The following is a 288,358-nucleotide window of genomic DNA, read 5'->3' on the forward strand; positions in this document are numbered from 1 at the left end:
ACGCCCCTCGTTGTCTTATTTATTGGGACTGCGAGGGTGTGATTGATGGGCAGGATCAGTGCATCAGTTCGCCTGTCCCTCCTCTCCTTCCGCCTTCTTCGGACTGTGCGGCTTCATGGCCGTGGCATGCGATAAGGGATCAGATGACGCCGCACAGTCTGAAGCGGGTGTAAGGACCCGAGTGTGAGAGGCGAACATATGTGCTGCGCCAGGCCCTGAATCCCAGCCCCGCAGTGTTTTAACAATGTTAAGACACTGCGGGGCTGGGATTCATGGTCATCGCGAACCGCACCGGCCGACATTACATGATGCCAGAAGATGGGCAGCGCTAACGGCGCTAGGCCAGGGGATAACACGACAGCGCAGACTCCTGTACAGCAAATAACAACGCTCGGGAGGCTGCACCCAGCACCAAGGTGGGATTCTTGACACCTGTGCTGCGTCTCATTACAAAGGGAACTCTCGCCTCCATTACACAGTTTGACTGTATAAAGGGCTAAATGTTATACGTGTTTCATTCAGCGTGTGCAAGGAGCGAAATTAAAAGAGCAACCTTTGACTTGTGCAGCACTACTGCTGCATAAGCTGTGGCTCTTCTACTTTCTAACCCCTGAGGGGGGGTTAAAGGTGACTTTTGAAATCGGTTCAATTAGGCTTCGGCCTACACTCTGCTCCACCTGCAGAGCCCGGGCTACAACACCGCTCGTTGCTGTCCGGAAGTGCTGGCTGCACAGAGCCAAACACCTCGCCAATGTGTCAGTGGGGTCCAGCACCGCCAGCTGTTCCCCTGCTGTGCAGCCGGCAACGTGTCCTGCAAAAGCCACGCAGACACAACACACCCAAAGCTGCCGCCAGTGCAGGCTTCGGCCTACACTCCCCTCCCCCTGCTCCTCCTCCTCCTGCTCCTCCTCCTGCTGTCCCTGGGCTCTAACACACCGCCAGTTGGGGCCCAGATGTGCTAGCTGCACAGAGAAAAACACCAGCCAATGTGTCAGTGGGGTCCAGCACCGCCAGCTGTTCCCCTGCTGTGCAGCCGGCAACGTGTCCTGCAAAAGCCACGCAGACACAAGAACTGAAATTGAAGGGAACCTGTCCCCCCTCCCCCAGGCGTTTTTACGTTATCCAGCCACCTTGTACAGCGGTAATGCTGCATGTGTGCAAGGTGGCTCAGAAACGTATTCTCCTCGCACATGTGGAACTGAAAACACGTCTGCAATGTGTCCTCTGTGTGACCATTTAACCGTCCCGGTGGTGTGACTTTCCTTTGTAATGACACGCTGCAACCCCCTTGGTAGCGCTGCCCGTCTTCTGGCATCATTGTTTGGCTGCCTGCGCCTCTGCGGCCGCCCTGACCCACACAACGCCCCTCGTTGTCTTATTTATTGGGACTGCGAGGGTGTGATTGATGGGCAGGATCAGTGCATCAGTTCGCCTGTCCCTCCTCTCCTTCCGCCTTCTTCGGACTGTGCGGCTTCATGGCCGTGGCATGCGATAAGGGATCAGATGACGCCGCACAGTCTGAAGCGGGTGTAAGGACCCGAGTGTGAGAGGCGAACATATGTGCTGCGCCAGGCCCTGAATCCCAGCCCCGCAGTGTTTTAACAATGTTAAGACACTGCGGGGCTGGGATTCATGGTCATCGCGAACCGCACCGGCCGACATTACATGATGCCAGAAGATGGGCAGCGCTAACGGCGCTAGGCCAGGGGATAACACGACAGCGCAGACTCCTGTACAGCAAATAACAACGCTCGGGAGGCTGCACCCAGCACCAAGGTGGGATTCTTGACACCTGTGCTGCGTCTCATTACAAAGGGAACTCTCGCCTCCATTACACAGTTTGACTGTATAAAGGGCTAAATGTTATACGTGTTTCATTCAGCGTGTGCAAGGAGCGAAATTAAAAGAGCAACCTTTGACTTGTGCAGCACTACTGCTGCATAAGCTGTGGCTCTTCTACTTTCTAACCCCTGAGGGGGGGTTAAAGGTGACTTTTGAAATCGGTTCAATTAGGCTTCGGCCTACACTCTGCTCCACCTGCAGAGCCCGGGCTACAACACCGCTCGTTGCTGTCCGGAAGTGCTGGCTGCACAGAGCCAAACACCTCGCCAATGTGTCAGTGGGGTCCAGCACCGCCAGCTGTTCCCCTGCTGTGCAGCCGGCAACGTGTCCTGCAAAAGCCACGCAGACACAACACACCCAAAGCTGCCGCCAGTGCAGGCTTCGGCCTACACTCCCCTCCCCCTGCTCCTCCTCCTCCTGCTCCTCCTCCTGCTGTCCCTGGGCTCTAACACACCGCCAGTTGGGGCCCAGATGTGCTAGCTGCACAGAGAAAAACACCAGCCAATGTGTCAGTGGGGTCCAGCACCGCCAGCTGTTCCCCTGCTGTGCAGCCGGCAACGTGTCCTGCAAAAGCCACGCAGACACAAGAACTGAAATTGAAGGGAACCTGTCCCCCCTCCCCCAGGCGTTTTTACGTTATCCAGCCACCTTGTACAGCGGTAATGCTGCATGTGTGCAAGGTGGCTCAGAAACGTATTCTCCTCGCACATGTGGAACTGAAAACACGTCTAAAATGTGTCCTCTGTGTGACCATTTAACCGTCCCGGTGGTGTGACTTTCCTTTGTAATGACACGCTGCAACCCCCTTGGTAGCGCTGCCCGTCTTCTGGCATCATTGTTTGGCTGGCTGCGCCTCTGCGGCCGCCCTGACCCACACAACGCCCCTCGGTGTCTTAATTATTGGGACTGCGAGGGTGTGATTGATGGGCAGGATCAGTGCATCAGTTCGCCTGTCCCTCCTCTCCTTCCACCTTCTTCGGACTGTGCGGCTTCATGGCCGTGGCATGCGATAAGGGATCAGATGACGCCGCACAGTCTGAAGCGGGTGTAAGGACCCGAGTGTGAGAGGCGAACATATGTGCTGCGCCAGGCCCTGAATCCCAGCCCCGCAGTGTTTTAACAATGTTAAGACACTGCGGGGCTGGGATTCATGGTCATCGCGAACCGCACCGGCCGACATTACATGATGCCAGAAGATGGGCAGCGCTAACGGCGCTAGGCCAGGGGATAACACGACAGCGCAGACTCCTGTACAGCAAATAACAACGCTCGGGAGGCTGCACCCAGCACCAAGGTGGGATTCTTGACACCTGTGCTGCGTCTCATTACAAAGGGAACTCTCGCCTCCATTACACAGTTTGACTGTATAAAGGGCTAAATGTTATACGTGTTTCATTCAGCGTGTGCAAGGAGCGAAATTAAAAGAGCAACCTTTGACTTGTGCAGCACTACTGCTGCATAAGCTGTGGCTCTTCTACTTTCTAACCCCTGAGGGGGGGTTAAAGGTGACTTTTGAAATCGGTTCAATTAGGCTTCGGCCTACACTCTGCTCCACCTGCAGAGCCCGGGCTCCAACAACGCTAGTTGCTGTCCGGAAGTGCTGGCTGCACAGAGCCAAACACCTCGCCAATGTGTCAGGGGGGTCCAGCACCGCCAGCTGTTCCCCTGCTGTGTAGCCGGCAACGTGTCCTGCAAAAGCCACGCAGACACAACACACCCAAAGCTGCCGCCAGTGCAGGCTTCGGCCTACACTCCCCTCCCCCTGCTCCTCCTCCTCCTGCTCCTCCTCCTGCTGTCCCTGGGCTCTAACACACCGCCAGTTGGGGCCCAGATGTGCTAGCTGCACAGAGAAAAACACCAGCCAATGTGTCAGTGGGGTCCAGCACCGCCAGCTGTTCCCCTGCTGTGCAGCCGGCAACGTGTCCTGCAAAAGCCACGCAGACACAAGAACTGAAATTGAAGGGAACCTGTCCCCCCTCCCCCAGGCGTTTTTACGTTATCCAGCCACCTTGTACAGCGGTAATGCTGCATGTGTGCAAGGTGGCTCAGAAACGTATTCTCCTCGCACATGTGGAACTGAAAACACGTCTGCAATGTGTCCTCTGTGTGACCATTTAACCGTCCCGGTGGTGTGACTTTCCTTTGTAATGACACGCTGCAACCCCCTTGGTAGCGCTGCCCGTCTTCTGGCATCATTGTTTGGCTGCCTGCGCCTCTGCGGCCGCCCTGACCCACACAACGCCCCTCGTTGTCTTATTTATTGGGACTGCGAGGGTGTGATTGATGGGCAGGATCAGTGCATCAGTTCGCCTGTCCCTCCTCTCCTTCCGCCTTCTTCGGACTGTGCGGCTTCATGGCCGTGGCATGCGATAAGGGATCAGATGACGCCGCACAGTCTGAAGCGGGTGTAAGGACCCGAGTGTGAGAGGCGAACATATGTGCTGCGCCAGGCCCTGAATCCCAGCCCCGCAGTGTTTTAACAATGTTAAGACACTGCGGGGCTGGGATTCATGGTCATCGCGAACCGCACCGGCCGACATTACATGATGCCAGAAGATGGGCAGCGCTAACGGCGCTAGGCCAGGGGATAACACGACAGCGCAGACTCCTGTACAGCAAATAACAACGCTCGGGAGGCTGCACCCAGCACCAAGGTGGGATTCTTGACACCTGTGCTGCGTCTCATTACAAAGGGAACTCTCGCCTCCATTACACAGTTTGACTGTATAAAGGGCTAAATGTTATACGTGTTTCATTCAGCGTGTGCAAGGAGCGAAATTAAAAGAGCAACCTTTGACTTGTGCAGCACTACTGCTGCATAAGCTGTGGCTCTTCTACTTTCTAACCCCTGAGGGGGGGTTAAAGGTGACTTTTGAAATCGGTTCAATTAGGCTTCGGCCTACACTCTGCTCCACCTGCAGAGCCCGGGCTCCAACAACGCTAGTTGCTGTCCGGAAGTGCTGGCTGCACAGAGCCAAACACCTCGCCAATGTGTCAGGGGGGTCCAGCACCGCCAGCTGTTCCCCTGCTGTGTAGCCGGCAACGTGTCCTGCAAAAGCCACGCAGACACAACACACCCAAAGCTGCCGCCAGTGCAGGCTTCGGCCTACACTCCCCTCCCCCTGCTCCTCCTCCTCCTGCTCCTCCTCCTGCTGTCCCTGGGCTCTAACACACCGCCAGTTGGGGCCCAGATGTGCTAGCTGCACAGAGAAAAACACCAGCCAATGTGTCAGTGGGGTCCAGCACCGCCAGCTGTTCCCCTGCTGTGCAGCCGGCAACGTGTCCTGCAAAAGCCACGCAGACACAAGAACTGAAATTGAAGGGAACCTGTCCCCCCTCCCCCAGGCGTTTTTACGTTATCCAGCCACCTTGTACAGCGGTAATGCTGCATGTGTGCAAGGTGGCTCAGAAACGTATTCTCCTCGCACATGTGGAACTGAAAACACGTCTGCAATGTGTCCTCTGTGTGACCATTTAACCGTCCCGGTGGTGTGACTTTCCTTTGTAATGACACGCTGCAACCCCCTTGGTAGCGCTGCCCGTCTTCTGGCATCATTGTTTGGCTGCCTGCGCCTCTGCGGCCGCCCTGACCCACACAACGCCCCTCGTTGTCTTATTTATTGGGACTGCGAGGGTGTGATTGATGGGCAGGATCAGTGCATCAGTTCGCCTGTCCCTCCTCTCCTTCCGCCTTCTTCGGACTGTGCGGCTTCATGGCCGTGGCATGCGATAAGGGATCAGATGACGCCGCACAGTCTGAAGCGGGTGTAAGGACCCGAGTGTGAGAGGCGAACATATGTGCTGCGCCAGGCCCTGAATCCCAGCCCCGCAGTGTTTTAACAATGTTAAGACACTGCGGGGCTGGGATTCATGGTCATCGCGAACCGCACCGGCCGACATTACATGATGCCAGAAGATGGGCAGCGCTAACGGCGCTAGGCCAGGGGATAACACGACAGCGCAGACTCCTGTACAGCAAATAACAACGCTCGGGAGGCTGCACCCAGCACCAAGGTGGGATTCTTGACACCTGTGCTGCGTCTCATTACAAAGGGAACTCTCGCCTCCATTACACAGTTTGACTGTATAAAGGGCTAAATGTTATACGTGTTTCATTCAGCGTGTGCAAGGAGCGAAATTAAAAGAGCAACCTTTGACTTGTGCAGCACTACTGCTGCATAAGCTGTGGCTCTTCTACTTTCTAACCCCTGAGGGGGGGTTAAAGGTGACTTTTGAAATCGGTTCAATTAGGCTTCGGCCTACACTCTGCTCCACCTGCAGAGCCCGGGCTACAACACCGCTCGTTGCTGTCCGGAAGTGCTGGCTGCACAGAGCCAAACACCTCGCCAATGTGTCAGTGGGGTCCAGCACCGCCAGCTGTTCCCCTGCTGTGCAGCCGGCAACGTGTCCTGCAAAAGCCACGCAGACACAACACACCCAAAGCTGCCGCCAGTGCAGGCTTCGGCCTACACTCCCCTCCCCCTGCTCCTCCTCCTCCTGCTCCTCCTCCTGCTGTCCCTGGGCTCTAACACACCGCCAGTTGGGGCCCAGATGTGCTAGCTGCACAGAGAAAAACACCAGCCAATGTGTCAGTGGGGTCCAGCACCGCCAGCTGTTCCCCTGCTGTGCAGCCGGCAACGTGTCCTGCAAAAGCCACGCAGACACAAGAACTGAAATTGAAGGGAACCTGTCCCCCCTCCCCCAGGCGTTTTTACGTTATCCAGCCACCTTGTACAGCGGTAATGCTGCATGTGTGCAAGGTGGCTCAGAAACGTATTCTCCTCGCACATGTGGAACTGAAAACACGTCTGCAATGTGTCCTCTGTGTGACCATTTAACCGTCCCGGTGGTGTGACTTTCCTTTGTAATGACACGCTGCAACCCCCTTGGTAGCGCTGCCCGTCTTCTGGCATCATTGTTTGGCTGCCTGCGCCTCTGCGGCCGCCCTGACCCACACAACGCCCCTCGTTGTCTTATTTATTGGGACTGCGAGGGTGTGATTGATGGGCAGGATCAGTGCATCAGTTCGCCTGTCCCTCCTCTCCTTCCGCCTTCTTCGGACTGTGCGGCTTCATGGCCGTGGCATGCGATAAGGGATCAGATGACGCCGCACAGTCTGAAGCGGGTGTAAGGACCCGAGTGTGAGAGGCGAACATATGTGCTGCGCCAGGCCCTGAATCCCAGCCCCGCAGTGTTTTAACAATGTTAAGACACTGCGGGGCTGGGATTCATGGTCATCGCGAACCGCACCGGCCGACATTACATGATGCCAGAAGATGGGCAGCGCTAACGGCGCTAGGCCAGGGGATAACACGACAGCGCAGACTCCTGTACAGCAAATAACAACGCTCGGGAGGCTGCACCCAGCACCAAGGTGGGATTCTTGACACCTGTGCTGCGTCTCATTACAAAGGGAACTCTCGCCTCCATTACACAGTTTGACTGTATAAAGGGCTAAATGTTATACGTGTTTCATTCAGCGTGTGCAAGGAGCGAAATTAAAAGAGCAACCTTTGACTTGTGCAGCACTACTGCTGCATAAGCTGTGGCTCTTCTACTTTCTAACCCCTGAGGGGGGGTTAAAGGTGACTTTTGAAATCGGTTCAATTAGGCTTCGGCCTACACTCTGCTCCACCTGCAGAGCCCGGGCTACAACACCGCTCGTTGCTGTCCGGAAGTGCTGGCTGCACAGAGCCAAACACCTCGCCAATGTGTCAGTGGGGTCCAGCACCGCCAGCTGTTCCCCTGCTGTGCAGCCGGCAACGTGTCCTGCAAAAGCCACGCAGACACAACACACCCAAAGCTGCCGCCAGTGCAGGCTTCGGCCTACACTCCCCTCCCCCTGCTCCTCCTCCTCCTGCTCCTCCTCCTGCTGTCCCTGGGCTCTAACACACCGCCAGTTGGGGCCCAGATGTGCTAGCTGCACAGAGAAAAACACCAGCCAATGTGTCAGTGGGGTCCAGCACCGCCAGCTGTTCCCCTGCTGTGCAGCCGGCAACGTGTCCTGCAAAAGCCACGCAGACACAAGAACTGAAATTGAAGGGAACCTGTCCCCCCTCCCCCAGGCGTTTTTACGTTATCCAGCCACCTTGTACAGCGGTAATGCTGCATGTGTGCAAGGTGGCTCAGAAACGTATTCTCCTCGCACATGTGGAACTGAAAACACGTCTAAAATGTGTCCTCTGTGTGACCATTTAACCGTCCCGGTGGTGTGACTTTCCTTTGTAATGACACGCTGCAACCCCCTTGGTAGCGCTGCCCGTCTTCTGGCATCATTGTTTGGCTGGCTGCGCCTCTGCGGCCGCCCTGACCCACACAACGCCCCTCGGTGTCTTAATTATTGGGACTGCGAGGGTGTGATTGATGGGCAGGATCAGTGCATCAGTTCGCCTGTCCCTCCTCTCCTTCCACCTTCTTCGGACTGTGCGGCTTCATGGCCGTGGCATGCGATAAGGGATCAGATGACGCCGCACAGTCTGAAGCGGGTGTAAGGACCCGAGTGTGAGAGGCGAACATATGTGCTGCGCCAGGCCCTGAATCCCAGCCCCGCAGTGTTTTAACAATGTTAAGACACTGCGGGGCTGGGATTCATGGTCATCGCGAACCGCACCGGCCGACATTACATGATGCCAGAAGATGGGCAGCGCTAACGGCGCTAGGCCAGGGGATAACACGACAGCGCAGACTCCTGTACAGCAAATAACAACGCTCGGGAGGCTGCACCCAGCACCAAGGTGGGATTCTTGACACCTGTGCTGCGTCTCATTACAAAGGGAACTCTCGCCTCCATTACACAGTTTGACTGTATAAAGGGCTAAATGTTATACGTGTTTCATTCAGCGTGTGCAAGGAGCGAAATTAAAAGAGCAACCTTTGACTTGTGCAGCACTACTGCTGCATAAGCTGTGGCTCTTCTACTTTCTAACCCCTGAGGGGGGGTTAAAGGTGACTTTTGAAATCGGTTCAATTAGGCTTCGGCCTACACTCTGCTCCACCTGCAGAGCCCGGGCTCCAACAACGCTAGTTGCTGTCCGGAAGTGCTGGCTGCACAGAGCCAAACACCTCGCCAATGTGTCAGGGGGGTCCAGCACCGCCAGCTGTTCCCCTGCTGTGTAGCCGGCAACGTGTCCTGCAAAAGCCACGCAGACACAACACACCCAAAGCTGCCGCCAGTGCAGGCTTCGGCCTACACTCCCCTCCCCCTGCTCCTCCTCCTCCTGCTCCTCCTCCTGCTGTCCCTGGGCTCTAACACACCGCCAGTTGGGGCCCAGATGTGCTAGCTGCACAGAGAAAAACACCAGCCAATGTGTCAGTGGGGTCCAGCACCGCCAGCTGTTCCCCTGCTGTGCAGCCGGCAACGTGTCCTGCAAAAGCCACGCAGACACAAGAACTGAAATTGAAGGGAACCTGTCCCCCCTCCCCCAGGCGTTTTTACGTTATCCAGCCACCTTGTACAGCGGTAATGCTGCATGTGTGCAAGGTGGCTCAGAAACGTATTCTCCTCGCACATGTGGAACTGAAAACACGTCTGCAATGTGTCCTCTGTGTGACCATTTAACCGTCCCGGTGGTGTGACTTTCCTTTGTAATGACACGCTGCAACCCCCTTGGTAGCGCTGCCCGTCTTCTGGCATCATTGTTTGGCTGCCTGCGCCTCTGCGGCCGCCCTGACCCACACAACGCCCCTCGTTGTCTTATTTATTGGGACTGCGAGGGTGTGATTGATGGGCAGGATCAGTGCATCAGTTCGCCTGTCCCTCCTCTCCTTCCGCCTTCTTCGGACTGTGCGGCTTCATGGCCGTGGCATGCGATAAGGGATCAGATGACGCCGCACAGTCTGAAGCGGGTGTAAGGACCCGAGTGTGAGAGGCGAACATATGTGCTGCGCCAGGCCCTGAATCCCAGCCCCGCAGTGTTTTAACAATGTTAAGACACTGCGGGGCTGGGATTCATGGTCATCGCGAACCGCACCGGCCGACATTACATGATGCCAGAAGATGGGCAGCGCTAACGGCGCTAGGCCAGGGGATAACACGACAGCGCAGACTCCTGTACAGCAAATAACAACGCTCGGGAGGCTGCACCCAGCACCAAGGTGGGATTCTTGACACCTGTGCTGCGTCTCATTACAAAGGGAACTCTCGCCTCCATTACACAGTTTGACTGTATAAAGGGCTAAATGTTATACGTGTTTCATTCAGCGTGTGCAAGGAGCGAAATTAAAAGAGCAACCTTTGACTTGTGCAGCACTACTGCTGCATAAGCTGTGGCTCTTCTACTTTCTAACCCCTGAGGGGGGGTTAAAGGTGACTTTTGAAATCGGTTCAATTAGGCTTCGGCCTACACTCTGCTCCACCTGCAGAGCCCGGGCTCCAACAACGCTAGTTGCTGTCCGGAAGTGCTGGCTGCACAGAGCCAAACACCTCGCCAATGTGTCAGGGGGGTCCAGCACCGCCAGCTGTTCCCCTGCTGTGTAGCCGGCAACGTGTCCTGCAAAAGCCACACAGACACAACACACCCAAAGCTGCCGCCAGTGCAGGCTTCGGCCTACACTCCCCTCCCCCTGCTCCTCCTCCTCCTGCTCCTCCTCCTGCTGTCCCTGGGCTCTAACACACCGCCAGTTGGGGCCCAGATGTGCTAGCTGCACAGAGAAAAACACCAGCCAATGTGTCAGTGGGGTCCAGCACCGCCAGCTGTTCCCCTGCTGTGCAGCCGGCAACGTGTCCTGCAAAAGCCACGCAGACACAAGAACTGAAATTGAAGGGAACCTGTCCCCCCTCCCCCAGGCGTTTTTACGTTATCCAGCCACCTTGTACAGCGGTAATGCTGCATGTGTGCAAGGTGGCTCAGAAACGTATTCTCCTCGCACATGTGGAACTGAAAACACGTCTGCAATGTGTCCTCTGTGTGACCATTTAACCGTCCCGGTGGTGTGACTTTCCTTTGTAATGACACGCTGCAACCCCCTTGGTAGCGCTGCCCGTCTTCTGGCATCATTGTTTGGCTGCCTGCGCCTCTGCGGCCGCCCTGACCCACACAACGCCCCTCGTTGTCTTATTTATTGGGACTGCGAGGGTGTGATTGATGGGCAGGATCAGTGCATCAGTTCGCCTGTCCCTCCTCTCCTTCCGCCTTCTTCGGACTGTGCGGCTTCATGGCCGTGGCATGCGATAAGGGATCAGATGACGCCGCACAGTCTGAAGCGGGTGTAAGGACCCGAGTGTGAGAGGCGAACATATGTGCTGCGCCAGGCCCTGAATCCCAGCCCCGCAGTGTTTTAACAATGTTAAGACACTGCGGGGCTGGGATTCATGGTCATCGCGAACCGCACCGGCCGACATTACATGATGCCAGAAGATGGGCAGCGCTAACGGCGCTAGGCCAGGGGATAACACGACAGCGCAGACTCCTGTACAGCAAATAACAACGCTCGGGAGGCTGCACCCAGCACCAAGGTGGGATTCTTGACACCTGTGCTGCGTCTCATTACAAAGGGAACTCTCGCCTCCATTACACAGTTTGACTGTATAAAGGGCTAAATGTTATACGTGTTTCATTCAGCGTGTGCAAGGAGCGAAATTAAAAGAGCAACCTTTGACTTGTGCAGCACTACTGCTGCATAAGCTGTGGCTCTTCTACTTTCTAACCCCTGAGGGGGGGTTAAAGGTGACTTTTGAAATCGGTTCAATTAGGCTTCGGCCTACACTCTGCTCCACCTGCAGAGCCCGGGCTACAACACCGCTCGTTGCTGTCCGGAAGTGCTGGCTGCACAGAGCCAAACACCTCGCCAATGTGTCAGTGGGGTCCAGCACCGCCAGCTGTTCCCCTGCTGTGCAGCCGGCAACGTGTCCTGCAAAAGCCACGCAGACACAACACACCCAAAGCTGCCGCCAGTGCAGGCTTCGGCCTACACTCCCCTCCCCCTGCTCCTCCTCCTCCTGCTCCTCCTCCTGCTGTCCCTGGGCTCTAACACACCGCCAGTTGGGGCCCAGATGTGCTAGCTGCACAGAGAAAAACACCAGCCAATGTGTCAGTGGGGTCCAGCACCGCCAGCTGTTCCCCTGCTGTGCAGCCGGCAACGTGTCCTGCAAAAGCCACGCAGACACAAGAACTGAAATTGAAGGGAACCTGTCCCCCCTCCCCCAGGCGTTTTTACGTTATCCAGCCACCTTGTACAGCGGTAATGCTGCATGTGTGCAAGGTGGCTCAGAAACGTATTCTCCTCGCACATGTGGAACTGAAAACACGTCTGCAATGTGTCCTCTGTGTGACCATTTAACCGTCCCGGTGGTGTGACTTTCCTTTGTAATGACACGCTGCAACCCCCTTGGTAGCGCTGCCCGTCTTCTGGCATCATTGTTTGGCTGCCTGCGCCTCTGCGGCCGCCCTGACCCACACAACGCCCCTCGTTGTCTTATTTATTGGGACTGCGAGGGTGTGATTGATGGGCAGGATCAGTGCATCAGTTCGCCTGTCCCTCCTCTCCTTCCGCCTTCTTCGGACTGTGCGGCTTCATGGCCGTGGCATGCGATAAGGGATCAGATGACGCCGCACAGTCTGAAGCGGGTGTAAGGACCCGAGTGTGAGAGGCGAACATATGTGCTGCGCCAGGCCCTGAATCCCAGCCCCGCAGTGTTTTAACAATGTTAAGACACTGCGGGGCTGGGATTCATGGTCATCGCGAACCGCACCGGCCGACATTACATGATGCCAGAAGATGGGCAGCGCTAACGGCGCTAGGCCAGGGGATAACACGACAGCGCAGACTCCTGTACAGCAAATAACAACGCTCGGGAGGCTGCACCCAGCACCAAGGTGGGATTCTTGACACCTGTGCTGCGTCTCATTACAAAGGGAACTCTCGCCTCCATTACACAGTTTGACTGTATAAAGGGCTAAATGTTATACGTGTTTCATTCAGCGTGTGCAAGGAGCGAAATTAAAAGAGCAACCTTTGACTTGTGCAGCACTACTGCTGCATAAGCTGTGGCTCTTCTACTTTCTAACCCCTGAGGGGGGGTTAAAGGTGACTTTTGAAATCGGTTCAATTAGGCTTCGGCCTACACTCTGCTCCACCTGCAGAGCCCGGGCTACAACACCGCTCGTTGCTGTCCGGAAGTGCTGGCTGCACAGAGCCAAACACCTCGCCAATGTGTCAGTGGGGTCCAGCACCGCCAGCTGTTCCCCTGCTGTGCAGCCGGCAACGTGTCCTGCAAAAGCCACGCAGACACAACACACCCAAAGCTGCCGCCAGTGCAGGCTTCGGCCTACACTCCCCTCCCCCTGCTCCTCCTCCTCCTGCTCCTCCTCCTGCTGTCCCTGGGCTCTAACACACCGCCAGTTGGGGCCCAGATGTGCTAGCTGCACAGAGAAAAACACCAGCCAATGTGTCAGTGGGGTCCAGCACCGCCAGCTGTTCCCCTGCTGTGCAGCCGGCAACGTGTCCTGCAAAAGCCACGCAGACACAAGAACTGAAATTGAAGGGAACCTGTCCCCCCTCCCCCAGGCGTTTTTACGTTATCCAGCCACCTTGTACAGCGGTAATGCTGCATGTGTGCAAGGTGGCTCAGAAACGTATTCTCCTCGCACATGTGGAACTGAAAACACGTCTGCAATGTGTCCTCTGTGTGACCATTTAACCGTCCCGGTGGTGTGACTTTCCTTTGTAATGACACGCTGCAACCCCCTTGGTAGCGCTGCCCGTCTTCTGGCATCATTGTTTGGCTGGCTGCGCCTCTGCGGCCGCCCTGACCCACACAACGCCCCTCGGTGTCTTAATTATTGGGACTGCGAGGGTGTGATTGATGGGCAGGATCAGTGCATCAGTTCGCCTGTCCCTCCTCTCCTTCCACCTTCTTCGGACTGTGCGGCTTCATGGCCGTGGCATGCGATAAGGGATCAGATGACGCCGCACAGTCTGAAGCGGGTGTAAGGACCCGAGTGTGAGAGGCGAACATATGTGCTGCGCCAGGCCCTGAATCCCAGCCCCGCAGTGTTTTAACAATGTTAAGACACTGCGGGGCTGGGATTCATGGTCATCGCGAACCGCACCGGCCGACATTACATGATGCCAGAAGATGGGCAGCGCTAACGGCGCTAGGCCAGGGGATAACACGACAGCGCAGACTCCTGTACAGCAAATAACAACGCTCGGGAGGCTGCACCCAGCACCAAGGTGGGATTCTTGACACCTGTGCTGCGTCTCATTACAAAGGGAACTCTCGCCTCCATTACACAGTTTGACTGTATAAAGGGCTAAATGTTATACGTGTTTCATTCAGCGTGTGCAAGGAGCGAAATTAAAAGAGCAACCTTTGACTTGTGCAGCACTACTGCTGCATAAGCTGTGGCTCTTCTACTTTCTAACCCCTGAGGGGGGGTTAAAGGTGACTTTTGAAATCGGTTCAATTAGGCTTCGGCCTACACTCTGCTCCACCTGCAGAGCCCGGGCTCCAACAACGCTAGTTGCTGTCCGGAAGTGCTGGCTGCACAGAGCCAAACACCTCGCCAATGTGTCAGGGGGGTCCAGCACCGCCAGCTGTTCCCCTGCTGTGTAGCCGGCAACGTGTCCTGCAAAAGCCACGCAGACACAACACACCCAAAGCTGCCGCCAGTGCAGGCTTCGGCCTACACTCCCCTCCCCCTGCTCCTCCTCCTCCTGCTCCTCCTCCTGCTGTCCCTGGGCTCTAACACACCGCCAGTTGGGGCCCAGATGTGCTAGCTGCACAGAGAAAAACACCAGCCAATGTGTCAGTGGGGTCCAGCACCGCCAGCTGTTCCCCTGCTGTGCAGCCGGCAACGTGTCCTGCAAAAGCCACGCAGACACAAGAACTGAAATTGAAGGGAACCTGTCCCCCCTCCCCCAGGCGTTTTTACGTTATCCAGCCACCTTGTACAGCGGTAATGCTGCATGTGTGCAAGGTGGCTCAGAAACGTATTCTCCTCGCACATGTGGAACTGAAAACACGTCTGCAATGTGTCCTCTGTGTGACCATTTAACCGTCCCGGTGGTGTGACTTTCCTTTGTAATGACACGCTGCAACCCCCTTGGTAGCGCTGCCCGTCTTCTGGCATCATTGTTTGGCTGCCTGCGCCTCTGCGGCCGCCCTGACCCACACAACGCCCCTCGTTGTCTTATTTATTGGGACTGCGAGGGTGTGATTGATGGGCAGGATCAGTGCATCAGTTCGCCTGTCCCTCCTCTCCTTCCGCCTTCTTCGGACTGTGCGGCTTCATGGCCGTGGCATGCGATAAGGGATCAGATGACGCCGCACAGTCTGAAGCGGGTGTAAGGACCCGAGTGTGAGAGGCGAACATATGTGCTGCGCCAGGCCCTGAATCCCAGCCCCGCAGTGTTTTAACAATGTTAAGACACTGCGGGGCTGGGATTCATGGTCATCGCGAACCGCACCGGCCGACATTACATGATGCCAGAAGATGGGCAGCGCTAACGGCGCTAGGCCAGGGGATAACACGACAGCGCAGACTCCTGTACAGCAAATAACAACGCTCGGGAGGCTGCACCCAGCACCAAGGTGGGATTCTTGACACCTGTGCTGCGTCTCATTACAAAGGGAACTCTCGCCTCCATTACACAGTTTGACTGTATAAAGGGCTAAATGTTATACGTGTTTCATTCAGCGTGTGCAAGGAGCGAAATTAAAAGAGCAACCTTTGACTTGTGCAGCACTACTGCTGCATAAGCTGTGGCTCTTCTACTTTCTAACCCCTGAGGGGGGGTTAAAGGTGACTTTTGAAATCGGTTCAATTAGGCTTCGGCCTACACTCTGCTCCACCTGCAGAGCCCGGGCTCCAACAACGCTAGTTGCTGTCCGGAAGTGCTGGCTGCACAGAGCCAAACACCTCGCCAATGTGTCAGGGGGGTCCAGCACCGCCAGCTGTTCCCCTGCTGTGTAGCCGGCAACGTGTCCTGCAAAAGCCACGCAGACACAACACACCCAAAGCTGCCGCCAGTGCAGGCTTCGGCCTACACTCCCCTCCCCCTGCTCCTCCTCCTCCTGCTCCTCCTCCTGCTGTCCCTGGGCTCTAACACACCGCCAGTTGGGGCCCAGATGTGCTAGCTGCACAGAGAAAAACACCAGCCAATGTGTCAGTGGGGTCCAGCACCGCCAGCTGTTCCCCTGCTGTGCAGCCGGCAACGTGTCCTGCAAAAGCCACGCAGACACAAGAACTGAAATTGAAGGGAACCTGTCCCCCCTCCCCCAGGCGTTTTTACGTTATCCAGCCACCTTGTACAGCGGTAATGCTGCATGTGTGCAAGGTGGCTCAGAAACGTATTCTCCTCGCACATGTGGAACTGAAAACACGTCTGCAATGTGTCCTCTGTGTGACCATTTAACCGTCCCGGTGGTGTGACTTTCCTTTGTAATGACACGCTGCAACCCCCTTGGTAGCGCTGCCCGTCTTCTGGCATCATTGTTTGGCTGCCTGCGCCTCTGCGGCCGCCCTGACCCACACAACGCCCCTCGTTGTCTTATTTATTGGGACTGCGAGGGTGTGATTGATGGGCAGGATCAGTGCATCAGTTCGCCTGTCCCTCCTCTCCTTCCGCCTTCTTCGGACTGTGCGGCTTCATGGCCGTGGCATGCGATAAGGGATCAGATGACGCCGCACAGTCTGAAGCGGGTGTAAGGACCCGAGTGTGAGAGGCGAACATATGTGCTGCGCCAGGCCCTGAATCCCAGCCCCGCAGTGTTTTAACAATGTTAAGACACTGCGGGGCTGGGATTCATGGTCATCGCGAACCGCACCGGCCGACATTACATGATGCCAGAAGATGGGCAGCGCTAACGGCGCTAGGCCAGGGGATAACACGACAGCGCAGACTCCTGTACAGCAAATAACAACGCTCGGGAGGCTGCACCCAGCACCAAGGTGGGATTCTTGACACCTGTGCTGCGTCTCATTACAAAGGGAACTCTCGCCTCCATTACACAGTTTGACTGTATAAAGGGCTAAATGTTATACGTGTTTCATTCAGCGTGTGCAAGGAGCGAAATTAAAAGAGCAACCTTTGACTTGTGCAGCACTACTGCTGCATAAGCTGTGGCTCTTCTACTTTCTAACCCCTGAGGGGGGGTTAAAGGTGACTTTTGAAATCGGTTCAATTAGGCTTCGGCCTACACTCTGCTCCACCTGCAGAGCCCGGGCTACAACACCGCTCGTTGCTGTCCGGAAGTGCTGGCTGCACAGAGCCAAACACCTCGCCAATGTGTCAGTGGGGTCCAGCACCGCCAGCTGTTCCCCTGCTGTGCAGCCGGCAACGTGTCCTGCAAAAGCCACGCAGACACAACACACCCAAAGCTGCCGCCAGTGCAGGCTTCGGCCTACACTCCCCTCCCCCTGCTCCTCCTCCTCCTGCTCCTCCTCCTGCTGTCCCTGGGCTCTAACACACCGCCAGTTGGGGCCCAGATGTGCTAGCTGCACAGAGAAAAACACCAGCCAATGTGTCAGTGGGGTCCAGCACCGCCAGCTGTTCCCCTGCTGTGCAGCCGGCAACGTGTCCTGCAAAAGCCACGCAGACACAAGAACTGAAATTGAAGGGAACCTGTCCCCCCTCCCCCAGGCGTTTTTACGTTATCCAGCCACCTTGTACAGCGGTAATGCTGCATGTGTGCAAGGTGGCTCAGAAACGTATTCTCCTCGCACATGTGGAACTGAAAACACGTCTGCAATGTGTCCTCTGTGTGACCATTTAACCGTCCCGGTGGTGTGACTTTCCTTTGTAATGACACGCTGCAACCCCCTTGGTAGCGCTGCCCGTCTTCTGGCATCATTGTTTGGCTGCCTGCGCCTCTGCGGCCGCCCTGACCCACACAACGCCCCTCGTTGTCTTATTTATTGGGACTGCGAGGGTGTGATTGATGGGCAGGATCAGTGCATCAGTTCGCCTGTCCCTCCTCTCCTTCCGCCTTCTTCGGACTGTGCGGCTTCATGGCCGTGGCATGCGATAAGGGATCAGATGACGCCGCACAGTCTGAAGCGGGTGTAAGGACCCGAGTGTGAGAGGCGAACATATGTGCTGCGCCAGGCCCTGAATCCCAGCCCCGCAGTGTTTTAACAATGTTAAGACACTGCGGGGCTGGGATTCATGGTCATCGCGAACCGCACCGGCCGACATTACATGATGCCAGAAGATGGGCAGCGCTAACGGCGCTAGGCCAGGGGATAACACGACAGCGCAGACTCCTGTACAGCAAATAACAACGCTCGGGAGGCTGCACCCAGCACCAAGGTGGGATTCTTGACACCTGTGCTGCGTCTCATTACAAAGGGAACTCTCGCCTCCATTACACAGTTTGACTGTATAAAGGGCTAAATGTTATACGTGTTTCATTCAGCGTGTGCAAGGAGCGAAATTAAAAGAGCAACCTTTGACTTGTGCAGCACTACTGCTGCATAAGCTGTGGCTCTTCTACTTTCTAACCCCTGAGGGGGGGTTAAAGGTGACTTTTGAAATCGGTTCAATTAGGCTTCGGCCTACACTCTGCTCCACCTGCAGAGCCCGGGCTACAACACCGCTCGTTGCTGTCCGGAAGTGCTGGCTGCACAGAGCCAAACACCTCGCCAATGTGTCAGTGGGGTCCAGCACCGCCAGCTGTTCCCCTGCTGTGCAGCCGGCAACGTGTCCTGCAAAAGCCACGCAGACACAACACACCCAAAGCTGCCGCCAGTGCAGGCTTCGGCCTACACTCCCCTCCCCCTGCTCCTCCTCCTCCTGCTCCTCCTCCTGCTGTCCCTGGGCTCTAACACACCGCCAGTTGGGGCCCAGATGTGCTAGCTGCACAGAGAAAAACACCAGCCAATGTGTCAGTGGGGTCCAGCACCGCCAGCTGTTCCCCTGCTGTGCAGCCGGCAACGTGTCCTGCAAAAGCCACGCAGACACAAGAACTGAAATTGAAGGGAACCTGTCCCCCCTCCCCCAGGCGTTTTTACGTTATCCAGCCACCTTGTACAGCGGTAATGCTGCATGTGTGCAAGGTGGCTCAGAAACGTATTCTCCTCGCACATGTGGAACTGAAAACACGTCTGCAATGTGTCCTCTGTGTGACCATTTAACCGTCCCGGTGGTGTGACTTTCCTTTGTAATGACACGCTGCAACCCCCTTGGTAGCGCTGCCCGTCTTCTGGCATCATTGTTTGGCTGCCTGCGCCTCTGCGGCCGCCCTGACCCACACAACGCCCCTCGTTGTCTTATTTATTGGGACTGCGAGGGTGTGATTGATGGGCAGGATCAGTGCATCAGTTCGCCTGTCCCTCCTCTCCTTCCGCCTTCTTCGGACTGTGCGGCTTCATGGCCGTGGCATGCGATAAGGGATCAGATGACGCCGCACAGTCTGAAGCGGGTGTAAGGACCCGAGTGTGAGAGGCGAACATATGTGCTGCGCCAGGCCCTGAATCCCAGCCCCGCAGTGTTTTAACAATGTTAAGACACTGCGGGGCTGGGATTCATGGTCATCGCGAACCGCACCGGCCGACATTACATGATGCCAGAAGATGGGCAGCGCTAACGGCGCTAGGCCAGGGGATAACACGACAGCGCAGACTCCTGTACAGCAAATAACAACGCTCGGGAGGCTGCACCCAGCACCAAGGTGGGATTCTTGACACCTGTGCTGCGTCTCATTACAAAGGGAACTCTCGCCTCCATTACACAGTTTGACTGTATAAAGGGCTAAATGTTATACGTGTTTCATTCAGCGTGTGCAAGGAGCGAAATTAAAAGAGCAACCTTTGACTTGTGCAGCACTACTGCTGCATAAGCTGTGGCTCTTCTACTTTCTAACCCCTGAGGGGGGGTTAAAGGTGACTTTTGAAATCGGTTCAATTAGGCTTCGGCCTACACTCTGCTCCACCTGCAGAGCCCGGGCTCCAACAACGCTAGTTGCTGTCCGGAAGTGCTGGCTGCACAGAGCCAAACACCTCGCCAATGTGTCAGGGGGGTCCAGCACCGCCAGCTGTTCCCCTGCTGTGTAGCCGGCAACGTGTCCTGCAAAAGCCACGCAGACACAACACACCCAAAGCTGCCGCCAGTGCAGGCTTCGGCCTACACTCCCCTCCCCCTGCTCCTCCTCCTCCTGCTCCTCCTCCTGCTGTCCCTGGGCTCTAACACACCGCCAGTTGGGGCCCAGATGTGCTAGCTGCACAGAGAAAAACACCAGCCAATGTGTCAGTGGGGTCCAGCACCGCCAGCTGTTCCCCTGCTGTGCAGCCGGCAACGTGTCCTGCAAAAGCCACGCAGACACAAGAACTGAAATTGAAGGGAACCTGTCCCCCCTCCCCCAGGCGTTTTTACGTTATCCAGCCACCTTGTACAGCGGTAATGCTGCATGTGTGCAAGGTGGCTCAGAAACGTATTCTCCTCGCACATGTGGAACTGAAAACACGTCTGCAATGTGTCCTCTGTGTGACCATTTAACCGTCCCGGTGGTGTGACTTTCCTTTGTAATGACACGCTGCAACCCCCTTGGTAGCGCTGCCCGTCTTCTGGCATCATTGTTTGGCTGCCTGCGCCTCTGCGGCCGCCCTGACCCACACAACGCCCCTCGTTGTCTTATTTATTGGGACTGCGAGGGTGTGATTGATGGGCAGGATCAGTGCATCAGTTCGCCTGTCCCTCCTCTCCTTCCGCCTTCTTCGGACTGTGCGGCTTCATGGCCGTGGCATGCGATAAGGGATCAGATGACGCCGCACAGTCTGAAGCGGGTGTAAGGACCCGAGTGTGAGAGGCGAACATATGTGCTGCGCCAGGCCCTGAATCCCAGCCCCGCAGTGTTTTAACAATGTTAAGACACTGCGGGGCTGGGATTCATGGTCATCGCGAACCGCACCGGCCGACATTACATGATGCCAGAAGATGGGCAGCGCTAACGGCGCTAGGCCAGGGGATAACACGACAGCGCAGACTCCTGTACAGCAAATAACAACGCTCGGGAGGCTGCACCCAGCACCAAGGTGGGATTCTTGACACCTGTGCTGCGTCTCATTACAAAGGGAACTCTCGCCTCCATTACACAGTTTGACTGTATAAAGGGCTAAATGTTATACGTGTTTCATTCAGCGTGTGCAAGGAGCGAAATTAAAAGAGCAACCTTTGACTTGTGCAGCACTACTGCTGCATAAGCTGTGGCTCTTCTACTTTCTAACCCCTGAGGGGGGGTTAAAGGTTACCTTTGAAATTGGTTCAAGTAGGCTTCGGCCTACACTCTGCTCCCCCTGCAGAGCCCGGGCTACAACACCGCTCGTTGCTGTCCGGAAGTGCTGGCTGCACAGAGCCAAACACCTCGCCAATGTGTCAGTGGGGTCCAGCACCGCCAGCTGTTCCCCTGCTGTGCAGCCGGCAACGTGTCCTGCAAAAGCCACGCAGACACTTGCTCTTGTACCTTCTGCTCCCCATCCTGGTTCCAGTACCGTCAGCTGGTTCCGGGCAGAGCCTTTGGCTTAGGTGCCTCCCTCTGGGTATCCGAGTTCCACCAACGTCAGGTGGTCCTTGGTAGTGCTTTCAGGCACGGGTACCTCCTGCTTAGTAACCGGGTTCCAGTAACGTCAGCTGGTCCTCGGTAGTTCCATTGGCTCTTGGACCTTCGGGTAGCCATCCGAGTTCCAGTTCCATCAGCTGGTTCTCGGCATTTTCTCAGCCTTCTTGTACCTTCTGCTACATTTCCAAGTTCAAGAGACTAAACACGATGACCCGGAAGAACACCCCTAAGATGACGACGACACCAGAGACGACAACCACCGTGATGACGACGACCCTGGAGACGATGACCCTGAAGACCACCCCGATGACGACGACCCCGGAGACCACCCCGATGACGACGACCCCGGAGACGACGACCCTGGAGACGACGACGACCTGGAAGACCGAGAAGCAGAAGAACAAGAGGCTGCAGAACAAAGAGCAGAAGGACATTAAGCATAACACAAAATATCAGAGCAAAAAAATATTATGTAAATTATAAGCAGAAGAAGACTAAGCAGTGTATGGGGGTGAGTCCGTTCCTCCTCGTGGTGCCCCTGGATAAAGCCTGATGCTGCAGGCCAAACTGAACGCGGACAAATGTAACTGGTTTGTGACAGGCAGAACGGAAGGTGTAATCTTCAAACTTTTATAGATAACAACTACGGGAATGCCTGTCACAAATAAGAATATGATGAAGAAGTTGAATATGATGAAGATAATAGTAAAATAAAAAGAATATGAACAATGTAACCCAAAAAATAATAGGTAGAAGATGAAGAAGAAGATGAATAAGGTGAAGAAGTTGATGTCAAAGAAGCTGATGATGAGGATAATTAAGAAGAAAGCGTGGGAGAAGTAAAAAAGAAGGTGAAGGGCGTGGAAGTAGTGAAACATCAATATCTGACATAAAAAAAAAAAAAAAAAACATAGTCAAATTCTTTCTAACGCCGAACTTCATAAAAAAAAATTAAAAATCCTGCTATTCTATTACATTGGGCTAAACCTCTGTCCCTTTAATATCTCCGCCACGTCCCCCAATACATCCTACATTATTCTTAGTTGTTTTCCTTCATGTAGAATGAACCTACAAGTTTATAAAGGGTTTATTTTAATTCCGATATTTTCGTCCCATTGACTTGCATTGGGATCGGGTATCGGTATCGGATTGGATCCGATATTTTGACGGTATCGGCCGATACTTTCCGATACCGATACTTTCCGATATCGGAAAGTATCGCTCAACACTAGTCCTGACCAAAGAAAGTGATGATAATGTTTACATGAGAAAGTTATATGTATGTATTTAATTAGTTAATTGAAAAGAAATACTGATGATGTTCTCTGAGAAGAAAAAGGTGAAAGATAGAAGAAGGATGCAGTGGGCCCGTAGGGGTAGACGTGGTGTCCAGCATGCATGATAGAGAGAAAGATAATGAGAAGGTTTAATGTTCAATAGAAAATGTTTTGATAATGTTGATAGAAAGTTAGGATAGAAGGTAAACCCTGAGTCCTCATAGGAGTCATGCAGAGATGGCTCAGTGCTCTTAAACTGAAAGTAATGTTATGTTCTATACTGTGTATAGTAGTTGAAAAGGCAGTAGGCTCTGGCTGAACGGGGCGGTCCTGTAACTGAAAGGAGAGGCAGAAGGTCTGGTGCCGATAGGACAGGCGGTCCTGCAGATTTAAAGAAGGAGAATGAAAAAGTTAAATTACCTTATAATGTGATTATAGGAAGGTCTTTAGTGGATTCAGAGTGTATGTCCTTAAAGGCAATGTTAAATTATTGTTCAACAATTTTGCACTTAGTAGAATACCGGGTTGGGTAAGAAGAGTTATGTATAGCATGTTGCTATGATATTTAACCATGTTTGTAACGTTCAAGTGTCCTCACCTCCCATAAAGGGAAGCCTGTTCAAGTATACTTACTGTTATTGCACTCAACCAAACTGTATGTCTTTTTGCTAACTTGTATTGTTGTTTTCTTCCCAGTCCCGGAGTACTGTGTTTAACCAGGGGGGAGTGCAGCGCCCCAGAGTCCTGGTCGTTGCAGTACTGTGGCTCCGCCACTATGGGGAGCTACGGTGCGTCTGATGGCACTGAAGGAGTTCATCTGATCAGGTATCACAGACACCAATACATTTCACAGCTGGGCCTCCGGGGGGAGCTAAGGGTGCTATTCATTAGGCCACTCCCCACCATAGTGGGTAAACTGGGGGTCAGGCAGGAAGTTAGATCAGAAAGCTGACTGGGTTGGAACCAGGCAACACCTTGTGGCAGAGGGTGTTGTGCGGGGAAGATACAGTAGGGTCTCTGTCAGGGGTGGGATCCTGACAGAGGCTTGGCAACAAGAACGAACGTAACGGGACCGTGCCTGCTCCGGGTAGCGGCGGTGCCCAAGAAAGGATTAGAAGAGAGATAGATTGTGCTGAGTGAGAAACGAGATCACGCAAAGGAGAAATACCAGTAGGAGTCGTGCTGTAAGACCGAAGCAACATCCTACTGAGGCGCACTACCGGTGGCCGGAACGCCGAGGGAGTAGAATAACATTCAGCTTCAAGCAATACTCCAAACAGCGGCAGGACAGTCAGTTTAAGGCGGGCTGTCTAACGCATATCACCTATGCAGTCTTGGGGGGCAACTTGTGGAGAGGGGCGACTCTAGGGTCCCGGAAGAGCTCCGAGCCTACCCGTCAAACGGGTGCCGTCCCAACCAGAACACCAGGGAGGGACGGAGGATTAGCAGAACATCATCTAATCGAGTTGTGAGGGAACTTAAGAAACAGACACAACAGTTGTGGGGGACTTTCCGTAAGCACAGCAGGGAAGGACCACAACACATAGCGCTAGAAGGAAGGCACCTATTTCCACCTGTGAAGAGCACTGTGGAGGTGCCATTGGACCGGCCGGACTTGCGCAGCCTGGTGAACCGTGTTCCGGACTGAGGACCCAGAGATCTTCAGTAAAGAGGTAAAGAGACTGCAACCTGGTGTCCTCGTTATTTACTGCACCGCACCACCATCATCCACACCTATTATTCACTGTGCGCCCCACGGCAGGGTCACGGACCGGGGCCTAGCCGCCGTGACAACCCCAGAGCGGAGACTCGGAGGCCCGGTGCCGGGTACCCCTCGGCCCTGCGGCAGTGGGGGCGCCACATAGGCTGCCATCAAAAATATTTACAGTCAATTGTAGAGGATATGGCCCAACAGGGCGGCTTCTTTTCCACAGGTACCGGAGACAACTTTAACCCTGGTTCTGGGTATAGGAAGAACTTCCCTTTTACTATCTTCTCTAGCACTATGGAATCTTCTCTTTTTCTAGCAGTATATATGGATTCCAATTCACTCTGCCTCTGAGAGTTTGAGTCCAATTTCTCCTGCAGCTTCGCAGGCAGAACAGGCCCCCAGGTCCCGACATCTATCTCGAGGTTCCTAGTCCAGCAAAAAGGAGACTCATGCAGAGGGGTTCTCTGGCAATCCACTGCCCTGAGGTTCTAGGCTCCCGTTATCCCTAGCAGTCCCTGACCTGAACCTGCCACTTGTCACTGCTCTCAACTCACTATCACTTCCTGTACTCAACACTAACTCTCAGTTCGCCCTCCCAAACTAGGCCCGCCATTAGTTAACCCTGCCTAAGCTAAACTTTAGCCCAAGTGAGTGTTACCCTTTTATAACATTCATATAGACCATCAGCTCCACCACTCTTACAATACAACAACCAGTGGTGTATCGCCGTGAGTCGGGGGGAGGCAAGTGCCAGCGCCGGCACTCCAACCTCACCCATCATCACACGTTCAACTGTATTGGTATCCTAAGTGCCAATACAGATGAAAATGATGAATAAAGGGAACGTCAGCTTACATTTCCTCTCCCATCATTCTTCCTCTGTGTCTGAGCTCTAATTGATCACTGCAGAGACTGAAGCAGACGGAAATGAGGAGGAGCGGTGAATATTGTATTTATTTATTTTAAATCAATGAGTACATTGTAGTGCCCATATTACTCTATACAGAACTATGGACAGTGCATAATACTATACGGAGGACTATGGGGTGCATTATACTATATTAAGGACTATGGGGATCATTATACTATATGGAGGACTATGGGGAGTGCATTATACTTCATTGAGGACAATGGGAAGTGCATTATACTATATGGAAGGACATGGAGTGCATTAAACTTTATTAAGGACTATAGGGGGCATTATAATATATTGAGGACTATGGGGAGTGCATAGTGCTATATGGAGGACTATGGCGATTGCATTATACTATATGGAAGGCGATGTGGGGCCCATAATACTATATGGAGGACTATGTGGGGCCCTTTATACCATATGGAATGGTATGTGGGAGCTATTATAACATTTGGAAAGCTATGTGGGAGCCTTTATACTGTATGCAAGCAATTATACAGTATAAAAGTTTCTGTGGGGTCCATCATAATGCGTGTCTGTTTGGAGGCTTAGTGGGGTCCATTATACAATGTGGAGAGTGGTGGGGGCCATTATACAGTTTGTTGGCCCATTATGATGCATGGAGGGCTGTGTGAGGGTCACAGCTGGGGGATCATACTGTGTTGGGGTCAACATACTTTGCCAAGGGAAATGAGAGGGGCTAAAGTAGGGTCATCATAGGGTGTGTGTGTGTGTGTGTGTGTGTGTGTGTGTGTGAAGTGCAATGTGGAGGAGTTCATTGTGAGGCTATCATACAGTGTTTTGGGGTCAATTTTGTTTTCATCAACTTTATGGGTGCAATGAAAGCACCAGGGCTGCAGTGGGAGGAAAATTACTTTGTAATGGTTACAGAGTTGTGCGATATGCTCTTTTGTGACCGTGCCAAAAAATTTTTTTTAGGGGAGGGGGGCAATTAGAACTTTTGCTATGGGGCCTCATGATTTCTGTGTACGCCTCTGTTATATTCAGCTAAAATGTATAAGATTAGCCAGTGAGTGGATTCAAAAAGAAGTAAAACTAAAAACAGAGAGATTTTTTTTTATTTTTTTTTGTAGCCCCCTCATATAGTATGATGTGGCCCCCAGAATATAATGTAGTCCCCTGAGAATAATGCATTCCCCCCACAGAATATAATGTAGCCCCCTCATAAAGTATAATGCAGCCCCCCTCATAGGGTATAATGCAACCCCTCTCCACCTCCATCATTGTCCTCATCACCACCTCCATCATTCCCTTCTCCCCCACCATCCCATCACTGCCCATTCCGCCACCTCCATCATTGCCTCCCCCCACCATCATTGCCTATCACCTCCATCATTGCCTCCCCCTACCATCATTGCCTATCACCTCCATCATTGCCTCCCCCCACCATCATTGCCCATCACCTCCATCATTGCCTCCCCCACCATCATTGCCCATCACTTCCATCATTGCCTCCCCCACCATCATTACCCATCACCTCCATCATTGCCTCCCCCACCATCATTGCCTATCACCTCCATCACTGCCTCCCCCACCATCATTGCCCATCACCTCCATCATTGCCTCCCCCCACCATCATTGCCTATCACCACCATCATTGCCCATCACCTCCATCATTGCCTCCCCCACCATCATTGCCTATCACCTCCATCATTGCCTCCCCCACCATCATTGCCTATCACCACCATCATTGCCCATCACCTCCATCATTGCCTCCCCCACCACATCATTGCCCATCACCTCCATCATTGTCTCCCCCCACTGCCATCATTGCCCATCACCTGCATCATTGCTTCTCCACCACCCCCACACACACACACCACCGCATCACTCTCTCACACTCACACACAAAGCACCGCACCACATACACACACGCAGGCACACAAACACACAGCACAGCTCACCTCCCCGCAGCAGCAGCACATCCAGGCAGCCTCTTCCTCGCCGACAGCTTTCTGGCTGAGACAGCGCGAGGGATGATGACGTCATCCAGCTGGGCTGTCTCAGACAGGAAGCAGGATGCCGGGATGTGCTGCGCTTTGTGCCTGCGTGTGTGTATGTGGTGCGGTGCTTTGTGTGTACATGTGTGTGGTACAGTGGTGGAGCACTACATGCAGGCAGTGTTAGCTGCAGCCTGCGGCTAACGCTGCCCGCTGTTAAAGAGAAATGGTATTCACTCTTCTCCACACCCATAGGGGCATGGGGAAGCGTGAATATTCATTTTGCTTTAGCAGCGGGGATAGGATCCTGTCTCCAGCTGCTGCTAGGCTGGCACAGGGCGGACCCCCTTGACTCAGGGGCCCCATAGCCACTGGCTGGGTGCCCCTGGAGTAGTGGTGGCCCTTAAAGCATAAGGGGCCCTAGGCAGCCAGTATGCCAGCAGGTGTCAGTGCCTGGGCCTGGGTTCTCCAGTGGGCCAGTCCGAGCCTGGACACAGCCATTGCACAGTACACCGCAGGGAAACATGTATAAGATTATCTCAGCACAGGAACATTTTTGCCCTGCTGCAGAATAATTTTGTAGCCTATCAGATGCTTCACTGATGGTATTGCATGATGGATAAGTATCTGCCTGTATTTATCAGCATTCAGGACACCATTAATCCTGACCTAAACCCCAACTCCCATTATTGGAGACCCAAACTTTCAAGAAACCTCTACCATGCTTCATTGTGGCCTGCAGACACTCATTATTGTACTGTTCTACAGCCCTCTGATGAACAAACTGCCTTCTGTTACTGCCAAATTGTGACTCATTATTCCAGAGCACCAGCTGCCAATTTTTGACACCCCAGTTTCTATGTTTTCATGCATAGTTGAGTCGCTTGGCCTTATTTGTATTGGCCTTAATTCTTCCATAAAAAATCACTTCTGGACAGATTTCTCCCATTGGTTGCTACCAGTTCTAAGCTGATGGAACTGCTGAAAATCTTCCAGTTTCAAAGGGAAGTGGGCATGATGTGTCATTCATCTGCTGCACTAAGTTTCCTATGCTGTCCACAGTCCTCAACGCTGCCATTTCTTGGTGTTTCTTTAAAACAACTTGAGCAGAATATCTTGAAACCTCAGTCTGCCATGAAATGTTTGGCTGGTAGAAACCTTGCTAATGCGGTATACATACCTTGCGTCTTGTTGCTGTGCTCAGGTTTGCCATTGTATGACCTATTTCAGTTAACCCTTCCACTCCTTTTTTGTTTCCGTTTTTTCCTCCCAGAGCCTCTTCTATTTTTCTGTCCACATAGACATATGAGGGCTTTTTTTTGCGGGACGAGTTTGACACCATTCATTTTACCACATAGTGTACTCAAAAACAGGAAACAAATTCCAAGTGCGGTGAAATTGTGAAAAAAAAATACAACTCTGACATTGTTCTTTGGGAAGTAACACAAGACCTCTCTAAGAAATTCATATAGATAGGCCACAAGAATGTATAGTTAAAAAATACAAACTTTATTTCAAACAAAAGAGAAAAAGTATCTCAATCATAAATATAAACACATAAATGTAATGTTAATGATGCCTCCAATCTAACATAGGTCCTGGTGAAAAAAATCCACACAGTATCTAAATCTCATACAGTATAAACATATCATTCGATATGCCACCTAGTAGCTATTAATATAGATGCATCAATATGATAACGGCAGCTATACAGACAGGTTAAAGTGCATGGTGCCTATGTTTTATTTTATGGCTTATTTTTTGTTTTATTTTATAACGATACCACACATGATTGGAAAAACATCTATGGTGTACCCATACATATAATTAGCCACTGATATGCCTCAGATACTCCAAAGCCAAATACCGATATCAAACTTATTGGACTGATCTGCTCAGCCTCCCTGTAGTCAAGTGCAAATGTGCTGACAGGAGGTATTATAGAGGAACCTGTGTCAGAGATCTAACAATAGTGTTGTAGCATAGCAGACAAAAGTCCTCTGCATGCTACAACACTATTGTTAGATCTCTGACACAGGTTCCTCTATAATACCTCCTGTCAGCACATTTGCACTTAACTACAGGGAGGCTGAGCAGATCAGTCCAATAAGTTTGATATCGGTATTTGGCTTTGGAGTATCTGAGGCATATCAGTGGCTAATTATATGTATGGGTACACCATAGATGTTTTTCCAATCATGTGTGGTATCGTTATAAAATAAAACAAAAAATAAGCCATAAAATAAAACATAGGCACCATGCACTTTAACCTGTCTGTATAGCTGCCGTTATCATATTGATGCATCTATATTAATAGCTACTAGGTGGCATATCCAATGATATGTTTATACTGTACGAGATTTAGATACTGTGGATTTTTTTCACCAGGACCTATGTTAGATTGGAGGCATCATTAACATTACATTTATGTGTTTATATTTATGATTGAGATACTTTTTCTCTTTTGTTTGAAATAAAGTTTGTATTTTTTAACTATACATTCTTGTGGCCTATCTATATGAATTTCTTAGAGAGGTCTTGTGTTACTTAGTAATTTTGAATGTGTTATGCTATATATTTATGGACTAATTATGTATACCCATTGTTCTTTGGGAATTGTTTTTGCGGTGTAAATTTTGTGATAAAAAGGACAATGCAATATGATTCTCCTCATCAATGTGATAACGGCGATATCAAACATGTCCGGTTATTTTATTATTTTAGTGGTGAAAAAAAATCTGAAGTTTGCCAAGAAAGTTTGTGAGTTGTATTGCCATTTTCCAAGACCCTTAATTTAAGTTTTGTTCAATGAAGCTATGTGATGGCTTATTATTTGCGGGGAGAGACAATATTATTATTAGTACCATTTTGGAATTGATGTGACTTTTCAATAGTTTGTTCCACCATTTTTTTTTTAATTAAGGCGATCAAAAAAACGTAATTTAAGTGTTCTTGAATTTTTTCCATTTACGGTGTTTACAGATCAGGTTAATTGTTTTTATATTTTGACAGATCAGACTTTTCTAAAAACGGCGATACCACGTGTATTTTTTTAATTTTTCAATGGGGGGGAAGGAGACTGACTTGAACTTTTATTATTTATTGATTTCATATTTTTTGAAACTTTTTTTTTACTTTTTACTGATTTTTTTAGCCCCCTTAGTGGGTTTGAAGGTGCTATCGCCTCAGCATCGCTGCATATAGCAGAAATCACAGTCTCCTCTGGAGCTCTGCCACAGGCAGGATTTCAAAGGAGTTCCGTAATGACAAGCACTGGGTTCATCAGGTGACCCCTCAGCTGTCATGACAACCCATCAGCGACCAGCGATTACGTTACAGGTGCACCGATGTGCGGAAGTAAATACACACACACTCGTCGGCACAAGTTAAATTCTGCTGTCAGATATTGACAGCGGCATTTAACAGGCTAACAATTGCGGGCGGAGCACCGCCACTTCAGAATAGTCCAATGTTTTCCTCTTAGCCATTCTTGGGTGTTTTTAGCTGTGTGTTTGGGTCATTATCCTGTAGCAAGACCCATGACCTGCGACTGAGACCATGCTTTCTGACTAGTGTTGAGCGATACCGTCCGATACTTGAAAGTATCGGTATCGGAAAGTATCGGCCGATACCGGCAAAGTATCGGATCCAATCCGATACCGATACCCGATACCAATACAAGTCAATGGGACACCAAGTATCGGATGGTATCCTGTATGGTTCCCAGGGTCTGAAGGAGAGGAAACTCTCCTTCAGGCCCTGGGATCCATATTAATGTGTAAAATAAAGAATTAAAATAAAAAATATTGCTATACTCACCTCTCCGACGCAGCCTGGACCTTACCGAGGGAACGGGGAGCCTTCTTTGCTTAAAATGCGCGCGTTTACTGCCTTCCGTGACGTCACGGCTTCTGATTGGTCGCGTCGCGGTCACATGGGCGGCACGCGACCAATCACAAGCTGTGACGTAACTTTCAAATCCTGAATGCCTAGAATTAGGCATTCAGGACCTGAAATTACATCACGGCTTGTTGTGATTGATCGCGTCGCCGTCACATGGGCGGCACGTGACCAATCACAAGCCGTGACGTAATTTTCAAATCCTGAATGCCTAGAATTAGGCATTCAGGACCTGAAATTACGTCACGGCTTGTTGTGATTGGTCGCGTCGCCGTCACATGGGCGGCACGCGACCAATCAGAAGCCGTGACGTCACGGAAGGCAGTAAACGCGCACATTTTAAGCAAAGAAGGCTCCCGGTTCCCTTGGTAAGGTCCAGGCTGCGTCGGAGAGGTGAGTATAGCAATATTTTTTATTTTAATTCTTTATTTTACACATTGATATTAATCCCGATACCGATTCCCGATATCACAAAAGTATCGGATCTCGGTATCGGAATTCCGATACCCGCAAGTATCGGCTGATACCCGATACTTGCGGTATCGGAATGCTCAACACTATTTCTGACACTGGGCAGCACATTTCTCTCTAGAATCCCTTGGACTATTCTGAAGTGGCCTTCTATGAGCCCTGACCCAAATCCTATTGAGCATCTTTGGAAAAAGCTGAAACATGCTGTCTGGAAAAAGCAACCTTCAAACACGAGACAACTGGAGCAGTTTGCTCTTGAGGAGTGGGCCAAAATACCTGTCGAGAGGTGCAGAAGTCTCATTGACCATCACAGGAATCGTTTGATTGCAGTGATTGTCTCAAAAGGTGCAACAAAATATTAAGTTAATGGCACCATCATTCAATCCAGGCTTATTTCATGAGTTTTATTTTTTTTTTAATTCTGTGGAAGCATGGTTGAAAAGCAATGTCTGACTTTCATTTGATCATTTTCATAGATTTTGTATTTATTATTACTTTTGTCAGATTCAAGTTATGTCTGTGACCATTGTGGGTTTTTCTGACAGTAAATTTTGACCACATGTATATATATACGCCACAACGGTTAATGGCTGTGTTTCAACCTCGATTTGAAAATGATGTTCATTATTGATTGTTTGGTATACAGTCAGTGCCCAAAGTGTTGGTACCCTTGAAATTGTTCCAGAAAATTAAGTATTTCTTCCAGAAAAATAATGCAACCACACATGTTTTGTTATACCGTACACATGTTTATTTCTTTGGGTGTATTGAAACAAACAAAAAAACAGACAAATGGGCAAATTGGTCATAATTTCACACAAAACCCCCAAAATAGGGCGGACAAAATTGTTAGCACCCTCAACTTGCACACCCTTTGGAATAAATAACTGCAATCAGTCACTTCCTGTAACCATCAACAAGCTTCTTACACCTCTCAACCGGAATTTTGGACCCCTCTTCTTTTGCAAACTGCTCCATGTCTCTCATATTTGTAGGCACCTTCTCCCAACAGCAATTTTAAGACTCTCCACAGGTGTTCAATGGGACATAGATCTGGACTCATTGCTACCACTTCAGAACTCTCTAACACTTTGTTTCCATCCATTTCTGGGTGCTTCTTGAAGTATATTTGGGGCCATTGTCCTTCTGGGAGACCCATGATCTAGGAGGCAAACCCAGCTTTCTGACACTGGGCACTACATTGCGCCGCAAACTCTTTTTGTAATCTTCAGATTTGATGGTGCAAGGCAACAAGTGCCAGAGGAAGCAATACAACCCCAAACATCTTTGAACCTCAACCATATTTAACTGTAGGTACTGTGTTTTTTTCTTTATAGGCCTCATCCCTTTTTTGGTAAACAGTAGAATGATGTGCTTTACTAAAAAGTTCTATTTTGATCTCATCTGTCCTCAAGACTCTTTCCCAGAAGGATTTTGGCTTACTCACGTACATTTTGGCAAACTGCAATCTAGCTTTTTATGTCTCTGTGTCAGCAAAGGGGTCCTCCTGGGTCTCCTATATATATAGCAGTGTGCTATATTCACCTGCTCCCCGTTCCACCGTCGGCGCTGCTGCGTCTTCCGCGTCCTTTGCAGTGACGCTCAGGTCAGAGGGCGCGATGACGCGATTAGTGTGTCGACGGTGGAAAGGGGAGCAGGTGAATATAGCAAGTGCCGGGGGCCTGAGAGGTGAGTATGTGATTTTTTATTTTTTTAATCGCAGCAACAGCATATGGGGCAAATATCTGTATGGAGCATCTTATGGGGCCATGTGCAGCGTTATAGGGGGCAAATATCTGTATGGAGCCTCTTATGGGGCCATGTGCAGCGTTATAGGGGGGCAAATATCTGTATGGAGCCTCTTATGGGGCCATGTGCAGCGTTATATGGGGCAATTATCTGTATGGAGCATCTTATGGGGCCATGTGCAGCGTTATATGGGGCAAATATCTGTATGGAGCATCTTATGGGGCTATGTGCAGCATTATATGGGGCAATTATCTGTATGGAGCATCTTGTGGGGCTATGTGCAGCATTATATGGGGCAAATATCTGTATGGGGCCATGTGCAGCATTTTATGGGGAAAATATCTGTATGGAGCATCTTATGGGGCTATGTGCAGCATTATATGGGGCAAATATCTGTATGGGGCCATGTGCAGCATTTTATGGGGAAAATATCTGTATGGAGCATCTTATGGGGCCATAATCAGCATTTGTGCAGCATTATGCGGGGCAATTATCTGTATGGAGCATCTTTTGGGGCCATGTGCAGCATTATATGGGGCAATTATCTGTATGGAGCATCTTATGGGGCCATGTGCAGCCATTATATGGGGCAAATATCTGTATGAAGCATCTTATGGGGCTATGTGCAGCATTATATGGGGCAAATATCTCCGGAGCATTTTATGGGGCCATAATCCACATTTGTGGAGCATTATACGGGGCAAATGTGTCTATGGAGCATCTTATGGGGCCATAATCAGCATTTGTGCAGCATTATATGGGGCATATTTTAATATGGAGCATCTTATGGAGCCCATCATAAACTGTATGGAGCATTATATGGGGCGAATTTTGTATGGAGCATCTTATGGGGCCATCATGAACTGTATGGAGCATTATATGGGGCTCCTGATTCAATATGGATATTCAAAAACACTTAAACTACTGATGTCTCAATGAAGTTTACTTTTATTGGTATTTATTTTTATTTTTGAAATTTACCAGTAGCTGCTGCATTTTCCACCCTAGGCTTATACTCGAGTCATTAGGTTTTCCCAGTTTTTTGTGGCAAAATTAGGGGGGTCGGCTTATACTCGGGTCGGCTTATACTCGAGTATATATGGTACTCATTGCTTTCTACGGGTGAAAAAATGCTGAAAGAATTTACATGCTGCAATTTTCAAAAAAGCAGCAGTTTCCAAATTCAATCAGGAAAACAGAACAAGCGTGTGCATGAGATTTCTGAATTCTCATATATGTTTTTTGTACTGTAAAAAGTCATTTGTAATGAATTTAGAATTAAGTATTTTCAAGAACAATTAGCTCTCCTTGCATTACAAGAATTGGACGTGGACAACCAAGAGACTGAGAAACTAATTTCTCAATCCCAGACTTTGAAAACTATCCTTTAAATTCGAGATCTAGTTGTATGGATACATTTCAAGAATTGGTGGAAAGGGATGTGAAAACTTTGAAAGATGCTAACTCATTCTCCTAAAACTAATTTGTTGCACAAAGATCGATTCGCATTGCAAGAAATTAAAAATGTGACTGACATAGTTATTAAGATGTCAAACAAGGGTGGTGTAGTTGTAATCATGAATTCTGAAGATTGCAAAAATAAGATTTTGGAGCTTTTGTCAGATCGAGAAACATATGAGGAGTTGCAATGTAATCCCACGGGGACTTTTCCAATGGAAATGAATAAGTTAATTTTGGATGGTTTCTCCTTGAATGTTTTGAGCAAAAAGCAGGTTAAGTTTTTGGGGGTAAAGTGTCCTGTTTTGCCTATCATGCATGGATTACCCAAGATCCATAAGCAGGACACTTTCCCTCCTATGAGACCAATTGTGTCGGGCATAGGCTCAATTAATGAGCACATGTGTGAGCGGCTTGATTCACTCCTTCAGCCCTTAGTACATAGAATTCCTGGGTATATCCATGATTCAAAAGATGTATTGGAAAGTCTGTCTGAAAAACAGTGGTCTTCACAATTTTCTTGGCTCTGCTGTGATGTGGTTTCACTGTATTCCAGTATTCCTCATTCAGTTGCATTGCAGGCATTGGAATTTCACCTGATTAAGTTTAGTGGTTATTCTTGTGACTTAAGGGCATATATTTTACAGGTTACATCTTTTTTGTTGGTTCATAATTATTTTTCATTTGACAGAAAGTTCTTTTTGCAATGATCGGGAGTGGCCATGGGTGTTAAATTCTCACCATCTCTGACTAATTTTGTTATGTCATTTTAGGAATACAGATATTTGTATGCGAAAATCTAATGTTTTTTTGTCGCAGATTGTCTGGTATGGTAGATACATTGACGACACACTTATCATTTGGGGTGGCAGTGTATCTGCCATACCAGATTTCGTACGTTACATTAATGCTAATGAGTTTAATTTGAAATTTACATTTGTTACTGATTTGAGTTCAATTTCTTTTTTTGGATTTAGAATTACCGTATATACTCGAGTATAAGCCGACCCGAGTATAAGCCGACCCCCCTAATTTTGCCACAAAAAACTGGGAAAACTTATTGACTCGAGTATAAGCCTAGGGTGGAAAATGCAGCAGGTACCGGTGAATTTCAAAATTAAAAATAGATACTCCATACCGTTCATTATGGCCCCATAGATGCTCCACATAAAGCTGTGCCACATATAATGCTCTGCACCGTTCATTATGGCCCCATAGATGCTCCACATAAAGCTGTGCCATATATACAATGCTCTGCACCATTGCCCCATAGATACTCCACATAAAGCTGTGCCATATATACAATGCTCTGCACCGTTGCCCCATAGCTGTGCCATATATATAATGCTCTGCACCGTTGCCCCATAGCTGTGCCATATATACAATGCTCTGCACCGTTGCCCCATAGCTGTGCCATATATATAGTGCTCTGCACCGTTGCCCCATAGCTGTGCCATATATATAATGCTCTGCACCGTTGCCCCATAGCTGTGCCATATAGTGCTCTGCACCGTTGCCCCATAGCTGTGCCATATATGTAATGCTCTGCACCGTTGCCCCATAGCTGTGCCATATAGTGCTCTGCACCGTTGCCCCATAGCTGTGCCATATAGTGCTCTGCACCATTGCCCCATAGCTGTGCCATATATATAGTGCTCTGCACCATTGCCCCATAGCTGTGCCATATAGTGCTCTGCACCGTTGCCCCATAGCTGTGCCATATATATAATGCTCTGCACCGTTGCCCCATAGCTGTGCCATATAGTGCTCTGCACCGTTGCCCCATAGCTGTGCCATATAGTGCTCTGCACCGTTATTGCCCCATAGCTGTGCCATATAGTGCTCTGCACCATTGCCCCATAGCTGTGCCATATAGTGCTCTGCACCGTTGCCCCATAGCTGTGCCATATAGTGCTCTGCAGCATTGCCCCATAGCTGTGCCATATAGTGCTCTGCACCGTTGCCCCATAGCTGTGCCATATAGTGCTCTGCACCATTGCCCCATAGCTGTGCCATATAGTGCTCTGCACTGTTGCCCCATAGCTGTGCCATATAGTGCTCTGCAGCATTGCCCCATAGCTGTGCCATATAGTGCTCTGCACCATTGCCCCATAGCTGTGCCATATAGTGCTCTGCACCATTGCCCCATAGCTGTGACATATAGTGCTCTGCACCGTTGCCCCATAGCTGTGCCATATAGTGCTCTGCACCATTGCCCCATAGCTGTGCCATATAGTGCTCTGCACCATTGCCCCATAGCTCTGCCATATAGTGCTCTGCACCGTTGCCCCATAGCTGTGCCATATAGTGCTCTGCACCATTGCCCCATAGCTGTGCCATATAGTGCTCTGCAGCATTGCCCCATAGCTGTGCCATATAGGGCTCTGCACCGTTGCCCCATAGCTGTGCCATATAGTGCTCTGCACCGTTGCCCCATAGCTGTGCCATATAGTGCTCTGCACCGTCCATTATTGCCCCATAGCTGTGCTGCTGCTGCAATAAAAATAATAAAACACATACTCGCCTCTCTTGCAGCTACTCGGTGCCATCTTCCCGGCGCCTCTCCGCACTGACTGATCAGGCAGAGGGCGGCGCGCACACTATATGCGTCATCGCGCCCTCTGCCTGAACAGTCAGAGCGGAGAGACGCCGGGAAGATGGCGCGACGCCCGGCGTGTGGAACGAGGACAGGTGAATATGTCATACTTACCTGCTCCCGGCGTCCCGCTCCTTCCCCCTGCCTGTCTTCGGTGCCGCAGCCTCTTCCTCTATCAGCGGTCACCGGCACCGCTTCATTAGAGAAATGAATAGGCGGCTCCGCCCCTATGGGAGGTGGAGCCGCCTATTCATTTCTCTAATGAGCGGTCCCACGTGACCGCTCAGGGGAAGAGGCTGCGGCACCGAAGACCGTGGAGACAGGGGGAGCGACAGGAACGCCGGAACTAGGTGAGTATATGACAGTGCTCACCCGCCGACCCCACCACCGATCATGACTCGAATATAAGCCGAGAGGGGCACTTTCAGCCCAAAAATTTGGGCTGAAAATCTCGGCTTATACTCGAGTATATACGGTATGCGGTATCCCTGGTGAAATGATTTCTATCAAAAACTTTGTTAAACCGTTTGCTGGAAACACGATTTTACATGCATCCAGTAGTCACCCCAAGCATACTATTAGATCTATACCGGTGGGTGAATTTATTCGTTTAAAGCGTAATTGTAGTGATGCCAACAAATTGGAGGAAGAACTTGCTAGTTGTGCACGTAAATTGAAAAAACGCAATTATCCGGATTGGAGTCTGAACAGAGCATTTAACATTGTTTCACAGAAGGAGCGATCAGAATTAATAGTTTCATCTAACAGCAGCAGTAGATAAAGGAATAAGAATGTTTTTCAACAAAAAACTTTTTTAAATTTTCAATATAGTCCCCAGTTTTGTGAAATTAAACAGATTATAACTAGATATTTACCTATTTTAGGGGAAGATCCTGTTTTAAATAAGGTTTTGTCGTCTGGATGTAACATATAGCTAGGAGAGCACCTACCATTGGGAATATAATTTCCCCAAGCTTATTTTCATCTACAAGCAGAAATAGAACATGGCTCAGTTGTACCGGCTTTTTTAAATGCGGTAGATTGGGATGTACTACGTGTGGAAACACCATTAATGTAAAGACATTTAATAATCATGATAATACGAGGAAATTTCATATAAAGAATTTTATTAATTGTAATTCCACTCATGTGGTATATAAAATTGATTGCACCGCATGTTGTAAATCTTATGTAGGGTGCACTACCAGAAAGCTAAAGCGTCGAATTTCTGAGCATTTACGTGACATTTCCGAATTATCTAGTGCTGACAGAAATATCTCATACATAGCCAGGCATTTTGTTGATAGTCATGCCAGGAATACTACTACATTTTGTGCTTATGGTATTGAAATGGTTCATTCTTTACCTCGGGGAGGTGATATACAACGTCGGCTTCTTACATGTGAAGCCTTTTGGATTTATTATCTTGGTACTAGACTCCCTGATGGCTTCAACAAGCTCAATGAGGTAATGTTCCAGTATTAATTTGCATGTGGGGTTTTCATTTCTTTTTCTGTGTACTTTATGAATTTATTCAATGAGGATTTATATACAAAATTGATGTTTATATTTTTGACACTATTTGTATGTTTCATGCTGTTTTGTTTTTTATTACATGTGTGTTTTTTGTAATTTTTATACCAGGACCTTTCAAGTATAATTAACATGTATCATGTGTTCTATCTTTCGATCTTGATTGGTGGCGTGAGGTATATATGCTGATTGCAGTCAGTAATGTTAGAGCTTTGATAAAGATCACTTTGTTGATCGAAACGCGTCGCTTTTTCATCTGTCCGTTATTCTATGTCCCGGAATTTCTTATGGAATTTTAATATTTTTCGAATAAAGAAATTTTGAATTTTATCCCAGGAGCTGGAAGCAATTCTTTATTCCCGTACTGTAAAAAGTAGCTTTTAATTTGCATTAAAAAACACAACACAAATGCAACGTGTGAACAAATCTATTTTTTAAAGCATTCGTACTTTGCAGCATTTTTTCCACACATTCGTAGAATGTTTGCTTAGATCCTATATATGACAGATGCTTTAATCCTCAATCATGCAGTCCCATGTCTGAGAGAATCTTCTCACATCCCCCGCAGTCCCTGAGTGCGTTTTTGCAGTTTTTCTCCATAAGAGCTGACATGTACACACTTCAGCTATGTCAGATCTTTAATTTATCCTCTATTTTGCTTCTCATCCTGTATCATCCAGCCTATGGTTCAGGTTGTCAGCAATAACTTTTAATGGCAATGAACAGCCGCCAAATGGTTGCTATGGCGCCTGGATCTAAGTAATCTGATGGACTGTGAAGTGTTAATTATTCCCCGATGACCAAACCTGCTTAAAGCTGTCATAAATTTCTCAGAATTATACCAAATGCAGGACATTCTTTATGGCTAGGTAGTGTGGGGGACATTTATATGGATGTACATGCTGTGCTAAGCAGATGTGTCTGTAGTAGCCCTACAACATGAACATTCAGGCCTACACGCCCGCAATGTCTCACATACCTAATATTAGATATTAAATATGGAGGCAGCTGTGTTTGCTACAGTGGAAATTAGTACATTTTTTTGGCTTTCTGCTTGTTACATTTTTTTTGTGTGAAAAATCTACTTCAGTTAATTGAGGAGGCCAGTGCTTAAGCCTACATGCAATAGATATCAAACAGCAAGTATACAGTTAGGTCCATATATATTTGGACAGAGACAACATTTTTCTCATTTTGGTTATAGACATTACCACAATTTAATTTTAAACAAAACAATTCAGATGCAGTTGAAGTTCAGACTTTTAGCTTTCATTTGAGGGTATCCATATTAAAATTGGATGAAGAGTTTAGGAGTTTCAGCTCCTTAACCTGTGCCACCCTGTTTTTTAAAGGGACCAAAAGTAATTGGACAATTGACTCCAAGGCTATTTCATGGACAGGTGTGGGCAATCCCTTCATTATGTCATTCTCAACTAAGCAGATAAAAGGCCTGGAGTTGATTTGAGGTGTGGTGCTTGCATTTGGAAGGTTTTCCTATGAAGTAAACATGCGGTCAAAAGTGCTCTCCATGAAGGTGAAACAAGCCATTCTTAAGCTGTGAAAACAGAGAAAAAACCCATCCGAGAAATTGCTACAATATTAGGAGTGGCAAAATGTACAGTTTGGTACATCCTGAGAAGGAAAGAAAGCACTGGCGATCACATCAATGCAAAAAGACCTGGGCGCCCACGGAAGACAACAGTGGTGGGTGATCGCAGAATAATCTCCATGGTGAAGAGAAACCCCTTCACAACAGCCAACCAAGTGACTAACACTCTCCAGGAGGTCGGCGTATCAATATCCAAATCTATCATAAAGAGAAGACTGCATGAAAGTAAATACAGAGGGTTCACTGCACGGTGCAAGCCACTCATAAGTGTCAAGAATAAAAAGGCTAGACTGGACTTTGCTAAAAAACATCTAAAAAAGCCAGCACAGTTCAGGAAGAACATTCTTTGGACAGATGAAACCAAGATCAACCTCTACCAGAATGATGGAAAGAGAAAAGTATGGCGAAGGCTTGGTACAGCTCATGATCCAAAGCATACCACATCATCTGTAAAACACGGCGGAGGCAGTGTGATGGCTTGGGCATGCATGGCTGCCAGTGGCACTGGGTCACTAGTGTTTATTGATGATGTGACATAGGACAGAAGCAGCCAAATGAATTCTGAGGTATACAGAACCATACTGTGCGCACAGATCCAGCCAAATGCCGCCAAACTGATTGGTAGTCGTTTCAGACTACAGATGGACAATGACCCAAAACATAAAGCCAAGGCAACCCAGGAGTCTATTAAAGCAAAGAAGTGGAATATTCTTGAATGACCAAGTCAGTCACCTGATCTCAACCCAATTGAGCATGCATTTCACTTGTTAAAGACTAAACTTCAGACAGAAAGGCCCACAAACAAACAGCAACTGAAAACCACCGCAGTGAAGGCCTGGCAGAGCATCAAAAAGGAGGAAACACAGCGTCTGGTGATGTCCATGAGTTCAAGACTTCAGGCAGTCATTGCCAACAAAGGGTTTTCAACCAAGTACTAGAAATGAACATTTTATTTAAAATTATTGAATCTGTCAAATTACTTTTGGTCCCTTTAAAAACAGGGTGGCACATGTTAAGGAGCTGAAACTCCTAAACCCTTCATCCAATTTTAATGTGGATACCCTCAAATGAAAGCTGAAAGTCTGAGCTTCAACTGCATCTGAATTGTTTTGTTTAAAATTCATTGTGGTAATGTCTATAACCAAAATGAGAAAAATGTTGTCTCTGTCCAAATATATATGGACCTAACTGTATATATATAGAGAGAGAGAGACATTGATTGCAAATAAGATTTCATTTTTTGACCACCCAAAAAAGTAAATTTCCCTAAAAAAATTAATTCAAGGCCATGTTACAAACATGAGTACATGAGCGTCTTCTGATTGATTAGAAGGGTTGAAGAAAATCGATATGCAAGTTTACTGCAATTAGCTAAAGAAGTGGAAAGCTAAACCGGAGTGAGTGTTTGTTGAGACACAATACGGCATAAACTTCAGAGGAATGGCATGCATTGGGGTCATCCATAAAGGAAGCCTGAAGCCCAAGCACAGAAAAGTCCACCTACAATTTGCCAGGGTCCATGCTGAAAAATTTGAAGACCCTAGATAAACCAAGATAAATGTTTTTGGAACTGATGGCTTCAAAACTGTATGGTGTCAGATTATAGAGGGGAGGATTACAAAGACAAATGCCTAAAGCCTACAGTCAGACATAGTGGTGGCAGTGTCCTTATGTGGGATTGCATGAGAGCTGCTGGTGTCGGAGGCTACATTTCATTGATGGTATGAATTCACAGATGCACTCCATTATATTGAAAGAGAAGATGCTCCCATCACTTCGAGGCTTTGGTAGACGTGCACTTTTACATGACAATGATCCAAAACACAAATATAAGTCCACTGTAGCATTTCTGAAAACATACAGGGTGAAAGTGATTCAGTGGCCAAGTATGTCTCCTAATCTGAACTCAATCAAACACCTATTGGGAATTCTGAAGAGACAAGTTGAGCATCACTCTCCATCCAGCATCCAGGCTCTAAAAGAGGTCATTCTTAAAGAATGGAAAAATTGTACCAACTTGTTCAATCCATGCCTAGAAGATTTGTTGCTGTCCTTAAAAATCATGAAGGTCATACAAAATGCTAGATGTAGTAGTTGTCGCATCGCTTTATTTGAGTAAAACTAAAGATTTTGAAATTAAACTTATTATTAACCTTTCATGTTATCGGGTCAAAAAATGTTCTATTAAACTCAGGAATGTGAACATTTTATTTTGGAAATTGTTCCTATGTTCAGTGAGATATTAAATCTTACTTTTTAACGGAGGGTGTTCTCATTTATGCAGAGCACTGACTATAGATAGACAAATTGAAGATGAAATGTTATCTAGAAGGCCTAAAGTTAAAGATGACACATTTCCTTTGTATTTTATTTAAATATATATATATATATATATATATATATATATATATATATATATATATATATATATATATATATATATATATATATTGTCATATGTCGCATTTTAAAAATTACAAACAGGAAAATGGGTCAATGCAAAAGTTTGGGCACCCTTGGAGATTTGTGTGCTCAGATAGCTTTGACCAAGGTTTCAGACCATAATTAGCCTGTTAGGGTTAAGGCTTGTTCACTGTCATCATTAGGAAAGGCCAGGTGATGCAAAAATCCCAGCATTATAAAAATCCAGCCTCCTTTAACCTTGTGCCAAAAAGCAGTATGCATTGGTTCTTCTAAGCAGCTGCCTAGCAATCTGAAAATGAAAATGTGGAGGCCCGCAAAGCAGGACAAGGCTAGCAAAGTATTTTCAAGTTGCCCTTTCCTCAGTTCCAAATGTAATTAAGAAATGGCAGTTAACAGAAACAGTGAATGTCAAGATAAGGTCTGGAAGACCAAGCAAAATTTCACTAATATTGCTAGAGAAGCAAATCAGACCCCCTGCTTGACTTCAGAAAGATTTAACAGGCTTTGGATTTGTGGTACATTGTACTACTCTTCAGAGACACCTACACAAATATAGCCTTCATGGAAGTGAATCAGAAAAAACCTTTACTTCATCCTCACCATAAAATTTAGCATCAGAAGTATGCAAAAGAACATTTAAACAAGCCTGATGCATTTTGGAAACAAGTCCTGTGGACCGATGAGGTTAAAATGGAACTCTTTGACCACAAGGTATTTGTGGAGAAAAAAAGGGCACAGAATTTCAGGAAAAGAACATCTCGTCAACCATTAGGCATAGAGGTGAATCAGTCATGCTTTGGAGTTGTGTTGTAGCCAACAGCAGTCTGAACATTTCACAGGTAGAGGGAAGAATGGATTGAATCAAATATTAAACAAATTCTTGATGCAAACATAACATCATCTGTAACAAAGCTGAAGATGAAAAGAGGATGGCTTATACAAATGCATAATGATCTTAAGCTCTTAAAGGGAACCTGTCACCCCAAAATGGAAGTTGAGCTAAGCCCACCGGCATCAGGGGCTTATGTACAGCATTCTGGAATGCTGTAGATAAGCCCCCGATGTATCCTGAAAGATGAGAAAAAGAGGTTAGATTATACTCACCCAGGGGCGGTCCCGCTGCGGTAGGCGTCGCGGTCTGGGTCCGGGGCCTCCCATCTTCTTATGATGACGTCCTCTTCTTGTCTTCACGCCGCAGCTCCAGCAGAGAGCAGAGCAAAGTACTGAAGTGCGCAGGCGCTGGGAAAGGTCAGAGAGGCCCAGCGCCTGTGTACTGCAGTACTTTGCTCTGCCCTCAACAGGGGAGACAAAGTACGCCTGCGCCAGAGCCGCAGCGTGAAGACAAGAAGAGGACGTTATCCTATGAAGATGGGAGGCCCCAGACTGGACCACGACACCCATCGGACTGGACCGCAGCGGGACCGCCCCTGGGTGAGTATAATATAACCTCTTTTTCTCATCTTTCAGGATACATCGGGGGCTTATCTACAGCATTCCAGAATGCTGTAGATAAGCCCCTGATGCCAGTGGGCTTAGCTCATCTTCGATTTTGGGGGTGACAGGTTCCCTTTAACAATCGCCAATACGCCTTTTAACGGCGGCAGTTAAGGGTACTGACACCGGAGAACATGATTCGGGTTGGTTTTAACTGTCCCCAGTCTTGTGATCGCTGCAAAAAAAAAGTCAGATTTCCCATTCATTTCTCTCTCCTCTGATATGATCTAGCATACCAGAGGAGAGAGAAATGGGATCCCCTGAGCCACCCCCGGTACCTTCGCCTTCCCCGGACCATCTAGTTCCATCCCCCATCCCTCCACGTCATCTTCCCAGAAGAAAATGGCGGGCAAATGCGCAGTGTGCCCGCCAAGATCTTCCGGCCAGCACCCAGCAACAATAGGAGATTTTTCCTATTGGTTCATTTTGATCACTGCAATAGACCCTATCACAGTGATCAAAATAAAAAAAATAGATCAAACCCCCCTTTATCACCCCCTTATTTAAGTAAAAATAATACAATTTAAAAAATGTATTTTTTTTCCATTTTTCCATTAGGGTTAGGGTTGGGGATAGGGTTAGAGCTAGGGTTGCGTTGAAAAAGTCAAACGGTGCTCCCTCCCTTCTGAGCCGTGCCATGTGCCTAAACAGTGGCTTTCCCCCACATATGGGGTATCGGCATACTCTGGAGAGATTACACAACAAATGTTGTGGTCTAATTTCTCCTTGTACCCTTGTCAAAATAAAAAAGTTTTGGGCTAAAGTAAATTTTTTGTGAAAAAGTAAAATGTTCATTTTTTCTTTCCACATTCCTTTAGTTCTCGTGAAGCACCTGAAGGGTTAATATACTTGTTGAATATGGTGTTGCCCACCTTGAGGGGTGCAGTTTTACAATGGTGTCACTTTTGGGTATTGTTTAGGCACATCAGGGGCTCCCCAACGTGACATGGCGTCCGATCTCAATTTCAGCCAATTCTACATTGAAAAAGTAAAACGGCGCTCCTTCTCTTCCAATCTCTACGGTGCGCCAAAACAGTCGTTTACCCCCACATATGGGTATCGACGTACTCAGGAGAAATTGCACAACAACTTTTGTGGTCTAATTTCTCCTATTACCCTTGTGAAAATAAGAATTTGTGGGCGAAAAGATCATTTTTGTGTAAACAAATGCAATTTTTTATTTTCACGGCTCTACTTTATAAACTTCTGTGAAGCACTTGGGGGCTCAAAGTGCTCACCACACATCTAGTTAAGTTCCTTAAGGGGTCTAGTTTCCAAAATGGTGTCACTTTGTGGAGCGTTTCCACTGTTTAGGCACATCAGGGGCTCTCTAAACATGACATGGCATCCGATCTCAATTCCAGCCAATTCTGCATTGAAAAACATTGAAAAAGTCAAACGGCGCTCCTTCTATTCCAAGCTCTGCGGTGCGCCCAAACAGTGGTTTACCCCCACATATGGGGTATCGGCATATTCAGGAGAAATTGCACAACAAAATTTATGGTTACATTTCTGTTTTTACACTTGTGAAAATAAAAAAAAAATGGTTCTGAATTAAAATGTTTACAAAAAAAAGTTAAATGTTCATTTTTTCCTTCCACATTGTTTCAGTTCCTGTGAAGCACGTAAAGGGTTAATAAACTTCTTGAATGTGGTTTTGAGCACCTTGAGGGGTGCAGTTTTTAAAATGGTGTAAATTTGTGGTATTTTCTTGCATATTGACCCCCTAAACTCACTTCAAATGTGAGGTGGTCCCTAAAAAATAGTTTTGTAAATTTTGTTGGAAAAATTAGAAATCACTGATCAACTTTTAACCCTTATAACATGCTAACAAAAAAAAATAATGTTTCCAAAATTGTGCTGATGTAAAGTAGACATGTGAGAAATGTTATTTATTAACTATATTGTGTGACATAACTCTCGGATTTAAGGGCACAAAAATTAAAAGTTTGAAAATTGCAAAATTTTCAAAATTTTTGCCAAATTTACATTTTTTTCAAAAATAAACACAAGTCATATAGAAGAAATTTTACCACTAGCATGAAGTACAATATGTCACGAAAAAAAACAGTATGAGATTCAGTGGGATAGGTTGAAGCGTTCCAGAGCTATAACCTCATAAAGTGACAGTGGTCAGAATTGTAAAAATTGGCCCGCTCAACCCCTTCCCGACCCATGACGCCTATGTGGCGTCATGGAATGATCGCATCCCTGCAGATCGGGTGAAAGGGTTAACTCCTATTTTACCCGATCTGCAGGGAGAGGGGGAGTTGTACTTCAGCCTAGGGGGGGTGGCTTTGCCCCCACGTGGCTACGATCGCTCTGATTGGCTGTTGAAAGTGCAACAGCCAATCAGAGCAATTTGCAATATTTCACCTATGAAAATGGTGAAATATTGCAATCCAGCCATGGCCGATGCTGCAATAGCATCTGCCATGGCTGGAAATCATGTTCTGGCCCCCCCCACCGCCCCCGATCTCCTCCCCAGTCCTCCGTTCTGTCCGGTACCCCCCTCCGTCCCCCTGTTCGCTCCCCCGTGCTCCTGTCTGCTCCCCCGTGCTCCTGTCCGCTCCCCCCGTCCTCCGATCCCCCCCCCTGTGCTCCGATCCACCCCCCCACCACCCCCTCATACTTACCGAGCCTCCCGAAGTCGGTCCGTCTTCTCCCTGGGCGCCGCCATCTTCCAAGATGGCTAGCGCATGCTCAGTGCGCCCGCCGAATCTGCCGGCTGGCAGATTCGTTACAAGTACATTTTGATCGCTGTGGTAGGTTCTATCACAGCGATCAAAATAAAAAAAATAATAAATAAACCCCCCCCTTTATCACCCCCATAGGTAGGGACAATAATAAAATAAAGAAAATATTTTGTTTTCTTTTTCCACTAGGGTTAGGGTTAGAACTAGGGTTAGAACTAGGGGTAGGGTTAGGGTTAGGGTTAGGGGTAGGGTTAGGGGTAGGGTTAGGGTTATGGCATGTGCACACAGTGCGGATTTGGCTGCAGATCCGCAGCGGATTGGCCGCGGATCCGCAGCGGATTGGCCGCGGATCCGCAGCGGATTGGCCGCTGCGAATTCGTAGCAGTTTTACATCAGGTTTACAGTACTATGTACACCTATGGAAAACCAAATCCGCTGTGCCCATGGTGCGGAAAATTCCGTGCAGAAACGCTGCGTTGTATTTTCTGCAGCATGTCAATTCTTTGTGCAGATTCCGCAGAGTTTTACACCTGTTCCTCAATAGGAATCCGCAGGTGAAATCCGCACAAAAAAAACACTGGAAATCTGCTGTAAATCCGCAGGTAAAACGCAGTGCCTTTTACCTGCAGATTTTTCAAAAATCGTGCGGAAAAATCTCACACGAATCCGCAACGTGGGCACATAGCCTTAGAGTTAGGGTTGGAATTAGAGTTAGGGTTGGAATTAGGGCTAGGGCTAGAAATAGGGTTAAGATTAGGCTTGTGGTTAAGGTTACGGATAGGGTTAGGGGTGTGTTGGGGTTACAGTTGTGGTTAGGGTTGGGATTAGGGTTAGGATTAGGGTTAGGGTTGGAATTAGGGTTAGGGATTAGGGTTAGGATTAGGATTGGAATTAGGGTTACGGGTGTGTTGGGGTTAGGGTTGTGGTTAGGGGTGTGTTGGGGTTAGGGTTGTGATTAGGGTTATGGCTACAGTTGGGATTAGGATTAGGGGTGTGTTGGGGTTAGTGTTGAAGTTAGAATTGAGGGGTTTCCACTGTTTAGGCACATCAGGGGTCTCCAAACGCAACATGGCGCCACCATTGATTCCAGCCAATCTTGCGTTCAAAAAGTCAAATGGTGCTCCCTCCCTTCCAAGCCCCGACGTGCACCCAAACAGTGGTTTACCCCCACATTTGGGGTACCAGCGTACTCAGGACAAACTGGGCAACAACTGTTGGGGTCCAATTTCTCCTGATACCCTTGCAAAAATAAAAAATTACTTGCTAAAACATAATTTTTGAGGAAAGAACAATTATTTTTTATTTTCACGGCTCTGCGTTATAAACTTCTGTGAAGCACTTGGGGGTTGAACGTGCTCACCACACATCTAGATAAGTTCCTTGGGGGGTCTAGTTTCCAAAATGGGGTAACTTGTGGGGTGTTTCTACTGTTTAGGCACATCAGGGGCTCTGCAAATGCAATGTGACGCCCGCAGACCATTCCATCAAAGTCTGCATTTCAAATGTCACTACTTCCCTTCCGAGCCCTGTCGTGTGCCCAAACAGTGGTTTACCCCCACATATGGGGTATCAGCGTACTCACAACAAACTGGGCAACAAATATTGGGGTCCAATTTCTCCTGTTACCCTTGTGAAAATAAAAAATTGCTTGCTAAAACATCTTTTCTGAGGAAAGAAAAATGATTTTTTATTTTCACGGCTCTGCATTGTAAACGTCTGTGAAGCACTTGGGGGTTGAACGTGCTCACCATACATCTAGATAAGTTCCTTGGGGGGTCTAGTTTCCAAAATGGGGTCACTTGTGGGGGGTTTCTACTGTTTAGGCATATCAGGGGCTCTGCAAACGTAACATGATGCCCGCAGACCATTCCATCAAAGTCTGCATTTCAAAACGTCACTACTTCCCTTCCGAGCCCCGGCATGTGCCCAAACAGTGGTTTACCCCACATATGGGGTATCAGCGTACTCAGGAGAAACTGGAAAACAACTTTTGGGGTAAAATTTCTCCTGTTACCCTTGCAAAAATAAAAAATTCTGGGCTAAAAAAATATTTTTGAGGAAAGGAAACACATTTATTAATTTCATGGCTCTGCGTTATAAACTTCTGTGAAGCACTTGGGGGTTCAAAGTGCTCACCACACATCTAGATAAGTTCCCTTGGGGGTCTAGTTTCCAAAATGGAGTCAATTGTGGGGAGTTCCTACTGTTTAAGCACATCAGGGGCTCTGCAAACGCAACCTGACGCCCGCAGAGCATTCCATCAAAGTCTGCATTTTAAAACGTCACTACTTCCCTTCCAAACCCCGACGTGTGCCAAAACAGTGGTTTACCCCCACATATGGGGTATCAGCGTACTCAGAAGAAACTGGACAACAACTTTTGGGGTCCAATTTCTCCTGTTACCCTTGGGAAAATAAAAAAATGTGGGCTAAAAAATCATTTTTGAGAAAAGAAAAATTATTTTTTATTTTCATGGCTCTGCATTATAAACTTCTGTGAAGCACTTGGGGGTTCAAAGTGCTCACCACACATCTAGATTAGTTCCTTCGGAGGTCTAGTTTCTAAAATGGGGTCACTTGTGTGGGAGCTCCAATGTTTAGGCACACAGGGGCTCTCTAAACGCGACATGGTGTCCGCTAATGATTGGAGCTAATTTTCCATTCAAAACGTCAAATGGCACGCCTCCCCTTCCGAGCCTTGCCGTGCACCCAAACAGTGGTTTACCCCCACATATGAGGTATCGGTGTACTCAGGAGAAATTGCCCAACAAATTTTAGGATCCATTTTATCCTGTTGCCCATGTGAAAATGAAAAAATTGAGGCTAAAAGAAATTTTGTGTGAAAAAAAAGTACTTTTTCATTTTTACGGATCAATTTGTGAAGCACCTGAGAGTTTAAAGTGCTCACTATGCTTCTAGATAAGTTCCTTGGGGGGTCTAGTTTCCAAAATGGGGTCACTTGTGGGGGAGCTCCAATGTTTAGGCACACAGGGGCTCTCCAAACGTGACATGGTGTCTGCTAGCGATGGAGATAATTTTTCATTGAAAAAGTCAAATGGCGCTCCTTCCCTTCCGAGCCCTGCCGTGCGCCCAAACAGTGGTTTACCCCCACATATGAGGTATCAGCGTACTCAGAACAAATTGGACAACAACGATCGTGGTCCAGTTTCTCCTTTTACCCTTGGGAAAATAAAAAAAATTTCGCTAAAAGATCATTTTTGTGACTAAAAAGTTAAATGTTCATTTTTTACTTCCATGTTGCTTCTGCTGCTGTGAAACACCTGAAGGGTTAATAAACTTCTTGAATGTGGTTTTGAGCACCTTGAGGGGTGCAGTTTTTAGAATGGTGTCACTTTGGGGTATTTTCAGCCATATAGAACCCTCAAACTGACTTCAAATGTGAGGTGGTCCCTAAAAAAAATGGTTTTGTAAATTTTGTTGTAAAAATGAGAAATCACTGGTCAAATTTTAACCCTTATAACTTCCTAGCAAAAAAAAAATTTGTTTCCAAAATTGTGCTGATGTAAAGTAGACATGTGGGAAATGTTATTTATTAACTATTTTGTGTCACATAACTCTCTAGTTTAACAGAATAAAAATTCAAAATGTGAAAATTGCGAAATTTTCAAAATTTTTGCCAAATTTTCATTTTTTTCACAAATAAACTCAGAAATTATCGACCTAAATTTACCACTAACATGAAGCCCAATATGTCACGAAAAAACAATCTCAGAATCGCTAGGATCCGTTGAAGCGTTCCTGAGTTATTACCTCATAAAGGGACACTGGTCAGAATGGCAAAAAACGGCAAGGTCATGAAGGGGTTAACCCCTTCATGACCTTGGGATTTTCCATTTTTCCGTGTTCGTTTTTCGCTCCCCTCCTTCCCAGAGCCATAACTTTTTTATTTTTCCGTCAATATGGCCATGTGAGGGCTTATTTTTTGCGGGATGAGATGTTCTTTTGAACGACATCATTGGTTTTAGCATGTCGTGTACTAGAAAACGGGAAAAAAATTCCAAGTGCAGTGAAATTGCAAAAAATGTGCAGTCCCACACTTGTTTTTTGTTTGGATTTTTTGCTAGGTTCACTAAATGCTAAAACTGACCTGCCATTATGATTTTCCAGGTCATTACGAGTTCATAGACACCTAACATGACTAGGTTATTTTTTATCTAAGTGGTAAAAAAAATTCCAAACTTTGCTAAAAAAAAAAAGAAAAACATTGTGTCATTTTCCGATACCCGTAGCGTCTCCATTTTTCATGATCTGGGGTCGGATGAGGGCTTATTTTTTGCGTGCCGAGCTGGCATTTTTAATGATACCATTTCGGTGCAGATATTTCCTTTTGACCGCCCGTTATTGCATTTTAATGCAATGTCGCGGCAACCAAAAAAACTTAATTCTGGCGTTTCAAATTTTTTTCTCGCTACGCTGTTTAGTGATCAGCTTATTGCTTTTTTTTACTGATAGATCAGGCGATTCTGAACACGGTGATACCAAATATGTGTAGGTTTGATTTTTTTTTTAATTGATTTATTTTGAATGGGGCGAAAGGGGGGTGATTTAAACTTTTATATTTTTTTTATTTTTTTCACATTTTTTTAACTTTTTTTTTTTACTTTTGCCATGCTTCAATAGCCTTCATGGGAGGCTAGAAGCTGGCACAACTCGATCGGCTCAGCTACATAGCAGCGATCATCAGATCGCTGCTATATAGCTGAATTGCAGGTGTGCTATGAGCGCCGACTGTCATGATTCTCAATGGCGAGAGAACATAGCCCAGCATATATGAGAACTAGCTCTTGGAAGATGGAAACTATACTGACCATGAACTAAACCTGCCGCACAACTAGAAGTGGCCGGGTAGCATGCCTACGTTTTTTTATCCCTAGATGCCCAGCGCCAGCCGGAGAACTACCTAATCCTAGCAGAGGAAAAGACAGTCCTGGCTCACCTCTAGAGAAATTTTCCCAAAAGGCAGACAGAGGCCCCCACATATATTGGCGGTGATTTTAGATGAAATGACAAACGTAGTATGAAAATAGGTTTAGCAAAAATCGAGGTCCGCTTACTAGATAGAAAGAAGACAGAAAGGGCACTTTCATGGTCAGCAGAAAACCCTATCAAAACACCATCCAGAAATTACTTTAAGACTCTAGCATTAACTCATAACACCAGAGTGGCAATTTCCGCTCACAAGAGCTTTCCAGACACAGTAACGAAACAGCAGCTGTGAACAGGAACAAAATGCAAAAACACACAAGGACAAAAGTCCAACTTAGCTGGGAGTTGTCTAGTAGCAGGAACATGCACAGAAAGGCTTCTGATTACATTGTTGACCGGCATGAAACTGACAGAGGAGCAAGGTTATATAGCGACTCCCACATCCTGATAGGAGCAGGTGAACAGAGGGGATGATGCACACAAGTACAATTCCACAAGTGGCCACCGGGGGAGCCCAGAATCCAATTTCACAACAGTACCCCCCCCTCAAGGAGGGGGCACCGAACCCTCACCAGAACCACCAGGGCGATCAGGATGAGCCCTATGAAAGGCACGGACAAGATCGGAGGCATGAACATCAGAGGCAGTGACCCAAGAATTATCCTCCTGACCGTATCCCTTCCATTTGACCAGATACTGGAGTTTCCGTCTGGAAACACGAGAGTCCAAGATCTTTTCCACAACGTACTCCAACTCACCCTCAACCAACACCGGAGCAGGAGGCTCAACGGAAGGCACAGCCGGTACCTCATACCTGCGCAACAATGACCGATGAAAAACATTATGAATCGAAAAGGATGTAGGGAGGTCCAAACGGAAGGACACAGGATTAAGAATCTCCAATATCTTGTACGGGCCGATGAACCGAGGCTTAAACTTAGGAGAAGAAACCCTCATAGGGACAAAACGAGAAGACAACCACACCAAGTCCCCAACACAAAGCCGAGGACCAACACGACGACGGCGGTTGGCAAAAAGCTGAGTCTTCTCCTGGGACAACTTCAAATTGTCCACCACCTGCCCCCAAATCTGATGCAACCTCTCCACCACAGCATCCACTCCAGGACAATCCGAAGATTCCACTTGACCGGAGGAAAATCGAGGATGAAACCCCGAATTACAGAAAAACGGGGACACCAAGGTGGCAGAGCTGGCCCGATTATTGAGGGCGAACTCCGCCAAAGGCAAAAAAGCAACCCAATCATCCTGATCCGCAGACACAAAACACCTCAAATATGTCTCCAAGGTCTGATTAGTCCGCTCGGTCTGGCCATTAGTCTGAGGATGGAAAGCAGACGAAAAAGACAAATCTATGCCCATCCTAGCACAGAATGCCCGCCAAAATCTAGACACGAATTGGGTCCCTCTGTCAGAAACGATATTCTCCGGAATACCATGCAAACGAACAACATTTTGAAAAAACAGAGGAACCAACTCGGAAGAAGAAGGCAACTTAGGCAAGGGAACCAGATGGACCATCTTAGAGAAACGGTCACACACCACCCAGATGACAGACATCTTATGAGAAACAGGCAGATCCGAAATAAAATCCATCGAGATGTGCGTCCAAGGCCTCTTCGGGATAGGCAAGGGTAACAACAATCCACTAGCCCGAGAACAACAAGGCTTGGCCCGAGCACAAACGTCACAAGACTGCACAAAGCCTCGCACATCTCGTGACAGGGAAGGCCACCAGAAGGACCTTGCCACCAAATCCCTGGTACCAAAGATTCCAGGATGACCTGCCAACGCAGAAGAATGAACCTCAGAGATGACTCCACTGGTCCAATCATCAGGAACAAACAGTCTACCAGGTGGGCAACGATCAGGTCTATCCGCCTGAAACTCCTGCAAGGCCCGCCGCAGGTCTGGAGAAACGGCAGACAATATCACTCCATCTTTAAGGATACCTGTGGGCTCAGAATTACCAGGGGAGTCAGGCTCAAAACTCCTAGAAAGGGCATCCGCCTTAACATTCTTAGAACCCGGTAGGTAAGACACCACAAAATTAAACCGAGAGAAAAACAACGACCAGCGCGCCTGTCTAGGATTCAGGCGCCTGGCAGACTCAAGGTAAATTAAATTCTTGTGGTCAGTCAATACCACCACCTGATGTCTGGCCCCCTCAAGCCAGTGACGCCACTCCTCAAAAGCCCACTTCATGGCCAAAAGCTCCCGATTCCCAATATCATAATTCCGCTCGGCGGGCGAAAATTTACGGGAAAAAAAAGCACAAGGTCTCATCACGGAGCAGTCGGAACTTCTCTGCGACAACACCGCCCCAGCTCCGATTTCAGAAGCGTCGACCTCAACCTGAAAAGGAAGAGCAACATCAGGCTGACGCAACACTGGGGCGGAAGAAAAGCGGCGCTTGAGCTCCCGAAAGGCCTCCACAGCATCAGGGGACCAATCAGCAACATCAGCACCCTTCTTAGTCAAATCAGTCAATGGTTTTACAACATCAGAAAAACCAGCAATAAATCGACGATAAAAGTTAGCAAAGCCCAAAAATTTCTGAAGACTCTTAAGAGAAGAGGGTTGCGTCCAATCACCAATAGCCTGAACCTTGACAGGATCCATCTCGATGGAAGAGGGGGAAAAAATGTATCCCAAGAAGGAAATCTTTTGAACCCCAAAAACACACTTAGAACCCTTCACACACAAGGAATTAGACCGCAAAACCTGAAAAACCCTCCTGACCTGCTGGACATGAGAGTCCCAGTCATCCGAAAAAATCAGAATATCATCCAGATACACAATCATAAATTTGTCCAAATAATCGCGGAAAATGTCATGCATAAAGGACTGGAAGACTGAAGGGGCATTTGAAAGACCAAAAGGCATCACCAAATACTCAAAATGGCCCTCGGGCTTATTAAATGCGGTTTTCCACTCATCCCCCTGCTTGATTCGCACCAAATTATACGCCCCACGGAGATCAATCTTAGAGAACCACTTGGCCCCCTTTATACGAGCAAACAAATCAGTAAGCAGTGGTAACGGATATTGATATTTAACCGTGATTTTATTCAAAAGTCGATAATCAATACACGGCCTCAAAGAGCCGTCTTTCTTAGACACAAAGAAAAAACCGGCTCCTAAGGGAGATGACGAAGGACGAATATGTCCCTTTTCCAAGGACTCCTTTATATATTCTCGCATAGCCGCGTGTTCAGGCACAGACAGATTAAATAAACGACCCTTAGGGTATTTACTACCCGGGATCAAGTCTATGGCACAATCGCACTCCCGGTGCGGAGGTAGTGAACCAACCTTGGGTTCTTCAAAAACGTCACGAAAGTCAGACAAGAATTCAGGAATCTCAGAGGGAATAGATGATGAAATGGAAACCAAAGGTACGTCCCCATGAGTTCCTTTACATCCCCAGCTTAACACAGACATAGCTCTCCAGTCGAGGACTGGGTTATGAGATTGCAGCCATGGCAATCCCAGCACCAAAACATCATGTAGATTATACAGCACCAGAAAGCGAATAACCTCCTGGTGATCCGGATTAACACGCATAGTCACTTGTGTCCAGTATTGTGGTTTATTACTAGCCAATGGGGTGGAGTCAATCCCTTTCAGAGGTATCGGAGCCTCCAATGGCTCCAAATCATACCCACAGCGTTTGGCAAAGGACCAATCCATAAGACTCAAAGCAGCGCCAGAGTCGACATAGGCGTCCGCGGTAATAGATGACAAAGAACAAATCAGGGTCACAGATAGAATAAACTTAGACTGTAAAGTGCTAATTGAAACAGACTTGTCAGGCTTCTTAGTACGCTTAAAGCATGCTGATATAACATGAGTTGAATCACCACAATAGAAGCACAACCCATTTTTTCGTCTAAAATTCTGCCGCTCGCTTCTGGACAGAATTCTATCACATTGCATATTTTCTGGCGTTTTCTCAGTAGACACCGCCAAATGGTGCACAGGTTTGCGCTCCCGCAGACGCCTATCGATCTGAATAGCCATCGTCATGGACTCATTCAGACTCGCAGGCACAGGGAACCCCACCATAACATCCTTAATGGCATCAGAGAGACCTTCTCTGAAAATCGCCGCCAGGGCGCACTCATTCCACTGAGTAAGCACAGACCATTTGCGGAATTTTTGGCAGTATATTTCAGCTTCATCTTGCCCCTGAGACAAGGACATCAAGGCCTTTTCCGCCTGAAGCTCTAAATGAGGTTCCTCATAAAGCAACCCCAAGGCCAGAAAAAACGCATCCACATTGAGCAACGCAGGATCCCCTGGTGCCAATGCAAAAGCCCAGTCTTGAGGGTCGCCCCGGAGCAAGGAAATTACAATCCTGACCTGCTGTGCAGGGTCTCCGGCAGAGCGAGACTTCAGGGACAAAAACAATTTGCAATTATTTTTAAAATTTTGAAAGTGAGATCTATTCCCCGAGAAGAATTCAGGCAAAGGAATTCTAGGCTCAGACATAGGTGCATGAACAACGAAATCTTGCAAATTTTGTACCTTTGTGGCGAGATTATTCAAACCTGTAGCTACACTCTGAAGATCCATTTGAAACAGGTGAACACAAAGCCATTCAAGGATAAGAAGGAGAGAAAGAGAGGAAGGCTGCAGTATAGGCAGACTAGCAAGTGATTCAATTAAGAGCACACTCAGAACTAGAGGAAAAAAAAAAAAAAAAATTGTAGCAGACTTCTTTTTTCTCTCCTTTCTCAGGCAGTAATTTAACCCTTTTTTTTGGCCGGTCAAACTGTCATGATTCTCAATGGCGAGAGAACATAGCCCAGCATATATGAGAACTAGCTCTTGGAAGATGGAAACTATACTGACCATGAACTAAACCTGCCGCACAACTAGAAGTGGCCGGGTAGCATGCCTACGTTTTTTTATCCCTAGATGCCCAGCGCCAGCCGGAGAACTACCTAATCCTAGCAGAGGAAAAGACAGTCCTGGCTCACCTCTAGAGAAATTTTCCCAAAAGGCAGACAGAGGCCCCCACATATATTGGCGGTGATTTTAGATGAAATGACAAACGTAGTATGAAAATAGGTTTAGCAAAAATCGAGGTCCGCTTACTAGATAGAAAGAAGACAGAAAGGGCACTTTCATGGTCAGCAGAAAACCCTATCAAAACACCATCCAGAAATTACTTTAAGACTCTAGCATTAACTCATAACACCAGAGTGGCAATTTCCGCTCACAAGAGCTTTCCAGACACAGTAACGAAACAGCAGCTGTGAACAGGAACAAAATGCAAAAACACACAAGGACAAAAGTCCAACTTAGCTGGGAGTTGTCTAGTAGCAGGAACATGCACAGAAAGGCTTCTGATTACATTGTTGACCGGCATGAAACTGACAGAGGAGCAAGGTTATATAGCGACTCCCACATCCTGATAGGAGCAGGTGAACAGAGGGGATGATGCAGCCAAGTACAATTCCACAAGTGGCCACCGGGGGAGCCCAGAATCCAATTTCACAACAGCCGACCACAGGGTGGCGCTCACAGCTAGCCGAGATCAGTAACCATAGAGGTCTCAATGACCTCTATGGTTACTATGCAAATGCATCGCTGACCCCCGATCATGTGACAGGGGTCGGCGATGTGCTCATTTCCGGCCGCATGGCCGGAAGCGCCGGTTAAATGCCGCTGTCAGCGTTTGACAGCGGCATTTAACTAGTTAATAGCGGCGGGTGAATCGCAATTTCACCCGCCGCTATTGCGGGCACATGTCAGCTGTTCAAAACAGCTGACATGTCCAGGCTTTGATGCGGGCTCACCGCCGGAGCCCGCATCAAAGCGGGGGTTCTGACATCGGACGTGCTATCCCGTCCGAGGTCAGAAAGGGGTTAAGGACAAAATTGGCTGTCACTAAGGCTACTTTCACACATCAGGTTTTCGCCGTCAGGCTTAATCCAGCGGTGTGACGGATCACCAGATCCATAGAAAATAGTGAAAAACCTGATGCAATGGATCCGGTTTTCTGCCGGATCCGACTAGCTGTTCTGGCCAATTGGATCAGGGAGAGAGCTGGAGAGAGAGAGAGAGAGAGACTAGAATGGAAAATTCTAAAAATCAGGCATGCTCGGTTTCAAAACCAGAATCCATAGCTGGATTTCTGCATTTGACGGTTCCGGCGCCATAGGCTTCCATCATAGGAAAAGCCGGATGGCGCCAGATCAGGCACTGTCCGGTTTTTCGCCGGACACAAAAAACGCTCCTCTGTCCATTTTGCCTCTGGACCGGCAAAATGGATGAAACATAAGGCCATCGAACGCAATCCGGCGCTAATACAAGTCTATGGGAAAAAAACGGATCTGGCGGCATCATTCACCGGATCCGTTTTTTTTCAAAATTCGCCGGATTGCTCCTGACGGCAAAAATCTGATGTGTGAAAGTAGCCTAAGGGGTTAAACACAAGTCAAAAACCACAACAGACTGCCTCAAAAGGTGCAGGCTGAAGGTTTTACCATGGTTGTCACAGTCCCATGATCTGAAAATCATTGAAAATCTGTAGCTAGACCTCAAAATAGCAGTGCATGTAAAACGACCCAGAAATCTCACAGAACCGCAAGAATTTTCCAGGAAAGAATGGATAAAAATATTTCAAACAAGAATTGAAAGACTCTTGACTGGCTGCAAAAAGCATTTACAAGCTTTGATACTTTCAAAAGGGGGTACTGCTAGGTTCTAATCATGCAGGGTGCCCAAACTTTTCCATCAGTCCATTTTCCTTTTTGTAATTTTTAAAAAGTAAAAGATTACTTTTTTGCCTAAAATACAAAGGAAATGTGTTATCTTTAACTTTAGGCCTTTTAGATATAATTTAATCTTCAACTTGCTTAACTGTTCACAATATCAGTAGTTTTAAGCAGGGATGCCCAAACCTTTACATGCCACTGTAATAGCAATTCAGCTACTTGTGCATTTCTCCCTTTAACAGAGGCAATTGGCAGTACAAGACAAGATGTACGAATGCCAGTTAATTTATTAATTACTAGGAAGCACTTGCTTGAGTGAAATTATAGCTGTGTCTGTTATTTGCAGTTTGGCAGAGAATTACTGCAGAAGCCATGCCATGACAAACTGGATAAGATAGGGAATCAGACATAGAGAATGATTGATAGCGCGATATGTGACATCATCCCATAGTATAAGGCTGCCCATAAGTCATATAGTGTTTGCTAAACAGAAATAATGGTCGACGGCCTATTTACAACATTAAGACCTGGAGCTCAATTAAAGTATGAACTGAAATAGAGAGTAAGAATTTGTCCAAAATAAGATGATCACATGAATTTAAAAATAAAAACATGCAAAAAAAAAAAGTAGCAAAAATATACAGTAATTCTTCTTTTCCACCAAATATCAAAATATAAGAAACTAAATGTTTCCAGCCAGCTAACGCTCGGCACGCTCATTGCTATCTAATTAACGCTGCTGGTGATTAAACTAAAGTAAATAACGACAACATTCAATAGTTCTTATGCAGGTGGTAAATTAACTTAACCCCTTAACGACCGCCGATACGCCTTTTAACGGCGGCCGCTAAGGGTAGCCGAGACCCCAGAGAACATGATTCAGGTCGGTTTTTACCGACCCCGCTTTTGCGATCGCCGGTAATTAACCGTTTACCGGCGATCGCAAAAAAAAATAAAAAATCCGGACTTGCGTTTTCTTTCTCTCCCCTCTAATGTGATCGCACATTAGAGGGGAGAGAAATAGGGTCCCCCGAGCCCCCCACGGTACCTTATGTACCGAAAAAGTTCCCCCTCCGGTCCCCGACCATCCTCCTCCTTCCTAGTGCTCCAAGATGGCGGGCGCATGAGCAGATGCGCCCGCCAAAAGATAACTCCGGCCGCCAGAGCCCAGCCTCCCCGCAGTGTATTGGGGTCGGTTTTTACCGACCCCTGGAGCGATCGCAATCCCGGGGGTCTTTACAGACCCCCGGGGTTGCGATCGCTGCATATAGTTTGTAAAAAAAAAAAAAAAGTTTGCTTTTCATTTCTCTCCCCTCTGATGTGATCGTACATCAGAAGGGAGAGAAATAGAGTCCCCAGAGCCCCCCACCATACCTCCGGTGTGTCCCCCGGTCCCCGGTCCCCAGCCCACAGCCCACAGCTCCCGGCCCCCCTTCTTCTTCTCTGCTGGAAGAAAATGGCGGGCGCATGCGCAGTGTGCCTGCCATGATCTGCCAGCAGAGACCCAGCAACCTGTGAGAATTTTCTCATAGGCTGCTGGGTTTTGATTACTGTGATCTGTCCTATCACAGTAATCAAAACCCCAAATGTTTGATAAACATGGCAGCACTTGGGATGTACCTCTCTCTTCTCTCCTTGTAGTTGTTCTGGGAGAGAAGAGAGAGAGACTACATATCAAGCGCTGCCCTGTCAGTAATAAAAAAAGCCATTTCTATACCCGCCAGCATCGAATTTACCCACCCCCGTTCCCCGTAATCCCTGCATCATAAGCAGGGGATTATAAAAAAAAATATATATATTATAATTTTTTTTAAAAAAAAATTTTAGGGTTAGGGTTAGGGTTAGGGTTGGGGTTGGGGTTTGAAATAAATAAAATGGCCCGCAGAAGTTTCAGCGCGGAGCAAGCTTACAGCCTGCTTTGCTCCGGCAGCTCCGGCAGTGAAACAGAATCTGCCTCTGAAGCTGAGCAGTTTTCAGACAGTGATGATGACTCTTCCTCCACGGGATCCCCCAGCCCGATGGTAGCGGAGTCGGTCGTCACTGCTGAAGCTTCAGAGGCAGGACCAAGTACCGCAGTCCCCCCACCGCTGTGGTATAATGACACCTCATTTTCCCCTCAAATTCCCCCTTTTTCTGCAGTCCCTGGAATAAAAGTAAATGTCGCCAATTTTACCCCCATTGATTTTTTTGAAATTTTCATTAGCCCCGAAGTCCTGCAATTAATCGTCCACCAAACTAACCTATATACCCGCCAGTATATTTCCCAAAAACCCAATGCCTTTCATTCCCGTTCCTGGATCCCCACAAATGTCCCCGAAATAAAAAAATTCTTAGGCCTCACCCTGAATATGGGTATAGTAAAAAAAACCACTCTCCGCTCTTACTGGGCAACAAAAGCTGTCCACAGCACCCCTGTATTTGCAGCAGTCATGACCCGAGTCCGTTACGAAGCCCTGATGAGATTCCTCCACTTTAGTGACAATTCCCAAGCCCTCCCAAGAACTGACCCCAACTACGATCGGCTAAATAAATTAAGACCCCTAATTTCCCTCCTAAAAACTTCCTTTCTAAATTCCTATACCCCAGAGCAAAATGTGGCAGTCGACGAGTCCTTGATGAGCTACAAGGGCCGTCTGTCATTCCGCCAATTTATTCCCTCCAAGAGAGCCAAATACGGCGTAAAATTATACAAAGCATGCGAGAGCTCATCAGGGTACACGTCCACCTTTTTAATTTATGAAGGTAGGGACCGCCAAATAAACCCCCCAAACTGCCCCCAGACAATTGGTATCCCAGGCAAAATTGTCTGGGAGCTAATGACGCCCTTTCTCAATCAAGGGTACCACGTGTATACGGACAACTATTACACGAGCATCCCCCTATACAAATCCCTCCATGCTGCAAATACAGGGGCCTGTGGGACAGTGAGGAAAAATAGAGTGGGGCTTCCGTCACAGTTGGTGTCCAGACGCTTGGAGAGGGGGGCGTCTTTCTCACTTGCAAGCGACCAACTTCTTGCAGTGAAGTGGAAAGACAGGAAGGACGTCTACATGCTTTCCACACTGCATACGGACACCACTGTGACGGTCAGAGAGAGGGGTGCCACCAGGGACAAAGAAAAACCTGTCTGCGTCACAGACTACAACAAACACATGGGTGGCGTAGACTTGTCAGACCAGGTTCTGCAACCATACCTGGTCAAGAGGAAGACCAGGGCATGGTATAAAAAGGTGGCAATCTATCTAATCCAAACTGCCACTTATAACAGTTTTGTCCTATATAAAAAAATCACAAGGACCACTTACGTTCCTGCACTTTCAGGAAAAAGTTGTAGAGAGCCTCATATTTCAGTCCATGGCACCAGGGGAAGCCTTCGACTCTGAGGATTCCCGGAGACTTTCAGAACGCCATTTTCCTCACCCTGTCCCTGTCACTCCCACCCAAAGGTATCCTCAAAAAAAGGTGCAGAGTTTGCAGAAAGCATGGCAGACGGAGTGATTCCCGATTCTATTGCCCCACATGCCCATCCCAACCAGGCCTTTGTATCTCCCCCTGTTTTGAGACCTACCACACCACCTACAATTATTAGTTTGGTTTTTTTTTCAATAATTTTTATTTTCTGCTTAGTGGCCCAAGTAGTACAATTTGGAACAATTGATAAATATTATTTTAATTAGTAGATCCCATTTTACCCCATTTCATAATTAATTCCAGAACTTGATCAATCCCATACCAAACTACTATCCCAACAAATTCTCATCCACTTACCCACGTCTGTACGCTCTAGAGTGTGGACCCCACAAATGTTCTTGCAAAGTCAGGTCATCTGAAAATTCTAGAACTTGATCAATCCCATACCAAACTACTATTCCAACAAATTCTCGTCCACGTACCCATGTCAATAAGCGTTAGAATGTGGACCCCAGAAATGATCTTGAAAAGTGAGATCATCTGAAAATGAATTCTAGGACTTGATTACTCACAAACATTTTTGACCATTTATCTAACTTTGACTGTTTTTATGACTGTCTTGCTACACAAAACTTTGGCTTCCATTTATATTACTTATATTTATGTTGATGATACAGGCATGATCATTTTATTGTAGGATTTCTAAAAAAATTAGGAAGTTCCGTACTTATACACTATGGGCTTACTTTATGGTTCTTGCCGAACCTCTGGTACCAGACAATACTTTCTATAGAGAACTGGTTGTTTTGTGCATATAGCGGTTCTGACCTTGGCAGGTGGGAGCTTGCTATGGTGTACCACGTCTATTGGCACATTTGTCCCCATATAGGGATTGATGGAGCTAAAAGGACGTTGTACGACCAGTCTCTGAAAGTGTCTGCCATTCTAGCCCTGATGGTGTTCTTTCATCTTTGGAACAAACTCCGATTTGCCACATAGTTGGCTGCATTTTCCTACACATTTTGCCCTTCATTCCAGTACAGTTTATTCTTCCTGCTACAATATACGCAAATGCGGGACAACTGTTTTGTTAGCAAGACCAATTTTATAGTCAGCCAATGTGTTTTAGGAGCATGCCTCCCTCTGTGAGTAATAATTCCTGGAAGGATTTTCTTTTTTGCTCAATGTCTCTAGAAGCTTTGAATGGGTCCTGGATCTTCAATTTCAAATAAAGCCAAATTTGTCACATTGTGCCCCTTTCTGTCCAAGCCCTGCCATTTGTCCAAACAGAACTTTTTGACTACATATGGGATATCGCTGCACTCATAATAAAGTGGGTAACGAATTGTGGGGTCCACTTTTTGATGTTATTTCTGAAAAAGTGAGACATTCAGGTCTAAAACAAGATTCTCGTGGAAAAAAATGAATTTTTTCAGTATGCCGACCTAATGTTATCAAACTCTGTGTCGTACATGTGGGTTCAAATTGCTCAATATACCCCTGATTAAATTCTTTGAGGGGTGTAGTTTCCAAAACAGGGTCAGTTGTGGGGGGTTTCTGCTGTTAGGCACATCTACAAACCCAAAATGGCGTCCGCTCTCACAATTAAGAGATTAAAAAGTCAAACGGCGCTCCTTCCCTTCCAAGCTCCGCAGTGTGCCCAAACAGAGATTTACCCCCACATACGGGGTATCGACATACTCAGAACAAATTGCACAACAACTTTTGGGAACCAATTTCTCTTGCTACCCTTGGGAAAATAAAAAATTGGGGGTGAAAAGATCATTCTTGTGAAAAAAAAATGATTTTTAATTTTTTCGGCTCTATGTTATAAACTTGTGTGAAGCACTTGGGGGTTCAAAGTGTTGACCACATGCCTAGATAAGTTCCTTAGGGGGTCTAGTTTCCAAAATGGGGTCACTTGTGAGGGGTTTCCACTGTTTAGGCACATCAGCGCCTCTCCAAACGCGACATGGTGTCCGATCTCAATTCCAGGGAATTCTATGTTGAAAAAGCCAAATGGCGCTCCTTCCCTTCTGAGCTCTACTGTGCACCCAAACAGAGGTTTACCCCCACATACGGGGTATCGACATACTCAGGACAAATTGCACAACAACTTTTGGGAACCAATTTCTCTTGCTACCCTTGGGAAAATAAAAAATTGGGGGTGAAAAGATCATTCTTGTGAAAAAAAAATGATTTTTAATTTTTTCGGCTCTACGTTATAAACTTGTGTGAAGCACTTGGGGGTTCAAAGTGTTGACCACACACCTAGATAAGTTCCTTAGGGGGTCTAGTTTCCAAAATGGGGTCACTTTTGGGGGGTTTCCACTGTTTAGGCGCATCAGCGGCTCTCCAAACGCGACATGGTGTTTGATCTCAATTCCAGGGAATTCTGTGTTGAAAAAGTCAAATGGCGCTCTTTCCCTTCGGAGCTCTGCTGTGCACCCAAAAAGTGGCCCCCCCCACATATGACGTATCGACATTCTCCGGACAAATTGCACAACAAATTATGTGGTTCATTTTCTTTTTTTACACTTATGAAAATAAAAAAAATTGGTTCTGAAGTAAAATGTTTGTAAAAAAAAGTAAAATGTTCATTTTTTCCTTCCACATTGCTTTAGCTCTCGTGAAGCACCTGAAGGGTTAATAATCTTCTTGAATGTAGTTTTGCGCACCTTGAGGGGTGCAGTTTTTAGAATGGTGTCACTTTTGGGTATTTTCAGCCATATAGACCCCTCAAACTTACTTCAAATGTGAGGTGGTCCCTAAAAAAAATGGTTTAGTAAATTTTGCTGTAAAAATAAGAAATTGCTGGTCAAATTTTAACCCTTATAACTCCCTAATATTTTTTTTTTTTTTTTCAAAATTGTGCTGATGTAAAGTAGACATATGGGAAATGTTATTTATTGACCATTTTGTGTGACATATCTCTCTGATGTAAGGGAATAAAAATTCAAATTTTGAAAATTGCAAAATTTTCAAAATTTTCGCCATATTTCCATTTTTTTAATAAATAAACGCAAGTAATATCGAAGAAATGTTACCACTAACATGAAGTACAATATGTCACGAGAAAACAATCTCAGAATCAGCAGGATCTGTTGAAGCGTTCCCGAGTTATGACCTCATAAAGTGACAGTGGTCAGAATTGTAAAAATTGGCTCGGTCATTAAGTACCAAATTGGCTTTGTCACTAAGGGGTTAAAATGAAGTTAATAACAATAGTGTGGTGATGTGTTGGGGGCGGGATTATGCGTGGTGATGGGGTGGGGGGCTGGATTGTGTGTGGTAATGTGGTGGGGGGATTATGTGTGGTAATGTGGCGGGGGGCGGGATTATCTGTGGTAATGTGGTTGGGGGCGGCATTATGTGTGGTAATTTGGTGGGGGGGCGGGATTATCTGTGGTAATGTGGTGGGGGGCAGGATTATCTGTGGCAATGTGGTGGGGGCGGGATTATGTGTGGTAATGGGGTGGGGGGTGGGATTATGTGTGGTGATGTGTTGGGGGCGGGATTATGTGTGGTGATGTGGTGGGGGGGCGGGATTATGCGTGGTAATGGGGTGGTGGGGCGGGATAATGTGTGGTAATGTGGTGGGGGGCGAGATTATGTGTGGTAATGTGGTGGGGGGCGGGATTATGTGTCGTAATGTGGTGGGGGGCAGGATAATGTGTGGTAATGTAATGGGGGGCAAGATTATGTGTGGTAATGTGGTGGGGGGCAGGATAATGTGTGGTAATGTAATGGGGGGAAAGATTATGTGTGGTAATGTGGTGGGGGGCAGGATTATGTGTGGTAATGTGGTGGGGGTGAGATTATGTGTGGTAATGTGGTGGGGCGGAATTATGTGTGGTAATGTGGTGGGGGGATTATGTGTGGTAATGTGGTGGGGGGGTGGGATTAAGTGTGGTAATGTGGTTATGGGGCGAGATTGCGTGTGGTAATGTGGTGGGGGGCGGGATTACGTGTGGTGATGTGGTGGGGGGTGGGATTACGTGTGGTGACGTGGTGGGGGGTGGGATTATGTGTGGTGATGGGGTGGTGGGCAGGAATATGTGTGGTGAAGGGGTGGGGGGGCGGTATTATGTGTGGTAATGTGGGGGGCGGGATTATGTGTGGTAATGTGGTGGGGGGCGGTATTATCTGTAGTAATGTGGTGGGGGGCGGGATTATGTGTGGTAATGTGGTGGGGGGGCGGGATTATGTGTGATAATGTGGGGGGTGGGATTATGTGTGGTAATGTGGTGGGGGGCGGTATTATCTGTAGTAATGTGGTGGGGGGCGGGATTATGTGTGGTAATGTGGTTGGGTGGTGGGATTATGTGTGGTAATGTGGTGGGGGGATTATGTGTGGTAATGTGGTGGGGGGATTATGTGTGGTAATGTGGTGGGGGGATTATGTGTGGTAATTTGGTGGGGGGATTATGTGTGGTAATGTGGTGGGGGGTGGGATTATGTGTGGTAACGTGGTGGGGTGTGGGATTATGTGTGGTAATGTGGTGGAGGGCAGGATTATGTGTGGTAATGTGGTGGGGGATTATCTGTGGTAATGTGGTGGGGGCGGGATTATGTGTGGTAATGTGTTGGGGGGTGGGATTATCTGTAAAAATGTGGTGGGGGCGGGATTATGTGTGGTAATGTGGTGGGGGCGGGATAATGTGTGATAATGTGGTGGGAGGTAGGATTATGTGTGGTAATGTGGTGGGGGAGCGGGATTATGTGTGGTAATGTGGTTGGGGCGTGATTATGTGTGGTAATGTGGTGGGGGCGGGATAATGTGTGATAATGTGGTGGGGGCGAGATTATGTGTGGTAATGTGGTGGGGGAGCGGGATTATGTGTGGTAATGTGGTGGGGGGCGTGATTATGTGTGGTAATGTGGTGGGGGGGTGGGATTATGTGTGGTAATGTGGTGGGGGGGCGGGATTATGTGTCGTAATGGGGTGGGGGGCGAGATTATGTGTGGTAATGGGGTGCGGGGGCGGGATTGTGTGGTGATGTGTTGGGGGGTGGGATTATGTGTGGTGATGTGTTGAAGGGGCGGGATTATGTGTGGTGATGTGTTGGGGGGCGGGATTATGTGTGGTAATGTGGTGGGGGCGGAATTGATTGTGGTAATGGGGTGGGGGCAGGATTATGTGTGGTGATGTGGTGGGGGGCGGAGCTACTGTGCAGGGGGCAGGATTAGCGAGTAATCACGATGCCTCTTATATATATATATAGATACTATGCATGCAGACAGGGCTGACATTAGGGAAGTCAGACTGGGCAATTGGGGCTCCCCTCGTCCAGTGAAGCATTCTATATGGAGACTGCTTCAGGACCTTTGGTGACATTGCGATCATGTGACTGGTCATGAGACTGTGATGTCACCACAGGTCTTGTACAGTGTGGGACTTCTGGACCTTTGGTGACATCACAATCATGTGACCAGTCAAGTGACCATGATGTGACCACAAGCCCTGTACTCTGCGGGAGTCAGAAGGACTGATGAGAAGACAGACCGGTGGTAAGTCCATCTGTGTCTCTCTGTGTGTCTCTCTCTCTCTATGTCTCTCGGTGTTTGAGTCTAGAGTGTATGCAGGGCAGGCCTTAGGGGCAGGCAGTCTAGGCATCTGCCTAGGGCCCCCACCCCCCCAGGGGAACCCAGCAAGTGGTGTGCCACTAATAGCGGCCCGTGAGTTAAGGCACCAGTGCCATCTCTCGCATTCAACTGTATCAGCATCATAGGGGTCGTGGCACCATCCTCTGAGCTCTGGTAAGATCTTATTACTCAATTTTGTCATGGTTGTTGCTAATACAGCGGGCTTATTTTGCTGTTTATTATATGCCTAATACATGGTAATTTTGATACGCCACTATGGTTTTTGTATCTATTTCTAGCAGTGTATGCCTGGAGTATACTCCCTAATATATTAGTCTTTTTTTAGCAACTTATTATGCTATATATATATCACTAGGTCTTGCCAGACCATCTGCTCAGGATTGGTGCCATTTTTGTTTAGCTTGGCTCATTTACCAAACACTTCTTGTGGGTATTATATATTTTTTTAAAAATTGTATGTGTATTTTATTCCAATAAAGATTATTATATTTCTTGTTCATATACACGCCTTAGTGTCTATATTTCTTGTTCAACTTACGCTTCAGTTGCTATATGATGTTATCCATTTAGCGTAGAACAGATGCATATTACTTACTGGTATGGATGCTATATGTAACTTTAAGTAGTGGCTTTTCATTGGATTTGTTCTTATTAGCATCCTCCCAGGTTGGGGTTATTTGTTTGATTTTTATCATAGATGTCAATACAGTTGAAAACAATGATGGAGGAGAGAGCACCAGATGTTGCCCTCTCCCATCATTTCCCCTCTGCCTCTGATGCAGCAGGCACGTGATAACGTCACGTGCCACGCTGTTCTGGGCAGTGGGGCTGCTGTTATGCTCTGCAGAGACCAGAGCAGCAGGATAACAAGGAGGAGAGGTGAGTATTGTATTATATATATATATATATATATATATATATATATATATATATATATATATATATACACTCACTGGCCACTTTATTAGGTACACCTGTCCAACTTCTTGTTAACACTTAATTTCTAATCAGCCAATCACATGGCGGCAACTCAGTGCATTTAGGCATGTAGACATGGTCAAGACAATCTCCTGCAGTTCAAACCGAGCATCAGTATGGGGAAGAAAGGTGATTTGAGTGCCTTTGAACGTGGCATGGTTGTTGGTGCCAGAAGGGCTGGTCTGAGTATTTCAGAAACTGCTGATCTACTGGGATTTTCACGCACAACCATCTCTAGGGTTTACAGAGAATGGTCCGAAAAAGAAAAAAAATCCAGTGAGCGGCAGTTCTGTGGGCGGAAATGCCTTGTTGATGCCAGAGGTCAGAGGAGAATGGGCAGACTGGTTCGAGCTGATAGAAAGGCAACAGTGACTCAAATCGCCACCCGTTACAACCAAGGTAGGCCTAAGAGCATCTCTGAACGCACAGTGCGTCGAACTTTGAGGCAGATGGGCTACAGCAGCAGAAGACCACACCGGGTACCACTCCTTTCAGCTAAGAACAGGAAACTGAGGCTACAATTTGTACAAGCTCATCGAAATTGGACAGTAGAAGATTGGAAAAACGTTGCTTGGTCTGATGAGTCTCGATTTCTGCTGCGACATTCGGATGGTAGGGTCAGAATTTGGCGTAAACAACATGAAAGCATGGATCCATCCTGCCTTGTATGGAGCATCTTTGGGATGTGCAGCCGACAAATCTGCGGCAACTGTGTGATGCCATCATGTCAATATGGACCAAAATCTCTGAGGAATGCTTCCAGCACCTTGTTGAATCTATGCCACGAAGAATTGAGGCAGTTCTGAAGGCAAAAGGGGGTCCAACCCGTTACTAGCATGGTGTACCTAATAAAGTGGCCGGTGAGTGTATATATATATATATATATATATATATATATAAAATCAGTAAGTATGTGGTGACCATAATACTGCAGGACTGGGGGGCTGCATTATATTCTATGGGGGGCTGCATTATACTCTATGGGAGGCTCCATTATACTGTATGAGGGCGCTGCATTGTACTCTATGGGGAGGCTGTATTATACTACATAAGGGGGGCTGCATTATACTCTGAGGATGGCTGCATTACACTGTGGGGCGTGCATTACACTCTATCAAGGACTATAGGGAGTGCATTATTTTATACTATATGAAGATCTATGGGGTGCATTATACTATGGGGAGTGCATTGTACTAGATGGATGATTGTGGAGGGTGCATTATACAATATGGAGGACTATGAGGAGTGTATTATACTATATGTTCAACTACGAGGAGTGCATTATACTATATGGGGGACTATGGGGAGTGTATTATACTATATGGAGGACTATGGGCAGTGTATTATACTATATAGTGCTATGGGGCACATTATACTATATGGAGGATTATGGGGTGTGCACTATACAATATGAAGGACTATGGTGCACATTATACTATATGGAGAACTATGAGGCACATTATACTATATGGAGGACTATGGCTAGTGTATTATGCTATATGGAGGACTATGGGGAGTGCATTATACAATATGGTGGACTATAGTGCGCATTATACTATACAGAGGACTATGGCGCACATTATACTGTATGGAGGACTATGGGGCGCCTAATACTATGTGGAGGACTATGGGGTGCATTATACTAAATTTGCAAAATGCTGCCTATTCATCGAGTGATTGGATTATTTATGCCGTAACAAAAATCATTGTTCTCAGCAGCATATCGCAGTTATGCTACTGATAACATGATACTGTATGTGGAAAGATTGATCTACTAGTTTTCATCACACAGGGTAACATATAATTATTACAAGAGATTAGCCCATTAGTTGGGAGGGGTTAATTTAGTTTATTGGGAAAGCATTTCCAGCTTTGAGTCAGTTAAGAGTCAGAGTGAGAGTTAGTGAGGTGTCTAGGAGAGTTAAGTGTGTGAGGTAATTCTGAGGAAGTGTTAGATAATGACGGTGACAATGAGTTCTAAGAAGGCGGAAGCAGCAGAAGCGAGAGGATTCTTGCAGTACAAGTCTCCTAACAGTATGAAGACACATCCGAAGTTTCATTTGGACGCCGGGGCAGTCTTGGGTCTAGGACCTGAGAGAGGTATGGAGTGCCATATCTCTGTCTCCCCTGTGAGGAAGATGTCAGCCAGATCACAGTGAAAATGAAAGATGGTGGGCTTCAAAGAATCTGTTATGCCACATAGGAAGCTCCTGGGACCATCAGAAGATGTTGAGGCGATGGCAGGTTGGGCAGAACGAAGTCAAGGCCCAAGGACTGATAGTACAAAGAACAAAGGGAACATCGACAAAAAAGGGACTCTGTCTCAATATGTATGCTGCAACTGCTTGCATCCATATTGCACAGTAAAGGTGAACCTTTTGTACTGGACCTAAGGTCTCCTGTTATATCTGTAGCTGCAGCTGGTCCAATGGAAGGGGATGTAACAAGGACTCCCGAAAGACACGTGGACACACAACATCTTTTGTTGGACACACAAGATGGACTCCTGTTTAGAAGAATCGTTTCAGGGCAAAGAGATGGGAGACCTAAATCTCTCTCCATACACTGATATCCAAATGGAGAGAGATTGGGGTCTCCCATTGGTCCCCTGAGGAACCCTGGATAACGCAGGGGGAAACGCGTTGGGGCAAGTTTTCATGATAAGTGTCATACTTTTTCTATGCTTTGACTGGGAAGCATGTATATCTATTATGCATGTCTATGATCCCAGCTGGATTTATTGGGATCAAGTTTCATGATAAATTGGATATTTTTCCTTTGCTCTGACTGGGGAGCACCTCTTATGGATATGATTGTTTATGGCTATCTTAATCCCTGAATTCACTCTCTGAGTATCTATACCTATACACTGCTACTTCGTTTTGACTGGAACCATTGAACATATTTATTCCATTAGCATATTTTTATATGATGTTCTAACGACTATTTGGTTTATTAAATTACGACGTGTTGCAATTGGGTATTCTGATCATTTATCACAGCAGATTTGAATTCCTTTCCCATATAGGGTTATTGCCCCTGCATATATTAGTATTTTATTTTTTGTTGTATCCTCTAGATATGACTGACTCACCATTGTGTGCTGAATAAGGTATCATCATCTCTTTAGCATGGAGTGTATGAGTTCATGGTAAGTTACTTACATAATTTTTTGCTTAGTGCTTTATTAGGGTATTTAGGGTTGCCGACATTGAGCGGGGGCGCCATACCGGCTCACAGTAGGGTGGCAACCTCCGCAGTCAGGGAGAGACAATTGGGCTCATCAGGGCGACTACAGGCCAGTACCTCTCACATACTTTTGATATCTATTGAAGGTTCCTAGTTAAGACAGATACTGGAGTATAAGCATTGTATCCATATATGTGCCCAAAACAACCCAAATCGTTTCTTTTATTGCACTATTTTTGCACTTTGTTCACAATTTGGGTATTTTTCCGTAGTATGTAGGATAAGAGTTACTAAATGCTCAAATTTCTGTTATTTTAGGTGTACATTTCTGGCAATTGATTACTGCTATCTGGTTAATAGGCTTATACCCTTTTTCCTGTCGTACACTCTGCATTGATTTGTGTGGGGATTTTTTGTACAGTGTATATACATGTGTTTATGTGTAACGTGCAGTGTTTGTGTCACATACTGTGTGTGTAGCATCCATATTAATAAATCCCGGAGACACAGACGAGAGTTCATAGGTGTAAACATGTGAGCAATCACCCAACGAACGAGCAAAATGCTGCTGATTCACCAGGTGATTGGATTGTTTATGGTGGAATAGAAATTATTGTTCTCAGCAGCACATCGCCCGCTGTAATCTGCAGATGTGCTTCCGATAACATAATACTGTATGGGGACAGATTGATCTACTAGTGATCGATTGTCCTGTGTCCATCATTACCCGGTGTAAAGAGGCCGGTAAACAAGCACCGACCAACTAAAATATTGTCGATCACGCTCATTTAACGGCATTGAACTCAGCGAACGTAAAAAGAACCAAAATGCTTGCGTGCGATGCTGCAATAAGTGGGCATTTATAGCCCCACTTTAAACTTCTGCCCAGAGCCCCACTTTATTTAAAACAAGCCCGTGTGCAGTACAAATCTATTCTCAGAATTTAGGTTACTCAACGACACCACAATATATAAAAAATATGAAAGATACATTTTTAACAGCTGTATTTCTTCAGGGGTAGTCTAATCTAATTTTGGTAATAGTTTTAAATACCGTAATTAGATTCTAATCATCCAGAATATCCGATAACCTAGCACTAGTTTTCAGCAAACACTTCTGAGCATATTATTTTTTAAAAACCTATTTTAGAAGGAAATACCTTAAATCATAAATTAATGGAAACATCACTGAATGCTGAAAATAACAATAGATCAAAAATGTATTCAAAAAGGCAAACGAAAAGTGAAGAATGAATACAATATGTGTACAACAAGTAATTATTGTACTATATGGACCAAACAGGATCATGAATACAAAAAACATGTAACTCACAAAATACATATAAAAATGGCATAAAAGGACCCCAAGAAAGTCACTCCCTGAAGAAGCCCACATGAAACGCGTTTTGGATTGTTTTTTGGGGGGGACCAGATGTTGTACACATGTGGCATTATTTCCTCACTTTTGTCTTTTAGAGTATTATTTTTAGTAGGATTCTTCCTGCAAAGGCTGCATTGTAATTTCTTTAGGATACTTCATGTACAGTATAGGTAATCATTTTTCTTTACTGCTTCATAAGTGGTTAATGTTGATATGTCACCAGATTTCACTGTCCAAGCTACGTACTTTTTAATAGTTCTTTTTGAATGTTTCCCTGCCTAAAATTAAAGAGAATCTATCAGAAGGATTTCACACCCCCAAACTATTTATTTGCAGATGTAGCTCTTTCAAAGACAAGACATGGCCAGGCTCTTCCTCCATTACTGAGAAATCAGCGTTTGAATGCTTATGCCAATGAGGGTGTAGATCTGAAGCCTCTGTCACTTCAGCTCTATTCCCCATCCACCCCCATCTCCTCCTGCTTGTCTGACAGCCTATATGCTGTCAGACGTGAGGAAAAGAAGCTTTCAGTCAAGCAGGAGGTGATGGTGTTGGATTAGGAATAGAACTGGAGTGACAGATGCTTCAGATCTACAGTAGCTCTTCAGCCTCATTTGCATATAAATTAAAACGCTGATTTCTCAGTAATGGAGGAAAGGACTGCCCATGTAAAGATATTGCTGGACTTGTGTTTGAAAGAGCTACATATATATATAATCGTTTAAGGGGCACTTCCCTTTGTTTGTCTGTCTGCCTGTCTGTTTGTCTGTCACGGAAATCCCGCATCGCTGATTGGTCGCGGCCGGCAAACAGCGGCCAATCAGCGCCGGGCACAGTCTGGCCGCGAATTCGCCCCTTCCTACTCCCTGTCAGTGCCCCCTCCAATCAGCGCTCACACAGCGTTAATGGCTGTGTTACACCGCGTTATGCCACGGTGTAACGCAGCCCGTTAACGCTGCTATTAACCCTGTGTGACCAACTTTTTACTATTGATGCTGCCTATACAGCATCAATAGTAAAAAGATCTAATGTTAAAAATAAGAAAAAAAAATCATTATATACTCACCTCCCGGCACCTTTCCTGCTCCTCGCAACGCTCCGGGCCATCCATTGCGGTCTCGCGAGATGATGACGTAGCGGTTTCATGAGATAGCTAAGTCATCTGGGTAGTTTCGCAAAGCATCACTGGTAACGGAAGCTGGCGGCCGCATCGTACGCATCGGGACAGCTTCGCTGGACGCCAGAGGGTGAGTATTTAACTATTTTTTATTTTCATTGTTTTTTTAACAAGGGATATGGTGCCCACACTGCTATATAATACTTGGGCTGTTTTATACACTGCGAGGCTGCTATATACTACATGGCCTGTGTTATACGTGGGCTGTTATATACTGTGTGGATGCTATATATTACGTGGGCAGTGTTATATACTACATGTGCAGTGTTATATACTACGTGGGCTGTGTTATATACTACGTGCGCAGTGTTATATACTACGTGGGCTGTGTTATATACTACATGGGCTGTGTTATATACTATGTGGGCTGTGTTACATACTACGTGGCAGTGTTATATACTACGTGGGCAGTGTTATATACTACGTGGCAGTGATATATACTATGTGAGCTGTGTTATATACTACGTGAGCTGTGTTATATACTACGTGTACAGTGTTATATACTACGTGAGCTGTCTTATATACTGCGTGGGCATTGTTATATACTACGTGTGCAGTGTTATATACTGCGTGGGCTGTGTTATATACTACATAGGCTGTGTTATACTACGTGCGCAGTGTTATATACAATGTAGGCAGTGTTATATACTACGTAGCAGTGTTATATACTACGTGAGCTGTGTTATATACTACGTGAGCTGTGTTATATACTGCGTGGGCAGTGTTATATACTACGTGCGCAGTGTTATATACTGCGTGGGCTGTGTTATATACTATGTGGGCAGTGTTATATACTACGTGCGCAGTGTTATATACTACGTGGGCTGTGTTATATACTATGTGGGCAGTGTTATATACTACGTGCGCAGTGTTATATACTGCGTGGGCTGTGTTATATACTATGTGGGCAGTGTTATATACTACGTGGGCAGTGTTATATACTACATGGGCAGTGTTATATACTACATGGGCAGTGTTATATACTACGTGGGCAGTGTTATATACTGCGTGGGCTGTGTTATATACTATGTGGGCAGTGTTATATACTACGTGCGCAGTGTTATATACTATGTGGGCTGTGTTATATACTATGTGCGCAGTGTTATATACTATGTGGGCTGTGTTATATACTACGTGTGCAGTGTCATATACTGCGTGGGCTGTGTTTTATACTATGATGGCAGTGTTATATACTACGTGGGCAGTGTTATATACTGCATGGGCAGTGTTATATACTACGTGGGCAGTGTTATATACTGCGTGGGCTCTGTTATATACTGCGTGGGCAGTGTTATATACTATGTGGGCTGTGTTATATACTATGTGGCAGTTTTATATACTACGTGGGCAGTGTTATATACTACGTGGCAGTGATATATACTATGTGAGCTGTGTTATATACTACGTGAGCTGTGTTATATACTACGTGTGCAGTGTTATATACTACGTGAGCTGTGTTATATACTGCGTGGGCATTGTTATATACTACGTGCGCAGTGTTATATACTGCGTGGGCTGTGTTATATACTACATGGGCTGTGTTATATACTACATGCGCAGTGTTATATACTATGTGGGCTGTGTTATATACTACATGGCAGTGTTATATACTATGTAGGCAGTGTTATATACTACGTGGCAGTGTTATATACTACGTGAGCTGTGTTATATACTACGTGAGCTGTGTTATATACTGCGTGGGCAGTGTTATATACTATGTGCGCAGTGTTATATTCTGCGTGGGCTGTGTTATATACTATGTGGGCAGTGTTATATACTACATGCGCAGTGTTATATACTATGTGGGCTGTGTTATATACTATGTGGGCAGTGTTATATACTACGTGCGCAGTGTTATATACTGCATGGGCTGTGTTATATACAATGTGGGCAGTGTTATATACTACGTGCGCAGTGTTATATACTACATGGGCTGTGTTATATACTACGTGCGCAGTGTTATATACTATGTGGGCTATGTTATATACTACGTGTGCAGTGTTATATACTGCGTGTGCTGTGCTATATACTATGTGGGCAGTGTTATATACTACGTGGGCAGTGTTATATACTACATGGGCAGTGTTATATACTACGTGGGCAGTGTTATATACTACGTGGGCAGTGTTATATACTGCATGGGCTCTGTTATATACTGCGTGCGTAGTGTTATATACAACGTGGGCTGTGTTATATACTATGTGGGCAGTGTTATATACTACGTGCGCAGTGTTATATACTACATGGGCTGTGTAATATTCTACATGCGCAGTGTTATATACTACGTGGGCTGTGTTATATACTACGTGTGCAGTGTTATATACTGCGTGGGCTGTGTTATACACTATGTGGGCAGTGTTATATACTACGTGGGCAGTGTTATATACTACATGGGCAGTGTTATATACTACGTGGGCAGTGTTATATACTGCGTGGGCTCTGTTATATACTACGTGCGCAGTGTTATATACTATGTGGGCTGTGTTATATACTATGTGGCAGTTTTATATACTACGTGGGCAGTGTTATATACTACGTGGCAGTGTTATATACTATGTGAGCTGTGCTATGTACTACGTGAGCTGTTATATACTACGTGCGCAGTGTTATATACTACGTGAGCTGTTACATACTGCGTGGGCAGTGTTATATACTACGTGTGCAGTATATACTGCGTGGGCTGTGTTATATACTATGTGGGCAGTGTTATATACTACATGGGCAGTGTTATATACTACGTGCGCAGTGTTATATACTACGTGCGCAGTGTTATATACTACGTGGGCAGTGTTATATACTATGTGCTCAGTGTTATATACTACGTGGGCAGTGTTATATACTACGTGGGCAGTGTTTTATACTACGTGTGCAGTGTTATATACTGCGTGTGCTGTGCTATATATTACGTGGGCTGTGTTATATACTATGTGGCTGTGCTACATACTACGTGGCTGTGTTATATACTGCGTGGCTCCTATATACTACATGGCTGTGCTATATACTACGTACCTGTCTGTGTTACGTGGCCTCTGCTATATACTATGTGGCTGCTATATATACATACATAAATACATATTCTAGAATACCCGATGCGTTAGAATCGGGCCACCATCTAGTATAAACAGTTTGAGGGGTGACATCTTGCTGACAGATTCCTTTTAAAATGTTTTAGCTGGACACATAAAATGCTCATTTTTATTTTATTTCCTTAAGAGATTTTGTACTGGGGCCCATAGGCTACAAGTTCTGCAAGTCAATTCAAAAGTCACATATAATAAGGACTATTAGGTTGTCCCAACCAATATGTGATCTCTCTCATGTTCAGTGTCCCAGATCTGTGCCTTGCTTCCATCTCCTTGGTCCACTAGACCTGTTCATGGTTTTGCAGATGGCCCTAAAACCTATAAAGACACAGGAGTAATAGCCAAGAAAGCATGAAAAGTTTTTATTTTATTAAACAATTACCAAGACAAAATAAAAAGTATAAAAAGGAGAATGTCAAAGGCATAAGCCACACATGGTCCCTCCAGATATACAGCCCGTTCATATAAATAATGTACGTGCACGAGAATATTTTTAGATGAGATATAATCAATAATTCTTATCCAAGAATATGGATTATTTCATATACAGCTCTGGCAAAAATAAGAGACCACCACATCAAAACCCTGTCATGGGCGGCCCAATCTCCAGGCCTGAACCCCATTGAAAACCTCTTGAATTTAATCAAGAAGATGATGGATAGTCACAAGCCATTAAACAAAGGAGAACTGCTTACATTTTTGCGCCAGAAGCAGTGTGAAAGACTGGTGGAAAGCATGCCAAGACGCATGAAAGCTGTGATTAAAAATCATGGTTATTCCAAAAAATATTGATTTCTGAACTCTTCCTGAGTTAAAACATTAGTATTGTGGATAGCACTGCAGCCTTGCAGCACTGGAGTCCTGGGTTCAAACCCCATTAAGGACAACATCTGCAAAGAGTTTGTATGCTCTCTCCGTGTTTGTGTGGGTTTCCTCCGGGTACTCCGGTTTCCTCCCACATTCCAAAGCCATACTGGTAGGGAATTTAGATTGTGAGCCCCAACAGGGACAGCGATGATAATGTGTGCAACCTGTAAAGCGCTGCGGAATATGTTAGCGCTATATAAAAATAAAGATTATTATTAAAAAATAAAGATTATGAACTTGTTTTCTTTGCATTATTTGAGATCTGAATGCATTGTTTAGTTTTTTTTTTGTAATTTTGACCATTTCTCCTTTTCAGAAAACAATACAAAATTTATTGCTTGGAAATTTGGAGACATGTTGTCAGAAGTTTATAGAATAAATTAACAATTTACATTTTACTCAAAAATATACCTATAAAAAAATCAGACAAACTGAACATTTTGCAATGGTCTCTTAATTTTTGCCAGAGCTGTATATTGCAGAGTAGAATCCTTCACATAAAATGGTAATCAAGTTCAAAACCTCAAAGATGGAGACGTATCAGTAGATCAAATAATAATAAAAAAAATGCAATTGGATAGTACAATATAGATGATGAGTAGTTATTTTGGACAAATGGCAGGTGACCTGGGCCAGGAAACAAAATCAGGATACTACTTTTATTAAATACCTCTAAAATAATACAAACAAATACCTAATTGTGAATAAACACCAACACCAGATTATAAAATATATAATACAGAGGCACCCAGGGGAGGTGCCTGTCCCTATATATTGCCTGTCTCACCCTGCCTGACAGCGGAGGTTGGCACCCTATGTCCTGCGCTGTGGCGCCCCCACTGGACGGCGGCTCTCCCTGTCTGCCCTATTATGCCCAATCGTGGCAGGGGAGTGAAAAAAGATGCCTAAAAGGGTGAGAAAGATAGTCATGGGGGAATATGCCGTTTGCTTATGGGTCCTGTGATAAAGCTAGCTAATACTGGTCTAATTACTAGACTAGCTATACTCTGTTCTCTAGAACTCTACATACATTGGTGAGCTTCTGTATATTTGTTGATGTTGATGCTTGTCGTACTGAAGAGTCTTCTTGTATTGATCTCTAACTGCTTAATAAATACACAGAGGCTAAATGGATATCATAATAAGAACCTATTGTCTATGAGTAGACGAAAAGTAGAGTAGAAAATAGTTAGAACAATATCTTATCTTATCTTATTCTTATTATATCAGATATAAATGCCAATGTGGATACAACATATCCCAGCCTAACTATTCAATGGTAAAGGTTGTCCAAACACTTGACACTTGATAGTGTCAGGGTACCGTCACACAGTGCAATTTTGATCGCTACGACGGCACGATTCGTGACGTTCTAGCGATATCGTTACGATATCGCTGTGTCTGACACGCTACTGCGATCATACATCACGCTGAGAATCGTACGTCGTAGCAGATCGTTTGGAACTTTCTTTCGTCGCTTGATCACTTGCTGACATCGCTGGATCGTTGTGTGTGACACCGATCCAGCGATGTGTTCGCTTGTAACCAGGGTAAACATCGGGTAACTAAGCGCAGGGCCGCGCTTAGTAACCCGATGTTTACCCTGGTTACCAGCGTAAACGTAAAAAAAAACAAACAGTACATACTCACATTCTGGTGTCTGTCCTCCGGCGTCTCAGCTTCTCTGCACTGTGAGCGCCTGCCGGCCGGAAAGCGAGCACAGCGGTGACGTCACCGCTCTGCTTTCCGGCTATGGTGCTTACACAGTGCAGAGAAGCAGAACGCCGGGGGACAGACACCGGAATGTAAGTATGTACTGTTTGTTTTTTTTACGTTTACGCTGGTAACCAGGGTAAACATAGGGGTTACTAAGCGCGGCCCTGCGCTTAGTAACCCGATGTTTACCCTGGTTACCCGGGGACTTCGGCATCGCTCCAGCGCCGTGATTGCAAAGTGTGACCGCAGTCTACGACGCTGGAGCGATAATCATACGACGCTGCGACGTCACGGATCGTGCCGTCGTAGCGATGAAAATGGCACTGTGTGACGGTACCCTCAGCAGTTACCAATATACTTATAGTGGCATATTAAATATTGCCATACAGTACACAAGCTGGAAAACCCCTAGGCATAATATACACAGCATATTCACTCCTTTAATAATAATAATAATAATAATTTTATTTATATAGCGCCAACATATTCCGCAGCGCTTTACAACTTATAGAGGGGACTTCTACAGACAACAGACATTACAGCATAACAGAAATCACAGTTCAAAACAGATACCAGGAGGAATGAGGGCCCTGCTGCTCGCAAGCTTACAATCTATGAGGAAAAGGGGAGACACAAGAGGTGGATGGTAACAATTGCTTTAGTTATTTGGACCAGCCATAGTGTAAGGCTCGGGTTACCGTGGACACTCACCCTAAGGCTCGGGTGTTCATGTAAAGCTGCATGAACCAGTTAACTGCCTAAGTATGTAACAGTACAGACACAGAGGCTATTAACTGCATAAAGTGTATGAGAACATGATGGAGGAACGTGATTATGTTGTTGTTTTTTATTAATAGGCCACACAGGGATAATTAGGTTAATGCGTTGAGGCGGTAGGCCAATCTGAACAAATGAGTTTTTAGTGCACGCTTAAAACTGTGGGGATTGGGGATTAATTGTATTAACCTAGGTAGTGCATTCCAAAGAATCGGCGCCGCACGTGTAAAGTCTTGGAGACGGGAGTGGGAGGTTCTGATTATTGAGGATGCTAACCTGAGGTCATTAGCAGAGCGGAGGGCACGGGTAGGTTGGTAGACTGAGACCAGAGAGGAGATGTAGGGTGGTGCTGAGCCATGGAGTGCTTTGTGGATGAGGGTAGTAGTTTTGTACTGGATTCTGGATTGGATGGGTAGCCAGTGTAATGACTGGCACAAGGTAGAAGCATCGGTGTAACGGTTGGTGAGGAATATGATCCTGGCAGCAGCATTCAGGACAGATTGGAGCGGGGAGAGTCTGGTAAAAGGTAGGCCAATTAGTAGAGAGTTACAATAGTCCAGACGAGAATGAATAAGTGAGACAGTAAGAGTTTTTGCAGAGTCGAAAGTAAGAAAAGGGCGAATTCTGGAAATGTTTTTGAGATGCAGATAAGAAGAGCGAGCCAGTGATCGGATGTGGGGGGTGAATGAAAGCTCGGAATCAAGGATGACTCCAAGGCAGCGGGCATGTTGCTTTGGAGTAATGGTGGAACCGCACACAGAGATGGCAATGTCGGGCAAAGGTAGGTTTGTAGAGGGAGAGAACACGAGGAGTTCAGTTTTTGACAGGTTCAGTTTCAGATAGAGGGAGGACATGATGTTAGAGACAGCGGTAAGACAATCACTGGTGTTTTCTAAAAAGGTCGGCGTGATAACAGGAGAAGAGGTATATAATTGGGTGTCGTCAGCATAGAGATGGTACTGGAAACCAAATCTACTGATTGTTTGTCCAATAGGGGCAGTATACAAAGAGAAGAGGAGGGGGCCTAGGACTGATCCTTGAGGAACCCCAACAGTAAGGGGAAGGTGAGAGGAGGAGGAACCAGCAAAACAAACAGTGAAGGATCGGCCAGAGAGATAGGAGGAGAACCAAGAGAGAACGGTGTCCTTGAGGCCGATGGAGCGGAGCATAGTGAGGAGGAGCTGATGATCCACAGTGTCGAATGCTGCGGAGAGATCCAAGAGAATTAGCATGGAATAGTGACCATTAGATTTAGCTGTTAGTAGGTCATTAGAGACTTTAGTGAGGGCAGTTTCAGTAGAGTGTAAAGAGCGGAAACCAGATTGAAGAGGGTCGAGAAGAGAATTATCTGCGAGATAGCGGGTAAGACGGGAGTGGACCAGGCGTTCCAGGAGTTTAGAGATGAAGGGAAGATTAGAGACAGGTCTATAATTAGCGGCACAATTTTGATCGAGGGAGGGCTTTTTAAGTAGTGGATGTATGATGGCATGCTTAAATGAGGAGGGAAAAATACCGGAAGTGAGGGAAAGGTTGAATATTTTTGTTAGGTGAGAGGTGACAGCCGGGGAAAGGGACTGGAGGAGATGCGACGGAATGGGGTCGCTGGTGCAAGTGGTCGGGCGAGAAGATGCAAGGAGCCTGCTTACTTCTTCTTCTGTAACTGGTTCAAAGTCAGAGAGTGAACTAGATGCAGTGGGGGAGGGAGGACAGTGCTTGGTATGAAGAGATTGGGAAATGATTTCCTGTCGAATGTGGTCAATTTTTTCTTTGAAGTAATTGGCCAGATCGTCAGCGTGGAGATCTGTGGTTGGGGCCTGCTCTCTTGGGTTGAGTAGGGACCGGAAAGTGTCAAAGAGACGTTTAGGGTTATTGGACAGCGAGGTGATGAGGGTGTTGAAATAGGTTTGTTTGGAGAGGTGAAGGGCAGAGTTGTATGTTTTTAACATGAACTTATAATGGATGAAATCTTCGGGCAGATTAGATTTTCTCCACAGACGTTCGGCGCACCTGGAGCACCGCTGCAGGAAACGTGTTTGCAGCGTGTGCCACGGTTGTCGCCGTCTGTGCCGAGTTGTTCTATGTATAGGAGGTGCAGCTTCTTCCAGGGCACTTTGCAGGGTTTCATTGTAATGCTTCAGAGCAGAATCAGGACAAGAGATGGAGGAGATTGGGGCCAATGAAGACTGCAAGTTCTTCATAAGTTTCTGGGTGTTAATGGCCTGTATGTTTCTATAAGTGTGGAAAGTGGGGATGACCTGAGCGGGATGGCAGTTCTTGATAGAGAATGAAAGAAGGTTGTGGTCAGAGAGCGGGAGAGGGGAGTTTGTGAAATCATCCAGTGAGCAAAGCCGGGAGAAGACCAAATCAAGGGAGTTTCCATCATCATGTGTTGGAGAGTTAGTATGCTGCGAGAGGCCGAAAGAGGAGGTTAGAGATAAAAGGTGAGAAGCAGATGGGGAGAGGGGAGAAGCAATTGGGATATTGAAATCACCCATGATGAGGGTGGGGGTGTCATAAGAGAGAAAGTGTGGAAGCCAGGTGGCAAAATGATCCAGGAACTGGTGAGAGGGGCCAGGAGGACGATACACCACCGCCACTCGCATGGAGAAGGGGACGTAGAATCTGACAGCATGGACCTCAAAGGAAGGGAATACAAGTGAGGGTACTTGGGGGATAACTTGGAAGGTACATTTGGGTGAAAGGAGCAGACCAACGCCTCCACCTGCTCTGTTGTCTGATCTTGGGGTATGAGAAAAGTGTAGTCCACCAAATGAGAGAGCAGCAGCAGCGGTTGTGTCTGACTGCTGGATCCAGGTTTCAGTAAGAGCCAGGAGATTAAGAGAGTTAGAAAGGAAGAAGTCATGAATGAAGGAGAGTTTATTACACACAGAGCGAGAATTCCAAAGAGCACAATTGAAAGAGACAGAAGGCATGCATGGAATGTTAATAAGGTTAGAGGGGTTTCTGGGTGTAGCAGTTGGGAGGTTTGACTGGCTATAACATGGGGGGCCGGGGTTCGGAGAGATGTCTCCAGCAACTAGGAGAAGGAGGATAGAAAGAGTGAGCAGATGGTTAAGTGATTTGTGAGAGCGTCTCTTGTGTTGGATGGTGGGACTGAATGGATCTGTACTGTTAAGCAATGTGAACAGAGCATGAGTGCTATACATAGGAGAGGCCAGGACAGAGGGGCCAATATGGATGGAGTGTAAAGAGTTGATGCAAGGGCGGTGAATGTGAGTGAAAGCAGCAGCCATGATATAGATTATACAAATACATATGGTGAGTATTTGCTGTGTGCCAACTGAATAGGGAATAGATTTAGATTGTCTTACCTGTCTCCTGCCCTGTCTAACTGCCATGTTATAACTGCTGAATACTTTGAAAAAAAAATGTACACGAATAATAGTGCACGAATGCCCCCTGCATGAATGCTTCCCCAAGCTATATCTACATTTATAGGTGGCCAGCTCTTAGATCTCATTTTTTTTTTTTTTTTTTTTTTTTTGGTCTTCCCCCCTCTCGTTACCAATCAATCTAACTCAATTGAGACAGCAGGGCACAATAAATGTAGTGATCAGATAAACAAATGTCCAGGTCTACATGGATCATAAACCCCTTTGAAAAACAGTTATGCGAACTCTTGGCATAAGGACAAGCAGAAGAGAATTAAATATCTAGAAACAAAAACAATTGCATAACAAGCTGGCTAACAAATATAGATATAAGCAGGAATCAATGCCGAAGGTAGAAGGACTCTGATACCATTCAAGCTTGCTTGCTGTCAGGGAATGGAGCAATAGACATGCAGGATATTTCAGTTCAAAGAATGAATGATTTACATATAGTGGTACAGTAACAGGCAAGCACTGCAACCCTTTTAGTGTCATCGAGGTTATTGCTCCATCAATAAGAGGTGGAGATTGGAATAAGACCATTTTACAGAAAGAACAAAAATGGATACATAGATTACGGTCTGTATCACCAGATGGTCTAAATGAACAACTACAGTTCAATTGCTTTCTGTAACTATACTCATATTTGCTCTTATAGTATCTTGAATAGCTGTTTCTATATTACTACACGTGCAATATTATGTTTCCTTGTGTTCACAAATGTTCATGAATGATCTGTGTCTGGTCCGCAAAAATATTTAAACCTGGTCACATTTATCAGCCGTGATTGGCTATGGTGACATTATGTATCTGGTCCTAATATAGGACTCTGCATCTAGGCTTTGGTCTGCTCCTGCATTTTTGGAGCCATAATATCATTCTATAATAATTTTTTTTTTCCCAATTTCTTCTCCCCCCCCCCCTCCCTATGTGGAATTCAGAAATCCCCCCCCCCCCCTTTTTTAAGTCTGATATACTGATATACTATTATGCAGCATAATAACTTTATTAGAGATAGACTATTAGGTGCAACATTATCGATATATGCAGTACCATTTTTACTCCTTTATTTTGTGTTCTACACACTGATTACCTTCTGCATTGTTTTATCATGCTGGGCTCCGGACTCATGTGACATCGTGATTTAGAGATCCGGAACTGTTATAGTAGGGGTAGTTTTCCGGGGGCACACCGTACCTGGTTACTCCTGATATGTGCGTGCGCATATTGTAGCTAGGATACCGCTTCGGCGCTTCCCGACATGCGCACTATTGACCAAGTACATACATCTCCGGTCATGCGCACATGGATACTATGACGAGGATACTGCCCGACTGCTAGATTGCGCACACTGCCTGCTGTATGATGAGCTTCCGAACATGCGCAAAGGGGGTCAGTATAGCGCGGTCAATACATCTAACCATGAGACACGTGCGCACCTATTCCGCAATAGGTGCAGCCTATCTGGTTATCAGGTAGACTATATAAGTATTAGGTTGGGGGGAGTAGAACGCCAAGCATCATAAACAGGGGAGCATTGTCTCGCTGAGTCCGGCCATCATGCCAGCCTTATCAATATCGCTGTTAACCTAAGTATCGTTGGTTACCTTGCATCTATGTTCTGCAACAAGGTGAAGCCTTTTGGCTATGTTTGAACTATCTACTCCTGATGAACCTCAGTAGAGGGGAAACGCGTTGAGTGTGGTTTTGTTGCACTACCGTGATTGGCAGTGCTTTAGTGTGGTTTTGTTGCACTACCGTGGGTTGCAGTGCTTGCCTGTTACTGTACCACTATATGTAAAGGAGTGAATATGCTGTGTCTCTGTGTATATTATGCCTAGGGGTTTTCCAGCTTGTGTACTGTATGGCAATATTTAATATGCCACTATAAGTATATTGGTAACTGCTGACACTATCAAGTGTCAAGTGTTTGGACAACCTTTACCATTGAATAGTTAGGCTGGGATATGTTGTATCCACATTGGCATTTATATCTGATATAATAAGAATAAGATAAGATAAGATATTGTTCTAACTATTTTCTACTCTACTTTTCGTCTACTCATAGACAATAGGTTCTTATTATGATATCCATTTAGCCTCTGTGTATTTATTAAGCAGTTAGAGATCAATACAAGAAGACTCTTCAGTACGACAAGCATCAACATCAACAAATATACAGAAGCTCACCAATGTATGTAGAGTTCTAGAGAACAGAGTATAGCTAGTCTAGTAATTAGACCAGTATTAGCTAGCTTTATCACAGGACCCATAAGCAAACGGCATATTCCCCTATGACTATCTTTCTCACCCTTTTAGGCATATTTTTTCACTCCCCTGCCACGATTGGGCATAATAGGGCAGACAGGGAGAGCCGCCGTCGAGTGGGGGCGCCACAGCGCAGGACATAGGGTGCCAACCTCCGCTGTCAGGCAGGGTGAGACAGGCAATATATAGGCACAGGCACCTCCCCTGGGTGCCTCTGTATTATATATTTTATAATCTGGTGTTGGTGTTTATTCACAATTGGGTATTTGTTTGTATTATTTTAGAGGTATTTAATAAAAGTTGTATTTTATATTTATATTAGAGGTCAGCGGTGAATACATGACAATAGACTCTAATTGACCATACTTATACTGTGAAAATCAGGATACTGCTCAGAACAATGAAGTCAGATGAAAAACTGATAGTACTATAGACATAATATGGGCACAACCCTGTACAACAGTGGTCAAGTACTGAAGCTGAAAGAAGATAGAACTAAAATTGGTATATGGAAATAGGAGGCAGGTACAACCTGTGTGACAGCCAAAGGAGCGCCCCTGACGCGCGTTTTGCATACAGCTTCCTTCGAGGAGTGATGTGAGGGTTTCAGTATTGACTATTTATAGTAACACTCACCAATCAGTGGCGGCTATCTTCGGTGCTTATGTCTCCCGCACCAGGGCACCAGGAGCTGAGACTCCACGAGATGCAGATGGCCCGTGTGTTGCTGGACCTTGCCTTGCTACACACTAGTGCTGCCTGCCTGATGATTTTTGATGTACCCATCCTGCCTGCGGTTTCCTGATGTCCTTCTTCTGCCTGCGGTTTCCTGACATCCTCCTCCTGCCTGCTGTTTCCTGGCATACTGCGCCTGCCTGCAGTTTCTACACCTGCCTAAGGGATAGGGGCTGTTATAACATCACAACATGCGAACTTGAAGGATGCAATGGAGAGCCATTCTACCTTGAGAATGATTGACAGTGAATGATTTAATAATAATAATCTTATAATAATCTTTATTTTTATATAGCGCTAACATATTGCGCAGCGCTTTACAGTTTTGCACACATTATCGTCGCTGTCCCCGTTGGGGCTCACAATCTAAATTCCCTATCAGTATGTCTTTGGAATGTGGAAAGAAACCAGAGTACCAGGAGGAAACCCACACAAACACAGGTAGAGCATACAAACTCCTTGCAGATGTTGTCCTTAGTGGGATTTGAACCCAGGACTCCAGCGCTGCAAGGCTGCAGTACTATCCACTGAGCCTCCGTGCTGCCCATAACTTCATATATCAATAAAATGTTAAATTTTAGAGCACTTCATGCTTCCTCTCTGCTGACAAGATTTTTGGAGATGGACACTTCATTCTCCAGCAGCACTTGGCACCTGTCCACACTGCCAAAAGTACCAATACCTGGTTTAAAAACAACAGTATCACTGTGCTTGATTGGCCAGCAAACTCATCTGACCTTAACCCCATAGAGAATCTATGGGGTATTGTCAAGAGGAAGATGAGAGACACCAGACCCAACAATGCAGACGAGCCGAAGGCTGCTATCAAAGCAACCTGGGCTTCCATAACACCTCAGCAGTGCCACAGGCTGACTGCCTCCATGCCACACCGCATGGATGCAGTAATTGATGCCAAAGGAGCCCCGACCAAGGATTGAGTGCATTTACTGAACATATATTTCAGTAGACCAACATTTCAGGTTTTAAAATAATTTTCTAGCTGTTGCTATAAAGTAATCTACTTTACTGGGATAATGACTTTTTGGTTTTCATTAATCATCATAATCATCAACATTAACAGAAATAAACACTTGAAATAGATCACTCTGTTTGTAATGACTCTATATAATATGAGTTTCACTTTTTGTATTGAAGAACTGAAATAAATTAACTTTTTGATGATATTCTAATTTTGTGAGAAGCACTTGTATGTCTGGCAACATAATCACCTCTGTAGCAACACATCACACAGCTGCGATGCCCTCTAGCAAACCCATATCCTTCTATAATAACCTTACATCAAATAAACCATCTCCTTATAGCACCCTTCAGTGAATGAGTGCCTTGTATTAATTGAAACTCTTTATAGAAGGAGGGGGAAGTAGCAAAGGATATCTGTTTCAACAAAATGCTTTTTATTTCTGATAATGTCATTGTGTGTGTTGTGAACATTATTAGAATGGTTTGTAAATTGCAAATACCTTTGTTGATGCCGAGCCAAGTCTGGAGATATTGCCGCTGATCATTCCTGCCCCTTTGTAATCAAAGCATTTGAGTGCTAGTACATTGAAGCATAGCTGTCTATTTGTATCTGCTACCCCCTGTTGTTTTTTGGGGTACATTTCTGAGTCACACAGTGGGAAGCAACAACCAATAACATGCTGGCTTCCTCTGCCTTACAAAATATGGGGTAATTTTGATTTTTATAGAATAATTATCCCACTATATCTTAGAATGGAAGGGGCTTTTAGAAACAAACAATACATATTAGTACTGTATATTCCCTCAAATTCTTAAGAAAAAAAGTCTAATGTTTATATTAAAAACATACATAAAAAAAATTTTAATATTGCATTAACTTTAACCAGTATTTATTTATTTAGTTGTTTTGGCTATTGTGGAAGAATTTCAGATGGAAAAAATGATTCTGCTTCTTTAGTAAAAGATTTTAGTGTCTAATTACTGTGACAATATGAGCTTACATTTCAGATGCTTATTTATTTGATAAGTGTGCAATATGTTAAATTATATTTGAGAATGACAGATTGGTATTATTGCAATTTATTGCAAGTGCCTTGTGGAAATGGAAGAGTTAAGTTAATTAGCATTCTGAATAGTCGGTACATTGGCATCATGCTGAGTAGCCCTGGAGGTTACTGTCATCTGTCAAGGGCAGAAGGCACAAGTATTGGAGAACAGCAAGGCTGCAGAGGGCGGGCAGGGAAGGCCATTTTCAATATCTTTTCCAGTAGTGGCAGATGGACCTTTGCACGCAACTATAGCCTGGCGTTGCCGAAGAATGTTGAACTGGCAAAGATGACCACGAGGCATGTGGCTAGATACACAATGTTCTACTTGGAAAGGAAAAGGGTGGATGCGCTTAAGCTCCCTAGTCCATCTGGCTCTAGTGTGAAGTGACCATTTGCTTCAGAGTTTCTAATGTATTTGCACAAAACACCATATCTGTGTTTCCCCAGCAAGTGAGATCCTAAAGTGCAGAAGACTCAAAAATCTGTTATTTCTGGGCTATCAGACATTTCAGGCTAAATAGGGTTGTATTAATACAAATACGGTAGATACACTCTGCCTAAAAGTTTCATGTAGTTAACTCTGCCTGTTATAAATTTTCATCAGATGGCAATTAATATTCAATATCAAAAGCTTCTAAATCCGTAGTCCCCAGCAAGCGGGTCACGGCAATAATAATAAATGTATGGTACGTTGACAATTAAAATATCTAACTATTTATTCCTTGTTACATAAAGAAAGAAATGTGAAAGTTACAACACTCGGGCCAAATAATAAGATTATTTTATAAGATCAGGTGCGCACTATGATACTATCTCCTCGTTTGGCAAAAACAACACAAAAGTGCAAAATAAAATGGTTTATATGGAAAAACATATAAAATTATATATATATATATATGTATATATATATATATATATATACTGCTCAAAAAAATAAAAGGAACACTAAAATACCACATCCTAGATGTCACTGAATTAAATATTCCAGTTTCAATTCAATTTATTCATTGCATAGTGTAATGCATTGAGAATAATAAAACATAAAAAGGATCAATGTAAATCAAAATTAATATCCGATGGAGGTCTGTATTTGGAATGGTGCTGAAAATTAAAGTGAAAAATCAAATTGCAGGCTGACCCAACTTCAGTAAAAATGCCTTAAGACAAGGAAATGATACTCGGTAGTGTGTGTGTGGCCTCCACGTGCCTGTATGACCTCCTTACAACACCTGGGTATGCTCCTGAAGAGACGGCGGATGTCTCCTGAGGGATCTCCTTCAAGACCTGGTTTAAAACATCAATGAACTCTTGGCCAGTCTGTGGTGCAACGTGGCATTGGTGGATGGAATGAGATATGGTCTCCCAGATGAGCTCGATTGGATTCAGGTTTGGGGAACAGGCAGACCAGTCCATAGTATCAATGTCTTCATCATACAGGAACTGCTGATACACTTCAGCCACATGAGGTCTAGCATTGTCATGCATCAGAAGGAACCCAGGGCCCGCTGCACTTGCATATGGTCTCACAATGGATCTGAGGATCTCATCCCGGTACCTAATAGCAGTCAGGATACCTTTGGTTAGCGCACGGATGGCTGTGCGGCCCTCCAAAGAAATTCCACCCCACACCATTACTGACCCACTGCTAATCCGGTCATGCTGAAGGATGTTGCAGGCAGCAGATCGCTCTCCAAAGCATCTCCAGACTTATGTCTGTTACATGTGCTCAGTGTGAACCTGCTTTCATCTGCGAAGAGCACAGGGCGCCAGTGGCGAATTTGCCAATCCTGGTGTTCTGTGGCAAATGCCAAGCATTCTTTACGGTGTTGGGCTGTGAGCACAACCCCGATCTGTGGATATCGGGCACTCAGACCATCCTCATGGAGTCGGTTTCTAACCATTTGTGCAGACACATGCACATTTATGGCCTGCTGGAGGTCATTTTGCAGGACTCTGGCAGTGCTCCGCCTGTTCCTCCTTGCACAAAGGCTGAGGTAGCAGTCCTGCTGCTGGGTTGTTGCCCTCCTACTGCCCCCTCCACATCTCCTGGTGTACTGGCCTGTCTCCTGGTAGTGCCTCCAGCCTCTGGACACTACTCTGACAGACACAGCAAACCTTCTTGCCACAGCTCACAATGATGTGCCATCCTGGATGAGCTGCACTACTGAGCGACTTGTATGGGTTGTAGAGTCCATCTCATGCTACCATGAGTGTGAAAGCACAACCAACATTTAAAAGTGACCAAAACATCAGCCAGAAAGCATTGGAACTGAGATGTGGTCTGTGGTCCCTTCCTGCAGAACCACTCCTTTATTGAGTGTATCTTGATAATTGCCAATAATTTCCATCTATTGTCTATTCCATTTGCACAACTGCATGTGAAATTGATTGACCTGTTTGCGGCCCTTGAGGAATGCAGTTTGAGATCTCTGCTATACGTTTGGTGTCTATGAACTCGTAATGACCTGAAGAATCATAATGGCAGGTCAGTTTTAGCATTTAGTGAACATGATAAGAAAGAAAAACAACAACAGTGGAATTGCACTTTTTTGCAATTTCACTGCACTTGGAATTTTGTTCACATTTTCAGTACATGTTATGTTAAAACTAGTGGTGAGCATTCCGATACTGCAAATATACTGCAATATATCGAATTCCGATACCGAGTTCCGATATTTTTGTGATATCGGATACCGGAATCGGAAGTTCCCATAGTGCAATAACGCACTATAATGGAGTGTGGGCAGTTAGTGGGCGGAGACTGCGTGTCTCTGTGCGGGTGGGGTCTGTGTGGGACTGTGGGGGGTCTGTCCGTGCCTGCCGGGGCTCTGTGCCGGCTGCCGGGGGGTCTGTGTGGCCTGCCGGGGGGTCTGTGTGGGCCTCTCGGGGGGTCTGTATGGGCCTCTATGGGCTCTGTGCGGGCTGCCGGGGGGGTCTTTGTGTCTGTGCAGGCATCGTTCGATGGGACTACAAGTCCCATCGGACGATGCCTGCTACAATGACAGTGATTGACACATTAGCCAATGATGGGACTGTAGTAGTCCCATCATCTGGCTAATGTGTTGAATGTAAAAAAAAAATACTACATACATGCTACATACATACTACATACATGCTACATACATACTACATACATAATACATACGTACTACATACGTACTACATACATACTACATACATACTACATGCTACATACATACTACATACATGCTGTATACAGTCATGGCCAAAAGTTTTGAGAATGACACCAAAATTACATTTTCACATGATCTGCTGCCCTCTGGTTTTTATTAGTGTTTGTCTGATGTTTATATCACATACAGAAATATAATTGCAATCATATTATGAGTACCAATAGGTTATATTGACAGTTAGAATGAGTTAATGCAGCAAGTCAATATTTGCAGTGTTGACCCTTCTCCTTCAAGACCTCTGCAATTCTCTCTGGCATGCTCTCAATCAACTTCTGGACCAAATCCTGACTGATAGCAGTCCATTCTTGCATAATCAATGCTTGCATTTTGCCAGAATTTGTTGGTTTTTGTTTGTCCACCCGTCTCTTGATGATTGACCACAAGTTCTCAATGGGATTAAGATCTGGGGAGTTTCCAGGCCATGGACCCAAAATCTCTATGTTTTGTTCCATGAGCCATTTAGTTATCACCTTTGCTTTATGGCAAGGTGCTTCATCATGCTGGAAAAGGCATTGTTGGGCGCCAAACTGCTCTTGGACGGTTGGGAGAAGTTGCTCTTGGAGGACATTCTGGTACTATTCTTTATTCATGGCTGTGTTTTTAGGCAAGACTGTGAGTGAGCCGATTCCCTTGGCTGAGAAACAACCCCACACATGAATGGTTTCAGGATGCTTTACAGTTGGCATGAGACAAGAGTGGTGGTAGCGCGCCGCTCACCTCTTCTTCTCCGAATAAGCTGTTTTCCAGATGTCCCAAACAATCGAAAAGGGGATTCATCAGAGAAAATGACTTTGCCCCAGTCCTCAGCAGTCCATTCCCTGTACCTTTTGCAGAATATCAGTTGGTCCCTGATGTTTTTTCTGGAGAGAAGTGGCTTCTTTGCTGCCCTCCTTGAAACCAGGCCTTGCTCAAAGAGTCTCCGCCTCACAGTGCGTGCAGAAGCACTCACACCAGCCTGCTGCCATTCCTGAGCAAGCTCGGCACTGTTGGTAGTCGATCCCGCAGCTGAAACAGTTTTAAGATACGGTCCTGGCGCTTGCTGGTCTTTCTTGGGCACCCTGGAGCCTTTTTGACAACAATGGAAGCTCTCTCCTTGAAGTTCTTGTTGATGCGATAGATTGTTGACTGAGGTGCAATCTTTGTAGCTATGATACTCTTCCCTGTTAGGCCATTTTAGTGCAGTGCAATGATGGCTGCACGTGTTTCTTTAGAGATAACCATGGTTAACTGAAGAGAAACAATGATACCAAGCACCAGCCTCCTTTTAAAGTGTCCAGTGATGTCATTCTTACTTAATCAAGACTGATTGATCGCCAGCCCTGTCCTCATCAACACCCACACCTGTGTTAATGGATCAATCACTAAAACGATGTTAGCTGCTCCTTTTAAGGCAGGACTGCAATGATGTTGAAATGTGTTTTGGGGGTTAAAGTTCATTTTCTGGGCAAATATTGACTTTGCAAGTACAGTAATTGCTGTTAAGCTGATCACTCTGACATTCAGGAGTATATGCAAATTGCCATTAGAAAAAATGAAGCAGTAGACTTGGGAAACATTAATATATGTCTCATTCTCAAAATTTTTGTCCATGACTGTACATACATGCTACATGCATACTACATGCTACATACATGCTACATACATGCTACATACATACTACATACATGCTACATACATACTACATGTACATACATACTACATACATACATACAACATACATACTACATACATGCATACTACATACTACATACATACATACAACATACATACATACTACATACATACATACTACATACATACATACATACATACAACATACATACTACATATACACTCACTGGCCACTTTATTAGGTACACCTGTCCAACTTCTTGTTAACACTTAATTTCTAATCAGCCAATCACATGGCGGCAACTCGGTGCATTTAGGCATGTAGACATGGTCAAGACAATCTCCTGCAGTTCAAACCGAGCATCAGTATGGGGAAGAAAGGTGATTTGAGTGCCTTTGAACGTGGCATGGTTGTTGGTGCCAGAAGGGCTGGTCTGAGTATTTCAGAAACTGCTGATCTACTGGGATTTTCACGCACAACCATCTCTAGGGTTTACAGAGAATGGTCCGAAAAAGAAAAAAAATCCAGTGAGCGGCAGTTCTGTGGGCGGAAATGCCTTGTTGATGCCAGAGGTCAGAGGAGAATGGGCAGACTGGTTCGAGCTGATAGAAAGGCAACAGTGACTCAAATCGCCACCCGTTACAACCAAGGTAGGCCTAGGAGCATCTCTGAATGCACAGTGCGTCGAACTTTGAGGCAGATGGGCTACAGCAGCAGAAGACCACACCGGGTACCACTCCTTTCAGCTAAGAACAGGAAACTGAGGCTACAATTTGTACAAGCTCATCGAAATTGGACAGTAGAAGATTGGAAAAACGTTGCTTGGTCTGATGAGTCTCGATTTCTGCTGCGACATTCGGATGGTAGGGTCAGAATTTGGCGTAAACAACATGAAAGCATGGATCCATCCTGCCTTGTATGGAGCATCTTTGGGATGTGCAGCCGACAAATCTGCGGCAACTGTGTGATGCCATCATGTCAATATGGACCAAAATCTCTGAGGAATGCTTCCAGCACCTTGTTGAATCTATGCCACGAAGAATTGAGGCAGTTCTGAAGGCAAAAGGGGGTCCAACCCGTTACTAGCATGGTGTACCTAATAAAGTGGCCGGTGAGTGTATATATATACTACATACATTACATACATACTACATACATACTAAATACATTACATACATACTACATACATACATGCATACATACTACATACATACAACATACTACATACATACGACATACTACATACATACAACATACTACATACATACTACATACATACTACATGCATACAACATACTACATACATGCTACATACATGCTACATACATACATGCTACATACATACATACTACATGCATACTACATGCTACATACATGCTACATACATACTACATACATGCTACATACATACTACATACATGCTACATACATACTACATGTACATAGATACTACATACATACATACTACATACTACCTACATACATACGACATACATACATACTACATACATACATACAACATACATACTACATACATATATACTACATACATTACATTCATACTACATACATACTACATACATTACATACATACTACATACATACTACATACTACATACATACTACATACTACATACATACAACATACTACTTACATGCTACATACATACTACATACAAGACATTACATACAATACATACATACAGACATACAGTACATTAAACATAGATTACATACTCACATCACTTGACACTTTGTTCCCCGAAGCCAGTGTCATCTGTAAAAAAGACTAAAATAACAAACAACCAATATACTCCCTGTCCGCAGAAATCCACGAGTGTCCCACGACGATCTCCCATGGAGAATGGCAGCATCAGCTGATGCGACTGCTCACCAGGGGCACCAGGAACACAATGATGGGAGGAAGGTATCCTTCCGCACTGTATTCCTCCGCCGCTGTAAAAAAATAGTCCCTAGTCTCACTTTATGCCATTGCTGTGTGAGAAATTTTCCCACGCAGCAATTGCCATAAAGTGAGACTCAGAGGTTACTATAGTTCAGTGATGCACTGCAGCAGCCATTGTCTCCTGTCAGTGTGTCACTGAAGGTCCTATAGAGCAGTGACATCACCCGATGTCACTGTTCTATAGGGGAGAGCGTCGTGGGACACTCATTACTAATTGGACTACAGCGGACAGGTAGTATGCGGTTTATTATTTTACATTTTTTGCAGGCGCTGAAGTATGGTAAGTATGGTGAAATGAAGAATATTAAAATACTTTTTTCCTAATGTGTGTGATTTACTAACCCTTTACTAGTATTGGATTAATAATGGATAGGCGTCTTATTGACGCCTCTCCGTTATTAACCCTGCTTAATGTCACCTTACAATAGCAAGGTTACATTAACCCCTTATTACCCCATATCCCACCGCTACACGGGAGTGGGAAGAGAGGGGCTAAGTGCCGGAATTGGCGCATCTTACAGATGCTCCATTTCCGGGGCAGCTGCGGACTGGTATTTGTAGCCGAGGGCAATATCCATGGCCCCTCTCTATGCTATGAATCAGCCTGCAGCTGTCTGCATAGCCTTTCTGGCTATAAAATATAGAGGGACCCCACGTCATTTTTTTGGGGGGGTCCCCCTATTTTAATAGCCAGTAAAGGCTACGCAGACAGCTGCGGGCTGATATTCATAGCAGGCTACAAATATTGGCCCCCGGCCATCGGCTTTCCCTCTCTGGCGCAGAAAATTGCGCGGGAGCCCACGTCGTTTTTTTCTGTTTTTTTTTTTTAATTCAACGCTCATTAAGGCCTCTTTCATACTTGCGTCGGTACGAGTCCGTCGCTATGCGTCGGGCCGACGTACTGACGCATGTTGTGAAATTTGTGCACGACATGGGCAGCAGATGCAGTGTTTCAACACATCCGCTGCCCATTCTGAAGTCCGGGGAGGAGGGGGCGGAGTTTCGTCCGCGCATGCACGGTAGAAAATGGCGGACGCGACGGACAAAAAAATGTTCACTTGAGCGTTTTTTCGTGCCGACGGTCCACCAAAATACGACGGATCCGTTGCACGACAGTCACGACGTGTGGCCATCCGTCGCGATCCATCACTAGTACAAGTCTATGGGTAAAAAAACGCATCCTGTGAGCACATTTGCAGGATCCGTTTTTTCCGCCGAATCCGTTTTTTTCTCATAGAGTTGTATAAGTGCACCTGATGGCCACACGTTTCATCCGTTTTTTGCAGGAAAACACATACGAAAAAACGCACAGCGACGGATCCGGCAAAAAATGTATGAAACTGAGATGTGAAATGTTGAATCCGGCCTCCGGATCCGTTTTTTCTTGCATGTTTCCATTCAAATCATGCACATTTTCCATTTATTTATTTATTTCCAAAAACTGCATCAAAACCGCGCAAAAACCATACCAAAAACTGCATCAAAACTGCACCAAACTGCATCAAAAACTGCATCATAACTGCACCAAAAACTGCATCAAAATTGCATCAAAAACCGCACCAAAAACTGCATCAAAAACAGCATCAAAAACCACACCAAAAACTACATCAAAACCTGCATAAAAAAACTGCACCAAAAACTGCATCAAAAATCGCACCAAAAACCTGCACCAAAAACTGCATCAAAAACCACACCAAAACCGCATCAAAAACAGCATCAAAACTGCATCAAAAACAGCATCAAAAACCGCACCAAAAACTGAACCAAAACTGCATAAAAAAACGCATCAAAACGGCACCAAAAACTGCACCAAAACTGCATCAAAACCTGCATCAAAAACTGGTGCAGTTTTGATGCCATTTTTGATGCTGTTTTTATGCAGTTTTTGGTGCAGTTTTTGGTGCAGGTTTTTAGTGCGGTTTTTGATGCAGTTTTTGGTGCAGATTTTTATGCAGATTTTGATGCAGTTTTTGGTGCGGTTTTTTATGCTGTTTTCGATGCTGTTTTTGATGCGGTTTTTGATGCAGTTTTTGGTGTAGTTATGATGCAGTTTTCAATGCAGTTTAGATGCAGTTTTTGGTGCGGTTTTTGCGCGGTTTTGATGCAGTTTTTGGCCATGTGCCCACGCTGCGGATTCCATTGTAGATATTTCCGCAGCGGATTTGATAAATCCGCAGTGCAAAACTGCTGCGGTTTTTCCTGCGAATTTATCGCGGTTTCTATTGCGGTTTCTGCTGCGGGTTTACACCTGCAGTTTTCTATTGGAGCAGGTGTAAACCCGCAGCAGAATCCGCACAAAGAATTGACATGCTGCAAAATATAAATCACTGCGCTTCCGCGCGTTTTTTTCCGCAGCATGTGCACTGCGGATTTTGTTTTCCATAGGTTTACATTGTACTGTAAACTCATGGGAAACCGCTGCAAACCCGCAGCTGCGGAAATGCTGCGGTTCCGCAGCAAAATCCACAGCGTGTGCACATACCCTTTGGAAATAAATAAACAGAAAATGTGCATGATTTGAATGGAAACATGCATGAGAAAACGGATTCAGAGGCCGGATTCATCATTTCACATCTCAGTTTCATACGTATTTTGCCGGATCCGTCGCTGTGTGTTTTTTCGCCGGACAGAAAAAACGTTCTTCTTTATGTATTTTCCGTCCGGCGGAAGTAGCTTTTTTGATGGATCCTGCAAAAAATGGATGAAACGTGTGGCCATCAGGCACAATCTGGCGCTAATACAACTCTATGAGAAAAAAACTGATCCGGAATGAAAAAACTGTTCCGGCGGGAAAAAACGGATCCGGCGGAATCTAAAAAGGATCCAGCGGAATAAAAAAAGGATTCAACAGAAAAAACGGATCCTGCAAAAGTGCGCGCAGGATGCGTTTTTTTACCCATTGACTTGTACTAGCGACGGATCACGATGGATGGCCACACGTTGCGTCCGTCGTGCAACGGATCCGTCGTGTTTTGGTGGACCGTCGGCACGAAAAAACGTTCAAGTGAACTTTTTTTGTCCATCGCGTCTGCCATTTTTTACCGCGCATACGTGGACGAAACTCAGCCCACTCCTCCCCGGACTTCAGAATGGGCAGCGGATGCGTTGAAAAACTGCATCCGCTGCGCACGTCGTGCACAAATTTCACAATGTGCGTCGGTACATCGGCCCGAGGCATAGCGACGGACCCGTACCGATGCAAGTATGAAAGAGGCCTTAATGAGTGTTGAATTTAAAAAAAAAAAAAAAGAAAAAAACGACGTGGGCTCCCGCGCAATTTTCTGCGCCAGAGGGGGAAAGCTGATGGCTGGGGGCCAATATTTGTAGCCTGCTATGAATAGCAGCCCGCAGCTGTCTGCGTAGCCTTTACTGGCTATTAAAATAGGGGGACCCCCCCAAAAAAATGACGTGGGGTCCCCCTATATTTTATAGCCAGAAAGGCTACGCAGACAGCTGCAGACTGATATTCATAGCCTAGAGAGGGGCCATGGATATTGGCCCCCCCCCCCCCCCGGCTACAAATACCAGTCCGCAGCTGCCCCGGAAATGGAGCATCTGTAAGATGCGCCAATTCCGGCACTTAGCCCCTCTCTTCCCACTCCCGTGTAGCGGTGGGATATGGGGTAATAAGGGGTTAATGTCACCTTGCTATTGTAAGGTGACATTAAGCCGGGTTAATAACGGAGAGGCATAAATAAGATGCCTATCCATTATTAATCCAATACTAGTAAAGGGTTAATAAAAGATACACACATTAAGAAAAAAGTATTTTAATATTCTTAATTTCACCATACTTACCATACGTCAGCGCCTGCAAAAAACGTAAAATAATAAACCGCATACTACCTGTCGGCCGTAGTCCAATTAACAACGAGTGTCCCACGACGATCTCCCCTATAGAACAGTGACATCGGGTGATGTCACTGCTCTATAGGAAACCCAAAGAAATGTTATTAAATCTTATTTAAAATGCCACCAACCTGTGGCTGCACCAAAAACAAACAAAAACACACCGTGAAAAAACTAGTGTGGGGGGAAGGATCCCTCCCCCCACAGTAGTGGTTTCACGGTGTGTTTTTTGTTCGTTTTTGGTGCAGCCACAGGTTGGTGGCATTTTAAATAAGATTTAATAAAATTTCTTTGGGTTTTATATGATTATTTATAAATGAGTATCCCATTTACATATTCATACTAAAAAATCACTGCTCTATAGGACCCTCAGTGATACACTGACAGGAGACAATGGCTCCTGCAGTGCATCACTGAACTATAGTAACCTCTGAGTCTCACTTTATGGCAATTGCTGAGTGGGAAAATTTCTCACACAGCAATGGCATAAAGTGAGACTAGGGACTATTTTTTTTACAGCGGCGGAGGAATACAGTGCAGAAGAATACCTTCCTCCCGTTATTGTGTTCCTGGTGCCCCTGGAGACCGGTCGCATCAGCTGATGCTGCCGTTCTCCACGGGAGATCGTCAAGGGACACTCGTGGATATCTGCGGACAGGGAGTATATTGGTTGTTTATTATTTTAATCTTTTTTACAGATGACACTGGCTTCGGGGATCAAAATGAGAAGAAATGGTGAGTATGTAATCTATGTTTAATGTACTGTATGTCTATATCTATGTATTGTATGTAATGTATGAATGTATTGTATGTAGTATGTATGTAGTATGTATGTCTGTAGTATGTATGTGGTATGTAGTATGTATGTATGTAGTATGTGCGTAGTATGTTGTGTGTAGTATGTATGTAGTATGCATGTAGTATGTATGTATGTAGTATGTATGTATGTATGTATGTAGTATGTATGTGGTATGTATGTAGTATGCATGTAGTATGTATGTGGTATGTATGTGGTATGTATGTATGTAGTATGTATGTAGTATTTATGTAGTATTTTTTTTTACATTTAACACATTAGCCGGATGATGGGACTACTACTGTCCCATCATTGGCTAATGTGTCAATCACTGTCACTGTAGCAGGCATCGTCTGATGGGACTTGTAGTCCCATCGGACGATGCCTGCACACACGCACAGAGCCCCGGCAGCCCGCACAGAACCCCGTCAGCCCACACATAGCCCCGGCAGCCCGCACATAGCCCCAGCAGGCAGCACAGAGCCCCGGCAGGCCCACACAGAGCGCCGGCAGCCCGCACATAGCCCCAGCAGGCAGCACAGAGGCTTGGCAGCCCGCACAGAGCCCTGGCAGCCCGCACATAGCCCCGAGATGCCCATACAGATCCTGGGAGGCCCGCACTGACCCTGTCCGCACACACAGACACGCACAGTGTCCACCCACGCACCGCCCACACGCTTCCCATCCGGAACAGGATGTAGAAGCACAGAAAGGGCTTATTTACATTCCGATATTTGTGTCCTATTGACTTGCATTGGTATCGGGTATCGGTATCGGCGATATCCGATATTTTTTCGATATCGGCCGATCCAATCCGATACCGATACTTCTGGATATCAGAAGGTATCGCTCAACACTAGTTAAAACCAATGGTGTCATTCAAAAGTACAAATTATCCCGCAAAAAACGAGCCCTCACATGGCCATTTTGATTGAAAAATAAAAAAGTTATGGCTCTGGGAAGAAGGGAAGTAAAAAAACGAAAACGCAAAAACTGAAATACCACTGGTCCTTAACCCCTTCATGACCCAGCCTATTTTGGCCTTAATGACCTTGCCATTTTTTGCAATTCTGACCAGTGTCCCTTTATGAGGTAATAACTCAGGAACGCTTCAACGGATCCTTGCGGTTCTGAGATTGTTTTTTCGTGACATATTGGGCTTCATGTTAGTGGTAAATTTAGGTCGATAATTTCTGAGTTTATTTGTGAAAAAAATGGAAATTTGGCGAAAATTTTGAAAATTTCGCAATTTTCACATTTTGAATTTTTATTCTGTTAAACCAGAGAGTTATGTGACACAAAATAGTTAATAAATAACATTTCCCACATGTCTACTTTACATCAGCACAATTTTGGAAATAATTTTTTTTTTTGCTAGGAAGTTATAAGGGTTAAAATTTGACCAGTGATTTCTCATTTTTACAACAAAATTTACAAAACCATTTTTTTTAGGGACCACCTCACATTTGAAGTCAGTTTCAGGATTCTATATGGCCGAAAATACCCAAAAGTGACACCATTCTAAAAACTGCACCCCTCAAGGTGCTCAAAACCACATTCAAGAAGTTTATTAACCCTTCAGGTGTTTCACAACAGCAGAAGCAACATGGAAGGAAAAAGTGAACATTTAACTTTTTAGTCACAAAAATGATCTTTTAGCAACAATTTTTTTATTTTCCCAAGGGTAAAAGGAGAAATTGGACCAAAAAAGTTGTTGTCCAATTTGTCCTGAGTACGTTGATACCTCATATGTGGGGGTAAACCACTGTTTGTGGGCACGGCAGGGCTCGGAAGCGAAGGAGCGCCATTTGACTTTTTCAATGAAAAATTGGCTCCAATCTTTAGCGGACACCATGTCGCGTTTGGAGAGCCCCCGTGTGCCTAAACATTGGAGCTCCCCCACAAGTGACCCCATTTTGGAAACTAGACGCCCCAAGGAACTTATCTAGATGCATAGTGAGCACTTTAAACTCTCAGGTGCTTCACAAATTGATCCGTAAAAAATGAAAAAGTACTTTTTTTTCACAAAAAAATTTTTTTAGCCTCAATTTTTTCATTTTCACATGGGCAACAGGATAAAATGGATCCTAAAATTTGTTGGGCAATTTCTCTTGAGTACGCCGATACCTCATATGTGGGGGTAAACCACTGTTTGGGTGCACGGCAAGGCTTGGAAGGAAAGGCGCGCCATTTGACTTTTTCAATGGAAAATTAGCTCCAATCGTTAGTGGACACCATGTTGCGTTCGGAGAGCCCCTGTGTGCCTAAACATTAGAGCTCCCCTACAAGTGACCCCATTTTGGAAACTAGACCCCCCAAGGAACTAATCTAGATTTATAGTGAGCACTTAAAACCCCCAGGTGCTTCACAGAAGTTTATAACGCAGAGCCATGAAAATAAAAAAATATTTTTCTTTCCTCAAAAATGATTTTTAGCCCGGAGTTTTTTATTTTCCCAAGGATAATAGGAGAAATTGGACCCCAAATGTTGTTGTCCAGTTTGTCCTGAGTACGATGATACCCCATATGTGGGGGTAAACCACTGTTTGGGCACACGGCAGGGCTCGGAAGGGAAGGCATGCCATTTGGCTTTTTGAATGGAAAATTAGCTCCAATCATTAGCGGACACCATGTCGCGTTTGGAGAGCCCCTGTGTGCCTAAACATTGGAGCTCCCACACAAGTGACCCCATTTTGGAAACTAGACCTCCCAAGGAACTAATCTAGATGTGTGGTGAGCACTTTGAACCCTCAAGTGCTTCACAGAAGTTTATAACGCAGAGCCATGAAAATATAAAATTATTTTTCTTTCCTCAAAAATGATTTTTTAACCCACAATTTTTTATTTTCCCAAGGGTAACAGGAGAAATTGGACCCCAAAAGTTGTTGTGCAGTTTCTCCTGAGTACGCTGATACCCCATATGTGGGGGTAAACCACTGTTTTGGCACACGTCGGGGAGCGGAAGGGAAGTAGTGACGTTTTGAAATGCAGACTTTAATGGAATGCTCTGCGGGCGTCACGTTGCGTTTGCAGAGCCCCTGATGTGCCTAAACAGTAGGAACTCCCCACAATTGACCCCACTTTGGAAACTAGACCCCCAAGGGAACTTATCTAGATGTGTGGTGAGCACTTTGAACCCCAAGTGCTTCACAGAAGTTTATAACGCAGAGACGTGAAAATAAAAAATGTGTTTTCTTTCCTCAAAAATATTTTTTTAGCCCAGAATTTTTTAATTTTCCCAAGGGTAACAGGAAAAATTTGACCCCAAAAGTTGTTGTCCAGTTTCTCCTGAGTACGTTGATACCCCATATGTGGGGGTAAACCACTGTTTGGGCACATGGCGGGGCTCGGAAGGGAAGTAGTGACGATTTGGAATGCAGACTGATGGAATGGTCTGCGGGAATCATGTTATGTTTGCAGAGCCCCTGATGTGCCTAAACAGTAGAAACCCCCCACAAGTGACCCCATTTTGGAAACTAGACCCCCCAAGGAACTTATCTAGATGTGTGGTGAGCACGTTCAACCCCCAAGTGCTTCACAGAAGTTTACAACGCAGAGCCGTGAAAATAAAAAATCATTTTTCTTTCCTCAAAAAAGATGTTTTAGCAAGCAATTGTTTATTTTCACAAGGGTAACAGGAGAAATTGGACCCCAATATTTGTTGCCCAGTTTGTTGTGAGTACGCTGGTACCCCATATGTGGGGGTAAACCACTGTTTGGGTGCACGTCAGGGCTTGGAAGGGAAGTAGTGACATTTGAAATGCAGACTTTGATGGAATGGTCTGCGGGCGTCACGTTGCATTTGCAGAGCCCCTGATGTGCCTAAACAGTAGAAACACCCCACAAGTGACCCCATTTTGGAATCTAGACCCCAAAAGGATCTTATCTAGATGTGTGGTGAGCACTTTCAACCCCCAAGTGTTTCACATAAGTTTATAACGTAGAGCCGTGAAAATAAAAAATAATTGTTCTTTCCTCAAAATTATGTTTTAGCAAGTAATTTTTTATTTTTGCAAGGGTAACAGGAGAAATTGGACCCCAATAGTTGTTGCCCAGTTTGTCCTGAGTACGATGATACCCCATATGTGGGGGTAAACCACTGTTTGGGCGCACGTCGGGGCTTGGAAGGGAGGGCGCACCATTTGACTTTTTGAACGCAAGATTGGCTGGAATCATTGGTGGCGCCATGTTGCGTTTGGAGACCCCTGATGTGCCTAAACAGTGGAAACCCCTCAATTCTAACTTCAACACTAACCCCAACACACCCCTAACCCTAATCCCAACTGTAGCCATAACCCTAATCACAACCCTAACCCCAACACACCCCTAACCACAACCCTAACCCCAACACACCCGTAACCCTAAATCCAACCCTAATCCTAACCCTAATCCCAACCCTACCCACAACTGTAACTCCAACACAACCCTAACCCTATCCTTAACCCTAACCACAAGCCTAATCTTAACCCTATTTCCAACCCTAGCCCTAATTCCAACCCTAAGGGTACCGTCTCACATAACGATTTACCAACGATCACGACCAGCGATACGACCTGGCCGTGATCGTTGGAAAGTCATTGTGTAGTTGCTGGGGAGCTGTCACACAGACCGCTCTCCAGCGACCAACGATGCCAAGGTCCCGGGTAACCAGGGTAAACATCGGGTTACTAAGCGCAGGGCCGTGCTTAGTAACCCGATGTTTACCGTGGTTACCAGCGTAAAAGTAAAAAAAAAAAACGTACATACTCACATTTTGGTGTCCTTCAGGTCCCTTGCCGTCTGCTTCCCGCTCTGACTGAGCGCCGCCGTACAGTGAGAGCACAGCACAGCGGTGACGTCACCGCTGCGCTCTGCTCTCACTTTCCGGCCGGCAGACAGTCAGAGCGGGAAGCAGACGGCAAGGGACCTGAAGGACACCGAAATGTGAGTATGCACGTTTTTTGTTTTTTTTTACTTTTACGCTGGTAACCACGGTAAACATCGAGTTACTAAGCGCGGCCCTGCGCTTAGTAACCCGATGTTTACCCTGGTTACAAGTGAACGCATCGCTGGATAGCTGTCACACACAACGATCCAGCGATGACAGCGGGAGATCCAGCGACGAAAGAAAGTTCCAAACGATCTGCTACGACGTACGATTCTCAGCAGGGTCCCTGATCGCTGCTGCGTGTCAGACACAGCGATATCGTATGGATATCCCTGGAACGTCACAGATCGTACCGTCGTAGCGATCAAAGTGCCACTGTGAGACGGTACCCTAACTCTAATTCCAACCCTAACCCTAAGGCTATGTGCCCACTTTGCGGATTCGTGTGAGATTTTTCCGCACCATTTTTGAAAAATCCGCAGGTAAAAGGCACTGCGTTTTACCTACGGATTTACAGCGGATTTCCAGTGTTTTTTTGTGCGGATTTCACCTGCGGATTCCTATTGAGGAACAGGTGTAAAACGCTGCGGAATCCGCACAAAATTGACATGCTGCGGAAAATACACAGCGTTTCCGCACGGTATTTTCCGCACCATGGGCACAGCAGATTTGGTTTTCCATAGGTGTACATGGTACTGTAAACCTGATGGAAAACTGCTACGAATTCGCAGCGGCCAATCCGCTGCGGATCCGCGGCCAATCCGCTGCGGATTCGCGGCCGATCCGCTGCAGATCCGCGGCGGATCCGCTGCGGATCCGCGGCCGATCCGCTGCGGATCCGCGGCAATCCGCTGCGGATTCGCAGCCAAATCCGCACTGTGTGCACATGCCCTAACCCTACCCCTAACCCTAACCCTACCCCTAATTCTAACCCTAATTCTAACTCTAGTTCTAACCCTAACCCTAGCAGAAAAAAAATATATATATTTTATTTATTTTTATTATTGTCCCTATGGGGGTGATAAAGGGGGGTCATTTACTTTTTTTTATTTTGATCACTGTGATAGGCTATATCGCAGTGATCAAAATACTTCTGAAATGAATCTGCCAGCCGGCAGACTCTGCGGGCGCAGTGCGCATGCGCCCGCCATATTGGAAGATGGCGGCGCCCATGGAGAAGCCGGACGGACATCGGGAGGCCCGGTAAGTATGAAGGGGGGGTGATCGGATCACGGGGGGGGACCGGAGCACAGGGGGGGGGACCGGAGCACAGGGGGGGGGCACCGGAGCACGGGGGAAGCGGACAGGAGAACGGAGGAGCGGACAGAACGAATTAGGGGGGTGGACCGCGCACCGGAGCACTGGGGGGGGCGATCGGTGGGGTGGGGTGGGGGCAGATTAGGTTTTCCAGCCATGGCCGATGATATTGCAGCATCGGCCATGGCTGGATTGTAATATTTCACCGTTTTTTGGGGTGAAATATTACAAATCGCTCTGATTGGCAGTTTCACTTTCAACAGCCAATCAGAGCGATCGTAGCCACGGGGGGGTGAAGCCACCCCCCCTGGGCTGAAGCACCACTCCCCCTGTTCCTGGAGATCGGGTGAAATTGGAGTTAACCCTTTCACCCGATCTGCAGGAGCGCGATCCCTCCATGACGCATACGCTGCGTCACAGGTCGGGAAGGCACCGACTTTCATGACGCAGCGTATGCGTCAAAGGTCGGGAAGGGGTTAATAGGCTAATAATTATGGTAATCCTAATTGACCTAAAATGTGAAAAGGTTTTGTTGTGAATTAGACTTTTTGGCTCCCTCTTGTGGTTACTAGTGATATGACTCTGGGATTTCTTTCCCTCAGTTTGCACCCAGCTGGGTCGTTACTTCAGGGGCGTTGCTATATAAACCTCCTGGAACCTTAGTCCAGTGCCTGGCATCGGTGTTATCAGACACATTCTGTTTGCTCCTATCTGCTGGTCCTGGTTCGTGCAAAATTAAGCTAAGTCCTGCTTCTTTGTTTTTTGGGTTATTTGCTTGCTCTCATTTTTGTCCAGCTTGTACTAAATGTGATTCCTGACCTTGCTGGAAGCTCTAGGGGGCTGGTGTTCTCCCCCCGGGCCGTTAGACGGTTCGGGGGTTCTTGAATTTCCAGTGTGGATATTTTTGATAGGATTTTTTGCTGACCATACAAGTTATCTTTCTATATTCTGCTATTAGCTAGTGGGCCTCTCTTTGCTAAATACCTAGCTCATTCTTATGTTTGTCTTTTCCTCTTACCTCACCGTTATTTGTTGGGGGCTTCTATCCAACTTTTGGGGTATTTTCTCTGGAGGCAAGAAAGGTCTTTCTTTTCCCTTCTAGGGTTAGGTAGTTCTCCGGCTGGCACGAGACGTCTAGGATCAACGTAGGAACGTTCCCCGGCTGCTGGTATTTGTGGTGCTAGGATTAGATATATGGTCAGCCCAGTTACCACTGCCCTATGAGCTGGTTTTCTGTGTTTGCAGACTTAGCAGTTATTCCTGAGACCCTCTGCCATTGGGGTCATAACAGTATGCCAGGCCAACATTGAATGTTTAATGCATTGCTGAAGTGGGATAATAAGAAAGGAAATTCTGAGTTTTTGTTTTTTTTTTCTTTCCTCTCTTCCTCCCCTTTACCTTTGAGTGGCTTGTGCTTGCTGCAGACATGAATGTCCAGACCTTGATTACAAGTGTAAACCAGCTGGCAGCTCGTGTGCAGGGCATCCAAGATTCTGTTACCAGTAGTCCTATGTCTGAACCTAAAATACCTATTCCGGAATTGTTTTCTGGAGATCGATTTAGGTTTAGGAATTTCCAGAATAATTGTAAATTGTTTCTTTCTCTGAGACCCCGTTCATCTGGAGATTCAGCTCAGCAAGTTAAAATTGTTATTTCTTTTTTGCGGGGCGACCCTCAGGATTGGGCTTTCTCGCTAGCGCCAGGAGATCCGGCATTGGCAAATATTGATGCGTTTTTTCTGGCGCTCGGATTGCTTTACGAGGAACCCAATCTTGAAATTCAGGCAGAAAAAGCCTTGCTGGCTATTTCTCAGGGTCAGGATGAAGCTGAAGTGTATTGCCAAAAATTTCGGAAATGGTCCGTGCTTACTCAGTGGAATGAGTGTGCTCTGGCCGCAAATTTCAGAAATGGCCTTTCTGAAGCCATTAAGAATGTGATGGTGGGTTTCCCCATTCCTACAAGTCTGAATGATTCTATGGCGCTTGCTATTCAAATTGACCGGCGTTTGCGGGAGCGCAAAACCGCTAATCCTCTGGTGGTGTTGTCTGAACAAACACCTGATTTAATGCAATGTGATAGAATTCAGACTAGAAATGAACGGAAAAATCATAGATGTCAGAATGGGTTGTGTTTTTACTGTGGTGATTCTACACATGTTATATCAGCATGCTCTAAACGCCTAACAAGGGTTGTTAGTCCTGTCGCCATTGGTAATTTGCAACCTAAATTTATTTTGTCTGTGACTTTAATTTGCTCTTTGTCTTCTTACCCTGTTATGGCGTTTGTGGATTCAGGTGCTGCCCTGAGTCTTATGGATCTGTCATTTGCCAAGCGCTGTGGTTTTGTTCTTGAACCGTTAGTAAATCCTATTCCTCTTAGAGGTATTGATGCTACGCCATTGGCGGAAAATAAACCGCAGTTTTGGACGCAGGTGACCATGTGCATGACTCCTGAACATCGGGAGGTGATTCGTTTTCTTGTTCTGCATAAAATGCATGATTTGGTCGTTTTGGGTCTGCCATGGTTACAGACCCACAATCCAGTTTTGGATTGGAAGGCAATGTCTGTGTCAAGTTGGGGCTGTCGGGGAATTCATGCTGATTCCCCGCCGGTGTCTATTGCTTCCTCTACTCCTTCGGAAGTTCCTGAGTATTTGTCTGATTTTCAGGATGTATTCAGCGAGTCCAGATCCAGTGCTCTGCCTCCTCATAGGGACTGTGACTGCGCCATAGATTTGATTCCAGGTAGTAAATTTCCTAAGGGAAGATTATTTAATCTGTCTGTACCTGAGCATGCCGCAATGCGTTCGTATATCAAGGAGTCTCTGGAGAAGGGGCATATCCGTCCTTCCTCTTCCCCTCTTGGTGCGGGATTCTTTTTTGTGGCCAAGAAGGACGGATCTTTGAGACCTTGTATTGATTATCGGCTTCTGAATAAAATCACTGTAAAATTTCAGTATCCTTTGCCTCTGTTGTCGGACTTGTTTGCCCGGATTAAAGGTGCCAAGTGGTTCACCAAGATAGATCTTCGTGGTGCGTACAACCTTGTGCGCATTAAGCAAGGTGATGAATGGAAGACTGCATTTAATACGCCCGAAGGTCATTTTGAGTACTTGGTGATGCCTTTTGGGCTTTCTAATGCTCCCTCAGTGTTTCAGTCCTTTATGCATGATATTTTCCGGAAGTATCTGGATAAATTTATGATTGTTTATCTGGATGATATTCTGGTTTTCTCTGAAGATTGGGACTCACATGTGGAGCAGGTCAGGATGGTGTTTCAGGTTTTGCGTGAGAATGCCTTGTTTGTTAAAGGCTCAAAGTGTCTCTTTGGAGTACAGAAGGTTCCCTTTTTGGGGTTTATTTTTCCCTTTCTGCTGTGGAGATGGACCCAGTCAAGGTCCGAGCTATTCATGAGTGGACTCAACCCACGTCAGTTAAGAGTCTTCAGAAGTTCTTGGGTTTTGCTAACTTCTACCGTCGTTTTATCGCTAATTTTTCTAGCGTTGTTAAACCTTTGACGGATATGACCAAGAAAGGTTCTGATGTTGCTAACTGGGCTCCTGCAGCCGTGGAGGCGTTCCAGGAGTTGAAGCGCCGGTTTACTTCGGCGCCTGTTTTGTGCCAGCCTGATGTCTCACTTCCCTTTCAGGTCGAGGTGGATGCTTCTGAGATTGGGGCAGGGGCCGTTTTGTCACAGAGAGGCCCTGGTTGCTCGGTAATGAGACCATGTGCTTTCTTCTCTAGGAAGTTTTCGCCTGCTGAGAGGAATTATGATGTTGGCAATCGGGAGTTACTGGCCATGAAGTGGGCATTTGAGGAGTGGCGTCATTGGCTCGAGGGTGCTAAGCATCGTGTGGTGGTCTTGACTGATCACAAAAATTTGATGTATCTCGAGTCTGCTAAGCGCCTGAATCCTAGACAGGCCCGCTGGTCATTGTTTTTCTCCCGTTTTGACTTTGTGGTCTCGTATTTACCAGGTTCAAAGAATGTGAAGGCTGATGCTCTTTCAAGGAGCTTTGTGCCTGACTCTCCTGGAGTCACAGAACCTGTTGGTATTCTTAAAGAGGGAGTTATCTTGTCAGCCATTTCTCCTGATTTGCGACGTGTGTTGCAGAGATTTCAGGCTGGTAGACCTGACTCTTGTCCACCTGACAGACTGTTTGTTCCTGATAAGTGGACCAGCAGAGTCATTTCCGAGGTTCATTCCTCGGTGTTGGCAGGTCATCCGGGAATTTTTGGCACCAGAGATCTGGTGGCTAGGTCATTTTGGTGGCCTTCCTTGTCACGGGATGTACGGTCATTTGTGCAGTCCTGTGGGACTTGTGCTCGAGCTAAACCTTGCTGTTCTCGTGCCAGCGGGTTGCTCTTGCCCTTGCCTGTCCCGAAGAGGCCTTGGACACATATTTCTTTTTTTTCCAAACTGTTTTTATTAAACATTTTCAAGTAAACATTTTCAACATTAGCATATTAACATACAAACATAGGTACACGGAATTACCTCCCTCTTTCCGGTATTACAGAAGCCCATTATTAAAGACGGTAGCTATTTTAGCGTTCCAATTTGCAAATTAAAGGCAAAGTATCTCTCAATCAAGATAAACATAAGGCTACAAACATAGAATTCAACATGGAAATACAATACGAGTGGACTACCACTCTGTAACTAGATAACCCCAAATGGTGAGAGAGGGGAAGTTATAGCTGAAGAAAAAAATGAAAAACAAAAAAGAGGGGGGAGGGGTCAACAAACAGATTAGGGAAAGTCGAAGGGAGGGGAGGGGGGGGGGAACACACGGCTCCGCACTTCGCCCAATGTGTTATTTAGGAGACCACTCCGCTCACAAGGGTGTTCGGCCCGCTACCGCCTGTTCCAGGAACCATGTAGTTGTACAGAAGCATTGTTTGAGCCTCTGTTGTATATGCGTTGGAAGGATGGGTATAAGTGGCTGCCATAGTTCAAAAAAAATTTGGGTTTTTAGTTCTTTCTGAAGGGATGCTTCCACCCAATCCATCCTAAATAGGAAGGAGAGTTTGTCCAGGAAGATCCTCAGGGTGGGCACATTAGGTGCCAGCCAGGTTTGTAAAATCGTTTTCCGGGCCAAGGCCGAAATCATGTACAGGAATTTTCTACCATGAGTGGGGATCACAACCCCTTCATTAGTAATGTACCCGAAAAGAGCCCAGGCTGGGGTAAGAGCCACTCTATATGGTGTATGCGTATGAGTAAATACAAGTATGCGTTGCCAAAATTGTTGGATTTGTGAGCAAGCCCATAAACAGTGGAACATGTCTGCCTCGACCTCTCCACACCTGGAACAGATCGGACTCGGTATATTACCCATAAGAAAGTTGTGCCTTGGCGAGATATAGGATTTATGCATAATCTTCAACGCCATTTCCCAATAAGATGTAAATGGTGTAAATTTAAGCGTGTTCCTCAACATTTGTAAAATCAGAGTGGTTGTCAATGACGGGTCACTGAGCTGCCACTTCATTATTCCTGTGGAATGTTCTTCCCTCTCGGTCTCAGTTCTTAGGAATGTATAGTAGTCTGACACAAGCCTTTTCGTCAGCTTGCATGTGGTAAGTTTAGTTATCAGCTTATCCTGCCAGTCATTATCACTGAAGCCACAAGTAACACTTGTCACATAGCTCTGTAGTTGCATGAAGTGGAAAGGGTGTGTATTGATGAAATCAAATAAAAGTGTCGCCTGGTTGAAGGTAAGGACCTTTTTGGAATGTACATCCACTATGTCTCCCACCCTGCCCAGGCCTAGTGTTTGCCAACCATGAAAAATGTGGTGTGCCTTCCCTGCCTGAAACCTAGAATTAGTACAAAACGTCTGTGCCAGTGATACCCGTGGTGATAGCCCTAATCTACGGCGTATGACAACCCAAGACCGCCAAATTGTTGTAAACAGAGGATTGGCTCTCAGCTCCTGGGGCATCAATGTGTAAGGCTCATGTAGTACGTTTACCAGTGACCTGCCTCCCATTAGTGATGTTTCAACCGCTAGAGCTGAGTATATAGAGGTACCCCTCAACCAGTCTCGGAGAATTCGCATATTTGCTGCCAGGTTATACAGCTTAATGTCTGGAAAATTCACTCCGCCACTGGTTCGGGTTTGTGTGAGGGTGTGGAATCCTATTCTGGGCCTCTTCCCTTGCCAGATAAATCTGCGAAACAGACGGTTAATATTATGTTCATCCACTGGTCTCAGATAAAATGGCAGGACATTGAATAGGTATAATAATCGGGGAAATGAGATAATTTTTATCAAATTTGCCCGGCCTATGAAGGACAAGGTAAACTTTTCCCATGCTGTCAACTCGTCCTGTAATGAGGTGATGTATGTTTGCAGGTTAGTTTTGTAAAGTTTTGCCGGGTCTCTCGTGATCTGAACCCCCAGATAAGTCAAGGAGTGAGTCTTCCAGCGCAAAGAGTGTTCCTGTGTCCAACGTGGTTCAGAAGGCCCAGAGAGCATCATTGCCTCAGATTTACCAACATTTATGGTGAAACCCACCAACGCCCCCTTCTGTTCTATTGTTCTAAGGAGCAGGCCCAGAGACTCCCGCGGGTTTGACAGGAAGATCAATAAGTCATCGGCAAAGGCCACAATCTTAATTTCTGTCGCCCCACATCGTATGCCCTCAAGACCCGTCCAGCCATGGAGATACTGTAAGAAAGGGTCCAAAGCCAGGTTGAACAATAAGGGCGATATCGGGCATCCCTGTCTCGCCCCTCTTTCCAAATTAATCTGAGGAGACATCAAGTTGTTCACCCAAAGTCTAGTAGCCGCGCCACGTTGAATATTCTGCAAAAATCCCAGAAAAGTCTCTCCAAAACCCCTGTAGCGCAATACTGTATTTAAAAATTTCCATGAGATCGAATCAAACGCTTTCTCCGCATCAAGGCTGAGAAGCATTGTCCGGGGATAGTTTTGTTGTTTGGCCATAACCGTAGCCGCTACCGCCAATCGGACCCCTAAGGTCGAGTGTCGCCCCCTCGTAAACCCCAACTGTGAGGGTGTCAATACCTGTGGCAGAAATACCTGCATTCTATTCGCCAATATCTTAGCTAAAAGTTTATAGTCAACATTCATTAGTGAAATAGGGCGAAAGGAGCCCACATCAAGGGGATCTTTATTTGGTTTGGGTATAAGAATTGTGTGGGCCTCATGAAAGCCCTCCACCACCTCCCCTTTAAGATAAATATCATTGAGTATATCCACTAGAATAGGGGTATTATACGGTTGCAAAAGCTTATAATATTCTATGGTCAGTCCATCAGGTCCCGGAGACTTATTATTGTGGAAAGATTTAATCGTCGATTGCACCTCCTCAATGGTTATCAGGGCAGACAAAAAATCTCTCTGCTCTGCTGTTAACTTTGTGGGCTCCACCGAGGAAATTAAGTCCCATGCACCCTGGGCGTCATACGGTCTCTCTTTATAAAGTGTGGTATAATATGTTATAAACGCCTGTTGTATCTCAAGTGGCGAGGTGACTAGACGGTTACTTTTGGGTTGTTGAATCTGCAGGATTGTGCGCTTGGAGGTATGCGGCTTAGTCAGGCGGGCCAGTAAACTACCCGTCTTCCCCCCCCCATCTATGGTAATGATTTTTCGTGAACTCTATATTCCTGGTTGCTTGGGTGACAGTAAAAGCATCTAGCAGTTGTTTGGCGGAGAAGTAATTCTGTTTATTAATGTCTGTAGGGTCTCTCAAGTACGCCTGGTGCGTGGCTAGCAGGTCAGTGTGAAGAAGATTATACTTAGTTCTCCTTTCCTTTTTTTGGTGTATCATGTATGAAATGACATGGCCCCTCATGACGGCCTTAGACGTGCGCCACATCAGTGAGGTATCCGAAGATGAGGACATGTTATCGTCCAAGAAGTTGTTCCAATGGACCTGGAGGAACTGTTTGAAATCCTCTGAGTTAACCAAATAGGATGGAAACCTCCAGGGCGCCGAAGAGCCCCTCGAAGGCACCATCCCCAGTTGCAGTCTAATTGGTGCGCGGTCCGATATCATGATAGTCTCTATTGTGGTTTCTGATATCCTTTCAAATAGAGTCTCTGCTACTAGGAAGTAATCTATCCTAGAGTGGGTATCATGGACCCTCGAGTAGTTGGACACATATTTCCATGGATTTCATTTCTGATCTCCCGGTATCTCGGGGTATGTCTGTCATCTGGGTGGTATGTGATCGCTTTTCAAAAATGGTCCATTTGGTGCCTTTGCCTAAGCTGCCTTCCTCTTCCGATCTGGTTCCTGTGTTCCTTCAGAATGTGGTTCGTTTACACGGCATTCCTGAGAATATTGTGTCTAACAGAGGATCCAAGTTTGTTTCCAGGTTCTGGCGATCCTTTTGTGCTAGGATGGGCATTGATTTGTCGTTCTCGTCTGCCTTTCATCCTCAGACTAATGGACAAACTGAGCGAACTAATCAGACTCTGGAGGCTTACTTGAGGTGTTTTGTTTCGGCAGATCAGGATGATTGGGTGACCTTCTTGCCGTTGGCTGAGTTTGCCCTCAATAAACGGGCTAGTTCCGCTACTTTGGTTTCGCCATTTTTCTGCAACTCTGGTTTCCATCCTCGTTTTTCCTCGGGACATGTGGAGCCTTCTGACTGCCCTGGGGTGTATTCTGTGGTGGATAGGTTGCAGCTTATCTGGAATCATGTGGTGGATAACTTGAAATTGTCACAGGAGAAGGCTCAGCGTTTTGCCAACCGCCGCCGCGGTGTGGGTCCCCGACTTCGTGTTGGGGATTTGGTGTGGCTGTCTTCTCGATTTGTTCCTATGAAGGTCTCCTCTCCTAAATTTAAGCCTCGCTTCATCGGTCCTTACAAGATATTGGAAATCCTTAATCCAGTGTCCTTTCGCTTGGATCTTCCGGTTTCGTTTGCCATTCACAACGTGTTCCATAGGTCTTTGTTACGACGCTACGTTGTGCCTGTGGTTCCTTCTGCTGAGCATCCTGCTCCGGTGTTGGTTGAGGGCGAGTTGGAGTACGTGTTGGAGAAGATCTTGGATTCTCATCTCTCCAGGCGGAGGCTTCAGTATTTGGTCAAGTGGAAGGGCTATGGTCAGGAGGATAATTCCTGGGTGGTTGCCTCTGATGTGCATGCGGCCGATTTAGTTCGTGCCTTTCACGCTGCTCATCCTGATCGCCCTGGTGGTCTTGGTGAGGGTTCGGTGACCCCTCCTTAAGGGGGGGGTACTGTTGTGAATTAGACTTTTTGGCTCCCTCTTGTGGTTACTAGTGATATGACTCTGGGATTTCTTTCCCTCAGTTTGCACCCAGCTGGGTCGTTACTTCAGGGGCGTTGCTATATAAACCTCCTGGAACCTTAGTCCAGTGCCTGGCATCGGTGTTATCAGACACATTCTGTTTGCTCCTATCTGCTGGTCCTGGTTCGTGCAAAATTAAGCTAAGTCCTGCTTCTTTGTTTTTTGGGTTATTTGCTTGCTCTCATTTTTGTCCAGCTTGTACTAAATGTGATTCCTGACCTTGCTGGAAGCTCTAGGGGACTGGTGTTCTCCCCCCGGGCCGTTAGACGGTTCGGGGGTTCTTGAATTTCCAGTGTGGATATTTTTGATAGGATTTTTTGCTGACCATATAAGTTCTTTCTATATTCTGCTATTAGCTAGTGGGCCTCTCTTTGCTAAATACCTAGCTCATTCTTATGTTTGTCTTTTCCTCTTACCTCACCGTTATTATTTGTTGGGGGCTTCTATCCAACTTTTGGGGTATTTTCTCTGGAGGCAAGAAAGGTCTTTCTTTTCCCTTCTAGGGTTAGGTAGTTCTCCGGCTGGCGCGAGACGTCTAGGATCAACGTAGGAACGTTCCCCGGCTGCTGGTATTTGTGGTGCTAGGATTAGATATATGGTCAGCCCAGTTACCACTGCCCTATGAGCTGGTTTTCTGTGTTTGCAGACTTAGCAGTTATTCCTGAGACCCTCTGCCATTGGGGTCATAACAAGGTTTATTCTGATTTCATGTCAGATATTGAGAAAAACATGCATATGTGTCTTTTTATATAGAGTATGCAAACTTTTGGTTTCAACTGTACATATTAGTTCCATTGTACAAGAAATAACTGCTTAAAAATAGCAATAAATGGAAACCCTTGATTTGAGCTATTTCTATGAACATATTCTACTGATTATTCTTTTATGTGTAAATGTTTTTTTTGTTATTAGAATTATCCTTTTTGCTGACAGACACCCTTGATCCCTGGTCATCAGGCAAAAGCATTTGTATGTGAATCTGGCCAGAAAGTGGCACTTGAGCACAGGAGGCACGCAGCCTTAGAAGTCAGAATTTCATAAGTGTATTTTCCCATGTGTGTAATGTCTTCTCCACATGGGGTCTCTTGTTTCACAAGTGACAGCTGTCACTTACATATATCTTAAGGCAGACAGCTTCCACATTTGCTCACATGTACACTCAAAAAGTTCTAAAAAGAAAAAAAACTATGCATTACATGTATTAAAAAGAACTTTGTAAAACAATTTAAATACATAAACATACTGTATGATGGTGTAAGAATTAAATTGTCCCCTATTGTGTCCTGTACACTCCATATCTTGAAAAAAAGATGACTTTGAACTTCCTGTACTCTCTGGGGTGACTGCAGAAAAAGAATGGCCACTTTCACTGCTTCTTGACAGACTTGAAAAGAAAGCTTAAAGAGGATCTGTCACTTGTCTATCTAAAAAAAATGGAGTTAAATATCATGTAAATATCCCTGAGCTCCACTGATTTTGCCTCTCTTTTCCATTTTGTATTGTGTTGCACCATGGCAAAGATATTTACATTTGCTGCTTTTGGAGCGCTATATGTGAAATCTCTCATTGTAGTGCAACTGGGTATTTTTTTTCCTCTTATCTGGGTGCATGCGCTTTCACACCTCCCTTCCAGAAGTAGCCAATCACACTTTGGCTGCATGTAAGACAGGCCAGTGAGCTGTCATAGGCAGCATCTGGGTGGATTCAGAAAAGTCTCTGAAGAATCACACTGTTGGTCTGCAGGATGAGATTTGACATACTGAACGGCAAAAGCAACAAATGTCAATATCTCTCCAATAAAGCAACGCAGTGCAAAATGGAGAAGAGTGGTAAAATCAGGGGGGCTCAGGGATTTTTACAAGTCATTTATGTCATATTTTTTTAACAAGTGATCTTTCAGTTATAAAAGTTTTTCAACTAAAACTAACAAGCTCTTTTCAACAGTTTTGAGCAACAAAGGAGAGGACCAAGCCTAAGGCTAAGTTCACATTAGCGTTTGGGGGCTTTACGGAGGGCTGCGTAATTCCTCCATTAAGCTCCGCCTACTTCTGCATGCGTCCTGCGTACCTATCTTTAACATTGGGTACGCAGGACATGCGGATGTATGCGGATGCGTTGTTTTGACGCGCCCGCCAACTGCATGGGAACGCAGCAAGTTGCATTTTGTGCAGATGGCGGGCACATCAAAACAACGCATCCGCATACATCTGCATGTCCTGCGTACCCAATGTTAAAGATAGGTACGCAGGACGCATACAGAAGTATGAGGAGCTTAATGGAGGAAGTACGCAGCCCTCCGCAAAGCCCCCGAACGCTAATGTGAACTTAGTTTAATCTGTCAGTGTATGAACTGGGAAAAATCTCAGATGTCGATATAATTTTGAAAGGCAAACATGTGCCAAAAAGTTTTATCTTGCCATATGCATACTCTGGATATTGGAGGATGTTGCAGTCAAAACAATATTAAATTATGAATCAGTGGGTCTACCACCAACCTGATCTCTTGGTAGCAATCACTCTCTAAAACTCCTATAAACATTAGATTGAAGTTGACCGAACTTACCGATTTGATTTTAGCAGTAGTGACCAACCTTTTGATGCATATGGGCTTCTCCCACTTCTCTTGAGATGATTTTGGGAGGGAAAAATATTGAGCTGTTGGAATGTTAATTACCAACTATTTTGTTTTCACTGGAGTCTGGCAGTAGTTTCTCCCGTTTTCCAGTTGAAATACATGAGTGCTTGGCCCATGGATTTGAGAGAGATAGTGGTCTGCTGAGCAATTGGCTGACAGTTACAGCATATCACAAAAGTGAGTACACCCCTCACATTTTTGTAGATATTTTATTACATATTTTCATGGGACAACCCTGAAGATCTGATACAATGTAAAGTAGTCAGTGTACAGCTTGAATAACAGTGTAAATTTGGTGTGCCCTCTAAATAACTCACCACACAGCCTCTAATGTCTAAACTGCTGCAACAAAAGTGAGTACACCCCTAAGTGAAGATAGCTAAATTGTGCCCAATTAGCCATTTTCCCTCCACGGTCTCATGTGACACATTAGTGTTACAAGATGTCAGGTGTGAATGGGGAGCAGGTGTGGTAAATTTGGTGTTATCACTCTCACACTCTCATACTGGTCACTAGAAGTTCAACATGGCACCTCATGGCAAAGAACTCTCTGAGGATCTGAGACCATGCAGTGGTATAACAAGACAGGTTCCACTCAGAACTGGCTTTGTCATGGTCGATTAAAGAAGTTGAGTGCACGTGCTCAGCGTCATATCCAGAGGATGTCTTGTCGTAGTAGTCGTATGAGTGCCGCCAGCATTGCTGAAGAGGTGACAGGGGTGTGGGGGTCAGCTTATCAGTGCCCAGACCATACGCTGTACACTACATCAAATTGGTCTGCATGGCTGTTATCCCGGAAGGTAGCCTCTTCTAAAGATGATGCAGAAGAAATCCTGCAAACAGTTTGTTGAAGAAAAACAGACTAAGAACTAAGTACCAATGTGCACAGCACTGGTGAATGTTGATAATCTTAAATATATACCCTGGCATAATATTACACTATATTATATTGGTACCATGGCATGTATCTGTATTGTGTATTAGTCTTTTTATGGAAACCATTGGTAGAGTAGAAATCAACAAATACTAATGTGTGTTCTAGATCAGATAAAGTATAGCAAACTTGTACTGTGGACTTACTACAGCCCTTCTTTCTAAAAATGAGTGTAGGTCCAAGTTGTTTAACCCCTTAATGACCGCCGACACATCTTTTAACGGTGGCAGTTAAGGGTACTTAAACCACAGCACCGCTTTTTAACGGCGCTATGGAAAAAGTATATAGCGCCCCCAGATTCAGAATTTCTCCGGGGTCTCAGTTGCCGGGGGTAGCAGAAACCCCAGAGAACACGATTCAGCTCGGTTTTTACCGACCCCAGTGTTGCGATCACCATTATTAACAGTATAACGATGACCGCAAAAAAAAAAGTTTGATTTTGCATTTAATTTCTCTCTCCTCTGATGTTATCGCACATCAGAGGAGAGAGAAATAGGGTCCCCCGATCATCCCCCCGGTACATGTGGTGTCCAGGCATCCCCAAGTGAAGTCCCCCAGGCCGCCGGTGTCTTCTTCCGGGAGAGAATGGTGGGCACATGCACAGTGCGCCGAGACCTGCCGGCCGGCACCCCGCAGCAATAGGAAAATTTTCCTATTGGTTCATTTTGATCACTGTGATAGACACTATAGACACTATCACAGTGGTAAAAAAAAAAAAAAAATAAATAAAAACCCCTTTTATCACCCCCTTAGTTAGGGAAAAATAATGAAATAAAATAAATACATTTATTTCCATTTTTCGATTAGGGTTAGAGTTGGGCTAAAGTGAGTTGGACTAAAATGAGTTGGGTTAGGGTTAGGATTGGGATTAGGGGTGTGTTAGGGTAGATTTGTGGTTAGCGCTGGGATTTGGGTTAGGGGTGTGTTGGGGTTAGGTTTGTGGTTAGGGTTATGGTTAGCATTGGAATTAGGGTTAGGGGTGTTTTGGGATTAGGGTTGGAGTTAGAATTGGGGGGTTTCCACTGTTTAGGTACATCAGTCCCCAAATGCGACATGGCGCCACCATTGATTCCAACCAATTTTGCGTTCAAAAAGTCAAACGGTGCTCCCTCTCTTCTGAGCCCTGCCATGCACCCAATTGGTGAATTTCCCCCACATTTGGGGTATCGGCATACTCAGGAGAAATTGCACAACAAAATTTGTGGTCCATTTTCTCCTGAAAAATGAAAAATGGTTCCAAAGTAAATTTTTTGTGAAAAAAGTAAAATGTTTATTTTTTCCTTCCACATTGCTTTAGTTCTCGTGAAGCACCTGAAGCTTTAATAAACTTGTTGAATATGGTGTTGCGCACCTTGAGGGGTACAGTTTTACAATGGTGTCACTTTTGGGTATTTTCTGTTATACTGACCTCCCAAAGTCACTTCAAGTGTAAGGTGGTCCCTAAAAAAATGGTTTTGTAAATCTTGTTTGAAAAATGAGAAATCGCTGGTCAACTTTTAACCCTTACAAAGTCCTAACCCAAAAAAATGTTGTTTCCAAAATTGTGCTGATGTAAAGTAGATATGTGGGAAATGTTATTTATTATGTAGTAGATGGTGGTCCGATTCTAACGCATCGGGTATTCTAGAATATGTATGTAGTTTACAGCCACATAGTATATAGCACAGCCACATAGTATATTGCCCAGCCACGTAGTATATAACACTGCCCACGTATTATATAGCACAGTCCACGTAGTATATAGCACAGAGACGTAGTATATAACACAGCCCATGCAGTATATAACCCAGGCCACGTAGTATAGAGCACAGCGATGTAGTATATTGCCCAGCCACGTAATATATACCACAGCCACGTAGTATATAGCACAGCCCACATAGTATATAGCACAGAGATGTAGTATATAACACAGCCCACGCAGTATATAACACAGCTCACATAGTATATAGCAATGTGGGCATCATATCCCTGTGAAAAAAAGAATTAAAATAAAAAATAGTTATATACTCACCTTCCGGAGCCCCCGGATCCAGTCGAGGCGTTTACCGATGCTTCTCCCGACGCTCCGGTCCCAAGAGTACATTGCAGTCTCGCGAGATGATGAAAAGCGGTCTCGCTAGACCGCTACATCATCATCTCGCGAGACCGCAATGCATGGACCGGTCACCGGAACGTCGCGAGGAGCGGGAAAGGCCTTGGCTGGATCAGGGGGCTCACGGAAGGTAAGTATATAATGATTTTTTATTTTTTTTATTATTTTTAACATTAGATCTTTTTACTATTGATGCCGCATAGGCAGCATCAATAGTAAATAGTTGGTCACACAGGGTTAATAGCAGCGTTAACGGACTGCGTTACACCACAGCATAACGCATAACGCGGTCCGTTAACGCTGCCATTAACCCCGTGTGAGCACTGACTGGGGGGAGTATGGACTGCGGGCAATGGCGGCAGGGGAGTAAGGAGAGGCCATTTTGCCGCCGGACTGTGCTTGTCGCTGATTGGTTGTGGCCTTTTTGCCGCGACCAATCAGCGACTTGGGATTTCCGTGACAGAAAGAAAGACAGACAGAAGGGCAGACAGAAAGATGGAAGTGACCCTTAAACAATTATATAGTAGATTTTGTGTGACATATCTCTCTGATTTAAGGGCATAAAAATTCAAAGTTTGAAAATTGCAAAGTTTTCAAAATTTTCGCTATATGTCCATTTTTTTCAAAAATAAAAGCAAGTCATATTGAAAATTTTTTACCACTACCATGAAGTACAATATGTTACGAAAAAACAATCTCAGAATCAGTGGGATCTGTTGAAGCGTTCCAGAGTTATAACCACATAAAGTGATAGTGGTCAGAATTGTAAAAATTGGCTTGGTCATTAATCAGCAAATTGGCTCTGTCATTAAGGGGTTAATATCAATTGTGTACAACCTCTCCTTATCCTGAAATAGAGGCATTAAAATGTTAAGAGAGATCAATGCTTTAAAAAACACATAATAGTTGAGATTCTGTTACAGACTTCAAGCGTCCATAATCATCTATAATCACTGATTTCCGAAGGAGCGGTTGACCATCTCATGTATATGGGGACATGTGATTGCCTGGGAGAGAAGTACCTCAAATACCTGATCCTTTGGTGGGAGGTAAGCTGATGGCATGGGGGTTCTAACATCGGCTTACTTTCCCACTCCCTATTGAAAACACATGAACACTTGGCCAAGCTGAACATTCTTCTGTTTGAGAGAGTTGAGAGAGAAAGTTGTTGAGCAACTACCTCCAACTATTCCTCTCATATACTTCGAGCTGTGGGCTTGTGTGTTTTCAGTGGGGAGAAACCCACTGCCTCACACCTCAGACAGTGGCTAATTTCCCACAGACACTGAAGAATATAATTTATGAAACCAAACTGACCAATCTTTCGCTCCTCCAAGATCTTCTGACAAAAGAGAGTTGGAGGCCCCGATAAACAATAGATGGTCAGCCGATCCCACCAATATCGGCGACTTAGTTTGAGTTGAATCTGAAGTTTGAAGTCCCGCAGCCTCAAGATATTTCTCCAAAAGACAAAGAAAAAAGATATGCAAACTAATGGGATCAACCTTCAATAATAAATTTTATTAAATACAATAATACAAAAAAGGCAAAGCACAACACACGGTTAAAATCATTTAAAACACCAAAAAAACGGCTAAAGGAGCCATAAGAAAGTCTCCACAGGGCGATAAACAGGACAAGTTTATGTTGATATACACCGGGCATCAATTAAATATACAAACATTGGTCCATAATCAATTAACAAGAATATTAATATTAACACCAAATATTTGCTGCCAACCGACCTATTAGTTATCAGAAAAGATGTATTGCATCCTGTGTAGAGGTAACCCACAAATATACGCCAAGTTCACTAAGGGTAATCATAATACATTACACCATGGCGTGTATGCATCCAGGTAGCCAAAGGTAAAGCCAACCCACACTTATTGCAAGCTGGAAATCAAATACCTAATGGCAATAATATAGCAGTATTACAACCTATCTAACAAATAGACCTGTGCATATAATCGCCATCTCCCAATAAGGGAGTCTAAACCCAGTGTCCTAAGGCATAGAAAGGTATAAGCATATCAGTGCGGTCTTGTTGCAAAAGCAATAGTGGGTTACCATGCCCTGTCCCTTAGGAGACCACAAGCCCCACACGTATCGATGCTATTAGAGCATCTTCATCAGGGAAATATGAGGTATATGGTCAAGCCCTGCCTAATTTATATACAACTCAAAAGTAAAAAATAATTATCACCTGTTACGGCTGCCATGGCGTGCAGGAGCTCCCGGCGCGCGGTACAAGGATTTGAATTGCTGCCAACTGTACCAATTAGCCCCTACTCAATTACTTCTATTGGGGCTGTACATTTATGCACTTAATTTATTAAATGTATCAGATATTATTGCCCATTTTACCATTCTTGTACCATTGGTTGGGGGGTTTGTGAGTGTTAGCTTTAATCCTCCATACATATGTATTAGTTTGTGGGACAATGGTGTTCTCTATCTAGGTATCCTATGGATGAGAATTGGGTAATCCATGGTTTGTCTAGATACCATTATGGTACCATATGGAAATTGGTTGTGGGTTTTGCGGTAATTAGCCGCAATTTTGCGCATAAATATGGTCTGCGTGTGGTGGCATCTACGGGGTAAATCGCGCAGGTATATACTGTGATGGTCTACACTTCTTGTAATACTTTTCTCTGGTTGTGGGGGTGGTGTGCGCCGCCGTATTGTGATAAGATAGTTGCGCTGCAATGAATGGGGAGCGCTCACTACCCCGGATGTCTATAATATGTACTTTTTAAGGCCGGGGAGTATATTTTGGTGCTTGCATGGGCGGTTGCAGAGGACCTGCTTACGTCACTCCTCACCATGGAGACCCTTGTGCTGAGGCGCTGCACTGGGCTCCTAGACGGCTGCGCAGGCACATAGAGAAATAAACCCCTTGTCTGGCATCGCTCATCACCATGGGGATCTCTGCAGCTAAGCGTTTGAGTGGCTTGACCCAACTGGGTCAGTCAAGGTAATTTGTACACAGGCGCACATGGCCTGAACCGGAAGCACTTCCTTGTACCGCGCCGGGAGCTCCTGCACGCCGTGACAGCCGTAACAGGTGATAATTATTTTTTACTTTTGAGTTATATATAAATTAGGCAGGGCTTGACCATATACCTCATATTCCCCTGAATAAGATGCTCTAATAGCATCGATACGCGTGGGGCTTGTGGTCTCCTAAGGGACAGGGCATGGTAACCCACTATTGCTTTTGCAACAAGACCGCACTGATATGCTTATACCTTTTTATGCCTTAGGACACTGGGTTTAGACTCCCTTATTGGGAGATGGCGATTATATGCACAGGTCTATTTGTTAGATAGGTTGTAATACTGCTATATTATTGCCATTAGGTATTTGATTTCCAGCTTGCAATAAGTGTGGGTTGGCTTTACCTTTGGCTACCTGGATGCATACACGCCATGGTGTAATGTATTATGATTACCCTCAGTGAACTTGGTGTATATTTGTGGGTTACCCCTACACAGGATGCAATACATCCTTTGTGATAACTAATAGGTCGGTTGGCAGCAAATATTTGGTGTTAATATTAATATTCTTGTTAATTGATTATGGACCAATGTTTGTATATTTAATTGATGCCCTGTGTATATCAACATAAACTTGTCCTGTTTATCGCCCTGTGGAGACTTTCTTTTGGCTCCTTTAGCCGTTTTTTTTTTTTGGTGTTTTAAATGATTTTAACCGTGTGTTTTGCTTTGCCTTTTTTGTATTATTGTATTTAATAAAATTTATTATTGAAGGTTGATCCCATTAGTTTGCATATCTGTTTTCTTTGTCTTTTTGTAGTGCTTGTCTATATGCAAATGGTTGATCCCTTATTTTGAATATTTATGTGGTGCCCGCTACTCCCTTTTTCTACTTTGATACTCAAGTTATTTCTCCCAACACATCCCAGTGAAATCTACAATAGAACTGCAGCATTTACATTACACCATAATTACAGGAACATTGCCCCTCTGCAAAGCAACGTATTTCCCACAGCATGAGATACTTACAGGCAGTACTCACTTCTGTTTAGAAATATAGTTCCTATACAAATTACTTAATTTTAATTTCTTAGTATTCCAATTTATTTCTTGCCATAAATGAGACATCGTTAACAGATATATATTGAAGTAATTTGCCCAAAGCCAGATCCCTTTTATTTAAGCATGCAGAGGGCTTGATAAGTTTCATAGTAGAAAAACAAACAAACACATTTGATGATAATATGAACCCATAGTATTTATTTTTAATGAGTGCCCCGCACTAAAACCTCCATCTGCGTATATCATTACATTAGCAGTATGTTCGGAAGATTTAATCATCTTGCGTATATCTCAGAATGAAATGTTCTGTCTTCAGACACATCCGAAGTTATTATGTTCTGAACATGGTCATGCATCTGCCTCCAGTGATCGGAGACAAGAAAGCGCTAATGGTTAATGCTTTTCATGAAAGGACCCTCAGGTCTAAACTTCTGCTTTAATTAGTTTCTTACACCAAACAAGCTGTGGATTTTAGCACTCCGGAGTGCCTCACAGCCTTGCTGCCAGATCCTGCCAGCTCAGCATTTTACCTTTCCTTGTTCCCCAGGAAGATATTACACCACGTTAATGATACGCCCCTGACCTCCTCTTACCTGATTGCACTGACGAGGCAGAAATACAATATGTTCAAGTTCACAATGTGACAGACGTACAGTATAAGAATGCTTTTTTTATCGCAATTTTTCATAATGGCCGGTTGTATACGCTTTTTTTTTTTCATTTCTGCACAAATACACATCAGAACTATAAAAAATAAGACCAGCATGAACTATACATGACCAAAGTTCAGAAGGTACTCATGCAATAAAGCTGTGCTTTCTTAGGATTGGTAATAAGACTGATGGCGGTTCAAATCCTGGGATCCCTCCAGTCCAAGTGATTGAAGAGAATGTGGCGCTCAAAAAGTAACAAAGCTCTGTATATACTGTAGTTGGAGTGACTGGTACTGCTTGTTCTCCCTTTTAAGTAGATAGAACAGAATTTGCAGTATTTATTATTTTCTTATATAGAACTGTACACCGCAGCCCTCTACATACATTATGTCACGACTCTGTTGTCGGGTGTCCCGGGACCAGGGCTCCTTCCCTGTCCTTAAGGCTAGGGGCGCCCTAGCTCACCCTGTTCCCCAGATTACTTCTGATGGTGAAGATGCCGGGGCCACATACCTTGCCTTAGCTCCTGAATCCACCCTCAGTCTGTGCCCTTCCCCCACCGAGGGAAGAGGTGAGTAGTAGTGCACCGTAGTACACCAACCAGACTAACAAGGTAATACAAACAGGGATAAAGGAAAATACCAATCATACAAATATATTCACAAACAACAGAGGTTAACACGGGGAAGTGGAGATTAAACCAAAGTAGAAGGAGGAGGAGGAGGGGAATTAACACACACTCAAAACCTAGCAACAGTCTCAGATAAATCCACCAAATGCCTTCTCAAACAACAACCACAAACCACCATCTCCTAACCATGCAGCATAAGCTAGCTCTTGCAATGAGTGCTAGCTAGGGCCAAGATTATATAGGAGATGGGAGTGGCTAACAGTGAACAGCTGAGAGCCTTAATGCAGGAAAGCTTTCAAGAGCTCTCAACTGAACAGATTAACCCCTGCACTGTTAAAATATACCTGCATTGTTTAATATGAAGGTGAAGTGATTCTAAACAGTGCAGGAATAGGAGAAATCAGACTCTGCGTTCTTCTGGCTCCTCCCTGTCGCAGTAAACCCATGGTACATTATCATTGCCATCCCCAATGGGGCTCACAATAAAAATTCCCTATCTTTGAAATGTGGGGGAAAACCGGAGTAAAAGGCGTAAACTCATGTAACATGGGTATAACATATTTCCAAACTCCTTGCAGATGTTGTCCTTGGTGGGATTTGAACTAGTACCCCAGTACTGCAAAGCAACAGTGCTAACTAGAGATGAGCAAATCCGAATCTTAAAAGTTAGTGTTCGGTACTAAAGACCGAAAACAGACTTCTCCCAGTAGTTTGTTGCAAAGTTCGGAGTTCCGAGGGAAGTCCGCTGGAGAAAGAAAGACAATTTTCAATCTCCAAATTTGGGTTCCCATTGTTTTCAATGAGGCTCTGGTTCAAGTTCTGGTACCTGAACCGAACTTTAGAATAAAGTTCAGGATGGTGGATGATATTTGAGCAAATTTGATATTTGAGCAAATTGCCTCTTCAGAGAAGAGGACTAGAATTCTAGTGCCACCTATTAGAAGCAGTGATCCTAAAAGTTAATATTGACCCATTTACGAGCCTTGCCACATGACTTAGGATAAAAAGCCAAACCAGACTCTCGATTTGTAGACCCAGTGTTTCAGGGTGCTGCCCCTCATCAGTGCAAGATCTGGTTTCGCTGGCTGAGAGGCGTCTAACTGGGATGCAAGGGGTAATGTTTCCAGGTCAGACTCACTCAGTCAAACCAGATCTCACACTTTGCACTTGTGGTCACATGAGTACACGCAATTTAAGGATTTCCAAGTTTGCAATCACAGAAAGTGACTGCAGACTTGTAGCTTAAGACCAGGCAACCCCTTTATCTCCTTCACGACACAGCCCTTTTTTGTTTTTCGCTCCCCTTCTTCCCAGAACTGTAACGTTTTTATTTTTCTGCCAATATGGTCATGTGAGGGCTTGTTTTTTGCAAGACTAGTTATACTTTTGAAAGTCACCATTGGTGTTACTCGAAAACGGGAAACAAATTCCAAGTACGTTGAAATTGCAAAAAAGGTGCAGTTCCACAACTGTTTCTTTGATTTTTTTTTACCCTGCATACCAAATGCTAAACTGACCAGCCATTATTATTCTGCAGGTCATTACCAGTTTTTAGACACCAAATATTTTGAGGTTGTTTTTTATTTAAATGGTGAAAAAAAAGTCCAAATTTGTAAAAATAAAAATAAAAATTTAAAAAATTGCGTAATTTTTCATGATCTGTGGCTGGGTGAGGGCTTATTTAATGCGTGCCGAGCTAATATTTTTAATTATACTATTTTGGTGTGGATATGATCCTTTGAATACCTGTTATTGCATTTAATGCAATGTTGTGGGGACCAAAAAAACATAATTCAGGCCTTTTGACTCTTTTTTCGCTACACCGGTTCCCAATGGGATTATTTTTATAGCTTGATAGATCAGGCGATTCTAAATGCGGCAATACTAAATATGTGTATTTTTTCTTTTTTTTTTTATTGTTTTATTTTAAATGGGGCGAATGAGGGGTGATTTGAACTTTACATTTTTTTAAAAACTTTTTTTTTTACTTTTTGTATGCTATAACCCCTTAAGCCCCGAGGGTGGTTTGCACGTTAATGACAGGGCCAATTTTTACAATTCTGACCACTGTCCCTTTATGAGGTTATAACTCTGGAATGCTTCAACGGATCCTGGTGATTCTGACATTGTTTTCTTGAGACATATTGTACTTCATGATAATGTTAAAATTTCTTTGATATTACCTGCGTTTATTTGTGAAAAAAATGGAAATTTGGCGAAAATTTGGAAAATTTCACAATTTTCCAACTTTGAATTTTTATGCCCTTAAATCACAGAGATATGTCACACAAAATACTTAATAAGTAACATTTTCCACATGTCTACTTTACATCAGCACAATTTTGGAAACAAATTTTTGTTGTTGTTAGAGAGTTATAAGGGTTAAAAGTTGACCAGCAATTTCTCATTTTTACAACACCATTTTTTTTGAGGGACCACGTCACATTTGAAGTCATTTTGAGGGGGCTATATGATAGAAAATAACCAAGTGTGACACCATTCTAAAAACTGCACCCCTCAAGGTGCTCAAAACCACATTCAAGAAGTTTATTAACCCTTCAGGTGTTTCACAGGAATTTTTGGAATGTTTAAAAAAATGAACATTTAACTTTCTTTCACAAAAAATTTACAGCTCCAATTCGTTTTATTTTACCAAGGGTAACAGGCGAAAATGGACCCCAAAAGTTGTTGTACAACTTGTCCTGCATATCCGGATACCCCATATGTGGGGGGTAAACCACTGTTTGGGCACATGGCAGAGCTCAGAAGGGAAGGAGCGCCATTTGACTTTTCAATGCAAAATTGGCTGGAATTGAGATGGAGCGCCATGTTGCGTTTGGAGAGCCCCTGATGTGCCTAAACATTGACACCCCCCACAAGTGACACTATTTTGGAAAGTAGACCCCTTAAGGAACTTGTCTAGATGTGTAGTGAGCAATTTGACCCACCAAGTGCTTCACAGAAGTTTATAATGAAGAGCCGTAAAAATAAAAAATAATATTTTCTCACAAAAATGAACTTTTCACCCCCAATTTTTTATTTTCCCAAGGTTACCAGAAGAAATTATACCCCAAACGTTGTTGTGCAATTTGTCCTGAGTACGCTGATACCCCATATGTGGGGGTAAACCACTGTTTGGGTGCATGGCAGAGCTCGGAAGGGAAGGAGCACCGTTTGACTTTTCAATGCATAATTAGCTGGAATTGAGATGGGACGCCATGTTGCATTAGGAGAGCCCCTGATGTGCCTAAACATTGAAACCCCCACAAGTGACACCATTTTGGAAAGTAGACCCCCTAAGGATCTTATCTAGATATGTTGTGAGAGCTTTGCACCCCCAAGTGTTTCTCTACAGTTTATAACGCAGAGCCGTGAAAATAATTTTTTTTTTTTCACAAAAATTATCTTTAACACCCAGTTTTGTATTTTCCCAAGGGTAACAGGAGAAATTGGTCCCCAAAGGTTGTTGTCCAATTTGTCCTGAGTTCGCTGGTACCCCATATGTGGGGGGAACCACCGTTTGGGCGCATGGCAGAGCTCAGAAGGGAAGGAGCGCCATTTGGAATGCAGACTTAGATGGATTGGTCTGCAGGCGTCACGTTGCATTTGCAGAGCCCCTGATGTACCTAAACAGTAGAAACCCCCCACAAGAGACCCTATATTGGAACCTAGACCCCCCCAAGGAACTTATCTAGATGTGTTGTGAGAACTTTGAACCCCCAAGTATTTCACTACAGTTTATAACGCAGAGCCGTGAAAATAAAAAATCATTTTTGTCCCACAAAAATGTTTATTTAGCCCCCCAAATTTTTATTTTCCCAAGGGTAACAAGAGAAATTGGACCCCAGAAGTTGTTGTCCAATTTGTCCTGAGTACGCTGATACCCCATATGTTGGGGTAAACCCCTGTTTGGGCGCATGGGAGAGCTCGGAAGGGAAGGAGCACTGTTTTACTTTTTCAACGCAGAATTGGCTGGAATTGAGATCGGACGCCATGTCGCATTTGGAAAGCCCTGATGTGCCTAAACAGTGAAAACCCCAAATTCTAACTGAAACCCTAACCCAAACACACCAGTAATCTCAACCACACCCCTGACCCCAACCCTAACCACACCCCTAACTCCAACACACCCCTAACCCTAATCCCAACCATAACCCTAACCACACCCCTAACTCTGACACACCTCTAACCCTAATCCCAACCGTAAATGTAATCCAAACCCTAACCTTACCCCCAACCCTAACCGTAGCCCCAACCCTAACCTTATACCTAACCCCAACCCTAACCCCAACCCTAACCCTAGCCCTAACCCTAGCCCCAACCCTAGCCCCAACCCTAACCCTAGCCCTAACCCTAACCCTAGCCCTAACCCTAATGGGAAAATGGAAATAAATACATTTTTTAAATTTTTTTATTTTTCTCTAACTAAGTGGGCGATGAAGGGGGTTTGATTTACTTTTATAGCGGGTTTTTTAGTGAATTTTTATGATTGGCAGCTGTCACACACTAAAAGACGCTTTTTATTGCAAATTTTTTTTTTTTTTTGCGTTACCAAGTTTTGAGAGCTATAATTTTTCCATATTTTGGTCCACAGAGTCATGTCAGGTCTTGTTTTTTGTGGGATGAGTTGACATTTTTAGTGGTTATATTTTCGGGCACGTTACATTTTTTGATCGCTTTTTATTCCAATTTTTGTGAGGCAGTATGACCAAAAACCAGCTATTCATGAATTTCTTTGGGGGGGGGGGGGGCGTTTATACCGTTCCGCATTTGGTAAAATGGATAAAGCAGTTTTATTCTTCGGGTCAGTACGATTGCAGCGATATCTCATTTAGATTATTTTTTTATGTTTTGGCGCTCTTATACGATAAAAACTATTTGATAGAAAAAAGAGGACTGTAACTTTTTTAATTTTTCACTGATGATGCTGTATGGCGGCTCGTTTTTTGTTGGACAAGATTACATTTTCAGCGGTACCATGGTTATTTATATCTGTCTTTTTGATCGCGTGCTATTCCACTTTTTGTTCAGCGGTATGATAATAAAGGGTTGTTTTTTGCCTCGTTTTTTTACTGTGTTCACTGAAGGGGTTAAGTAGTTGGACAGTTTTAAAGGTTGGGTCGTTACGGACGCAGCGATACTAAATATGTGTACTTTTATTGTTTTTTTTATTTAGATAAAGGAATGTATTTATGGGAACAATATTTTTTTTTGTTTGTTTATTAAGGATTTTTTTTTTTTACACATGTGAATATTTTTTTTTTTACTTTATAACATTGCCCCGGGGGGGGCATCATGTTATAGGGTCAGATCACTGATCTGACACTTTGCAGAGCACTGTGTCAGATCAGCGATCTGACATGCAGTGCTGCAGGCTTACCAGCGCTTGCTCTGAGCAGGCGCTGGTAAGCCACCTCCCTGCAGGACCCGGATGTAGCCCCGTGGCCATTTTGGATCCGGGGCCTGCAGTGAGGAGACGCTCGGTACAAGGTGAGCACATCGCCTTGTACCAAGGGTCTCAGGGAACCCCGCAGGGAGCCCCCTCTCTGCACGATGCTTCCCTATGCCCCCGGAACACTGTTTGATCGCAGTGTGCCGGGGGTTAATGTGCCAGGGGCGGTCCGTGACCACTCCTGGCACATAGTGCCGGAAATCAGCTGCGATAGTCAGCTGACACCCGGCCACGATCGGCCGCGCTCCCCCGTGAGCGCAGCTGATTGCGCTGGACGTACTATCCCGTCACTGGGAATTAAGTCCCAGGTCACCTTGATGGGATAGTACGTCCAATGGGATTCAGGGGTTAATAGTCTCCATAGGAGACTAGAAGGTGCAGTTGTCTGATCGCCTCTGCTACACACAGACGATGATCAGATCGCCTTTGTGTAGCAGAAATGCTCACTTGCTACTAGCGCTGAACTCTGGGCGGCGCTCATAGCAATCTTGCAATGACAACCACAGGTATCTCCTGCAGAATCTGGGTTATCATGCCCATTGGCGACCTGCAGTAATGTGATACAAGCGCCGATGTGCTGCGCTTCCGGCACTATCACATTAAATGCCAGAGATTGACTGCGGCATTTAGCAGGTTAACAGCTGCGGGTGGAGCACGATTCCACCCGCAGCTGTTAGGGGCACATGTCAGCTGACATGTGTCGGGAAAGATGTTGCCTCAGCGCTTTGATGACCAGATCAAAGAGAGGGGCACGACATGCGCAGTATATGTATGGCGCATGTCGTGAAGGGATTAAGGACAAGGCCATTTTTTCACACTTGTTTTTTCCTTCCAGTCTTCTAAGTGCCATAATGTTTTCTTTATTTTGCCATCAACATAGTTGTAGGAGGGCTAATTTTTGTAGGAAAAGTTGTATTTTTAAATATTACCATTTATTTTACCATGAAATATATTGAAAAATTAGAAAAATATTGTTTGTGGGAGTGAATAGAGAAAAAAAGCAATTAATTCATTGTTTTTTTGAGTATGGTAATATTTTTACTGCATTCTCTGATTTTATGACATGATAACTTTGCTCTGTGGATCACTACGATTACAGTAATGCCAAATTTATTTAGCTTTTTAAACATTTAATACATTGAGGCTGTGTGCACACGTAGCATATTTTTCGTGTTTTTTTCGCGGTTTTTCGCTATAAAAACTCTATAAAACCGCGAAAAAAAACGCTACCATTAAGCATCCTATGTAACAGAATGCATTCCGCATTTTTTGTGCACATGCTGCATTTTTTTCCTGAGCGGAATCGCATTCCAGAAAAAAACGCAGCATGTTCATTAAAATTGCGGAATCGCGGCGATTCTGCACCCATAGGAGTGCATTGATTTGCTTACTTCCCGCACGGGGCTGTGCACACCATGCGGGAAGTAAGCAGATCATGTGCGGTTGGTACCCAGGGTGGAGGAGAGGAGACTCTCCTCCACGCACTGGGCACCATATAATTGGTAAAAAATAAAAGAATTAAAATTAAAAATAGCGATATACTCACCTTCGATGTCCCCCGCAGTCTTCCGGCCTCTCCGCTGCACGCTGCCGCTTCGGTTCCTATAGCTGCTGGGCGGTGAAGGACCTGCGATGACGTCACGGTCTTGTGATTGGTCGCGAGACCGCATGTGACCGGTCACGTGACCAATCACAAACCGTGACGTCATCACAGGCCCTTCACCGCACAACAGCTATAGGAAAGGACGCCGCTGAGGTCTGCAGGTGAGTATAACCATGTTTTTTATTTTTTTTATTATTTTTAAACATTCGATCTTTTACTATAGATGCTGCATAGGCTGCATCTATAGTAAAAAGTTGGTCACACTTGTCAAACAGTATGTTTGACAAGTGTGACCAACCTGTCAATCAGTTTTCCAAGCAATGCTACAGATCGCTTGGAAAACTCTAGCATTCTGCAAGCTAATTATGCTTGCAAAACGCTAGTTTTCTGCGGGTATATGCATGCTAATTCTGCATGCGATATACCCGCGGCAGGAGGCGCAGAATTGCCGCGGAAATTTCCGCGGCAATTCTGCAACGTGTGAACTTAGCCTGACTTTAGTCAAAAACTTAGACTCCTGGCTTCCTTATCTTTTAGTGAATAGGACTTGTTTATTTGTTTTTTGAGGGAGTGAGCTGCAGATTTTATTGGTATGCTTTTGAGGGTTCAAGATGTCCAAAAGCAGAGATTCTGTCTCTTTTCATTTTTTAATTGCGTATACTATGAGAAATAAATAATGTGATTTTTACACAATAAACAGAGTTTAGGCATTTATGAAAAAAGGCAAAACCAATTTTAATTAGCTTTTATTCTTTTAGATAAACAAATGGAAAAAAGGAAGGTTGATTTGAACTGCAATTTTTTTTTATTAATTGAAATTTAAAGGATAACAAAAAATGTATTTTATTTTTTTTAGAATTTTGTGTGGCAAGGAAAGTTATATAACTTTGCAAATCACTTTACTAACATATATGTCTTCATTCCTGTAGAAAAATTGCATGTAATTGGCATCAGAATTCCTGTTTTTCCCCAGTCTTTTTGCCTGCCTTCAGCTGTAGTGATATCAGCATGTGCTCATTAGGACTACAGATGATGGTAGTTAAAGGGTCAGCTCAGCACCTGCATCTCACTAATTCGGGAGATAAGCCGCTGCAGGAGATTTTTTTGATAAGCACAATACTAGGAGGAAACAGGTGCTGACTCATCACTGCAAAAACCCTGGTCCATGCCCTCATCATCTCTCGCCTTGACTACTGCAAGCTCCTGCTCTGTGGCCTCCCCTCTAACACTCTCGCACCCCTCCAATCTATTCTAAACTCTGCTGCCCGACTAATCCACCTGTCCCCCCGCTATTCCCCGGCCTCTCCCCTCTGTCAATCCCTTCACTGGCTCCCCATTGCCCAGAGACTCCAGTACAAAACCCTAACCATGATGTACAAAGCCATCCACAACCTGTCTCCTCCATACACCTGTGACCTCGTCTCCCGGTACTTACCTACACGCAACCTCCGATCCTCACAAGATCTCCTTCTCTACTCCCCTCTTATCTCCTCTTCCCACAATCGTATACAAGATTTCTCTCGCGTATCACCCCTACTCTGGAACCCTCTAAAACAACACATCAGACTCTCGCCTACCATCGAAACCTTCAAAAAAAGCCTGAAGACCCACCTCTTCCGACAAGCCTACAACCTGCAGTAACCACTGATCAACCAAACCGCTGCACGATGAGCTCTATCCTCACCTACTGTATTCTCACCCATCCCTTGTAGATTGTGAGCCTTCGCGGGCAGGGTCCTCTCTCCTCCTGTACCAGTTATCACTTGTATTGTTTAAGATTATTGTACTTGTTTTTATTATGTATACCCCTCCTCACATGTAAAGCACCATGGAATAAATGGTGCTATAACAATAGATAATAATAATAATAATAATAATAATCACTGCCATCATCTGTACTCCAAATGAGTATGTTCTGATATCATTGCAGCTGTAGGCAAAAAATAGACAGTGGAAAAGCAAAGGTTTGGCAGCCACCTACTTACCATTTTTTACAGGTATGAAGGCAAATCCCTTAATAACAAAAGACTGACCGTCACTTCTAAACAGAAACCAGGTGTGTTGTACAGATGTTAACTAAGAGTAGCCATCTCCATATATAACCAAACAAATAAAGTAGCGCATGAAAAAAAAAAGAAATATATGAATAAATAAATTGGCCAATTCATGTGTACCCAGCAGCCGTGATAAGGTGATTCTTGTTGCTGGAAAACTATCTGATCTGAATCCTCTCTGCATTTATTTGGATAGATAGGATCCTAGGAGAGAATTCACATTAGATAGGTTCCCAGGAAGGAGAATCGCCTTATCATGGCTGCTGGGTACACGTGAATTGGCCAATTTATGCGCTAAGTATTCTCAAGTTTTCCAAAAGCAGTAATGCAATTCCAATTTCATATATTTCATGTTTGCATGCTATAGCGCTACAGAGTGCTGCTTTATTTGTAAGTTATATATGGAGATGGCTATTCTTAGCTCGCACCTGTACATACCTGGTTTCTGTTTGGAAGTGACGGTCAGTCTTTTGTTTTTTGTATACATGGGCTCTCTGAATGAGCCCTCCACCCATCAGCCTCTGGCGGTTTTAATCATAGCAGGATCCTATCTACCCACATAAATGCAGGCTTCACCCTAGGAGAGGATTCACATAAGATAGTTTATCAACAACGAGAATCGCCTTATCGCAGCTGCTGGGTACACATGAATTGGCCAGTTTATGATGACTGCAATGTATTAAGAGGATAAAAACTTTAATGTGAGTGTTTCTTTAACAGCCCATAAGTACATTCTTCATTGCTCAAGTAGATATGTTTTAATCTGCAAAGGGAGAAGTACCTATGAGCAGCTCCTTTTCAGGCTGTTCCAAGCCAGGGTCAACTCAAATAAAAGGTCATTCCCTATTTGCTATATTGAAAGACCAGTCAATGAAGCCAAACCACAGAGGCAGAAGATGAAGGAAATCCGTCCTGCAGACTTTCCTCCACGTGGTCACCTCATTCTAAAATTTCGTCTTCTCTGAATTTTCTGCAGTTCCCTAAAACATAGCTCCCTGTAATGAAGAACCCTGTTGAGATGTCATGTTATCCACGGTTTGAGCAGCATAAAATTCGAGAACATGTTTTAGTGCAAGTAATGAATCCGCCGGAGCCTACCACGTGAAAATGTTAAAAACAGGACATGCCCCCTGACTGAGCCATTCACTTCAATATGGTAAATGGAGTCCAAAATCTGGCCATATTTTAAGAGTAACATAATAGCATAGTCTCTATGGCTCTACATCTGGCTAAAAAGATGGACATCATTGGAAAGAAGGTCAAATGGAGTCCAGTATTTCATATCAGCACTCCATTTGTCTCCCTGAAGTCAGACAAAAGCCCCAAAGTAATTATGAATGGTGATCAAGATGTCCGAATCCCACCAGTTACTGCTGACAGACTTTCATCTTCTGGAATTAAAGGGAACATGTCACCTCCCCAGGGCCTATTAAGGTAACAGAGCCACCTTCAGCAGAACTAAGGCTGCATTCTGTGAAGGTGGCTCTTATGTTTAGTATCCCTAGGAATGCTGAAATACTTTTATACTTTTATATATTTCGCGCCATACCTCTATTGAGACAGGGAGGTATGATTTCTCCCTGACTCAAGCGCCTTGCAGCCGTCCATCATCCCACCGGGCGCCGCCTCCTCTCTGCCTTGTGCCATCACCCACGCTCTGCAATTATTTCTTGGGCATGCGCCATGCGCGCTGCCCTGGAACTTACAATAAGTGATGTAAGTATATCGCGCCTGCGCACAGCGGCAGATTCCCAGCCTCGCAGTGTGAATACATCATAATACACTGCGGGGTGGGATCTGGGGCCTCTGCTGTGCACAGGCACGATCTACTTACATCACTTATTGTAAGTTTCAGGGCAGAGCGCACGGCGCATGCCCGAGAAATAATTGCAGAGCGCAGGCACGGGTGACGGTACAAGACAAAAAGGAGGCGGCGCCCGGTGGGATGATGGACGGCTGAGAGGCGCTTAAGTCATACCTCCCTGACTCAATAGAGGTATGGTGCGAAATGTATAAAAGTGATTATTTCAGCATTCCTAGGGATGCTAAGCATAAGAGCCACCTTCACAGAATGCAGTCTTAGTGCTGCTGAAGGTGGCTCTTTTACCTTAATAGGCCCTGGGGGGTGACAGGTTCCCTTTAAACAATAAAGATTTCAATTCACTGCTATCAACAAGGAATCTTGAAGTAAGTGCAGAACGGGATGACTTTATTCTATATTATATGCCAGAATACTGGCATACAGCAGTCAAAATTTTAGAACTAAAACTCAACTTTAGGTTGTGTTCAGATTTGCAATGACGTTGTGTTTTTTTTTACTGCAATCATAATAAAACCTCAGTGTTTTGGAGCGATTTTAGAAAATGACAGCAAAACAGTGCATTTCTTTTGTCATGGTTGCAGTGTAGGGGGTATGATATATTACATTTATACCTTTACCTTTCCCTTTCGTCCCTGTGCCGTAGAAAACAGGTGGGGCCTAGAAGGAAAACCCGGGTGCATCTGCGCGGCGCCATTGTGTGACCTTGGACCAGCAGCCGTCATTGTGTGATCTTGGACTGGCAGCAATGGAGCACTCCTGCACACCCGTAGCTGCCGAGGTGTAGGCCGCATGGAATGGAGGTGGAGGCAGGAAGTTGAAAGAACACGACCCAGCAGAACATGGGAAGACACCGCGGAAATCCCTACTCACCCACTTTTGGTGAAGTCCCAGGCGCAGAGTCGGCGGTGTCATCTTCTTCCCGGAGGTTGGAGCCTGTGTGTGTGGAGCGAGCGTTGCAGTGCCAGGAGGAGGAACCTAGTCATCCAGAACCAAAGTTGTTAACTCAGCGGGTACCGGATAAAGCAACCGCCCTGGAGAAATCAGCGCCGGAAGCCGAGTATGAGCCGAAGCTCTATTTGCCAACAGCAAAGTACACAGGTGCACCCGCGGAAGGATCCAGAGTTCCGGGGATGGGCGCGTCCAACGTTCCTGAGAGGGTGAGTGCATCCCAGCCCCTGACCCAGGAGGGATGGCCCTTGTCACGGGCCCCTGTATCAGAGGCTGTCATCCATCCTCACATCTAGGAGGGGGGGTCTGCGCACCGTTCCTGCCCCTCGGAGGCCTGACCCGTCTCCAACACCGCCATGTCCCTGGGTGCCCCCTATTTTCATTCTCCAGTGAAGGGCCCTTTTACCACTCCCGGGCAGGCTGCCTGGATAGAGGATGTCATCCAACGAAAGAAGAAAAGAGAGAAGGTGTGGGCCGAGATGCGCCAACCCGGAGGGGGCGCTCTGGCTGGTCGACGTAACCGTGGCTTGTGTACACCGACGTTGATTGGGGTACGGTTTCATTAGGGAAGATAGGACTGATGCCAAGATTTATGTGAATGCGGCGACAGTTAAATTCGGCAAACCCCTACAGGAAGGAGACTTTGTATCATTCTTTAATGAGGACTGTCCATGGGGTTATTATGTGGCTGCGGTCTCCCTCGACACCTGACACCCAGGCTACTGCTAGGCCCAATTCAGATTTTGCTATTTCGTGGCAGCCCATGACCTCTGCGGCTGCAGAGTCGTCCTCGGCCCGAAATAGGGCGTGGGATTCAGCCACTCTTGCAGCGGAACTTGATCTAATAAAACTTTGCTAAAAAAGAGTTGCGCATGTTGCATCTTGATTTATTGAACAAAAAAGATGGAACTGTTCAGAGTTCCTGTGGCGATGGAGCCCTAGAGCAACCCAAGAGATGGGTGTAGTATGGCCGAAAGGCCTAAGTGAATGATTACTGTGTTTTTGTTTTGTTTTTTGTTGCACCTGTTGCGCGCTTTCTGCTGGAAAGCAGGTACTTGCTCTGGGACTGAGCCCTGACTTATGTGCGACTGCAGCAACGGACTGTCTGCAGGACAGGAAGTGCACCCCGCATTAAAGGGACAATACTCAGCTTAAAAGGGAGGGGGACCACCTTCCCCCTTAAGGACTGTTGACATAATGCATAGGTCTTCTCATCTGTGAATAAGTTGAAACCGTGCTCTCTTCAAGGGAAGGGGGAGCTCATCCTCAGGGACCACGGACCCTCCGCACACGGGTCCTCCTGTGAATATTTGTTTATGTATATGTACCACCTAGAGGACTGTCAACCAGGAATTATATTACGTATATACCTTTGCCTTTCCCTTCCGTCCCAGTGCTGTATATTATCAGCGTTTGTACTGTATATTTGTTAAAGTATGTTGGTACTGCAACACGATTTAGTGTATTACCACTCTTATACAATGGTACTGCTACACTGTTAGGTGTATTACCGTGTCTGATTAAATATATATAAATATGTTACACTGTTGTATTGTTGCTATGTATAGTATAGGGAAAGTGTAGTGTCCAATTATGGCCACTAGATAGGGGCACTATAGTATTCGTAGTGTATTCAAGAACATAGTGTATGCAGATGGTTAATTGTAGGAGGGGCTGCTGTGTGTTAAAGGGAACCTGTCACCCCCCCAGGCGTTTTTAACTAAAAGAGCCACCTTGTGCAGCACTAATGCTGCATTCTGACAAGGTGGCTCATTTAGTTCTGGTCCCTGGCACTGCTGAAATAATTGTTTTTGAAATTTGTCCCTCATACCTTGAAATCGCCACGGGGGCAGGTCTTTCCCCCCTAATCCAGATGCACCACAGCAGTCACTCATGGCCTCTGTGCGCCGGGCGCCACCTCCTCTTCCTTCATTAGCATTCCCGGTGCCTGCGCTGTTATTTATTTTTTCGGGCATGCGCAGTTGCGCTGCCCTTCGAACTTACAGTGCAGGCGCCGGGGACGCTAATGAAGGAAGAGGAGGCGGCGCCCGGCGCAGAGGCCATGAGTGCGCTGTGGTGAGTCTGGATTAGGGGGGAAAGACCTGTCCCAGTGGCGATTTCGAGGTATGAGGGACAAATTTCAAAAACAATTATTTCAGCAGTGCCAGGGACCAGAACTAAAAGAGCCACCTTTTCAGAATGCAGCATTAGTTCTACACAAGGTGGCTCTTTTAGTTACAAACGCCAGGGGGGTGACAGGTTCCCTGTAAGTAAGTGTATTGTGTTTGGTGAGGGCAGAAGGGCCTAAGCTAGTGATGGGCAGTCCGGCTCTTTTTGGTGATCTGGCTCTCATGGCTCCGCTCACCAAAAAGAGCCAGCTCTTTCGGCTCACAAAACGGCTCTTTTTGGATCCTAAATGGATCCCCATTGAATGTATGTTCAGGCTCCCAAAACCACGCCCACGTACCGCAGAAATTCCGCCCACTTGCTAGGAACCAATTAAATTGATGAGCGGGTGGAGTTTTGCTCAGGTGGGCGGGGTTACCCCTGCCAAAGTCTGGGATTTTATGCCCAGTGAGAGCCATTCAGGGATTTTAGTGGCTCTCACTGGCGTGCCGGCTCCCGTCGTTCACAGCAGGGAGCCGGCTCTTTGTGTCGGATCGTTTGCGAACGACACATTACTAGCCTAAGCACCTGTAGCGTCCACACGGGCTCTAGGCCCAGGACACCGCAGCAGCCACGCAACATTTAAAGAGGAGAACCCAGCCTTTCAGAGTCCTATAGGGACAGAAGGACAGTCTTCAGTATCAGCGTTTCAGCAGTGGGAAGCTTAGAAGAGGAAGTGATCCGGAAGACGTACAGGGTGCAGATTGCTCACCACGTGGCAGGTCATTGCTTTGGCGAAGCTCTAAGGTCCGGGACAAAATGGACGAGTGAATCCTCAAACGCAGTGAATCTACACCAGGATGATGCTGCGGTACCACCTAAGGCGCTATTACCCTGTAATGTAAGAGACAACATGGAGTGGAGTACAGGGAAAGTACAGGATGTGAACTGCATGGACTTTGATGCTGAAATTGTTTCTGACAAGGATGTGCTGCGAAGTATCTCAAGTAAAGTTGTCATTTGAATTGCAATTGGACTGTGTGTCTGTTTATTCAGAAGCGACTGCAAGTAACCCTGAAGAGCAGAGGGGAATTCCAGAAGGAGCAGAAAACGGGAACACCAGTAAGCTCAAATGAGATGTGATTTTTATGTAGAGGGAGACCAGGGTCTGCCAGACCCGGTATGATCGGCCACGACTGTGCCCCTGGTCGTCTCCTACAGCGGCACCAAAATGCACCATGGCCGAACACTCATATATTCAATCTGCTATGAAAACTTTTTGTTACTATGGCCTCTCCTGAGTAGAGGCCATAAACACAATACAAGTGTTCACTTTTATTTGCAAAAGCAGGCCTATCCGTTGGCAATTGGGCTGCATTTTTAGTTATAATGCTAAAAATGCAGAGTAGGAAAACAAAGGGCAGTAATACAAATTAAATAAAAACTGGCCAACCCACAGCAATGTTTAGAAAGAGGCCCCTCTTGGTTGCTCCACCATCATTGGTGTTAACAGGCTATTCCTGTGCAGATGGGTGCAAAAAGTGTGTAACATTTGACAGGTTTGTCTCTACATCAGTTTTTTTTTAGGTACTGAGAATCTCAGACTTAGAGAGCAGTCAGACGGCCGCTTAACATCGACGACGATCGCATCACAGTACGACTGGCGGCCGCGGCTGGCGGCTTTCCTGATACCTACAAAGAAATAAATGCTGTCATTCGTGGTCAGGGAAATGCCGGACAGTCAAAACATCGTTGACCATGTTATACAGTCGTTTGACGGCATCCTAAAAGTGATACCACCATTTTAACTCTTTGGCGCAAATGGACATAACTGTATTTCCACATTGGGGTCTGCATGTGTGAAGCAGGATCAGGAAATGAGTATGCACCACAAATGGCAGATGCCAACTGCATGACTCAGGCGGCATCTGTTTGTAGCAGCAGCGACAAGAGCTAGCTCTGAGTACTGTTGTATAATTATGTAGATTCTCCTTTCAATCGCTGATAACGCCTTTAAATGGCTGTCACTTGTGCTCAAGCACAAGTTTGGGCACCTACTGACTTCCACAAAAGATGAGATCACTGGGTGCAGATGAGTGGCCTTGGAAGCCATAGGCCTACTGAATTGTCACTATGACTGGCATTTAGGTAGTCCTATGACCTATGTAGATCAGCCACAGGGAGGGCTTCATATGAGACCATAATTTCCACTATGTGTTGCAATACTCTAGTTTTGTAGTACACAGAATAAGCAATCAAATGATTACTGTCCAAGTTGCCTAACAAAATAACATTGTAAAAAAAAGTCTTAAAAGATATAATAAAAAATATAATCGTAATCATATTGACCCGAAGAATCATGTTACTAGGTCATTTTTAGCATAAAGTGAGCGCATATAAACAAAAACAAGCCCTCACAGCTTGACAAAAAATAATAACGTTATGGGTCTCAGAAAACAACAAAAGCCAATATTTTTATCTGTTTACAAAGTTCACATTTTAAGCCACTAAAATAATTTAGAAAAACTATACAAGTTTGAAATCATCGTAATCGTACTGACCTGAAGAATCATGTTAGCAGGTCATTTTTAGCATACAATGATCGTATAAAAACGAAGACCTTTGGAATTTTTCTCCATTTATCTGTATTTGTTAAAATGAATTGTATACGGAAATTCAAAAGAACAATTCAACCTACAAACAACAAGCACTCATACAGCTATGCTGACGGGAAAAAATAATTAAAAGGAAAAAAGGGAGAAAAAGCGAAAGAGTAAAAATGAAAAATTGCTGGGTCATTAAGGGGTCAACAACCTTAAAGTAGATCCACCGTTGAAGGAACTAATAACTATGGCCATTGTCATGTAGGGAGGTCTAGACTCAAACTGCAGTATGGTAATGCATGCAACCAGAACCCTTGAAGAAGTCACAAAAGTTAACATCTTTAGTCAGTGTAGGCGACTATGAAGCTTCAGGTACCCTGCGAAAAGAAGAATTGGGAAATATAAACTACTCCATTCAAAAATGAAAACTTGTCTCAGCCGCGTAATTCATCCTCGCTGTAATGAATTGTCTCGGCAGTAATACACAACGTGTATAAAGAAAGACACAAAGGGGCAACAGCGGGGCCATAGAAAAGAGCAAACGGCAGGAGGGAACTCTAAAAATATCCACAATTTAATAGCCAGAAAATAAATGCTTTGATGGGCAGCATTTAATTGCTGTTGATTCCTCAGAGGAGTCTCAATTTGGTACATACCCTTCACATCACTTTTATTTTTATTCTACGGTATCAGTCTTCTATTAAGGCTTGGAACCCGACTACTTTTAACAATGTTAAATTGATTTACGGAGAATCTTTCACAGAAACAGACGTCTTTAAATGAAAGCATTTATCAAATACCCTAATAACGCTAAGCTAGTGGGTACCATGGCGCCCAATCAATGTCGTAAGAAAATGCACTGCAGCTCTGCCCAGTACCAGACAAAGCAGTGTGTGCAGACACAGCACTGTGCGAGGATGTAAATGTAATGAGCAACACAGGGACAAATGTCTACACATAAGGGCACAATGAGATGTCCATGCAAATTGGTCTGAGATTGGACTGCAATGCATAGACTGACTGCGGGTCTCCTGACCTGAGCGTGACAGCTTCATATATTTCTATGAAGCTGTCACATTTGAGTTAGAAGACCCGCCGGCCAGTCCATGCATTGTGGTCCAATCTTAGTTCGATTTATATCGTCATCTGACCGCACCCTGTGATGTCTGCCTGAGGCCACAGGCTCAAAAGGCTGCCTCACACAGACTTTGCACAAGTCACTCTGTCTGGCAGACTCCAGAGAAATCCCAATACCCTTCAACCCCTGTACAGGGGTCTGATTTTACAATAGAACCTAGTGGAATGCTACCATTGAAGGGCTGCTGTTCAGAGGTAGGAATGATGGCCAAGCAGGTCACGTCACCACAAAATCAGGATCTGTAAGAGTAGTCAGAAACAAGCCAAAATCAAAACAGGAATACACAAAATTAATCAGGAGCAGGAGACACACACCTAGCCAGGGAAACACTAAGCTATATCGGGCAACTTCCAGCAGCAAGCAAGAAGCCTAAGCAGGGTGTAGTGGTCTCCAATTGGCTGGAGCTGGAAACTGATAACTTCAGCTGGTTGCACAAACACCCATGCTGCCCGACTGACGACACTACAGGTCCCAGACACTCTTACCTTAGTGGCTTGACAAAACCCGCCGTCCAAAGCTTCTGGTTCTGACTTTGCTATCACCAGTGCCACACACAGAGTGAATTCATATAGCACTTGTACCATATTCTATGGTGCTGTTAACATGTCTTATTTTCTCCTCGGCCCGAATGGTCCACGGAAAATATCGGAGACATCCAATTTTGATCTGATTGTTGGATCAAAATCGGCAATGCAAGTCTTTGGGCCCATGAAAAATGAGTCCGATTTTCATGGATAGTAAGAATGGAGAAGATGAAGAATTTGAAAAAACTCTCATCAAAATCGGATCAAAATAATCAGTTAGTTTCTCTCACTTGAGGAAAATACTGATGTCTCAATGAGCCCTAATTGCATGACGCAGGGACTGAGCAGTTCAAAGCAGGCATTTCTATTATGGACACACCAACCCAATAAAAAAAATCTTTCCCATTGAAACCATAAGGTTGGAGCATTGAAATTCCAATGGCCCTATCGTTCTGTCCCCTCACATGATTCCTCGAGTGGGAGTCGAGAGAGTCCCATACACATGGTTGACCTGTCTAAGACAAGTTCAGCTGACTTTCATCTATTAAGAAAGTACATGGAAATACACAAAGAAGACTAGACCTATATACTATATATATAGTAATTTTTTTACATTTTAAAGATTACAAAAAGGAAAATAGACTGATGAAAAAGTTTGTGCACCATTGGAGATTTGTGTGCTCAGATAACTTTGACCGAGGTTTCAGACCTTGATTAGCCTGTTAGGGTTATGGCTTGTTCACTATCATCATTAGTAAAGGCAAAGTGATGCAATTTTCCCAGCTAAAACCAAGCCACCTCTAACCTTGTGCCAAAAAACAGCAGTCATGGCTTCTTCTAAGCAGCTGGCTAGCACTCTGAAAATGAAAATGGTGGAGGCCCACAAAGCAGGAGAAGGCTATATGAAGATAGCAAAGCATTTTCAAGTTGCCCTTCTCCTAAGATCCTGAGATCTGGTCCAGAGATCTCCATCTGCGCATGCCCTCTCCCGGCAGCCATTTTCCTGGAGTCCACCACATAGGAAACCATGGAAATGCAGGGGCTCTGGCCTTTCACAAAATGTCAGAAGAGCCCCCACAGCACCGGAGACACTCCCGCAGCACCGGACACACCTGCGCCGCACCGGAGACACTCCCGCAGCAACAGACACACCTGCGCCGCACCAGAAACACCCCCGTAGCACCGGAGACACCCGCGCATCACCAGACACCCGCAGCGGCGCGTCGCACCTCGGAACACCCCCTCATCCCAGCCTGCGGCCTGCAGCAATGCTCCACTCTTTCCTCCTCCAGCAGCGACCTTGGGACCCCGCTTCACCGCAGCCACCATCCCCGGTAAGCAATAAGACGCATGGATTATAAGAAGCAACACCTTTTTATTAAAAACACGTTTTTTTCCTATTTTTCTCCTCAAAATTTGGGGTGCGTCTTATAATCCGGAGCGTCTTATAATCTGCAAAATACGGTAATCTTCAACTTGCTTAACTGTTCACAATAACAGTAATTTTGAGCAAGGGTGCCCAAACGTTTACAAGCCACTGTATAACAAATTTGGGAGAATGCCAAAAATTCTGCGTGCAGATAATGGCACTGAATATACAAGTAATGGGGACACAAAGCATTTTAAGGAAAAGTGGAATCACGTTTCCGACCACTGTACCATACATACAACCCTGAATAAAATGGTGTATCTGAAAGAGAGAATTTCTCACAGTGATATGCAGTGAACTCACTGAGTTGAACTGCGGTGAACTCACTGACTTTTTCTCACGGTGCTGAGGTCACCGCAGTTCAACCCTGCTGGGAACGTAGCCTCAGCGACATGCGATAACCTCGATGATGTCACCGCCGGTCACTACTGATGCTGCGCTCGCAGCAGCTCATTATGAATTTGTAAGCTTGCCCACTGACAAAGACATGAACAGTCTATAATTTTAAGGGTAGGTTAGTTTTAACATTGAGAGACAGAATATCAAAAATAAAATCCAGAAAATCACATTGCATAAATTATATAAATTTATTTGCATTTTGCAGTGAAAAATAAGCATTTGATCCCCTACCAACCATTAAAAGTTCTGGCTCCTACAGACCAGTTAGACACTCCTAATCAACTTGTTACCTGCATTAAAGACAGCTGTCTTACATAGTCACCTGGGCAAACTTACAAAATCAGCAAGGGATCAAATATATATTTTCCCCACTGTATGTCATCCTTTTCCACATGTGCAGGACATATTGATGTCCTTGCTGCTGGAAGAAGATGGATGTGAACACACAGAAATGTGCATGCGTCTACATGCGTAAGTGTCTGCACTATGTGTGAAAACTGTCACCACATTTACTGGAGACACTGACGTGTCAAGGGGCCTAAAAGAAACAGAGCTGTGAATAACAAAAATAATGAGAATACGTTATGTAAGGGACGGTGCTATATATAACAACATATGAACATGGCTGTATATAACAGAGAATGCTATATAAGAAGGGACGGAGCTGTATATAATAGAGGGAACTATATAATACTAGATGGTAGCCCGATTCTAACGCATCGGGTATTCTAGAATATGTATGTAGTTTATTTATGAAGATTTTAGAATAATGCATTGAACACACAGGATTCGGCCGTCCGCGACCAATTAGCGAAGCGTGGTTCAAATCCCGCGCCAATTCGCTGCCGGACTGCACCTGTCGCTGATTGTTGACAGCCGGCCACGTAGTATATAGCACAGCCACGTAGTATATAACAGCCCACGTAGTAAATAGCAGCCACGTAGTATATTGCACAGCCACGTAGTATATAGCACAGCTGCGTAATATATAGCACAGCCACGTAGTATATAGCACAGCCACGTAGTATATAGCACAGCCCACTGAGTATATAGCACAGCCACGTAGTATATAACACAGCCCACGGAGTATATAGCACAGCCACGTAGTATATAGCACAGCCCACGGAGTGTATAACAGGCCACATAGCATATAACACAGCCACGTAGTATATAACAGCCCACGCACGCAGTATATAACACAGGCCATGTAGTGTATAACACAGGCCACGTAGTATATAGCACAGTCATGTAGTATATAGCACAGCCCATGTAGTAGATTGCACAGCCCACGTAGTATATTGCACAGCCCACGTAGTATATTGCACAGCCCACATAGTTTATAGCACAGGCCACGTAGTATATTGCACAGCCCATGCAGTATATAGCACAGCCCACGCAGTATATTGCACAGCCCACGCAGTATATTGTACAGCCCACACAGTATATAGCACAGCCCACGCAGTATATTGCACAGCCCACACAGTATATCGCACAGCCCATGCAGTATATCGCACAGCCCACGTAGCATATCGCACAGCCCACGCAGTATATCGCACAGCCCACGCAGTATATCGCACAGCCCACGTAGTATATCGCACAGCCCACGTAGTATATCGCACAGCCCACGTAGTATATCGCACAGCCCACGTAGTATATCGCACAGCCCACGTAGTATATTGCACAGCCCACGTAGTATATTGCACAGCCCACATAGTTTATAGCACAGGCCACGTAGTATATTGCACAGCCCATGCAGTATATAGCACAGCCCACGCAGTATATTGCACAGCCCACGCAGTATATTGTACAGCCCACACAGTATATAGCACAGCCCACGCAGTATATTGCACAGCCCACACAGTATATCGCACAGCCCATGCAGTATATCGCACAGCCCACGTAGCATATCGCACAGCCCACGCAGTATATCGCACAGCCCACGCAGTATATCGCACAGCCCACGTAGTATATCGCACAGCCCACGTAGTATATCGCACAGCCCACGTAGTATATCGCACAGCCCACGTAGTATATCGCACAGCCCACGTAGTATATTGCACAGCCCACGTAGTATATTGCCCAGCCCACGTAGTATATTGCACAGCCACGTAGTATATTGAACAGCCCATGCAGTATTTAACAGTCCACATAGTATATAACAATGTGTAATAATTATAGGGGATAAATCAGGAGACTCTTTGCGTGGAACAAGACAACTACAGGACACAGTTTTATAAGTGGTAAAGTCTATATTATCACACGGTGATTCAAACAGGTGCAGAGAGAAACTCAAGTCCACAACACTTGGTGTAAATATTAAACGCAGCTTAGCAGTCTATAGGAAACTTCAGAGGAAAATGCAATCAAGCAGAAAGTCTATGAAGCACAGTTATTCTTGAGGATATTTGACACGAATAAATCCTTGTCTTAGTCCAAACACAGATAGATAAGCTTATAAGGCAGTTCAAATAATATCTTAGCTCAACCAGGGAGGCCTGGTTAATAGTCTCAGGTTTTTGCAGAGCAGCAAACGCTTACATGTCCAGCAAATGCAGATGGAAGTAAATACGAGCAGCAGATGAAGGAGGATTACTGGAACTGGTGTATGCAGCAGGAACTCAGAGCAGAGTAGCAGGATCACCACACAGGTTCACAGGAGCAGGTATATAGCCAGGGAGTAATCAGAAGTCAGGAGCTGGATGCAAGGCAGAATACTCTGGCACAGACTGAAGGCTGGGGTGGAGTTTTATAGCAGGAAGACACAGTGTACATGAGACCAAAGACGCCATCTTGGAAAAGGGCAGTAATGCACAAAAGGTAAAAAATGTTCAGAGTCCTGACATTACTCCCTCCTTAGAAGCGGCCTCAGGACGATCCTGGACCTGGTTTCTCAGGGAATCTCTGATGAAAACGAGAAATCTTCTGTTGGGCATTGATGTTTTCCACAGGTTCCCAAGAGTCTTCCTCAGGGGGATATCCCTGCCATCTTATCAGATATTGGAGCCGATTCCTGTGAATCCTGGAATCAATAATTTACTCCACCACAAATTGTTCTTGCCCATCAATCACCACAGGCTGCGGAGGTGGCACAACACGTCCCTGGAAGGTATTAGGAGATACAGGCTTTAGTAAAGATACATGAAAAACTGGGTGTACCTTCATAGTGCTAGGCAGCTTCAGCCGGCAGGCCACAGAGCTCACAATACCGTTGATCTTGAAAGGGCCAATGAATTTCTGTCCAAGTTTTTGTGAAAGAACGTTTAACTTCAGATTCTTAGTTGCTAACCACATGGAATCTCCTACCTTGAACATGGGTGCAGGTTTACGGAATCTATCAGCCGATCTCTTATAACGTTCTTGAGCTGTGGTCAGGGATTCCTTCAGAACCTCCAGATTTTGTCTCATCGCAGTCAGCCTTTCCTCCACTGCCGGAACCAGAGAATTAATTGGAGACCTAGGTAAAATACACGGATGATAACCCAGATTGGCAAAGAAAGGTGTAAATTTAGTGGAGGCGCTCTGAGAATTATTATATGAAAATTCGGCTAACGGCAGCAACTCCAACCAATCATCCTGGAGATGGCTGACATAGCATCTTAGATATTGTTCCAGCTGTTGTGAATTTGGATTCTGGGCTCCCCCGGTGGCTACTGGTGGAATTGAACTGGTGTCTTCATCTTCTCTGTTCACCTGTTCCCATCAAGATGTGGGAGTCGCTATATAACCTTGCTGCTCTGTTAGTTGCTTGCCGGTCAACAATGTTATCAGAAGCCTCTCTGTGCTTGTTCCTGCTCCTAGACAACTACTAGATAAGTTGGACTCTTGTCCATGTTTGTTTTTGCATTTTTGTTCCAGTTCACAGCTGAAGTTTCGTTACTGTGTCTGGAAAGCTCTTGTGAACAGGAATTGCCACTCTGGTGTTATGAGTTAATGCCAGAGTTTTAAAGTAATTTCTGGATGGTGTTTTTGATAGGCTTTTCAGCTGACCATGAAAGTGTCCTTTCTGTCTTCTGCTATGTAGTAAGTGGACCTCAAATTTGCTAAACCTATTTTCATACTATGTTTGTTATTTCATCTCAACTCACCGCCAATACATGTGGGGGGCCTCTGTCTCCTTTCGGGGTATTTCTCTAGAGGTGAGCTAGGACTAATATTTTCCTCTGCTAGTTTTATTTAGTCCTCCGGCTGGTGCTGGGCATCTAGAATCAACGTAGGCATGCTACCCGGCCACTGCTAGTTGTGCGTTAGGTTTAGTTCATGGTCAGCTCAGTTCCCATCTTCCAAGAGCTAGTTCCTATATATGCTTATGCTATGTTCTCTTGCCATTGAGATCATGACAGTTTGACCGGACCTTCAAAGTGTTAATTGTTTGGGCTGAAGCAGGAGAAAAAGAAGTGTTGAAGGGAAATTTTTTTTTTTTTTTTTTTCTCCCTCAGAGTTTTGCTGCCTAGCCCTTAATTGCTGTCTAGCTGCTTCTTACCTCCTCTTAACCCTTGAATGGCTCTGTGTCCACCTGTTTGTAATGGATCTTCAGAGTGTAACTGCAGGTTTGAATAATCTCGCCACGAAGGTACAAAATTTGCAAGATTTTGTTTGTCATGCACCTGTATCTGAGCCGAGAATTCCTTTGCCGGAATTTTTCTCGGGGAATAGATCCGGGTTTCAGAATTTTCGAAATAATTGCAAATTATTTTTGTCCCTGAAATCTCGCTCTGCCGGAGACCCTGCACAGCAGGTCAGGATTGTGATTTCCTTGCTCCGGGGCGACCCTCAAGACTGGGCTTTTTCATTGACACCAGGGGATCCTGCGTTGCTCAATGTGGATGCGTTTTTTCTGGCCTTGGGGTTGCTTTATGACGAACCTCATTTGGAGCTTCAGGCAGAAAAAACTTTGATGTCCCTATCTCAGGGGCAAGATGAAGCGGAAATTTACTGTCAAAGATTCCGTAAATGGTCTGTGCTTACTCAGTGGAATGAGTGCGCCCTGGCGGCGACTTTCAGAGAGGGTCTCTCTGATGCCATTAAGGATGTTATGGTGGGGTTCCCTGTGCCTGCGGGTCTGAATGAGTCCATGACAATGGCTATTCAGATCGATAGGCGTTTGCGGGAGCGCAAACCAGTGCACCATCTGGCGGTGTCCACTGAGAAGTCGCCAGAGAGTATGCAGTGTGATAGAATTCTGTCCCGAAGCGAGCGGCAGAATTTTAGACGGAAAAATGGGTTGTGTTTCTATTGTGGTGATTCTACTCATGTTATATCAGCATGCTCTAAGCGCACTAAAAAGCTTGGTAAATCTGTTTCCATTTGCACTTTACCGTCTAAATTTATTCTATCTGTGACCCTGATTTGCTCTTTGTCATCTATTACCACGGACGCCTATGTCGACTCTGGCGCCGCTTTGAGTCTTATGGATTGGTCCTTTGCCAAACGCTGTGGGTATGATTTAGAGCCTTTGGAGACTCCTATTCCTCTGAAGGGGATTGACTCCACCCCATTGGCTAATAATAAACCACAATACTGGACACAAGTAACTATGCGTATTAATCCGGATCACCAGGAGATTATTCGCTTTCTGGTGCTGTATAATCTACATGATGATTTGGTACTAGGATTGCCTTGGCTGCAATCTCACAACCCAGTCCTCGACTGGAGAGCTATGTCTGTGTTGAGCTGGGGATGTAAGGGGGCTCATGGGGATGTACCTGTGGTTTCCATTTCATCATCCATTCCCTCTGAAATTCCTGAGTTCCTGTCTGACTATCGTGACGTCTTTGAAGAATCCAAGCTTGGTTCGTTACCTCCGCACCGAGAGTGCGATTGTGCCATAGATTTAATCCCGGGTAGTAAATACCCAAAGGGTCGTTTATTTAATCTGTCTGTGCCTGAACATGCTGCTATGCGAGAATATATAAAGGAGTCCTTGGAAAAGGGACATATTCGTCCATCGTCATCTCCCTTAGGAGCCGGTTTTTTCTTTGTGTCAAAAAAGGACGGCTCTTTGAGACCATGTATTGATTATCGGCTTTTGAATAAAATCACTGTTAAATATCAATACCCATTGCCGTTGCTGACTGATTTGTTTGCTCGCATAAAGGGGGCCAAGTAGTTCTCTAAGATTGACCTTCGTGGGGCGTATAATTTGGTGCGAATCAGGCAGGGGGATGAGTGGAAAACCGCATTTAATACGCCCGAGGGCCACTTTGAGTATTTAGTGATGCCTTTTGGTCTTTCTAATGCTCCGTCAGTTTTCCAGTCCTTTATGCATGATATTTTTCGCGATTATTTGGATAAATTTATGATTGTGTATCTGGATGATATTCTGATTTTTTCGGATGACTGGGACTCTCATGTCCAGCAAGTCAGGAGGGTTTTTCAGGTTTTGCGGTCTAATTCTTTGTGTGTGAAGGGTTCTAAGTGTGTTTTTGGGGTACAGAGGATTTCCTTTTTGGGATATATTTTTTCCCCCTCTTCCATTGAAATGGATCCTGTCAAGGTTCAAGCTATTTGTGATTGGACGCAGCCCTCTTCTCTTAAGAGTCTTCAGAAATTTTTGGGCTTTGCTAACTTTTATCGTCGATTTATTGCTGGTTTTTCGGATATTGCTAAACCATTGACCGATTTGACTAAGAAGGGTGCTGATGTTGCTGATTGGTCCCCTGATGCTGTGGAGGCCTTTCGGGAGCTTAAGCGCCGTTTTTCCTCTGCCCCTGTGTTGCGTCAGCCTGATGTTGCTCTACCTTTTCAGGTTGAGGTCGACGCTTCTGAGATCGGAGCTGGGGCAGTGTTGTCGCAGAAAAGTTCTGACTGCTCCGTGATGAGGCCTTGTGCCTTCTTTTCCCGTAAATTTTCGCCCGCTGAGCGGAATTATGATGTTGGGAATCGGGAGCTTTTGGCCATGAAGTGGGCTTTTGAGGAGTGGCGCCATTGGCTTGAGGGGGCCAGACATCAGGTGGTGGTATTGACTGACCACAAAAATTTGATTTATCTTGAGACCGCCAGGCGCCTGAATCCTAGACAGGCGCGCTGGTCATTATTTTTCTCTCGGTTTAATTTTGTGGTGTCGTACCTACCGGGTTCTAAGAATGTTAAGGCGGATGCCCTTTCTAGGAGTTTTGAGCCTGACTCGCCTGGTAACTCTGAGCCCACAGGTATCCTTAAGGATGGAGTGGTATTGTCAGCCGTTTCTCCAGACCTGCGGCGGGCCTTGCAGGAGTTTCAGGCGGATAGACCTGATCGTTGCCCACCTGATAAACTGTTTGTTCCTGATGATTGGACCAGTAGAGTCATCTCTGAGGTTCATTCTTCTGCGTTGGCAGGTCATCCTGGCATTTTTGGTACCAGGGATTTGGTGGCAAGGTCCTTCTGGTGGCCTTCCCTGTCACGAGATGTGCGAGGCTTTGTGCAGTCTTGTGACGTTTGTGCTCGGGCCAAGCCTTGTTGTTCTCGGGCTAGTGGATTATTGTTGCCCTTGCCTATTCCTAAGAGGCCTTGGACGCACATCTCGATGGATTTTATTTCAGATCTGCCTGTTTCTCAGAAGATGTCTGTCATCTGGGTGGTGTGTGACCGTTTTTCTAAGATGGTCCATTTGGTTCCTCTGCCCAAGTTACCTTCTTCTTCCGAGTTGGTTCCTCTGTTTTTTCAAAATGTTGTTCGTTTGCATGGTATTCCTGAGAATATCGTTTCTGACAGAGGGACCCAATTCGTGTCTAGATTTTGGCGGGCATTCTGTGCTAGGATGGGCATAGATTTATCTTTTTCGTCCGCTTTCCATCCTCAGACGAATGGCCAGACCGAGCGGATTAATCAGACCCTGGAGACATATCTGAGGTGTTTTGTGTCTGCTGACCAGGATGATTGGGTTGCTTTTTTGCCATTGGCGGAGTTCGCTCTCAATAATCGGGCCAGCTCTGCCACTTTGGTGTCCCCGTTTTTCTGTAATTCGGGGTTTCATCCTCGATTTTCCTCTGGTCAGGTGGAATCTTCGGATTGTCCTGGAGTGGATGCTGTGGTGGAGAGATTGCATCAGATCTGGGGGCAGGTGGTGGACAATTTGAGGTTGTCCCAGGAGAAGACTCAGCTTTTTGCCAACCGCCACCGTCGTGTTGGTCCTCGGCTTTCTGTTGGGGATTTGGTGTGGTTGTCTTCTCGTTTTGTCCCTATGAGGGTCTCTTCTCCTAAGTTTAAGCCTCGGTTTATCGGCCCGTATAAGATATTGGAGATTCTTAACCCTGTTTCCTTCCGTTTGGACCTCCCTGCATCCTTTTCTATTCATAACGTTTTTCATCGGTCATTATTGCGCAGGTATGAGGTACCGGTTGTGCCTTCCGTTGAGCCTCCTGCTCCGGTGTTGGTTGAGGGTGAGTTGGAGTACGTTGTGGAGAAGGTCTTGGACTCTCGTGTTTCCAGACGGAGACTCCAGTATCTGGTCAAGTGGAAGGGATACGGCCAGGAGGATAATTCTTGGGTGAATGCATCTGATGTTCATGCCTCCGATCTGGTTCGTGCCTTTCATAGGGCCCATCCTGATCGCCCTGGTGGTTCTGGTGAGGGTTCGGTGCCCCCTCCTTGAGGGGGGGGTACTGTTGTGAATTTGGATTCTGGGCTCCCCCGGTGGCTACTGGTGGAATTGAACTGGTGTCTTCATCTTCTCTGTTCACCTGTTCCCATCAAGATGTGGGAGTCGCTATATAACCTTGCTGCTCTGTTAGTTGCTTGCCGGTCAACAATGTTATCAGAAGCCTCTCTGTGCTTGTTCCTGCTCCTAGACAACTACTAGATAAGTTGGACTCTTGTCCATGTTTGTTTTTGCATTTTTGTTCCAGTTCACAGCTGAAGTTTCGTTACTGTGTCTGGAAAGCTCTTGTGAACAGGAATTGCCACTCTGGTGTTATGAGTTAATGCCAGAGTTTTAAAGTAATTTCTGGATGGTGTTTTTGATAGGCTTTTCAGCTGACCATGAAAGTGTCCTTTCTGTCTTCTGCTATGTAGTAAGTGGACCTCAAATTTGCTAAACCTATTTTCATACTATGTTTGTTATTTCATCTCAACTCACCGCCAATACATGTGGGGGGCCTCTGTCTCCTTTCGGGGTATTTCTCTAGAGGTGAGCTAGGACTAATATTTTCCTCTGCTAGTTTTATTTAGTCCTCCGGCTGGTGCTGGGCATCTAGAATCAACGTAGGCATGCTACCCGGCCACTGCTAGTTGTGCGTTAGGTTTAGTTCATGGTCAGCTCAGTTCCCATCTTCCAAGAGCTAGTTCCTATATATGCTTATGCTATGTTCTCTTGCCATTGAGATCATGACATCCAGCGTCTGGTTGGTACGCTCAGTCTGACCATTTGTCTGGGGATGGTAAGCGGAAGAGAGACAGACATTAATATTGCGTGCAGAGCAAAACCCCTTCCAGAATCTTGAAGTGAACTGTACTCCACGGTCAGAGATGATCTCATACGGAACCCCATGCAACCGAAAGACATTCTGTATAACCAAGTTCACTGTATCTTTAGCTGAGGGGAGGCCGGTGCATGGAACAAAATGAGCAGCTTTAGTCAGGCGATCAACTACCACCATGATTGTATTCATGCCCCCCGATATAGGCAGCTCTACAATAAAGTCCATTGATATAGACCCCCAAGGGCGGGACGGAACAGGTAATGGTTGTAGAAGACCCGTAGGTGCCACATGAGGAGTCTTGTAACGGCACATACCTCGCAAGAGAGAACATAGTCCTTGGTATCCTTCAGGCAAGTTGGCCGCCAGAAGAATCGGCTCAGGAACACTTGTGTCTTCTGTACCCCCCCCCCCCCCCCGTGACCAGTTAACTTGGAGTCATGTACCAACTTGAGGATCTGCAGACGGACGACCTCAGGGACGTAGATACGTTGATCTCTGAACCACATGCCACCCTTAAAGATAAGATTAGTACCACAGGTGGGTTGGCCAGAAATACATCACCGTCATAGGCCTCCCTGCACTCCTTCCACAAGTCCTGATCGTGGATAACTCCGATGAAATTGGCATCAGATAGAATGGTCTTGGACGGGGCTCCAGGTATGGAATCCGCAGCATGGATTCGGGATAAAGCATCAGCCTTCCCATTACGAGAACCTGGACGGTACGAGATAACAAAGTTAAATTGATTTAAAAATAAGTTCCAACGAGCCTGACGAGGAGAAAGACATCTAGCGGATTTAAGGAACTCTAAATTGCGATGGTCAGTTAGCACTATGATCTGTTGTGCAGCTCCTTGCAGATGATGCCTCCATTCTTTGAAAGCCGCAATAATAGCCAGCAATTCCTTGTCTCCCACGTCATAATTCTTCTCTGCTGAGGTTAGTCTACGGGAAAAGAAAGCACAAGGATGTAGCAGACCCTTCTCTCCAGTTCTTTGGGAGAGAATAGCCCCCAAAGCATTATCAGAAGCGTCCACCTCCACAATGAATGAAAGTGTTGGATCTGGGTGTATCAACAGCGGTGCTGATGTGAAACAGATCTTAAGCCGATCAAAAGCTTCTTGAGCCTGTGATGACCACTTAAAGGGCTTTTTCTTCTTTGTCAAGGAAGTAATGGGACGGACAATATCAGAAAAATTTCGAGTGAAGCGTCTTTAGAAATTTGCAAAACCAATAAAACGCTGGACCTCCTTAACGTTCTTGGGTACCGGCCAGTCAAGGATAGCCTGAATCTTACCAGATTCCATGTTCAGCCCCTGGGGAGAAATGATATAACCTAAGAACTGTATCTCAGAACGATGGAACTCGCATTTCTCCGGCTTAATATACAGATGGTTCTCTTTCAGACGTCTTAAAACAGTTTTGAGATGTTCTTCATGTTCCTGTAGAGAGTCAGAAAAGATTAGTACATCGTCCAAATAGATCACCAAAAACTGGTCCAACAAATCTCTGAAAATGTCATTAGCAAGGTGTTGAAACGTTGCAGGGGCGTTACAAAGCCCGAAGGGCATCACAAGAGATCAAGAGATTCAAAGTGTCCATACCGGCATCTGAATGCTGTCTCACTCATCCCCTGGACGAATACGCACCAAATTATAAGCCCCACGAAGATCCAGTTTAGAGAACACCTTAGCATGGCGGACTCTTTCCAGTAATTCGGGAATCAGAGGCAAAGGGTAACGGTTTCGTATGGTTACCTTATTGAGTTCCCGATAGTCAACACAGGGTCTCAGGGTCCCATCCTTCTTTTTTACAAAAAATATAGGTGCCCCTGCTGGTGAGGAAGAAGGACGTATGAAGCCTTTGGCCAGATTTTCATCAATATACTCCTTTAAGGCTTGAAGCTCAGGTGCCGCCAAAGGATATACGTTACCAAAAGGAATAGCTGCCCCAGGAAGCAGCTCAATGGGACAGTCATAATGCCTGTGTGGAGGAAGCTGATCTGCATTCTTCTTGTCACAGATGTCAGAGAACTCTTTATATGCTGGAGGTAAAGTAAATACCTGTACATGTGGTTCCGTAGCCGTGGACTCCGGGACAGCTTCTGTTAACGCTGAGTTGCTCCTTGTTGGAAAGGTAATCTCCTTGGTCTCCCAGTTGATAATTGGGTTCTGAAAACGCAACCAAGGAATGCCTAAAATCACAGGAAAATGAGGAGAAGAAATTAGCAAGAAAGAAAGTTGCTCCTGATGATTAGGCTCCAACACAATTTCAAGGGGTACGGTCTCCTGATCCACAGGCCCAGAGATTAAAGGTGACCCATCCACTGTTTCCATGGTAATTGGAGAGGCTCTTTGCTGAATTTCAATACCATGTTCTTGGCAAATGCGATATCCATGAAATTGCCACCTGCACCAGAGTCAATCATAGCTGCACTGGAAATCCACTGTCCTGAACACAGGATCTTAATAGAGAGAGAACAGTGAGAGTTCTTTTCCTTCAGCTCCTTGGGAGGTGAAGTCATAGAAAGTGAATGGAATACAGCGTTTAAAGGCAGGCTACATTCAGAGATGTCAGATTCATCATCACAGTTGTCATACTCCCCTACTGCTGCTAGCACCTTGTTAGGCCATCTAGGACACTTAGGACAATTGATCAAGAAGTGGTCAGACTGGCCGAAGTAGAAACATAGACTTTCACGAAGGCGATGCTCCCGGCGCACATTGATCTCGCGCCTCTGAACGGAATCAATTTGCATGGGCACCTCCTCCACCTCCCGAGAGGTCTTACCTGCAGGCTCTTTGGAAGGAAGGGAAAAGTTAGAAATACGGTTATAAGCAGCAAATTTCTCCTGCCTACGCTCAGTAAGGCGAATGTCTATGCACACACAATGCTGTATAAATGTCTCTAGCTCTTGGGGTGACTCAGAGCGAGCTAGTTCATCTTTTATAATACTAGACAGACCCCTTTTAAAAATAGGCAATTGTGCATAACTGTCCCAATTGGTATCTATCGCTAATCTCCTGAATTCAGTGGCATACTCAATAACAGAACGTTTAGCCTGGCGTAAAGATAACAAAGCAGATTTAGCGGTTGCACGGCGATTAGGGTCATCAAACATTAATGCCATAGCGGCCAAGAAATCATCCAAGTTATTTAACTGTGGGTCACGAGACTCAATCATCGGATTCGCCCAGGCGAGCGCTCGTGAGGTCAGTAGCATTATTACACACAATACTTTGGATCTATCAGTAGGAAAACGGTCAGCATGCACATCAAAATATAGCATACATTGATTCACAAAGCCACGAAATTTGTCGCGAGCACCATTAAATCTGAATGGGGGCAACTTATGTGGGCTAGCTGGTGGCGGTTGCCCAGAGGGTAAAGTCACTTGTGCAGCTATTTGCGTGCTTATGTCCTGAAAAGCCCGTCCATACTGGGACTCTATGCCAGCAAGTTTGTTTTCCTGGGCTACCATGTGGTTGCTTAAGTCCTGCAAAGTTTGTCCAAACATTTGTTGATTGTGTTCAGAGCTTCCAAACTTCTTTTGCAGACCTTCCACATCTTTCTGCAGTGATCTAATTATGGAAAACACCTGCTCTAGTCTGCTTTCTGCAGTCATTGTTCCAGCAGTCTCCTTTTTTTATGGCTAGAGTATCCTGTAATAATTATAGGGGATAACTCAGGAGACTCTTTGCGTGGAACAAGACAACTACAGTACACAGTTTTATAAGTGGTAAAGTCTATATTATCACACGGTGATTCAAACAGGTGCAGAGAGAAACTCAAGTCCACAACACTTGGTGTAAATATTAAACGCAGCTTAGCAGTCTATAGGAAACTTCAGAGGAAAATGCAATTAAGCAGAAAGTCTATGAAGCACAGTTATTCTCGAGGATACTTGACACGAATAAATCCTTGTCTTAGTCCAAACACAGATAGATAAGCTTATAAGGCAGTTCAAATAATATCTTAGCTCAACCAGGGAGGCCTGGTTAATAGTCTCAGGTTTTTGCAGAGCAGCAAATGCTTACATGTCCAGCAAATGCAGATGGAAGTAAAAACGAGCAGCAGATGAAGGAGGATTACTGGAACTGGTGTATGCAGCAGGAACTCAGAGCAGAGTAGCAGGATCACCACACAGGTTCACAGGAGCAGGTATATAGCCAGGGAGTAATCAGAGGTCAGGAGCTGGATGCAAGGCAGTATACTCTAGCACAGACTGAAGGCTGGAGTGGAGTTTTATAGCAGGAAGACACAGTGCACATGAGACCAAAGACGCCATCTTGGAAAAGGGCAGTAATGCACAAAAGGTAAAAAATGTTCAGAGTCCTGACACAATGTGGGCATCATATCCCTGTTAAAAAAAAGAATTAAAATAAAAAATAGTTATATACTCACCTTCCGTTGGCCCCCGGATCCAGGCGAAGCGGTTACCGACGCTCCTCGCGCGCTCCGGTCTCAAGAGTGCATTGAGACCGCTACGTCATCATCTCGCGAGACCGCTATGTCATCATCTCACAAGATCGCAATGCATGGAGCGATCACCGGGGCGTCGCGAGGAGCGGGAAAGGCCTGTTTTGGATGCGGGGGCCGACGGACAGTGAGTATATAACGATTTTTTATTTTTTTATTATTTTTAACATTAGATCTTTTTATTATTGATGCTGCATAGGCAGCATCAATAGTAAAAAGTTGGTCACACAGGGTTAATAGCAGCGTTAACGGAGTGCGTTACACCGTGGCATAACACGGTCCGTTAGCGCTGCCATTAACCCTGTGTGAGCGCTGACTGGAGGGGAGTATGGAGCGGGCACTGACTGCGGGGAGGAAGGAGCGGCCATTTTGCCGCCGGGCTATGCCCGTCGCTGATTGGTCGTGGCTGTTTTGCCGCGGCCAATCAGTGACTTGGATTTCCATGACAGAGGCCGCGACCAATGAATATCCGTGACAGACAGACAGACAGAAAGACAGACAAACAGACGGAAGTGACCCTTAGACAATTATATAGTAGAAGGGATGGCATCATACATAACTAGAGAGGATGATACGTAATAAGGGATGGTGTTATATATAATAAAAGACGAAACTATGTAATTAAAGACCTCACTATTTATAACAAGACAATTACACTATATCCTAAGGAACTGTACTATATATAATAAGGCGACATTCCTGTATCGGTGTGAGGTGTAGGTGTGCTGCCTGTTTTTTTCTCAGACAGCACACAGACTTAGGCTAGTTTCACACTAGAGTTTTGCTGAGCTGTGGAGGGCTGCAGACATCCTCCGTGAATCCCCGCCCACAATCGCACGTACGCCGCTCAGCTCCGCCTCCTTTAACATTAGGTACACAGGTCGTGCGGATGTATGCGGATGCCTCCGCATGCGTCGTTTTGACGATGCGGCGACCCGCGTCGAACGCAGCTGGTTGGAATTTCTTTTTTTCTCTGCATCATCAAAACGATGCATGCGGAGGTATCCGCATACATCCATACGACCTGTGTACCTAATGTTAAAGATAGGCACACAGGCCGCATGCGGACATAGGTGAAGCTGAGTGGCAGAGGTGCGGCCGTGGGCGGGGCTTCACGGAGGAAGTCCGCAGCCCTCCGCAGCTCAGCAAAACGCTAGTGTGAAACTAGCCTTAGATCAGAACATGACATGCTCTAAATCTTGCAGATCTCGGATCTGTGATGTTCACTGACAGGATCAGACTGGCATGGTGGGGTATTGGGGAAATCCCGGGTGGGCCCTTGCTTGCAGTGTACCAGATAGATGGCAGTGGGAAGAAGAAGAAGACGGAGAAGAAAAAAAAGTCTGTGTTTTTTAGGGGCACGGGCCCCTTTAAGAGCAAAGGCAGAGTATGTGCAGGGGCACACGCATGCAGCGTTCACTATCTGATCCGCCACGTCACATGTCCCGATGAACACTGTGTGTGTCTGTCGTCGGTGTCATGCGCCGCATGCAACAGGCACACACACATCAGTCACTGACCTCTGCTAGGTCTGAGGTCAATTTAATATTAGCTGGCTGGATCTGCAAAGGAGGACGCCACCTGGCGTTGGCACCGCAGGCAGGTAAGAGTAATCTTTTTTTCTTTCTCTCTGTGTATGCGGCCAGGACAAGGGACCAGGATGGATATATGGGGGTCCAGGATGGAAATATGTGGGGGGTCACGATGGATATATGGGGGGGCCAGGATGCTGCGAGGGACCGCAGGGAAGGTAAGTAGAACAATTTATGTTTTTTTAATGTTTTTCTGATAAGGGCCATGCATACCAGGATAGGGATGAGGAGGCCATGCATACCAGGACAAGGGGGGCATGAATATCAGGAAGAGGGGGCCATGCATACCAGGATAGGGATTAGAGGGCCATGCCTACCAGGATAGGAATGAGGGGGCCATGCATACCAAGATAGGGATGACGGGGCATGCATACCAGAAAAGGGAAGAGGAGCCCAAGCATACCAGGACAGGAAAGAGGAGGTCAAGCATACCAGAAAAGGGAAGAGGAGGCCAAGCATACCAGGAAGGGGAAGAGGAGGCCAAGCATACCAGGACAGGAAAGAGGAGGCCAAGGATACCAGGAAAGGGATGAGGAGGCCACACATAGCAGGAAAGGGATGAGGGGGCCATGTATACTAGGATAGGGATGAGGGAGCATGCATACCAGGAAAGGGATGAGGTGCGTCATATGGTCCTGTGCGTCTTATTGTCTGAAAAATACAGTAGATGCTGGAAGATCGATTTCACACAGGACAGGATCCTATCTAACAAAGTGACAAGTTCACTTTCGCACCAGCACTAGCACAGGAGCGGCCTCTCGGCACTGTTACACTGAGAAAATGGCGCCAGAAAACCAAAATATCTGCTTTTTATATGGGGTAGGACATGTGACTTCGGCAGCCAATTACAGGAACGCTTGAGTCATAACATTGTGGATGGTTTCTCCACTCCCCCCCCCCCTCAGAAAACACATCATACAGCAGCACTATATAGCCAAAGTCATAACAGAAGCATTAGTGGAAACGCGATCATTTACCGAACTTTAAGCGACTTTTGCTGACTTTGAGTAAAAATGCTTGAGAAAGCAAACACGAATCCGAATGTGCTACGTACGTGCCGAAGTTGAGATTGGAGAAAGTTTTCCGAATATGTTCGCTTATCTTTAATCAATATCACCTAACATCACAGCGGCACCGAAGAGACGCCGTCACAGTGGGGTGGTGGCATTACATGTCTGACCGAATATTACAGAGCCATCTTCAAGGTGATCATTTTTAATGGCCCTTGAAGGATGGTAGAAATGTCCAAATGGCTCCTGGCAGAGAAAAGGTTCCTCACCCCAATCAAGGATAGATATATATGTTCCTTATTATTATGATTTTACACATGGCGCTGTATTAGGCACTGTATTGGACACTGTATTAGGCACTGTATTGGGCGCTGTATTAGGCGCTATATTAAGCACTGTATTAGACGCTGTATTAGGCACTGGATTGGGCGCTGTATTAGGCACTGTATTGGGTGCTGTATTAGACGCTGTATTAGGCACTGTATTAGGCACTGTATTGGGCCCTGTATTGGGCACTGTATTAGGCACTGTATTGGGCCCTGTATTGGACACTGTATTAGGCACTGTATTGGGCCCTGTATTGGGCACTGTATTAGGCACTGTATTAGACGCTGTATTAGGCGCTGTATTGGGCGCTGTATTAGGCACTGAATTGGGGGCTGTATTAGGCGCTGTATTAGGCACTGGATTGGGCACTGTATTAGACGCTGTATTAGGCACTGGATTGGGCACTGTATTAGGCACTGGATTGGGCGCTGTATTAGGCACTGGATTGGGCACTGAAATGGGCACTGTATTAGGCACTGTATTAAGCACTGTATTAGGCACTGTATTGGACACTGTATTGGGCGCTGTATTGGGCGCTGTATTAGGCACTGTATTGGGCGCTGTATTAGGCACTGGATTGGGCGCTGTATTGGGCGCTGTATTAGGCGCGGTATTAGGCACTGTATTAGGCGCTGTATTAGGCACTGTATTGGGCGCTGTATTAGGCACTGGATTGGGCGCTGTAGTAGACGCTGTATTAGGCGCTGTATTAGGCACTGTATTAGACGCTGTATTAGACGCTGTATTAGGCGCTGTATTAGGCACTGTATTGGGCGCTGTATTAGGCGCGGTATTAGGCACAGTATTAGGCACTGCATTGGGCGCTGTATTAGGCACGGGATTGGGCGCTGTATTGGGCGCTGTATTAGGCGCGGTATTAGGCACTGCATTGGGCGCTGTATTGGGCACTGTATTGGGCGCTGTATTAGGCACTGGATTGGGCACTATATTGGGCGCTGTATTAGGCACTGTATTCGGCACTGTACTAGGCACGGTATTAGGCACTGTATTAGACGCTGTGTTAGGCACTGTATTGGACGCTGTATTGGGAGCTGTATTAGGCACTGGATTGGGCGCTGTACTAGGCGCGGTATTGGGCACTGTATTAGGCACTGTATTGGGCGCTGTATTAGGCACTGTATTGGGTGCTGTATTAGACGCTGTATTAGGCGCTGTATTAGGCACTGTATTGGGCCCTGTATTGGGCACTGTATTAGGCGCTGTATTAGGCACTGGATTGGGCACTGTATTAGACGCTGTATTAGGCACTGGATTGGGCACTGTATTAGGCACTGGATTGGGCGCTGTATTAGGCACTGGATTGGGCACTGAAATGGGCACTGTATTAGGCACTGTATTAAGCACTGTATTAGGCACTGTATTGGACACTGTATTGGGCGCTGTATTGGGCGCTGTATTAGGCACTGTATTGGGCGCTGTATTAGGCACTGGATTGGGCGCTGTATTGGGCGCTGTATTAGGCGCGGTATTAGGCACTGTATTAGGCGCTGTATTAGGCACTGTATTGGGCGCTGTATTAGGCACTGGATTGGGCGCTGTAGTAGACGCTGTATTAGGCGCTGTATTAGGCACTGTATTAGACGCTGTATTAGACGCTGTATTAGGCGCTGTATTAGGCACTGTATTGGGCGCTGTATTAGGCGCGGTATTAGGCACAGTATTAGGCACTGCATTGGGCGCTGTATTAGGCACGGGATTGGGCGCTGTATTGGGCGCTGTATTAGGCGCGGTATTAGGCACTGCATTGGGCGCTGTATTGGGCACTGTATTGGGCGCTGTATTAGGCACTGGATTGGGCACTATATTGGGCGCTGTATTAGGCACTGTATTCGGCACTGTACTAGGCACGGTATTAGGCACTGTATTAGACGCTGTGTTAGGCACTGTATTGGACGCTGTATTGGGAGCTGTATTAGGCACTGGATTGGGCGCTGTACTAGGCGCGGTATTGGGCACTGTATTAGGCACTGTATTGGGCGCTGTATTAGGCACTGTATTGGGTGCTGTATTAGACGCTGTATTAGGCGCTGTATTAGGCACTGTATTGGGCCCTGTATTGGGCACTGTATTAGGCACTGTATTAGACGCTGTATTAGGGGCTGTATTGGGCGCTGTATTAGGCACTGAATTGGGGGCTGTATTAGGCGCTGTATTAGGCACTGGATTGGGCGCTGTATTGGCCGCTGTATTAGGCACAGTATTAGGCACTGGATTGGGCACTGTATTGGGCGCTGTATTAGGCGCGGTATAAGGCACTGTATTAGGCACTGTATTGGGCGCTGTATTAGGCACTGTATTGGGCGCTGTATTGGGTGCTGTATTAGGCACTGTATTGGGCGCTGTATTAGGCACGGTATTAGGCACTGTATTAGGCGCTGTATTAGGCACTGTATTGGGCGCTGTATTAGGCACGTTATTAGGCACTGTATTAGGCACTGTATAGGGCGCTGTATTAGGCACTGGATTGGGCGCTGTATTGGGCCCTGTATTAGTCGCGGTATTAGGCACTGTATTAGGCGCTGTATTGGGCACTGGATTGAGCGCTGTATTACGCACTGTATTAGGTGCGGTATTAGGCACTGTATTAGACGCTGTATTAGGCACTGTATTGGGCGCTGTATTAGGCACTGTATTGGGAGCTGTATTAGGCGCGGTATTAGGCACTATATTAGGCATTGTATTGGGTGCTGTATTAGGCACTGGATTGGGCGCAGTATTAGGCACTGTATTAGATGCTGTATTAGGCACTGTATTGGGCGCTGTATTAGGCACTGGATTGGGCGATGTATTAGGCACTGTATTGGCGCTGTATTAGGCTCTGGATTGGGCGCTGTATTAGGCGCGGTATTAAGCACTGGATTGGGCGCTGGTTTGGGCACTGTATTGGACGCTGTATTAGGTGCGGTATTAGGAACTGTATTGGGTGCTGTATTAGCCACTGTATTGGGAGCTGTATTGGGTGCTGTATTAGGCACTGTATTAGGCGCTGTAGTAGGCACTGTATTGGGCGCTGCATTAGTCGCGGTATTAGGCACTGCATTGGGCGCTGTATTGGGCGCTGTATTATGCGCTGTATTAGGCACTGTATTGGGCGCTGTATTAGGCACTGGATTGGGCGCTGAATTAGGCGCTGTATTAGGCACTGTATTTGGCGCTGTATTAGGCACTGTATTGAGCGCTGTATTAGGCACTGGATTGGGTGCTGTATTAGGCACTGTATTGGGGACTGTATTGGGCACTGTATTGGGAGCTGTATTAGGCACTGTATTGGGCGCTGTATTGGGCACTGTATTGGGCACTGTATTGGGGACTGTATTTGGGACTGTATTTGGGACTGTATTGGGCACTGTATTAGGCGCTGTATTGGGCGCGGTATTAGGCACTGTATTAGGCACTGTATTTGGCGCTGGATTGGACGCTGGATTGGGCGATGTATTAGTCGCGGTATTAGGCACTGTAATTAGGCACTGCATTGGGCGCTGTATTAGGCATTGTATTGGGCGCTGTATTAGGCACTGTATTGGGCGCTGTATTGGGCGCTGTATTAGGCACTGGATTGGGCGCTGAATTAGGCGCTGTATTAGGCATTGTATTGGGCGCTGTATTATGTGCTGTATTAGGCACTGTATTGGGCGCTGTATTGGGCACTGTATTGGGCACTGTATTGGGGACTGTATTGGGGACTGTATTTGGGACTGTATTGGGCACTGTATTAGGCGCTGTATTGGGCGCGGTATTAGGCACTGTATTGGGCACTGTATTGGGCGCTGTATTGGGCACTGTATTGGGGACTGTATTGGGCACTGTATTGGGCACTGTATTAGGCGCTGTATTGGGTGCGGTATTAGGCACTGTATTGGGCGCTGTATTGGGCACTGTATTGGGCGCTGTATTGGGCACTGTATTGGGGACTGTATTGGGGACTATATTGGGGACTGTATTGGGGACTGTATTGGGCACTGTATTAGGCGCTGTATTGGACGCTGTATTAGGCACTGTATTAGGCGCTGTAATAGGCACTGTATTGGGCGCTGCATTAGGCACTGTATTAGGCGCTGTATTACGCACTGTATTGGGCGCTGTATTAGGCGCGGTATTAGGCACTGTATTAGGCACTGTATTGGGTGCTGTATTAGGCACTGTATTGGGCACTGTATTGGGGACTGTATTGGGGACTGTATTTGGGACTGTATTGGGCGCTGTATTGGGCACTGTATTGGGCGCTGTATTGGGCACTGTATTGGGCACTGTATTGGGGACTGTATTGGGGACTGTATTGGGCACTGTATTGGGAGCTGTATTAGGCACTGGATTGGGTGCTGTATTGGGCACTGTATTGGGGACTGTATTGGGCACTGTATTGGGCGCTGTATTGGGCACTGTATTGGGCGCTGTATTGGGCACTGTATTGGGCACTGTATTGGGGACTGTATTGGGCACTGTATTGGGTGCTGTATTGGGCGCGGTATTAGGCACTGTATTGGGCGCTGTATTGGGCACTGTATTGGGTGCTGTATTGGGCGCGGTATTAGGCACTGTATTGGGCACTGTATTGGGGACTGTATTGAGCACTGTATTGGGAGCTGTATTAGGCACTGTATTGGGTGCTGTGTTGGGCACTGTATTGGGGATTGTATTGGGGACTGTATTGGGAGCTGTATTAGGCACTGTATTGGGCGCTGTATTGGGGTTTGTATTGGGGACTGTATTGGGCGCTGTATTGGGGACTGTACTGGGGACTGTATTAGGCACTGTATTGGGCGCTGTATTGGGCGCTGTATTGGGCACTGTATTGGGTGCTGTATTAGGCACTGGATTGGGCGCTGTATTAGTCGCGGTATTAGGCACTGTATTAGGCACTGCATTGGGCGCTGTATTAGGCACTGTATTGGGCGCTGTATTGGGCGCTGTATTGGGCACTGTATTGGGCACTGTATTGGGAGCTGTATTAGGCACTGTAATGGGCACTGTATTGGGAGCTGTATTAGGCACTGGATTGGGCGCTGTATTGAGCATTGTATTGGGCACTATATTGGGGACTGTACTGGAGACTGTATTAGGCACTGTATTGGGCACTGTATTGGGCGCTGTATTGGGCACTGTATTGGGTGCTGTATTGGGCGCTGTATTGGGCACTGTATTGGGTGCTGTATTGGGCGCGGTATTAGGCGCTGTATTGGGCACTGTATTGGGGACTGTATTGAGCACTGTATTGGGCGCTGTATTGGGCGCTGTATTGGGCGCTGTATTGGGCGCTGTATTGGGCGCTGTATTGGGCGCTGTATTAGGCGCTGTATTGGGGATAGTATTGGGGACTGTATTAGGCACTGTATTGGGCGCTGTATTGGGCGCTGTATTAGACGCTGTATTGGGCGCTGTATTGGGCGCTGTATTAGGCGCTGTATTGGGCGCTGTATTGGGGATTGTATTGGGGACTGTATTAGGCACTGTATTGGGCGCTGTATTAGGCGCTGTATTAGACGCTGTATTGGGCGCTGTATTGGGCGCTGTATTGGGGGCTGTATTGGGGACTGTATTAGGCACTGTATTGGGCGCTGTATTGGGCGCTGTATTGGGCGCTGTATTGGGCGCTGTATTAGGCGCTGTATTGGGGATTGTATTGGGGACTGTATTAGGCACTGTATTGGGCGCTGTATTGGGGGCTGTATTGGGGACTGTATTAGGCACTGTATTGGGCGCTGTATTGGGCGCTGTATTGGGCGCTGTATTAGGCGCTGTATTGGGGATTGTATTGGGGACTGTATTAGGCACTGTATTGGGCGCTGTATTGGGCGCTGTATTGGGTGCTGTATTAGGCGCTGTATTGGGGATTGTATTGGGGACTGTATTAGGCACTGTATTGGGCACTGTATTGGGCGCTGTATTGGGCGCTGTATTGGGCGCTGTATTAGGCGCTGTATTGGGGATTGTATTGGGGACTGTATTAGGCACTGTATTGGGCGCTGTATTGGGCGCTGTATTAGACGCTGTATTGGGCGCTGTATTGGGGATTGTATTGGGGACTGTATTAGGCGCTGTATTAGGCGCTGTATTAGACGCTGTATTGGGCGCTGTATTGGGCGCTGTATTAGGCGCTGTATTGGGGATTGTATTGGGGGCTGTATTGGGGACTGTATTAGGCACTGTATTGGGCACTGTATTGGGCGCTGTATTGGGCGCTGTATTGGGCGCTGTATTAGGCGCTGTATTGGGGATTGTATTGGGGACTGTATTAGGCACTGTATTGGGCACTGTATTAGGCGCTGTATTGGGCGCTGTATTAGGCACTGTATTGGGCGCTGTATTAGAAGCTGTATTGGACGCTGTATTAGACACTGCATTGGGCGCTGTATTGGGCGCTGTATTAGAAGCTGTATTGGGCGCTGTATTAGGCACTGTATTGGGCGCTGTATTGGGGACTGTATTGGGCGCTGTATTGGGCGCTGTATTGGGGATTGTATTGGGGACTGTATTAGGCACTGTATTGGGCACTGTATTAGACGCTGTATTGGGCGCTGTATTGGGCACTGTATTAGACACTGTATTCGGCGCTGTATTAGAAGCTGTATTGGGCGCTGTATTGAGGACTGTATTGGGCGCTATATTGAGCACTGCACAGCCTCAGAGCCCTGACAGTGACGTTACAGTCGCCTTTACATCCCCTCATTTCCACTTCCCACGGAAGAAAACTTTTCACAATACAAAATAACAATAAAACACCAAAACTGTTCCCGTTACCCATAGCAACGCGAATCCTTTCGAGACTTCTGAGCTTTTACAATCGCAAGTCTTTCTGGGTAATGCAGTACGTCCCGATGGAATGCGCAGCCTGCCGCGCCAGTGCTGAGACTACAACTCCCAGGTAGCAGCGCGCAGAGCTTTTGTTGTTGTGGGACAGCTGATTTCTGAGTGCGGGGGTAAGCGGTTCTGTTTGTTCCTAGCCGGGGGTGTTATGTGCGGTGCCTGCGGGTGTGCGGCCTCCTGTATGAGGGCGGGCGGGGTGCGCAGCCTGAAGCGGCGGGGCGACGTGATGCGGGGACACAAGTGGTGCGCAGCAAGTCTCCAGCTGCTGCATAGGCCTCGTACAGGCGGCTGCAGAGAGGCGGAGATGCTCACGGCGGCGCCTGCCCGGAGTTTTCCCTGCCTGCACCATAAGTTTTTCTTTCAGCCTCGTGGAGGTTAGGACGATGCAGCGGATTCCTCCTCTCCTGCTGGGATTATATTAGGGCCACCCTACGACTCCCGTAGTGTTTGTTATCCAGCTTTTCCATGCTCCTGAAAGGCAAGTCCCAGCCACAGGAATCACACGGCAGGACCAGGAGGGCGTCGTTCACATCTGCGCTTTTCATGAGAGTAATGGCCGCACCAGCCCCCTTATCCTTATGGAGCCGTTGGGTTTCCATCTTTGTGGTTGTCGTTTTCTTGGAAGAAATTATCGCACTCGTTTTTCTGATATTCCTGTTAAAATCTGCTATGTAGGCTCCAATACAGATGTGGACGGGTGTAAATGTGCCCTCAGAATGTGTCGCCCACCCCATGGCGTGCCACAGGTGCATACAGGGCTAGCTGGTACTTGCCCACTTCTGGTCCTGGAGGTGACATAGTGTGGCACCGACCTTTCAGGCATCCCCCCATTTGCTGCTTACCTTACATAGTGTGCCCACCATGAGTTTTTGGTGCGGTTTTGACCCTGGATATTTTCGCAGCTTCTTAGCCTCCAGCAATGTGGATGGGATTTATAGAAATCTCCTGCCCACTGCGCCTTTTTCCTACACAGTGGTGCGCATTTCAAGTCCTCAACATGTCAATTGCTCTTGTGGGACGCTGAGTTTTATGTGCAGATTCTTCCCATAGACTTCCATTAGGTGGGGGGAAAATTCGCAGGTAAAAAAACGCATGCAAAACAAAGTGGAAATGCATGTAATCCGCACATAACTGTGTCACTAAGGTTTTGCCAAAGCCAAATACTAGTAAGTATCAAAGACAAAACTGCTTTAAAACATGAGGTGCCAACAAGAGATGAAAAATGATAAAAATGCAAGTAACCTAATTTACTTAGTAGGTGCAGAAAAGGTACAAAATCTGCAAAATCAAAATGTAGTCTTGCAGGGTTATTTTCATCATCATCATCATCATTATTGGTTTGTTATAAAATTCTGGTAAAACGCGCACAGTTGTAATTTATTCGTTAATAATTCATTATTTTGTATTAATATTTTGGGCACCGTTGCAGTCTAGCAGTGGTGACCGGTCTCCTGGGCAAGGAATGCAGTGCTTGCATGCTCTTTATAATAGAGCTTGTAAGTGCTGCTCTAAAGCTGGCCAGGATCTGGACAGATCAGTGCCTCCAATCCTGCAGAAGCAAAGTTGCCTTGGCAGTATCGGTAAACGCACAGCTCAGGCCATTGATGCGATGATGCTTCTGGTCCAAACTCGCAATCTGGTGACCAGGGAGCCAAGCGAGAGGTGCGCTCCTGCAGAATAAGTGGAGTAAAATCATTTAATGTTCATTTGGTTGTATGGACAAGAAACTATCTGGAAACTCTGCTTTTCTGGAGGCTTGCATGTGCACCTGGGAAATTTGCCACCTCTTTCTGGAGTCCACGAGGTCTCACGTTTTTTGGAGCCTTCTGGATGCTTCCAGAGATTTGACCGTAGTTTGGGCAGCATGAACCAGATGACGAGTTTCCCGGACAGCTTTAGTAATGGTAACTGGCGTGGAATCGGTGACATAGGGCTCTCCTCTAGCTGCGTTCCCCTGCTAACTCCAGCTTCAGGTGACTGCAATGAATGCACTTAGCGCCCATGAAGTTATGCTATCTCTTTACGATAATCATAAACCTTTTTAAACAGTCTATGTTTATCTAAAAATAATGTATGAAGAGTGCCAAATCTTATCACATGGAAGTACCTAGTTCCAGGTAATATAGTTCCCCATTATCTATGAAGGGACTTTGTAATCTGTCAAATAAGAAGCGCAGAGGTTGTTACATAGAAAATGTTGAAATGAGAAACTCTGACAAATCTGATGTCTGAAATTAAAAGATTTGTCCCAGAAAGAACATATTATACACCTGTCTACAAAATAGGAAATAAATGTCTGATCGCTGAGACCCCACTGATCACGAGAACCGAGGGGGCCCCAAACTCTTATGTGAGTGGAGCTGCAGTGTGCATGTGCGACACTGCTCCATTCACTTTCTATAGCAATGGTGGTCATATGGTCTCGATATTGCACCATTTACAGTTAGTGCTCGGGTTACGACGGTCTCGAGTTACGTCGTTTCGTGGTTACGACGCTTTATACGACGCCTCATTCCGACTTACGCGGTTTTGCGTCGTAAGTCGAACTACGTGCAACTACGTGCAGCGGCGGAAGAATACTGCCCCAGTATCTCCAGCACCTTCTACAGCTTCCTCCCAATAAGCCTGTTCTTTCTTTGGAATTGTTATCTTTATTTATTGCAGTACACTGTTTATTACTGTTACAGCACTTACAGTACAGTATTTCATTATTAAACGTACTGTACTGCACAATATTTTACTGTACCTTTGTTTATTGATAATTATGTAGGGTACTGTGTTAGGATAGGTGTTTGGATAGGCTAAGTGTTTGCAGTACTGTACTGTTATTATGGTACAGTACTGTATGAACGTATGGTCTGACTTACTTCAAAATTCGGTTTACGACGCCGCGTAAGAACGGATCAACGTCGTAAGTCGAGGACTACCTGTACATAGTAGATTTCGGGTCCTCCCATTCTTCAGATCAGTGATCATACATTTATCCCCCCCCCCGTCCGGTGGATCGGTGATAAATGATAATTATGTCACAACCCTCCCGGGGACCCATATAAGATTGCCAGCAGACTATAGGGGCCTTTAGGGTACTGTCACACTATACGATTTACCAACGATCACGACCTGCGATACAACCTGGCCGTGATCGTTGGTAAGTCGTTGTGTGGTCGCTGGAGAGCTGTCACACAGTCAGCTCTCCAGCGACCAACGATGCCGAGGTCCCCGGGTAACCAGGGTAAACATCGGGTTACTAAGCGCAGGGCCGCGCTTAGTAACCCGATGTTTACCGTGGTTACCAGCGTAAAAGTAAAAAAAAAAAAAACAGTACATACTTACATTCCGGTGTCTGTCCCCCGGCGTTCTGCTTCTCTCCACTGTGTCTGCGCCAGCCGGAAAGCACAGCGGTGACGTCACCGCTGTGCTCGCTTTCCGGCTGGCCGGCGCTCACAATGCAGAGAAGCAGAACGCCGGGGGACAGACACCGGAATGTGAGTATGTACTGTTTGGTTTTTTTTACTTTTACGCTTGTAACCACGGTAAACATCGGGTTACTAAGCGCGGCCCTGCGCTTAGTAACCCGATGTTTACCCTGGTTACAAGCGAACGCATCGCTGGATCGCTGTCTCACACAACGATCCAGCGATGACAGCGGGAGATCCAGCGACGAAAGAAAGTTCCAAACGATCTGCTACGACGTACGATTCTCAGCAGGATCCCTGATCGCTGCTGCGTGTCAGACACAGCGATATCGTATGGATATCGCTGGAACGTCACGGATCGTACCGTCGTAGCGACAAAAGTGCCACTGTGAGACAGTACCCTTATTGTGCCTAGGGTCAAACATATATAAGTTTACAAGTTCCCAGAAGTCAGAAACTTTTTAACATGGTGGATCAGATTTACCATTGTGAGTTCGCCTGGATTTTGGCAGAACATGCGAAAAAATGTTTGCGCATTTGACGCAGATAGTCGCATCCAGTTGTGGACAAACCCAGATTGCTTTTCTGCCTGTAACAGCTCGCACTTCTGCTACCTAGAAAACAGTTAACCGTAACTTGCTTTTCTCTCATGGTCCAGGGTCACACAGGGCGGTTTGGTGCAGTAAGAAAAATTAAATTTTGTACTTCTAATTTGTACACCACTTACACTGTGTGATCCCGGCCTTGAAGTGCTTTTATTATTTTTACTATTCAATAGAACATGTCATAAAGTAATTAATCGGTGGAACTGTGTGACACACTCCCCATGGATGGATCTGGGCTGAAAACAGCCTGTTCTCTGGATCAACATAAAAGACTATAGTGGGAAAACCTGTTTTGTCTTTTTGTGTCTCAGCTTAGTACTTTGAGCACTTCATACTGCACTCATCTGCATAGACTGCGTACCTCATTAACGCCTTGTGAATATCTCTAATTTGGTGCAAGTATGAAGGTGGTATGTTCCTTAGTGGGTAAAACATGCTACATTCAGAGAGAAAATGCATAAAAATACTCTAAGCCATCAAAGAAAAAAATGAAAGGTGGCGCTCCCCAAAGCTGCACCTTAAGGGTATGTGCACACGCTGCGGATCCGCAGCGGATTTGACGCTGCGGATCCGCAGCAGTTTTCCCAAAGTTTAAAGTACCATGTAAACCTATGGGAAAAAAAAACACTGTGCACATGCTGCGGAAAAATCCACGCAGAAACTCAGCGGATTATTTTCCGCAGCATGTCAATTCTTTGTGCGGATTCCGCAGCGGTTTTCAACCTGCACCAATAGGAAAGTGCAGTTGGAAAACCGCAGAGGAATCCGCAGAAGAAACCGCGAGAAAATCCGCCGTGATTATCCCAGTGGTTTTGCACTGCGGATTTTCAAAATCCGCTGCTGAAAAATCCGCAGCAGAATCCGCAAAACCCTTACAGTCCTTTATTCCAGAGAACATAACCAGAGGAGCGGTGGGCAGGGGGTGTGCAGGACTGGAGAGGTGAGGAATTTTGTGCTGCAACAGCCATAAAAATACTGTAAAAGCCATAATAAAATGTAAGTAATAATAAAAGGATCCCATCAGCAGCGGCTGCCCTGCTTGTTGACAGTTTCCAGTCAGAATAACAGGTCCTTTTTAAGGCTACTTTCACACATCAGGTTTTCGCCGTCAGGCTAAATCCGGCTAATTTTCAAAAAAAGGATCAGGCGAATGTTGCCGCCGGATCAGGTTTTTCTCCCATAGACTTGTATTAGTGCCGGATTGCACCGAATGACATTGCGTTTCGTCCGGTTTTCGCCGGACCCGGAAAAAGGTGGATCCGGCGGCCTGATCCGGTTTTTTAAACTGAGCATGCTCCAAATTTTTTTTTTATCCAATACTCTGGATAGGCTAGCCGGATCCGTGAAAAAAACAGATCCGTTGCATCAGGTTTTCAAAATCTGCGCCGGATCCAGTTTTTCCAACATTTGCCGGATTTAGCCTGACACTGAAAACCTGATGTGTGAAAGTAGCCTAAGCAACTTCATAGGTAGTGATGCCAGATTACAGAAATGTTAGATGTGCTCACCTTATTGCATTGTCTAATACCCCCCCAACTGTCCAGTGTCTTCACCCCCAGGCCTGGTTGACAATCCAAGTGGACCTACAGAAAACACGGTCACAAGCTCGTTATAGTTTATTACACTAAAGGATTATGGGCTTGTACAGCACAGGTTTTAAAAGGGGTTATCTAGTGCCTTTCCTTCTCCATTAGGAGCAGATAGGTGCTACTGATGTGGCATCTGTTAGCTGAGTCTTGTGCGCCTGTCCTGTTAGAATAGGAGCTCTGTATGATAGTTGGCAAGCAGCTCACAGACGCCACATCGGTAGCTCTCCTGATGTGAGAAGAGCTGCAGGACCCCTTTAACAAAGACTAGCTTTGAAGAGCCACTGTGGTTTTTATGGAACCACTTGCTCCAAGAATTCAGGCGTCATCAGCCATTAGTCCATATTTCACGTACATTTCCTGTGATTTAGAGCGCTGAATGATACTCTGTGGGGTTGTTCACATGTCCTTGGTTTTTTTTGTGGACCATGTGTCTGTGTAAAAAATCATGAAGATGTGGAGATGTCTGTTTTTTTTATCATCATCACAGATGAAAAGTCTGTTCGTCCGTGAAAAATTACAGAATGAACACACATGGTAGCAGTGTATGGCATTGGTGTACAGTCCGAGTCTGTACATACGGTAATTAAAATTGCAAAATATAGGATACGCTTTGTAATGTATCTGTATGTGAAAAATGTTGACCAAATGCTGAGGACACACTGGACCAAACGCTGAGAAAACACCCAACCTAACACCTGAGGACACATTGGACCAAACACCTGGGGACGCACTGGCCCAAACACCTGGGGACGCACTGGCCCAAACACCTGGGGACGCACTGGTCCAAACACCTGGGGACGCACTGGCCCAAACACCTGGGGACGCACTGGCCCAAACACCTGGGGACGCACTGGCCCAAACACCTGGGGACGCACTGGCCCAAACACCTGGGGACGCACTGGCCCAAACACCTGGGGACGCACTGGCCCAAACACCTGGGGACGCACTGGCCCAAACACCTGGGGACGCACTGGCCCAAACACCTGGGGACGCACTGGCCCAAACACCTGGGGACGCACTGGCCCAAACACCTGGGGACGCACTGGCCCAAACACCTGGGGACGCACTGGCCCAAACACCTGGGGACGCACTGGCCCAAACACCTGGGGACGCACTGGCCCAAACACCTGGGGACGCACTGGCCCAAACACCTGGGGACGCACTGGCCCAAACACCTGGGGACGCACTGGCCCAAACACCTGGAGACACAGTGGCCCAAACACCTGAGGACACACTGGACCAAACACCTGAGGACACACTGGACCAAACACCTGAGGACACACTGGACCAAACACTTGAGGACACAGTGGACCAAACACCTGAGGACACACTGGACCAAACACCTGAGGACACACTGGACCAAACACCTGAGGACACACTGGACCAAACACCTGAGGACACACTGGACCAAACACCTGAGGACACACTGGACCAAACACCTGAGGACACACTGGACCAAACACCTGAGGACACACTGGACCAAACACCTGGGTACGCAGTGGACCAAACACCTGAGGACACAGTGGACCAAACACCTGGGGATGCACTGGACCAAACACCTGAGGACACATGTACATGTTTTTTTTGCTTACGTATGTGAAAAACATTGACGTCTGAATGAGGCCTTAAGCGTTCAGCTAGCAGATTGACATCTGGAATATAAAGAGTTAACACTGAATTCGGAGCGAGGAAAGGATGATTCATGAGTTGGCATTTGTCAGGTAAAATATGGAAACAAGCTAAGCTTTGCCCACAAATGAAATACTGATTCATGTCCTTTGGTATTCATGTGGAGTTTAATTGGAATTAAAAATATTAAAGTCAATTCATTATAAAGCGGACGATGAGGGCCCAGCGACAACAGTTGTCAGGGGTCAGGGCACAGGCGCAGTAAAACAAAGCCACAGATTTCATTTCTCCCTGTGAGATCTGGAAGACATCCAAGTGACAAATACCCATTGGCATTGCGCTAAATGCTTCGCTCTGAATACATGGCTCTATTAACTTATTTCTATAAAGAGACTGATGAGCTATGAATTCTACCGAATATCCCTGACTACAGAACCAGCGTTTCTGAGATAACCAGATCTGTCATATTGATGCAAATACAAGAAGCAGCATGGAGGGTAAAGGGGTCATTTACAACCTCTTTTATACTGACATATACCGTATATAATATATATCTACATGAGTGAGGCCTAAATGTACACGTTTCCTATAATAATGTTCCATAATTTGGCTTGTGGGAAATGTTTAGTCTGCCTTAAGGCTAGGCTATTTCTTAGGCCTCCATACACATTGGACTAAAGTGATCTGAGCTTGCTGATATCGGCTGTTTCATCCACCGGTCTAATGTATGAGGGAACCTCAAAACACTCTACCGATAGATGACGTTGAGGGAGAGAAGGATCTGGCCTTTAGGAGTGCCAAGGTCGATCCTTTTACTCTCTGAGAGATAAGCCGCAGCGCCTCGAATAAAGTCAGAGCCAAACTCTCCTGTATATGGGGGAATCTGGGGAGATAGTTGTCAGCCAAATGTGTCTGGGGTACTCTAGTGGTGGCCATTAGTGACCTTTGTGTGAAACTTCACCTGTTTTGGTAGGATCCCCATTAAAATTTCTCAGTTGCTGTTTAATCTAAGTATGGTATATAAAGATTAGAGTGCACTCACGATGTAAACAACACTACACGAAAATGGATAATGCCCCATCAGGGTGCTACATCTTGTTTTGGAGACCAAAGTACACACTAAGAGGAGAAGAAGACCGATACAAAAAATGGTGTGCACACCCAATATAATGCAGTCAAAATTCATACAGTTTTCTTGATAACATGGACAAACAACTGCTTAAAAACATTGAAAAACATGGAAGCATGATACAATAACATACCACCAACACTGAGTATTGCATCGAGTATATGGGTGAAATGGACATGCCACAGGGAGCACTAGTGAGGCAAGATAGCTGTTAGTAGCACCTCCAACTAATATATAAATAACCCCAATTAAAAATAATAACATTGGTATAAGGGTCACAATGAGGCGGATTAGCTGAGATTGGAGATGAACTACAAACAGAAGGTCAAATAGTAAGCAGGAAAACAATAATGCTTAATAATTCATCATATTGGGTGTGCACACCATTTTTTGTATTGGTCTTCTCTTCTTGCTGTTTAATCTAATGCATGAATACAATGTTTTTAAAGTGTACAAGTAATAATAGTTTAATGAGATATACAGTAAATAAGTTTTATCTATTGTCATCCGTAGACGCAAGATAGTGAACATCATGGAGGATTCTCTCCTGTCTCAGGGGTCATGTATCAGCTTCTTGAATGTGGCTCAAACCTACATGTCCAGTACCAAAGTGGAGTGTCACTATACCCTGCCGACCGGGATGAAGGGTTCTACCAGCGACTGGATCGGAATTTTTAAAGTGAGAAAGTTCCCTTTGTTTTATAAATTACTTTTAATCTTCAATACACGCGACCTAATTTTACAACAAATAGTCCCTTGAATCGTCCTCTCAACTGAGCTTTTTCTTATTCACTTTATGCATATTTATCCACCTCTTTACTACACGGTAGCCACCTCTTTACTACTCGATATCCGCCTCTTTATTACACGGTAGCCGCCTCTTTATTACACGGTAGCCGCCTCTTTACTACACGATAGCCGCCTCTTTACTACACGGTAGCTGCCTCTTTACTACACAATAGCCGCCTCTTTACTACACGCAAGTCGCCTCTTTACTACACAAGAGCCGCCTCTTTACTACACGGTAGCTGCCTCTTTACTACACAATAGCCGCCTCTTTACTACACGCAAGTCGCCTCTTTACTACACAAGAGCCGCCTCTTTACTACACAGTAGCGACCTCTTTACTACACAATAGCCGCCTCTTTACTACACAATAGCCGCCTCTTTACTACACAATAGCCGCCTCTTTACTACACACAAGTCGCCTCTACACTACATAATAGCTGCCTCTTTACTACACAAGAGCCGCCTCTTTACTACACAATAGCGACCTCTTTACTACACAATAGCCGCCTCTTTACTACACACAAGTCTCCTCTACACTACACAATAGCTGCCTCTTTACTACAAGGTAGCTGCCTCTTTACTACACAATAGCGACCTCTTTACTACACAATAGCCGCCTCTTTACTACATGTAATAGCCGCCTCTTTACTACACACAAGTCGCCTCTACACTACACAATAGCTGCCTCTTTACTACACAATAGCCGCCTCTATACTACACAATAGCCACCTCTTTACTACATGCAATAGCTGCCTCTTTACTACTCGATATCCGCCTCTTTATTACACGGTAGCCGCCTCTTTATTACACGGTAGCCGCCTCTTTACTACACAATAGCCGCCTCTTTACTACACGGTAGCTGCCTCTTTACTACACAATAGCCGCCTCTTTACTACACGCAAGTCGCCTCTTTACTACACAAGAGCCGCCTCTTTACTACACAATAGCGACCTCTTTACTACACAATAGCCGCCTCTTTACTACACAATAGCCGCCTCTTTACTACACAATAGCGACCTCTTTACTACACAAGAGCCGCCTCTTTACTACACGGTAGCTGCCTCTTTACTACACAATAGCCGCCTCTTTACTACACGCAAGTCGCCTCTTTACTACACAAGAGCCGCCTCTTTACTACACAATAGCGACCTCTTTACTACACAATAGCCGCCTCTTTACTACACAATAGCCGCCTCTTTACTACACAATAGCCGCCTCTTTACTACACACAAGTCGCCTCTTTACTACACAAGAGCCGCCTCTTTACTACACAATAGCGACCTCTTTACTACACAATAGCCGCCTCTTTACTACATGTAATAGCCGCCTCTTTACTACACACAAGTCGCCTCTACACTACACAATAGCTGCCTCTTTACTACACAATAGCCGCCTCTATACTACACAATAGCCACCTCTTTACTACACAATAGCAACCTCTTTACTACACAATAGCCGCCTCTTTACTACACAACAGCCGCCTCTTTAGTACATGTAATAGCCGCCTCTTTACTACACACAAGTCGCCTCTACACTACACAATAGCTGCCTCTTTACTACACAATAGCCGCCTCTATACTACACAATAGCCACCTCTTTACTACATGCAATAGCTGCCTCTTTACTACGCAATAGCCGCCTCTTTACTACGCAATAGACGCCTCTATACTACACACAAGTAGCCTCTATACTACACGGTAGCCGCCTCTTTATTACAAGGTAGCCCCCTCTATACTACACGGTAGTCACAGGATTTCAAGAGGATGTCTCTAGTTAGATTTCTGGTTACATTTACAGTTCTGTGAAAAAGTGTTTTGCCCCCTTCCTGATTTCCTATTCTTTTGCATGTTTGTCACACCTAAATGTTTCAGATCACAAAACAAATTTAAATATTAGACAAAAGTAACGCAAGTAAACACAAAATGCAGTTTTTAAATAAACGGCTTTTTTTTAAAAGGAAAAAGAAATCAAATCTACGGGCCCCTGTGTGAAAAAGTGATTCCTCCCCCAATTAAAACATAAATTAACTGTGGTTTATCCCATTTTTGGGAAACTTGACTTCAAATTCCCTAGCCACACCAAAGCCTGATTACTGCCACACTGGTCCTACTCAAGAAATCACTTAAATAGGACCTGCCTGACAAATTGAAGTAGACCAAAAGATCCTCGAAAGCTACATATCATGCCATGATCCAAAGAAATTCTGGAACAAATGAGACACAAAGTAATTGAGATCTATCAGTCTGGGAAAGGTTATAAAGCCATTTCTAAAGCTTTGGGACTCCAGTGAACCTCAGTGAGAGCCATTATCCACAAATGATGAAAATATGGAACCGTGGTGAATCTTCTCAGGAGTGGCCGGTCGACCAAAATTACCCCAAGAGTGCAGCGGCGACTCATCCAAGAGGTCACAAAAGACCCCACAACAACATCCAAAAAACTGCAGACCTCACTTGCCTCAGTTAGTACCAGTGTTCATGACTCCACCATAAGGAAGAAACTGAGCAAAAAATGGCCTGCATGTCAAAGTTCCAAGATGAAAACCACTGCTGAGCAATAATAGCATAGAGGCTCATCTCAGTTTTGCCAGAAAACATCTTGATGATCCCCAAGACTTTTCGGAGAATACTCTGTGGACTGACGAGACAAAAGTTGAACTTTTTGGAACATGTATGTCACACACAATTTGCATAGAAGTAACACAGCATTTCAGAAAAGGAACATCATACCAACAGTAAAATATGGTAGTAGTGTGATGGTATGGGGCTGTTTTGCTGCTTTAGGACCTGGAAGACTTGCTGTGGTAAATGGAACCATGAATTCTGTTGTCTACCAAAAAACCCTGAAGGAAAATGTTCGTCCATCTATTCGTGACCTCAAGCTGAAGCGCACTTAGGTTATGCAGCAGGAAATGATCCATAACACCTATAAGTCCACCCCTGGTTTAAGAAAAGCAAAATTAAGACATTGGAATGGCCTAGTCAAAGTCCTAACCTTATTCTGATTGAGATGCTGTGTCATGACCTTAAAAAGGCGGTTCATGCTCGGAGACCCTCCAGTGTGGCTGAATTACAACAATTCTGCAAAGTTGAGTGGCCAAAATTTCTCCAGGGCGTTGTAAAAGACTCATTGCCACTTATCACAAATGCTTGATTGCAGTTGTTGCTGCTAATGGTGGCCCAACCAGTTATTAGGTTAAGGGGCTAATCACTTTTTTCACACAGGGCCCTGTAGGTTTGGATTTTTTTTCTCCTTAATACCGTATATACTCGAGAATAAGCTGACCCAAGTATAAGCCGAGACCACTAATTTTGCCACAAAAAACTGGGAAAACTTAATGACTCGAGTATAAGCCTAGGGTGGAAAATGCAGCAGCTACTGGTAAATTTCTAAAATAAAAATAGATACCAATAAAAGTAAAATTAATTGAGACATCGGTAGGTTGTGTTTTTGAATATCCATATTGAATCAGGAGCCCTATATAATGCTCCATACAGTTTATGATGGGCCCCATAAGATGCTATAGTAATGAATATGCGGCTCCACCCCTATGGGAATGGAGTCGGGTCGAAATTCATTACTGTAATGAGCGGTACCATGTGACCGCTCACTACAGGAAGAAGCTGCCGGCACCGGAGAACCAGGGATGTGCAGGGACCGCGCCAGGAGCAGGTGAGTATTATTACACAGCTGCTGCTCCTCCTCCCCTGCCGACCCCTGGGTATGACTCGAGTATAAGCCGAGAGGGGCAATTTCAGCCTAAAAAAATGGGCTGAAATTCTCGGCTTATACTCGAGTATATACGGTAATTAAGACCTTCATTTAAAAACTGCATTTTGTGTTTACTTGTGTCATCTTTGTCTAATATTTATATTTGTTTGGTGATCTGAAACATGTAAGTGTAACAAACATGCAAAAGAATCAGGATATTCCATACATTTATAATAGATGTGGATCCCACTGGGCAAGACATCTGTATAGAAGGGGACACCGACATGCACAGGTATCAGCAGATGATGACAATTCCCATACAAATGAAAGCAGAGTCCTATACATGACAGCTACGTATGTCGGGTCACCGTTCTCCAGATAGATGCAGGTCCCATTGCTGGAAGCCACATCTACTTTACATTTATGGCATATCCATATTCCAGAATTGTGCAAGATAGGCAAGACAAATCACTGAGTCCATATTATCATCCAGCTTTCCCTAAAGTCTCTGTATAGAAATTTGTATTAATACAGCATTTTCCAAGGGCCTAAGGGAATATTTTAAATGTTTTCTGGAGGAACACTTGGTAAGTCATGTACTTTCTCCATCACAGGTGGGAGCGTCTTCTATAAAGGACTATGAAACGTTTGTCTGGGCTGTCTCCTCTGAAGCTCTTGCAGATGGATCAGAATCTTACTGCAGCGTTCAATTTCAAGGTGAGAAAAGTGTCGTTTGGAAGTAATGATTTGGGCTCTGTGCATGTTGCATCTGAGCCTTTGGTCTGCACATCAGGAATATTTCCCCACGTACTCATCTAGTAGAAGGTTTGATGTAGGCCACCGTTAGTTAATCACTTGGAATTCATCACTGTTGTGTCCCTGTCTGCTATTGTACGATGCCCTTTTATCCTGCAGAGTGCTGCTTTTTGCAGAGACTAAAGGTACCTTCACACTACATGACTTTACAACGATAGCGATCCGTGACGTTACAGCGTCCTGGATAGCGATATCGTTGTGTTTGACACGCAGCAGCGATCTGGATCCTGCTGTGATATCGCTGGTCGTTGCTGAAAGTTCAGAACTTTATTTGGTCGTCAGATCGGCGTGTATTGTCGTGTTTGACACCAAAAGCAATGATGCCAGCAATGTTTTACAATGGGAACCAGGGTAAATATCGGGTTACTAAGCGCAGGGCCGCGCTTAGTAACCCGATGTTTACCCTGGTTACCATTGTAAATGTAAAAAAAAAAAAAACAGTACATACTCACCTTCTGCTGTCTGTCACACGTCCCCCGCCATCCGCTTCCCGCACTGACTGTCAGTGCCGGCCGTAAAGTAAAAGCAGAGCACAGCGGTGACGTCACCGCTGTGCTGTGCCTTACGGCTGGCACTCACAGTCAGTGCAGGAAGCAGACGCCGGGGGACGTTACAGACACCGGAATGTGAGTATGTACTGTTTTGTTTTTTTTTAACTTTTACACTGGTAGCCAGGGTAAACATCGGGTTACTAAGCGCGGCCCTGCGCTTAGTAACCCGATGTTTACCCTGGTTACCCGGGGACTTCGGCATCGTTGGTCGCTGGAGAGCTGTCTGTGTGACAGCTCTCCAGCGACCACACAGCGACGCTGCAGCGATCGGCATCGTTGTCGATATCGCTGCAGCGTCGCTTAGTGTGAAGGTACCTTTAGCCCTTTGACAGAGGTGCCAGGTAACACCACCAGCACCTCTGTAGATTACAAGAAAATAAAGAATCACTTTTGTAACGTGAGTAATTGAAGCAATTTCATGTCATGTTTTCCAAAACTTTATTCTCCCACAGCCTGTTACTTACCACGGCCTGGGGAGCAGCAGTATCATTTTCGCTATGTGGATCACCATGGAGTGGTGAAAGGAATCAGTGAATCTTTTGTGTTCAATGTACCACGTCCCATGGAAGACATGGTCACGCTGGAAGATGAGGAAGCATCCATGGACATGATCTTGGTCATCCCCAAAGCAACTTTCTTGCAGGTACTTTAATGTCTTATGACTTTAAAGGGAACACATTTGGAAAAGTCCTTATGAAACCAATAGCTACTACTCACCATTACTATTGCTTACTGTGTAAAGGGGAGTTAGAAAACGGTCATGCCTTGGCCAGCCCGTGGTATGTTAATTGATATGGGTGACAATTTCTACAATCACATGCAAAGAGGGTTCTTCCTTCTGCTGGGAAAGAAGCAATGAATTATAATCTCATACGAGGGAAAACTGAGTGCACATGACCGAGCGCTTGAGACTTTGTAGTAGTCTATGGATGATGTGGAATGTCATCCATCAGTGGGTCAGTCTTACCCATCGTACTATATTTAATCATCCTACCACATGTGTAATCCAGAAACTTTTAAGATGATATACACCTGCAACATTTACTAGCCAAGACGCAGGAACAACAAATTAAATATTTAAGAAGGTGTCAGTGTCTTTCGGAATTCATTGGGTTTATCTGTTTATTATCGGAAGTCCCACATACACAATAGATTGTGATCGTTTGGCTGACAATTTTCTCTCCCAACTCGTTCGCACACATGGACTCTCGGCTCTTCTGATTGCTCCTGTGTTCTTTATGAGAGAGCCCCTGTCAGACTTCCTTAGTGGTGACTTATCTCACCGAGAACAAAAGGATCGGCAGTCCAAAAAGAGGAGGTCCCCATATATTAGAATGTCAATGGAGCCTGCCAGGACCTGCAGGTTCTGTCTTCAGTAGTCTAATGTGTATGGTTGTCTTTAGATTTTGTCCTCCTACACATGAGGCTAAGGTAGGCCAAACCTACTGATATTGACGATCTAATATATATTGAGGCCTCCCAGTTCTTCCCTGACAGATGATGTCAAAGGAGAGAAGGATCCAGCATGTTGCATTTCGAGTGGCCAGTCCTTTTATTCTCTGGGAGATAAGCCACTGACATAGGAGACTCTCTCACGGAGAACACAGGAGCACTCGGCAGAGCCGAGCGTTCCTGTGTATTGTGTATTAAGGCATCGGAAAAGATAAGTGTCGGCTGAATATAAATTCAGAAGGAAAACCTGTACCAAATATGCCCTATGTGAACATATCCTATATATTTACCACTTGAATTTTATTCAAACAGCAACAGCTAGATGTGTCCCAGCAGGAGAGGAATGATCTCATGAGAGTGCGACTTGCACTGGAGGAAGATGTGAGCTCTCTTAAGAAACAAATTAAAGATCTTGAGGTTGCACTGGAAGCCTCAAACAGCAAACATGCCTCAGTCAATAACAAATACCAGGTATGCATTTCAATCATCCAGTGGTCGAAAGAGTTGCGTCAACTTCCTTCTGAAAGGTCTATCCATGCAGGTGATAAATCGCTACTCGCTGAGTGTTGACCACTGGAATCCCCACTGATCTCGAGAATGGGGTTCTCCAGAACTCCTTCCCAGTAGAGTGGAGGTTTGAAGTGCTTCTCACTTTTCCATTTATTGTCAATGGGGCTGCCTGAGAAAGCCAGGTACAATCCCATAGATAATGAGTGGATCAATGGAGGGAATATTCAACCTTTGCTTAATGAATGTGGCTCTGCAGATCCCCAGTCTGGGGATCATTGGGGTCCCAGCGATTTAGAAGTTATCTCCTGTCCTCTGGATAGATGATAACTTACCAACTTGGTAAAAAAGTGTTCTTGTTTAATCACTTTTTATTAAGAGAAGTTAATCGTAGTAACAATACAAGATAAAGTAAGGAAAAAAAGGGTAGACATGAAGCCTTGCAGCGCTTAATAATAGACAAATGCACACAAAGGATAATTCAATATAAAGAATCATGTAGAACACATGGAAGAAATGCATCTATTACGGTATTTCAAAACGCTCAGGTCCGTAGGGATAGAGAAGTCGGTTGTTAAACATCACAGTGGTTTTAATCCAATATGGTAATCATATAAGACTGAATATGTTGACGTTAAACACTAGCCTCGCTTTAGAGTAAATGCTATAAACTTATGTTACTCAGCTTTAAGTGTAGGAGAGAATAATCTGGGGAGGATATTAGGAAATGAGAAGGGAGGAAGAAAGAAGGGGGAGAAAGAGAAAATAAAAGGGGGGAATGGGAAAGTGAATTTGCTCTTGCTGACGCATTGTCGTATATTCTTATTATGGCATATATTCCTTCTTCTTGAGTATAGGGATTGGAAGTTGGGAGAATCTCTATAAAGGATCCTTGGTTGCCATAGCCGGAGAAATTTTGTGTTGTCTCCTGAGGCTTCCGCTCTTAATTCCTCCATATTATGAATATATGAGAACTCTTGCCATTCCGTCACTGACAGATCACTGAGCGGGCCACTGTGAGACAGAATCACAAAAAACGTTGTTTTTGTGCTCCGATAGAACCCGGGAGTATGGACAGGAGAGCAAGTATTCTTGTTATAAGTGATGCTTAGTTCCCCAGCATGGAAAGGTATTATTTTGTGGAGGGTGAGAATGGGTGAATATCTCTAAGTATACAGTATTCCAGAAGCAATTTATTTGGACTGAGGTATGAAATTGCTGCTGGTGTGAGCGAGTTCTCCAGACGCCAATGTAAACTTGCACGCTTAGGAATTGAGAGGGGAAGAAAACTGCTGCCAGATATATCTCCCAGAGGGATAAGTATCGCCTATGATGAAATCCAACATTACTATGCTTGCTTATATAGCACTGAGATATTCCGCAGAGCTTCACCGATATTTTCATCACTTTCCCCGTTAGAGCTCACACTCTAAATTCCTTATCAGTATGGAGTGTCAGAGAAAAGCCAAGTACCCGGAGGAAACCCACGCAAACTGGGGAGAACATTTGTCAACAGTTGTCATTGGTGGGACTGAGCAGCCTTGCTGTCTGACCCTTATTTATCTACAAGGAGAACCATATCTGTTTCTGTCTGTCTGACTATATGGTCTTCTTTCAAATGTAACAAGGGAAATGTGTAGACTTTAAAACTATTGTCCTAGGCATAGATCTTCAAAAAGTGACCTTTCTAAGCTACCATTTCAATCACTTTACAGGATCTCTCCTTAAGAGAACAGATAGTAAGAGAAGAACGTGATGTCCTGAGCTGTAAGGAAACCGAGCATCGAGATCAAATTCTGAAACTCGAGGGGGATATTCACATCATGAGCCTAAGGCTGCTGGAGAAAGAGAAGGAGCTTGATATGTAAAAACCTTGACTTTTGTTTACTAATTTGATTTTGTCATATTTCTGCTTTCTAAGAAAATGGCCTTCATTGCAAAACTCTTATTTTTACTAAAAACACATTTTTTTCGGACTCCTATAAATGGAGCTGTCAATAAAACGTTCATTCAGCAGGCAGTTGTCTCTTCCAAGATAGCTACAAACACATTAGATGTGGAGAGAAGAGAAACCCGCTGTCAGACTCCTCTGGCAGCGCCTTATCTCTCCTGAAAACGAAAGGATCAATCATTTTATTTCCAGTGCCTCGATCCTGATCTTTACAGACATCTTCTGTTGGGGGAATAGTTGGGAGGACCTCATACATATCAGATCGTCAGCCAGTCCTACCAAATCCACAAGGTTCAGACGACTTTTTCATCTAATGTGTATGGGGCGTTTTGGTTATATAGCTTTGGAGCATTGTGTGCCTTTAATAAGCAATACACCAGGTACTTTTAGGCCAGGAATTTAGGATATATGAAAAGTAACACATTTTGTTAAACGGGATTCGTCATGAATTTTTGCTCCCACTTGAATGTACAGCATAGTATGTGACCAGACTAACTTTAGCCAAAATTAGCTTATACAGCGCTCAACATTAAAATTGTAATATACAGTGCTCAACATTAAAATTGTAACACCAAGAAGGAAAAGTCACAGAATTATGGGCACCACAGGATGGATAGACATGTTAGTGTGGAAAAAATTAAAATAAATTTTTCGAAACTTCTCGATTCATTAATTATTAAGTATGAAGCATGAGCACCATGTGCAGAAATCCCTGCACTTACACACCTTGGCTGCTATCACTGAGGTTATTAATGGTTCTCTGAGGAATGTTTTGCCACATTGAATGCACTTAGGCCCAGAAATCATGAAGATTTGCTGCTGGCAGCTCTCTTAACAATTGCCAACCATTGACATCCCAGATGTGCTCCATGGGAGACAAGTCTTGAGACGCTACAGCCCATGGTAGCACGTTTATGCCACACCGGCTACACACAGTAGCACAAGGAACAGGCGGCCTGGCATCTCATGTTGAAAACAGTTCCTGGGACCTTTCCAGTTTCCTCATGAAGGCCTCTTCATGACGATAGCCACGTGATTTTCAGACCAACCTCCAGCTATTGTTGTGTTCAAGACAAAAGCAGGACTCATCTCTGAAAGGAGGGACCTCCATTCCTGTTTCCATTGCCGTCTTGCCCTAAACCATAATAGCCTTTGAGAGGGATGGATTGAAATTATTTGAAGACCTGGAGCTGGGTGTCTGGCTCGTAGCCCAATGTTATGTAAAAGCTTTCTGATGGATTCTGTAGACACTGCTTGACCCATTAGTCTTGGTATGTTATGTGTAGTTTTACTTGCAGTACAGAATGGATCAATAAACGTAATTCTTCAAATGTGATGAGCCCATGTTGGCAATGCCATGAAGAGGACTTCACTAGGCAATGTCACATCGGTCCTACTCCCTGGATTATGGTGTGAGACCCCTCTAGTCTTCGTTTCATGTACACTAACAGCTCAGCATTACATCGATTTGGTTGTGAATCCAGTGGAATGGGTATTTCTCCAAAGGTTTGCAGAAGCCATTTTTCGACACAATAATGCAAGGCCACATGTTGCTTGTGCTTACTTTATGCAACCAACATGGCCTAAATGTGCTATCATGTACTACAGTGTCTCTAAACTTGTCTCTCATCAAGTACATTTGGAACATCATTGGTTGCATAGGGAGCTGCCAGCAGCGGACCTTGATGATTTGCTGAAGTTCATTCAGAGTGGCAGAACATTGCTCAGACCACCATTAATAACTTCACTGATGACAGCCAAGGTGTCTGACGACGGGGGGTTTCTGCATGTGGTGCTCATATACAATACTGAATAAATCGAGATGCTTCATTTTGTTTCCAGTTTTTCATCATTTTCATGTGGTTAACATTTCTATCCATCCTGTGATTTCCATAATTCTTTCCCTTCTTGGTCTTACAATTTGTGTTGAGGAGCATAGATTGAAGTATGCAGTAAGTAGCTAAGGTCCTGCTTAAGGTGGCTGAGGGCAGACAAATGTTATCATTTAGCTCTATGTTTATGAAAGAGCTTAAATAGGCCCTAATCCAGACAAGGGGTAACATAACCCCTTTAATTTTAATCACTGAGGCACTGTTATACTACTAATGTTCTGAGACTGCATACTACACAGAGTATAGGATGGATGGTCATGGCATCTAAACTCGTACTACACTAATCTGTTCTTTCTCTATGCTCTTATTTCACTGCTCAGACTGGGGACCAGAAAACTGTCATTGGAAAGTGAAAAGAATGAGCTAAAACAACGTCTTACGGAGACCTTTTCAGATTTGGACCGCTCCCAGGTGTGTACCATGTGGTGGACATGATGACTGGCATCTTCCGGTCAACTTTATGCGCCATGACTGTTTATCCACGTAGAATTTTTTCACATTGCTTCATCTTCTCCTGCACAGTTAATTTGACCACTACTCGGACAACCCCTTTTCAATCTGAGTGTTTGCCCCTGTTAAAATAATAACACCTATACTCCCCTCCTGTTCCGGTGCCCTTCCAGAGCTGTTGGCACTCGCTCTCTCGGGCCTCATGTGAGGTTGTTATGTCATTTGATTCCTTCGCCCAATCAACACCGGTTGCAGCTCTGACTTCCTATTATTGTTCGCTACATTGAAAGACAGCGACAGTGAAGTTGACGCTGACGGGAGCTTCGGGAGTGAATGAAGACACCGCTGGAAAGGCACCAGCACAGGAGGTGAGTATAAGTGTTATTACTTTAATGGGTGGAAATAGTCAGATTGAGAAGGCGTTGTCCGAGTAGTGGACAATCCTTTTAAGTTTTGGTTCTAAAATCCCTTAAGAAGTTATCAAGTTTTTTTTAATATCATAGCCAATCGGAGTCCCAGTGAGATTAATCTTCAATACAAGGCACAGCCACTACGAACAGTATGATGTGTACAGTGTAACCAATATTCACTCCATCTAAACAATTAGGAGACTTCTGCAATTAAACCAGATGAGGGGGTGCTGAAAGTCGCATCCCCACTGATTGGATATTGATGGCCTATCCATACAAGAGCTGTGAAGGAGCACCAGAGAACCTTCAGTCTGTTGATTGGTTGGAGTAGAGGGATCCAGTGCTGGACCACTTACCAATAAATCGCTGACCATGTATGCAAAGGAAAAGCAGCCATTTACAGGTCCTATACCTATAAATGCTGTGTCCCTAGCACCTGATTAGGAAATGTTTTATACTAATGTCACGGTTCCATCCCTCAGTGTGTCTGGGATGCAGTTATTGACTGCTCAGCCATCCTATCTGATACCGGAGCATGCTGAGCTGTCAGTGTGTTGATTGATAGCTCGACTATCCAATCTGAGACAGGGAGGTGTTGGCTGTCTCCAAGTGTTCATTATCCCAGGTGATTGTCATGCTACTTAACTGAGCTGTTTATCCCAGACATCTGCCAAACGTACATTCAGCCAACTGTGGTTTGTTTCCTCTGTGCTTTAGCTTACTGTATATTGATCTTTCGTTGCCTGGCCTTGGACCTCGTTCTGACCATCAGTCTGTTTAACCCCTTCTGCTCTGAACCGCTATCCTCCTGGTATTCTGACTTCGGAACTTTACCTGACTACTCTTTTGTCTCCTCCTTCTGTTTATGACGTACCCTCCTGACTTCTGACCTTGGACCTCTTGACTACTGTGACTCACGGCTTGGCCATGAAAAGTGACTAGCATCATAACTAAGCACCATACTAGACACGTTTCCATTGTGAAGTACATTATCCTCGTTATTATATTATGTAATTTCTTAGCATTTGTATACTTCTATAGATGCAGATGGACACACTGCGGGAAAAGCTGCGGTGCACGCAGGATCTACTCTCGTCAAGCCAGCAGAAAGTGATGCTATTGGGGGAGGAATTAACAACTGTCTCTTCAATCCGGGACCGAACTATCTCTGACCTTCACAAGAGCCGCCTGGAAACTGCTGACCTTGCTATTAAAGTGTCTGACTTGAGTCTGAGGTATAAAGAAGGAATGGGGCAGTGGTGGCAGGAGAAGACTGCACTAAGTCATAGCATGGAGGTAAATGAGATGATAGTGTGATTTACTTGTGTGACACTACTATCAGTACGTATTTGCACCCTCCCAGGCATCTCCTATTGTATGTTAATCCCAGTCCATGAGATATGACCTTTGTTGAACGTAATAGTTATCAAAGTAATCCTGAAAAAAAAAACTTATACGATTGAGGCCATGTGCACACGTTCAGTATTTTTCGCGGTTTTTTCGCTATAAAAACGTGATAAAAAACGTGAAAAAACGCTTACATATGCCTCCTATTATTTACAGTGTATTCCGCATTTCTTGTGCAAATGTTGCATTTTTTTCTGCGAAAAAATCGCATCGCGGAAAAAAAAGCAACATGTTCATTAAATTTGCGGAATTGCGGGGATTCTGCACAACTAGGAATGCATTGATCTGCTTACTTTCCGCATGTGGCTGTGCCCACCATGCGGGAAGTAAGCAGATCATGTGCGGTTGGTACCCAGGGTGGAGGAGAGGAGACTCTCCTCCACGGACTGGGCACCATATAATTGGTAAAAAAAAAAGAATTAAAATAAAAAATAGTCATATACTCACCTTCGATGGCCCCCGCAGTCTTCCCGCCTCACAGGTGCATGCTGCCGCTTCGGTTCCTATAGCTGGTGTGTGTGAAGGACCTGCGATGACGTCGCGGTCTTGTGATTGGTCGCGTGACCGCTCATGTGACCGCTCACGTGACCGCGATGTCATCGAAGGTCCTGCACACACACACCATCTATAGGAACGGACGCCGCTGAGGAGATCGGCTGTCTGCAGGTGAGTATAAGCATTTTTTTTATTTTTTTATTATTTTTAAACATTCTAACTTTTACCATTGATGCTGCATCTATAGTAAAAAGTTGGTCACACTTGTCAAACACTATGTTTGACAATTGTGACCAACCTGTCAGTCAGTTTTCCAAGCCATGCTACAGATCGCTTGGAAAACTTTAGCATTCTGCAAGCTAATTTCGCTTGCAAAATGCTAAAAAAAACGGGGAAAAAACGCAAAAAAAAAATGCGGATTTCTTGCAGAAAATTTCCGGTTTTCTTCAGGAAATTTCTGCAAGAAATCCTGACGTGTGCACATACCCTAAAGTCTCCCATAAGGGACATCTATGGCATAACGATGGCATGTGCCCCAAATATCTGATAGATGAGGGTCCTGCTGGGATCTGAATTTGGTGCACGCTGTAAGGGATGGTGAGGTGGCAATATGTGCTCAGCACTCTATTAATTTCTATGGGACCTCCGAAAATTGCTGAGCGAGCGCATCTATTGTAACAATAGGCCATTAATGCTCCACATAGGACAACCCTTTTAAGACTGCATTAATTTAGAGAATTATGTTATCAACAACAATATCAAGCATGATAAAATGTAGCTTCTGATTTTCCAGTTTAGGAAAGACATTTTCATCTACTCTATTCATGATCCTCACCAGTTAGCCATAGTGGAGTGCCATTGCAAAGATTACACACATCTTTGGAGGACCTGCCCGATATTGCTATATACAGAGGACTTGTTTTGCATTTCTCCTTATGTCGGAGTGCTGCAGGGAAACGGAGCATGCCCTGCCAGATTTCTCCACATACTGCGGCTGATCGCTGGGGTCCCTGCAGAGGGATACTTTGTTATCCCTCTGTATCACACATAGATATTGTCCAAAGCAGAAAACTCCTTTAGGCCACGGTCACACGTTCAGTGTTTGTAAGCCAAAATTGGGAGTGGAACAGTCAGAGGAAAAGTATAATGGAAACACGTCACCACTTCTGTATTTTTCACCCACTTCTGGTATTGGCTTACAAATACTAAGGTCAAATACTGACCAAATACTGTACGTGTGATCGTGACCTTAGACTCAATAAATTGTGGCTCCCCCAGATGAATCAGAATGCCATTTTGGTTTCCCCAGCCATTCTGATGTTGCCTATGGAGAGATGACCAGAGATTTGTCCTCTACATTTCTTCATGAACTGCAAAAATCAAGATTCTTCAATAATGGAAGATTATCCAGGTCCTTCGGCAGTAAAGTATCTCGGCACTACACACTAGCACACGATGTATGGTGATTGGTATGATGTTCTCACTGTGACATGCTATGAATTGGTTGAGGAGTAAAAAGAGATGGATGTTTCTAGTTGTCCGCGCTGCTGCTGGAAAATTAGGCTTTCCATTAGTCGTTCTCTTCTACATGCTATGTATTGGTGTTATACTGGATAGGGCTGGGCCTGTGTTGTAGAAAAACTTTCTCTTCTGGCTGTAATACTGATTGCACTGATACCGTTGGTGAAGAAATGCACCTTGTTGTTCTTCTTTAATCACCATTTGACGGTTTCTGCTAATTAGATTTAGGTGCACAGGGACCGGACTACGAACAGGGTCTTCTCCTTCCTGTCTGTGATTCCCCGTCCCCCTCCACCTGACTCTGGTCTATGGAGGACAGGTCACTGCTGAGATCTCAAACAGAGGAGGCCGGTCATTCACACTCCGGAGGCAGGTGGAGGGGCGAAGGAATCACAGACCGTGAGGAGAAAACCCAGATTACAGTCCGGCCCCTGTGCACCGAAATCTAATTGGCAAAAAAAACTACAAATGGTGATTAAAAAAAGAACAACAAAGCAGATTTCTTCACCAAAGCTATTCATTTAATCAGAATTAGAGCCCCATTACAGCCCTGTCTTTACATTGCAAAATCGTGTTGACAGATTCTCTTTAAGTGAAACGGTGCCCCATGTAAAATTAATACAGAATATACTTGCTTCCCGGACCGGGACTATTCATAGAATGTTAGAATTGGAAGGAACCTCAGGGTCGTCGTGTCCAACCCCCTGCTCAATGCACAATTCACTGAACCATCTCAGACAGATGTCTGTCCAGCCTCTGTATGAAGACTTCCATTGAAGGAGAACTCACCACCTCTCTTGGCAGCCTGTTCCACTCATTGATCACCCTCACTGTCAAAAAGTTTTTTCTAATATCTGATCTGTATCTTCTCCCTTTCAGTTTCATTCCATTGCTTCTCCTGTTTCCATGTGTAAATAGGAATAATGATGATCCCTCTACAGTGTGACAGCCCTTCAGATATTTGTAGACAGCTACTAAGTTTCCTCTTAGCCTTCTTTATTGCAAGCTAATCATTCCCAGATCCTTTAACCATTCCACAGAGGACATACTTTGTAGGACATACCTTGTGTAGGACATACGTTGTATTCCACCAATGTCGGCGCTGTCTCTGCAGCCATTGTCACGTGAGCGCCCACAAAGCTCAAATGACGTAGCAATAAGGAACCGCTTGATGGGCTGCAAAGCTCATGTGCATAATGTCATACAAGCACCCACAAACACCGCCCCGACATCGCCAGGAAATAACAGTTCTGTGGGAACTGAATCAACTTAATCTCTTGAACCTAATGTACATAAATTCTCTTTGGGCACTTGGGAAAATTAGTGCCGTCTCACTATGTGTATGTCTGGGGCATGGCAAGCAGTACAAGTGATCTTAGGACACCATTCAAATAAGACACTCTGACATTGAGAGTGTAAGAAGAAAAGCAAATAGTTAGAAGTTCATCAGACAGAACTTCCACATCATGTTGTGACGAGATGGTGAAAGGGAGTAACCCTGTACCCTGCACCAAGCCTTCAGGCCTGCACTAGATACGCAGCAATGTATCATGGCCTGGTGTTGAACATGCACAAACGCTCCAGACTGCTACTCCCTGACTATTTTGACTATTTTTATATTTTTCAGGCTAAGAGAGACCAGATCATGAATCTGAAAGCTGAAAAGCTGAATTTGGAGAGCAGCCTACATGACGAGAGGCATCACAGACAATCTCTTCAGTGCCAGTTAAACCAGGAGAAAGATGCCAGTCAGGTAAGTGAGCGACATTAGCAGAAATATCATCTGTTGTGGCAAGCATTGGGGCAGGTTTTCTTGGTGCCTAGCGCGTTAGCTGCTAGTCGCCTGACTTTTAGACTTCGTTCACTTTAACACTTTTCAATCCCCGGTAATTTTTTTTAGAGCCCAATAAAGTATGGGTCTATTTACATTGCTGGGTCATATTGCAGATTTTGGCCATTTTGTACAATCATGGTAAAAAGCTGCAGTTTTTGCAATGATTCTTAAAAAAGTCTCAGTATGAGCGTGACATGTAAGTAGCTGCTTAGAGATCATGCAAAGGGGCACATTTCAAATGTAGGATCCCTATTTTTAATACTGACCCCATAGACTGCTGTGCACTTCATGTAGACATTTATTCTCCTTGATTCTGCTAGATTACAGACTCTCTCTTAAAATTTACCTTCCTTTATGGGAGAATATTCTGCCGTATGTCTGAACACTGAGCACCCTCAGGTCCTAATACCGCCCTGCAGTAACTGCCAGCACGCAGGCTGCACACATTGCATTGCCATGTAATGTACATGTGATATCATGTAAATAATTGCATCCACCTATAATGGATTGTCTTGTTGGTATATAGGTGCAGTTGTCCGAGAGCAGGAGGGAGCTGAGTGAGTTGAAATCTGCCCTAAAGGTTGCACAAATGGAAAAGGAGCAGCTGAGAGAGGAGAGACAGGTGAGACGTCTACTACGGTATTCCTAACCCTGCTTTTCCTCCCAATCTTCCTATATATTCTTGCGGTTGAGTGTTTTTTTTTGTTGTTGCCTCCTTAGGAGTTGATGCAGTATGTGAGACGGCTGGAGGAACGTCTGGAAAAACTTGCAGATGACAAATGGAGAGAGGACAAAGTTGTTGAAGAAGACATCTCAGCAACCTTAAGTAAGTCCTTTATTTAGCACCAAATGATTGCATCTTGAATCTAAGCCACATATTTCGGTATCTATGTATGGACAGAATCAGGCAATACATCTTCCAGTTGTGGTACATTTATTACTGGGCAAAACCCATGTTAACATATGAAGAAAGTTGTCAAATATACACTACCGTTCAAAAGTTTAGGGTCACCCAGACAATTTTGTGTTTTCCATGATAACTCATACTTTTATTAATCAAATGTTGCCAAATGAATTGAAAATCTAGTCCAGACATTGACAAGGTTCGAAAAAAAGGTTTTTATTTGAAATAATAATTTTCTCCTTCAAACTTTGCTTTCGTCAAAGAATGCTCCGTTTCCAGCAATTACAGCATTGCAGACCTTTGGCATTCTAGCAGTTAATTTGCAGAGGTAATCTGGAGAAATTTCACCCGATGCTTCCAGAAGTTCCTCCCACAAGTTGGTTTGACTTGATGGGCACTTTTTGCGTACCATACAGTCAAGCTGCTCCCACAACAGCTCAATGGGGATGAGATCTGATGACTGCGCTGGCCACTCCATTACAGATAGAATACCAGCTGCCTGCTTCTTCCCTAAATAGTTCTTGCATAATTTGGAGGTGTGCTTTGGGTCATTGTCCTGTTGTAGGATGAAATTGGCTCCAATCAAGCGCTGTCCACAGGGTATGGCATGGCGTTGCAAAATGGAGTGATAGCCTTCCTTATTCAAAATCCCTTTTTACCTCGTACAAATCTCCCACTTTACCAACACCAAAGCAACCCCAGACCATCACATTACCTCCACCATGCTTGACAGATGGCGTCAGGCACTCTTCCAGCATCTTTTCAGTTGTTCTGCGTCTCACAAATGTTCTTCTGTGTGATCCAAACACCTCAAACTTGGATTCGTCTGTCCATAACCCTTTTTTCCAATCTTCCTCTGTCCAATGTCTGTGTTCTTTTGCCCATATTAATTTTTTCCTTTTATTAGCCAGTCTCAGATATGGCTTTTTCTTGGCCACTCTGCCCTGAAGGCCAGCATCCCGGAGTCGCCTCTTCACTGTAGATGTTGACACTGGCATTTTGCGTGTACTATTTAATGAAACTGCCGGTTGAGGACCTGTGAGGCATCGATTTCTCAAACTACAGACTCTAATGTACTTGTATTGTTGCTCAGTTGTGCAGTGGGGCCTCCCACTTCTCTTTCTACTCCGGTTAGAGCCTGTTTGTGCTCTCCTCTGCAGGGAGTAGTACACACCGTTCTAAGAAATCTTCAGTTTCTTGGCAATAGCCTTCATTTCTAAGAACAAGAATAGACTGTCGAGTTTCACATGAAAGTTCTTTTTTTCTGGCCATTTTGGGAGTTTAATGGAACCAACAAATGTAATGCTCCAGATTCTCAACTAGCTCAAAGGAAGGTCGGGTTTATAGGTTCTCTAATCAGCCAAACTGTTTTCAGCTGTGCTAACATACTTGAACAAGGGTTTTCAAGGGTATTCTAACCATCCATTAGCCTTCTTACACAGTCAGCAAACACAAAGTACCATAAGAACACTCGAGTGATCGTTGTTGAAAATGGGCCTCTATACACCTATGAAGATACTGCATTACAAACCAGACGTTTGCAGCTAGAATAGTCATTTACCACATTAACAATGTATAGAGTGTATTTCTGAATCATTTAATGTTAGCTTCATTGGAAAAAACTGTGCTTTTCTTTCAAAAATAAGGAAATTTCTAAGTGACCCTAAACGTCTACACGGTAGTGTAGCTTTCTCAAGTTTGCTTTTATCAACAGAGTTTTGATCTTGGTTCACATTATTAAAGGGGTATCTCCTCAACTGATGGACTCCTGTCGATCCTGAGGGCAAAGGAGTGCAGTGCTTTATTCCCATTACAGTTTTTACTCTGTGCAGGGCAAAACTGTGAAGAGGACGCAGCTCTGCAGCCGCTTCATTGTCAAGATTGGTCAAAGTCCAGAAGGTCATATGCCTAGTGATCATAAAGGGAATATGTCTCCAAACTTTTGCTACTGAATATGATAGTAGCTTTATTAGGAGACAGAGACCCTTATTCCAGCGAATTTTTTCTGACTTGACTTGAACGCCTCGCCCTTCACCATGCTGTGATTTTAATTACATCCAAACACAGTTGGTTCTGACCTTCCTATAAATGCAGGCTTTACCATGTTATTAGCCATAGGTAAGTGTTCACACTAGGCAGTCAGGTCAGTTACCCATCCGATCTGAGATTACCTTGACGTTTGGTGGATGGGCTCACACTTTTTGGCCAAATCTTGTGCTAAGCATCTCATGTGTTTTTTCATAGATTTCACAAGCCATTAAGCTATTCACATTTCATGTATTGCACATTTCCTTGCTTAAGTACAGTTGAGTAAAATCACTATCAGCAGGAGATTATCACTTGAGGACTAGTAAACCTGCTGTTAGGTAGTCAAGCATATTCATGAGCTCTGTATAACCCCACCGCCACCACTTATTGGCAGTGTACACTCTGCCTAGGCTGCCAATCAGTGGTGTGGGCGGGATATAAAGAGATCAGCATTCAGAGAGTTGGAAGATCTACAGAGGAAAAAACTGTGATTTTATCAAAGTGACAGCAAGCAGCCCAGTAAGTGATAAATCACAAAATCAGGGTTTCTGATCCTACATTATTTTGGTCTCAAATGGGGTAGCAGAAACTTGGTGACAGATTCCCTGTAAGTGATGGCACATCCTGTCGAAAAGCCGTAAGCTAGGGATGCTCCTTTAAGGGATGCAACACAGATGAAAATTTATGCGAGTAGTTACATCTTTGACTCTGTTTTTTTCCATTACACAGGTTCATCAAATTCACTGATAGGTCTCCCTGACTCAGATGATGAGTCCGTTGAAAACATGAGGCTACCTCAGCAGGAAGACCCCTATAAAATGAGTGACCAGCTCTCCTCTACCTTACCTGTCTTCTCGCGAGAGTGTCAGAGGGTAGTGATCAACCAGCCCGCACCAATCGCATGTCAGCTGCAGCCACTGCCTGAAGACAGCGCTGACTCAGTGAGTATCCTACTGGCCAAACTGGTAAAAATAAGACCCGTGTGAGTTATAAGGATGACTTGTGTGGACAGGGTGCGGCAGAGCTCGATAAAATATGAAAAATATTAAAATATTATTAGTTAGTATTCCAAAGACTCAAACTTTCCTGAGGGAAATGAGTAGATTTCTGCAGGGTCATTTTTATTCCTATAATTACTTGTATTATATTTTGTGCGTATTGTATATTATTTATATAATGTTACCATATTTTATATCTCCAGTGTAGAGTCCAATGTCATTCCTACACTGCAGAGAAACAACTTAGGCTACTTTCACACTAGCGTTTTTTTGCATACGTCTCAATGCGTCGTTTTGGCGAAAAAACGCATCCTGCAAAGTCATCTGCAGGATGCGTTTTTTTCCCCATAGACTAACATTAGCGACGCATTGCGACGTATTGACACACGTCGCAACCGTCGTGCGACGGTTGCGTCGTGTTGTGGCGGACCGCCGGCAGCAAAAAACATTACATGTAACTTTTTTTGTGCCGACGGTCCGCCATTTCCGACCGCGCATGCGCGACCAGAACTCCGCCCCCACCTCCCTGCACCTCACAATGGGGCAGCGGATGCGTGGAAAAATAGCATCCGCTGCCCCCGTTGTGCGGCGCTTGCACAGTATGCGTCGGTACGTCGGGCCGACGCAGCGCGACGGCCCCGTACCGACGCTAGTGTGAAGGTAGCCTTAGGGAGAACATCCAAACTTTATGCAGCTAGTTTAATAAGGGGTCAAATAGGGGGCCTTGATGGGTAGAGGACAACAATCTTGTGTGGCTCATTAGTTACATTGTTGTCTTCAGTTTGGGGTCCGGATCTGAATCTGACCAAGGGCGAAATCACAACATAGCTTTTCTATGTTCTGCCCATGTTTGCATGGGATTCTTCATCATAAGCTTTTTTTTTTCTTCTTGAAATTAAAACATACACATAACAAAACATAAGATGAGTGGTTTCCAACAGAATTGACCCGCATGTATGTTTAAAGCACCAGTCCAGCATGGTGGGATTTTTTTTCAGCGCTGGAGTGGTGCTAATAATCTAAGATCCCTGACCGTAGTCTTATAACAATTCGCCGCCATCTTCACCTTTTATCGGCGCTGATCCTGTCCTGTGACGCCATCTTGTGACTGCGACATCCGACTAGCCGGAAATCAGAAGTAACGGTCACAAGCGCTCAATATAAGTCTTTGAGAGCCAGAACAAGGCTGCCATGGATGTGCACTGAAAAGTGACATCCAGCTCTCTCCAACAAATACTGGAGCGATCCGGCAGATCACAACCTGCTGGAGGCCTGTGGGAGCCGCGGAGATAAAGGTGGCTGTAAGTACAAGAGTAAGGCCAAGGAACTTGCATTAGACGCACCACTCCATCTGTAAAATAAGAAAAAACACTGGAGTGGTGCTTTATGGAAGGGGGTTTATATATGATTGGCTATATGGCATTTTATAAATTTCAGAAGTCCATGATTAGGACTGTGTGCATCCAAGGGTCACATGAAATGTCCATCCATACTAGGGATTGGCACAGTTCTGGGTTGTGTTGCTCACAATCATTAGAGCTCTCAGCCGCTAATCTCTTTATATACCATAAGAGCGTCCAGCTGTAAGCTCCTTGTTTCTCACCTTCGCCTTATCGGTAGATCCTCAGGGGGAGCATCTTGCTGGATAATGCTGACAGCTTGCCAATGCACTCCGTCAGTTTTACCATCAGAGTCCAGCGTCGGTCTAACTCCGACCCCACTTATCCCTCCCTACCATTATCACGGAGGCCGCAGACACATGCAGCTTCAGGTGCATTAAAACCAACAAAGACAGAGAGAGTGGAAAGGACAGGAAGCAGCTCGCGGTCAGCTACTCCCTGTGCGTCAAATTAAGATCTTCAGCCATTGACGACCACACAAAGTTCAGAGCGCGGACGGATGATAGCGTAGTGCTCTGTGGAGATCTCAAAGCATTAACTTTTAATGTTCCGCAGATTTTCTGATGCTTCCTAATAGGATGGTGTGAAAGTAACTGCGGCTCTTCCAGTAACACCTTTGTGGTGCCAGAATCGGCCCGTTCTCCGTCATGAGCAGCAGTTACACATTCTGGAGCTCTTGGTGCAAGCAATTTGCTTATTGCCGTCTCCAGCTGGAACCGAAATCATTGATCTGTTCATGCTGGCGTCTTTCTTGTTTTCTATCACCCATCTGCTCTGTAGCTTGAGCACATTGTTTTTACGACGCTCTGTACTGCCGTATCCCTGTCCTTTGCCGTTATATGTCTCCATACACCTTTCTCGCATGATAAAGACACCTGCTGGCACTGCAGGTAGGCATCTCCCTCATGTCTCTGTACTCGGCGTGGTTACACACACCGTGCAAGAACAAAGCGCCTATAAATCTGCAAAGCGGGGGGTTGCGTGCTGGAAGCGCCAGCCGTCAGGGGTCAAATGAAATGTACCTCCATGCCTAGTTAGTTTGCAGCTCCATTAAGCAGGTTATAGCAATTTATGATGGCACGCAGCGCACTTACTGCGGACATTCTGCTGGTGTGCCGTGGTCACGCTGGGCTGTCTGTTGTGAGATTAGGCATCCTGCTCGCTCTGCTTCTGTATGGCGCCTGCTTCTGCTCACACGTGTACGCAGATTATGTGTTTCATTAGATTTAGTGATTGTCGGGATTACATCCACCGATCACTTGCTGTGTATTTGGGACACTGTTTAAGCTTCAGATTGAGTATTTGTCTTATGAGTTCTAGTTTTGGTCCTAAAATACAAAAAAAAAATAAATAAAAAAAAGTCACCAACCTTTTGGACCCAGAGGCCCGCCACATAAGTCATTCTTATACATCAGAGGATAAAGGAAGAATTTCCATGCTAAATGAAAAATTACAAAGGATAGTCTTCTGTTATGTGGTTGACACAGGGCAGCACTTTACATCCCAGAGCGGGACACCCAAGTCTCCTCGGACCCTTGCACTGTTCTCACAGCTCCATCTCACAGGATTATGTAAAGTTTTCTCCCGCGTTCTCAGTTTTCCCCCACTCCACTGGCCGTGGACCTGCCTTAACCCTAGATCTTACTCTGCCTTCCCGTCAGTCACCCTTCTGGGCTCCTGGTACCTGACCGTTTGTACCTGCCTATGCTGCATTCTTAGTAGCCATTCTAGATATTCTCTTCAGTATGAGGTTATGTAGTAGCTGATGTGTTTAGTGTTGGTAACCATTAGTGATGAGTACACGTGCTCATTCCTAGGGTGCTCGGGCGTGCACTGAGGATCACGGCTGCCCTGGTGACATGTTTGAGTCCCCGCGGCAGCATGTTTCTCAGCTGCAACCACAAAACATGCGGGGATTGCCTGACAAACATGGGTAATCCCATCATTTTTTTATGGCTTCCTAACAGTTGCAAAACATGCGGCTGTGAGGACTGGACCATGTCACCAGAGCACCCGCGATCCTCGGTGCACACCCGAGCACCCTAGGCAAACTGGGGTAACGAGCACCTGCACTCATCAGCATCACCTCATTACACGTCAGCAACCAGTCACTAAATGAAAAACCTTTTACTAACGTTTGCTCGGTGTAGCAATAAGTGGGTGTGAAGAAAAAAACAGCTTTTTACGCACAAATCAAGGACATTAAAAGAAGTGTTGAATAATTAATCAATTTAAACCTTTACCTTCATGGTTTAAAATACATTTAATGCATTTAATTAAACACATTGGATGTGATAGACACAGACAGTTATAGATGAAATTTAAAATGCACTTGTCGCAAAAAAATCCTGTTTTTTCATTAGGCAGCTGTAAATGTATCCTAGCAATAATGCAGCCGGGAAGATTGTGACTGATTTCTGGAAATGGTCATTTTCTCTTTCCGTACTTGTTGTGTGTTTGGGCTCTTTTTGGTGGGATGTTAGCACTGTGTTCTCCAAGGCCGTCCGATGTCTCTCATACTGGCAGCCTGGAACACTGGGGCAGAGAAACTGCAGCCGCATCCCCTCTCCCCTCCTCCCTGCCTAGTATTTGCTGTGTTTTACTAGATGGGTATGTTTGGCTGGAAGTGGAATACACAGGCAAAAAAAGGCAGACTTAAAGAGAACCTGTCCTCAGGATTTTATACCCCAGTCTATTGCCAGTCTACTCTCTCTAGGTCACTCATATGTCAGTGACCGGTCGGTAAGAGAGGGGGTTGGCAGCTGGTGGGGAATAGGGAGCAAGTGCATGAGAGCTGGAAGTGCATTGTCCCACCCCCTGCACTTACAATTTCAGTTATGGATTTCTATAAGGCCAGGCTCACACGACCGTACCTTCTCTCATCCAACAGAATCAGGATGATTATGCTGATCACACTCTGTTCGGAGTTTGATCCAATTTTCTCAGATATGGAGAAGATTAAAAAATATATTTTATTTTCCTATCTGCAGAGCCACATGAGGGCTTGTTTTTTTGTGGGACAAGTTGAAGTTTGGGGCTTTAGTCCAGCCTCCGCAAAATGGGATGCGCTGATGGGCCACTGACTATAATGATGCAGACGGAGTCACAGTGTGCTCTGCCGTGCATTATTTTTAGGCGGGCACCAAGATATAGTTGACTACAGAGTCACATGATACATTAAAATGTTGCATTTGCATAACATTTCTGACATACAAAGAATCATTCCGGGGGGAGTCTGAGGGACATTTCTACAGAAATGTTACAACTAGTGATGAGCGAATATACTTGTTACTCGAGATTTCTCGAGCACGCTCGGGGGTCCTCCGAGTATTTTTTAGTGCTCAGAGATTTCGTTTTCATCGCTGCAGCTGAATGATTTACAGCTTTTAACCAGGCTGAGTACATGTGGGGGTTGCCTGGTTGCTAGGGAATCCCCACATGTACTCAGCCTGGCTAGTAGCTGTAGATCATTCAGCTGCGGCGAAAAAAACGAAATCTCCGAGCACTAAAAATTACTCGGAGGACACCCGAGCGAGCTTGGGAAATCTCGAGTAACGAGTATATTCGCTCATCACTAATTACAACTATTTAAAAAAATTAATAAATTGACTGAAAACAGTGAAATACAAAAAAAAATTAAGAAGAAAAAAACACAAAGTAGCCGGAAAACAGGAAAAATTAGACAAAAATAGACAAATATGCGAGAATGATTCGGGCTAGTGATGAGCGAACGTGCTGGCATAAGGTGTTATGCAATCATGCTCATGTGCTAACCGAGTGTCTTCGGCGTGCTACCGAGTGTCCCGCGCCTGCCTGCCTCGCGGCTGCATGTGTTGCGGCTGTTGATGCATGCAGGCGCGGGGACTCGAACATATTATTTGAGCATGCCGAAGACACTCAGCACCCGAGCATGCTCAGATAACACCTCCAGGTTCGCTCATCACTAATTCGGGCCCATAATATATATAAGAAGTTTTTTGAAAGTGAAAGGTGTAAGGGTACTGATTTTGGTTCTGTTTTTATTTATTTTATTATTATTATTTTTATTTATTTATTTAATTTTTTTGACAACAAATGTTGCAAAACTGTTACTAGGGCATGAATACTTCTTAGGCTACTTTCACACTAGCGTTAACTGCATTCCGTCACAATGCGTCGTTTTTTCGCCATTGATTAACATTAAGCGACGCATTGTGACGGATTGCCACACGTCGCACCCATCGTGCGACGGATGCGTCGTGCAGTGGCGAGCCCGACGCTAGTGTGAAAGAAGCCTTATCTGTACAAGTGGCTCCCTGACAACAGACTAGACGCGTTATTACAAATTGTAATACAGATGTGAATAAGCAGCTCCCCAATACAGAAGACCTCTGCAGATTTCGGTAATAGATTGATTACACTCATTGCTCACATTGTCGTAGCTGCAGAGCCGTAATACATAATGGAAGGAAGCAAGTATGATTTCTAGGAAGAATCACACGGACCCAGAAAATGCCCAGTAGTCAGACATTTTACCCTGCAGGTTGGGCAAACAAACGAGACATTATCTGATGTAAGATGTATGAGGACGGGATTTCTGATCCCATGACTATCAGAAGTTTCCTACACAAGACACAGGTGATATTTTGGCAAACATTTTCCCTCCTTGCACTGGAATAGGGCACAGCAGAGAAGGGATGCAGCCTGCACGCTGATATAAATCCGCCTCTCTCCAGTGGGAGTAAAAGGGACTTTTACAGCCGGAGGCCATAAAGATGGCAGGCAGGGAGGGGGAAAGATGTACAGCATTGTCAGGACGCTTCAGAATCAATTTTCAGCATCATTAGATTCCTTTCTCCTGCAGTCAGACATAGGGAGAAGCTATGAGAGAGCGAAAGAATGGGGGTCCGGGAGGGAGGAGGAGGCTGCACAATTTGCAAGTGTAATGGATAAAATCAAAATGGAAGTCTTTTGAAGAGAGTTGAGAAAGGGGGAGGAAAGGAGAAAGTGAAATATCAAAGGGAAAAAAGAATGAGAAGGCACCTTGACAAAAATGGAAAGCACGGACATATTGGGGGGAAATTTATCAGTGCCATGATATCCGTTTTGTAGTGCAATTGATTGGCAAAAAATGGCGTTCTGTGTAAATGCCATATTTTTTATTTCTTTCACACCATTACCACAAAAAAAAATGTCCAAAATACTATCACTATATGTCACTTCAATATAAAATCTAATGGCTTTTTTCTGAGTTATGGTTACTACCTGAAAACAGCCAAATAGATCCATAATGATGTTAAAAAATGCAAAATCCTTTATTAAACATATTAAAAGAGATGCTTCTAAAAGGGAACACATTATACATCTGATACGACATTCAGGAACTGCAGAGGGGATACAACAAAGTAAAAAACCTAGTGTTTACTGAATCAAACTCAATGACCACCCCTGTACATATAGTGCACATAGACCAAGGACTAGGTAGCTATGAGTCCCTGCATATATAACAATCATCCGAGGACAGGGAGGAATACATAGATCCGTAACCCCAAAACAAAATTAGCCAATATGAAAGACCGTATATTACCTAATACTATGGCATACAGGACCCAGGAGGTATCAGATGATGTGTCCATTCACCCCGACGCGCGTTTCGCCTCATCTCTTCCAGAGGAGTCATAGCTACCCAGTCCTTGTTCTAAGCACACCAGAGGTGCAATATGAGAAAATAACAGACACTGTGTACTATTAACTTGATATGAAATATATGTGATTTATATATTATGTATTTCTCCACAAATTTTGGATAAATGTAAATATTTGAATGTTTACCTATCTGTTTGTAAAGGGAATCACTAGGTGTAGTATATATTTATATCCTTCCCATTTTTATCTGTGTAGGTTATATATATTAGTATTTGAGATCCACTATTCATCATCATTCAGGATATCCACTTTCCGCTGGTTGGAAAAGCACAGTCTGCTGAACCGATCAATACACATAAAACTGGAAGCCAGTGATGGGGGTTTATGGATCACCCCATGTAGTATATGCCCAAAACGTCCTGAGTGCCTACCGCCAACCTACAGTGGTAACACCAAAAAGAGCCTTAGGGCGAATAAAAAAAAACTGTGAGAGAATATGGCGCAAAATAGAGTTTTATCCACATAAAATGGGGGTATAGGCGTTAGATTGTGCTAACCTGATTAGACTTCTTTTGCGTTTGTAGTATTTCACATCCGGCTAGAGATCGACCGTGTACAGCATAACCTAGAAGACTCTTATCCAGAAGAAATGTGCAGTGGAAATCCTCTGCACTGGTGAATGATTGACGAGACATCAGTCCATATGTGGTTTAATAATAAATTGTGGCCTTATACTACGTGTTTCCAAGTTACAAGAACTTCTTCCTCAGGAAAAAGAAATCTTGTGACCGGTCCATTTATAATCTGAAACTTCATGTGTGAATGCCATTAACCTAAATATTCTCTTTATGGTGCACCATTAGGGGTCCGTGTGATACAGATAAGACACTGGTCTTCCATGATTTTCTTTCTATGGTAAAGTTGCGGTCATAGGTGCCATTACAATTTTTTTTTTCAATCAGATAATTTTATTGAACCACTTAACACCCTTTTTTTTCCAGTTTACAACAGTAAAACGACATAGACCAGTAAAAAAAGAAAAGATTCTGTTGTTTTTAACAGGGACCATAGTGGAGACCAAAAGAGCCCCATAATAAGTCTATGGGATCCCAATGATGTACTTGATGCCACCTGTTTGGCAAGGTGGCTTTGGACCCATTCTGGCAGAAACCATGATGCCGAAGGGAACAGAGGCGAACAAATATTATTTTTGGGTCATCGTACTGTTAGAGACTAGATAGGCAGGACTACTGTAGGGACACCAGCAGAAGAGAGGGACACCTACACACGAGTGCATGGCAGTAACACTAGATGATAGGTTCCCTAGTAATGTTTTTGGTTCTCGGGGCTGTTTGTGCTTTTAGGAACACATAGTTAACTACCGTATGTTTTATGTTTTTTTCCTTTCAGTGGTAACCTCTGATCCTCACATCGAAAACCGTTTTGTAGAAGATTGTGGAAGCAAGGTCCCACAAATGGAAAAGAAAGACACTGAAGTCAGCCCTTTCTATGAAGCTCTTGCGTTATCTTCCCATTATGGCGCCAGGGAAGTTTTGCACCGCGTCCGGACAGCCGCCATTATGCAATGACTGAACTAAGAGTTAGACTTCTATGCCTGTTTTTCTTCTTTTTTTTTTTCCAATGAGCTATTTTTCTGTAACATTTTCAGCATTATCTCCTGCTCTGCGCACACTTGCCACCAGTTACACATATATAACCATTTTGTTTCTGTAGCACAGTGTAACCAGTTACTGACCTTTTACATGAATACTTGCAATATTCACCAGGCAGTATACTTCTGGCACTAGGCTAGCTGAGCTCTGAGTTGTAGGACACTTAATAATCCGTATAACAGTGTTGTTTTCTATAGGAAAGGTACCTAAAGCTCCAAACTAAACTGCCATCACGTCTATAGCAATAATATTCGGAAGGTGGAAAGCATCCATCATATGTAACGTCACCAGATACATTTATACTTCTCACTATATTATATATATTTTCTATTCTAATGCCTGTTTTAGTGTCAAGTTTTTTTATATATATATATATGTTTACTCATTTTTTGGAAATTTTGGCAAAACAAAGACAGAATATTGATGTAGTGACTGACACAGGTAGCCTGCACAGTTAGAGAGTCATGATGTAAGGGTATGGTTACTTATTACAGACTGAGCAGGGTGATGGGCTCTCATATTCAGATCTTGGGTTCACTATCGAGTTACGTTGTAAAGGCTTTGAGGCCGATTAATTAAGACTGCCATTTTGTACGCCAGTCTTAAAGAGAATCTTTCATCAGTTTTTGCAACACCATCTGAGAGCAACATAATGTAGGAACAGAAACCCTGATTCTAGCTATATATCACTTACTAGGCTGCTTGCTGCAGTTTTGATACAATTACAGTTTTCTCTGCTGCAGATCTAGCAGTTCTGTGAATGCTGAGCTCTGTATAACCCCACCCATACCACTGAGTGGCAGCTTTCTGTATACACTGTGCATAGGCTGAAAGCGGCCAATCAGTGATGTGGGTGAGATTATACAGAGCTCATGAATATGGAAGACTTCATGGCGTCAAGTTTACTATTCTTGTAGTGATAATCTCCTGCTGATAAAACAGTGATTTTATCAAATCTGTGCTAAGCAGTCAAGTAAGTGACACATTGCTGAAATCAGGGTCTCTTTCTCTACATTATGCAGCTCTCAGATTATTTGGTAAAAAAAACCTTTTGACAGATTCTTTTTAATGACGGCAGCACTAGCCGATCTTCCAACTGCAATGCCTCTCAGCCAAAAATGCTGCTCCATCTAAAGGTTGGCATACATTTCTTTTGTAATTTATGCCACTTTAGTGGCGTAAATTCTGATTATTTTTTAGCTTTGCCACACCCCAGATCTGTTCATGTTGACACTAAAAATGGCAAAAGTCACAGCAGTTTTACACGACCTCTGGTTAACAAAAAAAATGCAACTTTTCAGGCTGTTTTACATCAGAATTCTGATTAAAACATTTTGCTAAATTAGACCTTTTGTGTTCAGTGCATTCAGTGTTACAGTTTTACATTTTTACATTTTTTTTTTTTTTACATGGCAGAAATATATATCCAATGTAACGGTATGTCTTTGCCCCTACACAAGTAATAAAATAACAGTTGTAATGAGTTATGTGAAAACTAAACTCCATTCATGATGGGGAAGACTAAGGAACAGGCACTTGGTAATGGTGCATGCCTTCATCACCAAAATAATAGAGCGGGACAGATGCATAAAAACATTTCTAGCCAAAAGTCTCAGTTTTATCAATACAAAACATTCATATTCTAAATTGTATTTTTACTGTGATATGACATCTGGGTGTTTATCCAATTCTGTAACTTGTACGCGTGTCATTGTTTTTATGTGAAGAGGGTGTCATTTATGTAACGTAGTGTAATGGTAAGAGTGATACTTTAAATTAGGACTGTCGACTCTCTGACTTGTCTCTTTTAATAAATCCTTATATAAATTCTATAATTCTGGAGTATCTGTTCTTGGAAAACTGTTTTGTGTTCTTTTCTTATTATTTTTTCAATATATGAATAAATCGATAATTGTGTGTTACCATCTCTCATTTGTACACTGTCTGGCTTTGTATATACTGATTCAGACATATCAGAAGAGATGATAGGTCCACTATAAAATATGGCTTTAGATGAAAATGAAGGGTCAGGCATTGTCACACCGGTAACTTGCATGCCTTCTTAGCGCCATCCTACTCACTGTGTTAACCGCTCTGCTCTACCCAGTGTCAGGCCATCGCGCTGAACGGCCTCTTGCAGCACTCCCAGTGCTTCTGAATTTTCCTGTTTGCAGGAGAGTCTCCACCTGGCTATAGAGAGGCGTGGCCGGACTCCGCAGGAATTTAATCAGCTGTGTCCTGCAGAGTTTTGCTTTCCTGGCTTATCGATATATTAGGCAGCTCCTCCCTCCACACCTTGCCTGAACTTAAGTTTCTAGTTGTACTGCGTCTCTAGGATCCTCTCAAGGTGCACTATAGTTTTATCTCTCCTGTACCGACCCAGCTTGTTTCCTCATTTTTGTCTGACTTCTTCGCTCCTGACTCCAGCTTTGTATATTGATCCTGTGCTGCCCGCCCCAATCTCGGACTGTCTGACCATGTCTCTGCCTGTGCCTCTGAACTTTCGTGTTTTGCCTCCGACTCGTAGGTCAGCTGCTAAAGGTCTGGAAACTGCCCTGGAGTGGCATCTGGTGACTACCCTAAGAGCCCAAGCCTACCCTCACCATCAGAAGCTCAAGTGAAGACGAAGTAGTCACTTAGTAACAGGCTTGTAGTATTTCCTAAAACATGCTATTCAAAAGGTATAATAAAGTTTCTCTGAAAATCAGTTGTGTAGCGCTGCGACTTGCAGCTTCATTGTACACTCTTCAATAGCTAAAATGTGTCTGTGTGTAATAAATGTATTACTTTTATTTAGGTTTTCTCTTTACTATGTGGTTTCTAACAGTTTAGCATAATTGAGATTTAGCAAATCCATGCATAAAAATTGCACATAGAAAAGACTCCATTAACCCTTTTGTGCCACCGGACGGAATAAGAACATCCGATGGCAGAACCTCCGCTTTGATGCGGGCTCCGGCGGTGAGACCTCTATGGTTGTTGATGCCAGATTGCTGTGAGCGCCGCCCTGTGGTCAGCTCTCATAGCAATGCTGTAATTTTGCTACATAGGGGCGATCTGACCATCGCTCCTATGTAGCAGAGCCGATCAGGCTATGCCAGCTTCTAACCTCCCATGAAGGCTATTGAAGCATGGTAAAAGTAAAAAAAAAAAAAAAAGTTTTTAAAAATATGAAAAAAAAAAATTTAAAAATAAAAGTTCAAATCACACCCCTTTTCACCCATTCAAAAGAAAACAATAAAAATAAAATCAATCCTACACATATTTGGTATCGCTGTGTTCAGAATCACCTGATCTATCAATAAAAAAAAGAACCTGATCGCTAAATGGCATAGCGAGAAAAAAAGTAAAAATGCCAGAATTACATTTTTTTGGTCGCCGCAACATTGCATTAAAATGCAATAACGGGCGATCAAAAGAACGTATCTGCACCGAAATGGTAACATTAAGAACGTCAGCCCATCACGCAAAAAATAAGCCCTCAACAAACCCGAGATCATTAAAAATGGAGACGCTACGGGTCTCGGAAAAATTGCGCATTTTTTTAGCAAAGTTTGGATTTTTTTTTCACCACTTAGATAAAAATGAGCCTAGACATGTTTGTTGTCTATGGACTCGTAATAACCTTTAGAATCATAATGGCAGGTCACTTTCAGCATTTAGTGAACCTAGCAAAAAAGCCACACAAAAAACAAGTGTGGGATTGCACTATTTGCAATTTCACCGCACTTGGAATTTTTTTCCCATTTTCTAGTACATGACATGCTAAAACCAATAGTGTCGTTCAAAATTACAACTCGTCCCGCAAAAAATAAGCCCTCACATGGCCATATTGACGGAAAAATAAAAACCTTATGGCTCTGGGAAGGAGGGGTGCGAAAAACGCAAAACCGAAAAAAGCTCCAGGGGTTAAAGTTAAGATACATATTGTTAGGAGTTGAGTTTCCTCTGCTGCACAGGGGGAATCTTGATCCGTGTCTGCTGCGGTCTCCCATTCTGCATCGGCCGCAGTGGAGTACTGCTGCCTCTCCAGGCTCTGCTATTGTACCCTGCACTGATCTGCGGCGAGCAGGCTTTTCTGGGACTAAGTCCTGCTTTGCACACACTGAGCATGCCCAGGGTAAGATCTCTCAGTGGAGATCAAGGGTCACATGCTCAGGTACTGCAGCCAAATCTATTGGTCCTTCTAGGAAGGTCCTGTAGGTGCGCAGGCTCTGTAGCAGCCTCTCATTGGTACTTCTAGGAAGGTCCTGTACGTGCTGCAGCTATTTAAGGCTCGCATGGCCGCAAAGTTCCAAACTTCCAAAGTTATGTGCTTTTCGCCATTGTGGTCATGTGTTTGTATGTGTTCAGGGACCCGGCTGAAATAAGCCCCTAGAATGCTGGCACCTCCGGCGAGGAGTTTTGTGTACATGCGTGACCACTGACTGCTCTCATTTGGGTAGTTAGCCTGTGCCTCTGTGAAAGTCTAACAGGGCACAGAGCTTTGCTTTCTCGGCCGCACTGTGAAGCTAACAGAGCTGGTTCATACCGCCATATAGTGCCGCCAATCACTTAGCAGCTGGTTCTTTCCTGCACGGTGGATCCCGGGTTGCGAACGCACCAATCCCATCTAATAAATATATTCGGTGCGTTCCGCCAACCCTAACACATATTCCTTTGGGCCACTTTCTAGATACCCTTGAATATTTGAGAATTGTCTCTTTTGACTTACTCATTCTTCTCCTCATCTCCTTCTCTCAATACCTATATTTATCCTTTCCCCCTTTTACCTAGTGTAAGTCTTGTATGTCTTCCCCACTTCTCAAATTGTTAATAATTAGAACTTCTGAATGATATAATCTATGGCATAATCTAATGCATATCTATTATGTATTCGGTTTAATTTGTTTTAATTTAGATCTTAACTGTTCATATTTTTACCTTTTTATTTTGTTTTTAAAATTTGTATTTTCTGAAACATGAAAATTCTTCAATAAAAAAAAAAAAAAAAAATATATATATATATATATATATATATATATATATATATATATATACAGAAAAAGCAAAAGAAGGCAGCACTCCAAACACTTCTCAAGGTGAAAAAGGTAGGGTTTATTCAGCCCACATCTCTGTGCGACGTTTTGGCTCACACTGAGCCTTTTTCAAGCAAGGCTTGAAAAAGGCTCAGTGTGAGCCGAAACGTCGCACAGAGATGTGGGCTGAATAAACCCTACTTTTTTCACCTTGAGAAGTGTTTGGAGTGCTGCCTTCTTTTGCTTTTTCTGTATAGACTTTGGGTAGAGAAGTGGACGACTCAACCCAGGAGGCACCCATCGGTGAGCAATTGTGCTGTTCCAATTTCACTTTCACTCTCTCTCTCTCTCTCTCTCTCTCTCTCTCTCTCTATCTATCTATCTATCTATCTATCTATCTATCTATATATATATATATATACTATTCAAAAAAAATAAAGGGAACACTAAAATCCCACATCCTAGATATCACTGAATGAAATATTCCAGCTGTAAATGTTTATTCATTACATAGTGGAATGCGTTGAGAACAATAAAACCAAAAAAAGAATCAAAGAAAATCACAACTAATATCCCATGGAGAAAAAATCCTACAGAGATACGGAAGCCAATGCCAGATATCCAAATAAAGTTTAACAAATTCTTTATTAAATAATAAAATTTAAAATACACACAAAGACGGAGACACAAATGCAAAGAGCTAACACCACCATATACTAGATAATATAGAATAATAAAGAGGTATGTATACAAATCCACATACTGACAATCAGTTCAATTAGCAGCAAAATCTAGATAGAGACGCAGAAACTCCCAATCCTAATACTTATGACCAGAGCAAGACCATAATACATATATGTCCTGGATAGAGTAATCAAAGTGCAGTGCTTAATACAAATATAGTCACATAGGGACAATATACAAAGTGCTTAGTGCCATATAAATAAATAATTGCAATAGTGCAAATAAGTTATATGTCCCAGACTTTCTATGATCATGTCACTACTGCCATAGCCATGTTGGTGCAAGGACTATCAGGGGATAGGATACAATCCATAGCAAGTACTTTGTTAAACATGCGCCTAAAAATAAACTATAGTACAAAAAGATAAATACATAACCTGTATGCGTGGTGTCTTCCCCGACGCGCGTTTCGCGTTTCGCTTCTTCTTAGGGGGTCTGTATAGTGCATTAAGACTGCTCGTTCTATTTATAGTCCTGCTTTAACATTGGTGACAGCGGTGTAACAATGGCGCTCATGCCCGTGTTTCAGGACGCCGCGCCTGCGCAGATCGGCGTCTCACGTCACTGGTCCGAGCCCCCATCCAACGCGTCAGAATGGGGGGGCGGAGTCAGATGACGCGACCGAGACGCGTTGCCACGGAGACGCCAGCTTCCGGACAGTGACACCATCTGCAGCAAGTTGATGCTGCAGCTCTCTGGAGGTGGCCTGAGGATTGTCCTTGACTGATCTCACCATTCTTCTTCTCTGCCTTTCTGATGTTTTTCTTGGCCTGCCACTTCTGGCCTTAACAAGAACTGTACCTGTGTTATTCCATTTCCTTACTATGTTCCTCACAGTGGAAATTGACAGGTGAAATCTCTTAGACAGCTTTTTGTATCCTTCCCATGAACAACTATGTTGAATAATCTTTGTTTTCAGATCATTTGACAGTTGTTTTGAGGAGCCCATGATGCCACTCTTCAGAGGAGATTCAATCAGGAGAACAACTTGCAAGTGGCCACTTTAAGTAGCTTTTCTCATGATTGCATACACCTAGCTATGAAGTTCAAAGCTCAATGAGGTTACAAAACCAAAAAAAGTGCTTTAGTAAGTCAGTAAAAAGTAGGTAGGAGTATTTAAAACAAGAAAATGATAAGGGTGCCCATACTTATGCACCTGTCAAATTTTGTTTGAATGCAGATTGCACATTTTCTGTTAGTACAATAAACCTCATTTCAAGGCAGAAACATTACTCTGTCCAACAGTTATTAGATATATGAAACTGAAATAGCTGCTGCAAAAAAAACAATTTTTATAAAACATTAAGCTTAAGATTAATAGGGGTGCCCAAACTTTTTCATATAACTGTATAAATCTTTGTACCGTGCTAGCCAGTAGATAGAAAAAATATAAAACTTTGAGAGTCCTCAGTGGTTGATACCTTTAAATGGCTGACTGAAAAGATGGTAACAAATTGCAAGCTTTCGAGACTACTCAGGTCTCTTCATCAGGCATAGAATAACACAAAATCTGAAGAATCAAATATTTATGCAAGAAATAATGCAATTGATAAGTCAAGAAGTCAAGTGATGTGAAGCAGAACTATCATTATGGGAGAGATGAACAGCTCATAGATAAGGAGTGTGGAAGTTTTATTGTCCTGTGATTGACGTCTGGTCCATGGTCCTGATGCCCCCAAATGGTCTTAGGACCACATACCTTAGTTGAGGTAAAAAGACATAAATCCATACGACACATTCATTCCTGCGCTGAGAGTGTCAAAGGTTGCCATAAGTTTATATTTCTAGACCCTTCTGTCTCTCTGAGATTTGGAGTTACCTTTTAATACAAGTAATTTCAAGTTCATGGTGCTATGTTCAGGGATACAAAAATGTTTGGCCACAGGTAGATCTATTCTTTTTTCTTTTATTGCGTGGGGATGAGAATTCATCCTTGTTCTAAGCTTTTGCCCTGTCTCCCCTACATACAGACCCCCAGCTGGACATTTGGTACATATAATTAAATACACCACATTAGATGTGATGCAGCTGAAGGTACTTGGGATCTTGTAGTCCTGATGTGAGTTAGGGATCGCTATCTTATCCGTGTAGATTATAAATAGACAGGTTTTACCTTTTTTCTGATTGCAGGGAAAGGTTCCTGTACCTGTTGGAATATTCAGGCAGTTTCTGACAGTGATGCTTCTTAGATTTGGGGGCTGTATGTTTTTCTACATCAACTAAGGAATGTGCCCATCAGACCATTTGGAGGCATGGACCAGATCTCACTCACAGGACAATAACATTTCCATTCCCTATCTATGAACTATTCCAATATGTACAGCCACAACTATTTATCACTCTCCCATAATGATAGTTCTCCTTCACGTCACTTATCTATTGCATTATTCCTCTGTCCTCTTGTGCATAAATATGTGACTCTTCAGATTTTGTGTTATTCTATGCTTGATGAAGAGACCTGAGTAGTCTCGAAAGCTTGCAATTTGTTACCTTTTAATGGCTAACTGAAAAGATGGTATCAACCACCAAGGACTCTTAAATGTAAATATTTTTTTTAGAATACATCGGAATTGACAACCGACGCATGCTCAGTATATTAGGAACTAGCCCAGCCACTGAAATAGATGCCACTTCATTCCAGGATGGGGACAGAGGCTGTGGCAGTGACCGCAGCTTTTGCTCTGTGATGATTAGTGATGAGTGCAAGCGATCGTTACTCGAGTTTTCATAGTGACATGTTCGAGCCCTCGCGCCCGCATGTTTCACAGCTGTTAGACAGCCACAAAACATGAGGGGATTGCTCTTGTATGTCAGACAATCCCAGCATGTATTTACCATGTTTAACAGCTGAGAAACATGCGGGCACGGGGTCTCGAACATGTCACTAGAGCACCCGCGATTCTCAAATGAAATGATGTCATCATATAGGAAGCTGGAAAAAAAAAGCAGAGTAGAGCGGGAACGATAAGGGATTTTTAAGTAAAATATATCTGAAAAAAGATTAGATTATTACATTCAATCTATAGAGATTTAGGATTAAATCACTGTTGGTTTTGTACCACCGTTTTTAGTATCCCGGTCAATCTTTCACTGCCATTCATCTGTAAAATATCTTAATGACATTTGTTTCACAGATTTTTATTCCTTTTTACCCTGTTAGATGTAAAATTGTTTGCTGCTTGAAGCAAGGAGAGGATAGGGTTGGTTGCTGGCAGATCTGTACTCCTATAATGTAATGGTGGTAATAACCTGCTGTGAATGGGCTATAGCTTCGGTTAAAGAAGCACTCCACCTCCTCCTCCCACCAAAGTTTTAATCCTCTTAATAAATTGCAATCATATTATATAGCACTGTGTACTTACAATTGCTCATTTTGCCTTTCTACCCAGCTAATTCTTCTATTTTCTCTACTCTATGTAGAAAAAGGAAGTCTCTTTTTCCTGCATGAGTCATCAACCTCTTAAACTGTGGGCCAGTTGCTTCGCTCCTCCCACTGCCAGGGACTTTTGCAGTGACTTATGACTCAAACAGGGAAAATTGACCTCCTGTTTCTACATAGAGCTTAGGAGGATTCAGCTAGTTGGTTTTTATTCATGTGATGTCATAGACCTAATGGAAAAGAGAAACATTAGCTTGGTAGAAAGACAAAATGAGAAATTGTAAGTGCACAGTGCTATATAATATGATGACTGCAATATATTAAGAGGATAAATATTTTGATGGGAGTGCTTATTTAAGGGCACTGACTAGGTTTTAGATCATGCTGACACTTTAAAGGGGTTAACTGCAACCCCCCGTCTTAATATGCAAAGAAAAATGCAGACCATACTAATAGCTAGATTAAAGACCTGCTGCTAAGAGGAGCTGGCAGACAACAACGTGGAGTAAGGCTAGGTTCACATTGCGTTAGTGGGTGATCGCTAACGGACAGCGTTGCACGGCGAAAATGTCGCAATTAACGCCGTGCAACGGGTCCGTTAGCGCACCCATTGACAGCAATGTAAATTTTGCCTGTAGCGCATCACTAGCGCGTGCCTTTTTCGGCTCGCGCTAGCGATGTGCCGTTCTTTTGTAGCGCGCCTCGGACGCTGCTTGCAGCATCCGCGGCGTGCCCGAGGTCCGTTCCCCACTCTCGCAGATCGGGGATCTGCGAGAGTGGGGACGTAGCGCGACCCCTAAACGCGGCCCCTACAAAAACATTGCGTTAGCGCAATCCGCAAGCGCTAGCGCTAAACGGATTGCCCTAACGCAATGTGAACCTAGCCTAATGGAAATCAATTCTATTTATATGCATGTAAGTAATAAAGTAAAAGCACAATAATAATTACTGAGATGCTCGATTTTACACGTGCTATTTATGGAAAGTTATCTGCCAATGAATCAACATTGGTCCTGAAAGGGCATTTGGACAGAACTCGTGAGTGGTCAACCCCTTTAATGCAAGACACCCATTATTTAGTAAAGAGGAGCAAATTTTTACTCCAGTGCATTCTATATTATGATCTATAGATTACACAGACGATGGCTGTCTGTTTTTGGTCTATTAGTCGGGAGCCTTTTTTTTTTGTGCAAAACTTCTGCATTGACAATTATTGTTTGCATATGTGACAATAAAATCCATTGTTAGTGTCTGGTAATTATTTGCCGTGCCTTACCTCACCTTGCCCACAGTGACTGTTCATCTGGTTCCCTAAATATCACCTTATCCCTTGTAGGCTCAGTGTGAGATTCGATACTTGTCTGTCTATAAACAAGTTTCCCCTGAAGCTGCTGGAAACAAAGGGAGAACTTCTCGGTTAATTTATGCAGTGGAAGGCGTGATTAATTGCTTTGGTGGAAAACATTGAGCTCCTTTTTGATTTACAGATACAGTAAATATGCCATAAAAATTCATACAGATTGTAAGTATGGGTCATCAATCCCCTCAGTGCTTTAATTAGCTAAGGGTTGTGCCATTCATCCTGCAGGCGAGCAGAACACTCCGTGCTGATGGCCCGATGACAAAGACCACAGTAACACCATAAAGAAAAGAGAAAAGTCCTATTGTCAAACACAATATACTTGTACTGCGAAACCACTTATAGATCCTTCATTGGTGATTTATCTGGAGGACTAGGGGACTGCTCGGGATGTCAGACATGTGTAACCTGCATAAATCCTGCATGTAGACTTGTACCCACCGTGAATATCGGATAGAGGAATGAGAACAGACCATGGCTTGTCAGTATTCCTCCTTATTATACCATGTTTTGTATTGTTATAAACCGTAAGATATTCTTACCTTCATCAGTAATCACAATTACCTCCAATCACAGGGACCTCTTCTGGCAGTCTTGGGATTATGTGTCTCTGAGGCCCTGAAAGTGGATTTCTGTTTTTGATAATCCTTTTTTTTTGTTCGTAGGATCCCTACTTACAGGGTGTCCTGTTGTTACAAGCTCCATCAATCATTCATTATGTGTGAGGGAACCCAGCACCCCCACAAGTCAGCGACTTACCATGTAAGGCATGTCAACTACCAAGACAATATTCCCCCATGTAGAATAAAAACAGGCTATACTAACCTCAAGTGTTGGCGCCATTCCAGCTGGGTTGGTCTCTCAGGGCTCCCGTGACACTTATGTCAGGTAAGCCCTGAAGCCAATCAGCTGACGCTAATGGAACGCTTCACTCCTACTTCTTTTAGACAAAACTGACATCAGGAAGAAGTGAGAGCTGCTGCTGCTCCCTGACTTCCTCCAGATGTTTTTTTCCAAGGGAAGAGAGAGTGAAGAGGACATGTCTTGGTGGCAGGGCTCACGTGACATAGCAATGTCTCCTGAGCCCCCGGAGACTCATTGATTGTACAATTGGAATGGCATCAGAGGCGAGTGTTGGCTGTATTTCATCTAGTTAGGGGAATATTGTAATTTAGAAAGGGTTGTTTAAATAGTGGACAAATTACAAATGAAATAAGAAAGCAATGTTTCTTATATCCTTGATAAAGTCAAAGCAACTGGTTACATAGTTTTCTCCTGTTGAAAGATCCTCCGTAAATTAAATGGCCCTCATTACTTTTGAGATTAAAAAAATCTTAACTTTTTTACATTTTTGTAACTGATAAAGAACACTTTCTATTTTAATAATAAATATTTTTTCAATACTTTTTTGATATTAGTAGAAAATAGATGTGCTCCAATACATGACCGATGCCACTCGATGACAGATGTATCATCATGCAGTGAAGACGATACGATACGATACGATACACTTTATTGATCCCGTGGGAAATTATGGTATCACAGCAGCACAGCTTAAATCATAAAAATCATAAAATGAATTACTTAATTGACATGACAGTTTGTTGACAGAAGAACATTATACATTATACATTAGAATAGGACATACACAGCGGGTGAACTGAAAAGTAGAAGGAATAAAGTAGACATTCACCTTGATGATTTAACCCTAATGTTATTGTTGTACATTCCCATAGCAGTTGGCACAAACGATTTCCTATATTTTTCCTTCTTACACCTCAGAAGTATTAGCCGGTTACTGAAGGTGCTCTTCTGTCTCATGAATAGCTCATATAATGGAAGTGCATTATTGTTCATAATTGCCCTACACTTTCTCCGAGTTCTTCTCTCCACTACCTCCTCAAGAGAGTCCAGATTGCAGCCCACAGCAGAACTTGCCTTTTTGATAAGCTTATTCAGCCTATTAGCATCAGAGGCCCGCACACTACTACCCCAGCATATGATTGCGAAAAAGATGGCACTTGCCACCACAGACTGGTAGAACATTTCTAACATTTTGCTGCACACATTAAAAGACCTCAGTTTCCTTAGGAAATACAATCTGCTCATCCCCTTCTTGTAGACAGTCTCTGAGTGGCATCTCCAGTCCAGTTTGCTGTCCAAATGGACCCCCAAATATTTGTAACCCTCCACCTGCTCTACCTCCTGACCAGCAATAGTGATCGGTAAGCATTCCAACTTAATCCTGCTATAGTTGGCCACCAACTCCTTAGTTTTCTTAACATTTAGTTGTAGATAGTTACCATTGCACCAATCCACGAAATTCAACACCACCCTTCTGTATTCCTCATCCCCCCGATCTCCCCTAATACATCCCACAACCACGGAGTCATCCGAAAATTTTTGAAGGTGGCAAAGATCAGATTTATACTGAAAGTCTGAAGTATACAGTGTGAATAGAAAGGGCGCAAGCACCGTTCCCTGGGGGGCACCTACACTGCTCAGTAATCTGCTCGACACCACTGCTCCCATCTGTACAAACTGTGGCCGATCTGATAGGTAGTCAGTTATCCAATTTCTCATCCCCACCTCCACCTTCATATCAGTCATCTTTTTGTGTAGTAAAGGTGGCTGCAAGGAATTAAATGCACTCGAGAAATCGAAGAACATCGCTCGCACCATGGTTCCGTCAGTCTCCAGAAATGAATGTACACTATGTAACAGAGAAAGAATAGCATCATCCACCCCCAATCTATGTCGGTAAGCAAACTGAATGGGATCGATAAAAGCATTGACCCTTGGTCTTAAGTGAGCAAGCACTAATCTTTCCAAGGCCTTCATAGCGTGAGATGTTAAGGCTACAGGACGATAGTCATTTAGGGTTGCAGGAGAAGAAGTCTTGGGTACCGGCACCAGACAGGAAGTTTTCCATAACACAGGTACCCTCTGTGTTTGTAGACTTCCATTAAATAGGAGTGTAAAGACAGTACACAGCTGGTCTGCACACACTTTAAGACGAATCGCAGCATGCCGTGGAATCCAAATTGTTAATCTCTGCTGCCAGGTAGGCACCTATAACATCGATTTATCTTCACTGAAAAAACAAGAATCGATCATTGAAATTCAACATGTTATCTCCAGCTTTTGTTAGGTAAAAGTCGGGAGACCCTCGTAAGCATAAGATAGCTGGCCCCTAGCAGTGAAAGTGGCAGGCCCAGCCAACTTTGCTTAACTGTGTATTCATTCAACTGAGTGATCAAGACATTTACAAGCAATTTTCATGAGTCCCCAGTAAATGGCAACTAAAGCCTCATACAGACATCCACGTATTATGTTCGGAATACGGACCATGATGTACGGACCGGCCACAGGTCCCCTAACCCAAACTGGACATTGTCATATATGCCTACAAAGCCTTCATATTTGTATAGGGATTAGGGATCAGCGGACCCAAAGATGTTCTGGTTCTGATACCTAATCAGACCTTTAGTCCAAACTTTGGTTCGGGTACCAGAACTGTACCCGAACTTTAACCAGAACCTAAACCCCATTTAAAACAATGGAGACATAAACTTTAGATCTGGAAAAAAAAAAATATCTCTCACAGATTTCCCCCGAAACTCTGAACATTGCGATAGACTTCTAGGAGAAGCCCGTGTTCTGCATATAGCACCGGTCACTAAGTGTCCAGTACGATTCCCGAGCTTTTAATTTCTGGTTCGCTCATCTCTAGTAGGGAGATCTATGGCCAGTCTGTGCATCACGGTTCATACTTCAGCCATCGTACAATGACATAAAGCCTTAAAATAAGTGATTTTCAAGAAATGTTTAAAGGGTATGTGTCATCAGAAAATTACCTATTGTTTAAATCAGGTTTCTGTATTAACTGTATATTTAAAACAAATTGCAACTTATTTTTTTTTCCATTAACACAATCTGTATTAAAAATAAAAATGAGAATTTTTTTTCGTTTTCACACTGGCCACCAGTGGTATATTAAACTCTAACTTCCTGTTGTTTCAGGATACCTACATGGTTATTTGCAGCATTTATCTGACTCAGACCCTATCTTTTGTATTGAAGCAGCTAATGAGCGTGTGCAAGAGTCATTGTGAAGGAAGGAGGAACAGGGTCAGATGTGACATCACCTATTGTGAATGGTGGATCCTGTCAGCTGAGTACAGAGGTGTTATCTCAGATTATAATCCTACCTCTGCTGATAAGGAACCTTCTGAGCATTCCTCCTGAAAAAGTAGAAACAAAGATTCTAAAATAGTCCCAGTGGTCATTGTAAAAATGGCAAGAGTACTACTTTTTTATTTTTTTAAACAAAGATTGTGATATACAAAAAAATTGGTAAAAAAATGTAACACAAAACCAGATTTAAAGGGAACCTGTCACCCCCCCAGGGCCTATTAAAGTAAAAGAGCCACCTTCAGCAGCACTAAGGCACGATACCCTTACACCACCTGATGTAAGTTCCCGGGCAGCGTGCATGGCACATGCCCTAGACCTTATTGCAGAGCGCAGGCGCTGGTGACGTTATGAGAAAGAGAGGAGGCAGTGCCCAGAGGCCAGAGTGGGATGATGGACGGCTGCGAGGCAGTTGAGTCAGGGGGAGAAATGATACCTCCCTGACTCAATAGAGGTATGGCGGGAAATTTATAAAACTCATTATTTCAGCGTTCTTAGGGATAATAAACATAAGAGCCACCTTCACAGAATGCAGCCTTAGTGCTGTTGAAGGTGGCTCTTTTACTTTAATAGGCCCTGGGGGGTGACAGGTTCCCTTTAAATAATAGGACATTTTCTGATGACGCGTCTCTTTAAGCAGCTTAACTCATTACTTTAGAGTTTAGATAGTAATTTTTTAAAGTATTTTTCTAGTAAGCAATAAAAAAATGTACCCCTAAACGTTAATGCCCGTGGCTGTATTTTCGGTCGGTCTGAGTACGATTCGACAAAACTTTGGTTCTCACTAGGACCAATGTTATTCTATGGGGTCGTGCACATGTCAGATTTTTTTCTCCAACTGAGCCAATATTCGGATCTCACTCGGCCATGCAAGTCATTGAGTCAGTGGAAACCATGGGACTGTCGTTGGATGACATCTGAGTGCAGTCTGATTTCTATGGACTGACAGAATAGAGAAGATGGAGATTTCTTTTCTCCATCTTCTCTTAATCCGAGAGAATCGGATCCCACTATGCTGACTCTCTAAAAGTTTGATAATTGCGTGATTTGCATAATCGCCCTGATTCTCTCAGATGAGAGAATACTCGCTCGTCTGCACCGAGCCTTACAACCACTCAAATAAAATTAGGACAAGTCACATTTCCCCCTCAGCTAAGGAACATTCAAGATTGAAGTAATTTCTCACATTACCCTGTGGCCATCACATCAAGCTTTGCCCCATATTGCTTTATTAAATATAAGTGGTGTTATATAGCTAGAAAACACTGCTGCTGTGGAATTTATTGTCTTGTCGTTAACTCTTTCAATGTTTTCTATGCTGCACAATATAACAACTAAGTGAAAACAGCCAATCCGATATTTATTCTTATTGATTGGTTACCCAATGTCCATATGTCTATGATATATGTTGTCACTTGACACGAGGGGCATTGGCGGGCTGGTTTCATTGTTTTACTGTTATTATCCATCTACTAAAATGAGCCCTTGACCTATAAGGGAACTCAGTATTACCATGTAGCTTCTCATTTTATATTCTGTGCTTTCAGGACATTTTATAAGCACATACTTATGCACTCAATGATGTCAATTTTGACACATTCTGAGAGTGCTAAAGGTACTTAGTCTTTGGCCTCATGCCCCCATGTAGATCTGAGACATTTGTCAAACCATTTACTGCACAATTTGTCAATGATAATTGAAGCCAATAATGGTGTCAACAAGTCTGCAAACAGCGTGATATCCACAGCGCCCAAGAGCTGTTCCCATGTAGGCCTGCTTCCTGCCGTGCCTGTTTGAAGCTATATTTATTCTTTGCACCTGTTTTAACGGGGGAAGTAGGAGATCCCACATTAGTGACTACGCTGCTCACTTCACATACGTGTCATACAAGCTCATTTACCCACAGAATACCCTGATATACCAGGTATAATCTTTGTCACCTCTGTGTCGCTCAAAGCTTTAGTCCCAAAAGTCCTGTCTAAACATAAACAAAGGCCAAGTGTTGGTGCCACCAGTCGGGTGTCCTCACCAGAAGTGGAGCCACCGTGTGGAATTTTGCTATGGATCAGCTGGGGCATGCCTTTTTATGTACTCCCCTTGGCTTGACCAGAATGTGATCTTTAAAGTGTTTTCTGTGAGTAAAAAAATGTATGACTTATCCTTTGCACAGATTCTCAATATCAGATTAGGTTGACACCCGAAACCCCAATCTGGAGCCGCAGCATTCAGAAGTTCACAGTGTATGGAGCTGGAACCCCACCACCAAGGACAGTGTGCATTCACACAGTTTAGATCTCAATCACTCAATGGAAGCTGAGCTTCTCTTATTTTTCAACATAAAAACCCAAGTGCTCAGTTTTGAGTTTCAAGATGGAAACTCTTCCTAAAGTCAAAACATAAATCCTTTAAATAGCATGATGAGATAAAAGTGTTCAATGGTTCATATAACGCCATCACTGACTTGTTCTAACTGGCCAAATGGCTCCTGATTGCATGCAGTATATGTAATCGTGGGCTGCATATAGCTCAGCCATATTAGGTGATAGTATAGATGCCCTAACTTGAAGATGTCTATCCAAAGACTGTCTTTTCTGATACTGATCATCATTTATAACCCAACTTATGCATTCTTTTATAGCAGCATAGACAGGACAGATGACTTTAAGGTCATGGCTTTCTTTGCAATCAATGTTTTCATTGCTCAGATGTACCTAAAATTAAGAATGAATTCTACAATTTTATGTCTCTAGCTATGTGTCTCCATGGTAACAGACTACAATTAAGTCCTGTGTAGTCAGTTCCTCCATTCATACCTTTTACATCTGTCCCTGTCCGCTTACTCGCCTACTGGATGTAGAAGGGTGCATGTAGGAGGGAATAGGACTGTAGGAACACAGTACATAGTTTTTGTTGATAGCTTGTAACCATGGAGGCACATCGTTCTGCACAGGAGATGTATTTATTCGAGATATACCTTTTAGGCCGGGGTCACACTTGCAACTGCAATGCGAGAAACTCGTGCGAGTCTCTCGCCTAAATACCCGCCACTGCCGCCGGCGGCTTGGACCGGAGCGTTTAGCTGCATAGAAATACATGCAGCCCCACACTCTGGTCCTGAGTGCCAGCGGCAGTGCCGGGTATTGAGGCGAGAGACTCGCATGAGTTTCTCGCATTGCAGTTGCAAGTGTGACCCCGGCCTTAAGGATACATTCACACTTCCATTTCCATTTTTACATCCAAAAACTGAACGTTTTTCCTTCATGTGTCATCCACTTTGCCTATATTTTGCATTCATCTTACATATGTGTTACATCTGTTTTTTTTCCTCATCCTTTTTTTAAAAAGTGAAGGGGGTAGACTGTCTGGCCCTTTTTTTAGCCACTGACTTCTAGAGATGGATCATTAAAAACGGATGAAAGGCAGAAGTAAAAAGGATATCTTTCATTTTTCTTTTTTTTTTTGTTTTAATAGTTAACAAATAGAGTTTAATGACCAAGTCTGATTAACAGAGTAGGAGATGCCTTCAGTCTTACAGATTAATTTTTTAAGAAAATGCTCAATGAGACTCTAGGGGGTTAATGAGATGTCCGTTAAAAAAAGACATACCACGGACATGTACAAAGAACGTGTGAATATAGCCTAAGATGTTACATATTGCTGCATGTGTATAATGTAATGTACTGTGATTTACAGGATATATCCTACATTACTGGCGTAAAGATCAGATATACCGTATAATTGGATACAGTTCTCCTTTAAGTTGTATAAAATGAATCATGAATTTCAGCGTTTTTCGTTTTTTCTCTTTTACACCCAGCAGGCTGAGGCCGCACTCTTTGTATCTCATCTAAAAGCATATTAACCACTTTTATGAACATGTCAGCGGCACAAATGTCATTTTTTTCTCGCTTCCTAATCCTCATTACAGAGCAAATTGCATTATCTTTACACATGTCGCAGAGATCTATGTTATAAATACTCTCTAATTTCTCCTTTGCACTTAACACTTTGCTTTTTTATAGCAATTACCACGGCAAAGTGTTTAATTCCTAATATTACTGCTCAGCTCCATGTGACGAACAATTAATAATTAATGCAATCAATTCACTGACAGATGCTCCTGCAGTGAAGTGCACTCCATAGCGACAATTCATAAATTATTATGAATGGATTAATTGCGACAGCCTGATAAAATGGCGGTAGGTCTACACCACTATCAGTATTGGTCTGTATGTGGGGGACACCAACTGGCAAAGGTTTGTTGTCCTGTCATGGCTGCAGATCTACACCACCATCAGTACAGGTCTGTATGTGGAGGACACCAAATGGCAGAGGGTGGTTGTTCTGTCATGGCTTCGGATCTATACCAGTATCAGTACAGGTCTGTATGTGGAGGACACCAAATGGCAGAGGGTGGTTGTTCTGTCATGGCTGCGGATCTAGACCACCATTAGTACAGGTCTGTGTGTGGAGGACACCAAATGACAGAGGGTGGTTGTCCTGTCATGGCTGCGGATCTAGACCACCATTAGTACAGGTCTGTGTGTGGAGGACACCAAATGACAGAGAGTGGTTGTTCTGTCATGGCTGCGGATCTATACCACTATCAGTACAGGTCTGTATGTGGAGGACACCAAATGACGGAGGGTGGTTGTCCTGTCATGGCTGCGGATCTAGACCACCATTAGTACAGGTCTGTGTGTGGAGGACACCAAATGACAGAGAGTGGTTGTTCTGTCATGGCTGCGGATCTATACCACTATCAGTACAGGTCTGTATGTGGAGGACACCAAATGACAGAGAGTGGTTGTCCTGTCATGGCTGCGGATCTATACCACTATCCGTACAGGTCTGTATGTGGAGGACACCAAATGACAGAGGGTGGTTGTCCTGTCATGGCTGTGGAACTAGACCACCATTAGTACAGGTCTGTGTGTGGAGGACACCAAATGGCAGAGGGTGGTTGTCCCGTCATGGCTGCGGATATCCACCACCATCAGAAGAGGTTTATATGTAGGAGACACCAAATCGCAGAGGGTGGTTGTCCCGTCATGGCAGCAGATATAATCGCAGAGGGTGGTTGTCCTGTCATGGCAGCAGATATACACCACCATCAGTACAGGTCTGTATGTGGCGTACACCAAATGGCAGAGGGTGGTTTTTCTGTCATGGCTGCGGATCTCCACCACCATCAGTACAGGTGTGTATGTGGAGGACACCAAATGGCAGAGGGTGGTTTTTCTGTCATGGCTGCGGATCTCCACCACCATCAGTACAGGTGTGTATGTGGAGGACACCAAATGGCAGAGGGTGGTTTTTCTGTCATGGCTGCGGATCTCCACCACCATCAGCACAGGTGTGTATGTGGAGGACACCAAATGGCAGAGGGCTGTTATCCTGTCATGGCTGGGGATCTACCCCACCATCAGTACAGGTCTGTATGTGGAGGACACCAAATGGCAGAGGGTGTTTATCCTGTCATGGGCACAAAGAAAAGGCAGATGGTTGGTAAACTAAGGATTTGGACAGTAGAAAGCATCAGATATTGGTAAAACATGGATTCAATATTACAGCTGTTACTCAGTAACAGAGGAAAGGACTGATCATGTAAAGGTATTGCTGGCCTTGTCTTAGAAAGAGCTAATGCACATATAAGTAGTGTTAGGAGTAAAATCTTGCTGACAGACTCCCATTAAATGGGTTGTATGATATAAAATCAAGATTGCAATATTATTAAAATATTATTTAGTTTATTATGAGTTTGTTTTCCTGATGTTGTCTGAGGAAAGTTTAATTGGTTTATTAAAAAAATAAATCTATATACTCTTACAGTACTTCCATATGCATCTGAATTATTTAGAAAGAATACAATTTTTGTGCAATATTTTTGTGCTATATTTTGTGCTATATTGTTTTCTTTTTTCAGAAGGATTGCTTATAGTGAAGATGGTGCCACATGGGGCACCATGCAGCAGCACACAGAGTGCCTACAGGTCTGTAATATGGACCCTGTAATGAGTTTCCCAAGAGGAATCTACTTCAGGAAATGTTCCTTTTTTGTTTTTGTAAGTGCTTCAATTTGTTTTTCTCCCGAAGCATTTTTGAAGAGAGTTTAGGGTATGTGTACACGATGTCTTTTATGTGGTGTTTTTCCTGAAGCATCTTCTTTGTCGCCTGCTAGAGACTAAAGTCAGAATAAGCACAGAAAATGCCAAGGCTGAGGAAGGCTAAAGCCTTGCTCCCTAAATAAATGCATATATGCAAAAAGATACTGTACATCAGCTAGTGTAATACTCCTACAATTACAATATGACAACACAGAACACCATGGAGTACAAAGAACACCAAAGAGGTAGAATAAAAACCAGAAAGTAATTTATTGAATCAGACATACATACAAAAAATGTTAGCCAAATAATAAGGCATCAAAGAAAAGAGGGGAATAAGTATAGGAGACATGCTGACACAGCAGGGGGAACAACTAGTATCAATAATGAAAGGTGAGAGTAACAGAGCCCAATCAGGTGGGTACATGTGAAACCATCGCAACCATAATAGGTATGGATTAAGGGGCTGCCAGTAAAGCCCCCGTCACACTAAGCGAGGTCGCTAGCGAGATCGCTGCTGAGTCACAAGTTTTGTGACGCAACAGCGACCTCAGTAGCGATCTCGCTATGTGTGACACGTAGCAGCGACCAGGCCCCTGCTGTGAGATCGCTGGTCGTGTCAGAATGGCCTGGACCTTTTTTTGATCGTTGAGGTCCCGCTGACATCGCTGAATCGGTGTGTGTGACACGGATTCAGCGATGTCTTCACTGGTAACCAGGGTGAACATCGGGTTACTAAGCGCAGGGCCGCGCTTAGTAACCCGATGTTTACCCTGGTTACCATCGTAAATGTAAAAAAAACCAAACACTACATACTCACATTCCGGTGTCCGTCAGGTCCCTTGCCGTCTGCTTCCCGCACTGACTGACTGCCGGCCGTAAAGTGAAAGCACAGCACAGCGGTGACGTCACCGCTCTGCTGTTAGGGCCGGTGCTCAGTCAGTGCAGGAAGCGGACGCCGGGGGACGCGAAGGTGAATATGTAGTGTTTGTTTTTTTACATTTTACACTGGTAACCAGGGTAAACATCGGGTTACTAAGCATGGCCCTGCGCTTAGCAACCCGATGTTTACCCTGGTTACCCGGGGACCTCGGCATCGTTGGTCGCTGGAGAGCTGTCTGTGTGACAGCTCCCCAGCGACCACACAGCGACTAAACAGCGACGCTGCAGCGATCGGCATCGTTGTCTGTATCGCTGCAGCGTCGCTAAGTGTGACGGGGCCTTAAGTACCGTGGACTATGCCCCATAGAGCAAGCCCCCCAAAACCCCCACGTATCCCGGAGATTGTTTAAAGCTCACCCATAGTAGCTGGCATGAAGTGTAGGTCCTCCCACTGAGACCCCTCTTTTTTATGCATTTTTTGTATGTATGTCTGGTTCAGTAAATGACTTTTTGTTTTTTATTCTACCTCTTTGGTGTTCTTTGTCGCCTGCTAGGTAGTTTTTCTGGTGGTTTTACCACAAGCATATTTTTTTGAACTGTATATGTAGCGCCCCCACTGCCGCAGGGCCGAGGGGTACCCGGTACCGGGCCTCTGAGTCTCTGCTCTGGGGTTGTCACGGTGGCTAGGCGCAGTCCGTGACCCTGCCGAGGGGCGTACAGTGATAGATATAATGGGTGATGGTAGTGGTGATGGTGCAGTGCAATAAACAACAAGGACACCAGGTTGCAGTCTCTTTACCTCTTTACTGAAGATGTCTGGGTCCTCAGTCCGGAATCCAGATAACCAGGCTGCGCAAGCCCGGCCGGTCCAATGGCACCTCCAGAGTACTCTTTACAGGTGGAAATCTGTGCCTTCCTTCTAGCGCTTTGTGTTGCGGTCCTTCCCTGCTGTGCTTACGGAAAGTCCCCACAACTGTTGTGTCCGTTTCTTAAGTTCCCTCACAACTCAATTAGATGATGTTCTGCTAATTCTCCGTTCCTCCCTGTTGTTACGGTTAGAACGGCACCCGTTTGACGGGTAGGCTCGGAGCTCTTCCGGGACCCTAGAGTCGCCCCTCTCCACAAGTTGCCCCCCAAGACTGCATAGGTGATTTAGGTGAGACAGCCCGCCTTAGACTGACTGTCCTGCCGCTGTTTAGAGTATTGCTTGAAGCTGAATATTGTAATACTCCCTCGGCGTTCCGGCCGCCGGTTGTGCGCCTCAGTAGAATGTTGCCTCGATCTTTCAGCACGACCCCTACTGGTATTCTCCTTGTTGCTTTGATCTCGTTTCTCACTCAGCACAATCTATCTCGCTTCCAATCCTTTCCTGGGCACCGCCGTTATACTGAGCAGGCACGGTCCCGTTTCGTTCTCTCTAGTTGCCAAGTCTCGGCCAGGATCCCACTCCTGACAGAGACCCTACCGAATCTTCTCCTGCAACACCCTCTGCCACAAGGTGTTGCCTGGTTCCCATCCAGTCGGCTTTCTCACTAACTTCCTGCCTGACCCCCAGTTTTACCAGTGTGTGAGGAGTGGCCTAATGAATAGAACCCTTAGCTCCCCCTGAAGGCCCGGCGGTGAAATGTATTGGTGTCTGTGATACCTGCTCAGATGAACTCCTTCAGTGCCATCAGACGTACCATAGCTCCCCTTAGTGGCGGAGCCATAGTACTGCAACGACCAGGACTCTGGGGCGCTGCACTCCCCCCTGGTTAAATCCAGTACTCCGGGACTGGGAAGAAAACAACAATACAAGTTAGCAAACAGACATACAATTTTGTTGAGTGCAATAACAATAAGTATATTTGAACAGAGCTTCCCTTTATGGGAGGTGAGGACACTTGAACATTACAAACATGGTTAAATATCATAGCAACATGCTATAAATAACTTTTCTTACCCAACCGGGTATTCTACTTAGTACAAATTCTTGAACAATAATTTAACATCGCCTTTAAGGTTGTACACTCTGAATCCGCTAAAGACCTTCTTATAATCACATTATAAGGCAATTTAACTTTTACATTCTCCTTCTTTAAATCTGCAGGACCGCCTGTCCTAACGGCACCAGACCTACTGCCTCTCCTTTCTTACAGGACCGCTCCTTTCAGCCCGAGCCTTCTGTCTTTTCAACTACTATACACAGTATAGAACATAACATTACTTTCAATTTTAAGAGCACTGAGCCATCCCTACATGGCTCCTAGGAGGACTCAGGGTTTACCTTCTATCCTCAATTTCTATCAACATTATCAAACATTTTCTATAAAACATTAAATTTTCTCATTACTTTCTTACTAGCAACTATGCAGGACACTACGTCTACCCCTACGGGCCCACTTTCTTCTAACTTTCACTTTCTTTCGGGAAACATTATCAGCATTCTTTTACAATTAACTAGTCCCATACATATAACTTTTACATGTAAACATTATCATTTTCTTTTCGGTCAAGACATTATTGCTATCTATCTTAAAGCAATACCATTCTTTAAATGCACAAGTGAACATCCCCTTTAAGAGGGGACCAAGTCTTTATGAGGTAGCATATCTTCTCAAGCTACCAGTCCATACTCATCAAAGGCTCCGGTGCGGTATCTTCGCAAAGAGTCTCTCTTTAAGTAAAACTAGTAGGGAGCACCTTTAAGAAGGTGCAAACTATTTACAAAAAGTTTGTATCATGCACTGTTCATGATTGCGGCAGTTCTTGATAATGAGGGAAGAACAGAAAATAAACAAAAATAAGAAGCAATAGGGATCCCGGGTCAACAAAGGGATCCCTTTAAAAGTTAACCCAGGACGGGTTTAGCAGCAAACAGTAGACAAACAGTCAAACAAGGAACTATTTACATTAATGAAGCGTTCTTGCTTACTCAGTCCTGTAGTGTAGGGGGTGGTCTACTTCCAGGCCTCACAAGGCCAACGGGTCGCCTTGGTGTGGCAAGGGCCGGTCCTGGCTCCAGCAACGACAGGATCCCTCGCCGGGATGCCCTCCTAGCTTGCGGGCAAGCGCGACCCAGAGGCACGCGATGGACCCGGACCTCCTGAGGTTCCGCGGGGACGGGCTCTGGCACCTTCTCCACGGAAGGCTCATCCTCCGGCGTTCCAGTAGCAGCCTGCAGGGCGACGCACCGCTGGACACCCCGAGCTATCCAGCCTGTCCCACCCGCTTCCCTCCTCCACCGGGTGTAGGTCACGGCATCGCCAGGCTCCAGATCGGGATCGTACCTTCCCCCGCAGGGCTCCACTTCTTCCCGATCCACGCGGACCTGCAGTGGCTCCCCGATCTCCTGTATAACTCCCCTTCCTTTCCGGGAGTTAAAGGATACCACTACACCCCAGTGCGACGGTGGAACCTCCTCAACACTCCTCAAATCGACCTGGGCTGCCGGTTGGGGCCTGCTCCGCCACGCTGTCATCAGGCACTGCAGGTGCTCCGCCTCCGGCAGGATCCTCAGGCCCTGTGCCTGCAGCTCACACGCCACAGCGGCCGAAACGAAGGAAGCGGGAGACACCGGAGACAGGCGGACCTCCGTGGGTTGGCCCAGCCGAGCGGTTACACGGGCATCGGCTTCCAGACGGTAGGCTACCTGCCGGGTCTCGGCTGCAGCCACACACTCCTCGGACATCGGCCATGGGGGTTGGCCTATCGGTAGCTCCGCAAGGGTCAGTTCCCGCAGCGATGGCGCGTCCGGGGCTGTGTCGGGTTCTGCAACCTCATGCTGAGTTGGGGCATTCGCACGCGGTGCTTCCGGCGTCGCCATTTTTGCTTCTTCTCTCGTGTCCTCTTCCCGCGGTCTCTTTCGTGGGCGGCCCCGTCTCCATGGTCTCCACCCTCCAAACAGGATCAGGAGGCGGACCTCGGCCGTTGACGGACACGTCCTCAGGACACAGAAATATTTAGACTGGGCGGCCATTGTCTTTCGCGCTCTCCAGCTTGTTCACGCCCACTTCCACGCCCTTCTTCTTCTCCTGCGCTCTCCTTAGCGCTGTAATGGCGGCGGTTTTGGCGGGAACTTCTGGCGGCAAGTGACATTCCACAGTCTTTGCAATAAAGTACAGTCCAAGCACAATAAATCACAGTTCCAAGGCACACATGACCTGATTCTTCAGGCTTAAGTAGATCCTGTTCGTGACGCCAAGTTGTAGCGCCCCCACTGCCGCAGGGCCGAGGGGTACCCGGTACCGGGCCTCTGAGTCTCTGCTCTGGGGTTGTCACGGTGGCTAGGCCCAGTCCGTGACCCTGCCGAGGGGCGTACAGTGATAGATATAATGGGTGATGGTAGTGGTGATGGTGCAGTGCAATAAACAACAAGGACACCAGGTTGCAGTCTCTTTACCTCTTTACTGAAGATCTCTGGGTCCTCAGTCCGGAATCCAGATAACCAGGCTGCGCAAGCCCGGCCGGTCCAATGGCACCTCCAGAGTTCTCTTTACAGGTGGAAATCTGTGCCTTCCTTCTAGTGCTTTGTGTTGCGGTCCTTCCCTGCTGTGCTTACGGAAAGTCCCCACAACTGTTGTGTCCGTTTCTTAAGTTCCCTCACAACTCAATTAGATGATGTTCTGCTAATTCTCCGTTCCTCCCTGTTGTTACGGTTAGAACGGCACCCGTTTGACGGGTAGGCTCGGAGCTCTTCCGGGACCCTAGAGTCGCCCCTCTCCACAAGTTGCCCCCCAAGACTGCATAGGTGATTTAGGTGAGACAGCCCGCCTTAGACTGACTGTCCTGCCGCTGTTTAGAGTATTGCTTGAAGCTGAATATTGTAATACTCCCTCGGCGTTCCGGCCGCCGGTTGTGCGCCTCAGTAGAATGTTGCCTCGATCTTTCAGCACGACCCCTACTGGTATTCTCCCTGTTGCTTTGATCTCGTTTCTCACTCAGCACAATCTATCTTGCTTCCAATCCTTTCCTGGGCACCGCCGCTATACTGAGCAGGCACGGTCCCGTTTCGTTCTCTCTAGTTGCCAAGTCTCGGCCAGGATCCCACTCCTGACAGAGACCCTACCGAATCTTCTCCTGCAACACCCTCTGCCACAAGGTGTTGCCTGGTTCCCATCCAGTCGGCTTTCTCACTAACTTCCTGCCTGACCCCCAGTTTTACCAGTGTGTGAGGAGTGGCCTAATGAATAGAACCCTTAGCTCCCCATGAAGGCCCGGCGGTGAAATGTATTGGTGTCTGTGATACCTGCTCAGATGAACTCCTTCAGTGCCATCAGACGTACCATAGCTCCCCTTAGTGGCGGAGCCATAGTACTGCAACGACCAGGACTCTGGGGCGCTGCATATATATAACTAAACTCAAGAAAAAAAAATAAGCATATACCCTGTAGTAATTGAATAAGTAAATAGCAAAAGTATATTTAAATAACAAAGGGTACTTAGCTAACACTTTTTTTTGTTCAAAAAGTATAGAAGTCATCCCACCATGACAAGGTGTACCCAATTGGGATGGTCCTGTCCTGCCTCTAGTACTAAAACCTCACCATGTGTAAGCAGACCTCAATATACAGTTGTGTGAAAAAGTGTTTGCCCCCTTCCTGATTTCCTATTCTTTTGCATGTTTGTCACACTTAATTGTTTCAGATCACCAAACATATTTAGATATTAGCTAATGATAAAACAAGCAAACACAAAATGCAGTTTTTTAAATGAAGGTCTTTATTAAGGGAAAAAGAAATCCAAACCTACAAGGCCCTGTGTGAAAAGTGATTGCCCCACCTCACCCCACCAACACATAAAATAAATGTGGTTTATCACATCTTTGGGAAGCTAAGTTCAAATTCCCTAGCCACACCCAGTCCTGAGTACTGCCACACCTGTTCTCAATCAAGAAATCACTTAAATAGGAGCCATTATTTACAAATGGTGAGAACATGGAACAGTGGTGAACCTTCCCAGGAGTGGCCGACCGACCAAAATTACTCCAAGAGCACAACGACGATTCATCCAAGAGGTCACAAAAGACCCCACCACAACATCCAAAGAAGTGCAGGCCTCACGTGCCTCAGTTAAGGTCAGTGTTCATGACTTAATACAACAAAGTGACTGGGCAAAAATGACCTGAATGGCATGGCCAAATTACTGGTCTGGCCACCTTTAGCAGCAACAACTGCAATCAAGCGTTTGCGATAACTGGTAATTAGGGTTGAGCGACTTTCATTTTTTTAAGATCGAGTAGGGTTTTGGGAAACCCGATTTTGTCCAGAGTCGAGTCGAGTGCAGTCGGCCGATTATCGCTAAAAATCGGGGATCGACCGAAACACGAAACCCAATGCAAGTCAATGGGGAAGCATAGTCGGCAGTGAGTGGAGGCCAGGAAAACACCTACAGTGCCCATTTTAATGCCAAAAACATCCATTCTTGTTTCTGAAGCTTGCCAATCTTAATTAACTGTATAATAATAGTTGGGCATAGGGAATTGGGGGAAAGTTGTGGGGGGAGTAGGGCTGGCTCAAGTTTTTCGTGGGCCCAGGAAATGCGGACTACGTCACGGCGGTGTTGCAGGGAAAGGTAAGTATTTAAAAGTTGCAAGTGCTGTGATCCTGAGCAAGCAGGGGGGGCCCACTCGTTCGCATTGCCACTGGCACAGGGCCCCTCAAAGTACGGCGGTGTGTTTGCATGGCGGGGGCGCCTCCCACCAGCAGCGACACTTTTGCGTACTCTGAGGGGCCCTGTGCCAGTGACGTCGCCAACGAGTATGCCCCCCCACCTGATGAAGGAACCTGCACTTTCATCTGCACCTTCCTCTTTGTCCCTGTGTAAGGTGGTATAACATGCGGGAAGGGGAACCTTACTTTCAGCAGGGACAGATTCTGGCTGTGTAGAGTACAAGGGGAATGTAGTGGTCTAGGTCAATGTACCAGCAGACTCATTTAGCAGTGGCTGGGCAATGGGCAGGATGAGGAGGAAACAGATATAGGGCCAAAGAATAAAGTAGGCTACATGCAGTTCAAAATTGGTAACAGGACTAAACAGGCGGCATTGCTTTGTTCAGTGGAGTAGCAAACCCAAGAGCAGCAGACACTGTTTCAAGGGCCTAACCACACTAGTAGGCCAAATGCAGTTTAATATCTGATAGTATAGGGCGAAAGCCAGAATGTGGAAGCTCAGCTTTGTTCAGTTGAGGACAACACCAGGGAGGGGCAGACACCTTTAGTAGGCCGGAAAAGCCTATTGCATTTTTTAAAATGGTAATTTGGAGCAGAAGGTTGAAGCTCAGCTTTATTTAGTTGAGGGCAACACCAGGGAGGGGCAGAAGCCGTTAGTAGGCCCTAACCACCATTTTTTTTTTTTTTAAAACCACTTAATGAGAGCCGGAAGGTTGAAGCTCAGCTTTATTTAGTTGAGGACAACACCAGGGAGGGGCAGAAGCCGTTAGTAGGCCCTAACCACCATTTTTTTTTTAAAACCACTTAATGAGAGCCGGAAGGTTGAAGCTCAGCTTTATTTAGTTGAGGACAACACCAGGGAGGGGCAGAAGCCGTTAGTAGGCCCTAACCACCATTTTTTTTTTTTTTAAAACCACTTAATGAGAGCCGGAAGGTTGAAGCTCAGCTTTATTTAGTTGAGGACAACACCAGGGAGGGGCAGAAGCCGTTAGTAGGCCCTAACCACCATTTTTTTTTAAAAACCACTTAATGAGAGCCGGAAGGTTGAAGCTCAGCTTTATTTAGTTGAGGACAACACCAGGGAGGGGCAGAAGCCGTTAGTAGGCCCTAACCACCATTTTTTTTTTTAAAACCACATAATGAGAGCCGGAAGGTTGAAGCTCAGCTTTATTTAGTTGAGGACAACACCAGGGAGGGGCAGAAGCCGTTAGTAGGCCCTAACCAAAGTTGAAGGCCAAATGCAGTTTAATTTCTGATACTATAGGCCGAAAGCCAGAAGGTGGAAGTTCCGATTTAGACAGTGGAGGACAATTTGAATTAGGGACTGCAGACAGACTTAGTAGGCTGTCCCCTGTGGACCATGCATCCACCACATTAACCCATTGCGCCGTAATGGACACGTAATCTTCCGTGGCCATGCCTACAGGTCCATGCGTCTGTTGTCAGGTGCACCTTTGTACTCACAGATTGCCAGAGTGCATGGACAATGCGGTCTTCTACATGCTGGTGGAGGGTTGGGATGGCTTTTCTCGCAAAAGAAGTGTCGACTGGTTAGCTTGTAGCGTGGTACAGCGTAGTCCATCATGGCCTTATTAATAGTAAATAAAATATATAACTAGGCTCTATGAACTTTTAAATAGGTTCCAGGGGTACACGGGCAGCATTGGTGTGGTCAGTGGAGGAGTATTGCAAGTAGGGGCTGCAGACAGGCTATCAAAGGCCTAAAATAACAAACAGTAGGCAGTCATGGCAGTTTTACATCGGTTACATGGATACACAGGCAGGCACTCCAGGCAGCATTGTGCTCAGTGGAGGAGTATTGCAAGTAGGGGCCGCAGACAGGCTATCAAAGGCCTAAAATAACAAACAGTAGGCAGTCATGGCAGTTTTACATCGGTTACATGGATACACAGGCAGGCACTCCAGGCAGCATTGTGGTCAGTGGAGGAGTATTGCAAGTAGGGGCCGCAGACAGGCTATCAAAGGCCTAAAATAACAAACAGTAGGCAGTCATGGCAGTTTTACATCGGTTACATGGATACACAGGCAGCTAGGTGGTGAGTGGAGGAGTATTTAAAGTAAGGACCGCAGACAGGCTATCAAAGGCCTAACATAACAAACAATAGGCTCATGGCAGTTTTACAGCGGTTACATGGATACACGGGCAGGCAGCTTGGTGGTGGTGAGTGGAGGAGTATTTAAAGTAGGGACCGCAGACAGGCTATCAAAGGCCTAACATAACAAACAATAGGCTCATGGCAGTTTTACAGCGGTTACATGGATACACGGGCAGGCAGCTTGGTGGTGAGTGGAGGAGTATTTAAAGTATGGACCGCAGACAGGCTTCGAAGGCCTAACACAATAAAATGGGCTGGCTGTAGGCACTTTAAAATTGGTTCCAGGGGTACACGGGCAGCAGTGGTCTGGTCAGTGGAGGCCTAGTGGAAGGAGGGACCGCAGACAGGCTTCGAAGGCCTAACACAATAAAATGGGCTGGCTGTAGGCACTTTAAAATTGGTTCCAGGGGTACACGGGCAGCAGTGGTCTGGTCAGTGGAGGACTAGTGGAAGTATGGACCGCAGACAGGCTTCGAAGGCCTAACACAATAAAATGGGCTGGCTGTAGGCACTTTAAAATTGGTTCCAGGGGTACACGGGCAGCAGTGGTCTGGTCAGTGGAGGACTAGTGGAAGGAGGGAGCGCAGAAAGGCTTCAAAGGCCTAAAATAACAAACAATAGGCTCATGGCAGTTTTACAGCGGTTACATGGATACACGGGCAGGCAGCTTGGTGGTCAGTGGAGGAGTAGGGACCGCAGACAGGCTATCAAAGGCCTAAAATAACAAACAATAGGCTCATGGCAGTTTTACAGCGGTTACATGGATACACGGGCAGGCAGCTTGGTGCTGAGTGGAGGAGTAGTGCAAGGAGTGTCTGTCCCAGTACTCCCAAAATATAAATAGATGTTAATGTCTCGCAAAACAACCAAAACAAAAAAAAAGATGGCATACTTAGGTACAGGGGTGGGCTCATCTGCTGTGTTTCTGACATAGTAATTTGGCAGTAACTATTTAATGGTGCCAATATAGGACACAGACACAGACTACTTTAAGTTGCATCATAGATGTCTACAAATTTGTATTGTCAGTGCCAGACATTGAATGATGTCAGCGAATAGACTAAAGATTGGTGGAGCTGTGCGACATAATTTTGCACGTAGTAGAGCCCAGTTTGAGCTGGGGTAGGGGGGAACTCTCTTGAGGCCGGCGGGACCGCCCCAGGGCCACTCATGTTACAACGGTGTGTCTGACGTTGGGTGCGCACCACCACCGCCAGAGACACTACATTGTACTATGAGGGACCCAGTAGCAATGCCGTCAACCAAAAGCGAGCACACCCACCTCTTCAGACAAACAGCAGTCTCACGGGTGCTTGCGCCAAGTCGCGATACCACGGCCCCGTGTGGGGAGTTTGGCCATTTAGGGAGGTGTAAACATGTCGTATGCTGTACAATCTGCAGCAGCAAATTAGACATTAGAAAAGTAATTCACAGGCAAGAGCTTTTCATAGGAAAGCTAGGTGTCGGCCGGGCAAGGTGGGGCAAAAGATTTTGAAATCCAGTTGTGGTTCATTTTAATGAATGTTAGATCGTCAACATTTTGGGTAGCCAGACGAGTCCTTTTTTCGGTTAATATTGACCCTGCAGCACTGAATACTCTTTCTGATAGGACACTTGCTGCCGGGCAAGCAAGCTCCTGCAATGCATATTCTGCCAATTCTGGCCAGGTGTCTAATTTGGAGGCCCAGTAATCAAATGGGAATGACGGTTGAGGGAGAACATCGATAAGGGATGAAAAATAGTTAGTAACCATACTGGACAAATGTTGTCTCCTGTCACTTTCAATTGATGCAGCAGTACCTGTCCTGTCTGCGGTCATAGCAAAATCACTCCACAACCTGGTCAGAAAACCCCTCTGTCCAACGCCACTTCTGATGTGTGCACCCCTAACACTCCTAGTCTGCTGCCCCCTGGAGCTCGTGTGAGAACGATCACGTGCGCTGTGTGCTGGGAATGCCTGAAGCAAACGGTCAACAAGAGTTGATTGTTTGGTTGCTAATATTAGTTCCAAGTTCTCATGTGGCATAATATTTTGCAATTTGCCTTTATAGCGTGGATCAAGGAGGCAGGCCAACCAGTAATCGTCATCGTTCATCATTTTCGTAATGCGTGTGTCCCTTTTTAGGATACGTAAGGCATAATCCGCCATGTGGGCCAAAGTTCCAGTTGTCAAATCTCCGGTTGTGATTGGTTGAGGGGCAGTTGCAGGCAAATCTACGTCACTTGTGTCCCTCAAAAAACCAGAACCCGGCCGTGACACGCAACCAATTTCCTGTGCCCCCGTGAAAGTTTCCGCATTAAAAATATACTCATCCCCATCATCCTCCTCGTCCTCCACCTCCTCTTCGCCCGCTACCTCGTCCTGTACACTGCCCTGACCAGACAATGGCTGACTGTCATCAAGGCTTCCCTCTTCCTCTGGTGCAGACGCCTGCTCCTTTATGTGCGTCAAACTTTGCATCAGCAGACGCATTAGGGGGATGCTCATGCTTATTACGGCGTTGTCTGCACTAACCAGCCGTGTGCATTCCTCAAAACACTGAAGGACTTGACACATGTCTTGTATCTTCGACCACTGCACACCTGACAACTCCATGTCTGCCATCCTACTGCCTGCCCGTGTATCCTCCCACAAATAAATAACAGCACGCCTCTGTTCGCACAGTCTCTGAAGCATGTGCAGTGTTGAGTTCCACCTTGTTGCAACGTCTATGATTAGGCGATGCTGGGGAAGGTTCAAAGACCGCTGATAGGTTTGCATACGGCTGGCGTGTACAGGCGAACGTCGGATATGTGAGCAAAGTGCACGCACTTTGAGGAGCAGGTCGGAGAACCCAGGATAAGTTTTCAATAAGCACTGCACCACCAGGTTTAAGGTGTGAGCCAGGCAAGGAATGTGTTTCAGTTGGGAAAGGGAGATGGCAGCCATGAAATTCCTTCCGTTATCACTCACTACCTTGCCTGCCTCAAGATCTACTGTGCCCAGCCACGACTGCGTTTCTTGTTGCAAGAACTCGGACAGAACTTCCGCGGTGTGTCTGTTGTCGCCCAAACACTTCATAGCCAATACAGCCTGCTGACGCTTGGCAGTAGCTGGCCCATAATGGGACAACTGGTGTGCAACAGTGTCATCTGCCGATGGAGTGGTTGGCCGACTGCGTTCTGTGGAAGAGCTGTAGCTTCTGCAGGAGGACGAGGAGGAGGAGGAGGGGGTGCGAACGCCTACAGCCAACTGTTTCCTAGACCGTGGGCTAGGCACAACTGTCCCTAAATTGATGTCGCCTGTGGACCCTGCATCCACCACATTCACCCAGTGTGCCGTGATGGACACATAACGTCCCTGGCCATGCCTACTGGTCCATGCATCTGTAGTCAGGTGCACCTTTGTACTCACAGATTGCCTGAGTGCATGGACGATGCGCTGTTTAACATGCTGGTGCAGGGCTGGGATGGCTTTTCTGGAAAAAAAGTGTCGACTGGGTAGCTCGTATCGTGGTTCAGCGTACTCCATCAGGGCTTTGAAAGCTTCGCTTTCAACTAACCGGTAGGGCATCATCTCTAACGAGATTAGTCTAGCTATGTGGGCGTTAAAACCCTGTGTACGCGGATGCGAGGATAAGTACTTCCTTTTTCTAACCAGAGTCTCATGTAGGGTGAGCTGGACTGGAGAGCTGTAGATCGTGGAACTTTCGGGTGTGCCGGTGGACATGGCAGACTGAGAGACGGTTGGAGACGGTATTGTTTCCGCCGGTGCCCTACATGCAATATTTCCTCCTACAAAACTGGTGATTCCCTGACCCTGACTGCTTTTGGCTGGCAAAGAAACCTGCACAGATACTGCCGGTGGTGCGGAAAATGGTGGCCTTACAGTGACGGAAGGGATGTTGCGTTGCTGACTAGCTTCATTGGCCGAGGGTGCTACAACCTTGAGGGACGTTTGGTAGTTAGTCCAGGCTTGAGAATGCATGGTGGTTAAGTGTCTATGCATGCAACTAGTATTTAGACTTTTCAGATTCTGACCTCTGCTTAAGCTAGTTGAACATTTTTGACAGATGACTTTGCGCTGATCAGTTGGATGTTGTTTAAAAAAATGCCAGACTGCACTCTTCCTAGACTCTGATCCCTTTTCAGGGATTGCAGACTGAGCTTTAACCGGATGGCAACGCTGTGCTCCAACAGGTTTTGGCTTTGACACGCGTTTTGGTCCAGATACGGGCCCGGCAGATGGAACCTGTTGCGATGTTGATGCCTGCTGCGGCCCCTCCTCCACCTCCGCTTCTGAACTACTGCCGCCTGCACCCTGTTCCCCCAATGGCTGCCAATCGGGGTCAATAACTGGGTCATCTATTACCTCCTCTTCGAGCTCGTGTGCAACTTCGTCTGTGTCACTGTGTCGGTCGGTGGTATAGCGTTCGTGGCGGGGCAACATAGTCTCATCAGGGTCTGATTGTGGATCTGTACCCTGAGAGGGCAATGTGGTGGTCTGAGTCAAAGGAGCAGCATAGTACTCTGGCTGTGGCTGTGCATCAGTGCACTCCATGTCAGAATATACTTGTAATGGGCATGGCCTGTTAAATGTTTCACTTTCTAAGCCAGGGACGGTATGTGTAAAGAGCTCCATGGAGTGACCCGTTGTGTCGCCTGCTGCATCCTTCTCTCTTGTTGTAGTTTTTGCTGAGGAGGACAAGGAAGCGACTTGTCCCTGACCGTGAACATCCACAAGCGACGCGCTGCTTTTACATTTACCAGTTTCGGAAGAGGAGGCAAAAGAGCTAGAGGCTGAGTCTGCAATGTAAGCCAAAACTTGCTGTTGCTGCTCCGCCTTTAAAAGCGGTTTTCCTACTCCCAGAAAAGAGAGCGTTCGAGGCCTTGTGTAGCCTGACGACGAAACTGGCTCCACAGCTCCAGACTTAGGTGGAATATTTTTATCCCCACGACCACCTGATGCTCCACTACCACTACCATCATTACCAGCTGACAATGAACGCCCACGACGACCTCTTGCACCAGACTTCCTCATTGTTTTAAAATCTTAACCAAAGTAACTTTATTTGTTGCTATCAAACAACTTACACGGTGAGCTATAACTTCAGTATGATTTCAATATCCCTTAACAGGTTGGTGAGACCACAAGGAAAATCAGGCACAATGTTACACACTCTGTTTTCTGTGGCACAAAATCACAGAGATGACACACACGCAGGACTGTCACTCAAGCACTAATGTCAATATTAATCTCCCACCTAATTTATTTATTTTTTTTTCTCAGGGAGACTTTAGAAACCAAATAATATTAAAAAAAAAAAAAAAAAAGGCTTTCTATGGCCCACAATTAGAGAGAGAGAGGTGGCACAACCAGGAGTCAAGACTGGCGCACAAGCTGAAAGGGCAATATTACTCTCCCACTGTTTTTTATGTTTTTTTTGTTTTTTTCAGGGAGACTTTAGAAACCAAATAATATTAAAAAAACCAAAAAAAAAAAAGGCTTTCTATGGCCCACTGAATGAGAGGGAGAGAGGTGGCACACCCAGGAGTCAAGACTGGCACACAAGCTGAAAGGGCAATATTACTCTCCCACTGTTTTTTTAGGTTTTTTTTTTTTTTTCAGGGAGAATTAGAAACCAAATAATATTAAAAAAAAAAAAAATAGGCTTTCTATGGCCCACTGAATGAAAGGGAGAGAGGTGGCACACCCAGGAGTCAAGACTGGCACACAAGCTGAAAGGGCAATATTACTCTCCCACTGTTTTTTTATGTATTTTTTGTTTTTTCAGGGAGACTTTAGAAACCCAATAATATTTAAAAAAAAAAATAAATAGGCTTTCTATGGCCCACTGAATGAGAGGGAGAGAGGTGGCACACCCAGGAGTCAAGACTGGCACACAAGCTGAAAGGGCAATATTACTCTCCCACTGTTTTTTTAGGTTTTTTTTTTTTTTCAGGGAGACTTTAGAAACCAAATAATATTAAAAAAAAAAAAAAAAAAAAAAAAATAGGCTTGCTATAGCCCACTGAATGAGAGATAGCACACACAGCAGTGGCACACAAGCCCTGACTGAGGCCAATATTTTTCTCCCACTGATTGATGTAGTGTTTTTGTGTTGAGGTAGAATTTAGAACACAAATCACGGAAAAAATAAATAGGCTTTCTATGGCCCACTGAATGAAAGGGAGAGAGGTGGCACACCCAGGAGTCAAGACTGGCACACAAGCTGAAAGGGCAATATTACTCTCCCACTGTTTTTTTATGTATTTTTTGTTTTTTTCAGGGAGACTTTAGAAACCCAATAATATTTAAAAAAAAAAATAAATAGGCTTTCTATGGCCCACTGAATGAGAGGGAGAGAGGTGGCACACCCAGGAGTCAAGACTGGCACACAAGCTGAAAGGGCAATATTACTCTCCCACTGTTTTTTTAGGTTTTTTTTTTTTTTCAGGGAGACTTTTGAAACCAAATAATATTAAAAAAAAAAAAAAAAAAAAAATATAGGCTTGCTATAGCCCACTGAATGAGAGATAGCGCACACACAGCAGTGGCACACAAGCCCTGACTGAGGCCAATATTTTTCTCCCACTGATTGATGTAGTGTTTCTGTGTTGAGGTAGATTTTAGAACACAAATCACGGAAAAAATAAATAGGCTTTCTATGGCCCACTCAGTGAGAGATGGCACACACAGGGATGGCACTGTAGCAGAAATGCCAATCTTAATCTCCCACAAAAAAAAAACAAAAAAAAAAAAAAAACTGTCCTACAATTACTATCTCCCTGCAGTAATGTAAGCCAGGTATGGCAGGCAGCAATAGGAGTGGACTGATGCACAAATTAAATAAAAAGTGTGGACAAACAAAAAAGATAGCTGTGCAGAAAGGAAGGAACAAGAGGATATGTGCTTTGAAAAAAGCAGTTGGTTTCCACAGTGGCGTACACACAGCAATACAGCTATCACGGAGCCTTCTAGGGCAGCCCAATGAGCTACAGCGCTGAGGGGAAAAAAAAAAAAAAATAGCTTCCACTGTTCCTGCACACCGAAGGTGGTGTTGGACAGTGGAAATCGCTGCAGCACAAGCGGTTTGGTGGTTAGTGGACCCTGCCTAACGCTCTCCCTGCTTCTGATGAAGCGGCAGCAACCTGTCCCTAAGCTCAGATCAGCAGCAGTAAGATGGCGGTCGGCGGGAACGCCCCTTTATAGCCCCTGTGACGCCGCAGACAGCAAGCCAATCACTGCAATGCCCTTCTCTAAGATGGTGGGGACCAGGATCTATGTCATCACGCTGCCCACACTCTGCGTTCACCTTCATTGGCTGAGAAATGGCGCTTTTCGCGTCATTGAAACGCGACTTTGGCGCGAAAGTCGCGTACCGCATGGCCGACAAGCACAGGGGTCGGATCGGGTTTCATGAGACGCCGACTTAGCCAAAAGTCGGCGACTTTTGAAAATGATCGACCCGTTTCGCTCAACCCTACTGGTAATGAGTGTTTTACAACGCTCTGGAGGAATTTTGGCCCACTAATCTGTCCAGAATTGTTGTAATTTAGCCACATTGTAGGGTTTCCGAGCAGGAAACGTCTTTTTAAGGTCATGCCACAGCATCTCAATCAGATTTTGCCTAGGCCAATACAAAGTCTTAATTTTGTTTTTCTTTAGCCATTCAGAGGTGGGCTTGCTGGTGTGTTTTGAATCATTGCCCTGCTGCACAACCCAAGTGTGCTTCAGCTTGAGGCCATGAACATACGTGTATTCTCCTTGAGGATTTTTTGCTAGACAGCAGAATTTATGGTTTCATTTACCACTGCAAGTCTTCCAGGTCCTGAAGCAGCAAAACAGCCCCAGACATCACACTACCACCACCATATTTTACTGTTGGCATGATGTTCCTTTTCTGAAATGCTGTGTTACTTCCACTCCATGACATATGGGACAGAGATCTTCCAAAAAGGTCAACTTTTGTCTTGACAGTCCACAGAGTATTCTCCCAAACGTCTTGGGGATCATCAATATGTTTTCCGGCAAAACTGAAATGAGCCTTCAGGTTCTTATGGCTCAGCAGTGGTTTTCGTCTTGGAACTCTGCCATGCAGGCCATTTTTGCCCAGTCACTTTCTTATATTGAGTCAAGAACACTGACCTTAACTGAGGCAAGTGAGGCCTGCACTTCTTTGGATGTTGTGGTGAGGCCTTTTGTGACCTCTTGGATGAAACGTCGCTGTGCTCTTGGAGTAATTTTGGTCGGTCGGCCACTCCTGGAAAGGTTCACCACTGTTCCATGTTTTCACCATTTCAAAATAATGGCTCCTATTTAAGTGATTTCTTGATTTAGAACAGGTGTGGCAGTAATCAGGCCTGGGTGTGGCTAGGGAATTTGAACTCAGCTTGCCAAAGATGTGATAAACCACATTTATTCTATGTGTTGGTGAGGTGAGGCAATCACTTTTCACACAGGGCCCTGTAGGTTTGGGTTTCTATTTTCCTTAATAATAAAGACCTTCATTTAAAAATTGCATTTTGTGTTTACATGTGTTATCCTTGTCTAATATTTAAATTTGTTTGGTGATTTTTAGCATTTAAGTGTGACAAACATGCAAAACAATTGGAAATCAGGAAGGGGGCAAACACTTTTTTACACAACTGTAGATAAGGGCAGAGCAGTATACAGGCCCGACTGTTCAGACACCTGCCCATAGGAAGCTATATTGATGAAATGCTTAACTCCAGAAGAAGGACCCACGCCTTTCTGTACAAAGTACAATAAACTACAGCAAAACCAAAGAAATGAGTGGAAGCATAAGTTAGTATACAAGCACTATGTAGGAGCACTCTCACACTGTAGCCATTTCACAGTCAAAACCCAAGAAAAAAACAAGATGAGCATATACCCTGTAGTAAGTAAATAAGGAAATAGTAATAGTACATGTAAATAACAGGGTACTTTGTTAACACTATTTTGTTCAAAAAGTGTAAAAGCCATCTTTTGGCGAAAAGGTGTACCCAATTGGTATGGTCCTATCCTGTCTATAGTATTAAACCTTACCTTGTGTCAGCCAACCTCATATATATATATACAGTATATATATATATATATATATATATATATATATATATATATATATATATATATATATATATATATATACTAGTAAGCTCTCAAACAGAGGCCGCCTTAAGGATGGTCAGGTAACTTCTTTTAATTTGTTTACGACTTTCAAAACTTGAAGCTTTTAAAAGACCCCAAAAAAGACTGAACGTGTGCACAGCACGTCGTTTTGACTACGCAATGCATAGATTTATTCTTTTTAGCATTTTAAACACTATTTCAGGTGGAATCTGCTTGACATATGCATTGTGTGCACATAAAAAGGTTTTTTACATTTTACAGCCTTTGACATGACAGTATTAAATATGAAGTGAATTCCCAGAGGAATCTACCTTAATTGACATGCCACTTCTTCTTTTAACTAGTGAAATTTTCAAAAACTCTCTGGAAAAAAAGAAACTCAACATCTGAACAGCAAAGTGGATTTATAATTAAAAAGAATAGGAACAGTATTCAAAGCATGTTTGAAACAGTTTTTGAGGACAGTTGTGCTTATTTTTACAGTATAGTTGTGGCCAAAAGTTATGAGACTGACACAAATTTTGGTTTTCAAAAAGTTTGCTGCTTTAGTGTTTTTAGATTTTTTTTAGTCAGATGTTTCTATAGTATATAGATGTACAATGAAGTTTTCAAACTTTTATTGACAAATATATTAAAGGGGTTGTCCGCTACTAGGACAACCCCTTCTTTAACTAAATGCCCCAATAAAATAATAAAATCTGTATATACTCACTTTCCGTGCCAGCACCATTCTCGTGGTGTCGGCACTTCTTCTCCCCGCACCTGTGATGCGGTATTATGAACATGAAGAGGAAGCCAGGGCTACAGCTGATCCCAGACTTCCTCTTCAGGTTCAGTTTGTCTGAAGGCAGAGAAAGTGATGCCAGCACTAAATGAGAGCCGGGCATCACGTGTCATTCCGTCGCATCACAGCCGGGATCGCGAGTACCAACACTGCTGGAACGGAGCCGGCACCGGAGGTGAGTATAAGCTTTATTTTATTGGGGCAGAACATCTAGTTTAAGAAGGGGTTGTCCTAGTAGTGGACAACCCCTGAAACTTTATTCAAAGACTCAATATTTACTACGTTGAACCTTATTTTTCAAGACTTCTGCAGCTCACCCTGGCAAGCTGGATATTAGCTTCTGGGCCAGATCCTGACTGATGACAACTAGGGATGAGCGGGCACTAAAATGCTCGGGTGCTCGTTGCTTGAACCAAGCAATTCCTAATACTCGCATGCTCGTTTCGAATAACGAGTCTAGTGGGAGTCAATGGGAAAGTCTAGCTTTTTTCCGGCAGACCCTACAAAGAGGTATGGGGGCAATGAAAATGTTCAAATGGATGGAAAAAGTGCGGAATGGAAGGCGAACAGCATGAGGAAGACGCCTGGAGGCATCTCTGACTCCCAGATCGCTTTTGAGAACAATGGTGTCACACTTATACTCCACTTTAAGGACTGACAATAAAACATTCCAAACCGACGAGAAACATTTTTTCCTGTATAATGATTTGTAAATGAGGGAAAATTTAAAAAGCATGAAAAAAATGTAGATAAAATAAGTAAACCAAAATTTATAAAAAAAAAAAAAAAGAAATTTCAGTTTAATTTATGAAGGAAGCAAGAATTGCCCAAAATAACAGACCCAGAAACACCCTGTATTAAACATAAAGGAGGGCCTCATACACATTCTGTTCAAATTGTTATATATTGGTGCTCCTGGACTCATAAAGGCTATGCACTTTTGAGGGTTATATACCAAGGAAATGTACTCCTGACCACGGAATAGTTTATAGGTTAGCATTATAATACCAATACATTTTTGAACAGTTTTTTGAAGCTTTTATAGCAATGAAATGTACCTAAGAAGATGTAATACCCTATGGGTGAGTAATATGATACCGATAAATTTGGGAGAAATTTTTGGAGGCTTATATAGCAACTAAATGTACCCAAGAACGTGTAATACCCTATGGATGAGCAATATAATACCAATACATTTTGATCATTTTTTTTAGGCCTTTATAGCAATGAAATGTACCCAAGAAGATGTAATACCCTATGGGTGAGCATTATAATAGCGATACATTTTTAAACAAGTTTTTGGAGGCTTATATAACACTGAAATCTACCCAAGAATATGTAAAAGTCTATGTATGAGAATTACAGTATAATACCAATAAATTTTGTATACAAGTTTTGAGAAGTTGATATACCAACAAAATGTACTCCAGACCACGGAATAGTCTATGGATGAGCAATACAATACCGATAAAATTTTGAAAATTTTTTAGATGCCTATATAGCAACGAAATTTACCCAACAAGATGTAATACCCTATGGATGAGCAATATGATACCAATAAATTTGGAGAAGATTTTTGAGGGTTATATACCAAGGAAATGTACTCTAGACCACAGAATAGTCTATAGGTGATCCATATAATAACGATTAAATTTTGAGAAAGTTTTTTGAGGGTTATATCGTCAAATAAAAATAGATAAAATGTATCCGTGAGCACGCAATACTGTATGGCTGAGCTATGTAACCCAGCTAAATTTTTAAACTTTTTTTGAGTCTTATATATCGCAACAATGTACCCTAGAACACAGAATAATGTATGGGTAAGAAATGTAAAGAAACAAGCAACATTTTCAAATGTTTTTTTTCTACTGTTATATACCACTAAAATGTGACAGAAAACATGTAATACTGTATGGGTGAGTACTCTAATTCTGAAATATTTTTCAATGCTTTTTGTAAGGTTTACATACCACCGTATTGTAACAATAACCACATTAAGCTGTATGGATGAGTAATTGCCTCTGCTCTTCTCCATCTATACCTTTGGCCTCAGACAGCTCATAGAGTCCCATGGCTTTCAGTGTCATCTCTATGCCAACGACACACAGATCTACATCTCTGGACCAGATATCACCACCCTACTAACCAGAATCCCACAATGTCTGTCTGCTATTACATCCTTCTTCTCCGCTAGATCTCTAAAACTTAATATGGACAAAACAGAATTCATCATCTTTCTCCCATCTCACTCGACTCCCCCAACAGACCTATCCATTAAAGTAAATGGCTGCTCACTCTCTCCAGTCCCACGAGCTCGCTGCCTCGGGGTAATACTTGACATTGATCTCTCCTTCAAACCACATATCCAAGCCCTTTCCACTTCCTGCCGACTTCAACTCAAAAATATTTCCCGGATCCGTACATTCCTAAAACAAGAATCTGCAAAAACCCTAGTCCATGCCCTAGTCATCTGCTGCCTTGACTACTGAAACCTCCTGCTCTGTGGCCTCCCCTCTAAAACTCTCGCACCCCTCCAATCTATTCTAAACTCTGCTGCCCGACTAATCCACCTGTCCCCCCTCTTTTCCCCAGCCTCTCCCCTCTGTCAATCCCTGCACTGGCTCCCCATTACCCAACAACTCCAGTTCAGAACCCTAACCATGGCATTCAAAGCCATCCACAACCGGTCTCCTCCATACATCTGTGACCTTGTCTCCTGGTACTTACCTGCACGCAACCTCCGATCCTCACAAAATCTTCTATACTCCCCTCTAATCTCCTCTTCCCATAATCGCACACAAGATTTCTCCTACGCATCCCCCATACTCTGGAACTCTCTACCCCAACACATCAGGCTCTCGCCTACCGTGGAAACCTTCAAAAAGAACCTGAAGACCTACCTCTTCTGACAAGCCTACAACCTGTAGTAACCACCGATCCACCAAACCGCTGCATGACCTCGCGGGCAGGGTCCTCTCACCTTATGTACCAGTCGTGACTTGTATTGATTAAGATTATTGTGCTTGCTTTTTATTATGTATACCCCTCCTCACATGTAAAGTGCCATGGAATACATGGTGCTAAAATAATAATAATAATAATAATAAACTTTTGAATGAAAATATTTTGAAAGTGTAGTTGATGTATTTATATAGTCATAAAGGCTTTGCAGAAAGTGCAAAGCCAGACAGAAATTATAAGAAGGGTCACCTGTAGACCCCTGAAAGGCAACAACCGGGGGCCCTCATTAAAATATTGAATATAACAAACACTTTATGCGTGGCTGTCATCTGGTGCTGTGGAAAAATGAGGGCTAATCCACGCTTTGTTTTTATGAGAGTGAGCCTGTCTGCATTCTCTCTTGACAGGCAAAAGCACCTGTCTTTTATGACCCTCGTAGATGCACTAAAAACCCACTCAGACAAGACGCTAGCGGCATGGCATCACAACAGCTCCAAGACATAAATGGAATGCTCATGTCAGGTGTCCAGTTTTGAGTCCCAATAATTGAAAGTCGCAGAGGAATTAGGGAGAATGCTTATGTGGTCGGGCAGGTATTGCTTGACCATCTTTGTCAAAAATACCCGGTCATCAGGCTCTGGATGCTGGGATGGTATCATGAATTTGGCCAACGCCTTTGACAGTGTATCCCTGCTTCTGCTGTGTGTTTGGCCTCTCTTCCTTGGTTGGGCAAGGAAGCTTGCCCCCCTGCCGCTAGCATTGTATGATGGGATGACTAAGGGTACCGTCACACAGTGCCATTTTCATCGCTACGACAGCACGATTCGTGACGTTGCAGCGTCGTATGATTATCGCTCCAGCGTCGTAGACTGCGGTCACACGTTGCAATACACGGCACTGGAGCGATAATTTCATGACGTATTTGCGATGTAGAAGCCGTTGGTTACTGTGCGCACATCGTATACAACCTGTGTCACACGATGCAATCATGCCGCCACAGCGGGACACTAGACGACGAAAGAAAGTTTCAAACGATCTGCTACGACGTACGATTCTCAGCGGGGATCCGGATCGCAGTAGCGTGTCAGACACAATGATATCGTAACGATATCGCTAGAACGTCACGAATCGTGCCGTCGTAGCGATGAAAATGGCACTGTGTGAAGGTACCCTAAGGTATGATCATCATGACTAAGGGTGCTATGTCACCAGAAACGCGTAGATAGTGTTTTTAATTATATTGTGCTGTTGTTTTATCCTCTATTTTTTGATATGAAGTGAATAAAGTACCAAGACTTTGCTTTTTCACCACCTCGTTGAGCTGGATTTTTTTCTATTTCCTGCATTCCTCACGCCTTGACACAGTGTTTCCGTGCTCCGAGCCTCCAGGGACTACAACTATGGTGAGCTGGATTTTTTCTTTTGTCTTGAGGATTAAGTGGTCCAGACTTTAGGCTGGTGAGACTGGACCATGTGAAAGACTGTGGTGCTGCCAAGAATGCTGGAAGCATCAGCTATCCAACCGACCACCTGTTTGCATTGCTCTGGCTACAAAAGTGGTGTACTGTGGCTTCCTGCAAAGTGGGACAGAAACCTGTGTGTCATGGATGGCCTTGTTTCTTGTGCTCTAGCAACAGGCATAGTCACACCTACCCCATGTCCTCGACATCTGCATGCACCATCCTCAGCACTTCCACTTCCCCTTCCCTTAACGCATACCTTATGTGTTTTGTAATTGCTAGGTCTCTTGAAACCAAGTTTATTTTTAATAAATAAAAACAATGCTCGCCTGCAGCAATCAAAGCGTTTTTGTGAGTTTACTCCACCATAATGTAACAGAAAAAATGCAAAAGTGTATGGATTACAATCAGATTCAATTCAGAAAAATGTTTCAATGCTTTATTTCAGTTTTAGAGATCACAGAAATGTTCACAGACCACATAACACTGTATGGTTGAGAAATGGAAGCCTAAAAAATGTTTAAAAGCTTTTTATCCATTTTAGATATCACAGAATTGTTCACAGACCATGTAACACTGTATGTCTGAGAAATACAAGCCTACAAATTTTTTAAAAACTGTTGTTCACTTTTAGAGATCACACAAATGATCACAGACCACGTAACACTGTATGGCTGAGAAATGGAAGACTACAAAATTTTTTAAAAGCTTTTGTTCACTTTTAGAGATCACAGAAGTGTTCACAGACCACGTAACACTGTATGTCTGAGAAATGGAAGCTTGCAACATTTTTTAAAGCTTTTTAGCAGTTTTAGAGATCATAGAAATATTCACAGACCACGTAACACTGTATGTCTGAGAAATGTAAGCCTACAAAATTTTTAAGACCGAGTGCCCACGATCCAAAACTAGCAGCGCTTTGGATGCAGCGTATGTTCGCGTAAAAAGCGTGGCCTTCTGTTGAGTGCAGGTGATTCCGCATGTGTTCACTGAACGATGTGGATTCACCACGATCAATATTTTCTACTGATGTAATTTCTGGAAAGACGCGCCGCATGTCGATCTCCGTGGGTGCTGCCAGTTTGACGCTGCATAAGAATGCAACTTCAAACATGCAGCAACTCTGGATTGTGGGCATATACCCTAAAAGCTTTTTCTCAGTTTTAAAGATCACAGAAATGTACTCCACACTAACAATTTTTGGGTGTGTTATATAACACTAAAAGGACCAGAAAGCATGTAATACTTGATGGATCAAAATATATTCCTTTTCTTGGAAAAAAATGCAGCTATATGTTTGCCAATGGACAGCACAGGCCTAATTGTATGTTAAACAAACGATTAGTGTGATAGTTCAGCTTCAACACCAGTATTAGCACTACAGGCATCTGATTCGTTATACTGTGCACACACAGGCCTGGACAAGCACTCTCCCTCCAATACGAACCGTCACAGAGATGTTGTCACAATTCATTTTAGATTTGCTCTGGTACTGCTATAATTTAAATGTTGCTCTATTCCTTTTGGGTCAGCAAGGGTTAATGTCAGTTTCCTTACTGGCAGCTGCTTTATTGCTGGTCATCTGATGTGGGTGGTGACCACTCCCACCATCCTTTAAATAGTCACATGATGCATCAGCTGACTGTTGATAATAGAGTTATTCTATGAAAACCAGCCTGGTGTTTAAAGTTATCTGGTGCCAACGGTGTATCTGCTGCTTCTGTGGAGTTCGGGTTCTGGGTGCCTTATCTTCTGCTGTTTGGAGCTTGGCAGCAGAGACAGCAGCTATGTATTGTTTTCCTTTTCCTTGTCTGTCTCATGCATGTGACTTTCCCTGTGTTGATACCCTCTGCAGTGGTGAAGCTAGCATCCTTGCCAGCCAGTGCACCAGCTAGGGTATAGTGAGGTGACAATTAGGGACTAGGCACGTGACAGCGGTGGGGGGAAGGAGCCACATAGGGCGTTAGGGGAGCTTAGGGATAGGCACAGGTTTGAGTCAGGAGGTGCTCCATCCCTCTCTCCCTATTGTTAGGGCCTTCCTCTCCCTATTCCATCCTGTTGCTTGTGTATGTTGTGCTGTCCATTGGACCTACCCACTCAGAATGTGACAGCTGTGCAATGGCATCAGTTTTCTAAGCCAGGCGGCGTCGGTCCTTTTGCAAACCCTAATGATGTCAGACGGCCAGCCAATCTCAGTAATGCCTCAAACAAGATGGCTACGGCATTTCAGTGACTCACAGGCAATCGCTGCATGCTTATTGGCTGCGTAACAGGTGCCAAAGATGCGGGATGGGGATACAGTGAGCACCGCCCACTACTCACCTAGTAACAAACACATCCAAGCACCATGATATTTGATTGATAACTGAGTATCACCGAGCACGTTCGCTCATCCCTAATGATAACCCATTCTTTTATAATCAGTGCTTGGAGTTTATCACAGTTTTAATTTGCCACCCGCATTTTGAGGATTGACCACAGGCTGCCAATGAGATAGAGATCTAGAGAGTTTCCTGGTCATGGCAACAACATGCTTAAAAAAGCATTATTCATCACCAAATTGCTCCTGGATCATTGGGAGAAGTTTCTCTTGGAAAATGTTTAGATCTCATCATTTATTTATTTATGGCAGTGTTCTTAGACAAAATTGTGATTGAGACAATTAGGTCTTGGAGTTGGGAATACCCCTTTAAGTTAACTGCAATTCATCTGATAACTTTTCATAACAAACTAGGGTTAATGCAAATTGACACTATAAAAACTGAAGCAGCAGACTTTGTGAAAACCAAAATTAGTGCCAGTCTCAAAACCTTTGACTTTTGGGCATGAATATAGAGTGACAAGCAAAACTAGTAACAATGCAGTGACGTGACAAGAATCTGAATAACTAATCATATGCTAAATAGTTGCAAGTCAAATTTATGTATGAGATAGCCAAGATTATTGTCTATAAAATGATGGTAGTCTCATGTTCGAAGCAGTAGTGGACGGTGAGATATGGAGCCTGAAAGTCAAAAGTTCAAAACATTGTTACCGCCAGGATGGCGACCTGAACGCTACAGCATGAACTTCTGCAATCCCTCACTATACAAATAAGTCCTGAGGAAGGCCATAATTTGGCCGAAATGTTGAAAAGATTTATATCTATATTTTCTTGGATCTGTTTTCTTTTTGCTATGTATCATAATAAATACTGTATAATATTGGATGGATATGTCATAGATGGGGAATCGGGGGATCCAGCAGTGTTATGTATAAGTTATCTGTAGTTGACTAAAGATACACTTAGTTCTCACAGTTTTTATCATTTTGAAATTTACTGTTTACAGTTCTGTGAAAAACTGTTTGCCCCTTCCTGATTTCCCTGTTCTTTTGCATGTTTTTCACACTTAAATGTTTTAGATCACCAAACAAATTAAAATATTAGACAAAGTTAACAAAAGTAAAAACAAAATGAAGTTTTTAAATGAAGGTCTTTAATATTAAGGGAAAAAGAAATCCAAACCTACTGGTCCCTGAGTGAAAAGTGATTGCCCCCCACATAAATTAACAGTGATTTATCAAATCTGTGGGGAACTTAGTTCAAATACCCTAGCCACACCCAGGCCTGATTACTGCCACATCTGTTCTAAATCAAGAAATCACTGAAATAGGACTTCCCTGATTAAGGGAAGTAACTAAAAGCTCCTCAAAAGCTAGACATAATGCCGTGATCCAAATAAATTGTGGAACACATTAGAAATAAAGTAACTGAGATCTGTCAGTCTCGAGCAGGTTAGAAACATGGAAGAGGTGAACCTCCCCAGGAGTTGATGGCTAACCAAAATTACCAGAAGAGCACAGCGACGACTCATCCAAGAGGTCACAAAAGACCCTGAAACAACATCCAAAAAGCTGCAGGCCTCACTTGCATTAGTTAGCATCAGTGTTCATGATTCCACTATAAGAAAGAAACTGGGTAAAAATGGCAAACATAGACAAAATCCACTGATGCCAGAAAACATCTTGATGATCCCCTAGACTTTTGGGAGAATACTCTGTGGACTGACGAGACAAAAGTTTAACTTTTTGGAAGGTGTATGTACCTTTACATCTGGCATAAAAGTAACACAGCATTTCACAAAAGAAGCATCATACCAACAGTCAAATATGGTGGTGATAGTGTGATGGTCTGGGGCTGTTTTTCTGCTTCAGAACCTGGAAGACTTGCTGTGGTAAATAGAAACAATGAATTCTGCTGTCTACCAAAAAATCCTGAAGGAGAATGTCCGTCCATCTGTTTGTGACTTCAAGCTGAAGTGCACTTGGGTTATGCAGCAGGACAATGATCCAAAACACACCAGCAAGTCCATTCATGATCGGCTTAAGGAAAACAAAATTAAGACTTTGGAGTGGCCTAGTCAAAGTCCTGATGTTAATCCGATTGATATGCTGTTGCATGACTTTAAAAAGGTGGTTGATGTTCGGAAACCATCCAATGTGGCTGAATTAAAACAATTCTGCAAAGATGAGTGGGCTAAAATTCCTCCAGAGCATTGTAAAAGACTCATTTCCAGTTATCGCAAATGCTTGATTGCAGTTTTTGCTGCTAAGGGTGGCCCAACCAGTTATTAGGTTTAGGGGGCAATCACGTTTTCACACAGGGCCTTGTAACTTTGGATTTCTGTTTCCCTTAATAATAAATACCTTAATTTAAAAACTGCATGTTGTAATTACTTGTGTTATCTTTGTCTAATATTTAATTTGTTTGGTGAGCTGAAACATTTAAGTGTGACAAACTTGCAAAAGAATAGAAACTCAGGAAGGGGGAAACACTTTTTCACACACCTGTATTTTTTTGCTGTTTTTATGAACTTTGACTGCTGATTTGCTACTTTGGACAAAATTTACATTGTAAAAAAGTGTTGACCCCTATTTACCCAATGCAATGAAACTGGGTTTTAGGACATGCTGCAAATAAAATACTTTGCAATATAATCAAGCTTTAAGAGGTATAGTATGATATAATATTATTCACAATATACTCAATCTTTACCAGGTGTAGTATGATATAATATTACTGCTCAGTACTTTACCTATATAATATAACAAAGCTAGTACAGTTACTGTTCTTTTACAATTCTATTAGGCCACTTTCACACATGCAGTATTTGATCAGTATTTTACATCAGTATTTGTAAGCCAAAGTCAGGAGCGGAACAATCAGAGGAAAAGTATAACGGAAACACGTCACCACTTCGGTATGACCACCTCCTGGTTTTGGCTTACAGATACTGGTCTAAAAACTCACCAAATACTGAATATATGCACTTGACCTTAGAGTTCAGCAAAAATATTCACAGGTCCATGCTCCACTGGCCCCATCCATAGTCCATGGCTGCCAAATTGGAGCCCTATGAAACTCCTACTACCTGTTGGGTCTACTAATCAGAAGAGTCACCAATGATACCATCGGGTAGGAGGAGGTTCATGCGGCTCTGGTCCGGCAGCCACAAACTGTTGACGAGGCCATAGGACCAGCATTCTGTTAATCTTGTTGCTCAACTTTAATTCTATTGTGTGGTGAGAATCTCTAACAGTATTTACAAGTTTTTCAATGCTAGCAAACAACAAAGGGGAAAATAGAGTTTGGGTTTTTTGGGGTTAATCCAACTTTTGCATCCAGAGTTCATCATTGCAAGTGACATCACATCTACTGTTATCAGGAGGGGGACTCTCATGCGATTTTATGCAACTGGCATATTGTGTAGGTCTCCTCCTCTAATGAATGGAACAGATGCATAATTACTGCCAATCATGCAGTTGTCCTGGCAGGTATCACTAGATGTGACGTTACCTGCCCACTTCCACCTCGACCCAAAAGTGACTGCTGCCGAACAAACTCTTTAAAAAGATGACGGTCCTATGACCTTGAGTAGCAGGCGATAAGGAGTGAGGTTATGTCTTGAAGCACCTGAAAGTTGGGTATTTAAAAGATGCAATGTGGCTTTTTTGTCTTTTCTTTATCCCTCCAGACAATGCAGCAGTTTTAAAATCAATTAATTTTACATGGATTCTGTTGTTTTTGTCCAGTCTGGTTATAAGTATTAGAAATACATAATTTGTAATACTTATTCAGGGATATCAATTAGTACAGAATGAAGGTCGGGAATGAACATCCAGTGATAACAATATATTGTCATGTCTTCATCAGCATCATCCTTTACTGTATTTTTCAGACCATAGGACGCACTTTTTTCCAAAAACATTGTCGAGATGAGATCCCGTTGCCGAAATCTGAATCTGAGCATGCACCACCCCTGGTCGCCATCTTTCCAGAGGCCACCGGTGGCCATCTTTCTGGAGGCCTTCGCATCCCAGCAAAGGAGCTGCGGGGGCTTCCGGGCTTTGATGAAATGCCGGTGGAGCCCCCCCAAATAGTACAGAAAGCCACTGCCGCCCCAGAACAGAGCCCCGACACCACCTCCCCACAGAGCCCTGCCACCTTGCAACCCCACAGGCCACCGCAGCCTCACAGAGCACTGTAGCCCCAAAGGCCACCACAGGCCACTGCAGCCCCACAGAGCACTGTAGCCCCACAGAGCAGCAGCACCACCGCACCAGCCTGGGATGGGATTTCCCAGAAGCCACCGCACCAGCCTGGACCACCGAACAACCTCTGTGACTACTCCACCAGTGGCGAAACCCCTCCCCGATAAGCTGAAATCAGACTGTAAAACGGACCCCCATTTTACATTTTTTTCCCCCTATTTTCCTTCTGAAAATTTGGGGTGCGTCTTATGGTCCGGTGCCTCTTATGGTCTGAAAAAAATATGGTATATCTATTCCAGTATTTGCTTGAAGCTAAGGTTCCACAAGGAATAAATGGTTGTCTTTTCAGACCTAGAATTTCCATGTGATAAAATGTATCTGTATATTTATAGAATCTTTATGGAAAGTACAGAGTTTCTTTGGCACTGCTTTACGGTCATTCTTGTTTTTGTGCAAATATTATTATTATTATGATTATTTATCATCTTCTGTTTGATAAATATATATAGTTTTCTATTCATAATTTAGAAAAACCTTCTCACTGTGATCACAATGAAATGTAGAAAATCTGCACAATGAAAGGAAAATAGAGCTCACCACATACCAAAGTGGGCCATTCCCCCAGCAAATATAATTTGGAATGATGGAGTATGCTGGCCATTTTCACGTCCACACACCGCCGCTGGGGCATACAGCTGAAGCAGTCAGGCTTTGTTTTTCTGACGGAGGGTTTGTAGATGCCCCTCCTCTACGTCGCTGCCATTCTGGTCACAGGACCGTAAAATCAATTTTTATCACCGATGGGCTTTCATAACTCTTTAAAGTTTTCAAGCAAATTAACCCCTTTGCCCCATAGCTTTGCATGTGAGATGCATTACACGATCCAGGTTGCAAGCAGATGTGCTGAAAGTTTTTAGAAGCAGAGAAAAGTGGGCACGACGGTCTGCAGTTCTGCTGACTCGAGCAACTGTTAACCAGTGCAGCGTTTACTTTTGATGTCGAAAATCTCAACAACAAATAGCAATTCAGCTGTAAAAGAGAAATATCGCTTATGTTCGGCAGCAGACGCAGCAGCTCGTACCTCTACAAAGGCTCCAGGGCTAAAGCCTGCTTGGATCCAATAACCAACCAAGTACATGTAGTCCGCGGGAAGTAAAGCACCTGCATATGTGCACAGCATCACTCACATTAAATGGCGCTTCTGCCATTAAAAAAAAAAAAAAAGTTTTGCCTTTCCCTGGTAATTTACATAGTGAAAGATAGTAAGATGTAAAAGAAGCTGGACTATATCATTATCTTAAACTAGTGCTTCTTTTTGGGGGGGCAATATTATTAAAGCAGTTGTCTGAGATAATAAAAAAGGATTTACTTTACAGAAATGGCGAGTGTCCATAAGCAATGGTTGATATTGAGGATAAACCATAATCACCAGATAACAAAGGAGAATGGAACAGAAAAATATTGTGAGTTCCAACATGTGTCCTATTCTCCTATAGTGTGTATATAATATTGTTATATGGTACTATTTGTTTATTTTACTCATTAATATAGTACAATTAATTACAAAGTGCCTTACAGACTTTACCGTCACCATCCCCAATGGGGCTCACAATCTAGATTCCCTATCTTAAGGGTATGTGCACAAGTCAGGATTTCTTGCAGAAATTTCCTGAAGAAAACCGGACATTTTCTGCAAAAAATCCGCATGCTTCTTTTCGGGTTTTTTTCCCATTTTTTTCCGCGTTTTTTTTTAGCATTTTGCAAGCGTAATTACCGTATATACTCGAGTATAAGCCGACCCGAGTATAAGCCGACCCCCCTAATTTTGCCACAAAAAACTGGGAAAACTTATTGACTCCAGTATAAGCCTAGGGTAGGAAATGCAGCAGCTACCGGTGAATTTCAAAAATAAAAATAGATGCTCCATACCGTTCATTATTGCCCCATAAGATGCTCCATATAAAGCTGTGCCACATATAATGCTCCATACATTTCATTATGGCCCCATAGATGCTCCATATAAAACTGTGCCATATAGAATGCTCCATACATTTCATTATGGCCCCATAAGATGCTCCATATAAAACTGTGCCACATATAATGCTCCATATATTTAATTATTGCCCCATAGATGCTCCACATAAAACTGTGCCACATATAATGCTCCATACTGTTCATTATTGCCCCATAAGATGCTCCATATAAAGCTGTGCCATATATAATGCTCCATACCGTTGATTATTGCCCCATAGATGCTCCATATAAAGCTGTGCAATATATAATGCTGCTGCTGCAATAAAAAAAAAATTACATACTCACCTCTCTTGCTGCCCGCAGCTCCTCAGCGTCCCGTCTCGGCGTCTCTCCGCACTGACTGTTCAGGCAGAGGGCGGCACCCAGATTAGTACGTCATCGCGCCCTCTGACCTGAACAGTCAGAGCAAGAGGACGGGAAGACAGAGCGGCGCCCGGCGTGTGGAAGGTGGACAGGTAAATATGTAATACTCACCTGCTCCCGGCATCCCTGGCTCTTTATCCCGGACAGATGGTCTCCGGGTGCCGCAGCCTCTTCCTCTGTCAGCAGTCACCGTTACCGCTCATTAGAGAAATGAATATGCGGCTCCACCCCTATGGGAGTGGAGTCCATATTCATAACTTTAATGAGCGGTCCCACGTGACAGCTGAACAGGGGAAGAGCTGCGGCACCCGAAGACCATGGGACAGGCAGGGGGAGCGCCAGGAGCCCCGGAAGCAGGTGAGTATATGACAGACCTCTCTCCCCCTCACCCGCCGACTGTGACTCGAGTATAAGCTGAGAGGGGCACTTTCAGCCCAAAAATTTGGGCTGAAAATCTCGGCTTATACTCGACTATATACGGTAGCTTGCAGAATGCTAGCATTTTCCAAGCGATCTGTAGCATCGCTTGGAAAACAGATTGACAGGTTGGTCACACTTGTCAAACATAGTGTTTGACAAGTGTGACCAACTTTTTACTATTGATGCAGCCTATGCAGCATCAATAGTAAAAAGATAGTGTTAAAAATAATTAAAAAAAATAAAAAATTGTTATTCTCACCATCCGACGTTCCGATCTCCTCGGCGGTGCACGTGGCGGCTTCCAGTCCCAAGGATGCTATGCACGAAGGACCTTTATGACGTCACGGTCATGTGACCGCGACATCATCGCAGGTCCTGTACACATAGCAACCCGGGGACCGGAAGCCGCCGAGTGCACCGCTGAGCGGCAGGAGGACTCCGGGGCCATCAGGAGGTGAGTATATCAATATTTTTTATTTTAATTCTTTTTTTTTTAACAAAATATGGTGCCCTGGGCCTGGAGGAGAGTCTCCTCTCCTCCACCCTGGGTACCATCCGCACATGATTCGCTTACTTCCCGCATGGTGGGCATAGCCACATGCGGGAAGTATGCGGATCAATGCATTCTTATGTGTGCGGAATCCCCGCGATTCCGCACAAAGAATGAACATGCTGCTTTTTTTTTCTGCGATGCGTTTTTTTCGCGGAAAAAAACGCAACATTTGCACAAGATATACAGAATACACTGAAAATAATGGGAGGCATATGTAAGAGGTTTTTTTCGCCTTTTTATCGCGTTTTTATAGCGAAAAATCCTGAACGTGTGCACATAGGCTTAGTATGTAAGACCAGAAAGAACCCACGTAAATACAGGTAGAACATACAAACTCCTTGCAGATGTTCTTGGTGGGATTTGAACCCAGGACCCCAGGGCTGCAGTGCTAACCACTGAGCCACCATGCCACCCACGATATCTGTGATCCGATGTCTTACTCCAGAGAAAGCTGCCGTGCTGCCCATATGTGTATATGTATGTACACACACAAACTATATGGACAGAGATATGGGGACATATAATCATTGCATTCAGGTTCTTCATTCAGGTCCATTGCCACAAGTGTATGAATTCCAGCTCCTTGCCATGCCGTCTGCCTTTACTAACATTCTTGTTCTAAATCGCTCACTGAATTTTAGCGCGGTCCTTTGATAGTCACCTGTGTAACAAGTCAGTTCATGACATTTGTTCACTCCTAAATATTCCACAATCACCTGTGAGTGGAATTATTGAAAAGTGTAAGGGATTCAGAACCGCAGTCACCAACGCTCTGCTGACTCAATAACTGCAGAATCTAATCTGCCTCTTGCAGTAAAATAAATCTGTCAGCAGGTTTTTGCTATGTAATTTGACAGCAGCATGATGTAGGGACAGAGACCCTGATTCCAGCACTTAGTTTACTGATTGCGGTAGTGGTGATAGACTCATAGTTTTCTTTGCTGCAGCTTTAGGAAAGCTCAGAATATTGTGTCCTGTATAACCTCGCTCACACCACTGATTAGAAGCGTTCCATGTACATTGTCAAAAACTGCTAATCAGTGCTGGGGGCCATGGTTGGACTAGGGGACACCGGGCCAGTTTTCTGGTGGTCATAATCTCCTGCTGATAAAACATTGATTGTAGTGAAACAGCAAAACACAGCCCAGTAAGTGACACATCGCTGGAATCAGGCACTTTAACCCTGCATCGCGCTGCTCTCAGATTATACAGATTATACAGAAAAAGCCTGCTGACAGATTCCTTTTACCATGAGCACAAAATCGGGCACAGGAGCTAAGGAGTCTTATAGGCAATTCTCCATGAGAAAAACATGTAAATTACCTCTCCCCGGGAAGGAAAAAAAATGGTCTCACTAGTAACACATATGGGAGTAGCTTTCCTCTTAGCCAGTAGCTGACTCCTTAGTGAGCTTTGCAAGCATTGATGTGTGGTGTGGCAGCTGCCTGGTTGGTTAATATTTATTTATTATGCTTTGCTTATATAAGACCATCATATTCTACAGCACTTTACAGACATTATCATCACTGTCCCCGATGGGGCTCACAATCTAAATTCCCTATCAGTATGTCTTTGGAGTGTGGGAGGAAACTGGAGAACCCGGAGGAAACACACAAACATGGGGAGAACATACAAATGCCTTGTAGATGTTGTCCTTGGTGGGATTTGAACCGAGGACCCCAACGCTGCAAATCAATAGTGCTAGCCACTGAGCCACCGTGCTGCCTAACATTCATAGTCATGTCACAAGGCTCAAACATTGCTATGCTGAGTAGCTACGTGCCTCAATGGGTGATACCAGAGAGATACTTGAGATAGTTTTCTTTCCATCCAGGAGAGAACTGATTTGCAATTAGCCATATAAATGTATCAATAATTGAAGACTCCACTTTTATGATTTATATACCTAACAGTGTAAGTGATTGGAACAAAGGGAGATTGGTCTCCACTTTGAGCACAGACATGTATATTCATGAATATTCTCCATGGCCTAAAAGTGAGAGAACAAAATAGTCAAGTGAGATTTGAAGAATTCAACAGGAGGAGAATGTGTAGCAAGTGATATCTGGATAAGATTTGGTGACTTTTTACTCATTTGTGTCGGCCTTGGCACTTTTTGGCTCCCAGGGCCTACTAGCGTGTGACAAAGTTACTTTAATACATACTAGAAAAGTGATGGAAAATAACCAAATTTGCTGCACCTTATTCCAGAAGGCTATAGATTCAAGAATGATGGATGATGAAACATCATTTTTTATAAATTCACCTAAAAGCGATTGTCAGCACAGAATGACTGTTCAAACCAAGAAGGCGCGCTCGGTGCATCATGGCGGGGCCAAACATTTGAGTGCACATTTTCATCTGCTTGTTTTCCATCTATCCTTCTTTGATTGACAGCTTTGGCTTGATGGAGCCAGAGATGGGTGGAGATGGAAAATAAGCAGGCGGGAGGATGCACTTACTTGTTTGGCCCCGCCATGATGCACCGAGCGCCTGTGCTTGGTTTGAACAGTCATCTGTGCTGATCTTTGACATCTACATTGGAGACGATGCTTATATGGGAGAGCGGCCCCTACTATCATGAGAACCATGTCCAGTTTCATTGCCCCTACATACCCCCCACCTTTGTCGCATCGACCACATTCTGCTACCTTGCAGCCTCTCATTTGCATTGTGATAGACACGTCACAGGTAGTTGAGGGCACCATTTTCCCCAGGCTGTGATCATCGTCAAGAGCAGAAATCAGAGATGTCTGCCATTTATCAGAGTTTATTCTTCGGAGAGTCGGAAAGAAGAGAGCGAGACTGTCTACTGTCACCACATGATTCACCGGGGGGTAAAGCGGGGTAGACAGCCTCTCGGACAGACCACAGATTATATGCTTGGGATAGGAAATATCATCCTATGAAATATGAAGACGTAATGAATGGCAGAGCAGAAATGCCCAGTCATGACAGCACATAAACATGCTATATCTCGCTCTTACAGGACCGAACATTTGCTTATTTTGCCTCAGTGTAAGGTTTCCCTCTCTGCTCGCCCTGTCTCCCCCCTCGCCCTTTGCCTGGCTGTGATTCACGGTTTGCTGGTGCCATTATATTGCCGTATAAATTTACTTTATTCGCGTCCAGCCTCATATTTCTAGCCTGGGACCTTGCGTCGGCTACACAATCCATTTATAGACAAATCAATTAAATATTTCTTCCTAATCTGTCACCTCTTATACAAAGATGCCGGGAATTATTAGATGCCACGGGCATGAGTAACTATGGGCTTCATGGGAAAGAGGACGGTGGTGGGGACCACTGGATGCCATTACCTGGATTGCTACCCTGAATAGTCCCACTGGCATCCGCCAAATGTCACTGTTCCAGCGGGGAGCTATATTTTACAGCCTCCTCTGGCATTTCTGACGGCTGCACAGCCTTTAGATTGGGAATTAGGAAATGACATCTTGGCCTGGAGGAAAGCAATGTGACTTTTATCTAAAGCGTTAAAAATCTAGGATGAAATTCATGGAATAATATCGAGCGTATTATTTTAATGACCTGAAATGCTAAACCCGTGGACGCCATCACATGCAGTCGCTGCTTTTTTTTTTTCCTATTGAACATCCATTATATTAACAGGGAATTTTATGCAGCTTTTTTTTTTTCCTGGTGTCAAGCTGTTATCTGGGCTATGCTTGGCAGCTCTCCCTACCAACCAAGATGCTACAGGCAGATCAGGTTTATGAAGCAAGGATAAGAAGGAAACTTCAATAGAAAAGCGCCCATATTTCTTCCTCAGTGACTTATGGGTTAATAAATTATCCCAGACTCGTTCAATAGACTGAAATCCTGGGCCCGCAGCATTTGCTCCGCAGCACTCACGGGGTTAAAAGATCCAGGTGCCTGAACACCTCCTCAATCTCCAGCCGTAAATCTGGCTTGTTCTCATCACCTGAGCCTCTCACGTTATTGATTTCCCTTTAATGAAAGTTAATTATAACACCGATTTAATTAATGGAATCCCTCTGCCGCTTTACGGCTTCCCGCATTAATGCTTTTGAGGGGGGGGGGAATGTGAAGGGGAGGAAAGTTTGCAGGCTGAGAGATAAATCAGGAATATAGGGTGGTCGTGCCAAAAACTGTACCCACTGGTGAATAAGTAGTCAAATTAGAAAGGTGATTAACTCGTTCAGCACTGGAGAAAACTGCCAGTATATGGTCCTATATACAGGATTCATCATTGCGTTTGTTCCTTTTTTTGTCACGTTTTTGTTGTTTTGTTTACTCTTTTTTAATTTGCGCCTTTTTTTTAAAATTACGTTCATCATTGGGGTCAAGGTTTGAGGTTCCCATATTTTTTTTCCATCTGATTCATTATCTTTTTTAAAAGATGCCAAATGTACTTTAGACCACCTCATCCCATCCCCCCCCCCAGATTAATTTTATGGATGTCTGATTTCTTTTATTCTGCAAATTTTGCACTAAAAAGTTTAATGACAAATATAAAGAGCTTTTGTTTTTTAATTATTATATTATTATATTTATTATTTATATTTTAAATTTATAAATTAACTGGGTCATTTTGAAGAAATCGACAGAAAAAAAAAATCAACAAATACCACAAAAAAAAAGTCACTTTAAAAAAAAAAACCTGTAAATTATGCAGAAGAGGCCCTTTGGCTATTGTTATGGATTAAATGAATCTTTTGGGCATAATATGGAGAGGCTTTCAGCTATAGTTAGTATATATGTGTATATACCGGAATTGGGTAAAGACGCTGTGACTACTTATTGGGAAAAGCGACTGTACGGCGCCGTGGAATATGTTGGTGCTATGTGAATAATTTACACGGTTAATTGATAACAGAAGAAGACAAAGGAAATAGAAATAGCATGGAAGACATGGCTACAATTGTGCAAAAAAGGCGCGAATAACATCAACCATATAAAAGTATCAGGTATGATAAGAATACAAAGAAGCAAAACAAGGTAATTGGATCAGAATAAAAAATTTTTTTGAGGCAACTAGAAGACAAAAGAGAGAAATTACATAGAGGCGCAGACATGAAAGCAGAGTAGGGACGAAGGGGGATGGAGGAATCAGCAGCAGCTGCAGAGGATAAAAGATTCCTGAGGTGCTGGGGACCCCTACTGGAGCAATGAGCAGGACCATCTCAGCGCCTACCTGCAGGACCCTGGCTGGGTGTAACACCGCACTATCATCACATCTGGGGGAGACTAATGAAAGGCAGGGGAGGTAAATTTCTCTGGTGGAGTGGTCACAAAGTGGGTATTAATCATCTGCGAGATTCATGGGCCTGGAATACAAAGTAGGCGCTGAACAGAACACATTCTGAACCGGGAGGAGAGAAAGAAAAGCTGCATGTGAGGGATGTATGAAAAGGGAGAACGCCACGCCAAAACCAAATGTACCACAATTCTTCTGACAGTGGACAAAGGAATATTTTCTATTTTACTGTCATGGTTCCTGACTTATACAGCACCGCCTCAGTATAACACTACTTGTCATCTATAAGGGTTGTTCCCTTTCAGGAAACTGTCATGGGTTGCAATAGCTATAAAAAAAAAGAGTATTACTCTCCTTCCCTAGATCCAGCATCGTCTCCGCTTGGCTGCCGTGCCTAGGCTACTTCTCACTTACAGCGCTGCGGTCAATCAGTGAGATCAGAAGCTCGTCTTGTCTTAAAGGGAATCTGTCAGCAGGATTTTGCTATGTAATCTGAGGTAGGGGCTGAAAGCCAGATTCTAGTGTCTTATTAGGCTGTGAGCTGTTGTTTCAGTACAATCAGTGTTTTATCAGCAGGAGATTATCACTGCCTTAACGACAGCTCCTGTGAATCCTGGTCTGACCACACCCCTTTCTGTGATAAGCAGCTCACTGTAAATAGACAATGTACATAGAGAGCCTGATGGGGCGGGGTTAGCTGTGGTGTGGGTGGGGTTAGCTTGCTGAGCTCTGCTGTATTGCTAAATCTAAAAGCTCTGATTGCGTCAGAATGGATGCACCCAGTAATCAAAGTGATAAATCATTGGAACCAGGGTCTCTATTCCTACATCATGCTGCTCTCAAACGAGGTACCAAAACCCGGAGACAGATTCCCTTTAATGGGCAGATCTGCTGAGCTCACTGAATGGCTGCTGATTGACATCATCTTCATGTCAGCGCTTCAGCCAAACAGATAACTCAGGGAGGGTAGATAGTACTTGGTTTGTCTATTCCTAGCTATGGGGCTTATGGAAAAAAGGTTTCTGACAGGGGACAACTCCTTTAACCTAGTAAAATACTGTAAGAGAATTAGGTCCACCTTAATTATAAGGAGGACTGGTCTTGTGCCAATAATGGACTTTCATTAAAGTGGAGCTCTGCTGTAATGGTTGTCTTGTTAATGTGAAGATAAACAGTTCTGGGAACAACTGACAAAAACAATATCAAAGAGAAGCTGTCGGCTGATTCATGCTGCCCACGGCAGGGCTCCTGCAAACAAAACATCTGTTTTACTCAGAAACAATGCAGCATTTCAGATAAAAAAACATAGTTGAAAGCATATCCGGGAATGAGGTGAGTAGTCCAGGAGGCCGATCCCCGCCAGCTTCTCGTCACCCTCTCAGCTGGGAAGAAGCCAGAGGGGCCCTGCCTCTGGGATTAGTCACCTACTGTCTGCGCGCACTTTCCACCATGTTTCTCTGAAACACAGCAGCAATTCAGAGCAAAACATAAATGTTCAGAATACAGGAGCCGGTCTCTGATTCATGATACGTTTGGGTCGGGTTGCACGCATCAGCTGACAGGTTCCCTTTAATTTGGATGCACGGGACATAAAGTTATATCTCCATTAAAGGGGTTGTCTGTACTATTGATATTAATGACTTATTCGCTTGAACAGGAGCAGAGTAGTTCCATTCTTTTCACTCTTTATATCAATAATTCCCCCTATAAATGAATACCCACCACTGAACCTCACACCTCCGTCTCCAAGACTTCTCTCGTGCTGCGCCAGCTCTCTGGAATGCACTTCCCCAGACGATCACACTGTTACGTTGCCCCATCCTATTCAAGCGCGCTTTGAAAACCCATCTCTTCAAACAAGCCTACCACATCAACTACTCAGTAAACTAACTTTGCCCTGTTCCCTCCTTCCAAATATTACTCTGAATCTGCACCCTACTATTCATCTGTCTCCACACCCTCCATGCACATGATAACTGCACTTGATACTTGACTATTGCACTTAAACACACGGGCTGATGACCGGATCATGCAGCTTTGTATGAAAATCCCTATTTATTATAATTGCCAGACCTGAAATAACAAGCACTTTTCACCTATTGTGTCCCTGCATTTCCTTGTAGATTGTAAGCTTGCGAGCAGGGACCTCACCCCTAATGTCACAGTTTAAATTGTCTTAACTTGTACTGAATTTATTACCTGTACATGTCCCCGCTTAATTGTAAAGTGCTGCGGAATATGTTGGCGCTATATAAATAAAAATTATTATATTATTATTATTCTTCTTTTTGCTTTTCGCATTAGGCACTTTCTTAAGCACGGAGGCACTTTTCGATCAAGGAACTGGAGCAAGGTGGATCGTGTTAGCCTTTTCTTTTCTTTAAGCAAGTACACTCCCCTGATAACATTTCCTAATTGAGAATAGAAACGCGTCGGGTAGGATTTTTTTTTGAGGGATAAACCATTTGAGTGCCACACTACCACGTACTACCATTGTAAGGGCGGGATCAATTACTGAGGGCACGACAGGGCAGATAGACTGAACAGGCTGCTGCTGAACATCAACAAGTCTCCCTGGATATAACGGCCCTTCAAGGCTCCAATGGGTGAGAACGACATATTTTTGTTTGCACCTTTCTTTGCCTGTGACACTTTATTTATGGGGTATGTCCTACTCTGTTTTGGCACATAAGGTTTAGTGGCCTAGTTGAGGGTTAGCCATTTGCCTTCTGTTCAGGTCAAGGGTGCTATATTGCACTGTGAATTATTTATTATGCTTTTGTATACCCGCATTGGTATATATATGAGTTTGGACTTAAGGCCTACGGTTTTTATACTCATCAGGGTGTGTTTTCATGGTATCGCATGATTAAAAGTTACGTTTTATAAGAATCTTTCCTACTGGTTTATATTATCCTTCAGAAATAGAGAACCTGCAGTATCTAGCAAGTCATTTTGCTATATGCAGGACGGATGTATCATGTATCGCATGATTTTGGCCAACAACCTCCTTCCCTCAGTAAGAGATTTGAAGATAGGCAGAGGCTGGGTCTTCCAGCACGTCAATGACCCAAAACACACAGCCAGGGCAACTATATTATCCTTCAGAAATAGAGAACCTGCAGTATCTAGCAAGTCATTTTGCTATATGCAGGACGGATGTATCATGTATCGCATGATTTTGGCCAACAACCTCCTTCCCTCAGTAAGAGATTTGAAGATAGGCAGAGGCTGGGTCTTCCAGCACGTCAATGACCCAAAACACACAGCCAGGGCAACTAAGGAGTGGCTCTGTAAGAAGCAATTCAAGGTCCTGAAATGGCCTAGCCAGTCTCCCGACCTGAACCCAATAGAAAATCTTTGGAGGGAGCTGAAACTCAATATTACTCAGTGACAGCCCCGAAACCTGAAAGATCTGGAGAAGATCTGTATGGAGGAGTGGGCCAAAATCCCTGCTACAGTGTGTGCAAACTTGGTCAAGAACTACAGGAAAAGTCTGACCTCTGTAATTGCAAGCAAAGGTTTTTGTACCATATATTAAGTTCTGTTTTTCTATTGTCAAATACTTATTTCATGCCATAAAATGCAAATTAATTATGTAAAAATCATACAATGTGAAATTGTGTCTTTCAGAGTTGAAGTGTACCTACGATAAAAATTACAGACTTCTCCATTCTTTGTAGGTGGGAAAACTTGCAAAATTGTCAGTGTATCATATACTTATTTTCCTCACTGTATGTACAAAAATTATATATACAATGATAGAATATAAAAAAAAGTAAAAAAATTAATTAACAATAGATTATATTCCAGAAATAATACATGCAAATATAATTAAATAATGCTGAAAATTCATTGGTAGTAAGCAATATAACGCAATGACTAGTGTACAAATATTAATTAATCCACAGAATGAGCCACAATATTGTATAAGGAGTAAGCAATCAATGCATGCTGACCCGATTGCACACCCTCACCAAAGCTGCAACTCGAGTTTCGCTATGTTGCTTCATCACAGGAGAATATCACTACTATATCGGGGCTAAGAAGAGGGACGTTACACTTGTATTGATGCATAAAATTCGGACAATGCTACTGTGTGGGTGCCACGGTGGGTGGAGTTTCCCAAATTTTGCCCTGAGGCTTATATTACTCTAGTTACACCACTGTCAATAAGTTAACGCATATGGATATATGGGTATATAGGTATATTAAATAATTCTAGATATTTATCAGGTGAGAGAAGAGTAATGCACTGGGATCTAAACAATAAAGTTTTTACTCCCTGGTAGCAAACATGTATTTTAAACATGGTGAAACACTGAAATAAAAAGTATATTAGTAGCATAATTGTTCATTTTTACAAAGATTACACAGATTGTCCAGGGAGTAAAAATAATTTTTAAAATAGCTCAGACTGAATTAAAAGAAAGAAATGAAGCAATACTTACCATTACTGACTATCTTCAGCTCCTGGTCCCTGATGGTCTCTACGTTGTGTTTCTGCCTCAACACAGCGGAAATGGCTGAAAATGCTGCTGAACCAAATACGGGTCTAGGTGATGACCCATCCAGCGAATGTAAACTAGTGGAAATGCTTGCTCAACCAATATGTCAAGGCGGCTCGTGGTAGTGGAGACCAGTGGTGACCGCATAAAAGTACAAAAGGGAGTGGCAGGGAATCTGTGACAGTAGAATAGAGTTCTGAGGTAACGTTTCGACCCTTTGGGTCTTTATCAAACCTCACTTAATGAGTAGAGAGTGATGGAAGAGAGAGGGCGACACTTGTCCTATGGATGGAGACAGAAGCTCCACAAAGTATCCAAGAAAGCTGGGAAGTGCGGGGGTCCGGTACGGCACGGACAGGGGGCAGCGTCCCTAGAGGCACTGTGGGTCCAGCAGGAGGGAGGAAGGCAGTAGATTACATAGCGAAAACCTGCTGAAGGATTCCTTTCCAAGACGTAGTCTAGTGTGGTTTGGTGCCTGCTTGATATCTGACAGAGCACAAAGTGGCCCCATTTGCATCATCATAGTCAATGGCAATGATATTGTCCACATATATGCCCAAATTCCGTATTTCAGGGCCTCAGACATAAGCCCCAGCAAAATCACTGACAGGAGCCTAAATTGTAATGTCAGCATAATCTAAGCCCTTTTAAAAATTAGTTTTCCTCTGGACAGCCCATTTCAATATTTTTTTTAATAAAACCAAGAAAATACTTGAACTCATTTTTCGTGACAACTGTAGGTAACAACCTTGTGGAAAATGTTCTTTGGCCCTAAGAGTGTCTGCTCAATAGTTAATCAAGGAAATGTAGACGATGTCGCCTCATTTCCTGGTGCACTGGGTTCTCCTTGCATTGTTCTCCACAGGAAGTTTCCACCATGAAATTAACAGGATGTAGATTTACTGTACTGCGTGCCGCCATTGTCTTACCATGTATGCTCACATAATGAACGATGGCGTGTCCCGATGCGAGCGTACTAAAATCAGACATTGCCTCACGCTGATTTCTAAGCATTAAACATGCTGGGACATTATGAGCGCACTTTATGTTGTTAAAAATGAGGATTATAAACAATTGCTTACAAACCCATTACAGCTGAACAAGCAAATACCCCGAATGGATACAGATATCGACATATTGTACATTTGGGCATTAAAATAAAGGCAAAAACAATAGTTACTAAATAAAAAGCAACGTCCAACAACTGTGTCCATTGGTTTGGATAGTATTTTCAGGAAAAACTGTAATAATTGTAATTGGTAGAAAATCTGAAAACGAGAAAAAAAAGTATGCTTGGGCCTCACACAAATTAAATCATCCACTCTGGAGAACCATACAATATACGGTACATATAGCACACAGTGCACACCATGAATTGAACCCATAAAAGGGGTTGTCCCGTGAACAAAGTTAATTTTAATCAATAGATCTTGGAATAATAATATTTTCCACAATTGAATGTGTTTAAATAAAATGTTCCTGTGCTGAGATAATCTTATAAATGTGTCCCTGCTGTGTACTAAGTAATGGCTGTGTCTGACTGTACAGGGAGATGGTCTGATCATTTTTAAGATTATGTCAGCACATTTTTTTAAACAGATCCAATTGTGGAAGATATTATTGTTCCAAGATCTATTGATTAAAATAAATTTTAAAATTATCTTTATTCGTGGGAAAACCCAAAATGCTTTGAAGATTCAAATCTGCAAGGAAAAGAAAACAGCATGTGCTGAAGATTTAAAAAAAAAAAAAAAACAGTGGCAAAAACACAATGTGTGAACAAGTTCTTACTGCCACAAGATTACAAAAGATTGTTCCCTCAGATTACAAATATTTTTTTAGGACAGGATCTTTCCAACAAAAAGGTAAATTGGAGTATGGGCAACCCTCTTAGGTCTTTGTGAGGCTATTTCTAAACATACAGTGTAAGGCTGTGGAGTCACACTAGAGCGTAATACGGACAAGTGCTATGCGATAAAAAAAATCGCATACCACTCGGACCAATATTAATCTATGGGGCAGCTCCTATCATCCATTGTTTTCTCGTCTGTATTATACGTGCGTACGAAATCGCAGCATGCTGCGTTTGTCACCTTATTACGCCCGAAATACAAATACACCAATGCAAGTCTATGGGTGCGAGAAAAACTCGCACACCACACGGACCATCAGTGTGACTTGCGAGAAATTCGCACCGTTGTTCTATAGAAAAGCCGGTAATTCAGTGCGGTGTACAGTAAAATCGCAGGTTAGACTAGAATAGATGACATAAATGTCTACACATAATATAGGTGTGTATATATATATATATATATATATATATATATATATATATATATATATGTCATTGACACACATATATGTATATATCTTTATATGTCATAGAGAGTTAGGTAGCAGAATAGCCGATTGTCAGGTTCTGTAAAATCATTGCAGAACCCGACAGGATATGAGACATGGTTTACATACAGTAAACCATTGCATATCAGTTAGATTTTTATATGTCCCTTACTAATAATGTTAGTAGTGTATGTGTGTGTCAAATTTTGGAGCTGTAGGTGTTAAATTAAAGGATTAATTCACGGAAAAAACTGGCGTGGTCTCCTGCGCAATTTTCTCCAAAAGAGAGGGAAAGCAAGGGGTTAATGTCACCTTGCTATTGTAAGATGACATTAAGCCTGGTTAATAATGGAGAGCCATTATTAATCCAATAGTATGAAAGGGTTAAAAATACACATACACATTAAGAATAAAGTCTTATAATGAAATAATGAAACACACAGGTTTTACATCTTTATTGTATGCTCAATCCAAGTGAAGCCCTCGTTCTCCTGTAAAAAATTCCAAAATAAAAAAGCAACAATATCCCATACCTGTCCGCCGTGCAGTCAAGCCCCACACTGTAAATCTATCACAAGGGGTTAAATAGTTTACAACCCGGAGTGGTGCTAATGCTACCGGCTGGGCTGTAAACCACAGAGGAATGAATGAAAACCTGCCTGTGCAGCCTGACCAGACATGAACTCGGTAGTGTGCGAAAGTTTCTGAACATTTTCCCATGCTGTCAAGTTCACCTCAGGTCAGGCGGGGCTGACTACCGCTGATGTCACTGAGGCTGCGCAGACTTCCCCGCCTGACACGGTGAACTTGACAGCATGGGGAAATGGATAGGTGTCTTACAGATGCGCCTTTTCTGGTGTGGCTGAGGGAAAAAAAATTTAAGCCTGGGGGGCCAATAACCATGGTTCCTCTCTAGGCTATTAATATCTGCCCTCAGTCACTGGCTTTCCCTCTCTGGCTTACCAAAATCCCACACTGTCTGTCTGCTATCTTGGCTGTTGTGAATTTGCTTTTTGCTCCCTCTAGTGGTTACTAGTTTTTTGACTCTGGTTTTTCTGTCATTCCTTTTATCCGCACCTGGGTCGTTAGTTAGGGGTGTTGCTATATAAGCTCCCTGGACCTTCAGTTCAATGCCTGGCAACGTAGTTATCAGAGCTAGTCTGCTGTGCTCTTGTCTACTGATCCTGGTTCCAGTTATATCAGCTAAGTCTGCCTTTTGCTTTTTGCTATTTGTTTTGGTTTTGTATTTTTGTCCAGCTTGTCCCAATCTATATCCTGACCTTTGCTGGAAGCTCTAAGGGGCTGGTGTTCTCCCCCCGGACCGTTAGACGGTTCGGGGGTTCTTGAATTTCCAGTGTGGATTTTGATAGGGTTTTTGTTGACCATATAAGTTACCTTTCTTTATTCTGCTATCAGTAAGCGGGCCTCTCTGTGCTAAACCTGGTTCATTTCTGTGTTTGTCATTTCCTCTTACCTCACCGTCATTATTTGTGGGGGGCTTCTATCCAGCTTTGGGGTCCCCTTCTCTGGAGGCAAGAAAGGTCTTTGTTTTCCTCTACTAGGGGTAGCTAGATTCTCCGGCTGGCGCGTGTCATCTAGAATCAACGTAGGAATGATTCCCGGCTACTTCTAGTGTTGGCGTTAGGAGTAGATATATGGTCAACCCAGTTACCACTGCCCTATGAGCTGGATTTTTGTATTCTGCAGACTTCCACGTTCCTCTGAGACCCTCGCCATTGGGGTCATAACAGTTTGCCAGGCCAGTATTAAATGTTTAATGCATTGCAGAAGAGGGATTATAAGAAAGAAGATTCTGAGTTTTTTTTTTCTCCTTCCCCTTTACCTCAGAGTGGCTATGCTTGCTGCAGACATGAATGTCCAGACCTTGATTACAAGTGTGGACCAGCTGGCTACTCGTGTGCAGGGCATACAAGACTATGTTATCAGAAATCCTAGGTCAGAACCTAAAATACCGATTCCTGAACTGTTTTCCGGAGACAGGTTTAAGTTTAGGAATTTCGTGAATAATTGTAAATTGTTTTTGTCCCTGAGACCCTGTTCATCAGGAGATTCTGCTCAGCAAGTAAAAATTGTTATTTCGTTCTTACGGGGCGACCCTCAGGATTGGGCTTTTTCGCTGGCGCCAGGAGATCCGGCATTGGCTGATCTTGATGCGTTTTTTCTGGCGCTCGGTTTACTTTATGAGGAACCCAATCTTGAGATTCAGGCAGAAAAGGCCTTGCTGTCTATGTCTCAGGGGCAGGACGAGGCTGAAGTGTATTGCCAAAAATTTCGGAAATGGTCCGTGCTGACACATTGGAACGAGTGTGCACTGGCCGCTAATTTTAGAAATGGCCTTTCTGAAGCCATTAAGAATGTTATGGTGGGTTTTCCCATTCCCACAGGTCTGAATGATACTATGGCACTGGCTATTCAAATTGACCGGCGGTTGCGGGAGCGCAAAACCGCAAATTCCCTCATGGTGTTGTCTGAACAGACACCTAATTCAGTGCAATGTGATAGAAAAACCGCAAATTCCCTCATGGTGTTGTCTGAACAGACACCTGATTTAATGCAATGTGATAGAATCCTGACTAGAAATGAGCGGAAAATTCATAGACGCCGGAATGGCTTGTGCTACTACTGTGGTGATTCTACACATGTTATCTCAGCATGCTCTAAACGTATAGCTAAGGTTGTTAGTCCTGTCACCGTTGGTAATTTGCAACCTAAATTTATTCTGTCTGTAACTTTGATTTGCTCACTGTCATCTTATCCTGTCATGGCGTTTGTAGATTCAGGTGCTGCCCTGAGTCTCATGGATCTCTCATTTGCTAAGCGCTGTGGATTTACTCTTGAACCATTAGAAAATCCTATTCCTCTTAGGGGTATTGATGCTACACCATTGGCAGCAAATAAACCGCAGTATTGGACTCAGGTTACCATGTGCATGACTCCTGAACACCGCGAGGTGATACGTTTCCTGGTTTTACATAAAATGCATGATTTGGTCGTTTTAGGGCTGCCATGGTTACAGACCCATAATCCAGTCCTGGACTGGAAGGCTATGTCAGTCTCAAGTTGGGGCTGTCGTGGTATTCATGAGGATTCCCTGCCTGTGTCTATTGCTTCTTCTACGCCTTCGGAAGTTCCGGAGTATTTGTCTGATTATCAGGATGTCTTCAGTGAGTCTGAGTCCAGTGCACTGCCTCCTCATAGGGACTGTGACTGTGCTATAGATTTGATCCCAGGCAGTAAATTTCCTAAGGGAAGACTGTTTAATCTGTCGGTACCTGAACATACCGCTATGCGTTCATATATCAAGGAGTCTCTGGAAAAAGGACATATTCGTCCGTCTTCTTCCCCTCTTGGTGCGGGATTCTTTTTTGTGGCAAAAAAGGACGGATCTTTGAGACCTTGTATTGATTATCGGCTTTTAAATAAGATCACTGTCAAATTTCAGTATCCTTTACCGCTGTTGTCTGACTTGTTTGCCCGGATTAAGGGTGCCAAGTGGTTCACCAAGATAGACCTTCGTGGTGCGTACAACCTTGTGCGCATTAAGCAAGGTGATGAATGGAAAACCGCATTCAATACGCCCGAAGGTCATTTTGAGTACTTGGTGATGCCTTTTGGGCTCTCCAATGCGCCTTCAGTTTTTCAGTCCTTTATGCATGACATTTTCCGGAAGTATCTGGATAAATTTTTGATTGTTTATCTGGATGATATTTTGGTTTTTTCTGATAATTGGGATTCGCATGTGGAGCAGGTCAGGTTGGTCTTTAAAATTTTGCGTGAAAATTCTTTGTTTGTCAAGGGCTCAAAGTGTCTCTTTGGTGTACAGAAGGTTCCCTTTTTGGGGTTCATTTTTTCCCCTTCTGCTGTGGAGATGGACCCAGTCAAGGTCCGAGCTATTCTTGATTGGACTCAGCCCTCGTCAGTTAAGAGTCTTCAGAAGTTCTTGGGCTTCGCTAACTTCTACCGTCGTTTTATCGCTAATTTTTCTAGCATTGTGAAACCTTTGACGGATATGACCAAGAAGGGCTCCGATGTAGCTAACTGGGCTCCTGCTGCCGTGGAGGCTTTCCAGGAGTTGAAACGCCGGTTTACTTCGGCGCCTGTTTTGTGCCAGCCTGACGTCTCACTTCCCTTTCAGGTTGAGGTGGATGCTTCGGAGATTGGGGCAGGGGCCGTTTTGTCGCAGAGAGGCCCTGGTTGCTCTGTTATGAAGCCTTGTGCCTTTTTCTCTAGGAAGTTTTCGCCTGCCGAGCGAAATTATGATGTGGGCAATCGGGAGTTGTTGGCCATGAAATGGGCATTTGAGGAGTGGCGTCATTGGCTCGAGGGTGCTAAGCATCGTGTGGTGGTCTTGACTGATCACAAAAATCTGATGTATCTCGAGGCTGCTAAACGCCTTAATCCGAGACAGGCCCGCTGGTCATTGTTTTTCTCCCGCTTTGATTTTGTTGTCTCGTATTTACCAGGTTCAAAGAATGTGAAGGCCGATGCTCTTTCTAGGAGCTTTGTGCCTGATGCTCCTGGAGTCGCTGATCCTGTTGGTATTCTTAAAGATGGAGTTATCTTGTCAGCTATTTCTCCGGATCTGCGACGTGTGTTGCAGAGATTTCAGGCTGATAGGCCTGAGTCTTGTCCACCTGACAGACTGTTTGTCCCGGATAAGTGGACCAGCAGAGTCATTTCCGAGGTTCATTCCTCGGTGTTGGCAGGTCACCCGGGAATTTTTGGCACCAGAGATCTGGTGGCCAGGTCCTTTTGGTGGCCTTCCTTGTCAAGGGATGTGCGGTCATTTGTGCAGTCCTGTGGGACTTGTGCTCGAGCTAAGCCTTGCTGTTCTCGTGCCAGCGGTTTGCTCTTGCCCTTGCCTGTCCCGAAGAGACCTTGGACACATATCTCCATGGATTTCATTTCTGATCTTCCGCTATCTCAGGGCATGTCCGTTGTCTGGGTGATATGTGATCGCTTCTCCAAGATGGTCCATTTGGTTCCTTTGCCTAAGCTGCCTTCCTCTTCCGATCTGGTTCCTGTGTTTTTCCAGAACGTGGTTCGTTTGCACGGCATCCCTGAGAATATTGTGTCAGACAGAGGATCCCAGTTCGTTTCCAGGTTCTGGCGATCCTTTTGTAGTAGGATGGGCATTGATTTGTCGTTTTCGTCTGCTTTCCATCCTCAGACTAATGGACAGACGGAGCGAACCAATCAGACTTTGGAGGCTTATTTGAGGTGTTTTGTCTCTGCTGATCAGGACGATTGGGTGACATTCTTGCCGTTGGCTGAGTTTGCCCTTAATAATCGGGCTAGTTCCGCCACCTTGGTTTCGCCTTTTTTCTGCAACTCTGGTTTCCATCCTCGCTTTTCTTCGGGTCATGTGGAGCCTTCTGACTGTCCTGGGGTGGATTCTGTGGTGGATAGGTTGCAGCAGATCTGGAATCATGTGGTGGACAACTTGAAGTTGTCACAGGAGAAGGCTCAGCGCTTTGCCAACCGCCGCCGCGGTGTGGGTCCCCGACTACGCGTTGGGGATTTGGTGTGGCTTTCTTCCCGCTTTGTTCCTATGAAGGTCTCCTCTCCCAAATTTAAACCTCGTTTTATTGGGCCTTACAAGATATTGGAAATCCTTAATCCTGTATCTTTTCGTCTGGATCTTCCTGTGTCGTTTGCTATTCACAATGTATTTCATAGGTCCTTGTTGCGGCGGTACATTGTGCCTGTAGTTCCTTCTGCTGAGCCTCCTGCTCCGGTGTTGGTTGAGGGCGAGTTGGAGTACGTGGTGGAGAAGATCTTGGATTCTCGCCTCTCCAGGCGGAGGCTTCAGTACCTGGTCAAGTGGAAGGGCTATGGTCAGGAGGATAATTCCTGGGTGGTCGCCTCTGATGAATAACCAGAAAAAACGTACTATCCTTTAAAACGATATTTTATTACTATTAACTTATCTAAAATTCCAATAAATAAAACTCAATTGTATGCAATCAACATCAGCCAACTGGGTTGGGTAAGCTAGAAAAATAGGGAGAAATTAGCAAATATGCCTGACACAGTCCCTGTAGGTGGCCCTAAAGTGTCTTAAACCTACCTACCAGCGGAGGTTGGCACCCTAGAATTCGATATGGCGCCCCCGCTCACCGTCGACTGTCCCTTCTCACCCTAGTAGGGTCCTACTTGCTACCCACACCCAGGTACCCACAGACATACACACACAAATTGACCAATAGGTCACACTAACCAAAAAACGTGAAAAAGTGAAAAAAGAAGAAAAAAGTGAACGAAAAATTCTAAAAACACTGCAGACATTGCTGCATAATTACACTAAATAGCATGTACCCCACAGTTACCTCAAAAAAGTTTTTTGAGAAAAAAAGAAAAAAATTTTTTTGGATAGTGCAGAGTTATGGGGTACAGCGGGGCACAGTTGGAGTGTGCTTAGTTAAATATTCAGAGGTCATGAGTAGTGAAGCCTCTAATAGATGTAACAGTAGGTCACTGTCTTAGTTAGTGGTTGATGACCTGAAAATCATAGACAGACCAATAAGACTAATGTACAGAGTGGATCCCTAGGCAAGATAGCACCCCTCCGATAGGACCCAAATAGACCCAAATGAAAAAATTATCTGCCTTATAGGGTATCACATATAGTATTTCTCATTTAGTTTAAGGGCTAATGCACACCAGAATACAGAGATGACTGAGAACCATCCCTCATTACTCGCTCTATATTAGATGATCTGATAAGCTCACATTGCTATAAGTAGCATATTTGTCTGCACTCTAGATGCCATACGAGTTCCGCATCTTATAACATAGAAAAAATCAGCAAAACATTAAACAAAATCAAAAGAAAGAAAGAAACACAACACAAATTGGTATCACATATAGTGTCTCTCAATTGCGTTAGATTAGTGCATCTATAAGCCCAAAATATCTGAGGCCAATCCCTTATAGGATATCGCATATAGTATTTCTCATTTAGTTTAAGGGCTAATGCACATCAGAGTACAGAAACAGCTTAGAACCATCTCTCATTACCCTCTCTATAATAGATAGTCTGATACACTTTTATTGCTGTCAGTAACACATTAGTCTGCACTCTAGATGCCATACGAGTTCCGCATCTTATACCATAGAAACACAAAACAAATTGGTATCACACAAAGTGTCTCTCAGTTGCGTTGGATTAGTGCATCTATAAGCCCAAAATATCTGAGGCCAATCCCTTATAGGATATCGCATATAGTATTTCTCATTTGGTTTAGGGGCTAATGCACATCAGAATACAGAAACAGCTGAGAACCATCTCTCATTACTCTCTCTATAATAGATAGTCTGATACACTTTTATTGCTGTCAGTGACACATTAGTCTGCACTCTAGATGCCATACGAGTTCCGCATCTTATACCATAGAAAAACTTAGCAAAATATTAAACAAAGTCAGAAAAAAGAAAGAAACACAAAACAAATAGGTATCACATAAAGTGTCTCTCAATAACGTTAGATTAGTGCATCTACAAGCCCAAAATGTCTGAGACCAATCCCTTATAGGATATCGCATATAGTATTTCTCATTTGGTTTAGGGGCTAATGCACATCAGAGTACAGAAACAACTGAGAACCATCTCTCATTACCCTCTCTATAATGGATAATCTGATACACTTTTATTGCTGTCAGTGACACATTAGTCTGCACTCTAGATGCCATACGAGTTCCGCATCTTATAGCAAAGAAAAAATTAACAAAATATTCAACAAAATCAGAAAAAAAGGAAAAAACACAAAACAAATTGGTGTCACATAAATTGTCTCTCAATAAGATTCAGAGGTCTAGCAACAATGGCTACAGGAGCCCACCCTGTAGCCATTGTTGCTAGACCTCTGAAGCCATTGTTGCTATATCCGAATTTATCCCCTGATGAGCCCCTAAACTGGGAAGGGGTGAAACGCGTAGGGATGGCGAGATGGGACTGAATATGTCACCTACTCAGATAAGTTTTTTTCTTTATGTTTCTTTGTCAAGACAGACCAAGTACAGTACTTGCTTATAGGATAGCAATGAGGGATTGGCCTCAGACATTTTGGGCTTGTAGATGCACTAATCTAATGTTATTGAGAGACAATTTATGTGACACCAATTTGTTTTGTGTTTTTTCCTTTTTTTCTGATTTTGTTGAATATTTTGTTAATTTTTTCTTTGCTATAAGATGCGGAACTCGTATGGCATCTAGAGTGCAGACTAATGTGTCACTGACAGCAATAAAAGTGTATCAGATTATCCATTATAGAGAGGGTAATGAGAGATGGTTCTCAGTTGTTTCTGTACTCTGATGTGCATTAGCCCCTAAACCAAATGAGAAATACTATATGCGATATCCTATAAGGGATTGGTCTCAGACATTTTGGGCTTGTAGATGCACTAATCTAACGTTATTGAGAGACACTTTATGTGATACCTATTTGTTTTGTGTTTCTTTCTTTTTTCTGACTTTGTTTAATATTTTGCTAAGTTTTTCTATGGTATAAGATGCGGAACTCGTATGGCATCTAGAGTGCAGACTAATGTGTCACTGACAGCAATAAAAGTGTATCAGACTATCTATTATAGAGAGAGTAATGAGAGATGGTTCTCAGCTGTTTCTGTATTCTGATGTGCATTAGCCCCTAAACCAAATGAGAAATACTATATGCGATATCCTATAAGGGATTGGCCTCAGATATTTTGGGCTTATAGATGCACTAATCCAACGCAACTGAGAGACACTTTGTGTGATACCAATTTGTTTTGTGTTTCTATGGTATAAGATGCGGAACTCGTATGGCATCTAGAGTGCAGACTAATGTGTTACTGACAGCAATAAAAGTGTATCAGACTATCTATTATAGAGAGGGTAATGAGAGATGGTTCTAAGCTGTTTCTGTACTCTGATGTGCATTAGCCCTTAAACTAAATGAGAAATACTATATGCGATATCCTATAAGGGATTGGCCTCAGATATTTTGGGCTTATAGATGCACTAATCTAACGCAATTGAGAGACACTATATGTGATACCAATTTGTGTTGTGTTTCTTTCTTTCTTTTGATTTTGTTTAATGTTTTGCTGATTTTTTCTATGTTATAAGATGCGGAACTCGTATGGCATCTAGAGTGCAGACAAATATGCTACTTATAGCAATATGAGCTTATCAGATCATCTAATATAGAGCGAGTAATGAGGGATGGTTCTCAGTCATCTCTGTATTCTGGTGTGCATTAGCCCTTAAACTAAATGAGAAATACTATATGTGATACCCTATAAGGCAGATAATTTTTTCATTTGGGTCTATTTTTTTTTTTTTTTTTTTTTTTGTTTTTGTTTTTGTTGAATATTTTGTTTTATTTTTTGGACAATTTAGGGTGTAATATCTATATCACCCAACAAAATACTTACATCCATTGAGTGTACTCATATATCTGCTAACCTTTTCGGAGGGGTGCTATCTTGCCTAGGGATCCACTCTGTACATTAGTCTTATTGGTCTGTCTATGATTTTCAGGTCATCAACCACTAACTAAGACAGTGACCTACTGTTACATCTATTAGAGGCTTCACTACTCATGACCTCTGAATATTTAACTAAGCACACTCCAACTGTGCCCCGCTGTACCCCATAACTCTGCACTATCCAAAAAAATTTTTTTCTTTTTTTCTCAAAAAACTTTTTTGAGGTAACTGTGGTACATGCTATTTAGTGTAATTATGCAGCAATGTCTGCAGTGTTTTTAGAATTTTTCGTTCACTTTTTTCTTCTTTTTTCACTTTTTCACGTTTTTTGGTTAGTGTGACCTATTGGTCAATTTGTGTGTGTATGTCTGTGGGTACCTGGGTGTGGGTAGCAAGTAGGACCCTACTAGGGTGAGAAGGGACAGTCGACGGTGAGCGGGGGCGCCATATCGAATTCTAGGGTGCCAACCTCCGCTGGTAGGTAGGTTTAAGACACTTTAGGGCCACCTACAGGGACTGTGTCAGGCATATTTGCTAATTTCTCCCTATTTTTCTAGCTTACCCAACCCAGTTGGCTGATGTTGATTGCATACAATTGAGTTTTATTTATTGGAATTTTAGATAAGTTAATAGTAATAAAATATCGTTTTAAAGGATAGTACGTTTTTTCTGGTTATTCAATTTAATATATCCTTTCAATATTCTAGCTGGTTTTCTATATGGTCGCCTCTGATGTTCATGCGGCCGATTTAGTTCGTGCCTTTCATGCCGCTCATCCTGATCGCCCTGGTGGTCGTGGTGAGGGTTCGGTGACCCCTCACTAAGGGGGGGGTACTGTTGTGAATTTGCTTTTTGCTCCCTCTAGTGGTTACTAGTTTTTTGACTCTGGTTTTTCTGTCATTCCTTTTATCCGCACCTGGGTCGTTAGTTAGGGGTGTTGCTATATAAGCTCCCTGGACCTTCAGTTCAATGCCTGGCAACGTAGTTATCAGAGCTAGTCTGCTGTGCTCTTGTCTACTGATCCTGGTTCCAGTTATATCAGCTAAGTCTGCCTTTTGCTTTTTGCTATTTGTTTTGGTTTTGTATTTTTGTCCAGCTTGTCCCAATCTATATCCTGACCTTTACTGGAAGCTCTAAGGGGCTGGTGTTCTCCCCCCGGACCGTTAGACGGTTCGGGGGTTCTTGAATTTCCAGTGTGGATTTTGATAGGGTTTTTGTTGACCATATAAGTTACCTTTCTTTATTCTGCTATCAGTAAGCGGGCCTCTCTGTGCTAAACCTGGTTCATTTCTGTGTTTGTCATTTCCTCTTACCTCACCGTCATTATTTGTGGGGGGCTTCTATCCAGCTTTGGGGTCCCCTTCTCTGGAGGCAAGAAAGGTCTTTGTTTTCCTCTACTAGGGGTAGCTAGATTCTCCGGCTGGCGCGTGTCATCTAGAATCAACGTAGGAATGATTCCCGGCTACTTCTAGTGTTGGCGTTAGGAGTAGATATATGGTCAACCCAGTTACCACTGCCCTATGAGCTGGATTTTTGTATTCTGCAGACTTCCACGTTCCTCTGAGACCCTCGCCATTGGGGTCATAACACTTGGCCTTCTTTTCTGCTCGCTTTCTAAAACTGAACATGGACAAAACAGAGTTCATCATCTTTCCCCCATCTCACTCTACCCCTCCACCAGACCTATCCATCAATGTCAATGGCTGCTCACTTCCCCCAGTCCCACACGACCGGTGCCTCAGGGTGATCCTCGACTCTGATCCTTCTCTTTCAAGCCACATATCCAAGCCCTTGCCTCCTCCTGCTGTCTCAAACTCAAAAATAATTCCCGGATCCGCACATTCCTTGACTGCGACACCACAAAAACACTAGTGCATGCCCTTATCATCTCCCGCCTTGACTACTGCAACCTCCTACTCTCTGGCCTCCTCTAGCACACTGGCACCACTCCAATCCATCCTACACTCTGATGCCCAACTAATCTACCTGTCTCCCTACTATTCCCCAGACTCTCCCCTATGCCAAGCCCCTCACTAACTTCCTATCGCCCAGAGACTCCAGTTCAAAACCCTTACAATGACATACAAAGCCATCCACAACCTGTCTCCTCCATACATCTGTGACATGGTCTCCCGGTACTTACCTACACGCAACCTCCGATCCTCTCAAGATCTCCTTCTCTACTCCCCTCTCCTCTCTTCTTCCCACAACCGCATCAAAGACTTCTCCTGTGCTTCCCCCATACTCTGGAATTCTCTACCCCAACACATCAGACTCTCGCCTACCATAGAAACCTTCAAAAAGAACCTGAAGACTCACCTCTTCCGACAAGCCTACAGA

The 288,358-nt window shown here is 44.7% G+C and overlaps 1 protein-coding gene across 4 annotated transcripts; it reads left to right on the top strand.

Moving 5' to 3' along the window:
- The first annotated feature begins 85,662 nt into the window (after positions 1-85,662).
- CALCOCO1 (calcium binding and coiled-coil domain 1) lies at positions 85,663-211,695 on the top strand. Of its 4 annotated transcripts, none has more exons than XM_077297953.1 (13): positions 85,663-85,793; positions 179,868-180,033; positions 184,469-184,571; positions 185,674-185,864; positions 186,986-187,144; positions 188,896-189,044; positions 191,344-191,434; positions 192,925-193,179; positions 196,934-197,059; positions 197,667-197,762; positions 197,861-197,966; positions 200,802-201,013; positions 209,506-211,695. In XM_077297953.1, exons 2-13 carry the CDS (start codon positions 179,887-179,889, stop codon positions 209,509-209,511), a joined length of 1,641 nt encoding a protein of 546 aa, XP_077154068.1. In that variant the 5' UTR covers positions 85,663-85,793; positions 179,868-179,886; the 3' UTR covers positions 209,512-211,695. The 4 variants fall into 4 exon arrangements, with proteins under 4 accessions (XP_077154068.1, XP_077154065.1, XP_077154066.1 ...); XM_077297950.1 differs by lacking the exon at positions 85,663-85,793 and adding an exon at positions 170,946-171,044; XM_077297951.1 differs by lacking the exon at positions 85,663-85,793 and adding an exon at positions 170,976-171,099.
- Positions 211,696-288,358: the final 76,663 nt, after the last annotated feature.

Source organism: Ranitomeya variabilis, chromosome 3 (genome assembly GCF_051348905.1).
Source record: "Ranitomeya variabilis isolate aRanVar5 chromosome 3, aRanVar5.hap1, whole genome shotgun sequence".
In the NCBI taxonomy this organism is placed as follows: Eukaryota; Metazoa; Chordata; class Amphibia; order Anura; family Dendrobatidae; genus Ranitomeya; species Ranitomeya variabilis.

What these genes read in the sequence shown, in the direction of transcription:
- CALCOCO1 (XM_077297950.1), top strand. Translation starts at nt 170,983, where the DNA reads ATGCAGTACGTCCCGATGGAATGCGCAGCCTGCCGCGCCAGTGCTGAG. An exon ending in CCAAAGCAACTTTCTTGCAG is followed by an intron (nt 185,865 to 186,985) that starts GTACTTTAATGT and finishes TTATTCAAACAG; the next exon opens with CAACAGCTAGATGTGTCCCA. An exon ending in CAGTCAATAACAAATACCAG is followed by an intron (nt 187,145 to 188,895) that starts GTATGCATTTCA and finishes ATCACTTTACAG; the next exon opens with GATCTCTCCTTAAGAGAACA.